Raw genomic sequence first — 263,203 nt, 5'->3', positions numbered from 1 at the left:
GTGATCAGACTTCATTACCGGCCGAGCCCTACGTAACCTGGAAGCTACGTGACATTACCTCTCCCTTAAGAAGAGTTTTCATTCGTGGAAAAAAATTCAGGATAGTAATTGTTAAGTATACTAAAGCATTCCCGAGAGGACGCGTCTTCGTCTCTATCCTTCCACTTAACAAGCGCTTGTCGATACTACACAGTATGCCTCGTGTTCCAATCTCTAAATCTAAGAATCTTCTCAGGTTCATGTGGAAGAGACGGTGGTTCAATAAGCTCCACCAAGAAGTCAAGGCAACTACATTATCGTGATGATCCATTGTTTTTCATATTCCACTAATATAAAAAACATGATGTACTTGAGAGCTCTCTCGTAACTCAAGTTTGTATGCTATGCTAACAATCTTCTTCAAGATTTTAAATGGACCGCACTATCTATGGAAAAGCTTTTGACACTTTCTTGTCTCTTGAGAGTCTCCAACTTCACATAAGTACTTTCAAGAAAATAAGGTCACCCTCTTCAAAGGTTACGGCTCTGCAGCTCTTGTCAGCATACGTTTTTGCACAATCTTGTGCACTATGAATGCTATCTCTTGCCGATTTTAGCATATCTTGCATGTCCTCAAGGAAATCCATGACACACTAAGTTTTCTCCTTCTCTAGCCCTATGGCTACAGGAGATCTCGGATGGAAACTACACATTAACATGAATGGGCTAAATCCAATCGCTGAATGTTTTGAACTATTATAGGCAAATTCCAATAGTGGTGGTAGGTACTCCTCCCAATTTGATTGCTTTTAACTAACATACACTCGAAGCATATCTTCTAGCACTTGCTTGACTCTTTCTATTTGACCATTAGACTGCGGATGGTCGGCCATGCTCATACTCAGAGGAGTATCCAACTTTTTGAAGACTTTCCTCCAAAAGTGGCTATTGAACTTCTATCGCTATAAAAAACTATATCTTCGGGCAAGCCATATAACTTGTAGAGATGTTTGCTAAATAATTTAGCTAGCTCATGAGTTTTTATCTTCTTTCTAGTAGGAAGAAACTTTGTCATTTTAGTCAACCTATCTACCACCACCTAAACTGAATCATATCCTTGACTTGTTTTAGGTATCCCAGTGAGATAAATCCATGGAAAAACTCTCCCACTTTCCTTTGGTAATTTCCAATGAGTGGAGCATGCCTCCTACTTTGAGATGCTTGTGCTTATTGAACTAGCACTTCTTGTATTTCAACATGAAGTCTTGGACATCCTTGAACAAACTAACACTTTTCGCGACGACGGAATTAACGCACAAGCTGAATAAAGATGTGCAGAAAATAGAGAGAGAGAGGGGCAAAGGCATGGTTAGGGAACTGGGCATTGCCCTTGAATCCAAACCGTTTCTGATGAAACCGCACATCATCTCAAAACTCATGGAAAAGCTCTCAGGAGATGGGGACCCAATCCAACACCTAGAGATCTTTGAGTCAACACGTGAAACCTATGGGCCAGTGAACGATGTGACAATGATACACGCCTTTTCCCTAACTCTAGACGGGAAGGACCGTCAGCGATATCAAACCTTAAAGCATGAGGACAAAGTCAATTTCACTTAGCTTAAGAATGTGTTCATACCAAGGTAGGTTCGCTCGAAGTGGTGGTAGATGGAGTCTCGTGGCTCAAGTCCATAGCATGAAGCTAAAAGAAAATGAATCCATGAGGGATTATGTGTCTCGACTCAAGCACCTAAACTCAAGATGAAAATTGAGGAAAAGGCAACGGATGATCAGTTATTGACATGTTTCCAAAGAGGAGTACAAGATCATAAGATGCATGATTATTTGGTGTCAGCTCGACCGACTACTCTAGATATAGGGATAACATGCTTGAGTTGTTGCAAAAACAAGAACATGCCAAAGCAGCTTCGGTGGTAGTAACATCACGAGTCTCTAGTCATTAAGATGTAGGACCTAAAAATAAGCAAGTTGGCAACATGACAGTTGAAGAACTTAGTACTACCATCTTGGAGAAGCTAAAAACCAGGGATGGGATGGACGCATCGCGGAATGCGTATCTTTACCCCTGGGGAGAGTTAATTTGGTGCTCACTCTGTAGACAAAATCATACGAGCACTGAATGTTCTCACCTAAGACCGAGACAGTTGCTTTATTATGCTCAATGTTAAAAGAGTAGGGAACCATGATACTGCCATGTGCAAATACCCAAGGATCCAACCCTTAGCATAATTGCCAGTACCCAGAGCACCATTAACTTTACCATAACCACCAATGCAACCCAATGTGGTTACAGGGTAGCCAAATGCATCCTATTTTACCGAGATGAATGTTCAGGGTGCAAGATATGACGCCATTACTGCCACATGTTCTACCACCACAGCCACCACAAAGCCAAGATCAACAAGGTGTTGATTGAAGAATCCTTGGAAGATGGGGAAGCTATGCATGAAGTAGAAGTGAATACTGACTGCTATAAGGAATCACCTGAGATCACAGCACCCAAGTATTATGTCCTACAAAATAGGATGCTAGTACCAATGTTTCAAACCATAGTACAGTGGAAGGGAAGATACATAAACTTGACTATGAGAAGGGGAACCATATAGTGTTTCCATTGTAATGGACCTCATTGAGTAGCGAAGTGTCCTCTAAAAAATGTAGCTAATACTGGTCAATCTCAACCGATAGCGACACAGACCCACACGATGCCAACTCTTTCCTATGTGAAGTGTGGAGTTGATCATCTGATCAAGGATTGCCCTTATTGTACCAATGGTAATGCTTCTACATCTAACCATGCCATCATTAGGACTATAAGCGTGCAACTTGGAAATATCATGCTAGTAAATGTCCTGACGTGCGCACAAGTCAAACAGATAGATAAAGGGAAAAACCCAGAAGGTACTACAACTTCTAAGGCTGGGAGAGGGAGAAGAACAAAAAAGGTGGGCAAGGGTGACACCTTGGTTGTAATTCAGGATGGGTATTACAACTTCTAAGGCTGGGAGAAGGAGAAGAGCGAAAAATGTGGGTAAGGGTGACAACTTAGTCGTAATTCAGGATGGATCCGAGGAAGATACCATTAATACCATCTCCACCCAGTCAGAGGAAGGAGACGATCTATTTACTGAGACCGGATGAGCATGCAACAAGGAATCGCAAAGGATGTAGGAGAACATCCAAATTCAGAGGAGGAAATAAGAAAGCTTGAAGAACCTAAGGCCCTTGTAGAGGAGTGTTAATGCAACCATGAAGCCAAGTTGAGGGCTAACAAGGTTAGGGATACAGACTGAGTTGCTAAGAGAAAGGAAGTTAGATGTGCAAACTCCAATTCTGGAAGAGTCTGAGGAAGGGACTGATAGCGATCTAATGGCAACGATGTTGGTAGAGTCATATCAAGAATTGTTGAACCATTCATTCCCTAGGATTGAGTATGATACAAATATGTGGAAGGAGACTTCACTTGCGAGAGAACCTAGAGATATAGGTAGTCTCTTAGTAGTATTTTCCACAACTGTCAAAATTCTACATTGCTACACAACATGCTAGCATTATGGGAAGATGTCAAGGATTGGCTAGACGGAAGAATGAATCTAATGACCACTACAGAGAAGAGTCACACACCTCTAACTGAGAAAAACATAGTGCCTGAGGAAAGGAAAGCACCCAGATTCATCCAAATACCCGTCAACCAATTGGGAAGGTATTATTATGAGGGCGATGACACGAATGCCACAATTCTAATCCACCATAATGGATACCATGTACTTACTATCTTGGATGGGGGTGCGGATGTGAGCATTATCACCAAGCAATGTTGGGAAAATTGGGAAAAACTGGAGTTAGAAACAACAGATCTAATGATTAAGATGGTGGATGGAATATCCTCAAGACCAATGGGATTATTGAAAACCATTAAGCTTAAGGTCTTTTCATTTCATTACCATCATGCATTTGTTGTAATGGACTTTTTGCGCCAACCAGATTCATATGATATTATCTTGGGCAAACCCTTCATAAGGGAAGCCAAAGTGGTGCATGATTGGGCATTAGACCAAGTATATATACGAAAGGGTTCACAAATTCTGAAGATAGATCTCTATACATGGAAGGCACAGCCCAATTGTTTGGAGATGATTCGGTCACAACAAAATGAACCACATCCTTACATCCTTAAAGAACACTCACGTGAGTGAGTGAAGAGGAAGAGAATGAGATATACGTGTCGCTTCCATCTCTAGACTTTAGTGAAAATTGGATGCATGTGCTTGCCACCATAGATGTGTTTCCCCTCGGATGAACAGAGTATGTTGAATCGAGAACCATTCCTACTACCTCAATGCACATGGTGAAGGTGCAACTCATGGAAGAGGAAACAGAAGATGAAGCCTCAAGCACAGGAGTGCCTGGGCCACAAGGTCGCAACAACACTAAAGGCCTCAGGAAATGGCGGAAACAAAATAGGTATATCGCTCGACATAATGCCCTATTTTGCAAAGTAAACCCACATACGCCTAAGGGCTTAAGATATCTCGAGGTCACTAAGGTGCACAATGAGTTCTCTAGTAACTAGGGTGAGAAGTTGAGTAAGATCACCTTGGAAGGGAAACGAGAAGATAAATCTACTCTCCAAGAGCCTGATCTACCTAAACTTACTAAGGCTAGAAGAAGGAAACGAAATAAGGCTTTGGTTGAAACTGAGCAAGAGGCACGGCAGGCAATGACTTAAAAAGAGGATGACGACAACGATGAGCCAGATTTGCACCTAGTGCTAGACCATTCCAAAACTTACACCATCGATGAGCGGAAAGTAGTCCAACTGACGGCCAAAAGAGTGAGGGAGAATGGCCATTCCATGTCCTACAATGGACCAGCAGAAGTAAAAGGTGTAGACATTGCTGAGCCAGGGGAGGATCCTAAACTTGTCTACATTGCTAATGACTTGACTGCTACTGAAGAAGAGGAACTCATTCCTCGCTTGAAATATTTCAAGGATTGTTGTACTTGAAAGTATATTGAAATGAAGGGTGTACCACTCGAGGTGGTTCAATACATTATCCCGATCATGGAGGGATCGAATACCATCCAGGCAGAAACCTTACCAAATGAATCCCAAATACATAGCTATTGTAAAGGAGGAAATTGATAAGCTCATAGTTACGGATTTCATCTACGAGATTGAGCACACACATTGGTTGTCACCAATCGTGATCGTGCCAAAAAAGAATGGGAAGCTCAGAGTGTGTGTTGATCTCAAAAAGGTCAATGTAGCTACCATCATGAAAGACCACTATTCATTACCATATACAGAGCATGTATTAGAAAGAGTAGTAGGTGACAAAGCCTACAGCTTCTTAGACAATTTTACGAGATATAACCAAGTGTCCATTGCACCAGAGGACCAACACAAGATGACCTTTAACACAATGTGGGGGACCTATGCTTATAAGGTTGTGACTTTTGGCCTCAATAATGCCCCAACAGCATTCCAACGTGATTGATGTGCATGGCTTTCAAGGACTACTTGCAAAAGTGGCTTAAGGTATTTATTGACAATCTCTGTGCACACTCATGATGGATTGAACATTTAGCTTGTTTAAAGAAGGTGTTTAAGAGATGTCGATTGTATCGAATATCCTTAAACCCTTTAAAATGCCAATTTTGGGTCAAGCACGGTGTTATATTGGGATACATTGTGTCTAGGAATGGTATTTCCATCAATGATGAAGGCAAGGTGAAGTTTATTCTAGATTTAGCCCCACCAACAAACTACAAGGGTGTACAATGGTTTATGGCACATGTTGGGTATTATCAAAGATTCTTCATATTCTATGTTAAAATTGCCAGACCATTATATAGACTGCTCATAGCCTTTGAATGGACTGAAGAATGCCAACTAGCATATGATTAGCTGAAAAATGCACTGGCTAGTGCACCAATTTTGAGACCACCCAACTGGGACCTTGTATTCCATATGCACATCGATGCATGAAAGTTTTCTATAGAATGCAGATTAGTGCAACTTGAAAATTCAAATTAGATTACCTCGTTTTCTTTGCCAGTTGACAATGAACTGATGCAGAAATCAACTATACCACAATTGAACATAAAGGGTTGGCCATGGTATATACTGTCAAGAACTACAGACATTACTTGTTGGCTAATAAATTTGTATTCTTTGCGGATCATCAAGCCTTATTGTATTTGGTGATGAACAAGCTATGCACCACGGGAAGGATCACACGTTGGTTACTCACTCTTGGAATTTGACTTTACAGTCACACGGTAAAGAAAGGATCACAACATGTTTTGGTAGACAATATGTCAAGAATTCCAAACGGAGAACTGCAACTGCGTAGATGATCGATATGGCGCCTGAGTGGAGTGAGGAAATATCCGAGTACCTAGCTTATGGTTTTCCACAAGATCGGCCTTTGAACAAGGATAAGATGCGTCCACTTATTAAGCCGGCTGCACCATATCAACTAATTGCGGGAGAACTATATAAGCTAGGTAAGGACAATATCCTAAGAAGATGTGTGCGAGAAGATGAATTCATTACGGTATTAGAAGAAGCATACTCAGGAATAGCCAGAGGACATTTTGCTGGAGAAGTTACAGGGCACTATATGTATCCAGCAAGGATATAGTGTGGATTCCCAAGTCCCAGCTCAAAGCCCAAGGCTATTATGATAATATCAACACCTCAGGGGTGTCAAGGCAACACAATAGAAATACAAGCAAGGGCCAAGGAAACAAAACCATCCAGAGGAAGCAGCAACACAGACGAACCTAAGCATCATCGAGCATTCAAAAGAGGTGGGAGAGAAAAGACATACTATCAAGGAGCCTCTCACCAAGGATGGTTACCAAAGGGACAACAAAACATCCACAGTGCAGGGTTTACCTCAAAAAACAAAAGAAGAGAGACAAGGACATAAACAGAATCAGGACCCAACTTGTGTCAAGCCACCATCGAAATTAGTATGGAGGAAGAAAATAATTAATCAAGAGAGTGCAACACCACGACTACCGATGTCACCCACCAAAGAAATTAAGAGGGGCCAAGTTCTAGACAAAGTTAACACATAAGTGGACCCATATGCATAAGAAAAACAACAGGTTCCGGAAGATTCCGTTAATGTTCTCCTCTTTTGGATGGAGGGAAAACTTAGTTCTCATTTCGAACTAAAGCATCTACGACAACAAATACCAACAAGCTCTAAAGTTCCAACTTGGTTCCCCTGGAAATAAGGCAAGGGGAAGGTGGCAAGGCACGAGTACCTTGATACAAGGGACATGACTTTGATTTTCCATGGGTACAAGGTAGAGGGTTAAGCGTTTCTTCATGCCGTGAAATAGGTTCATACGTTTCACGAGCTTAGTATCTATTCCACTACATGCATGATTTTTGGACTTGGACTGAATGAGCATATAGGACCATCTAGGGTATCACCAATTGCATGGATAAGGGAAAGTGATCATTTCACGATGTGAAAACCTTAGTGTAGCAGCATTTCACACCGTGAAAACCTGAAGACTATTTCATGTCGTAGGGTTTTTCATGCCATGAAACAACCTGCAAGATCCAACGAATCACATTTTGCCATGTGGCATCCCCCCAATTAAGACGGCCGCCATGCTGACAAATGGACCATAAAAACCACAATCTTTCCCTTTTCTTGAACTTCACTCCTATTGATCTTCGAAATCTGCATCTCAACTTTGTCGATTGTGTTCATCCTATGCATATCATTAGCCTGGTACTTCGCCACTTCCACTCTTCAGGTAGGGGCTCATACACTCTCACATGTTAATACTTCATTGATTCTCATCATGCTTGCTCAAATGTTAAAGATTCGTCAATCCTCCTCATGCTAGCAACCCTACTAAAATGTTTAATCGATTCTCCTCATGCTCAATTGATGGAAGTTTTCTTTTGTATCTTATAATTTCCTGCACTCTAATGCCTGACCTATTTATGATTGCTTAAGATCATAATCACCAATGAAAAATCGATTTGAAGGCGTGAAATAGCAGTCTGCTATTTCACGGTATGAGATCCAAACTTTTCTATTTTTTAATGAAGCAGCATTTCACGCTGTGAAATCCTCAACTCTGCTATTTCATAGTGAAGTACCATTTCACATCGTGAAATGGGTTACCTTGAAATACAATCTCATGACTAACTACAAAATCTATGTGATGCTAGCCATTGCTCTTAAAACATCTAAGTCTAGTTCAAAGATACTAACCAACACAAATCAAGCAAGCGCCACCAGATCTCCTGTAGGCAAAGAAGAAAAGGAGGACAAAACAAGATCCTGCGCTAGAAGGAAATGAGGGCATCGCAGCATAAACTTACTTATCTCGGCCCCTATGCCAAGGATCTGGATGGGACGGTGATCTAGCAGCAGGACATTAAGATAGAGCAAGGGAACCTCCTTTTCCAGAATCACAACCTTGAATGCCTCAAGATTGTGGAGGACACAGATGTGCAATACAAGCTCGAGAAAGTGGGCTTGGGAAAGATGGCCGAGGTACTCCCCATAACCTGCAACCAAACCCTAGGTGTAGAGAACCTCAAGACATACAACAAAAACACCAAGAGAGGAACCATCACCAAGCCAGATGGATCTAAGGAATAGATCCATTTCACAGAACACATGATCAGAGAGGCCCTCCACGTGCCACCTCCTCCAGTCGCAACACATCTCCATCACATTGATTAGATGCCTGTCGAAGATATGCTAAAGAAGCCCTCCTACAATTTAAATGGGCTAGAGTACGGCAACATAAAGAAAGAAGTGGACAAGAGAGCTTGCCATGCCACGTCCATGATTATGTAAATTAAGCCGATGGACAGTTACAGCCGAATACCCCTTCATAAGATAGCCCGTGTGTGCATGAGGAGAAAGAAGATGATTGGGCTTGGTACCTACACAAGGAGATGGAGTAGTACCTCAAATCCCACCAGTTGAAGGTTTGCAACCCCTATCTCCTCACCAAAGTTCTAAGCCATGTTGGTAACATTCTGATACCCATGATGCATCAAGAAGAGGATGTCTCACAAGTCCAGCTAGAGGTGATGTTGGATCCTACACAGCTACAAGCAGAACTGTAATTAGGGCAAGCTGTCCCCTCAAGGACACCAAAGAGCTCATGAAGGGGATGTCTAAAGGCACCAAGGAAGGAAAGAAGCAAGAAAAACCATGACATATCAAAGGCAACATTACCTACAGAACCATCCAGAAAGCTAGTAACCAGACAATAAGTCGAAGAGGAAGCCAGAAGGCTGGAAGAAAACATGGCCATTGCAGAATATAATACAGCCCTGGAAGGCTAGGAAGTTCCTCTACAAGTGACAACAACATTTGATGCCAAATCAGGTGTAGAAACCATCAGCTTCACCGAGCAGTTACCCTTGGGGACAGGGGAACTCCAAATCCCCCTTCCAGCCCGACGGCCTTAGTCTTCAAAAACCTCTTGCCTCTGCATGATACAATACTTTTAGATCTGCCCCTATCAGCTGAATAGGGAGAAAACAAACAAGGCGGAGTAGCAACAGCCACATAGACAGAGGTCATTAAGGAAATTGAGGAAACCACCTCAGCACCTCAAGATCATAGTATGGAGGAACATGCAAAGGAAGCCAAAAAATGGAAAAGACAAGAAGAGAGTCCTAGCCCCAGTAAAAGAAGGTGCCTTGAGTTCAAAAACCTACAAGGCGCAAGTTCATTCTTAGAGCAGTTGGACATGCCAAAGGATGTAGATACTTTTCTAGAAGAAAGCCTGGAAGGAATGGACCAATTGCTAATACAGCTCCAGCTTCAGGAAACAGAAGGCTCCGTCTCTACCAGCACAAATATATGGTCATCACAAGAATAGCAAGTGTGGTGATGCCACCTAATGACCACGCATCTACTGCATAATAGGCATGAAAAGCTATGGAAGCATATCAAAGCGACCACTAGCTAGGTGCAAGCCCTAAAAGAATAACTAGCTGCAGTCGAGACCACACATCAAGAAGTAATTGTTAGGAGTTTAAAGGCTACAAAGGACCAAGAAGCAAAGATGACAACATTGGAAGAAGATAATACACTACTGAGCAAGACAATTGTTATCAAGCACAAGGAAAATGAGACACTCAGCAACATGCAATTCGAACAGGCTAAAGAACAGCTCCAAAGAGAAGTGGAACATAATAAAGAAAAAGAAGAGTAACACACACACCAACTAATGGAAGCTCATGCTACCTACAAGGCTAAAGAAGAGGGGTTTACTAGACAGATATGCAAGCTCAAAGAAGAGAAGGCTGCCGCTCAACAAAAGGTAACTAGCCTACAAACTGAACGTGAAGTGCTCAACAAAGCACATACAGAGAAGATAAGGGAGCTCAATGAAGTTGTTAGTGCAAAGACCAAAGAGATAGAGTAGATGATAGAGAGTTACATTAAAGTTCTCGAACATGTCAACCAAAGAGATAGAGTAGATGATAGAGAGTTACATTAAAGTTCTCGAACATGTCAACCAACACATTAACAGCAGCCAATCACTGCACAAGATCACCTCAAGCAACTAGAGGAGGCTCAGGCCCAAGATACCACCAACAGAACTACCAATGAAGAAATGGAGAGAAGGTACACAGAGCTCACAACTACTCAGGATGAAAGAGAAGATGCAATTTCCACGCTCCTCAATGCCAAAGATAGAAGGATCCAAGAATTGGAGTAGTAGCTAGCGCTCAAAGAACAACCTCAAAGAAGTGGGCAAACGGATGAGTTACGACAACTTATCGAGCGTGCCTTAGAGATAGGTTCATTTTGGCGGTAACTCCTCGGACCCCTCCTTAAACGCATACCTTATTTTTGTCTGCACTAACACTCTTGTCGCTTCAATATGAGGTTAACCAGACAAAGGACCTTAGTTTAGGAGATTTAACACTAATACATCAAAACATGGAGAGGGACGCTGAGCCCATCTTAGTAATGAGCATACTTATAGATGATGTTATCCTTACTAACTCTGCTTATCTTTTCTTTTTCCAACTACATCCTGTAGTGCTCAACCTTCAGAGTTGGTATTGGGTGTTGCAACAATATGCCATCCTAGATGACAGTATCAACAAACTTGACCTGTTCATGCTAGATGACATGCCATCCACACCGGCTAACTACGAGGTTGTTGCTTGTAGCTATCAATGGGTGATTAACCATGGGTGGTTTGAGGTCTATGATACTCATCAATACCTAAACCTTTCTGAGTCTACCTTATATCACCCCTTGGGTATAATTAAACTATATAGAAAAATACATAAACACCTAGAGGCTATGTTAACTATTTCCTTTATGATTTTAAAATACACATATAGAATATCCAAATGTAGCCCCAGAAGAAATCACGGACCTCCACGAGTTCATGAAGACTGTTTAACCTCCCCAACCTCCACCTAGTCCAAGGGAAGGGCAAGAAGAAACCCCCAGGTTGTCCAGCTTAGTAACATATCCTATGTTTACTTCCCTCTCTAGTAAACTTATAAATCCTTATCCTAGTGTATCTCCTACTAACAAAACTGAGGCAAAGTGTATATTTTCGCATTGTTCTTGACCCCCTGTTGAATTTCCCACTAACCCTCTCAACCTCGAGGAGTTGCCGCGGCAACAAATGTATCTCCACACAAGCAGCTCGATGAGGTGCGTACTCTGCACCCACAGGGATGACATTAGACCTTTTACTGATGACAATGTGCTTGAATCTTTGTCATCTACAGAATACGAAGGCCTACTAATCCGAATAGGGAACCCACTATTAAAGCCAAAGTTGATGTTCTAAGTACTAATGCATATAAAACCTTTTGAGCCTACACGTAGGATCCTGCCAGAAGCATACTCTACAATAGGGTTGAGGCGGCCACCTAATGTTCCGTACCCTATCCGAGCCCCAATTCCAGTCTCGGGAGAATTGATGCCGATGAGCGGAGAAGGAGCTTTGTGAAAGAATGTGGCGGGCACACCAAGCTAGCGAACCCACACCTAGCCAATTTGTTGGAAACTAAAGCTCTTACATTTGTGATAAGTTATTGTTTCCGCAGGTGGCGAAAGCAAAATCTAGTGCATACAAGGGGTAGGTATTATGCAATAGAAATAGATAGTGACAATCCCCGCTTGGAAGATTTTGGTATATAACCTGACTGGCGCAAAGAGTACCTCACTATACCAGAATACAGTTGGGAATATCAAAGCAGCTCCGCACCAAGCCAAAGAGTTGGCCTACTATACATGCCAATCGAGCGGAGACTCATGCCATATACATGTATGCTACAACTTTCCAAAGTTATTGTCCTCAAAGTTTCCAGATATATCGAGTCAAAAGAATCAGATGCTCACATGAATTCGATCATGGCGTAGAATCCCAGATCCAAACATAGTGGGGCTACACTTTGATTTCTGAAGTTGATTGTCGTTCTAATCGACCAGCCAAAAGAAAGATATGATGGGCATGATGCCGAACACCTTTGCTTCGACATGAACAGAGGCTTAGAGGAACGAGGGATGATGCTCTACTATCATCACCTCATGAGTCTACCAAAATACATGCATGTAACATTCGAAGATATGATAGACACCGAGTTCTAGAATTCTCACTTGCATTCAAAAGAACCCTCAAAAAGTTTCAGTCACGTCGTAACGTCTAGAGACATGATTCGGTTTTTTGACCTAGGTAAGAGGTTATGAGGATAGAACCTACATCAGGTAGGGGGGGATGCTAATGCCATTTTGGATTAACAAAGATGCTCCTCCCATTAAGGACATTAATAAGTGTTATGTAATGGCACTATAAAGGTTATACATTATGAGATACTGGCCAACTAAGGCTTTAGTTAGTAAGTTTTGGGTGCCCACGTCTGAATAAGGGCTAGTTGTATACAAGGAAATTTATCATAATGGAAAGACATAATCCCCCTTTGTGCTATGAGAGCTCTTGTCTTGTCTTATGTATGAGAGAGAGAGAGAGAGAGAGAGAATAAGGGCCAGTTGTATATAAGGATGGTTGCCCACGTCTGAATAAGAGCCAATTGTATATAAGGAAATTTCTCATAATGGAAAGACATAATCCCCCTTTGTGCTATGAGAGCTCTTGTCTTGTCTTATGTATGAGAGAGAGAGAGAGAGAGAGAGAGAGAGAGAGAGAGAGAGAGAGAGTACTCTTATGCATGTGCCTCTTCTATGCTTAGGTGTGGGAGAGTGAGAGGATGGTTGCCTTCCATTGTTGGTGTGAGCGACTTTGCGGCGACAGAGTGGAGGATTGGAGCTTCTACAAGTGAGCTTGGAGAGCCTCAAGGGACGATTTTTCAAATTTTCATTTTCGACTTTGGACTATTTATGTTTTGATCAAGCAAATAAAACAAGATTTACAAACAATGGATCTTTGCCAGTTATTAATGTGTTATGTTTTAACTACGCAAACAATAATATCTTCAAAATAACTTCAAAATGAAGAGTGCAAGAATATATCTAATCAACTTGTTCGAGCTCGATAACGTGGTACAACTCCATGGAAGAAATCAAGGGGTGACATCAGCACATCATGTTCACCATGTAATACAATGATTTTACCATCATGCATAAACTCAAAGCTATTGTGTTGGTAACTACAACGCAGACTAGGGCCCAAGTGGAATAACCACTCCCTCTCTAGTATCACATCAGTTTTAGTCAAGTGCATTACTTGAAAGTCAAGTTTGGTCTCATAACCCTAGAATGAGATAGGCACTCCTAAAACCACTGTGTCCCAAACGGTCTTATTAAAGCCATTTTCCAATGATACCATGTACTTATCTCACTACGAGTTTGAGGTAATTTCAATTTCTTAACCACGCATAGTTAAGAAAATTGTGTGTGGCAATGTCGTCAATCATAATGATGACTCTATGGTCATTGATCGAACCATGCATTTAGATCAAATCATGTGGCCCAAATGACGACTTCCACATTGCCTGCGTAACACTATAGGCATGGGTGCTATCAGTGTGATAGACTATCACCTCCCTAAACTCTTTGATCTGGATAGGCAACACTTGCACCATGTGTAATTGCCTAGAAGACTTAGCATCCTTCTAAGCCTCATTGAAATTCTGTCTAGTACTTAGCTTAGGATAAGTTGCTTACTATGTCCGGGTTCGAAGCAGTGAAAACATAGATTATCCCTTTTTTGCTTTCTTATATTGCTCTTTCTTTTGCATGTGTGTGTGGTTCCTTTCTTTGTAAGTTTTTTTTATGTCTCTTGGTACAATGGCCCCCTTGTCCCCCTTTCTCTCTTGCCCTCCATGACCCCCTTGTTCCCCATGTCCCTTTTGCCACTTCGAAAAAAATTCTTTCAAATTTTGATGTCCCACCCTCCCTAGGCTGTTGTGTCTGAAAACTGACTGCAATGCCAACCACGAGTTAATGCAGTGGATAGAGGTGTTGCTTGAGAGTCCCAAGGTCATGGGTTTAAATCCTCACTGTGCAAGTGGTGGCACGCATGGGTGTGTGTGTTCTGTTTTACTTTCTAATTCCAGCTAGTTCAAAAAAAAAAAGAAAACTGACTACGATCTACGAGATATATCATCATATATTTGAGTGTACTTGATCGCTTCCTCGAGGTCTCTAGGTTCTTTTGTACTCGACTTCTAAACCATGCATAAATCTGCGCAAAATTTGGAATGCATTGATTCCCTTTGATTTCAAAACTATCTTGGATAGTTTGAAATATATTGTGTGACTGTTATGCCCCTCATGGAGCATCTATCCCACTCATGCTGCCATGACCTCTGAAGCTCGTTCACAAGTAAACATTCCTTGCGGAATGCGCTCTAAAATTTGACCCACTTGCAAGGTTGTCTAGCACTATCAGCTAGGCTCATCCACCATTTGTATGCCTTGCCTTCTTACAACGTTAGGCTGGTCTCAACTGCTCTATATTCCTTAGGTGTATACCTAAGGTTATATAGGTCATACCATTCTTACAAAAATATATTGACTGCATCCTTGTTGTGTTCTTTTTTCTCCCCCCAAAGAATGGCGCTTTGAGATGTTTTAAGATGTTCACAGCTGCTTTGGATTGCGTGGCAGACGCTATGGACTGTTTTCGTGCAGATTGCAGGGAATCTCATCGAGTAGAGTTGAAATTCACTTTGCTCGGTTGAGGGAACTCAACAAGAAATGGTGGGGTTGTTGACTGCTCTCCCAAACAGTGGTGTATGTCCCAAAGGACTTTCAAGATATTTGTTGTAAAGTCTGGGTTCTTTTAAACAACTCCAAGGGGGTTTCATGTGAAACCTCCTGTGGTGTGGCAATCTCATCGGGTTGCGCATCTACAACAACATCCTCCTCAATGTCTAAGAGGTCCTAGTCCGTCTCTAAGTTCGTTTGGGTAGTGTTTAGATCTATGTAATCTGCTCCCAAATGTGGGTCATCTTTAGCCACTACAGACTGATCTATGGGGTCGTTAAAAGATAATGGTAAGGTTTGGGTTATGCTATGATAACTATCACTCTTGTGCGTGCAAAGTTGGATTGCTAAGGGAGGACGAATGGCCTTCGTTTGATGTGCATGTATTTCTTGCCGCATATGAGCAAGCTCAGTCGGAGAAAAGTGACAAGACTTTGGAAATACCCCCAGAGGTCGGGGTTGGGGTTGGGCTATCACTCGACGCCATGAGTGTACATGATAAATGATGCAAAAATGAACACAAGTGCTGGGTTACCAGATTTCTCACGAGTGTACTAGCCAAAGCGATGTTGATGCCAAGGATAAGCTACGTCGTCGTGGGATCGAGGACCAATTTGATCGTCATGGGTGCCCCTTTTTCTTGGGTCTCCGGCTGATTGTGTGCTGCTATGGGCGGTGCCACCCTCTTACAAAGTCACTAGCTGGATGCTAGGCCTAAGTATCATACACCTGCTACAGGCACGAGTGAAAGTTTTGGGCTATAATGATAACAACTAGATCTCTCTGACCTTGCCTTGGATTTCGACGAAAGCATGCGTCTAGGCCAGAGCCTAGGCTTCTTCCCCTTACCCTTTAAATGCTGCTGGCAACTCTAGCTTTGAGCCTTTTGTGTGCGCAAGATATCAGCCTCCTCTTTGGATGCAGGTAGTCGAAGCGCTGCCGTAACTATTAGTCGGCCTCTGGACTTCCAGACGGATCTCCTCTTGCTGCTGATCTCCCCTCGCGCGGCTGGATCACACCATGCACTGGGTGCTGCTGGAGCACTGGTTACGCCATACACGGCTATGCCATTCGCATCTGGATGGCGCTGGTCACGCCCCCCGACCTTCGGACTTTCAAGACGTCCTCCCGTTTGTTTGTTGGCTGCAGCACTGGGACGTGTGGCCGCGTCTTTCTTTGGTGTATGCTGCTTGTGTCTCCCTTTGCAGCTGCTATATACAGGCAGCCGTCACGTATGTCTAGTGTTCTCTTTCTCCCAAGCGCTACACAAATAGCTGTCTAGGTTGCAGAAAACACTCGTCTTCATTGCTTCAAACCGCAAAGCCCGCCTCTATTTCCTTTTTACCTAGCTTGCTTGCTTAGTGCATTGCAGCAGCTGAGCTTACCTGCTGGCTCGTTGCTTAGCACTACTCTCGCTGGTCTCCTCCACATTGCTCCTCCAAGAAAAGAATTTCTCTTTCTCCAAAAAACAGTTCGAAGTGATGACCTCCTGTGTAAACGTTATCCACACAGTCCCAAAAAAAAACGATGACCATTAAACATCTTATCTTCTTTTTGGAGAGAGGTCGTGCAGGGAAAGCCCATTTGAAATGCTCTCATATCATACCAATGTTGCATTGCCTAGGGAAGACACCATAACCGCCCAATATGAGGGAGGAGAGGAGGGCTCTTGTTCACCACCCAACTGTAGAGGAATTGTGGATAAGCTCCACACTATCCATCATTCTCAACGCAAGCACAAGCAGAAGTTGAAGCAGAAACATACAAGGCCTACATGGATCAAACAAAGGTTTTTCCTTATTCAAAAAAGATTAAAAAACAATACAATTTCTCACCTTGATCCATCACTCATGTGATGAGATCAATGATGATACAGTGCCTGCCACTCTTGCCTCACCTCATAAAAAAAGATCGACCAAATCCCAACAAAACCAAGGCCAATATCAAGTAGGCACATGTGCAAACTTCTTGAACTAAAAGCTTCATTCCCCATATAGTGAGACATCCCTTCCTGAAGTAGTAGCGTAGTCGTTTACTTGCATAATCATCCTTGCCATAGGGATGGTCACCAAGGGAGCTTTTCTTGGTTATCTTCTCTCTCTACTTAAACACTCTCTCTCTAACTATTCCCACCACCTCCCAGCACAGCACAGCCCAGCCCCCTCCACCACCAACCTTGAGGGGGCCTCCCCTCACTTAAGGGCCACCGCCCCCCCCTCTCTCTCCTTGCTCTTGGAAGTTGCAAGAAGAGGCGATGGCGGATGACGTGAAGCGTCATAAAGTGCGAGTCCCAAATGCGGGGCAAAGAAGGAAGTTTAACAGAGCCCCATATTTTAGGCTCATGTAGGTTGAACGCGAGGATGCGGTTGGAAGACATGATGTAGAATGCGTTATTCCACCACACGAAGCTCTGCGCACTTCGTGGGATGCTCGCTGTGCGAAAGTTATATGCAAATGAACTTGGTTTTATTTATATTTAAAAGCATTATTTTCGATCCTGAGGATGTAATGTTGTCATGTTGTTCTCTCTCTCGCTCTTTGTCTCTCTCTCCCTCTTCCTCTCAAATAATTATGCCATGACCTTAATAATAATTGTAAAATTATTAACCTTAATAATTTTACATTGTTCCCTATTTTTTATGAAATAGTACGCAAAGCATATTAGATATCTTTCCTAGAATGAAATTATCTTGTATGTATAATTGTGTACATTATTCACCTTGTCACTTGTACTTGCATGCAATGATATGAAGTCACATGCAAAGGCTTCAAATGACATACAATCACATGTAAAGGCATGCAATGACATGCAACACTATGCAAATAACCTGCAATACTATGCAAAGGGCAAGTAATACCGTGCAATGATATATACATATAATAACATCCAAATGCAATGCCATGCAATGCAATGTATTTTAATGGCACATACGTGCATTGACATGTAAAGGCATGTAAGGATGAGGTGAGAGAGAGAGAGAGAGAGAGAGAGAGAGAGAGAGAGACGATGGGAAAGAGAGACAAGGGAACAAAGGGAGGGAGAAAGGTTGAAGATGAGCGAGATAGAGGGAAGAAGATATTATGCATAGGGGGAGAGAGAGAGAGAGAGAGAGAGAGAGAGAGAGAGAGAGAGAGAGAAGGAGAGAGAGGGAGGGTGGGAGAGTGAAAGGGAGGGAGGGAGAGGGAAATCAAGGAGAAAGAGAGAGGTGAGGGGGTGGGGGAGGGAGGGAGAGGAAAATAGAAAGGGAAGAGGATGGGAGAGGGGGAGAGAGAGGGAAGAGGGAAGAGGGGGAGATAGAGAAAGAGAGAGGGAAGGAGAGAGAGTCACAGGGAGGGTGGGAAAGGGTGAGAGAGAGGAAGAGATTATGCATAGGGAGAGTGGGAGAGGGAGAGGGCAAGGAAGGAGAGTGGGAAGAGGGTAGCAAAGGGAGAGGAAGGGAGAGAGAGAGAGAGAGAGAGGGGGGGGTGAGAGAGAGAGAGAGAAAGAGAGCGAGAGAAGCAAGTGGGAGAGGGATATAGGGGGAGAGAGGAAGAGAGAGAGGAGAGAGAGAGAGGAGAGAGAAGGGAGGAGCTAAGTTGGGCTAGAGGGGAGAAAGTGGGCTGGGCCTAGAGGTGGTTGTGGAGGTAGTTGGAGGAGATGGGAGGAAGTAGTGGTGGAGGGGCTGGAGAGAGAATGTCCACATTTTTAAGAGAGGAGTTGCTAGCAAAAGCTCCCTCCACCAAGCTCCCTCAAAAATCACACTCCCTTGCAATTAGTTCCTTAGATAAGTACCTTAAGAGGAGGTGCCACTGATAGGCACTTCTTTCTCAGAAATGATGAGCTCTATGTGGCAAGGAGATGACATGTAAGGATTAATGTGCTCTTGTGCACGACAGCACACCCAAAAAAAAACTATGCAAACTTGACTGGCCACCCAACGACCTTTAAAGTGCCTAGCTTTTGCTTAGGTTGTTCTTCCCACTCCACCACAAAACTAGTGGAAAGGAATAGCCTACTTTATGAGCAATAGCATCCTTTAGGTGGCCTTGACATGCTCAAGCTTTTTTATGGCCTGAGCAATCTGGCGTGTATTCTTAAACTATACACAAGGTAAAAACCCCTAGCTTACAAGCCTTGGGTGATCAAGAACTCCATAGAAGCTGTGGAGAGCTTGCGTAGAACCGGGAGAGATTGTTATAAGGCTTTATCAACTTTTAACAGAGCACAGAGATCATAAAAAAAAAGAGAGTTGAATCGCCTTTTACGGAACATAGATCATTAAAAAAGGAGGCTTCATCGCCTTTGTTTTTTTCAAGGCTCACCAAATATCTTCAATAGACAAAGTTTTTAAAAAAACCCCAAAAAAACATATTGGGGATCATCGCCTCTCAGAGGCTCACAAGCAGAGTAGAAAAAAAAAAGAGGAAGCAACATCACCGCTAGCCACGCCATAACATGGAGGAAGATAAGTTTTTTTTTTGTTTGAGCTTGCATTAAGACCTTGGGACTTCTCTTCTCCATTTTCACACTCATGATCCACACTTCACCCCTTTCCAACCCATTAACCCATTGTCCACACACTCCACTCTTCTTTTTGTCTAGCCTTAATTTTGTGGCCATTTCATACACAAACACTTGACTTTGAGTCTATTCACATGCTTTGTGTGTAGCCTGGTGTGTCACACGCATGGGTGAAGCTGTTGGATTGTTCATGCACCTTGTTTTGTGCGGTGCGATTCACACACAGCATTTTGTGGAGTGTGCATTATGTGTTCACACGTGTTATGCATCGTGTTTAGGGTGTTCTTAAGCTTTATATTTTGTGGAGATTATTCACAAGTGACCATTTCTTGGTGTACACTTTGAGTAGTGTTCACATGCGACCATGGGTATTCTTACTACTTTTACCCTTCATTTGATCTCCTTCACATCATCATCGACATCACTATATTACCATCTCATAGCCTGATCTTAGGAGTGTCACTCATGCATTACTTCATGGCTTTATGATTGATATTTTGAGTTGCCATTTTGTGTCATGGTTCAAATATATTTTGTCAATTTCACACATACTTTTGGTACTTTGAGGCTTAGACCTCTATGTCCTTATTCGTAGACTTCATGCTATGATGAGGCAGCATACTCATGCCACGATTGGATGTTCGAGCTTGTAGGCTTGTTGCCTAGTCATTTGAGTTGTTATTTTGATGAGGAGGATATATGGTCTAGATTGTCCGCATATAAGAGACTTCATCAACTCATAGCTTGGTTACCTCGACACAGATGGTTTGGCATTGTTTGCATGGGACGAGTCTTCTTTTGGTGACTTTTATGACTGTCCCACACTCTTGAGCTACCATGTTTATGTTCCTAATGGTGTAGATTCCATCGACACGGATCTAGATGATGATGATATATTTTATAATCATATATATGATGATGTATCGTCGCACACACACATGTGATGATATTGATGTATCACACACATGTGCACATGATGATAGTGATATATGTGCACATGATGACATGGGCACATATGCACATGATAGTGATATATGTGCACATATACACATGATAGTGATGTGTGTGAACTAGATCATGTGGGCATGATCTCAAGGATGGCATTGAGCATTACAAGTGTTCATACATCTAGGCCTACCTACGTTCCTAGGGATCATAGCTTGGTATTAGATGATCTCATGGGTCACCATTCAATTAATGAAGCATCCATTAGCACACACGAGGTTAGTGTTACTTTGCATGTGGAGTCATGGGATACACATGAGCATAGGCATGAGTTTCTTGTTGCTAGATACATCAGGCTACTCTTTTAGGGCTTTCACATGTGGAGACATTCATAATGCTACTGCTCGTAGTTCTCATAGTTTACCTAGCAACGTTTATGTGGGTATAGTGTATGAGAGTAGTGATGACTTTATTGAACATGAGGGTAGTGATGACTTTATAGAGGTGGGATCTCATAGAAGACACATGATTATACATATGGATCTAGATAGTTTTACTTTTGACTTAGACATTTTCTTAGAACAAGTATTGATGGAGATAGACCCTACCTATGAGGATTACTTCAATGACCTTGGAGATTCTAGCATTAGTGACTTTCAAGATGATGATTCCACTTATCTCTCATGTGTGGATATGTTGTCAATATTTAGTGAACGATGACATTTATGATGATCCTATTGATCATATTTTTACCTTAGAGGATGAGGATTTGGTGTATAGTTTAGATCACACACATGGCTATAGTGGATCATGCCTTGGATGTTTTAAGTTGTGCTACATCAAGTGACGACGTCGATTCCTATCTGACTTTACATGATGCTAACTATGAGCTATGTGCATTTAGTTCCTGTGATTGTCAGCAACACAACCTTAAGTTTTGCGGAGGCGCGACATTTACCTTAAGTTTTACGGAGGCGCGACATTTACCTTTGGTAGATGCATTATTTACCATTTGCAGTGTGTGGTTTTTGATTATGTGGCTCGTCATTCAGATGTACTTATGGCACATTCTAGTCTTGGCCTACACAATGGTCCTTTTGTCCTAGGACAGGTCAACATTCTGGCCACAAGTTTCGAGCTCATTGTGTGGATATCTTTAGTACTAGAGTTGCATTACGACTGTGAAAGATGGGCTAGTTGTTAGTCTTTCATTTGACCCAAGAGGATTTGGGGCTAGCCTCATCATCGACATTGGTCTCCCATATTTACCATTTGACTTAGGTGGTTGTTGGAGGGCCATTCTTTTGGATTTTGGATGGTTCAGATTTTCCTTTGATCCTAGTGGTTGCATGATTAGCTTCATCATTGATGGGAATTTATTATTCTTTCCATTTGACCCTGGGGTCATATGACTCCTTGGCTTCATATTCAACTTGGAGGACGTATTGTTTGCTTCATCATAGGCATTTCACTACACTCTTTCGCATTTTATCTAGGAGGGGTTGACACTTAAGTAGTCATGATTTAGCCTTTTATATATGGCTTAAATCATGGCATTAACACTTAAGTAGCCATGATATAGCCTAAATCACGGCATTGACACTTAAGTAGTTATGATATAGTCTTTTGTATGCGTCTTTTGAGGATGAAATCATTGTAGGAGGGGATGGTTTGTAACAAAGGGATTTAGGATGCACATGCACAAGGCCCATGGGGCTTAGGGACATTTACACATGTGGTGTTAGAGCACGTGGGCCTTGGAATTATAAAAGGCACCAGCCCTAGAACTATTGTACCTTTTTGACCCTTTTATGATCTTTTGACTATTATGTCATTTCTTGGAGCTCATGCTTCTATGGGGCTGATTTATTGCAGTCTTCCCATGTTTAGGTGGCTACTCTCTATGTGTGTACTCCATGCTATCGTAACCCTAGATTCCCTTCATTGCATGCAAAGATATATAAAAACCAAAGAATAAAAAATTTAAAGATCAAATACGAGAATCCGAGTTGGCTTTCCTATATGAGAAGATGCTATATGTTTAGGATGGTAATCACCGTCTTCTAGCTTGGATGGAGGAAATAAATAAAGGTAAGTTTTTGGAATGCTTTAACTCTATTGAGATTGACTAATTAATTAAGTTATAATAAAGGTAAGTTTTTGGAATGCTTTAACTCTATTGAGATTGACTAATTGATTAAGTTACAATAAATCAAGTTTGTATCTAATCAATATTTAAACAAAAAGCGAAGTACCAACGTTATGTGGATACGATTCTCTTGGACATAGAGGAAGAGAATGAGGGAGAGGTTCTCTCACTTATAGCTAAATTGAATCGGTATGCCATTGTGTCCAATCAGTATTTAAAGAGAAATCTGAGCACCACCGTTATGTGGATACGATTCTCTTAAACATATAGGAAGAGAATGAGGGATATGTTCTCTCACTTATAGATTGAATTGGTATGCCATTGTTTGTTTATAATCTATATTGTTGCTATTGTTATTTGTTATTTTATTTTTTGTAACTCAAGTAATGACACTTTTATAGGATGAACAAGGTGGGCTACATTCCCTCAACAGCCATTGACAAGATATGTCTTATTTGAGTAATGGGCACAGCAAATAAGGAAACCATACTTACGGTGGGCAGAAGCAAAAACGAAGGGGGCGACCTTTAGTAATTATCATCTTTCGATCATGGTATAAATCATATTCCAAGTGATAGTATGGCAATTTCTAGAGTATAAAGCTATATAGAAATGTAAGATAAATAATATATGAATTGCTCAATATGTTGGATGAGTACCTTTCTACCACTAGAGAGAGAGAATTATTAAAGGATTCTATTAGCAATAAACAATTTAAAGATAGGAGGAAAGCGTACTACAAAAATGATCCCACCTTAAAGATGCATACAAGAAAACTAGCTATGGTAGCAACCTAGAAATACGAGAAGATTGATTTAGGTAAAGTCTCTCATTTTATGTGATATATATACATTAATTCTTACTTTTAAACTTGTATTAATGTGATATTTGAATGGTGATATAGTCTAATAGCTCAAATTAACTAGGATGAGAAGCCAAATTACATTAATGAGGAGTGACCCTATACCCTACTTGCTTGCACATTGCCTAAAGAGCACAAAGTTAGTATTTTGTCAGTTTTGGTGATGAGAAGAAGAGACTATAATTGTTGAAACTTCCAGAATGCAAGATGTTAACTATGCTATATATTGTGTATGATACTAGCCGTCCTTCTCTTTGGAAGAAATCAATAGATGGAAGGGTTTTGCGAGGTGGTACAACTTGAAGGAATTTAAAAGTACCCATTATAGGAAAGTATCATTTTGATGGCACTACATAACTTGTCTACATAAACGAATGTAATATGTTGATGTGTGTGTGTGTGGGCGCGTGAGAGAGAGAGAGAGAGAGAGAGAGAGAGAGAGAGAGAGAGAGAGAGAGAGAAATGGGAGAGAGATAGAGAAAGAGAGAGAAGAGAGAGAAGGAAGAGAGAGAGAAGGGGGAGAGAGAGAGAGAGAGAGAGAGAGAGAGAGAGAGAGAGGGGGGGGGGAGAAAGTAAGTGTGTGTGTGTGTGTGTGTGTGTGTGTGTGTGTGTGAGAGAGAGAGAGAGAGAGAGAGAGAGAGAGAGAGAGAGAGAGATAGAGAAAGAGAAAGATGGTAGCGATAGAGAGAGGAGATGGTAGAAGGGAGATAAATAGAGAGAGAGAGAGAGAGAGAGAGAGAGAGAGAGAGAGAGAGAGAGAGAGAGATGGGAATGTGAGAGGAGAGAGAGAGAGAGTGTGTGATAGAAGAAAGAGAAAGATGGTAATATAGAGAGAGAGAAAGGGAGGATCTAGGTTAGAGGGAAGGGGCTAGGCTAGGCTAGGAGGTGGTGGGAGGAGATGGTGGTGGGGAGAGTTAGAGAGAGAGAGTGTGTGTGTGTGTTCAAAGTAGAGAGATGTAGCTAGGAAAAGCTCCCTCCACCAAGCTTCCTCATTGACAATGGAGAGAAAGGGAGGAGCTAGGTTAGAGGGAAGGAGCTAGGCTAGGCTAGGCTAGGCTAGGAGGTGGTGGGAGGAGAAGAGAGAAGAGAAGAGAGTGTGATAGAAGAGAGAGAGAAGAGAGTGTGATAGAAGAAAGAGAAAGATGGTAATATAGAGAGTGAGAGAAAGGGAGGAGCTAGGTTAGAGGGAAGGAGCTAGGCTAGGCTAGGCTAGGAGGTGGTGGGGAGAGTTAGAGAGAGAGAGTGTATGTGTGTGTTCAAAGTAGAGAGATGTAGCTAGGAAAAGCTCCCTCCACCAAGCTTCCTCATTGACAACCCTCCACAGTCAACAATTTGGATGTTGGTCGCGACTATCCAAAAATTCCATAGAATTAAATGTCGAGTTTTTGTAGATTTTTTATTTTTCAAGGTTTTTCTTATTATTTTTAGGGTTTTGACATGATAGGGTTGCTTAGCAACACTCTAATTTCATGCTTTCCAAGTTAATTTAACAAAAAACAACACCTACTGTCACGTAGGCTGTAACGCCTGTGACCGACGGCAGACCAGATGGCTATATCCGGGGTTCAGTGGGAGAGGACGCCCATGCGGAGTCATGGGCGGCCAGGCTAGTGTGGACCGCAGGCCACACACTATATAGCCTGGGGGATGAGGGGCAATCCTCATTCTTCCTCTATGGCTGGGTGGTGAGCCAGAGGCCGTCCCCTCTTGTGGTAATGCCCGTAGCGGCGTTACGGGAATGTAACACTGGTATCAGAGCGTGGTTCGATGGGATTGTCAGAGCCCGCGCGTGACCGGGGGACCGGAGCCCACTCGATGGTTTTTGACCATTCGTCTCCTTATCCTTATCTCGAATGGAAGGTGTGGAGGGAGGCAGCCATGGAAGAATGGAGGGGAAGAACTCTCTCTCTCTCTCTCTCTCTCTCTCTTGCAGGTAAGAGCTCGTTTTTTCTGTGCGTTGAAGTTTTATGCGAAATAAAATTTGCGTTGAAGTTTTATGCGAAATAAAATTTCGTTTGGTAATGAAACTTATTTGCGAAAGAATTCGCTGAAGCTTTTCTGGAACGAAAAGTATTTCGTTGAACTGTGTGTGGGGGGAAGGCGAACAGCAGCCCCCTCTTGTGAGATTGGGCTTGCCAGGCGGCCTTGGAAACGTTGAAGAGCGTGGGGAGTGGGGGAGTGCTTCGTCCATCTTTGACTGCTGTATGCAGTTGCTGGGGAGTGAAGAGCCGCGTTGAAGAGCGTGGGGAGTGGGGGAGTGCTTCGTCCATCTCTGACTGCTGTATGCAGTTGCTGGCCGAGCGGCGTTGAGGGCCTGCGCCAGACTTGAAATGTGCTGTACTCTGCCGCTGCTGTAGATAGCTGGTGAAAGCCTGTGCCCGTGCGAAGTGCGCCGTCTGAAGGGGGGGGGGCGAAGAGCAACACAGCCGCCAGCCTAGGCGACGGCCAGGCCAGCCCAACCGGCCAGCCCAGGCGACTAGCCCAGCGGGCGGCCAGCCAAACGACGGCCAGGCCAGCCTTGGGCGGCCAGCCCAACGGCGGCCAAGGGCCACCACCCGACGACTGACGGACAGCAAACGCCAGCCAACCCTCTAACGGCCAGGAAAAAAAAAACCCCATATATTTTAATGGTTCATTTTTTCTTTTTTTCTTTCCATTAAAAATGAAACGGGCGGCCAGCCAGTGGCGGCGGCCAGAAACTCGGCCCTAAGAACGCTCCCCACCCACGGGCGGGCGGCCACGCCCGAAGCGGCGAGGGCCAGCCCGGCCCGTTATTTTTTTTATTTTTTATTTTATTTTATTTTTAAAAAAAAATAAAAATAACACCCAAAACAACGGCACACCCCGCGAAACAAACCCAACACGGCCGTCGCGCCGTGTGGCCGTAGTGCCTGTTTTCCACGAAAGAGACCCACCTCACACGGCCGTAGCGCCGCGTGCTAAGAGAGCGACAAATCCCGCGGCCGTAGTGCCGAGTCCTTCGAGAGAGAGCCGTACTATGGCTGTTGTGCCCAGTGAACACGTCTATGACCGTAGCACCTCGAGAGTAGCACATTTGGTGATCACACATTTGGTTTGAAGAGACTAAATTTAAGCTGAGCATAGACTTAGTATTGACCATCAAAGTCACGTAGTTTGGCTATAGTGTAAATCTGAAACCGCAGTGTGTTTTACTTGGGCTAAGAGGACCGACAATGGCGTCAGTTGTGCCCAAATTAGACGAAGTGCTTATCACGAGAAATCAAGGTAAGCCTAATTGAGCCGTAGTGCTTATAACCCTTCACAATCTTTTAACAGTTGCTAGAAGATCGTGATACACTTTGGCAAATGAGAACCATGTACAAGCGTAATCTTGATGTGGTTATGCCTTGTGTCCAAACAAGTTGCTTACTGTTTGTAGCAACAAGAGAGCTTTGGTCCGTAGAGAAAAGCTGGCCCTTGTTGGTAGTAACAAAATAGTGTCACTACTTGGGCCTAGAGAGTGGTGACTAGTTTGATTTAGTCACGTGATTGCCTGGTAAAAGTAATCCCTATGTGTGTATTACTTGGGATGAAGGGGCTAGTAGTGGTGCTAGCAGTACTCTACTGAATGGTTTATCTAGGAGTACTAATCTGAAGGATTAGCGTACGCCTAGATAATAATAGCATATTTAGGATTGATTTGTACAAATCAAAGGTAAATCTGAAGGGGTATAGTCTTGAGATGTAATGCTCAATGCCCTTATACAAGTTGATCGAAGAGAACTGTTCTTAAACTTACTAGCATGTTTTTGTCTTCTTTTTATTGCCATGCGTCGACATCCCACTGCTCGAGAGTTTGTGGTGATCTTTCGAGGGGGGAAAGAGCCTTTTTATATGTCACATCAATTGGTTTGGTGGTAATTTGATGGTATGGGACATCCAATTCTCACGGAATCGATTGTAGTCTTGGTGGAATGGGACGCCAAGGCTTGTGCATGTAACTTGACTCTTTGGCAGGTCTGTATGTACACTTGTCCGTAGTGATAAAGTGTGCAAGATAAAATTTGAACTTTGAAAATTACCAAATATAGCCATAAGTTGGGATAAAACCCAGTTACAGAGTTCGGAGAAGCTCTAGGTAGCAAGACCATGATGGTGTGCTAGTGCTAACAGAGTGATTTAGTTCCGGAGTGATCTAAATCTAGAGGTTAGCAGTAAGACTAGTTTGGTTGGACAGTTTCATGCATGGGGGACGCCCTATAGCATTTTGCAAGCGTAGTCTTGCCTATGTTCAACATAAGTGTGCGATTGTGAGCACATTTTAGTTGCTACCATATGAATTTGGGAAATATATTACTTTCCTACATAAGCAATTGTAATATTGCATGACAGGCTATTTTGCTTACAAAGTTCATGTGCGTGTAAACCCTATAAGTCGTATGACCCCTGGGGAATGAGTGGAGCATTTCTAGGATTTAATAAGGTTTTACATGGCAATAGTGAGTAGTATCTCACTCCAGATGAGCCTGGTTGTTGTTAGTATCGGATCCGACATATGAAGTGTACATAAACTCGGGCTGAGTTAGGATAGAAGGCTAAGCCGGAGAGCTTAGTGGTAAATCCTACTGTATCTGGTGAGTTTTGACTTAACCGGAGTGTTAAGAAGTAAACTCAAAGTCTAGGGCTGAACCGGAGTGTTCGGAGGCAGACATATCTTTTGTTAAATCGGAGAATTTAGCAAAAGATGAGCTTGGGGTGAACCATGGTACCCAGGAAAAAAGCTCTTCACACTAAAATAGTGCACAATAATTTTAGGGTGATAAAAATCTATCTCGCAGGAATGTTTTACAACTTTCCATAGATGATAGATGAGACCATGTACTTTACGGAGTTAAAGTACATAGGTGGTGACTTCGGCGCCACATTTTTTGTAGGAAGTCACCAGTGGTGTGGTTAGGTCAGCCGAGACTCCACAAGACCTATGCACTAGTTTTTGAGTTGACCTCTATGATAAGGACGTCCAGAAATTCGTGTTGTAATACCAGAATTTGCACTGCAATGTGCAATGGAGGGGTCAATTTGTGTAGTCACTTCTTAGCAGCAAGTGACTTAAGCATCTTGTTATAGATGGCTGTATATGGTACTCCCACTCGGGGGAGGTACGCCATTGGGTACGGAGTTACTCACAGACTAGTATGGAGCTACTAGTGTGATGATAGTGGGTACGTAGTTACTCACTAGTGTGATGATAGTGGATACGTAGTTACTCACTACTAATACATAACTGCTAATAAAATTAAGATCCTTGAGTGAAAGATACTCTAGATCAACATTTTAAATTACCGAACCACAATCCATGAGTATCGAGGTACTCATAAATATGTTGACGTTGCTCAAATCGAGGGACCGATTTGTTCGATGGTATGGAATAACAAGGAGAGTGGAGTAACTTAAAGTTACACATCACTAGTCCTAGTGAGTTGTCGAGGTCATCCGTAGTTTGATGATCCCCTCTACCTATCAGATAACATTCAATTTTGCAAGCCCTGGCATTTAATCCGTAGTGATTATGAGTTGGGTGTGAGATATGGTTATGAAGTTCTTACAAGAGTACTCGTTTATTTGCTAGTCATTGGTTATAGCTTGGTAGAGATTGCCACCTGTGATGGGTAGGTAGCTTTGCCGCTATGATAAGGAGGCAGCAAATAATGTTCTCATAGTTATACTTCATACCAACACCAAACAGGGATAGGATGAAATTCCTAAGTTTATCATCACGAAGTACTGTGATGTTTGCATTTATATTGAATGTATGATGTAATGAGACATTGGACTTGTGTAATTACCATCAATTATCTAGCAACCTATGGCTTCGCAGCAAGCTCAGTCATTATCTGTGGATTGATAATGTGGTTATTAGTAGTTTGGAATTTTTCTTGATAGATGGTACAACCCACCCAAATGATTCATAAGTGTGTAACCGCTTATGAAGGGTAATAATATGCAACAATGAAGCACTTTGTTACAAGTGTGAAACCACTGATCTGTTGCAAAGCAGTTTATCAATAGTACCACCATATGTGCGTAGACACTATACCACATCTTCGTTGCAAGATGTTTAAAAGTTTCTTGGAAGGACTCAAGAATATAACATATGATATTAAACACGGTCTAGATTTGTTCTTGGACCTATGACACTAGCGCGTAGTCCGCTTGAGAGTAAAGTTTTTGAGGACAAACCTTTCTTGAGAGAAAGGAGGGATATCCTCAAATATCACATAAACTCGAATAGTTGTGTGAGTCCAGACAATACTTGAAGGGATATGTCTGGTAATAGCAACAAAGAGTTGTAAGTGAATGGATGTAATTCCAAACACCCGTATAGTGGTGCAAGAATCTTTATCAAACATCTCCACATACTATATGATCTGCCTCCGCAGATATAGTATGGCATAAGAGATATAAAGTTTGATTGTTATATTTGAAAGGAAATTTTCAAAAGTTACATTTACTCTGAGTTAGAGTGGAGTTTAACCATCCGTAGATTGATGGTAGTTAGAAACTCAACAAGATTCTAGAGCATATGCTTGTGCAAAGATGTTACTCTAAGAGAGAAAGTATCTCTCAACTTTGGAACTAATCCTTGTGATGCATGATTAGATTGACTCTAGTTTATTTCTCTTATGGCCGTAGAGCTTTCCAAGGAGAAGTTTTAACAAGTTGGTGAAGCAACATGGTAGCATAGTCTACAAATATCTAGTAGCATAGTCTAAGAACTTGCGATACTAGAGTGCTCTCCAGTACATTAGCTTTTGTGCTAATGACATGATGCAAAATCAACACATGAAATTTGCCTTGGGGTTTTGGTTGAAATACCAAATCATGGCTTGTGTGAGCATGATCCTGTCTTTACAGAGGTCTGGCGTGCTGTACGCGTACGCACTGTCACAGCCGCGCCCACCTTCCTCGCTGGCACGTAATGCTAGTCGGAAGAGACTGGCCGTAGGTGCGACGGGTAGCGAGGCGAGAGTTGTTCCGGAGAGCCTTCGGGGTATAGTTTTGATAGTCCATGTGCGGGTCATCCTGGGATTCAGAAGACCTATGCACTAGTAAAAAGACAGTTTTATTGGCCTAGTTTGTTTAAGAACGTCCAGACTTATGTGCTGAAATGCAGCAAGTGCCAAGTCAATAAACAGAACGTCTTAAAGTTGGAGGACTACTCCATCCGCTGGAGATTCCTCAAGGGAAATGGGAAAGCATTTCCATGGATTTCATTACCGGTTTACCCAAGACGAGTCGAGGGAATGACTCGGTGTGGGTAGTAGTGGACAACTAAACTGGCAAAGTTTATTACCACGAAGAAAACTATAAAAACGCCAGAGTTGGCAAAACTCTTTATTGAACATCTCTACAAGCTATATGGCCTGCCTGCAGATATAGTGTCAGATAGAGATAGAAAGTTCAACAGTCATTTTTGGAGAGAAGTCTTCAAAAAGTTGGATACTACTGTGAGTATGAGTATGGTAGATCATCCGGAGTCTGATGGTCAAACTGAAAAGTTAACCAAATACTCGAGGATATGTTGCGTTCTTATATTAGTAAGAAGCAATCTAATTGGGAAGAGTACTTGCCCTTATTGGAGTTTGCCTATAATAGCTCCAAACACTCAGCGATGACTGGATTTACACCATTCATGTTAATGTATGGATTCCAGCCGAGATCTCCGATGGCTGTAGGCCTGGAAAAGGAGAATATTCAATCTGTCAAGGAGTTCCTTGATAAATGAATGATATGCTCAAAGCTGCACGCGAGAGCATCCGTAGCGCACAGGATCGCGCTAATACATTTGCCAATAAAGGATGCAGACAAGTGACCTTTGCAGAAGGTGACTTTGTATTTTTAAAGGTTCCTGCGCAGTCAGCAACCATGCAAACGGGAAAGTGTGATAAACTTTCTCCTAGATATTGCGGTCCTTTCAAGGTCCTTAAGAAGATTGGGGACGTAGCCTACAAACTTGAGTTACCGGAGAGTTCTCAAGTTCATCCTGTCTTCCATGATGTTAGTAAACTGAAGAATCAGTTCGCGGGTTAGAGAACGTAGTTTCTTTAGATATTTTGGTGGAATTGATCACTCCACCAAAGATACCACATGAACCGGAAAGGATTCTTGGGTATCGAGACAGACAAACCCGACATAAAGTGTACCACAAGGTACTTGTTAAATGGACAGATAGGGATAAGGAGGTGACAACCTGGGAACGCCGTAGTGCAATTTCCAAAAGGTTTCCCCAATTTGTTTTCGAGGACGAAAACTCTTCTTAAGGGGGGGGTTATGTCACGTAGGCTGTAACGCCTGTGATCGACGGCAGACCGGATGGCTATATCCGGGGTTCAGTGGGAGAGGACGCCCATGTGGAGTCATGGGCGGCCAGGCTAGTGTGGACGGCAGGCCACACACTATATAGCCTGGGGGATGAGGGGCAATCCTCATTCTTCCTCTATGGCTGGGTGGTGAGCCAGAGGCCGTCCCCTCTTGTGGTAATGCCCGTAGCGGCGTTACGGGAATGTAACACCTACTAAGTTTAATACCTTGATTAAGCTAATCTTGGTAAAAACTTACAAAAAAATACTAATATACACTAATGTCCTGATTAATCTAAGGCTAATGCTCCAAGTCATGAAGAAATAAACCAAGTGGAGAGATAACTTACCTCAATCACACCTGTGAGAGCTTGCTCTTCATTCCACCATTTCCATGACAAAGAATTGAACAAATTAAGTAACATAAAACACGAAAGAGGTTAAGGTTATAAGCAAAACCTACTCTAATCGCACAAATCTACTCCTAATCATACCAATTATACACATAATCATACAATGTAACTCAAATCTTGCTCTAGAACACATTTTCTAAATAATCTACCAACGATTTGCATCCAAGAGCAAGTAGAGTGTAAAAAACAAAAGATTTTTAGTTAGAAAAATAGCTATACTTCCTAACCTCATTCAAGACTAGTTTGATTCCCACTAGTAGAGGCAACGGTGCCATTTGTTCATATCAATAACCTTTCTTATTCTCTAGCAAGGAACCATAGTGCTAGTGGTTAAACCACTTGTCTTGGGTCATGCAAGTCCCTTTGGAGAGGCTAAAGTGGCCTTCCTCTACTCTCTAATCAACTAAGTAATCATTTGGAGAGGCTAAAGTGGCCTTCCTCTACTCTCTAATCAACTAAGTAATCCTTTCAAAAGGCAAAGGTTAAGCTGAAAACTTGTAACCACATTCTTCTTCGATCACACTCCCACTGTTATCATAACCTCTATGGGGACGCCCGTTATTTTATTTTGGGATATTTAATTTGGATGCGCCTTTTATTTATATAATTTCCTAAGATTAATGTGTTTACTTAGTTGTGTGCGATTATTTTATTTCAGGATATTTTACTTGGATGTGCTTTTTATTTATATCATTTATGAGGATTAATGTGTTTAATTAGTTGTGCGCGCTGGTATGATATAGACACTCTCATGTTTTATGCCTCTTCAACATCGATGACCCAAGCTTCAAATACCACTTATGGGCTTTGTGACAATTGAAGTTGGGATTCTTGTTCCACAAAATTGGGACAACCTATGACTTCAACAAATTCGAGCAAGGACCGTAAGTACTACTCTTCACATATTGTTTGTTTTCTTATCTTAATTATTATCAAATTTTTGTAATTTTATTTTCTTATCTTAATTATTATCAAATTTTTGTAATTTTATTTTCTCTCTCAATTCCTTCTCATGTCACCCACAACATCCTTCTATTTTTTAGAAGCTTCTATCTCTTCAAGCTCAATTAAATGAAGAACGAGCTAAGAGGATAGAATTGGAAGAACTACTGTCTAATAGGAAATGATCAAGAAGTGCTGAATCTAACTTTGACATTAGGCGTACCATCAAAGAACTTTCCGTGTAAACAAGGGAAATAAAAAGGAAAGAAAATCAGTTGTAAAAGCTTTCACATTTTAAAAATTTGATGGTAAAAAGGATGCAAAAATGGTGTTGTCATGGATTAGTCAACTTGATGATTATTTTTATGGGATAAATTTTTCCAAGACAGATAAGGTTAAGTGTGCTGCAAATCAGTTGGTTGAAATTGCATCATTATGGTGGAAATGCAATCAAGCAAGGACGTGAAAGACCAAGGACTTGATTTTTTTTCTTCAAAAAGCTTGTATTTCCAAGCCATTTATGAAAGCATAAACCTTAATAAATAAAATTAAATAAACAAAGAAAGATGGAGAATAGAGTAGAGGTGACCGTCGACACAAGATTGGATTGAATCTCCCCTAGGATGAGTGTGGCCCTTGTATCACTCACCCATATATGTGTTAGAAAAAAGGAGGAGATGGGGTTGAATCTCCTTCTTTTTTTTGACGAAAAGTTTATCTTGCACTAGGTAATGTTTTTTTGCCAGATGGAGGCGAGGAGTATAGGCTTCCAAGGAGAGATAATCTAATTGTTCGAAGATTGTTTTAAAGATTTGTTCAGGTGTGTTGAGATTGTCAACATTATTTTGGGTTGAAATGTTGGTTGTTTACTTACGCCAAGTTTGGTGCTTTATTCAATGAGATTAAGTGCTTTAGGAGTATATATATGGCAGGCATGGTGTGTTTATATATAGGTTGGCAAGTTAGGGAGGACCATGGGGTCCATCATGGGCTTCAAATATAAGGCTTATCCTACTTACCCTTTGAAGATGAGTGTTGCTTTTTTTTTCTTTTTTTCAATTGTTTGGAATTAGAAAGTAAGAAAAAAACACACCCGTGCATGCCATCGCTTTCGAAATGAGGGCTTGAATCCATGATCTTGGGACTCTAGAGCAACACCTCTCTCTACTGCATTGATTTGTGATCGACAAATAAGAATACTCTTGCCCGTCTCAGGGGACGGGTCAAGCCACTAGTTTAAAAAAGACAACTTCCAAAAACAAAGCACAAGTGCTTTTGAGCATAAAAGCTCTACAAAAATATAGCAAGCAATAATATAAAGTCGTGGGCCTACCAAAAGTATAAAATACTATTTGGTATGTACAAAGGTATGAGGCCTTAGCCTTACAAAAAAATGGATGCCTAAATATTAAACTATAAAAGGTGTTTACATGTCTTCCAAAATATCTCATAGTGGTCCAACACATGTTTCACCCACGATAACACATAATCTACTACTCAGTCTTCGCCTACATCCAAAATAATATTAGTCGTGCACATAGCTGATTAAAAACATTAATCTTGGTAAATGATATAAATAAAAGGCACATCTAAATAAAATATCCCCAAATACAATAATGGGCATCCCCATAGAAGTTATGACTAAGACTCACTCAAGCAAGTGAGCATGCACACTCAACACACTCCATCCACTCACACATGCATGCACCCAACAATCAAGCAAGCAAGGAGGTAAGAGCGAAGAAGAAAGCTTTGGGCTTGAAAAATGATTGAATTTTCCCATTCACATCATCAAATGTTGTACATATATAACACTGCTTTGCCTAGCCACCTAAACTTAAGTGAGTGTCCAATTCCTATCTCTTCCCATATATACAAGGCTTGTGGTTGTGGACTGGCTTAGATACATCAATGGCCCACAACCTGTACATAATGCAATGTTAGGCTAGAAGTAGGGATTTTGGGTATACAAAAAAGAGTTAACAAGCACTTACACTCTACGTTTTGTAATATAACATCATCTTCTTCATCATTAAATCGCTGCATGCATTTCATGCTTACATATATATTGGCAATTAATAAATAGGACACCTCTTATAAATGTAAAACTGTCAAGTCTCCCCGTGCACTTAGGTGATATCATACATTTTTTTATTTTATTTTTGTGATGCCCCAGGTCTATCTCTATGTGAAACATTAACACTCCACACAAAAGCACTAACACTCTGTATTGCAATATAACATCATCTTCTTCATCATTAAATCACTTAATGCACATACCTTTGGTCTTTTACGAACTCGTCTTCCAAAGTTTCTCACTACACCATAGTCATTAATTTCTTCAAATGGAACCATTGCTCTCTCACCGCCCTCACTTATATACTCTTTTTTACTTCTTCCTATCACTTTAATGTTCTAGGGGTGGTGTTGTATCTACATCATCGATCGAATAAGAAGAGATTGATAACTACATTAACTCAACAAGCCTCTTTTACTAACTCGCCTTCCAAAGTTTCTCACTACACATAGTCATTAATTTCTTCAATGGAACCATCACCGCCCTCAATTATATACTCTTTTTTACTTCTTCCTATCACTTTAATGTTCTAGGGGCGGTGTTGTATCCTACATCATCGATCGATCGAATAAGAAGAGATTGATAACTACACTACTATGAAGTAGTTTGGAAATAGAGGCTACATATTGATATCTAGCTGAGAAATATGGTATAGAAAGCAAGCCCCATAGTATTGTTGTTCTATATCATCAACTGTGCTAACATTAAATGAAGGTCATCAAATACACAATCAAGGATATGCATGCTACATATTTTGATGAGGTCTTTTAAGAAATTCATGTAGTTGCACAAAAATTGATCCAAGCCCTCCAAAGGATGCAAATAAAAAGGGCATGGAAACCTTGATGAAGGACATTATGAATAATTGCACGACCCATAAGATACAAGTACTAGCTCTAAAACTAGAACCCACACTACATTTACAAACCCTCCTCCCCAAATACTATCTTTTCATCTTCTCTTTTCAACCAACAACCTCAACCCACTTACGTGCCTTCTTATTATTCTAATTCGTGTCTCTTTTTAACCTTCCTTTTAATGATCCACTAACACCACTAGAGACTGGGGTACACAAGAGTGGGATGCCAATAGGTTTATAATGCTACTTTGTTTCATAGAGCCATTACTTACCAAAGAATCCTCACCATTAACATGGTATAATCCCTTAAATCAAAAGGGGCCCTCTAATGTTAGAGATTGTGTGGCCATGGAATTAAACATATTGTTGGAAGTGGTGGCAGTGTGCTATGTAGCCATATCATTTAAAAGATACTTCTTAGTGTGGCAAATAAGCCATGCACATGAATAAAGGGGAGGCTACACATGGCCCAACAAGTAGTTATAGGTAGGAGACATTGATTCCAACCTACTTGGAATACCCTAATTAATTAACAGGGCACTAATTAATTAATGAGGTGTACCTAAGGTTTTAACCTTAAAACCTTTAAAAAAATTAACAAATCTTATTCGTAAATCTCTCTCTCTCTCTCTCTCTCTTCACAAACACGTATCTCTCTCCCCCTCTCTCTTCACAAACACGTCTCTCTCTCTTTCATGTATTCATGTATCCATGTACTCATGTACCCCATTTTGACTAGTAGCATTAGCTTTCCACTCTCCCTAGTTGCTGCTTCCGGATGCTCCCTACTGATGTATTGTAGGGCTAGATACTTACCTATAGTTCTTTCTTTTCTTTTCTTTTCCAGATAGTGTATTAGATGTCACATGGTTGTAACTTCGGTCTCATAGGTCACTTTGGCCTTTTGAAGATGTTAATATAACATTTCATTTCATTTCATTTCATTTCTCTCGTTGTTTGCAGGCCAATGGCATATACAATCACAAACATCTCTCTCGCTCGCTCTCTGTGCAGTGAACCGTTAATTATTATTTTTGTTTAAAAACGACGTCCATCTTCGCAAACACGTCTCTCTCTCTCTCTCTCTCTCTCTCTCTCTCTCTCTCTCTCTCTATTACCTCAAAGAGCCAAAACGCCCGAAGGGATCGCCTCCTCCCAAGGCTCCAGACATTGTATGGAGGCGCAAGGCCTTGAGCAGCTAGGAGGCCACTCCCATTTTATACCCCAGCCTAAACTACCATCAGTAGAACTTTCTAGATCCAACCGCCCCACTCCTAAAGTTCCCAAAAAATATTCAAATGCCCAACTCCAAAAGCTCCTTTCTATCAACTAATTAATTAATATGAAACAAAATTTGGCACCCATCTATAAATATACTACTTGTAACCTGGCATGTGGCAAGCAAAGGAGAGTCCCACTTGGCAAGAGAAGGAGAGATCTTTCACGTGAAGGAGAAAGGATATATTTTTTCAATTTTTATAAGTATTTTTTACACATGCCTACATGCATTGGGGCTCACAATTAGTTGTCATCATCAAGTCATGTGCTCATTGAATGAGTATATATATATGTATGTATGTATAGGAGAGTTTCACATTTTTTAACTTTTAAAAAGGAACGTTCTTTTCCACAAGCCTAGATGCATTGGGGCTCACAATTAGTTGTCACCATCGAGTCATTTGCTCATTGAATGAGTTATATATATATATATATATATATATATATATATATATATATATATATAAACACACACACACACACACACACACACACATATATGTGTGTGTATTTATAGGTATGTATATATGTATATATAAATAGATCTATATGTATGCCAACAGAAACACATGCATGTGCATGCATACAACGCACCACACACACATACATGCACACAAAAAACACTCACACTCACACGCACCACACACACATACATGCACACAAAAAACACATACAACGCACCACACACACATACATGCACACAAAAAACACTCACACGCACACAAGAAAACACATGCACGTGCACACAAGAAAACACATGCACGTGCACACAAAAAACACTCACACGCACACAAGAAAACACATGCACGTGCACATACACAAATATGCACACTTACACGCACACACTTACTTAACCTCACACATACACATACATGCATATAAACTTACATATATATACACGCATACACACACTGAAATACACAAATACATGTGCACACACATTGATAGGCACATATGCATATATAGATGTACAGGCACACACACATTTGCACTTGTACATGTACACAATCTCATAGACACATGCACATGCACGTGCGCACACACAGACACAAAAATGTCCACATAAAAAATTTACATGCCTGCACACACATATACATTCGCATATGCACACATGTTCATATATATATATATATATATATATATATATATATATATATATATATATATATATATATATATGTATGTATGTATGTATGTATGTATGTATGTATGTATGTATGTATGTATGTATGTATGTAAATAATATACATATATATTTGTATATATTATACTATATTATATAAAGAGTATAATGTGTATATAACTATACAATATAATATATATATGTATGTATGTATGTATATAACTATACGATATAATATATATATGTATGTATATATAACTATACGATATAATATATATATGTATGTATGTATGTATGTGTTTGTGTGTTATGTGTGTTATTTTATGATAAATATGTATATTTTTATTTAAAATAATTACAAATATATATATATATATGTATTACAATACTCTCTCTCTCTCTCTCTCTCTCCTAGATAGATATATATACCATATACTCTTTATATAATACAATATGATATATATATGCATATATGTGTGTGTGTGCATGTGTGTGTGTGTAAGCAAATATATAAATACACACACACACACACATATATGTATGCATGTGTGTGTGTGTGTAGATTATATAAAGAGTATAATCTGTATATATCTATAGCGGAGAGAGAGAGAGAGAGAATATTCAAATACACACACGTATATACATACATACATACATACATACGTGTATATATATATATATATATATAAATTTTATGTTTATTATTTAAATACATATATATTTAATATATATATATATATCTGTGTATATGTGTGTGTGCACGTGCGTGGGTGTGTGTATGTATGTGTATACATATACATACATATGTATATGTATACACATACATATATATATACATACACACACACATATATATGGGTGTGTATGTATATGTATGTATGTGTATACACACACATATAGATACATATGTGTGTGTATATATATGTATGTATGTATGTATATACATATATGTCTCTCTCTATATGTGTGTGTATATATTATATATATATATAAACACCAGTTAACAATCGACCTGCGGGAGGTGGGTCTCATCCACTCGTATATTTGAAGGGCTAACTCCATATAAAAGGCTTACTTTAGTTGGAAATGGACATTCACTTTAGGAGGGACATTGGTAAAAGTGTCTAAAACTGGCTGTGTGAAGGGTCAAAAATCCGCTAGCATTGTTTTTGTTTTTTTAGTGGATATAGTTTTTATATTCTAATCTTCGTAGCATTGTAAAATAGCATGCTTAATTATTATTAATCATCATCGACATTCCCCTCTGTGTGTCTGTGTTGCAGCTCTCCCTGACCTTGTTTGTTGCTGCTACCACAGGTGTATTGGTGAGCACGTTGCGGCGTCGAATTGTTCTGTTTCTTCCTCCCCTAGAGAAAAAAGAAATATATACACTGGGAGTCAATGCACAGAAACAAACAGCCAGTGGGTGCTTCTGCGGCTCCACGCAGATAATTGACTTTGGGCACCAGATTAGAATACAGGGAATATGCTCTCTGGCCCTAATATCTGGGCATGCAAGTAGCTCGTCTACTGCCACTTGTCCTTTGAGGAAGGCGGCACGCATGGACCCCACTCTTTGTACAAATGAGTAGCCGTTTTCGAAGACAGCATTTTGATTGGAACATATGGCCTTGCGGCAGCGGGAGGAGAAGAAGGGAAGCCGGGCCCAAGCAATGCCCAGAAGACATGAGGCCCATCACATCACCATGAGCACAACAAGGAAGAGCCAGCCACCTCTAGATGCCACAATGCCACCATGGCATGGTCTGTGGAGGCTGCGGCCGTATATAGCCCTGGACTGGGATGCCCTGCAACAAAAGGTGGTGCCTAAACGTAACCAGGTTGCAGCATCATGGCGCCATCTCTTCCCTCGTTCGCATTGGGGGAATCATAAGCACTTTGCAGTTGCTGATGTGATTGAAGTTCCACCTGAGTTGTTTCAACTGAAGGATTTGAAGGATGTGCTCACTTTAGAGGTTAGCATGAAATTCTATTGATACTTGGAAGTTCCCCCAACAGAAATTTTTGTTTTACTCACAGTGCAGCTTATAGGCTTGGAAGGGATGCCTATCATCTTCAGAAAGGCAGTTTCTACAAGAATTACTTCCAAAAGGTGCTCATGGCGGCGAAAGCTTGGTGCGCTTGATACTTGATGGAGACAACTTCCATTTTGGAAATCCTCTTGCTGATTGGTACGCATTACTTAACCTTGTTCAGGATGTAGAAGTCTAGCTTGAGATTTGAAAGTTTGCCTTGTCACTAATGCTTTTACCTTTTGAATGTGTGTCATATGCAATGCAAGAAGTGTGTATTTGTTGTTTGTGTCAAGTCCTCAATTCAGAGGTCTCGTAGTAGCTTACTCAAACATGCATTCTTCGCCAGCTTTATGAGCAGGGCCAAGCTGTTTGTGAAGTGCATTTTAGTAATTTACCAGGGTGCTTTTGTTTAACTGGCCATCCATGTTAGCATTCATATAGTGACAGCAAAGAAAAAAGACATTTCTATTTAAATTGTTTAGACTTCCTTGGAGTTCAATATTAGTATTCATAAAACACTTACCATCAAAGGGCCTAGAGTTGGTGACTCCAAAATAAATAGCCTTTTTTTCTGGTCAAAAGCTGGTAGTCATTGTGGGAGGTATGGCACTTGTTTCAAAAATTTTTAGAACAATTTGAGAGGGGGCTGCGAGAACAAGTACAAGGCAAAACAGCCATTGTAAAGTGTATTGCGCAAGTCATTCAATCTCATTGAAAAATGACATGTTGAAAATTTCCATATGCTGCCCCCTTGGAGTTTATTGCTGATGCACCTTGCAGTGGGGTTTCCATGCGCATGAGTGGCACATAGACCCTCCGCCCACCAAGGTGGCCAGAGAGAGATTTGTGGATTTGGGAGGGCGTCCTCTCAGGCGACTCCAGTGGGACCCGAGGGAGTGGACACGGCATGATCCAGATGACAGTGAGGAGACTCCTGGTGCCCCATTCTTTGACTACACAGCACGGTTGGGCCGTAGGATTCAGATGCCAGAGGTTGAATGTGCCCGGCACTCCAGCAGTATCAACACACTGGCAGTCTCAGGACCTCCCTCTTCGGTTTCTCTCAGATTTCTGAAAGAGACTATGGGATAGTTTTCGGTCGCGAAAGATCACTCTCTTTCTATGGCAGCTCGCACATCAGAGCCTAGCGGTTGGCACTTGGCTAGCCATAGGAGGTAGCCTAGCATTCTGTTCAAGGTGTGGCCATCCCTAGGCGTCCCAATGTCATTGTCTTTGGGATTGCCCTAAGGCTCAGCAGGTTTCGCAGTGGATTCTCCGCATTTTCACTATGGACCTAGCGTCAAAATACGCAGCGGAGATGATAACCAAATCTGAGACCACAAGAGCAAGTAGATTGCAGAAAATAGACAGCACAAGAGAAGGAGAGAGATATGCGTGTAACTCTGCTCTATATACACAAGATCCCGAAGTGTAAACAAGATACAATGGCAAGGGGGCTATGGGGCCATTTTATATGGCCCCAAGAGAGCAGTCGGCCAGTAGAAGGGGCAGCCGACAGGGACTGAATTCTCCACGACCAGCAAAATACACCAGTCGGCCAGCTGTACCAAGTCGGCGAGCAGCTGTGAGAGGTCGTGGACCTGAATGATTAGTCGGCCAGCTCATGGGCCCTCCTGCCAACACAAGGCAACCACCCAAGCCAAGAAAATAGGGAAAAATGGGGAAAAAATACGGGGAGTGAGGAAAAATGAGAAAACACCTACAAAGGGTGGGCACACCCACAACAGAGGCCCTGGTGTCTGATAAAGACAGGAGATGACTTCTAACACCCCCTCTCAGCTCCTGGCTATGAAACCAACCCTAGGGAGCTGGAGTGCCGCCTGAGCATAGCCTGAGGTAGAGACTTCGTGAAGAGGTCTGCCGCATTGTCCTCCGTCGAACAATAAAGTAGCAAGATGTCACCAGCCAAGATCTTCTGACGTACAAAGTGATACTGTATCTCTATGTGCTTGGTCCGGGCATGGAAGACCGGGTTCCGAGCAATAGCTATACAACTCTGGTTATCACACTGGATGATTGTGGGTTCTTGCTGTGGAAACCCAATCTCGCCGTGCAGCCTCCGTAGCCACACAACCTCGCAAGCAGCGCCACAAGCAGCCCGGTACTTTGCCTCTGTCGTCGAAGATAGGGCAATAGTTGGCTGCCTCTTACTGCTCCAAGAAACTGCTCGTGAGCCGAGGGTAAAACTGTAACCTGAAGTAGATCTCCTCGTGTCTGGATCTCCTCCCCAATCTGAGGCACTCCAACCTTGGGAGTCTGACTCCATCCCCTCATGTGTAGAAGAGTCCTAGATCCTTCGTACTCTGCAGATACCTCAAGATCTTTAATCCTGCGTCCCAATGACACTTCAATGGCGTCTGCATAAAAGAGCTCAACAGCCCCACGGAGAAGCGCAAGTCCAATCTGGTGTTCAGCAGCAAGATCAATGAACCAACAAACTTCCGATACTGTGAGGCATCAACTAGCTCACAAGGATCATTAACAATTAACTTTGTATTTGGGTTCATCGGCGAAGTAATAGGCTTGTAGTTCTCCATCCCAAAGGCCTCAAGCAACTCATGAACATACCGCCGCTGAGAGGAAAAAAACCCCCTCTGGGTCTGCCAGATCTCCAATCCCAAGAAGAAGTGGAGTAAGCCTAGGTCGGTCATCTCAAACTCCTTTGACAAGGCAACCTTTGTCACGCCAATGTGCTCCACATGACCGCCGGTGAGAATGAGATCATCCACATAAAGGATGATAATCGTAACCATGCCGCGTTCCCGAAGAGATATAGGTTGGGATCTGCAACCGATCTCTGAAAACCAGTCCGAACAAAGAAGGAATCAATCTTCTGATTCCAAGCCCTGGGAGCCTGTTTAAGACCATACAAGGCCTTACGTAACCTGTAAACCATAGATTTTACATCCATTTGATACACAGGCCACCTTTTGAGAAGAAGCAAGGGCAAGAACGGTCCGAATCGTGGTCATCCTTGTTGTCGGTGCAAAGGTATCCTCATTGTCGATGCCTGGCCGCTGAGCATAACCTTTAGCCACCACGAGTCTGGCTTTGTGTTTGTCCATCAACCCATCTGACGCATATTTGGTCTTAAAGACCCATTTGACACCAATGACTGACCGTTTCGACGGCCTCGGTACCAACTCCCATGTGTTGTTCTTCTCGATGGCATCAAGTTCCACTTGCATGGCTTTCCTCCAAGTATCCTGTGAAAGGGCTTCCTTAACGGAAGTGGGATCCTTGTCCCGCATAATACGAGACATCAAAGCATAGTTTACCTGAAGAAGCTCTGCTGTATTGCTTTTGTCGTGGACTCTGTGTGATCTTCAAGGGCCGTCCTCTGTGGTCCACTCGGAGGGTAGCTCCGTGACACCTGACTCCCGAAGGGTGTCCATCAACCACCTGGGTACTCGAACAGATCGTGGAGCCTCCTGCTGTTTTGCAGGGGCTCTACTCCAGCTGCTTGCTCAACCTCCTGTACTGACTGTGGTTGACCAACCAGAACAATGGTCTGGGAATCATCATCAGACTCCTCTGGATCTCCAACAAGTGGCGGCTCCTCGACAATGGATACTGGAACATGCTCATCAAAGACCACATCTTGGCTGACAACAATCTCATTCCTCTCTGGATTATACAATCTGTATCCCTTGGAAAGAGAATTATACCCCACAAATATAAGCTTACGGGATTTGGAGTCAAGCTTCCCCCTCTGCTTCTTCGGAATATGTACATACGCATCGCTCCCAAAAACACGGAAGTGGGAGACATCAGGTTTCCTGCCAAAGATTGCCTCAAACGGAGTCATATTAGGTATTGAAGTCGTTGGAGACCAGTTGAGGGTATGGACAGCCGTTGCCATAGCCTCTCCCCAAAGTGGACGAGGAAGATCACGATGCTCCAGCATGGTCCTCGCCATCTCCACTACGGTCTTGTTTTTGCGTTCTACAACTCCATTCTCTGAAGGCGATCCTGTACTGGCCAGTTCCCTCTTGATGCACAAAATCTAACGAAAACATTCGAAGAGAATTCACCCCCTTTGTCAGCCTTGAGAGTCTTTACCTGCAATCCAGACTCTTTTTCCACCATCATGTGCCAATCCTTGAACCGTGCAAAAGCTTGGTCCTTCTGTGAAAGAAAGTAGACCCACGTGAATCTGGTACAGTCATCAACAAGCAACATGAAATAGAGAGATCCTCCCAATGATGGTGTCTGCTGAGGTCCACACAAGTCAGTGTGAATCAACTCCAATGGTTTTGAAGCCCGCCTGGAAGCCTGCTTCGGAAAGGATTCCCTGTGTTGCATATCACGTATGCAAGAACTGCAACGTCCTTGCCTGCTGCCAACATCTGGCAAGCCAACCACCATTTGGTCCCGGAAAACTCGCCGCAGTGCATGCACATTTAAGTGGCCAAAACGAAAGTGCCACAGATCTCCGACCTGAGAACCTGTCAATGAGGAGAGTGCAGAGAGCTTGTAGATACCATTCTCCACATTGCCTTCCCAAACAACCTGGCCAGTCTCATGGCCCGTAGAGCAACTGAATGCTCCTCAAACTCCACCCGAAAGCCAGTCTTGCATACTTCATGCACTGGCAGAAGATGAAAACCAAGAGCAGGGACGTAAAGAGCACGGGAGGAATGCTTATCCCCCTTGCTGTTGGGAACAATCTCCATCCGGCCCTCACTGTGTATCGGAATGGCGGAGTTGTCGCCAATGAAGATGCGTCCTGACTGCCGTTTAAGATCCAAAAAGAAGTCTCGGGAAGGAGTCATGTGCTTGGAAGCACCACTGTCAAGAATCCATTCTCGGGTATCCTTTGCGATGAAGCCAACTGCCGCCTTGCTCGAAGACGATGAAGCATCCGAGTCCATCATCTCTAAGTGCACAAATGCCGGAGTCTTTGCAGCTGAGGCTGAAGAATCAGCACTCTTCCCAGTCCGCTTAGGACACTTCCGCCAATAGTGGCCTTTCTCGCCACAATCATTGCAGGACCTCTCGGCCTTCAGTTTCTCTCGATCTGTGTCAGGCTTCTTCTCAGAAGACTTCTCCGGTGAAGCCTTCCCTTTGTCCTTCTTGTTATTCCGGCCTTTCGGCAGTTGGCCAGTTAAGGCCTCCAAACCTCCGCTGTGAGGATGGTTCGTGAATCGTTCCTCTTGGTTCAAGACCATGGGCACAAGCTCCTCCCATGTAATGGTGTTGAGCCTGCCACTAGTAATCAAAGAGGAGTAGAAAGCAGAATACTGAGAAGGCAAGTGGGACAGCAAAGTAATGGCCATATCTTCTAATGATATCTCCTTCCCAGCTTGGAGAACTTCCTGCTGAAGGGCCTGCAGCTTGTTAATGTGCCCCCGCATCGTCGACGACTTTGCAAGGTTCATACCCCGCATCTGTACTTCCAAGGAAATCCTCTTCATGGGCGATACCCTGTTATAAAGAGAAGCCAAGTGCTGCCATATGCCTCTGGCCAGCGTCATATGCTTTACGTGATTGATTACTTGCGGTGTGCAGTTGAGGAAGATAAATGAACGGACCTTGGCGTTGACATGATCCCACATCTGTGCCTGTGCCTCGCGGTCCTTTCTGGTTGACTGTAACTCCCCTTCCTCTGCTTCCGGCCGTGGAACGATGAAATCAGCAAGGTCATATGACTCCAACAGAGACTCCATCATAACCTTCCATATGCTGTAATTGTTCCTGTCCAACTGACGGTCCACTGGGAACGTGGGGAGTGTTGGGATCTTCACATGCTTCTCAGCCATCTTTAACAAATCTGCCATCGCGGGGATGTATCTGAAAAGGGTGGGTGGCTGGGAAAAAAAACTTACACCTGGCTGTCTAGCAACTCAGCCCGCCGTCCTCTTGCTTCTTCTCTTCCTGAACAGAGTCCCTAACAATCCACCAATCAGCAACGCAACAGTCCCCCTCTTGCTCAGAAAACTCCCAAGATCTAACAAGAGCCTAGGGCTCTGATACCATGTCAAAATACGCAGCGGAGATGATAACCAAATTTGAGACCACAAGAGCAAGTAGATTGCAGAAAATAGACAGCACGAGAAGGAGAGAGATATGTGTGTAACTTTGCTCTATATACACAAGATCCCGAAGTGTAAACAAGATACAATGGCAAGGGGGCTATGGGGCCATTTTATATGGCGCCAAGAGAGCAGTCGGCCAGTAGAAGGGGCAGCCGACAGGGACTGACTTCTCCACGACTAGCAAAATGCACCAGTCGGCCAGCTGTATCAAGTTGGCTAGCAGCTGTGAGAGGTCGTGGACCTGAATGATCAGTCGGCCTCACTGACAGTGTGGTGGTTAGCCCACTTGGCACTATACACCACCAGTGTGGTTGTTTCCCCCTCGCCCAGTGTATGGGATAGCCTTCTCATCCTAGAGCGGCCAACCAGAGGAGAAGAGCATCCTCCCCCCTTTTTATGTTTCTTGACTCTTGCTCCCCATGTGGAGAGCCGAGTTTGTACTTAGTTTATGGCTGTTTTTCTTGGTAACTAATAGAAGGATCTCTTTCCTTGGGAAAATTTTAAAAAACCAAAGAAGCTATGGAGTGTGATCCACCTTAATACCAAAACATAGGTATTCGAAATATAAACGGGTTCAAAATTTGGTTACATGCAATCATTGTTGTTCTGCTATATACAAAGGTCATTTTCCTTTATGATGCACACAATCTGGACTTTAATATTTATCTTGATATGTTTGGGATTGATTTAAATGGACTTTGTAACATTGATGTCAAAGGCAACAGCACGAATTGGGCAGGTTAAGATTACTTGCATGCAGTTTGTGCTTTCTTGCTTTATGCCTAAAGGCTAATTAAGCAATCACAAGTTACACATGCTCCTCAACTACTCGTCCCTCCATTAAAATGCATGTACCCTAATGCGTTGTAGCTTCTAGCTATAGTAAGAATAGAGAATTATATTCTGATCTTCACACCTTGAATTATTGGACAAGCAGCTAAAAATTGCAAACTTGAAAAGTTTGCTCACACACCGCACAGATGTCGGGTCCCTATGCGCGCGCACCTCCCCCCTCCCCCTCCCCCCCCCAAAAAAAATAAAAAATAAAGAAATAAAAATAAAAAAATCCGGCAAGTGACACACTGCTATGTTAAGGGTAAGGGAAAAGCAGGCATGGGGACAACAATCGAACGGTTGCTCAGTCCTTCAGCAAGACTTGGAAGTGGAGATGAGAAGTGGAAGGTGTTCAGACAAAAATATCAGTCAAAGTCAAAGTCAGTTACAGTAGCAGGTCAAAGTCAAAGTCAGTAGTCCAGGGAGGAAGGATGAAACAATGTCCACCCCGTCATCAAGTTTAGCAAGAGAGGATCACGTGAATGCCCATGCCATGGCTAATCTTCAACATGAAGAGCATAATCCCTGATTAAGTAAGCATTTAGCATCAATAGCATCATCATTACCATCAATAGTATCATCATCATCAGCACCATCGGCAACATCATCATCAGCCACAGCACCATCATCATCATCACCAACATTATGGAGGTGCGTAAGTGCCCAACAGCAGTTGACTGCCAGCAGCAGGGGACTTAGGCAGCCAGTCGGGCAAGCATTAGGAAGGCGACAGTAGGTTTGGACCAGCCATGGAATAATCGAAGCATTTAATAGGCTTTTTTGCATGGTACCATGTCCAAGAGCTGGCCGACAGCAGCATATGTTGGCCGACGAGCATCCCTTCATCATATAAAAGCACAAGACACTCATTCACATAAATCATTCAGGAGAATCAGTTCATTCATCATTTCAGCACTGTAGAAAGTCAATAGAAGTTATGTAAGGGCCAGAGGTCACCCCTCTGGTGTTGACCAAGGGCCTAATCATGCAAATATATTCAGTAACCATGTACAGGCATTAAAGCAACCTTTTTGTACCATATTGATATAGAAAACCCTGACACCAATCTCTCTCTTCTTCTCTCTCCTCTGTCTTAATCATGTTATCATGTTTAAATCAACATCTTGTTCTTAATCAGGCTTAGGGTTGTGGATCAACACAGCAAGGCTTCTACCCAATTTGAGCATAAATTATTCTATTTGTAAGTTTGATCTAGATTCTTTTTCCCACCAATCTTGCTAGAGTTAGGGTTGATTTCAAGACTCTTTTAACCCATAATTTACTCACTTCAACCAAGGAATTTTTATTTTAAATAAAAAAAGTCTATATGTAAAAGGGGGTAAAGTTACATTTGAGTGCACATTTTATGGTGTAAAAACTTAATTAAATGAATCAATCCCTAGATAGCCTTCTAAATTCTAATTTCCCAAGTTTCATCTATCTAGAAGGTAAGGCTAAGGATAATTACATTTACTAACAATGCTAATCCTAGGGTTGCCCATTTTAAATTGTCAAAACATGGCCTAAGGTTTTTATCCTAATGTTACTGCAGCTAATTTATACATAGACTAAAATAAGATATCCCTTACAAAGGTTGGCTATTTGCAATTGCTTACCATTGCATGTGGTTTGGAGCCTATGGTTGGGTGGCAAAGCCCTTTACTTTTCCATTGTTTACATGATTGTGTGTTGATTGTATATGCATGGTTGTAGCAGTTTGGATGTGCTTCTCGGAAAAATATCCGTGAGTGTCGGTCTTGGGTAGTAGGCACACAAGTAAGTGCTAGTTGTGCTTCATTTGGTTTCAAAGATTAATTAACACTTTGATTATTTGCCTTAAATTATTGGTTTAATGAAGTAGAAAAGGTTAGAGAGCATTTTTTGGTTGTATTTCCATGTAAAGATTGTGATTAATCTTCAAGAGAGGGTTGATTATAAAAGAAGGAAAGAGGCTGAGTAAGCCGAGGGAGAAAGAAAGAAAGATATATTAAGCGTCTACTAAAGACCCAATGGGCCTATGAGACCAAAGTGATACAATAATGTCCATGGCATATCTCATCATGGAATGGAAAATAAAACAGAAAGAAAACATAAACATAGCTATCTCATTGGGGTGATACAAAACTGTCCATGGAAACTCATCATGGAATACTAAGAACATAGAAACATCAGCTCCGAGTAGATGGTATACCACTCTCCAAAATATCAAGCATGGGGCTAATGAGTATGGCCGAGAGGTCTCCCTTAGCTATGTCATGTGGAAAGGTAGCTTGATGGCGGTGGAGCATGTCCTGGATATGGAGCTGATGAGGTGATCGTGGCCGACGGGGGGGCTGAGGGCGTCGGGCACGTTGGAGTGCAGAGGCTTGGTCCGAGGTAACTCCGAGAGAGAGAGAGAGAGAGAGAGAGAGAGAGAGAGAGAGAGAGAGAGATGAAATGAAATGAAATGTTATATTAACGTCTTCAAAAGGCCATAATGACCTATGAGACCAAAAAGTTACATCATGGTGGATCTGATACAATGTCTGGATAAAAAACCAGAAAATGAAAAATAAAGATGATACTACTGGCACCTAGAAAATGAAATTGGAACTGGAAGGTAAACAGAAACCCTTATAGGGAGAGAGAGAGAGAGAGAGAGAGAGAGAGAGAGAGAGAGAGAGAGAGAGAGAGAGTTGTATTAACGTCTTCAAATGGCCAAAATGACCTATGAGACCAAAAGGTTACATCATATCCATGAGGTACATCATCCTGGGTACAAAATAGTAATAAAGAAAGATAACAAAAAATCTGATCTAGGTACATGAGCAATGAGTTCTCATATCACCCTAATAGAGAGAGAGAGAGAGAGAGAGAGAGAGAGAGAGGGGTTATTAGGTACATGAGCAGCGAGTTCTCATATCACCCTAATAGAGAGAGAGAGAGAGAGAGAGAGAGAGAGAAATGAAATGAAATGTTATATTAACGTCTTCAAAAGGCCATAATGACCTATGAGACCAAAAGTTACATCATGGTGGATCTGATACAATGTCTGGATAAAAAAACCCAGAAAATGAAAAATAAAGATGATACTACTGGCACCTAGAAAATGAAACTGGAACTGGAAGGTACACTATGGAGGTACCTCCATCTCATAATATGTGCCGCATCGGACACTGGCGGATCTCCTCAATATCCTCTGTGGTCAGCACCCTGACTGGGTGTCTCGCATGCCTCGCAAGAATAATCCGAATCTGCCGCTGCAACCTCCGTCTATGCTGGGATGCCCTCCTCCGTGGTCGTGGGCGTCTGGACCACCCAAGCTCAATCGCACGATCAATCAGTGTACCCCTGGTGTGGGCGGTATCCATGTCCTGCTGCTGCTGTGGTCCATCTGGCGCAGTGATGGCCGGACTAAAGAAGTCTGTAATGTGCCTCTGAGTCTGGCTCTCTGTGCGCCTAAGCAGGCTATCTCTATGTCTCCGCAGCTCAAGCAAGAACAATCCCAAACACCTCTGGTCCTGGTACCCCATGACTCTGGAAAGTGGTCCAAAACCCTCTCTGAATAAACAGTGGAAACGACCACGTATCTCATAGTATGCAGTACAATGGCATATATAATGCAGCTCTGTCTCTGGCTCCCCATGGCATACTCGGCATATCCTGGCCTCAGCTGAGAGAGAGAGAGGGGTTATTAGGTTGACTTTAATGTTTGGATAGAGGTGGCTGAGTGAGGACAATAATCTTAAGATACTAGTATTGCACGACAATTTTGAGATGGTCGGGTTTGCATGATGATAATCTTTGCCTAACAGTCGATTATGTGAGAATATGGCAATCCTAAGATACTAGTATTGCACAACAATGTTGAGATGGACACCTTGCACATGATGCTTCTCTTTGGCTAACATCCAGTTGTGTGAGAATATAGAAATCTTGAGTTACTAGTATTACACAACAACGTTGAGATGGACGCGTTGTACATGATGCTGCCCAACATATTGTGGCTAACAACCGTGTTGAACATAAAGTCGGTGTTGTCCTACAAATAGGCCTGCAAATTATAGCTAGTCACCCCCATGTATGCTTACATACTTGTTTAAATTAGCCGTGTGTTGTAGCTTCATTATGATGATAATTCATCGTGTACAGACTCTTAGCTTTGTTGATAGAGATGGTGGCTAGTCTGTAATGTGGGTTTCTATGGTCACAAAGGTCATATTTAATTGATTTAAATATTTACTGATAGAGGTAAAAATAATTGAAATACAAGCACTTAATTGTATAAAAGGGATTGTTGTACTTCCAAAAATTCAAAAATATGAACAAGAAGTAAATCACCTACTTATAGAATTGCAAAAGCTTGAGGTTGATGTGCTGTGGGGTGTTGAGAAAGCCTCCAATTCTCTTAGGAAGCCCACGCCTCCTAGGGAATTGTGTCCCACAAGCTCCCAAATGTGAAGTAAATGCTCCAAAAGAACCAGGCTAGCCTCTACCTATAATGGCTAGTACTCAATGTACATACTATAAGAGAGGTACTAATAGGATTATGACAGCATAAAATAGCTCAAAAGTAGGTGTGTTAAAGAGAAGGGATGGAGTCGTCCTTTTATAGCTTGGTAACCCTCTGTATGCATGAAAATGTGCACACCATGCACATTAGTTAACTAATGCTAACTCAAGCAATTGGGGACTACACTAAGGATATCCAATGCATGAGCCTACCATGCCTAATGCAACTAAGAGAAGAGGAGCCTGACACCACCCTTGCAAAAGAAACCACTAGACAAAACCATTATCCTATACCACCTACCTAAATATCACCACCAAATACCATGTGTGCAAATTCATTCACCATTTTCCACTTGCCATATTCTTCAAATCCATCTTGATTTCAATAAACCATGGTTTTTGGGCTCGAACCATTTAGCCTTAGACTATTCTTTTAATTTTATGGTGCATATGTTGGATTATATCATCTCCAGATGGTCTACATCACCTTTTCTCATGCTTGTATTGGCCATTCATGAGGCCTTACATTGGCATATCTTAGCAGAGATTATTTAGCATTTTTAAAACCATTTTTTGGTATTTTTAGGCATTTTTTGTAGCATTTTATGCTACTGCCAGGCCTGCAACAGCTGGCCGACCAGCATCCTGGGGGAATATATAAGGGCTGACTCCCTTTCCCCCAGTTTTTCTCATTTTTCAGCATTCAATTGAGGTCATTAGCAGCTGCTACTGCTTCTTACCATTGTATAGCACCTACGGGCTTCCCTGGTGCTGAGATTTCAGCAATAAACATCAGTTTCCAGCATTTACAGGTCTTGTACCTGGGCCTACATCTGTGTTTTATATTTGCTTCACTTTCTTTCATGATATCAGAGAAAAATTGTGACCTGTGAGCAGAAGAGAGCTGCGTTTTCTGTTTTGGAGCAGAGGCTTCGACAGTATGCTGCGATTTCTGCAGATTTCAATGTAGAAGGTGCTGCGTTTTCTTCCGGGAGCAGAGGCTTCCTCAAGAGTGCTGTGTTTTCTTCATCCGACACTTGGGGCTGTTGTATTTGTGAATTTTCAGTAAATATTGCTGATTTTTCTGATTGCTGAAGCCCTCTTCTAGGCGCTGAGGACAGGGAACTACATCTTGGAGAGATTTTTCTTCCTCTCCTTTTAGTTTCCCGCCTTCCCTCCCTTTCTTCTTGCTGTGCACAGCCTGAGAGGACGACTTGCTGATTTTTTTTAGCCCCTTTCTTTAGAGAAGGTTTCTTGTCAGAGGACATGGCTTCACGAGGTTTCTCTACTGCTGCTCCTTCTCCTGTTGATTCTCCAGCACCATCGCAGCCTGGATCCCTACTCCCGCCGTTGCACAGGTGGTTCCTATTCCCAATCTTCCTCTATGAGTTTCTCTCATTTAGGTCTTTGTCCCACCCCTACCCACATACCATCCTACAATCCTACCCAAGTCAGTGACTCCATGAAGCTTACAACATCCAACTATCATACTTGGTCTTTCTACACTCAATTGTTGTTGGAAGGAGCCGGTGTGTGGATGGCCATCTCCACACCTCACTTGGTGGACCTTGCTTTGAAGCATATTGGATGCTCGGGCTCATCTTATCATCATACATTGCATACAGGTATAGTTTGTCTCCTCTCGAGGTAATGCTCATCTGATGTGGACAGAGATCCAGAGGAGGTATGGGAGAGTTTCGACAGTGAAGATTACCAAATTGGAGTCAGATCTGGAGAAGCTTACCATCACTGAGTCAGATAACCTGATTGAGAAGATTAGAGAGTTTTCCCATATCAAGCTGCAACTTGAGGAGTACGGGAGTACCATCAACAATCCCATCCATAAACTTCTTGGTAAGTTGCCTGCTTCCTTTGATTCTTTTAGGGATAATATTTATTTCCGTGATCCTTTCCCTCCTTTTGAGGAAGTTGTGAGTTATCTCCATGACGAGTGCATGCTTTGCGGAAAAGGCAAGTCGGAGTCTGCTTTTGTTGCCTCTAACAAGGGCAAAGGCAAAGGTGGAAAAGGGAACTCCAACAACAACAACAACAAAAACAAAGGCAAAGGCAAGGGTAAACAGAATTCTAAGGAATCCAAGGACAAAAGCAATGAATGTGATTATTGTGGCAGGTGAGGTCATACTGAGGCTCGTTGCTTTGCTCGTCGTGATGATTCTCGAGCAGCAAAAGCCAAGTATAAAGCCTAGGATGTTTCTAAAGCATCTGACAAGGACAACACCAAAGATAAAGGCAAAGTTTCAGAGGAGGGATCTACCAAAGTTGCATACATGGCAGTCACAGATTCATCCACTTCTTCAAAGGATTCATCCCTCGTGATCACAGATATGACTTCTCCTGAAGAGGTTAGTGTCACACCTGAAGCGGTGGAATGGGTTGGTGATAGTGGTGCTTCTGCCCACATGACCAATCAGGCCCATATCTTGGAGGACTACCAGACTCTCTTCTTTTGTTCGTATTGGCGACAACTCTTTGCCACCTTACATGATATTCTGCATGTACCACGAATTTCCAAAAATTTGTTTTCAGTATACAAAGCTTCTCAGAAAGGACTTGCTGTGTACTTTGATGATGAGGTCATCAAAGTAATCGATAGGAAGACTCTCTCGGTTGTTGCCAATGGAGTCCATGATGGGGGCCTCTACAAGATCACCAATTTTTCTTCCCAGATCCCTCACATTGATTCCCATATTCATCAGCTTTTCTCACCTGTGTTGGTTTTGGTTTCTGAGGCAGATACTTCTTTGTGGCATTCTCACTTTGGTCATGTACCCGTTGCTGCCTTACAGAAGTTCCTTTCTAAACAGGTTGTCTGCGGACTACCTCAGCTTAGGTCTCTCTCACACATCTACTCATCCTGCATGATGGGCAAGCATCATCGAGATGCATTTCCAGAGGAGGCTACTCATTGAGCAACCCAAAGACTGGAGCTTACACATGCAGATCTTGCAGGATCTATAGAGGTTGAGTCTCTTGGCAGGGCTCGATATTTTCTTCTTCTTATGGATGATTTCACTCGCAAAGTCTGGGTATGTTTTCTGGCTCACAAGTCAGATGCTTTTGCCAGTTTCAGGACTTGGATCGCGATGGTGGAAAATCAATCAAGGGGTAGAGTTTCATTCCTCCGGATTGATAATGGTGGCGAGTTTGTACCATTTGATGACTTCCTTGCTTAGAAGGGCATTCACTGACTCCTTATACTCCTCAGCAGAATGGAGTTGTGGAACAAAAGAATCGGACTGTCAAACAGAGGCTCGTGCTTTGTTGCATCATGCAGGTGTCCCTCCTGCTTTCGGGGGTTTAGTTGTGGCTACCTCGGTTTATTTCATTAACCGCTCTCTCACAAAAACGGTTCAGGGGATGACTCCGGAGGAGGCTTTTACAGGCCACAAGCCATCTGTTTCTCATCTTCTTGTTTTCGGCTGTGTTGCTTATGTACATGTCCCAGATAAGAAAAGGACCACATTTGCCCCGAAGCGAAAGAGGATGATCTTCACAGGCTACAGTCTCACATCCAAAGGGTACCGCTTCTGGGGTTCGAAGGTTGATGACATCATCATTTCCCGTGATGCTCGATTTGATGAGAGCTTGTTTGGCATTGATTCCTGTCCATCTGATGCATCTTCTGACTTTCTGGATGATCCATTCCCGGCAGATGCTTGCCCATGTAATGTGTAAGTTTGTCTTTTAACAAAACTGGCTTAAGTGTGTGTGCTTGTGTGAATTTATGATGAATACAATTGGGGGATGCGTGTAAGTATTATTTGCTGATGTCATCATGATGATTACTATTTTATTGATGTCATCATGATGATTACTATTTATTAATGTCACCATGATGATTGAGAGAGAGAGAGAGAGAGAGAGAGAGAGAGAGAGAGATGTTCTTAATCTTTTTTTGTAGTTATAATTCTTTATTTCTCTCTCTCTCTTTGTCTCTGTCTATCCCTCTCTCTCTTTCTAGTTAAATTTTGAGTGAGATGAAGGTGATGTCTATTAGACCAAAGCCTTCAACCTTATTTGGAAGCTTTGGTCTGTGCCATATATACAAAACTCTTCCAGAGGAGGCTCTTTCACAGCCGCAGTGGCGGCAAGCCATGGAAGCAGAGATGGCCTCTATTGAGAGGAATAGCACTTGGTCTTTGGTACCACGGCCTTTACATCGTCGTGTTATTGGTGTGAAATGGATTTTCAAAGTCAAGTTTCATGTAGATGGTACTTTGGACAAGTACAAAGCCCACCTTGTTGCACGAGGATATGCTCAGAAGGCAGGTGAAGACTTTGATGAGACATTTGCTTCTACAGCCAGGTATACCACCATCAGGATTGTTTTGGCTCTGGTTGCACACTTCAGATGGCCCGTGTTCCAGATGGATGTCAAATCCGCTTTTCTGAATGGAGATTTAGAAGAGGAAGTTTATGTTGAGCAGCCTCCTGGTTTTGTGATTCAGGGACAACACACCCATGTTTAGCTTCTGTAGAAGGCTCTTTATGGTCTCAAATAGGCACCCCGTGCCTGGTATCAGAAGATTGATGCCTTCTTGTTATCTCTTGGCTTTGAGAGGGCATATGCCAGCAATCTCTATGTGCTTCTCTCTGATGGAGATATTTGTGTCATTGTTTTGTATGTTGATGACCTCATTCTTTTTGGCTCAGATACTGGGTTGGTCACACAGGTTCAATCCAAGCTTTCAGAGACATTTGAGATGACTGATCTTGGCCTTCTACATTATTTTCTTGGGTTGGAGGTTTGGCAGAAAGATGACTATATCTTCATTTCTCAGTAGAAGAATGTGGGAAGCTGCTCACACTTTATGGGTTGTCAGATTGTACCTCTCTCTCTTGTCCCATGGATCCCAATGCCAAGTTATCCAAGGAGGATGATACGCCCTTGGTGGATTCCATAGAGTATCGGCAGATTGTTGGCTCATTGCTTTACCTTGCCAACACCCGTCGAGACATCTCCTATGCTATGAGTGTTCTCAGTCAGTTCTCATCAACCGCTCGAAGGTCTCATTGGCAGGCAACTTTGAGAGTTCTTCGTTATCTTCGAGGTACTTCTGATTATGGCATCACCTACTCTTGTGGTGCTGATTTGGTTGGCTTCATAGATTCTGATTGGGCAGGCTGGATTGATACTTGGAGGTCTACATCTGGATATTGCGTCATGCTTGGTTCTGGATTGGTTTCTTGGAAGTCTCAAAAGCAGAGAACTGTTTTTGCTTCTTCCACTGAGGCTGAGTATAAATCCTACCTTCTCTCCTCCACTGAGGCACTTTGGATTCATCAGATTCTAGAGCATTTGTGCTGTGCCGACACTTCCCCAGTTACTATTTTCTCGGATTCTCAGAGTGCTATTGCTCTAGCATAGAATCTTGTGATACGGGGACGATCCAAGCATATTGAAGTGCATTATCATTTTGTACGCGACTGGATCGAGTTGGGCCTTCTTCAACTGGCCTACTGTTCTACCAAGGACAATGTGGCTGATCTCTTCACCAAACCACTTCCAAGAGCAGCTATGGAGGTGTTACTTCAGCGTGCTGGTATTGGACCGCCCCTCTTGTAGGCATATGCTCACTTATGGTAGTGCTATGTGTGAACAAGGCTTAACCAAGGGCACTTTTTCCTATGTGGTTTTTCCCCTTGGACATCAAGTGTGAAAGGACACTCTTAACATATAATATTTTGTACTTCTATATTATATGGATGTGGCACACATGCAAGGGTTGACCTGCATTTTGTGGATACCACACTTTTGGCTCTCCCTCTCTCTCATTTCTGTGTGTGAGCTTCTCTACCCTGCACCTAACCCTAATGTGCAGGTTTGTGTGTGTGAGTGTGTGAGTCCAACACCCAACAATTGGTATCAGAGCTGGGAGCTGGGAGTTGGCCCTGGAATTCTGGCTGTGTAGAAGCAGCAAGCCTGCGAATTTCCGTCGCGACAGACTGTGGATTTCCGTCGCCGGACTGCCTGCTTCCGTCCATTGGTTCCGTCGGTGCTCCACCGTCCGGTCACCAGAAGCCGGCGGCACTAGTGGGGAGCCCAGCACCGCCGCTCAGCCCACTGGCGACGCCTCCCTCTCTAGCTGGCGGCTCCGCCCGTCAGCGCTCTGTTCTGGCCGCCCAGAGCCGCACCGTCACATCTCCGTCTCGGCCGCCTACAGCCGCCTTCGACGTTCCGTTCCGGCCGCCATTTCGTCGCGGTTCCGTTCCCACAGCCGCCGTCCGTCCTGCTCCGACCTTTGCACGCGGCCAAGCCGACGACTCCAGGCCGTTCCAGACCCCCGCGAACCTGCTGCGACCTCCGCACTTGCGGGCTCGCCCTGTGCCTCCGTCCGCTGTTCGCAACCTTTGACCCGCCCGTTCTGTGTTCCGCTGCTGCTGGGTCCTGGTGCAGCTACGCGTGCAGCTAGCCCACGGCTGCCGCCTCCGCCTGCCTCGTCATCTTTATTCGCCGCCTCGACCCTGCGCTACAACACCTCCGCCTGGCCGTCTGCTCGCCCTGCGCCTACCACCTCCGCCTGCTCTGTGCTCTGTGCTCCTCCTCGACAACATGTGCATGCTTGGTTGCAGGCCCCTCAACTGTCTGCTCCAAGCCTAGCACCTGCTTCCTCACACGTGCTGCCCTTGCCTAAAGGTATTCACTGTACACATTTTTGTTCAAATACAAATACAAAATTTATAGACACTTCTGTGCAAGTCAGATTCAAAGGAAAGTTGCAGGTGCAATTTGGGGGATTTCTCAATTTGAGGCAAAATTGAAAAATTGCAATTTGGGGGTTTTCAAAATTGAGGTCAAAATCAGCAAATTGAACCTCTTTCAGTTGCAGAAATTTGGGGCTTTTGTGAAAATTGGCCAATTAAATGCACATTGAAGCGATTGGAGTGCATAAAAATTGGGGATTTTCAGATTGGAGCATGTAATTGGGCATTACAGCTGTGATTTGTCGCGTATGTATACACATTGTGTGTAATTGGACAATTTGGTGCAGGTTTACACTTGCTTTGGTTTGCAGGCATACATTTGCACAGGACAATTGGTTGCCTGGCAGTGCACATTGGTGCTTGGTTTGCTTGCAGGTATATTTTGTTGACATGGCACAGAATGCTACAGATGTATTTGGTGTTCTCACCCAGGAGGACAAAATGGATGGATCTAACTACTCCCTCTGGAGTTTCATGATCCGTAATTTGCTGGTAGCCAAAGGGCTTTGGGGCATCGTGTGTGGTGATGACACACGCCCACTTACCATACAGCCAGGGACGCCTCAAAGGGGAGGTGCTCAAAGAGCTCCTGATGTAGAACTTGCTCCCACACAAGAGCAGAAGAGATGGGACTCTAGAGATGCACAAGCCATGTCATTGATAGCCCTTTCAGTGAAAAGGACTATTATTCCGCACATTCGTTCTTGCAAGACATCGAAGCTTGCATGGGACACATTGGAAGCAATGTATCAAGTACGCAACGAGGCAAGAGTTGCCTACTTGAAGAGGCAATTGGATCTTCTTTCTATGGATGAGGGTGACTCCATGGCAGATTATCTCACCAAAGTGAAAGATTTGCAGGAACAATTACTCAACATTGATGAGGTTATCCCAGACAGACAGATGGTCACCAACACTCTTCATTCTTTACTGCCTTCCTACTTGGGCTTTCACACCTCTCTCAACCTCTCAATGAGAGGAGGTGGTGATCCCGTCACTTTTGAAGAGCTCGTGGGTTTACTCTTGCAGGAAGAGCAAAGAAGAGCAAACTTATCGAGCAACCGTGGTGGAGACAAGGCATTTACAGCCAAGGATAAAGGTAAAGCAAAGAGCTTTAGGCATGGGGGACAACAGTCTAGCAAGGCTGGCCATGGACAGCCCTCTTCTGGTGGTGAAAAGTCTGACAAAGGGGATGCAAACAAGCCCAAAAAGAAGGGCAAATGTCACTACTGCCATAAGCCTGGACACTACATCAGTGAATGTAGGAAGCGGATTGCAAAAGAGAAAAAGAAAGAAGCAGGCAATGCAGTAGCAAACTCTTCTGATGACAAAGCACAGCAATCAGCTAATGTAATCCAAGAAGAGTACACCTTTTTGGTCACATGCACTAGTGGCACACCAAGTGCTTCAGACATTGATATGTCTTGCATTGCATCTGACAGACAGATTGCATCATGGTATTTTGATAGTGGTGCTTCGAGCCACATCACTTCATGCAAAGATGTATTTCAGCACTTGGTTTATGCTTCAAAAGGCCGCACTGTATCATGTGCAGATCATACCACATATCCAATAAAGGGAATTGGCAATGTCATACTTATTGCAGCCAATGGTGCCAATATTTGTATGAAAAATGTATTGTATGTTCCAGGGATAAAGAAAAATCTGCTCTCCGTCTCAGCCACAAACGACCAAGGTTTAAAGGTCGAATTTGAAGATGGGAAGTGTTTGGTAAAAGACCCATCAAAGGGTTATGAAATAGTCACTTCTGGAACACGATACAAAGGCTTGTATAAGTTGGACAGCTATGACAAGCGTACTTCTGATGCAAATACAATGGCTGCCCACACTCCTGCTATGCATGATACAGAGCTATGGCATGCTCGTTTTGGGCATGTAAATTTTGATGCTTTTGCAGAAGCATCATATGGTTGATAACATGCCACCTCTTGAGTCTACACCAAGACATGTATGTGAGGGGTGTATTTTGGGAAAGATGTAACGAAAACCATTCCCCAAAGATGGAGCTGTTAGAGCTGAAAGTAAATTACAGCTCATACATAGTGATGTATGTGGTCCAATGCGGACACCATCCATAGGGGGGCATCTTTACTTTGTCACATTCATTGATGACTACTCCAGGTTTGCTTGGGCTTACCCTTTGAAAGCGAAAGCAGATGTGTTTACATGCTTTCGACACTTTGTAGCAATGGCTGAAAATAGGTGTGGATGTAAAGTCCAAACACTTCGCTCAGATAGAGGTGGAGAATACATGTCAAATGCATTCATGGATTATATGCTTCAAAAGGGCATCAAACACCAATGTACTGTGCCTTATACACTGCAGCAGAATGGTGTAGCTGAAAGGAAAAATAGATCGCTCATGGAGATGGCAAGATGCATGGTGAAAGCACAAAAGTTGCCTCACAAATTTTGGATGGAAGCTATAATGTGTGCAACTCATGTGTTGAACAGGTGTCCAACAAAAGCTTTGAAAACCATAACACCATTTGAGGCTTGGTATAGCCGAAAGCCAAGAGTGGATTATATGCATTTGGGTGTTTGGCATATGCACATGTGCCAGAACAGCTCCGAACAAAGCTAGATGACAAAGCAATTAAATGCATTTTTGTGGGCTACAGTAATGAGAGCAAAGGATACCATCTTTATAATCCAACTACACGAAGGATTTTTGTCAGTAGAGATGTGGTATTTGCTGAAAATTCAGAACAGCCCATGTACAGCTTGTATAAAAGCAATGATACATGCATACAGGACATGTTTGATGGACTTTTACCCATTGCAATTAGGGGGGATTCAGATCAGCCAGCCCCAACACAAGAAAATCCTCATGTAGAAAATGTGGAACAGCCAGCCATTCAACCCCCTTCTATGGAAGAAGTGGAAGATCTTGTCAGGGAAGAGCAAACAACCATAGACACAGCCAAGTTAGTGCCAAGATGGTTGCTGAAAACTTTGCAAGAAAGTTAACTTGCAGCTCCGATAGAACAAGGGCTAGTACTAGCCATGCTTTGAATATACATCGTGGGGAGTTTGCATTAGCAATGGGTGGTCTCTTTGATTCAGAAGAGCCTTCTTCTTATGAAGAAGCACATGAAAATGAGCATTGGTTGCAAGATATGCAAGCTGAAATTTCTTCTATCATGAAGAACAATACATGGGATCTCGTGGAATTGCCTAAAGGCAAGCATGTCATTGGAACAAAGTGGGTGTACAAAGTCAAAAGAAAGTCTGATGGTACTATTGACAGGTACAAAGCAAGACTTGTGGCTAAAGGCTACTCCCAGAAAAAGGGAATAGATTATGAAGAGACTTTTGCTCCTACTTCGAGAATGACTACAATAAGATCAGTGATTGCATTGGCTGCACATAAAGGATGGAAAGTGCATCAATTGGACATCAAAACTGCATTCTTAAATGGGGATTTACAGGAGGAAGTATATGTAAATCAGCCCATTGGTTTTGTAGTTCCTGGCGAGGAACATAAAGTATGCAGGTTACACAAAGCATTGTATGGGTTAAAGCAAGCTCCAAGAGCTTGGTATGATAAGATACATGCTCATCTAACCAGCCAAGGTTATGAGAATAGTCCAGCTGAAAGCACATTGTATGTGAAGAAAACCGATGCCGATATTCTCAGTCATCTTGTATGTAGATGACATGCTCATTACAGGTACTAGCAAAGCACAAATTTCAGATTTGAAAGCTGAATTTGATATGTCAGATTTGGGGCCTTTGCACTACTATCTCGGCATACAGTTTATGCGTACAGATGATGGCATTGTTATGCAGCAAACTAAGTACATAAAAAGTTTGCTAAAAAGGTTTCACATGGATGAATGTAAGCCCATTTCTACTCCGGTAGAACCAGGTGTACGGCTTACTATGCATGATATTGGAGAACCTTTTGAGGCCGGCATTTATAGCCAGGCAGTGGGATGCCTCATTTACTTGTGTAACACGAGGCCAGATATATCTTTTGGGGTTTCTTTGTTGAGCAAATTCATGCACAGCCCAGGCACAAAGCATTGGCAAGCAGTCAAATGCATTTTTCGTTATCTTAAGGATACCTTGGATCTTGGTTTGTTCATCCTAGGGGGGCAGCTTGCAGCTTTATGCATACAATGATTCAGATTGGGCTAGTGATTATGATACTAGGCAATCCACCAGTGGGAATTGTTTTTTTCTTGGCTGTTCATGCATATCTTGGTTGAGTAAAAAGCAACCCACTGTTGCTACATCTACTTGTGAGGCTGAGTACAAGGCAGTCTTTACAACTACAGTAGATTGTGTATGATTGAGGAGACTATTGGCTGATCTTTGTGAGTGTCAGCAGACACCCACTACCATTGATCTTTTAAACGTGAGTCATTAAAATGTTAACATGAATTAGCCATATCAAGCTCTTCGACCTTGTATGTAATTAATCAGACTAGCCTTCACAAGCACTTGTGTATATACCACATCATGGTGAGGAATATGGCCCCCACGACTTTCAAGAGACATCAGACAATTGGACTCCACATGAGGATAAGAGAGCACAAAATCCATATGTTAGCTAGAGAAGAGGCAACAAACAGTAGCATTGAGACATTTATTGCATACGCTAGGCTTCATTCAATGCTAGCTCCGATCCCATTTGACAATTTATTCATATCACCTCAATTAACGTCTGAGTGCTATGGCCGTGGCACAAAATCCAGTATTTCATGCACGTACCAAGCACATTGAGATTCATTATGACTGTGTCAGAGAGAGGCTACATACAGGGGAGATCAGTTTATCTTACTGCCCTACACAGGATAATGTTGCAGATCTATTCACAAAGGCTTTACCTCGAGAAAAGTTTGAAGCTTTCCGCAAAGCTTTGGGCTTACTCTCATACAGAGAGTAATCTGCTACCTTGCACAGGTTCACACTTCCACTACAGGGGGGATTTGTAGGCATATGCTCACTTATGGTAGTGCTATGTGTGAACAAGGCTTAACCAAGGGCACTTTTTCCCATGTGGTTTTTCCCCTTGGACATCAAGTGTGAAAGGACACTAACATATAATATTTTGTACTTCTATATTATATGGATGTGGCACACATGCAAGGGTTGACTTGCATTTTGTGGATACCACACTTTTGGCTCTCCCTCTCTCTCATTTCTGTGTGTGAGCTTCTCTACCCTGCACCTAACCCTAATGTGCAGGTTTGTGTGTGTGAGTGTGTGAGTCCAACACCCAACACCTCTGGCGCTGAAGAGAAGGTGTTGGATTATATCATCTCTAGAGGGTCTACATCACCTTTTTTCATGCTTGTATTGGCCATTCATGAGGCCCTGCATTGGCATATCTTAGCAAAGATTATTCAGCATTTTTAAATCATTTTTTGGTATTTTTAGGCATTTTATGCTACTGCCATGTTGTTGGCCTGCTATACAGCTGGCGGACCATTATCTCGAGGGAATATATAAGGGCTGACTCCCTTTCCCTTAGTTTATCTCATTTTTCAGCATTCAATTGAGGTGATTAGTAGGTGCTACTGCTTCTTACCATTATACAGCACCTATGGGCTTCCCTCGTGCTCAGATTTCAGCAATAAACATCAGTTTCCAGCATTTACAGGTCTTGTACCTAGGCCTACATCTGTGTTTTATATTTGCTTCACTTTCTTTCAGCATACACATTTAATCCTTTTAACCAATTAATTTTTTATATGGTGCTAGCCTCTTAATTTCGGACCAAGGACATAACTCTAGGGTAAACCCCATACTCCGAATTTTATGGTGCATACACATTAAATCCTTTCAACCAATTAATTTTTCTATGGTGCTAGCCTCTTAATTTTTGACCAAGCACATAACGCCAGGGAAAACCCGATACTCCGAATTTTAACATGGACTCATATTTTTCAAATTTTCTTGGGATCTAGGCCCTTTCACACATGAGCACACAAACATATAGTGGACAATAGTGTTGAGCGATACAAAGCTAGGCTTGTTGCAAAGGGTTATGTGCAAGAGAAAGGCATTGGCTATGGTTAAATCTTTGCACCCACGTGTCGTATGACTACCATGCTGAGTATCATTGCATTAGCAGCACATAAAGGTTGGAATGTACGTTAGTTGTATATCAAAACTGCTTTCTTGAACGAAGATTTGCATAAGGAGGTCTATGTATCTATGCCTTGTGGTTTTGTTCAGAAAGGTCATGAATCAAAAGTATGCAGATTGAAGAAAGTTTATATGGTCTCAAGCAGGCTCCTAGAGCATGGTACAAAAGAATACATGTATACTTGGTTGCACAGGGTTCTGCAGCAACCCAACTGACAGTACCCTCTATATTAAGATGACTAAGGATGTTTCATTGGTCATTGTGTTATACATTGATGATATGCTCTTATAATTAATTAAAGAAATACCGCAACGGGCGCCACTGCGTTTTGGGGCCAATCGGTGCAATCGAGGATGCTTGCCATTTTTCAAGAGGGGGGTATGTCACGACCCTGTGTTTTTCTCTTGACAGTTTATAAGTGTGCACGGGGACATGGTGGACAGTGTGGATGGCACGAGTTTGGGGGCCAAATGACTAAAGTCCCTTCATAGCCCATGGGGATAAAGGTTAGAGGGGAAAAAGGTTTAAAAACCTCTAAAAATAAAAGAACACTCTTTTTGGTGAATCGTGGCCTTTTTTGGAGGGTTTACGCTATTATTTGGGGGGAGTCGGGCTGCAGCTTAACACATGTGCTTTTCTCTTTTGGAGAGGCCGGCTGAAGCTACACCCGCAGGAGCTTCTAACTGTCTCTCTCTCTGGCGATTGTAGGCCTGGACTGCACGTGGCTGGACTGCATGTGGGCTGAACTGAGGAGTAGGGTTGAACAGCAGGCTGGCGGGCTGTTTGCAGGTGGTGCACAACAGAGGCTGAACAGCACGTGGGGGCTGTCGGATGTCCCTTTCTTGCTACAAGTTGGGCTCACACGCCTTTGGAGGGGCTGGCGGCTGCAGCTACAGGTTTCTTTCTTGGTGAAAAGCAGGGTCGGCTGCATCTACAGGGCCGTTGCAAGAGGGGAGGCACAGAGCTGGACTGTAGGCGCAGGACTGTTTTATCTCCCTCCCTCTCTTTCCCATAAAAGACGGCCAGGACTGCAGGCCGTTTCAGGAGGGGAAGTGCTGGGCTGAACACAGGAGGCGCAGGACTGTTTTATCTCCCTCTTTCTCTCCCATAGAAGGCGGCCAGGACTGCAGGCTATTGCAGGAAAGAGGCGCAGGGCTGAGCAGGTCCCTCTCTCTCTTTCTCTCTCTTGGAAGGGAGCGGGCTGAAGGAGGCGCACAGCCAGGACTGTTTTGAGACTGTTTATGGGATGTTTTGGTTGGCTGCAAGTACAGGTCACTTGGATGTGTTTCCTGGCATGGAAGTGATGCAAGCTCGCATGGGTGCACGTTCATAGAGCAGATTGTTTTCTTCCTGCTTGAAAGGAATAGAGGGACCTGCAGTTGCGGGCATATTTATGTTTCCATATTTTTCTTGAGGAAACTGGTCTCTAGATGTATGCCGTTGTTGGCATTGTATTTGGATGGTGCTTTGTATGGTTATGTATGGAAACAGGACAAAGGTTTCAAGGGGAAACAGGTCTAAGGGTTTCATGTGGAAACAGGTCGTAGGTTTCTCGAGGAAACATGTTTTTGGTTTGGCTAGGAGATAGGTCACATGCAGGCAGAGGGTACAGGAAATGGACACATGTTTGGTACAGCCTTGCTGTGCTGATTGGACAGGGGTTCGGGAATCCATGACTGAGATGGATAGTACCCTTGGAAGGCAAAGAGGATTGGTATAGGTGTGTTGATTGTATAGTATGCTGTGCTGTGATGCGAGTTCTCTTCTGGGAAACAATTTGGAGTCTTTGTTGCGATGCAGGAGCACTCGATGTGTCAGGGTGTGATGCTGTTCATAGGGTGAGAGGCTATGGATGGATGTGGCAGCCTTGACTCAGGGTGCGTGTGCAGGACTCATGTGAAAGGGTCTTTTGATGTGAACAATAGCTAGACTTGTTTGTGGATGCCGAGTGGACAAGAAGCCATTATGCAGGGTCTTTATAGGCTTGAGGAGTTCTACTATGCCGGCTGAGTTTCCAGCCTTATTGTAATCAAAGCTCTTATAATCAATTAAAGAAATACCGCAAGGGGCGCCACTGCATTTTGGGGCCAATCGGTGTTTGTGTACTGTTTGTAGGAGCACTCTAGTTCCCCCTGTTTGTTTTTCTTTTCTAGGTCTTCAAAGGTGTTGAAGTGTTTTGTGTGCAAGTTTGTTTTTGCACCGCTCTTTGGTTTTGTCTAAAGACCGAGGCCAGTTTACAGTCGGCCAGCCTTGTCAGCTTCTATGGAGGCAGTCGACCAGCGTTGTAGTATCATTGGAGCAAGTCGGCCAGTCATATAAGAGCCTTGGAGGAAGTCGACCAGCCATGTGGGAGTTATGAAGGAAGTCGACCTTCCAAAATCAATCCTCTACCTTGCTTTAATAGAGTCGTGTAGCTATATTTACAGCACTTTTCCCTTTTTGCCCAAAATAGCTGAGCTTGCCCCTTTTCTTGGCTTGTACTCCAAGTTTTAGCCCAAAAATATAAACTTTTATGCTTTTCTTGGCTTGATGCCCAAATTTCATCTAGGCGCCTTCTTTTGTCCACCTGTCCATGCCCAAAATAATAATATATCCAACCGTCTTTAATGATGTGTGAACACACCGACTTATAAAGATTATAAGTCACTTTATTGAATAAAATCCCATGTTGCTCATGCTGTATGGCCATCTTTCAGGCAAAATCATGCTAGTAAAATGCTCTAGCTTTCTTCTGTGGGAAATTCCCGTTCACACCTTGGTTCCGCTCGGTGTGTGAAACACTGGTCAAGACTGGTGAAGGGACCACAGATGTTGCAGGTCTCTGGTTGCTTTGGACAGATGCTGCCAACCTTTGAAAGTGAGGTCCCACAATGCTTTGCATCGGATAAGTTATGATTGGCGCATTGGGACATTTGCTCGTGTGCCTTGGTTGGTGATATTGGTAACATTTTCGTTTCCTTCTGAGCTATTGTGGAGATCTGTGGAACACTTGGCAACTTTAGCCCCACATTTTGAAAACCTTGGCTTAGATTTTGAGTCCTGTTCTTTTTTGACTTGGGCGGAATTTGGTTCGCTGTTGGAGTTAATGGTCTCTTTGGAGCAATTGGGGAAAACCTTCTTGATTGAGGGTTCTCCTTCGGGAAAACCTTGGTGAAATCTCCCGTGATATGCACTGCTTCAGCTATAGAATCTGGCGTAGCATTTTTAACCAACTTATCTACAGGTGAATTAAGCTTTTCAATAGATTTACCATCCTAGGATAGTTCTAAGAGCTCGTTCATCTTGTCTTCTTCATATCCAGGTGGGCAGTATCTTCGAAGCAAATACATCTTTAGATCATCTCATTTTAGTTGGTCTTGATTAAGGTGGTTGGCCTCAACATGAATTTTCGAGCCTGAACGAGTTGGACCTGAGATCTTGAGATGTGCCAAGGCCATCTTGCTTTGTTCATTGTAAACGGCAATATAAAAATACTCATTTATTGCATCAATCCAGTTATGAACAACTTCGGCCAAATTATTTCCTTCACCACAAAAAGTTGTCGGCTGGGATTTCTGTAAGGTTTGATGAATGTTGCTATCAAGCTCTTCCACTGAGTGGGAAGATTTACCCGCACGGCTCATGGTGACTATTCTGAAAAAAAGATAATAATGCATTTAAAGCTTTGAGACAGGCGACTTAAGTAAAGGCAAAAGAAAATATCTCTTTATTTACTCAAAAGTTCTTATTACATTGCAATAGGGAAACTCTAATCCCCGATTACAAACAAGCGAAAATTTCTATATTGTTTCATAATTTCAAATTTTTGGTAGGCTCATATGATTTAGTTTGGATAAATATTCATGTAGGGAGTATTGACTTCGTCCTCTAATCCTGTATTCTTGAACTAAACCAAGTTTCTCGGTTATCATGGCTAAACTCAAGTTCGAAACATAAAATGGGAGAAAATCTAAGCTAATTTGGATGATGAACTTTTCTTTTGCGTCAACCCAGTGATGAGGTCACATAAGGAGTTCTTGGTAAGGTTGTCCAAAGTAATAATCCTTGTAACTCGTGATAATACACAACCATTCTTACTTTATCGTTTGTCATATACTGTGTAACTATTTGGCCCTTTTAGCTCTTTTCACATGATGGAACACATGCCCGGACACGTGGACACATTGATGAAAGCATGGGAATAGGATTCATGAAGTTGGCATAGGAAAAAGCACCATTTTTGGTCAAAAAGTAGGAAAAAGTAAAAAGTCAAACTAAGTCGACCGTGAGTCGAGCGAACCATTGGAAGGAGGAGACTGAGCCGGATCAAAAAGCTAAAAGCCGCTTTTTCAAAAAGTAGCTCCAGGGCCAAAAAGCAAGGCCCTGAAGCTAGAAAAGCAATAATTCAAGAACTTTGACAAAAGATGAGTAATATTTTATTATTATTAAAATATAAAAGCAAAAAGCTTGGCTAAAGCTTTTCTGGCAAAAAGCGGGGCTCTCCCCAAGGATAAAAAGAACCTTGAGCCTCTCTTCTTCGGCATCAAGTGTGTGGAGAGCAAGGAGATCATCATCAACATCATCTTTGTCTACTCGCCGCCCTCGCTGTGCTACCAAGTGGCGGCTCTGCTCCGCCCTGAGGTACTTTGCTTCGCCTGCTCCGCCAGCATCGCCGCCTCTGTGTTGCCTTGCGCCGCCTAATACCTTCTGCTTCGCCTTTGCGTCGCCCTGTTCAGATGTCACCAGCCTGGATATTTCCCAGTATGAAAGGGGTCTGGTGGTCTTCAAGATGTCTAAATATTTGGAAAGCACAAGCTTTGGGAATGGGGGATTATCCTGGAATACAAAGGAACACACTCCTAAAATTTAGGAGAGTTACTATTTTTGGCTCGACTCCGATGGAAATTCTGTTCGCGTCATTACATCTGGAATTGAGCAGATACCAAGAGTTGGCAAAGTGCCTATGACAAAATATCTACTAGTTGGGATATTTTTAGAGGTAAAGATTATGGGAGAACCCATCTCTTAGATTGGGACATGTGGCAAGAAAGATGATCAAAGTGAGACAAGTGGCCTCACACTTGTCAGAAAGTGGATCAAAGTGAGACAAGTGGCCTCACACTTGTCACTCCAGCTATTGTGTGGCTCTCCACTTGTCATCATAGCCTTCCTTTCCATTTTCACTCATGGGAGCCCCAAATCTATAAATTGGAGCCCTCTCTCTTCATTAATGGAGGCTCTCTTGCTGCACACTAGCCTCTACCACCGTTGAAGGCTACCCTAATGATGGCTACTCTCTTTGTCTCTCTCTTGAAGGCTGCCCATGAAGAATACCGGCTGTTGGGGACTGTTTTGGAGGCTTCCATCGTGAAGAAATACTGAAGGCAAGGGTATTTAATCATTTATTATGATTTCTAGCCATTGTACTTGTTGTGCCAGCCCTTATACTTGCTGTACCAGCCACTGTACTGGCTGTACCAGTCCTTGTACTTGTTGTACCTACTGTACCAGCCATTGTATTGGTTGTATTAGCTTTTTTACTCACTGTACCAGCCACTGTACTTGTACCAATCACTGTACCAACATTTGTACCTATTGTACCAGCCACTGTACCGATTGTACCAACCACTGTACCTACTGTACCGGCTGAATGGAGAGTTGTACTTGCTGTACCAACTCTATTGCATGAAGACCCGTGGTTCTTGGGGAAGAATCAGTACCCACATGGAGGTACATGGATTATATTGTTGGTTCAGCATTTCTACAGCCTGTGTTCCAGCTTGGTTGCCTCGTGTTGGGCTGTGTTATGGCATTTGTATATGGATAATCCGGCATCTGCCGTGGGGAGAGTAAGGCCCTCAAAGCTTGTACATGATATTATTCTCCTTGGGTAATAAAATACTCCAAGGGGGGGGGTCGGCCCATTCCGGCCTCTATGCGGTGTCACACGTGCAAGCTCCATTTTTAGCATTTGTGGATGTTTTGTCCAGCTTTTATGTTTCATGCAAAGTGATGATGGATATATGTTAAGGTTGTGGCCATGTTTAAATGTTTTAATATGCATTGATGGTATCAACAAGTGTGTCAAAGACCCTAGTCCCCCGGGCACCCGCCGCGAGTTACATCAGATGTCTGCACCGCTCTATACAGATGCTTGCGCTGCCTTGTCCAGCTGTTCTGCGCTGTTGCCCAGCTGGCTCTGCTGAGCAGCGCCGCTTGCTGCGAACAGCTGCGTCGCCCCTCAGCTGCCAGCGCTACTCCGTGTCGTCTACAGCTTCCCGGCAAAAGATTTGATAACAGGCTCATGAATCCGCTATCGTGGAGTTCACTTTTTCGAGGAGCTTCTTGAGGTTTTTCTATAGTTTGGGCATTGAGCTTTTTGCTAGACATCATTGAGATTTGGGATTTGATTTAGGTACTAGCCCAGTGAGAGACTCTTGTGGGTCATTCTTGTGGTGTGCTTGGCATCAGAGATCTTGTGCCTCGACATCGACTTCGACCCAGGTTTCTACATCGACATATTTGGTTGATATTTTATTCATTGATTGTATTGGTCTTGGCTTGAAAAGCCGGTGGATTGTTCCTGAATAAACTCTTGAAAGGGGGCGGGCATGTTCCCCGCTCAGTGTGGTGTACTTTGCAAGTTCCCATGTCAAGAGTAGAGGGAGACCAAGGGCCTACCAAAGGGAACAACTGAGGCCAATATAGGGCTTCAAGGTGGGGATCAAAGCCGTCAATCTATTTCTCATGTGACATCGGCAGAGTACTGAGATTTTCAGCAGTTTAGAAAGTTTTTCCATGATGAAGCATTCCTTGCTTGGAGAGCCAAGAAGGAACAAGACCATAGAAGGGCTTGGATGTTTGAAGATTTCATCAAGATCAAGCGAGTGAAGCCGAAGGAGTAGAAGTTGCCAAAGCTTATCTTTGGGCCAAAGGAGTTACTACTGTAGAAGGATCTAGAGCTACTCGCTCCGTTTCTCATGGAGGAAACCGGGAGGCTATCTCTAGGCCCGTTCTTGGATGCAGCATCATCGGGCCAAGTAAGGGAAAAGAAGGCAAAGGAGCCTTCAACAACGTGCAAAGTGGACTTCAAGTTGAGAGGGAAGAGCGTCAAGTTCAATGCTTTTTACGGAAAGCGGGACACCCATAAAGGCTTATCCTTCATCAAACAGTTTGATGCCGCTTTTGGAGGCGAGGACTTCTCCAAAAAGTCCAAGTTTCGTATGGTTCGTATGCCTTTGAAGGATGCCACCTTGAATTGGTGGCTAAAGGTGGTACAAGACGGGATTGAGCTAAAGTCATGGACCGATTTCAAGACCATGTTCAACAAGAAGTTCCAACCCGCAAACTTTGAAGCGAATGTGCAGAAAGAATGGGATGAGGTAAAGCAAAAAGTCGGTGAGAATGTGGTAGCTTACCTTAATAACTTTTCAGCCATCTCATTAAAGTTTACTTCTTATACTCCCATTCCATCACTAATGGAAATGCGTAAGTTTGTGAATGGATTGCAATCTAAGCTTATGCAAGCAGCATACATGGCTAGACCAAAAACCTTGGAGGAAGCACAAGACAAAGCTCTACAAGCCGAGGCCTTGCCACATGTCTTGGATGGTGGACAAAACAAAGAACGACAATCGAGATCCATCCCAAAAGAAGAGGTTCAAAGCGGGATCTCAATCAAAGAACGAGCCACAAGAGAAGGATAGGAGTGGAGATAAACCTCCACTTTTTTGAAAGAAGCTATCCCACAAGCAACTTGAAGAGTATTGTTGGGGAACTCTCACACTCACAGAGAGCTAGGGTTCTTGCAGATTAGGGTTAGATGCAGGAAGAAGGTCACATAGAAGAGAGAGAGAGAGAGATCTAGACACAAAATGTGTGGTGATCACAAATGCAAGTCAACCCTTGCATGTGAGTCACATCCATATAATATAGAAGTACAAAAGTTATATTGATAGAGTGTCCTTTTACACTTGATATCCAAGGGGAAAAACCACATGGGAAAAAGTGCCCTTGGTTAAGCCCTGTTCACACGTAGCACTACTATAAGTGAGCATATGCCTACAAATCCCCCCTGTAGTGGAAGTGTGAACCTGTACAAGGTAGCAGATCACTCTCTATATGAGAGTAAGCCCAAAGCTTTGCGGGATGAAAGAATGGCTGTAAAACAGAAAAACAGCAAATAGATCTTGCAAAGAAGCACATGTGCAAAAGAACTGAAGTAGAAAACTTGTTATCTGCTGAAGTAGAGCACGAGGGCTGCCCGTAGGTGCATACAACCAACAGCAATGGCCGAATAATGAAGTGCTAATGATGCTAACCCAAGCCACCTATTTATAGGTTGGACAAGAGCTGGTCGGCCAGTATAAAAACAGTGGGCAAATAAGATGAATGCATGGCCTCATAAATCTGGCCAGATACAGCATGAAATATGCACATATAAGCCCAATCTGGAGATGATAATGCCAACACCTCCTCTTCAGTGCCAGATGGGCGGACCGACTCCAGCACGCTGAAGAAAGACCTCCAAAGAGTCTGAAGGAACAACCTCCTCATAAAAGGCACAAAGCTCGCGAAGATATGGTACATCTGAATACCGAGAAGGTCTTCGGAAGAAGCCACGAGAAGATCGAGAAGATATCGAAGACGAAACAATAGGATCAATCTGAAGAGAGAAGCCCTCAGGAGATGGAACCATAGATGGTACCTCCTCTGCATCTGCAACAAGTATCGGGACCGAAGTAGACTTTTCCTCTAAAGAAGAAGGAAATGAATTAACCATTGGAACAAACTGATCATCAGTGATAGTAGAAGTTGTCAGGTTCAAAGTAGGGACAGGCTCCAAGATAGTGGAAGATGCCTCCTCTGAAACATAGGAAGGAGAAGCAACTGCCAAAGCAGGAAGCTCGAGAATATGTGAGGATATCTCGGCAAAATCATCCACCTGCCCAGGAGAAGAACCACTATCCTCCTCTGAAAGAGACGAGAGAAAATTTGCAATAATAGCATCAGCATGAAACAACACAAGGGAAGGGAGATACTCATCCAAAGGGATTAGAGGAACTGATAAGGTCTCTATCAGAAATTCTTGTAAATAATCCTCTGTTGCGGATAGGGCACTGACTTTTGAATCAGAAGTCTCCTTTGTGACCACCAGGATGGACTCATCCTGCTCTTGTGAAGATGAACGAACAGGGGGATCATAGACAGCAAGAAAAGCCATCTTAGCATGAGACTTCGTACCCTCCTCTGTCGTTGGCGAAGTATCTGAACCATTTGTCGTGGGTGAAGTGTCTGAGCCATCGGAGGAGGACTCCTGTTTTGCTTTAGCTTTGCGGGAAGCTGCCTGTCTGGCAAAACATTTGGCCTCAGAATGACCAGGTTGACCACAAAACTCACAAGATTCCTTCATCCTGGAACCCTTGTCGCTGTCAGAATCGTCGTCGTGTGAAGATGACTTTGTGGTGACTTTCTGCTTGTTGTTGTTGGAGTTCCCTTTTCCGCCTTTGCCTTTGTCCTTGCCCTTGTTAGAGGCAACAAAAGCAGACTTTGACTTGCCTTTTCCGCGAAGCATGCACTTGTCGTGGAGATAACTCACGACTTCCTCAAAAGGGGGGAGAGGCTCACGGAAGTAGATGTGATCTTTGAAAGAGTCAAAGGATGATGGCAGCTTACCAAGCAGTTTATGGATCGGGTTGTTGATTGAGCTCCCATACTCCTCAAGCTGCCTCTTGATCCTTGTGAATTCCCCAATCTTATCAATGATATTATCTGAGTCACTGATGGTAATCTTCTCAAGCTCCGCCTCCAACTTAGCAATCTTCACAGAAGATAGTCTCCCGAACCTCCTCTGAATCTTATTCCACATCTGACGGGCATCACTCCGGGAAGATATGAATTGTGCCTGGATAGATGGTGTCATACAATGGATGATGATGAGACGGACCCGTGCATCCAGAACTCCACCAAACGCGGGGTCCACCGAGTGAGGAGTGGTGACAGAGGGCCACACACCTGCTCCTTCAAGAAGCAATTGCGTATAAAACGGCCAAGTATGGTAGTTGGTAGCAGTTAGCTTCATGGAATCACTCACTTGAGGGGGTGAATAGGATGGCACATGGGAAGGGGTTGGGATGAGGGGTTGTGGGAGGGGAGTAACAAGAGAAGTGGTGGTGGTGGGGAATATGGAAGGAAAAGAAGCAGGAATCTGGGAATAAGGTAGAGAAATAGGAAGCTGGGAAGAAGATCCCTGTGAATTTGTGGCTTGGGATCGGGGAGAAGAAAAGAGAATCCCCGAGTGAGAAGAATGACTATGACCAGAAGCCATATCTCCGATAACGCAGCAAAATCCTCCTCTTCAACAAAGCTGATCAGAAAATCAGCAAACAACTCCTCGAAATCTGAGTGCAGCCAAGGGAAAGGAAGGAGAAGAAGGGATGGGAGGGTGGGAAACCAAAAGGAGAGGTAAGAAATGACTCCCCTGGGTTAAAAACCTATTGTAGCACCAAAATACGGGGCTGAGATCTGAAAACGCAGATCTTAGGCTGAAAACGCAGCACCTTTGTGGAAAACGCAGCACCTTTGTGGAAAATGCAGGTCCTCAACAGAAAACGCAGGTCCACAGTAGAAAACGCAGGTCCACAGCATAAAACGCAGTTCCTTTGTAGTTGTAAATGCGGTGGATCTTTGCCTACAGCAGTAGATGTAGAAAACGCAGGTCGCTTTGCAACACTGGGCTCAGATACCATGAAAGAATGGCTGTAAAACAGAAAAACAGCAAATAGATCTTGCAAAGAAGCACATGTGCAAAAGAACTGAAGTAGAAACCTTGTTATCTGCTGAAGTAGAGCACGAGGGCTGCCTGTAGGTGCATACAACTAACAGCAATGGCTGAATAATGAAGTGCTAATGATGCTAACCCAAGCCACCTATTTATAGGTTGGACAAGAGCTGGTCGGCCAATATAAAAACAGTGGGCTGGTCGACTATGCAAAAAATACTAAAATAATGTCTGAAAAATAGAGAAAAATAGCAGAAAAATATCTAAAATAAGATGAATGCATGGCCTCATAAATCTGGCCAGATACAGCATGAAATATGCACATATAAGCCCAATCTGGAGATGATAATGCCAACACGGAAAGCTTCAAACTTCTCTCGGGGTAAAACCTTTGTGAACAGATCTGCAACATTATCCTGTGTAGGGCAGTAATTTAAACTGATCTCTCCTGCATGTAGCCTCTCTCTGACATAGTGATAATGAATCTCAATGTGCTTGGTACGTGCATGAAATACGGGATTTCGTGCCACGGCATAGTACTCTGGCTATCACTGAGAATGGTGGCGGGTGTCTGTTGACACTCACGAAGATCAGCCAATAATCTCCTCAACCATACATAATCTACTGTAGCTGTGAAGACTACCCTGTACTCAGCCTTGCAAGTAGATGTGGCAACAGTGGGTTGCTTTTTTTTCAACTAAGATATGCATGAACTACCAAGAAAAAAACAATTCCCACTGGTGGATTACTTGGTATCATAATCACCAGCCCAATCTGAATCACTGTATGCATAAAGTTGCAAGCTGCCCGCCCTGGTATAGAACAAACCTAGATCCAGGGTACCCTAAAGATAACGAAAACTGCGTTTGACTGCTTGCCATTGCTTTGTGCTTAGGTTGTGCTTGAATTTGCTCAACAAAGACACCCCAAAAGATATCCCGGCCTCAAAAGGCTCTCCAATATCATGCATAGTAAGTCGTACACTTGGTTCTACTAGAGTAGAATTTGTCTTACACTCATCCATATGAAACCTTTTTAGCAAACTTTTTATGTACTTAGTTTGCTGCATAACAATGCCATCATCTCTATGCATAAATTGTATGCAGAGATAATAGTGTAAAGGCCCCAAATCTCACATATCAAATTCAGCTTTCAAATCAGCCTTAAAATCTGAAATTTGTGCTTTGCTAGTCCCTGTTATGAGCATGTCATCCACATACAAGATGACTATGAGAATATCGGCACTGGTTTTCTTCACATACAATGTGCGTTCAGCTGGACTATTCACATAACCTTGGCTGGTTAGATGAGCATGTACAATGCTTTGTGTAACCTGCATACTTTATGTTCCTCACCAGGAACTACAAAACCAATGGGCTGATTTACATATACTTCCTCTTGTAAATCCCCATTTAAGAATGCAGTTTTGATGTCCAATTGATGCACTTTTTATCCTTTATGTGCAGCCAATGCAATCACTAATCAGATTGTAGTGATTCTTGAAGTAGGAGCAAAAGTCTCTGTTGGGTTTTATGCTGTGTATGCACCCAGAGGAGTGCTAGTGATCATCAGTAGATTACTGGGGCACTTTTTACTTCAGTTAGTGGAGGTTTTTTCCCCTAGTTTTAGCTTAGTTTCACTTATAATAGTTTATAAGTGATTTGGTCCACTTGGCACACTTTATGGCCGGACCATGTGAACACATCTATTAGGTCACTTCTTTATGTGGCTATTGTACTTCACTTTTATCACTACTGAATGTAAGAGCAATCGTGTTCCTCTCTCTGCCTCTCACGTTTTCTGTTGAAGTACCTCCAAACCCTAACCCTAACTGCTGAGTTCCTTCATTTGGTATCAGAGCCTCCAAGTTGGCCTGCCTTGCCCGTACTGTTCCACGCCAACAGTGTCCGTACATTATCGCCTTCAGCTGCAGCCACGTATAGGTAGTCGCCTTCAGCCGTACGGGCGCCTGTCCTGTTCCGTACTCTGTCCGTACGGGTCTCCGCCCTCAGCTGCACAGTCAGCTGTTTGTACAGCCAGGTTGCCAAGCCGAAAGTACAAGCCTTCGCCTGTTTTGTACAGTACTCGTCAGCTGCACGTACAGTCCATCTACTCCGTACAGGCGTCTGTCATGCTTCGTACACAGTCACCCAGCCCCGTATAGTCTCTGCAGGCGACCTACACACGCCGTCAGCTGCTCGCCCAGTTCCGTACAGTACTCTGCTCAGTACTGTAGCTGTACAGTCATCCGTATATGCACCGTACAGCAGTCCAGTACCTGCTACGCATACCTGAAGCCAACCAGTCGACTGCTGTTTTCGTACAGTACCTGTTGCGTGTACCTGCACAGTACAGTCGACTGTACCTGCTCCGTGCAGCAGACCAGAACCTGCTGCGCCTGCTTCGAACTGTTGTTTACCTACAGTCGACTTGTACCTGCAAAAATCACAGTTGTTGTAAGCTTTACAAGTTTTGAAATTTGGGCATTTTCTCTGTGAAAATTTTCTGGTAGATACAGGCAGATTTTCTTGCAAAGAAATCTCTACAGGTTTTTTGCAAGGTTTTGGGTGCAGTAACTTTGGGCATTTTTGGGCATTTTGGCACTGTGTAAGCCATTTTTGCTGCTCTACTCAGTCAGTGGTGCATTGTGTTGCACATTCAGAGGATTGAGAGTGCAGGCATATTTGGGTTAGCTGTATTCAGTGGAGTACAAGTGCTTTCAGGGTTGTTGCTATTGGGTTTTTTTTTTGATACACAGGTACAACATTGTGCATTGGCATAATGGCAAATCAACAGCAGAGTGATGTATTCACGTATTTGTCTAAGGAAGACAAGTTGGATGGCATGAACTACTCCTTGTGGAGTTTTATGCTGAGAAATGTGCTCGTGGCAAAAGGCCTTTGGGATTTTGTTAGTGGTGATGAACCCGTCTAGGTCCATTGGCTCCAGAGACTCCTCCCCAAGGGGGTGCTCGTGGACGAGGACAACAGGTACAGGCACTAGGTCAGCCATTGCTTGTTCAAAGAACAAATGATCAGAAGACATGGGATGCCAGAGATGCACAAGCCTTGTCACTCATTGCATTGTCAGTACAGAGGTCTATTATACCTCATATTCGTTCAGCTGGCTCTTCACGGAATGCATGGGTGACTTTGGAGCAGATGTATGCTGCTCGTAATGATGATCGGATCTCATTTTTGAAAAGAGAGCTGGAAAATCAGAAAATGCATGAAGGAGATGATATGTCTAGCCACTTGAACAAGCTGCAGGATTTGAGAGAGCAACTCATCAATGTGGATGAGATTATTCCTGAGACACAGCTTGTGTCCACCATCTTGAACTCTTTGCCAAGATCTTACTTGGCTTTTCATACCTCTTTGAACCTCAGCATGAGGAATGCTGTTGAACCCCTTAAGTATCAGGAACTGGTTGCTCTCTTGTTACAAGAAGAGCAAATCAGGAAGAACATGAATATGAACACAAGTGCTGAACAAGCATTTACTACAGGTCAAAAAGGGAAAGGCAAATCTCAGCCAAAGAGTTCAAATCAGAATTCAGGTGATGGTGGTTCATCTCAGGATACCAAGAAAGGTGATGGACAGCCCAAGAAGAAGGGCAAATGCCATTACTGTAAGAAGCCAGGTCACTACATCACAGAGTGTAGAAAGAGGATTGCCAAAGAGAAGGCAAAGGAATCTGGGATGTCTGTAAATGATTCCTCTAAAACTCCTCCGGAGACTGCTTCTTTTTTTGAGGACAAGGATTACTGTTTCTACACATGCAGCTATGATGCCTCTTGGTCTTCACAGGCAGTCAGTGTGACAGAGCATGCATGTACTTTATCAGTTGGATGCATTTCAGCCAGTGGATCAGTCTGCTTATAATGCATTCACTCTTACTCCAGCTATGGTTGATGCGGAGTTATGGCATGCTCGCATGGGGCATGTAAATTTTGGTAGTCTTATGCTTATGCAGCGACATAACATGTTCACAGACCTACCTCTTATGGAGAAGCCTCCAGATCACATATGTGAAGGATGTATTTTGGGAAAAATGCATCGGTTTTCCTTCCCACGTGATCAGGCTCTACGAGCAACTGCAAAGTTGCAGCTTATACACAGTGATCTTTGTGGTCCCATGCAGACGAAGTCTTTAGGAGGTTGCTTCTATTTTGCTACATTTATTGATGACTTCTCTCGTATATGCTGGGTCTATCCGTTGACACAGAAATCATAGGTATATGATGCATTTTTGGCCTTTGTAGCACTTGCTGAAACTGAGTCAGGATGCAAGGTTAAAACTCTTATGTGTCACACATGTTGAATTCCTTTCTTGAGAGTAGAGGTATCAAACATCAGTATACTACTCCTTATACTCCACAGCAGAATGGGGTTGCAGAAAGGAAGAATCGGTCACTCATGGAGATGGCCAGATGTATGTTATAGGCAAAGAAGCTACCACGTATCTTTTGGGTGGAAGCTGTCATGTGTGCTTGTCATATTTTGAATCGATGTCCCACAAAGGCATTGGTTTCCATTACTCCTTTTGAGGCTTGGCATGGCCACAAGCCTTCGGTATCACATTTTCGTACTTTTGGGTGTCTTGCATATGCACACATACCCAAAGAGTTGAGGAGGAAGTTGGATGATAAAGCCACAAAATGTATTTTTGTTGGGTATAGCCGTGAGAGCAAGGGCTACTGGTTATATGACCCACTATCCAAGAAGATATTCACTAGTCGAGATGTGATTTTTGATGAAAAATCTGAAATATCCATGGCTGGTTATGATGCAAATCAGGCTGAAAATGATGTGTTTGAAGGTCTACTACCTATGGAGTTTCATTCCACAGTTGGTGATCCAACCCATGAGGGTACAGGACAGCCAGCCAATCATGATGGTGGTGCAGAAATTCAGCAGCAAATTGAGCCAGAAGTTGAGCAGATTCATGCACAGCCCGCGATTGTCGCATTGGCAAGCTGTGAAGTGTGTATTCCGGTATTTGCAGGATACCTTGTCTCTTGGATTGCTTTATCCTGAGGGGGGTGACATGCAGTTATATGCTTACAGTGATTCAGATTGGGCTGGTGATTTTGATACCAGACATTCCACTAGTGGAAATTGTTTCTTTCTTGGCTCTTCATGTATTTCTTGGCTAAGCAAGAAACAGACCACAGTGGCCACTTCGTCTTGTGAGGCAGAGTACAGAGCAGCCTACACTACTACGGTTGAGTGTGTCTGGCTGCGTCGTCTCATGACTGATATGGATATTTCAGTGGAGGAGCCTACACCTATCTATACTGATAGTCAGAGTGCCATTGCTGTGGCCAGGAATCCTGTGTTTCATGCTCGCACGAAACACATTGAGATTCACTATCATTTTGTTCGGGAGAGACTCCAGGTAGGTGATATCAGTCTGATCTACTGTTCTACAGATCAGAATGTGGCAGACATCTTCACCAAGGCATTACCACGTCCGAAATTCGAAGCATTCCGCACTGCTTTGAATTTGTTTCCTTTTGGTGGATGATGTACAGTGATCACATATCACTCCAGGGGGGTTTGTTGGGTTTTATGCTGTGTATGCACCCAGAGGAGTGCTAGTGATCATCAATAGATTACTCGGGCACTTTTTACTTCAGTTAGTGGAGGTTTTTTCCCCCCAGTTTTAGCTTAGTTTCACTTATAATAGTTTATAAGTGATTTGGTCCACCTGGCACACTTTATGGCCGGACCATGTGAACACATCTATTAGGTCACTTCTTTATGTGGCTATTGTACTTCACTTTTATCACTACTGAATGTAAGAGCAGTCGTGTTCCTCTCTCTGCCTCTCACGTTTTCTGTTGAAGTACCTCCAAACCCTAACCCTAACTGCTGAGTTCCTTCAGTCTCCTCATAATCTATTCCCTTTTTCTGGGAGTAGCCTTTAGCCACAAGTCTTGCTTTGTACCTGTCAATAGTACCATTAGACTTCCTTTTGACTTTGTAGGCCCACTTTGTTCCAGTGACATTCTTGCCTATCGACAAGTCCACAAGATCCCAAGTATTGTTCTTCATGATAGAAGAGATTTCATCCTGCATGGCTTGCACCCAGTGCTCATTCTCCTGTGCTTCTTCATAAGAAGAAGGCTCTTCTGAATCAAAGAGACCACCCATGGCTAATGTAGACTCCCCACGGTGCATATTCAATGCATGACTGGAACTAGCCTTTGTTCTACCTGGCTGTGAGTGGAGCTGTAAGTTTGCTATCTTGCAAAGTTTTTAGCAACCATCTTGCCAAGGACTTGGCTGTGTGTATGGCTGTTTGCTCTTCCCTGACAAGATCTTCAACTTCTTCCAAAGAAGGGGGCTGTATTGTTGGCTGTTCCACATGTTCTACATGAGGATTTTCTTGTGTAGGGGCTGGCTGATCTGAATCCCCCCTAATTGCAATGGGTAATAGTCCATCAAACATGTCTTGTATGCTTGTATCATGACTTTTATACAAGCTGTACATGGGTTGTACTGAATTTTCAGCAAATACCACATCTCTATTGACAAAAATCTAGCGTGTTGTTGGATTATAAAGACCGTATCCTTTGCTCTCATTGTTGTAGCCCACAAAAATGCATTTCATTGCTTTATCATCTAGCTTTGTTCGGAGTAGTTTTGGCACATGTGCATATGCCAAACACCCAAATGTACGCATATAATCCACTTTTGGCTTTCGGCTATACCAAGCCTCAAATGGTGTTATGGTTTTCAAAGCTTTTGTTAGTAGACACTTGTTCAACACGTGAGTTGCACACATTATAGCTTCCATCCAAAAATTGTGAGGCAACTTTTGTGCTTTCACCAGGCATCTTGCCATCTTCATGAGAGATCTGTTTGTCCTCGCTTTCAAGGGGTAAACCCAAGCAAGCTTGGAGTAGTCATCAATGAATGTGACGAAATAAAGAAGCCCCCCTATGAATGGTGTCCGCATTGGACCACATACATCACTGTGTATAAGCTTTATATTACTTTTAGCTCTAACAACTCCATCCGTGGGGAATGGTGTGGTGCTATTCCCAAGTGGTTGAAGCTATGAACCTCCCTCAAGATAGGTTTGGAGCTCCTATTTCTGCAGGTGCTGCCTTCGAGGGAATGTTAGCAGAAGTGACCCCTATCTTGGGAAAGCTTTGTTTACAGATTGGGGACTATGTGGACCATGAAAAGTTGGACATTGTGATGTAATTTTGGGTATGCCCTGGCATAAAAGATAGATCTGACCATTGATTGGGTTGGAAACAAGATTAGGTTTCCTTTTAAAGGCAAGAATGTAACTTTTGATGTAGGAGCTGAGGGAAATTCTATTCCACTCATCAGTCATGTACAGGTTCCTAAAGCAATAAAGCAATCTATTTCTTCGTACTTGGTATATGTCATAGATCCCAAGGAATTTGAAAGTGATGAATCACTCCCAACTCTTGATCATGAAAGGAAAGACTTCCTAAAGAAATATGAAGATTGTTTTGCAGATACTCTTCCAGGAGAGTTATCTTTAGAGAGACCGGAAGATCATCAGATTAACATCATGCCAGGAAGTTCACCTCCTAACCGACCTCCTTATCAAGCACAACAAGAGGAGATTATGAAGCAAGTGAACGAGTTATTGGAGAAGGGTTTGATTAGACCTAGTTCATCACCCTTTTGTTCTCCGGTTTTATTGGTTCAGAAAAAGGATGATTCTTGGCGTATGTGTACTGATTACAGGGCTCTTAACCAGATCATTGTGAAGCACAGGTTTTCTTTCCTAGGATTGATGACATCCTAGATAGATTGGATGGAGTCACCATCTTTAGCAGGATTGATTTGAAGAGTGGTTACCATCGAGTTAGGATTGGTCCAGAGGACATTCACAAGACCGCATTCAGGACCACATTTGGACTCAATGAGTATTTGGTGATGCCTTTTGGTCTTACCAATGCCCCGGCTATCTTCAACCGAATGATGGAAAGAATATTTCAACCACAGAGAAAGTTTGTAGCTACTTTCTTTGATAACATTATCGTGCATTCTAAGAATGAGGACGAGCATTGAAAGCACTTAGATATCGTGTTTCAAGAACTGCGGAAGCACAAACTTTATGTGAACGGCAAGAAGAGAGAGTTCTTTTTGTCAGAAATCCACGGCGGGCCACAGTGTCCAAAGAAGGGGTGAGGATGGATCCAGACAAGGTCAAGGCTATTATGGAATGGCGAGAGTTGACTAATGTGCATGTAGTTCGAAGTTTCCTTGGCTTATGCTCGTACTACATAAAGTTTATCAAGTGGTTTGCTGTGGTAGCTAGTTCACTGCATGATTTGACAAAGAAATCCGTGGGATTTCGGTGGGTCAAAGCTGAAAAAGAATCCTTTGAAGCATTAAAATTTTATGCTAGCAAAGGACCAGTGTTGATTATTCCGAACTTATCAAAGCCTTTTATGGTAGAATGTGATGCCTTAAGAGATTGCATTGAAGCAGTCTTGAACCAAGAGGGCCATGCTGTGGCCTATGAGAGTCGAACACTTCAGGGAGCCTAAAAGAGCGCACCTACATATGAGAAAGAATTGATGGCTATCATTCATGCATTGAAGATTCGAAAGCACTACCTTATGGGTGTTGCGTTTATTATCAAGCCAGATCATCAAAGTCTTAGGTATGTCTCAACCTAAGATATTCAAAAAGCACATAAGATGGGCTAGTTATTTGGCCCAATTTCATTTCGAGATTATGCATTCTCATGGTAAGGACAACAAAGTAGCAGATGCTTTATCTTAGAGATCCATGACTCATGCAATCTTTATGGGATATCATATGGATTTCACTACGATGAAAGATCTTTATGCTAGAGATGAGGATTTCAAAGATACTTGGAAGATCACATACCATAAATCCAAGCCTTGTCCACACATCAAAAACAATACACAAAGTCAAAGAAATTTAAACATACATCGGTGTGCAATGCACAAGTAATGATCCTCCTGTTCATTGGTTGTCCTGTCTGGTCTCATCGGAAACCGGTGCTGAGCTATCTGGCTCCCAAGGGAAACCACTCAGACTATCCTCAAGGCCATCTAGTTACTAGGACCGCTCGAGAGTTCATCAATAGTCATGTCGGCCATCTAGTCGCATTGACGGCCCGACTATGAAATCCAATACAGTCATCTGGGCCATCTAGTCACATTGACCGCCCTACAGTGAAATCCAAGATATCTGGCACAAAAGACTGTCCAATGGGTTATCTGGCATCGTTGCCACCCAAAACTAGAGCATGTCCAATTAACCATTACATACGCAAGATAATAATCAATTCCATTTCAATGTGAATATATACAATGAAGAGGGTCAGAGGTACAATCTCTCCCTCTTAAATCAGTCTTGTTCGCAAGACATCTATGCCTTCACTCCGAGAGCATAACACTTTAGCATATCCAAAAAAGTGAGGTTTGCAATCTCACTTTGTCGGTCTGTTTGAGGATGATAAGCTGAAGAGAAATTCAGCTTTCTCCCCATGTTGACGAAAAGAGCTCTCCAAAAGTAACTAGTAGTCCGAGAATCTCTATCCCCCACAATGGATTTAGGTAGTCCATGGTGCTTGAAAATCTGCTGAATAAACAATCTTACTATATACTCTGTGTGGATAGTCTTCTTGGAATAAAGTGGACTTGCTTATTAAATTTGTCAATAATAGTCCATATTCCATCATTCCCAAGTCCTGACTTCGGTAGTCCACAGATAAAATCCATAGCAATACTCTCCCATGGACTATTGGGAATTGGCAAAGGTTGCAATAATCATGCGGGTTTTTGTCAATCAAACTTGACCTTCTGACAAACCATACGTTCTTAAACATATTGCTCAATGTTCTTTCTCATGCTAGGCCAATAAAAATAACTCTACAAAAGCCTGAGTTGTTGTCAAGATGCCTCTATGTCCCATATAAGGTGGAGCATGGCATTTCTCCATTACTTTTGGCCTCAAGTCTTCACACATAACCGGGTTTGCATCATAAGGAACCCTTCCTTGATGACATAAGAGGTCACCAAGTCTCCATTCTGCACTGGATTCCAGACTACCTGGCCAGTACCTGGAATACCCAGTAGACGCGAATGATGCATACCTGTTTGTTGACTAGCTTGTGTCTAGTTTTTGCAGAAGAGTACTTTTCAGATGATGGAACACGTGGTTGGACACATGGACATGTTGATCAAAGTATGGGAATAGGGTTCATGAAGTTGGGACAGGAAAAAGCACCTGTTTTGGTCAAAAAGGAAGAAAAAGCAAAAAGTCAAACTAAGTTGACAGCCAACCAAGGGCACCATTGGAAGAAGGAGACTGAGCCGGATCAAAAAGCTAAAAGCTTTTTCAAAAAGCAACTCCTGGCCAAAAAGCAAGGCCTTGAAGATAGAAAAGCAATAATTCAAGAACTTTGGCAAAAGATGAGTAATATTTTATTATTATTAAAATATAAAAGCAAAAAGCTTGGCTAAAGCTTTTCTGGCAAAAAGCAGGGCTCTCCCCAAGTATAAAAAGAACCTTAAGCCTCTCTTCTTTGGCATCAAGTGTGAGGAGATCATCATCAACATCATCTTCGTCTACTTGCCGCCGCCGCCATCGTCGGACAACCGCCTAATGCCGGCGTGCGCTGCTCTGGTTCACCTGCTCCGCCCAGCCTTGCCAGCATCACCGCCTCTGCGCTGCCCAGTACCGTCCGCTATGCCTCTATGCCACCCTGTTCAGACGTCTGTGCCGCCCTGTATGGTTGCTTGCGCCGCCTTCTCGAGCGGCTCTGCCCGCAGCAGCGCCGCCGGCACCACTAGTAGCAACGTCGCTTGCTGCCAGCAGTAGTGTCTCCCAGCGCTGCCAGCGCTGCTCCATGTTGTCTCCAGCTTCCCGACAAAAGATTTGATAACAGGCTCATTAATCCGCCATCTTGGTGTTCGCTTTTTCAAGGAGCTTCTTAAGGTTTTTCTATAGTTTGGGTATTGAACTTTTTGCTGGACATCATTGAGATTTGGGATTTGATTTAGCTCTAGGATATTGGTACTAGGGCGGTGAGAGACTCTTGTGGGTCATTCTTGTGGTGTGCTTGGCATCAGAGATCTTGTGCCTCGACATCAACTTGGACCCAGATTTTGCATCGACATATTTGTTTGATATTATATTCATTGATTGTATTGGTCCTGGCTTGAAAAGCCCGTCGATTGTTTTTGAATAAATTCCTGAAAGGGGGCGGGGCTTGTTCTTCGCTTGGTGTGGTGTACTGTGCAAGTTCCTTGTACCTTTCTCTCTCTCCCCTCTCTCTATCTTTATCTCTTGGCATGCCCCGTTGGGCATACATACTTGAAAGGGTCGCTAACAGCTCGATACTCACGATCAATGATCAATTGACAGCGGGCCAATATTGCGTCACACAGCTATATGTTTAATATTCTGAATTTAAAGAGAATGCTCAACAAAAGAAAAAGCTTTATTTATATATCAATCTTATTTATGTACAACATTGTCTTTTGCTTCCTCAGATATATCTTGGGCTTAGCACTCCATTTCTCGCATGACGAGTCCTATGATGCCGTCTACAGTTATTAAGATTAGGAGAAGTAAGGATTTGGGTTCTGGGGATGAAGAAGGCGGACAGGAGGGCAGGGCGGCGCAAAGGAAAGAGAGGGAGGAGGGGGAGAGCTCAGGCGGGAGGCACACACGGGGGGAGGTGGAGGGCAACGAGGAAGAGACAGCCGCGCGGGGGGGGGGGGGGGGGGGGGGGGGGGTGGTGCGCTGCGCACAGGAAAAGGGGGCGGGGTAGTGCATAGAGGCTAGGAGGGACGGTGATGGAGGGAAGGTGCAGGTGTGCACGCGGGGGTAGCTGCAACAGCTTAGGCTTTGGTTTTTATGCGATAACCTTGATGAAAAAGTATTTAAAATTATGCATAAGTGAATCGATGTCGAGTCATAGAAAATAATGGCAAGATGCATATTTATAGCTGTATTCTCCTGTATTATGCAACCAGTTGATATTATAATTCTTTCTATCTTTAGTGGTGCATATACCCAATGAACTACGCTTTTGTTGTAATAATTCTTTCTATTTGTTATGATCCTTGTGCTAGCCTTCAGTATGGCTGAGTCTGCCCTGTATCTCTGGAGCTCTGACAGAAACTCAGTACGCAGACCTTTGTATGAATGTATGCTCTTATGTGTGTGTGTGTGGGGGGGGGGGGTGTGGGGGGGGTGGTTTTTGTGGGAGCATATATTGATACCAAGTTCTACACCCACTATGGGGCACTGATGATGTTAGTGGGGATGTTGTAGTATCCAGTCCATACTATGCATGATGGAGTTGATGGTTTATTGTCTTGTGGATGACTACCATGAGGTTATTAATTGCACATTCTTATAAGGTGAATTTGGGCATGTTCCTAGGTATATATGTGTTCTCCTTCTTTGCAGGGGTGAATTACTGTTGAAGGGAAAATTGCACCCAGATTCTGTTCGACAAAGAGAATTTGATTCAAAACACACACGGAAGGATTGCTATCTAGAAGTTCAAAGATACCATGAGAAGTATGCAATCTTCAAAGAGTAGCTTTGGTTCACCTTTTTGTATGCATCATGCTGTGACTATAGGAGGCTTAGTGTTTCTCTCTCCCTTTTTATTTATTTATTTATTTTTTTTGGTGGGGGGGGCTCGATTGGCAGAATGTTGGAGACTCTTGGAGTATTGAAGGACCTGTGGGTTTCATGCAAAAATACAGAAAAGGAGCTTAATCCTCAGTTTAAAAGGTTGCTATTCATTGCCTTTACCGACGTAGGTTTGCTTTTTCTAAATCAATTTTCATGATGTAACCTAGGTGAAGTAAGTAGCTTCTTTGCAAGTGATTTCAATGGGTCCAGGTATATGGTTGGTACAGGAGCAAATTGCAATACCTTTTCTACATGAATACCCCACACAAATGTGCTTGATGACGATTCTAGCATCTTATTCCTTCATGTTGTTAAAAACAAAAGAAATATTCAACTATGATCTCTGGTGTCAATCTTTTATGTCTGATTACATGAGAGTGTTTGAGGAAATACATGGTCTGACATAAGAGTACCTTAGGCCTAGTGTAAACATTAACTAGGACTGGTCAAGCAACACAATAGTATTTAGAGTGGTTCTTAAGCCAAGACATAATCAAGGATTTGAATTTCTTGTGAGTCTGCACAGTTTTGCAGATATGTTACTTCCTTCAGATGCACAATATACTGTAGTAGTTGATCTGCTCCTTTGCTGCTGCCGAGTTGAGGTGTGAGCTTTCTGCGTAGGAGAGCTGCAAAGCGAACTGTTGCTGTGTGTGGCTACTGTTTAACGAAAGCTGTCATTTGCTGCAGAAGAGGCCTCAGTGCTGCTGTGCTAAAGGACCATTGGGAGACATTATGCTACTTGCAATAATGCACTCTATGCGTATGGTAAAAAATGCACCGAAGTTCTGTTGAGAGTCACTGTCTATGGTTGCTGCCAGGTGCTCCTGCTCCCCCTGTCTGTGTTCGCGCCACAGTCTCAGCTGCCTCTGCCCATACTGACGGACCCCATGATAGGGTGCTGGCGGGGCTGAGCTGGGTTGCTTGCTGAGCCGGCTGGGTGGACCGGGGTGGCAAGGACTTCGGCTGAGCTGCCCGCTTGACTGCCAGGCAGCGTTGGGCTCCCTAGGCCCTTGCTGGCCAGCCTGCATTTTTTGCTTGCCTTGTCTATGTTTCTCTCCCCCGCCGTGCGCCTTTCGCTTGTCTTTCACTGGCCACCCTCTTGCTCATGGCACTTGCGCTTTGTAGCCGTGCCACCTGCCTGAAATACCTTCGTGTTGCTTCCGGTGCCCATGGGCCACGTTGCACCTGCTCCTTGTGACAGTGCCTAGCCACATCCCGCCTTTCTACTGCTGGTCCTCACCACCACGTGTACTTGCATCAACAACAACAACAGCATCATCATCATCATCATAATTAAATCAACAATTTAAAAAAAGAGGGATTTTGAGGCCCTTTCAAATCAAGGTGATAATCTTCTAATTAAACTCTCTTGCTTGCAATTTATTTGGGGCTTTCTGCAAAAAATTGAGCCATTAGCATCAAGATAAAGTTCCTGTACACATAAATTTGGGGGTTTTTCAAAATTGGTAAAATGGAGCCTCCTGTAGCACATTGAACTCCATAAGGCCATGGACAGGGTGGTAGCATGGAAAAGATGTCGGAAAAAGGCGACACCACTGACATCGAGAGGGGATTTCATCCAGATTTCCACAAAATTTGTATTTTTCATGTTATGTGCGCGAGTCAGGGTTCTCGGCCCGGGATGTCTCCCGAAATCTGAAAAATAATCTTGTGTGTGTCTCACGTTTCTTGCATGTTTTTGTGTAAATTTTTGTATCGCGTCGTTGTATAAAAGGCTCCATCTCTAATGTTTACTCTGTTTAGAGTAAGGGGGGGTTTTCTCATGAGTAGACTGAAGAATGTAGCTACCATGGGTGGAGCTCCCACAAATCAGGCCTGGAAGAGAAGTTCCAAGATGTAGATACCTTGGTCCCCTAGACCTCTAAGTTGCCATGTATCCATGCTTAGACTTGGAGCCTCTAGTCATGTTTGAACGTAAAGCCGTGAGTGTGCTCAGTTCAATCTCTGAACCATGCTCAGACTTAAGCCTCTGAGTTGGTATTGGAAACACGTCTAGTAGGAGACACGGCACAGTCCGGAGGCCATCATAGAGCATGATGAAGGTTATCTCAGGTCACTCCACCTTTGCTGTTTGTTGGGTATTTCGGAGCCTCATGTGTGTGCTAGTCTCGTGTGTGTGTCCACGATCTGTATGTGTACTGAGTTTGTGTGTTTGTATCTATGTGTGAACCCACCCTTAAATGGGGGTAAGATAAGTATGCCATGTGTACGTGTCTTACTCGTGTGTGTGATGTGATTAAGTCAAAAGATAAGGTTTTATACCTACAAAAAGACATGTACTCTATGAGTTCAAAATCTATCTAATCAAATATTGTTGAGTCATGGAAATCATCTCTCACTAAGTGCTTCTCTCTCTCTCTCTCTCTCTCTCCTCTCTCTCTCTCTCTCTCTCTCTCTCTCTCTCTTACTTCTTTGCAACCATGGACATGTTCGATCCCCCTTAGCTAGGCTTTGTCTTGTGCTTCTCTGATCCTTCAATACCACCTTGAAAATGAGGAAGCTAGGGAGGTTCATAGCTAGTGAAGAAGGCTATGATTAAACAACAATGATTATGCTCTAATCCCATTCAATTTGACACAATAAATTGATTAAACAAGAGGCTAATCTCAATATAAAAACCATACTAATCTCATTGCTTAATCCACTCTAAAATGAGCATGGGAGTACATCAATTTATAGCTCACTGACATGGTGTTCACTTTGGCAGCTCTCAACTAGGGTCTTCCCAGAATCATGGGATAATGATTTTCTGATTCCTCAAGTTTCAGGACAACAAAATTTACTGCAAAATTCAGTCTAGCAACCTGTAAATTTTGCCCTCTAAGAATTCCCAGAGGTTGTACCCTCCTCTGATCTGCCATTTTCACCTGAAAGGATGCATCATCAAATTCAGAAATCCCCAATTTCTTACAAACTGATTCTGGAAGGATATTGACACCTGAACCTCCATCCAATAAGGCTCCCTTAATGTTAAAGTTTCCAAGTTTAACATCCAGCATAGAGACTCTGTAATCAACATCCTCCACTTGGGATGGTTTTGGTGGAACCCTTGCATCATCTTTCTGAACTGTTAACACATTGCCAACCTTCCACTTTGCTATAAGCTTTTCCTTAAATGCTGGCACCAAGCTCAAAACTTGTTCCAGAGTTAAATGCAATTGAGGTTTCATTAAAGTCTGAAATAAGTCTTCTTCATTTGGGGTAGAGTCTTGCTTTATTTCCAACCCACTTTTCTGATATATTGATAATGCAGCCACATCCTGAGAGGGTAACACTGGTATAACAGGTTGCTCGTCTTGTCTTCCCTGAACTTTGTTCAACTCCTTTATGACTCCTGTTCTAATTCTCTTCTGAGCTTCCCATTCAATGGGATCCCTCTTCTTAGCTAAAACTTCAGGGGACTTCTTGCTACCCTAATTTTTTGACCTAGTAATTGCCATCGAATCCACATCCTGAACATCCTGCACATCTTCAATTTTCATGCATTGTGTACAATCACACTTCCCATTTATTTTCTGGTCACTTTCCCCTTCATTAATCTCTTCCAACATTACTGCATTCAATTGAGCAGGGGGTTGATTCTGTTGATTCTGATTTCCTTCCTGCCTTTCATTGTATCTGACAATTGGAATTCCCCTTTCATTTCTGTGCTTACACCAAAGCTCACAGCTTGGACCTTGTCTATGCCCTGGCAAGCCACAATAATTACAGTTCATATTTCTGTTCTGATTGTTGTTGTTATTGAAATTCCTCTGTTGACCTCCCCACTGAGGATTTTGATGACTGCATTGAGGGTTTTGATTCTCATTCATAGGTTTGACACTGATTTGGGTTTTGATTTCTCCTTGGAGGACCAACAGCCCTCCTATTCTGCTCAACTCCAACCTAATTGGCTTGAGGATTTGCTTGCTGATTCATCTGAACAATGTGGGGTGATTATACCAACAATTGGTTGTAATATGATCTAGCCTTTGGCAGATCTCACAATATAGCCTGGATGCCTCACCCACTGGTGCCATTCCCAAGACTTTAATCTTGTCAAGAATCTTTTTCTCCAAATCCTCCTCCTGAACTGTTTTGATTTTCTTGTTGTCTTTCTTCTTGATTTCTTGCTTCCTTTTGTTCTTCTTTGTTTTCTTTTCCTTCTCACTCCAATCCTCATCATCTGAGATGTCAGAGTTATCTTCCTCATTCTCTGAATCATTGTTTTCTTCATCTGAATCTTCATCATCTTCTCTATCAGAGTCTTCTGACTGCTTCTTCTTTTTTGAAGACAATCCTAATCTCCTTTCTGCCCTGAGTGCTGTATTCACTAGGTCATTAAAGTCATTTGCATTCTCAATGTCTCTTCCTGCCATATAACTCTGAAGTCTTGTTCTTAGGCCCTTGCAAAAATAGTCTCCCAAATGTTCAAGAGTTGGTCTCTGTTTTGCCAATAACCTGTTGTACAAATTTCTGAATTCTTGGACGTAATCTTCCACTCCTAACTTACCTTGTTTCAGCCCCCTAAGCTTCTTGAGGATATCTTTAGGGGTTTTCTTCTTCTTGAACCTCACAAGAAAAGCTTCTTTGAGAGCATTATAGTTTGGGAAATGTTGTAATGCATATTGAGTAAACCATCCTTCCAATGTAGCAACAAAGTGCTTCTTCTTCACTTCATGCGGGTACATCCCAAAGCCACTAGCCTGACATGTGGTTTCAAACTGATTAATATGGCTATCAACATTAGCTTTCTTTGAGCCGCTGAATTTGGCTGGGCCAACCTTGGGGTTTGCTGGGGCACCAGGCGCTGGAGGATTTGCCCTACATGATTGGTGGTGGTCTTCTTCTTTTGGGAGGTAACTATGGTAATGGATTGAAATCCAAAGATCTCTTTGCCCTTAGCAATTGAGCACTAAGTGCTCTTGTGCCAAGAAGCCTTGCCACTCCCCTAGTAATTTCAGCATTTGGTGATGCTATTTCCTCTCCTCCTACAGATTTAGGGGAAATGACGTCTTCATCCAAGTCCTCCGTTACTGGTGAATTAGGTGGATTGATTCCTTCATTTGGATCCTCTGCCAAATATGATAATCTTTTACCCAACGTAATTCTGAACCGTATGCCATACCCATGAACAAGTCTTTTGAAATGTTGTTCTTCCTCACTCATCTACATTTGGACCCGCAATATCGAAACTTGTGATGAAACTGATGGTAATAACAGTTCTCCAGAAACCTTCGGGCCTCACTTGGACCATTCACTATTCCAAATGGAAGAAAGTTTTTCCTTTGTGTTTTCCAAACGATTGCCCATATACGCCGAATCACATCCACAGGCAAATGAGGAAATTGCTCCCTTAGAAATACTTCTGCATAGGCTGTATATTCCTCTTCCTCAGTAACCCAATTGCTAAATTCTTGGAGCTATTCATCCATCTTTTCAGCCTTGCACAGAATTGCTATAGCCCTGTCTCCCTCCCATAGAGAAAGCTACTAGGCATGTGAATGAATCACAGGCATAAATATCTTGGTGCTCCATAAACATTTCTACTGCATATAGTCTTACGGGCATTTCGGGGTCCGCCAATAGAAATCCATAGAAAAATCATTGATCCATGAGATATCCACGAGTTTCGTAAGTCCACTGCATCCCTTAGAGCAGGGAGCCAAAAACATACTCCATCCAAGCAAAAGGAGCCAAAGAGCTGTGTATGAAGCTCAAGAATCACTGAGGTAGTGATAACCATATAGATGCGTCGAACCATCATATAGGTATAAATCCTCGAGCAAAGATATGCCAAAATCTAGCCCATAGTCCTTGGTCATGTCCGTATGTAAACTAGGTTTTCCAACCATTATGTTTACCTGAACCAATTCAAGGCAGACAACACACAACTCTCCTTGTACGGGCATACAAGGGTTAAGTGTCCAAAAGCACTTACAATAAATTTCAAAAAGTAGCAACTTTGCAAGACTCAAAGTATCCTTAGCTTTTTTTCTCTTTGCCAGGTTCGTCATAAAGCAAAAAGAAATATCTTGTCAGCATATGCATAAGATATCTTGAGATATAGCTCCATACAGCTTGCTTGTCAGCTTGATGTATAATCTACAATAATGCTGAATAAACGGGAGCCAAGAACATAGTCCATTCCAATAAACAGGGAACGAGAAACTTGATTGACACGAATAGAATTGTTAGATGTACGCATAGTGACAAAAAGTGTCATCAAAATCCAATAAATCCTCATTGGTGATAGTTAAATGATTCCATATCACATAGAATACCGAAATCATAAACTAGCTTAGTGGCCAAAAGAGAGAGATATTTGAATTGCTCAAAGTATCTATCGTGCAACACATCGCAATAAACAGAGGATTCTTTCTGCACAAACATGCAAGAGTGAAAGCATATATATATTCAACCAAAACTGAACATATAGTTATTTCTTTTTTTCTTTTTTCTTTTTTTTTTCCCGAGAAAAAGATCCTTCAATTAGTTAATGAGAAACAGCCACAAAGGGTTAAGCACAACCACGACGGGCTAAATACAAACTCGCCTCATATAAGAGCGGGAGACAAGTGATCATAAGGAGAAGAGATGCTTCTCCTCCGGCTGGCCGCTTTGTGAGGAGAAGGCTATCTCTTATAGGGGGAGGGGGGCGGGGGGGGGGGGGGGGGGGGGGGGGTATACAACCACACAGGTGGTCTATAATGCCAGATGGGGTCACCGCCTCTATCTGTGAGGAAAGGGCTTGGCCTCCAAAGTCTCAAGAAGGCTTCCCGGCGCTTCCGCATGCGGTTAGAACCTCCCTGTAGCTTTCCCCATTGGGAGCGGAGGGTGTGAATAATATCAAGCCATATGCTCCTGATGGTCTTAGCCAGTGGAGTGTGGGTACCCTTGATGGCCTCGCTGCATCTAGCACGCCAAATGTGCCAAGTTGTGATGCTACTGCAAATCTCCCATCTCTGGCATGAGCCTAGCCACAAGTCACCTGCAGGAGGGGCTGTGACTGGTATTGTTGCAATACGATGGTGAGAGAACTGAAGGGCTAGCCCTCCCCCATCCTCCTCATAAGCCCTTATCGCACTAGCCTCTGTGGCCCAAGCGACAGTGCCCCAAGTGATGATCCGAGTCGATGCCTTGTCCATAGCGAAGATGTGGAGAATCTGCTGCCACATCTGCTGAGCCTTCAGGCAATGTCGTTGAGACTTCTGGTGGTGGCTGCACTGCGGGCAAGCCGCTGACTGCCAAACTCTCGTGTGCCATCAACCAGAGAAAGAGTGTGATCTTTCTAGGTCGAAAGCTATCCCATAGTCTCTTCCAAAAATCTGAAAGGAAGCGCTGTGATAGACCTTGTGACTGCCAATGCGCTGCTGGTGTGCCATCTATCTCAAGCATTTGGATCCTGCGGCCAAGCCGCGCAGTATATGCAAAGAAGGGGGTGTCCAGAGTCTACTCCCTATCCGCAGGATCATGCCAAGTCCACTCTCCTGGGTCTCACTGCAGTCGCGTGATAGGTTGGCACTCGCAAATCCATAGCCGCCATAGTCTCTGCCTTGCCACCTTGGCCAGTGCTGGATCTATGTGCCATGCCCGTGCTCGAAAACCGATCACCCTCACCTCTGCAAGGTGCAGCCTCTGAAATTCTCCAAGGGAAGCTCTGATCTCTCTCGTCTGCCGTGGGATCCAATAGAGAAAGTGAGCAGACCATTGTCCTCATTTGGTCCATGGACTGCCACAAGGATATCACGTCTGGTAAACACTCCTAACCACACTGTTTTTATGTCGAGTCTGGAATAGACATGAGCCACTCTTGAGGGATAGCTGAGTCAATGTCGATGCTGAGCCTATCTCGGCCTCGGATCCTTGTCAGGCATCTCTCCTACTCCTCCAAGGGTAACTGCCTGTGTGCAATCGAGTCTCCAAGAGACCTGTATGGTCCTGTGCTCAAGGCTTCCCAAGATACATGCGGTCGGGCCCCTAACATGTGGCCACTGGGTAAACGGATCAAGGGGTTCCAGACCAAAGGCTGTCGGAGCCGCTCCTCTGAGGCAATTGGAACTATCTGTCTGAGGGCTGGCTTGGGATGATCCCAAGCCCGAAGTAAAGTGGCTGCAACCACATAGTTAGTTCTTGCATGTACAAAGCCAAAAATACTTAGCTGACAAAAAGGATACTTGCAAAAATACACCGATAAAGTGTAAGCAAAATTAGCATCCTTTTACAAAATTTTATGCCTTGATGTGAGGATGAGATTTGCTAATCTAAAATTCAGATGAAGCTTTAGCATCGTCATAATGTGTGATCTTTGGTTGGGGATAGAAGACTGTAACGTGACCTTCGGCTCCGCAATCAGTACATGTAGACTGCCATGCGTACAGTTTCATAGCAGCTCGGGGCTTCGTTCGATGTACCACTCCTTCCTCAGATTTGGGAGGTGTTGGGTGAGGATCTTGAAGCTTTTGCTCTACTCATCCAAATCCTCTGGTGTGCATTTTCAGTATTTTGCTCAAGAGGTTTTGGGATGAGCAGATCACCGTTTGGCTGTAGCTGAATGTCACCGTCCTCCCAGAGACATCTGAAAGCCAAGTCTCAGGATCTTTGGCATACATTTGGGCTAGATCTCCGAAAATGTCCATAACAGGCCGATCTTGACCGATCTCTACGTATGGGTAGTGCCGATATTTGCTTAGCAAGTACTCTCGTGTAGCCAACTGTCCAAGGATCTTGTCGAGCTGCTCTGAATAGAACTCCTGGGCATCCAGAATCTTTTGGAACTCTGTAGCCTTGTTCTTGAACTATGTTTTGATGTCGTATCCCAGTAGTGCTGTCCTGTCCTGTCCACAGTATCAAAGTGAAGAGAAAAATCTTCCGAGTCTCTCCCAAAATCTTTGCTCGTTTTCAAATAGTCCAAAAAAGCCTATGCTCTGATACCACTGTCACAATTTGCGGAGACCCGAAACAGAAAAGGCAAAACTCTTCAAGTATTCAGACAGTGGACACATAGCAGGAAACCACAAGAACTATGAATAAACACCGCACTGAGCTGGAACGGCCGGTCCCCCGTAGGTACTTATTTTATTGAGAAGCTTTTTACAAAATAACCAAGGTGCGGGTGTGAATAACACTGGATTTTTTCACAAAATATTCCAGTAAGACAAATCAGCTCCAACAACTGACAAATAGTCCCCAAAACAATCCATAAACAGGCCTCAAACCAGCCCTTGGTTTTCACACATGTGAACTTGTGCTATACGGCTATTACACCACTGTACGACTGCTGTGCCTATTGTACAGCCAGCGCACAGAGAGAGAGAGAGAGAGAGAGAGAGAGAGAGAGAGAGTTGTATTAACGTCTTCAAAAGGCCAAAATGATCTATGAGACCAAAAGGTTACATCATATCCATGAGGTACATCATCGTGGGTACAAAATAGTAATAAAGAAAGATAACAAAAATCTAGAACTATAAATTCTGATTTAGGTACATGAGTAGAGAGCTGTCATATCACCCTGATACATCCCTCATGGGCCGCTGTGACATGGTGCTCAAGGTGGTAAAACTGAGCTGGAGTGAGAAGGTCCTGCAATGATGGGAGATGATGGCCCGGATCCTCCTGTGGTGGCGTGGCCGTGGGCGAGGGCCATGGGGTCTGGGGCGGCTTGCTCTGCATAACTCAGTGGCTCTGTCGAGCGTCATACCTCTCGGCCGAGCTCTTGCACTAGCGTGTGGTCCGGGTATGATGGGTGAATATGCCCTCGGAGTGGTGGTATAAAAAGAAGTCGGTGGGAGCTCTCTGTGTTGGTCCTCAAGCAAGTACAACTGATCTGGATCTCACTAAGGACTCCCTGTGTCTACGGAGCTCTAGAAGAAAAAGTCCCAGGCATCTCTAATCCAGGAAGTCCATGATCCTGGAAAGTGGTCCGAACCCAGCTCGGAAGAGGCAGTGGAACCTCCCCTGAATCTCATAGTATACAAGGCATCGGCATATGTAATGATCCTCTGTCTCGGGCTCTGTGTGACAGAGCTGGCATATCTTGTCCTCTGGTGCGGCTGCCTTGGGCCCTAATTGGGTAGTCTTCCTTCTTAGTTGGTGGAATGAGGTGCGGATCTGGCCGATCACACATCTCACCCCAAACGATAGGTGTGTGTCCATGTAGTGTGGGTGGGTGATGAAACCATCCTCTGTTCGACATAGGAGGTGATCTCTGTAGAAGGCCATCTTCGTCCCCAGTGGACGACTAGGTGAACTCCATGTCCTCTGAGTATCTAGTTTGAGAATGTCCCTCCTCATAACCCTGTTCTGGTCTGTGTGGCTGAGAGCAAACGATGGGGCCTCTATGCTGTACTAGAACGGGGGGATTGCCTCCATCTGCATACCGTGCATGCCAAACCAAGTGCCTACCTGTGCATACCAGCACTCTGTATCTCCCTCAAGTGTCAGCCGTCTCGAGGACTCCAGGGCTAGCCGGGGGTATCTATCAAGTTTAAGCTCCCATAGCCTGTGCCAGTATGTCACTGTCTGGAATAGAGCCTGTGTCACTATCGATGCAGCCCCCATCTCTACCCACACAATCTCATGTGGCACTGATGGCTTACTCCTAATCATGCGTGAGATCATCACCACTAGGGGCCTCTCCATCAGCTTTCACCCATCATATACCTCCTTTGTATCTGTCTCGGCCGGCTCTCTCCTCCGTCTCCTCCTGTGGTATAAGCTAGGACCCTAGATGGGGGCACCATACAGTAGTGCAGGTGTAACTAGAGTATCAAATAGCCAAAGCTTCAGCCTCGGCTCCTGAAACTGTATCTGTGAGCATTGCCTCTCTAGCGAGCCAAGAGCTGCATATCCCCTCATCAATCTAGCTTCGGCCGCCTTCCGCATCGAGAACTGAGGTCCAGCAAAAGTGATCCCAATGTATACATCTGAGGTAACATACTCCACAGGCTCTCCACTGTATGTAATTGTACTGCAGATCTACTTATCCACTGTGAGGAGGTGTTAACGATCATGACCTTGGTCTTTCCAAGGTTCACAGTGAGGTCCCGGTCCTCGCAAAAGGCCCGTAATGCATCCAAATGCCTCTGCAGCCCTTCTGGTGAATCAGAAATAAGAACAATATCATCTATACAAGAGGATCGGTATTAGGACTCCTGCCAAATGTGCTCCTGGTCCTCCCTGTCTGTCTATGTAATCCAAGATCTCGTCAATGTATAGACCAAATAGAGTAGGAGACAAGGGGCAGCCCTGCTTCACCCCGATAGTGCTGTGTATGATCTCTGAGTCACCTTCTAAAGCTGCCTGTGACTGACTCATAAGAGTGTAATGATCCCCCAAAGCATCTCTGCTGGCACTCCCATATCCTGCAGTCTCCTCATCAGTTTGGCCCGTGGGACGGTATCAAAAGCTTTGCGGAAATCTACAAAGCAGCAGTATATCCGATACGTGTGAGCTCTCCCCTCCTCAATTATCCCCCGTAGTGTAAAGATATGAGCTAGTGTGGAGTGCCCTCTCTTGAAGCCTGTTTGCCCGGTGCTCTGAGTGTTTGCTTCTCGGACCATCTAGTAAGCTCATGCTCCAAAATCGAACCATAAATCTTGGCCAAGGTGTGACCAATCATGATAGTCCTGTAGTTGTTGGGGTCCATGGGGTCACCTGCTTTCAAGATAGGTACAATAGTATTCGATGACCAGCTGGCGGGGAAGCCCTGTTAAACATGTGAACTAGTAAAGGGGCTAGCGTGGCCCCAGCATGGGAGAAATGCTCAGTGAGGAGTCCATCATGATCCTGTGCTCTCTCAGTCTGCATCCTGTCAATAGCATCTCTCACCATGCTGAGGTGAAAGGAGGAAGAGTGTGGGGGACGAGGTTTAGGTGGATGGTTGAGAGGTGGCTACTCGGGGGCATGGTAGAGAGAGGTGGCATAGGTGTGCCAGGTGCCGGGTGAAGTAATCAGAGTTAGAAGGCAATGAACCTGGAAGATCCTCCGGGCCACCTTACAATCCCTTCCAAGAATTAGCTGGTATAGCTCTTGCTCAAGCCTGGCTAGTTAGGCTCTCTTCTTTCTCCGTGTGAGACGTTGAAAGATCACTCGCGCCTGTTGGTGAGTGATGGATCCTAGCTTCATCTCCCGATGTAGACGGGCTCGGGTGTCACGACATTCCTCGTTGTACCAGCTGTTCTGTGGGACAGTCCCTCCTAGTGATGTAGGGGTGGCTCTGGAGTGCGGGAAGGCGGCTGCAGCGGACGTATGGAGGGTGGCTGAGAGGTGTGTGGTAAGCTCATCAAGTGGGATGTGGGGGTCGAGTTCGGAGAGGATGTGGTAGGCGTGATCAGAATAGATGGAAGAAGTTTCTCTAGTGAAGTGGTATCTCGGACGATGATGGGGCAAAGCAGGTGGTTGGATGGTGTATTGGCATGTGAGGGAGAAGGCCAGGTATGCATGGTCGGCTGCAACACCGATGGGGCAAGGCGAGATGGTAAAGTCCGGAATGAGTGGGATCGGAGAGAGGGATCCCATTAGATATTCCACTGTACTGGCTCCATGTCCGAAGATGTAGGAGGTGAAAGAGTTGGATCTAGGCCATCTAGCCAGGCCATTATAAATGGCTAGCCTATGAGCCCCGCCGAGGGCTAAGAAATACTCTCCATAGTCTATGCGAGCTGCTGTATCTTGTGATGTCCGCTCCAGATCCGTACCCATTGTGTCAATCTCCTGGTACATGAGATCATTTGTCTCAAAGAAGGGTACCTGTGCACCTGCGGTGCGGGCATTGAAGTCTCGAGCCAGGAGGATGTCCCCTAGACTGGAAAACTTCATAATGTCAGCATAAAGGGGCAAGTACGGGGACTCTCCATGGGTGGCATATTTAGCCTCATCCCGTCCGACCACCTGTATCACATGTTGAAGCTCCTCCCTGTATAGTAAAGCCACCCCTCCGATCCCCGGGTACCCCCTGCTGTGCGTGGGTGTGGGCGGCGAACAGACTTCCATCTGTATCCTCTCACCTCTGGAAGCTGACTCTTTGGCATTGATGTGTCTCTATGTATAAGACCAAGTCTCTCCCTCTAAATGTGTCCTCGAACAGACCTCATGTGTCCTCAAGGCGCCATTGCAGTTCCAAACCGCAATCTCTAGCTTGGTCTCATAGGTCTCACACTGTCATTGGGCATGTCGCTCGGTGATGAACACCCTCCCATCTCTGTACGCTGCCCATTTCCGTGCTTTACGTGCATCCAAGATGCGTGGCATGCACTCCCTCCTATGTGCCACCTGTGCTAGTGTGAGATCGTCTTCGAGGTAAGTCTTTTCTCCTTGTAGTGCCCGCCTTTTGGTAAGGAATACTTGCCTCGCTTCCAATCCTGCAAACTTGAGGATGAGTGCGCATTCCTGGGTGGTGTCTTTGCCCACCCTCCATGCCTTGATGAAGGGGGTATCAGGGATTTCCAGCTTTCTGCATAGTGCTATGGCGTCCTCTTTTGGAGAGGCTCCTTCCTTCCATCTCACCACTCTCACATACAATGCCCTAATCTTCCTTCTTTTCTCCTCTTCGAGTGTGTCATTGATGATGTTTGGGGATGATGGTGGGTTCCGTTGCTTCTTGGCAACCTCAATCCAGCGGCCGGCTTCTTTTACTTGTTTCTGTGTCTTCTTAATCATCTCGGCCCATGTGGTTGCCTCGTTTGCCTTCTTCTCCTCTTGTTCCTGGAGGGTCTTCATTTGCTCTCTAAGTGTATTCAGCTCATCATTGAGGGATAGTTGAATTTCTCGTTCTTCACATTGAGTACGTACCCTCAAGGTCTCGTTTTCCACTTTAAGGGTGGCGACTTGGGCTTCCTGCTCCGTGATTAGTGAGGTGTGGTGGCTGATTTTTGCATCCAACATTTGGACCATCTCCTCCTGCATCTTGCTTAGCTAAGTTGCCATGTATACTTGCATGTCTGCCTTCCACCTATCCATCTCCTCTTGCATGGAGGCACGCAAGTCACGCCTAAGGTCATCACTATCCTTGTTCTCCCCGAGCTTCTTTTGTAGGTGCTCAATGTCCGTATCCTGCATTTTGCATTCTTCTCTCATGGTGGTAAGGCATGTTTTGATATGGGGGTCACGGATCTTCTGTGTGCTCACCCAAATCGAGCTGTATTTCCTCTCCTTCTCACCTCTAGTCCATGTTGCCGGCGAGCTGTCCATGTTGGACTGAAGGGGTCCCCCTTCTAGTATTGATTTTGGTCCTCAGCTAGTGGCCCCCATAGGTGGTCAGCTGAGAGTGGGGAGACAAGTAGCAACAGATAGGAGTATGTTGCTGCCTTGGGGGCCTGAGCAAGGGCGGGAGGCGAACAAGGAGGAGGACTGCATGCAAGGGGGTGAAGAGAGAGAAAGCGGTGGTGGGTGGGGAAAGGGGGGGCGAATAGGGAGGACTACAGGAAGGGGGCGAGAAGAGAGAGAGAGAAAGAAAGAAAGAAAGAAAGATTTTATTAACGTCTTCCAAAAGACCGAACTCGGCCTATGAGACAAATCGGAGTACCTGTATGGGGTATCCTCTGTCATCCCAACAAAATGAAAAAGTACTGAACTAAAAAGCTGAATCTGGGTGTGCAATAAGTACAATGAGTGGTGAAGGGGATGGAGCTCTACTACTAGGAGAATGTAAAGCTATATGCATGGAGTATACAATCATGATATGCAGCCTAGCTAGCTCCATCCTGTACCATACTGGGGGTATAAAATGGTATACATCAGTGAAGGGGGTGTCCACAGCTCCGTGAAGAACATGCCTGGGTGTGCTCTGAAGCGAGCCAGTCGCTCCGCACCCTCTCTGTGAAATTGAGCTCTGATCTCTGTCATCTCTCTCTGGTATAGGCGTGGTGTCCGAAAGCCAGGTGTCCTCTGTCTCCTGCGGGCTCTAAGTGTCTCTCCTCTTTGGAGAGTAATTCCCTGCCATGTAGGGGCTAGGAGGGGGATGGATCTCTGAAAAAATGTAGTAATCTATGTCTGTCGCCCCCCCTCTGGAGCTGTCTAAGCCTGTAATAATGTCTCTCTGTGGCGCTGTATGTCTAGAATGAATCTCCCCAGTATGCGCTGGTCTGCTGCCTCAAAGATCTGGCGTAGGGAATGTGGCTCTCTGAATAAAATGGGATATCTCTCTCTGATGGCTGTATATGCTCTGCATCTGCATACATAATGCTCCTCACTCTCCACCTCCTCTCTGCACAATCTACATACCCTCTCCTCTCGGGAGATCCGTGCTGCTCTTCCAGTCTCAATCTCCAATCGGTGTGATGAAACTCTAAGCTGACCAATAGCCACTCGCGAGCCGTGTGGTAAAAAAGCCCTCCATGTATCTAGGCCTCTCTATAAATCCATCATCAGTGATACTCATGAAGTGATCTCTGTAGTATAGCATCTTCGGTGGAAGAGGCTGTGTAGGCGATATCCATGTCTCTCGTGTATAGAGCTGCCATAGATCCTGTCTCAATACTCTGCTCCTCTCTCTATGAGAGAGACAGATATGTGGTGCATCCCTGTCATACTGGAATGGTGGTAGATGATCCATGTCCAGGCCATGCTGTGAGAACCAATGTGTGACCTGTGCATACCATGATCCTCTGTCTCCTGCCTCAGCCAGCTGTCTAGATGCCTCAAAAGCTCTGTATGACAATCTGTCCTGTGGCATCTCTCTGAATTTGTGTAGCAGGCATATAGTCTGAAATATGGCCTCTACCATCATAGGAGGCGCAGCAAACTCTGCTCGGATAATGTCATGAGGTACTGACGGTTTGCTGCGTATCATGCGTGCCATCATGAGGGCCTGTGGTCTCTCTATCTGTGTCCACCAATGGGTAGCAAGGCCTGGCGCCCATACCGTTGCTCCATACATCAATGCCGGTGTGACTAATGTGTCAAATAGCCACCCCTTCGTCCGAGGCTCCTGAAAATGCGCCTGGTGGCACTGTCTTTCTAGCATAGCCAATGCTTCATATCCCCGTGTCAATCTAGCTCTGGCTGCTGAACCCATGGTGAAGCGTGTGGGCTGCTGCAGAGAAGGTAACCCCTAGGTACACGTATGATGTCACCACCTCCACCTGGCGTCCTGCGAGAGTGAATGTCAGCTGACTCCTGCCCTGCCTCGATGTATGAAAGACCATAACCTTGGTTTTCCCAAGGTTCACAGTAAGACCCCTCTGTGTGCAGAAATCATCGAGAGAGAGAGAGAGAGAGAGAGAGAGAGAGAGAGACTTTACGGTTGTATGGTCAGTTTTCTGATGGCGGTTGCTGTATGGCTCTTGTACCCTAGCCCTATGAGTAAAGTTTACTTTCTTCTTTGTGCAAAATCTTGGGATCCAAGCGATAATGCCATGGCATCCCGAGTATCACATCACATCCCGTAAGCGGGGCCACTAGGAAGTCTTCATGATCCAAATATCCTTGAATCTGTATGTGAAGCGTCCTGATGATGGGAGTGACTTTGACTTCTTTATTGGCCTATATGCTATGAGTTATACCACATATGATATGAGTAGTGCCACATGTGAACATGGGCTAAACAAGGGCACTTTTCTCCCTTTGGGGTTTTTCTCCTTGGATATTAGGTGTGAAAGGACACCACACTTATTATATATTAGGTGTGAAAGGACACCACACTTATTATATATTTTGATATTGTGGAGTCAACTCCCTTGCTCCACACTTTTGTATCCTATCACCAATCACCATCTCTCTCACTCTCTCTTCAGAGTGCTTGCTGTTGTGTACTTCTTTGTGTGTGTCTCTGTTCTCTGTGCAACCCTAACCCAATAGTGGTATCATAGCTGGGTTGCAACCCTCTGGTTGTGCAGTTCCCGAGGCCTTGCGACCTTTCATCTGTTATCGACTGTGGCTTTCCGTCCTGCTCCAGCCGTCGCCCCCATTTCCCGACTGCCCTCTAGTGTTGCTCGTCGGTCGGCTCTCTCGCCTCCACCGCCCGTTTTAGCCACCAGTTGGGGCGGCACGAATGGGAAGGGCTCCAGCACCGCCCAACCCACAAGCTGAGCTCGCACCACAGTGGGCGGCGCTCGGCTAAGCTCCGCCACACTTGTGTCTTACGTGGCATAGGCCACAATTTGGCAAAAATTGGGAGTCAAGGTTCCGTCGACGTCCCAATTTCCTCCTGCACTCCATCGCCGTTAGCAGCTCGCCGTTGCCCATTCCGACTAGCAGCTCTTCATCGCTTGCACTCGTGCCTGCTGTAGTCGTTGTGCCCGTGCTCCCGTCGACATTGTATCTATGCTTGCCGTCACCTGTTGTGCCCGTTGCCGTCTCCTGCAGCAGCCCGTCATATGCACCCTTAGCAGCCCGCCACGCCATCTACCGCTTCCCGACTGCAGTACCTTGACTCCAACCGTTTGCACAGTCTCTAGCACTGTGGGCTAGAGTTGGAGGAGCATTGTGGGCACAGTCTTTGTACAGCCCGTATGTACAGTCTTCAGCGTGCCATCAGCTGGCTAGAGGCCATCGCCAGAGTCTACGGTTTGCCACCCAACTTCTTCAACAGGCATCTCTGCAAAAATTAGGGTTCCACCATGTACTGATTTTTTGGTTCAGTTCAAGGGGCTTTTGTACATTTCTTGCTTCATTGCAAAAATCAGCTGCAGGCAATAGTCCCAGGGCAGCATTAAGTTACAGGACATAGGGAAAATTTGGGATTTTTCAAAATTTGTGCTTAATTGCGCAATTACAGTTACAAGACACAGAAATTTGGGGCTTTTCTAAAATTAGTGCTTAATCGCACAATTGAAGCTCTTTGGTACACAGGTGCAATTGACACATAAATCAGCCATTGATGCTTAGAAATTTGGGGATTTTCAGCATTGCTTATCTGCAGCCTTGTATTCGGGGAAAACATTTGCACAAGACTATGTGGTTGCCTGGCATTGCACTCTGGTGTGTTTGGGATTTTGCCTGCAGGTGCTTTTTACAACATATCTGCCACATGCACTCTGCACTGTAGTGCATGGTGACAAGATGGCTCATCATCTTGAGTGCAACATTGTATAATATTAGCACCCTTTAGGATGATATTTGTCGTACGCCGTGACTCCATTGTAATTGTCAGTCCAAGATATGTCAGGCACGAGCTACGTAGGTCATTCCTCAGCCTTAGAGAGTTAGTCAGTCAATCAAGTCCCTTAACGCACTTGGAGAGAATCATTCATGCATGTAGAGTCAGTAGAAACCTTAGGATTTGCATTAAAAAGCATTCTGCCATATTGCATATCTATGCACGTAGATCACATAGACCATTGTAGAAGCCTTGAAATATCATTTGGTATTTTTAGGATATTTATTAGCATTTATCTAGTATTTTTCCCATATTTTCCAGCATTATTTCAGCATTTAATACCATTATTCATCATAAACAAGTCGTCTAGCAAACATGCTACAGTGGCCAACTTCACCCAACCGACCAGCACTTGTGAGCATATAAATAGGATTGCTTTTGCACCATTCCATTCATCTATCATCAGCGTTTCAGCCATCAGCCTATTGGAGCATCAACGCATGAGCATCTAGGAGCATACAACCAAAACGCACCAGCCTGCATTCAGCCAAGGAAGAAGCGCTACAGAACCTGCGTTTTCAGCCTTGAAGCAGTTTTCAGCATTGCATAACATCAGCGTTTTTGCTACAGCCCCTTGGGTGAAGGTAACACGCATGCATACATTCATTTTCAGCATATATTCACAGCCTAGAACAGTCCCAATCAGTCCATATCTCAGCCTCAGATTTGCAACCTTCTCTCATTCCATTGGGAACAGTGCATATGCTTGAGATCGGTCATTATTGGTGCTTCTATAGCCGTGTACCGTCATCCGAGATCTTGCGTTTGGCTTATCGTCAGTCCAAAGTCATTCTCTTGGAAGTAATAAAAGCAAACACTATTCTGGTAATGGGATAGGGGGCCCTTCAGTGAGTAATTCAGGACGCAATCTAGTGTACAGTTTCTCTCTCTTCGCTGCCCGCCTGTTTCGCTCTCTCTCTCTCTCTCTCTCTCTCTAGTGACATCAGCTATGCTTTATGGAGTGCAGATATGGGGACCTTCAGTGGGCCATCACACCGCAGGCGGGTGGAGAGGTATGGAGAGGCCTTTGGTATCTATGATTGCTAGCCTTATTAGAGCCAAGGCTGTGGTACCTCATGAGATTATTCGAGCAGAGCTGGCGGCTGCCCCTCTGGTGATTGAGGCTCTTACGAGATCAGTCTCCTACATACATGGCTTGTGGGATCTCCCCCGAGACAGATATGCACGCCTCGCCCTGGAGTCCTCCCGACAGTTAGCTTTACAGGGAGACACGGCTTGTTGGTATGGACAGATGACATCTTGGTTCCAGGCACATGGTTTTAGCATGGACAGATTGCCTCCCTTCCAGTATTCTTTGGAGGCACCCTCTCTCACTCTTACACGGACAGAGATTACCAGACTCATCCGTCAGGATTTAGTTCAGCTGGACATTAGGAGGACATGGATACAGCCGACTGAGGAGCTGGGCACGAAGATGGCTTTCTACAGAGAGCATTTTCTTCAGCTCACAGCAGATGGTTTGTGATCAGACCAGTTACATGGATGTACACTTGTCTCATGCAGTACGATGTGCTATTGGTCAGATTCGCACATCCTCACACCAGCTTGAGATTGAGATTGGCCGATATAGAGGTATACCAGCTGAGGCCAGGATATGCCGAGTATGCCATAGGGAGCCAGAGACAGAGCTGCATTATATATGCCATTGTATTGCATACTATGAGATACGGTGGTCGTTTCCACTGTTTATTCAGAGAGGGTTTTGGACCACTTTCCAGAGTCATGGGGTACCAGGACCAGAGGTGTTTGGGATTGTTCTTGCTTGAGCTGCGGAGACATAGAGATAGCCTGCTTAGGCGCACAGAGAGCCAGACCCAGAGGCACATTACAGACTTCTTTAGTCCAGCCATCACTGCGCCAGATGGACCACAGCAGCAGCAGGACATGGATACCGCCCACACCAGGGGTACACTGATTGATCGTGCGATTGAGCTTGGGTGGTCCAGACGCCCACGACTACGGAGGAGGGCATCCCAGCATAGACGGAGGTTGCAGCGGCAGATTCGGATTATTCTTGTGAGGCATGCGGGACACCCAGTCAGGGTGCTGACCACAGAGGATATTGAGGAGATCCGCCAGTGTCCGATGCGGCACATATTATGAGATGGAGGTACCTCCATAGTGTACCTTCCAGTTCCAGTTTCATTTTCTAGGTGCCAGTAGTATCATCTTTATTTTTCATTTTCTGGGTTTTTTTATCCAGACATTGTATCAGATCCACCATGATGTAACTTTTGGTCTCATAGGTCATTATGGCCTTTTGAAGACGTTAATATAACATTTCATTTTTATTTCTCTCTCTCTCTCTCTCTTCGTTGCCCGCCTGTTTCGGCCCCTCTGCCTCCCCCCCCCCTCTCTCTCTCTCTCTCTCACTCTCTTCGCTGCTCGCCTGCGCCTCCCCCCCCCTCTCTCTCTCTCTCTCTTCGCTGCCCGCCTGCGCCTCCCCCCCCCCCCTCTCTCTCTCTCTCTCTCTCTCTCTCTCTCTCTCTCTCTCTTCGCTGCCCGCCTGTTTCGGCCCTTCTGCCTCCCTTTTCCCACCCACCCTTGCTCAGGCCCCCAAGGCAGCAACATAACTCGCATCTCCTCTCTTTCCCCTTTTCCCTACATGACTTGACCCCCCCCCCCCCCCCCCCCCCCCTGTTGCTGCTGGTTAGCTCGTGTGTCATGGATTAATTTTCAGTCCATTGGCTGTGGGAATCTGCAAAAAGTCATGACCAAGACCGGGTTTAAAGAGGAGCTCGTGAAGATGGAGGACAAGCTCGGCACAATTATCAAAGAAAACAAGAAGATGGTCGATTCTTCCGTCACCGCAATCATAAACCGCCTCTCCAAACTCGAGAAGGGATTTGACAAAATCCAAGAGCTCGAAGAGAGATCTTCCAAGCAAGAGGCTGAGATTTCAGCTTTAAAGGAGGAACTAGCGGAGGCCACATTGCATGCTAAGAGTCAAGCGGCTGAAATCTCAGCCCTCAAAAAAGAGTTGGCAACCACTTCAAAAAGCAATCTTGAGGATGGAAAATTTCAGCTCTCCTTTCTTGAAGAGCTGAATACCATCAAGGAGCAAATGAGGATCATTCGAGAGGAAGAGGAGCAACATAAAGAGAAGACATCTTCATGGGTGGAGGTGATCACAAAGACACAAAAGAAGATGGACGAGGCGGAGAAATGGATCGAGGTCGCCAAGAAAGGGAAAGGTAAAGAATCGCCACCCATCCCCACTCCCACCATCATCAACATGACCCTTGAAGAGGAGCAAAGGAGGAAGACCCGGGCCTTACATGTACGAGTGTCCGGTCTAAAAGACCGTGATGATGCGGAAGGGGAAACCAAGGAGCTCTTCTCTATGATGGGCATTGAAGCCACGCACACAAAGGCATGGAGAGTGGGAAAGAAGAGAGAAGGTAGTGGTGGCGAATCTTCTAAGGAGAGAGCACTTATCATTCGTTTCCCCTCCATGGAAGCGAAGAAGGACTTCTTGAAGAGACGTCCTACACTCAAGAAGACGGGAATATTTCTTGGAGATGACCTCACACTCTCGCAACTTGCTCACATGAAAGAAGTTATGCCAGAGATAAGGGCAGCCCGAGAGAAAGGAAAAGTGGCCTTCTATAGAGATGGTAGAGTGGTGATTATGGAGAGGCGCTCTTCATGACGGCACGAGACCTATGGGACTACACTCAAAGTTGCTACTTGGAATTGTAATGGATCTCTACGTCTTGATGTAGGGGCCTTTGAGGATAGTTTCACTGGGAGGGACATCATCTTCTATTGTGAGACGCATCAGGCTCCTGGACAGTCCATGCCACATGTTAGTGGATACCGATGGGAGACAGCTTGTAGACAGGAGACTCGTTCAGAGCATAGAGGACGGGGCTCAGGAGGAGTGTATTGTTTAGAGAGGAGCTACAGCCACTGATACATATAGTCCGCAGAGATGAGCAGGCTAGGTACATGTGGGTTAGACTGAGGCCAGAGACGGGCAGATATCTCTACATTGCTATATGCTATTTTGCTCCTAGTACATCAGTGTATGCATCACCTAGCGGGCAGTCTCCCTTTTCTATTTTGGATGATGATATTTGGGAGTTCTCCAGGGATGGTGACATCATTCTCCTGGGGGACTTCAATGCCAGGACCGCCCATAACCAGACAGTATTTTGTTGGGGTAAAGGCGTTATGCCCACCCTTATAGTGTGTACAAGCCCATAAGTTATAGTACATAGTACACTTAGTACTTTTAATGTACTAAGTGCACTATGTGTACTAGTGCAATATACATGTGTGATAGGGGAGTCACACACTCATGCCTCATGAGTTGACTTATCCCCACAACTCTCTCTCTCTCTCTCCTCTCTCCCTTGCTTCTCTGTGTATGTCTCCCACACATAACTCTTAACCCTAATTCTGTTTTCTCCCCATCAACTGGTATCTGCCTTGTCTTGGGCGTAAGTCAACCTGCTTCGGCTCCTGCTGTGGCAACCTCTGATGACAGTCACATCAGAAGAGGAGCCCGTCGACTTCAGGCGTGTAGAACGCGCACGGCGAAGCAAAGCGTAAGCAGCTACGTGAGCGACTCTAATCGTGTAGGCGTCGAGCGTGGAGCACTGGCGGGCGTTAAAATTGGCGAAGGCGTGTTAATCATCAGCGCGTGGCCCAAAGCCGCCCTCGCTTCAGCCTTCTGTTGCCCCCACCGACGTGCACCACCGTACGTGTTCGCTCGTTGAACTCTGCCGTGACCGGTAATTCCAAAAGAAACGCAGAGAAGGGTCCTTCAAGACCGCTGGGCTGGAGTCGCAGAGCTGAATGAAAGCCTTGAGCTGCGCGATCTTGCCTGCATCCATCTTTAGGTCAGAGGAAGAGTAGCAGCAGTTCCTTGGGCGGCAGCAGCAGCACCTACTCGTCTGGAAACATAATAAAAAGCAATACCTTTCTGCAGGCAGCTAGGCCGGCACAGAAGTGCTCCCTCACCTGCATTAGAAGTGCCCCCTCACCTGCACAGAACAGAAGCAGCAATCATCAACCCCTCTTTTTCTGCAACAGCCTGCAAATTGAAGAAAAATCAAAAATTACAAGGTATTTTCCTCAAATTTTTTTTGGGATTTGCAATTGAGCAAGTACAATCAACAATTGAGCAGATACAGGTGTCGAATTGCTCAATTTTAAGCAAAATTGGCAAAATTGGGTGACATTGGTCACAATCAGGATCAATTTGCAAGAAATTGGTCAAATCAGGATCAATTTGTAGAAAATTGGATGTCGAAATTTGGGGCTTTTGATGTAATTGTGCAATTAAGCACTCATACATGCTGTATGATGTGAAAAATCGCACATTTGGGCAAAATTGCAGCAAATTGCAGTGCAAATCAAGGGGCTTTTGTGCCGATTTGGTTGATTTGCATGCAGGCAATCGCATTTGATGCTGTGGAAAATGTGCTGATGCCTTACAAGCACTCAATGTGCCTGTAAATCAAGGGGCTTTCATGTATTGGATGTATATGTGGCCAGGGGGAAGCATCGTGAACACTCTGGATGCCTTCATGTGCGTCAATGTACCATGTATGATCAGAAATTGATCTTAATTCAAGGGGTTTTTCAAGTTTGTATGCTTGTTGAGCTTGGCAAAGCAGCAGGCAAGACATTTATGCCTTGAATCCTCAGAAATCAGCTTGCAGTCAAGGGGCTTTTGCCCAATTTCTTTTCGGGACTGTTGTATGCAGTGTACAGGACTGTAAAAGTCTGATTTTCACTCATTTGGACAGCCAGGAGAGCATTTATTGCTACTGTACCTGCTGGTACAGATTTGGCACAGCTTTGTGCATGTTTTGGCATGGCTGTACACTGTTTTAAGTGACCAAAAGGTTCAATTTCAGCTGCTGTACTTGTCGGGACAGGTTTGGTACATCATTGGTGAGCACTTGGTACTGCTGTACAGTACTTTGGAAGGGCAAAAGAGCACATTTAAGGTGCTGTCCAAAATCTGCAGCAACCAGATTTTGGTGATTTCATCACATAAAGTGGGAGAAAAGTTGCATTCTTGCTTCCGCAGTGGGAGATAAACTTTGGGAGAACAACTGTGAGCACTTTGTGTGCTTTTGGTGCAGTGTTTGCACATTTGCAGGGAGTCGGGCATTAAAGGTTGCATTTTGCTATGGCAACCACAGGTGAGAGCTCTTCATTGCTTCACATCAAGAAGCTTGAAGGCTCGCATAATTATGATATTTGGCAAACCCAGTGCTACAATGTGTTGCTCCAGAAAAAGCAGCACAAGCCTATCAAAGAAAGGGGTGTGATGCCCGCTTCTCTTACTGCTGAAGAGTGGGAAGATATGGATGAGCTGGCAAGATCTACTATCATGTTGTCTGTGTCAGACTCATTACTTTTCAGCATTCGTGAAGAGAAGACAGCTTGGGGAATGTGGCAGAGATTGCAGGACTTGTATGCCCAGCAAAGTGCCTCAAGCAAAGTGTATTGGTTGAAGAAACTCATAGGTCTTCAGATGAAGGAAGGGGCGTCTATGACAGCCCATCTCAATGAGTTTAATGGTATTGTCAGCCAAGTTATAAATCAAAAGTTGGCAATGGACGATGAGTTCAAAGCCACTTTTTTGTTATGCACTTTGCCAGAGAGTTGGGACACATTCAGGACAGCCACTAGCAATTCGAATGCTATGCTGTCATATGCAGATGTTGAGGGTGCTCTTCTTCAAGAAGAGATGAACAGGAAGAACAACTCTGTTGGAAAGTCCAATGCAATGAATGCACGTGGGAGATCCCAGCAAAGGGGGAAAAGCCAAGAAAGGGGAAGGAGCAAGTCTCGCTCCAAAAAGGATTTGGAATGCCATTATTGTGGCAAGAAGGGACACATTAAAAAGCAATGCTACAAATGGAAAAATGATCAAAAAGAAAAGGGAAAAGGCAAAGACAAAGAGAAGGATGAAGCCAAAGATGTAAAGCCAAAGGGCAAAAGTGGAGTCAAGATTGAAGAAATCAATGTGTCACATGCAGGTGGCAGTGAGGATGAGGTCCTATTTACTTCTTCACTTGATGCCCATTCACTTCTTACAGGTGGTCATGGTATGCACTCATGGATCATTGATTCAGGTGCCTCCTTTCATGTCACAGGTTGCAGAGACTTGTTTGTCAGGTACACTGCTGGCAATGAAGGAGTGGTTTATTTGGGTGATAACCATGCATGCAAAATTCTTGGCAGAGGTGATGTGAGGCTTGTGTTTTCAGATGGCTCACAGCTTATGCTCCATGATGTCAGGCATGTGCCTGAGATCAAGAAGAACCTGCTTTCTACTGGACAGCTTGATGATGCTGATTATGTTACCACATTTGGTAGTGGAAAGTGGAAAATTAGTAAGGGCTCACTGGTTGTTGCCAGAGGCTCTAAGGTGGACACTCTTTATTTCATGCATGCAGGTGTTTGTCACCATGCTAATGTAAATGCAACCGAGCTGCCGGAAATTTCTATGTGGCATAGCCGGTTGGGACACATGAGTGTCAAAGGAATGGAGCAATTGTCTCGTTTGGGTTACTTGCCTTCTCTAAAGTTTTCAAGTTTTCAATTTTGTGAGCATTGTATATATGGTAGGCAACTACAGTGCCCCCACAAGAAAGCTCTTGGACAGAAAGATGCTCAGTTAGAGCTTGTGCATACAGATGTATGTGAGATGCCTCAGCTTTCTTTGGGAGGGGCAAAATATTTTGTGTCATTTATAGATGATGCCACACGCAAGGTGTGGGTTTATCCTCTTCGTTTGAAGAGTGATACATTCTCAATGTTTCAGAAGTTTGTTGCTCATGTTGAGAATCAAACTAGTAAAACACTGAAAGCTTTGCGTTCCGACAATGGTGGAGAGTACATGTCCAAACAGTTTCAGGACTTTTGTGATGCTAAAGGCATCAAGAGGGAGCTCTCTACTCCTTATGATCCTCCACAAAACGGGACAGCAGAGAGGATGAACAGGACCATACAGGAGAAGGTCCGTTCTATGTTGTCACATGCTGCATTATCTCATGGTTTTTGGGCTGAAGCTGTTATGACAGCCGTTCACCTTATAAACAGGTCACCTAACACGAGGCTTGGTGGGAAAGTGCCAGAAGAAGTATGGACAGGGAAGCCTCCGTCATACAAGCACTTGAGAGTGTTTGGTTGCGTTGCGTACGTGCACATACGCAGGGAAATGCGCACCAAACTTGATCCTAAGTCTCACAAATGCATATTCCTAGGATATGGTGACAGAGGTGAAATGGGGTATAGACTTTGGGATCCCATGAATAGAAAGATCATACGCAGCAATGATGTCATTTTTGATGAAACATGCATGTATAAGGAGCCTGCAAGGCAACAGGAGCCTGGCAGAGTCATTTTTGATGATGATGGACATCATGGACAACAACCAAGGGCTGTAAATCAGCCATTACAGCAGGAAAACCAGCCCTTAAATGGTGCTGAAAATGGTCCAAATGGACAGCCAGATATGGCAGAAGATATCCCTATGGATATACCACAGTTGGAGGAGATACCGGGCATGATTTTTCAGCCTTATGGCATGGAACAGGAGCCACCAATAGGTGATATGCAGGCTGGACAGCAACTTGCAAATGATGGTCATTGGGTACGGAGGTCCACTAGACCCTCCAGAGCCCCTGACAGGTTTGTTCCAGGGGTTGACTACTTGATGCTTACTGACTGTGGGGAGCCCTCATGTTATAAGGAGGCTTTACAGAGGGCAGACAAAGCTCTATGGGAGCGTGCCATGAAGTCAGAGATGGATTCTCTGCATAAGAATGAAACATGGAAGTTGGTGCATTTGCCTGCAGGCAAGAAGGTTTTGCCATGCAAATGGGTATACAGGCTCAAAGTTGCATCAGATGCTAAGCCAAGATACAAAGCCAGGTTAGTGGCTAAGGGCTTTAAGCAGGAATATGGTGTGGACTTTGAGGAGATCTTCTCTCCAGGGGTCAAAATGACCACACTTAGAGCTGTGTTGGCTTTGGTTGCACATGATGATCTAGACTTGATTCAGATGGATGTGAAGACTGCTTTTCTTCACGGTGATCTCCATGAGGACATATATATGCAGCAGCCAGAGGGTTATGCAGTGAGTGGAAAAGAGAAGCTTGTATGCAAGCTGAAAAAGAGTCTTTATGGGCTCAAACAGGCACCAAGAGAATGGTATCATAAATTTGATACATTCATGAAATCTCAGAAATTCAGGAGAAGTGACATAGATCACTGCTTGGACACCAAGAAAGCTTTGGATGGCAGTGTATTGATCCTCATCTTGTATGTTGATGATATGTTAATTGCCGGGAAATCTCGTAAAGAGATGGATGCCTTGAAGCAGAGGCTGCATCAAACCTTTGATATGAAGGATTTGGGTGATGCAAATCACATCTTGGGTATGCGGATACTTCGGGACAGAAATCAGCATGTGTTGTATTTGTCTCAGAAGGAATACATTGGCAAAGTCTTGCAGAGGTTCAATATGGACGGGGGGAAGAAGGCTAGTACTCCTTTGCCTCCATATGTGAAACTCAATAGACAGCCCACAGTCAGATAGAGACAGGGCTGATATGGCCAAGATTCCGTATGCTTCAGCTTGTGGCAGTCTCATGTATGCCATGGTTGCTACTAGGCCTGACATTGCATTTGCAGTGGGAGTGGTTTCTAGATACATGGCCAACCCTGGCAAGAAGCATTGGGAAGCAGTGAAAGGTGTCATGAGATACCTGAAGGGCACACAGGATATGTGCATTTGCTTTGGCAAACAGGATGCATTAGTGCATGGTTACACGGATTCGGATTATGCCGGTCATCCAGATAACCGGAAGTCTACTACCGGTTATGTGTTTACATTCACAGGAGGTGCTGTGTCATGGATATCCAGGATGTAGAAGTGCACTGCCTTATCTACTACAGAGGCCGAGTATATTGCAGCCACCCACAGAGGCTTGCAAGGAGGCATTATGGCTATCTCGGTTAGTGGTTGATTTGGGTTATACAGGGGATATTCCATTGTTGCATTGTGACAGTCAGAGTGCCATTCAGTTGGCAAAGAACCCTGTTTTTCATGCAAAGACGAAGCATGTGGATGTGAAGTATCACTTCATCAGAGAGGTGATAGAGAACAAGCAAATTCAGCTTGTTAAGATTCATATGGATGACAACCCGGCTGATCTGTTGACGAAGAGTTTGCCTCCGGAGCGGTTTGCTCATTGCAGACACTTGATGGGCATTGGATGAGGCCAGTTTCAGCCTTGATATGGCCTTGTATACTATCATGTACATGCTGATTTTTCTTTTCCTTTACTTAAGGGCACTTTGCCTTTAAGTGGGAGGTTGTTGGGGTAAAGGCGTTATGCCCACCCTTATAGTGTGTACAAGCCCATAAGTTATAGTACATAGTACACTTAGTACTTTTAATGTACTAAGTGCACACTGTGTACTAGTGCAATATACATTTGTGATAGGGGAGTCACACACTCATGCCTCATGAGTTGACTTATCCCCACAACTCTCTCTCTCTCTCTCCCTTGCTTCTCTGTGTATGTCTCCCACACATAACTCTTAACCCTAATTCTGTTTTCTCCCCATCATATTGTATGATACCTCAGAGGAGATGTTGAGGGAGCTTGATGTTAGGGATATGGGCCTATCTAGACTATCACAGGATGAGGAACATACAGTATGGGCGGTATTTGATAGACATGGGGACTGCACATGGATTCCATCCTGAATGGCCTACAGAGATTCCCGACATCGGGCGGTTTCACTTGCTTTCCACATAAAAATGGTGCTAGTACAGTGGACTATGTTATGGCTCAGCCCAATCTCATTCCCTCTTTTCAGGATTTTATGGTAGGCACTAGGCCGGTTGGAATAGCAGTGGATCATGCTATCTTGTCCTTCACTCTCACATTTCAGTTCAGCACCGCTCCATTGGGACAGGTCTCCACACACACTCGTTATACCTTTACGAGGGAGACTGACACCGTGTACACGGATGAGATATACAGACGCTTATGTGCCGAGGAGCTGGGACGGCCATTAGATGAGCTCACTCAGATATTGATAGATACGCTTCATGCTGCAGCATCAGAGGCATATCCCCATAGTCAGCCTACACGGAGACGATCTGGGAACATGCCCCAGAACAGTTGGTATGATGAGGAGTGCAGAGAGATGAGGATCAGATTACAGAGAGAGGTGCTCATGGGTGTTACCACTCACAGACAGTCACGGATTACCTTCCGGCACCTAGTGCGACGGAAGAAGAGGGCTTATCTTGCTCAGTTAGAGAGGGATTTGTATCAGTTATTTATGAGTCGGGACTCAGGCGAGGCATGGAGACTATTTCATGAGCATTCACCATCACCAGCCATTACCTCCACAGAGATTTGGGGTGAGTATGCAGCATCCCTGTACACAGCAGCAGGACAGCCGCCCCTGCCAGACCCATTGGATCCATGCCCAGAGACATGTGCTTTCTTTACTGCTGAGATGGTAAAGAAAGCTATTGACAGGATGAGGACTGGGAGAGCATATGATCATGATGGTTTGGTAGCAGAGCACTTTATTCATGCCAGAGATATGCTTGCAGAGCTTATTGCTATGATGTTTAACCAAGCCATGTGTGAGGGTTTTCCTGAGACTTGGAATATGTCCACGATTGTGCCTATCTTCAAGTCAGGGGATCCCATGCTTCCTGGGAATTATCGTACCATCATGATTGGTCACACATGGGCTAGATTATATGCATCTATTCTTGAGCAGGAGTTGAGTAGATGGGCAGAGAGAGAGGGCATACGTGCATCAGGGCAGGCAGGGTTCAGGAGAGGTTTCTCCACTCTTGACCATATCTTGACACTTAGAGCTATTATTGAGGAGGGCAGATTATATGGCAGGAGGATTTATTGTTGCTTTGTGGATTTCCGCAAAGCTTTTGACACAGTACCGAGAGCCAGACTGATGCGCAGACTACAGGAGATGGGAGTGCCCACAGAGCTGATTTGGGGAATCATGGTTTTATACAGGACAATTGTGGGACAGGTACGTACTACTCAGGGTATATCTGAGATGGTTCACTCCACTATTGGAGTGAAACAGGGCTGCCCCCTTTCTCCCACCTTATTTGGGATGTACGTGGATGAGGTTTCAGACTATGTAGAGCGGGAGGGTGACAGAGGAGCACAGCGAGCAGGGACATGGATTCCGCTGTTATTGTATGCTGATGATATTGTGCTGATCTCAGATTCTCCAGAGGGGATGCAGCGTCATTTGGATGCATTGCACACATTTGCACAGGACAGTGGATTGTCTGTTAACCTTGGTAAAACCAAGGTGATGGTGTTTAACACCACAGCACAGTGGGTTAGGAGGTCAGTACCCACCTTTACATATGGTCAGGAGACAGTGGAGTATACAGATGCATATACTTACCTTGGTGTGGTTTTCAGTGGCCCACTATTTTCCTTGAGGAGAGCAGCAGAGACCAGATTGACCAGAGCTTATGCAGCATTGGGGAGACTAGAGAGGATGTGTTCGCAGGTTCAGTTTCAGGAACCTCGAACAAAGCTCTGGCTCTTTGACACTTTGGTCACTTCAGCCATGCTGTATGGAGTGGAGATATGGGGACCCTCAGTGGATCACCACAGCCGAGCTGGTAGCACTGATGGATGGAGAGGCCCTTGGTTTCTATGATTTCCCGGATGATTAGGGCCAAGGCCTCCGTACCACATGATATTATCCGTGCAGAGATGGCTGCCCCTCCATTGGTGGTAGAGGCACTCACTCGATCAGTCTCCTTTATACATAGCACTTGGGCTCTCCCTAGAGACAGATATGCTCGCTTAGCCCTGGAGTCTTCACGACAGTTGGCATCACAGGGAGACGGATCATGTTGGTATGCACAGATGACAGCTTGGTTCCAGTTGCATGGCTTTAGTATGGAAAGGCTACCTCCATTTCAGTACTCCCTCGATGCACCCTCCCTCTCTCTCACACGGGCAGAGATTACCAGACTTATCAGGCAGGACTTGATTCAGCTGGACACTAGGAGGACATGGATACAACCGACACAGGAGCTTGGTACGAAGATGGCTTTCTATAGAGATCATCTTCTCCAGCTCACGCAGGATGGGTTTGTGATTAGACCCAGCTACGTGGATACTCATCTTTCTCATGGGGTACGGTGTGTTATTGGTCAGATGCGCACATCTTCACACCAGCTAGAGATTGAGACTGGCAAATTCAGAGGAGTACCAGCTGAGGCCAGGATTTGTCAGCTATGCCAGATGGAGCCAGAGACAGAGTTACATTACATATGTCAGTGTCCAGTATATTATGAGATACGAGGCCGTTTTCACTGCCTGTTTAGAGAGGGTTTCGGACCACTTTCTAGAGTCATGAGATACCAGGATCAGAGATGCCTCGGATTATACTTGCTGGAGCTTCGTAGACATAGAGAGGGTCTCTTGAGAGGGACAGGATCAGAGAGGGAGACACACCTATAGAGGCAGATTACAGACTTCTTTCGACCAGAGATTGAGCAGTCAGGCCAGCAGGCATTGCAGCTAGCCCCAGAGTATAGCCGCACTAGAGGTACACTGATTGATCGGGCTATAGAGCTGGGGCGGTCCAGGCGCCCCAAGATGAGAGGCCCATCTCGACACCGGCGGAGACTACAACAGAGGATCAGGACCATACTAGCACGGCATGGGAGACGTCCAGTCAGAGTACTCACCATGGAGGACATTGAGGATATCCGCCATTGACCGATGAGGGACATCTTTGGATAGTGATGTGTATGATGCTTACCTTTGTTGCTAGAGTTTTCCTCCCAGATGTTATCCATTAGGAGCTCCTAGTACCGTACTTTTCCTCACAGTTATTTCAGTTTCAGTTAATTGTTTTTAGCTTTTCTTACACAGACATTGTATCAGATCCACCAATTGTTGTAACCTTTTTGATAGGTCATTTTGGCCTTTTGAAGACGTTAATATATCATTTCATTTCTCTCTCTCTCTCTCTCTCTCTCTCTCTCTCTCTCTCTCTCTCTCTCTCTAAATCTCTTAAAGTTTGAAGTCATAAAAGTGGATTGCTAAACTCAGGATAAAGAAGGCGGTGTGAGACTTATGTGACAGGATTCTTTGTTACAAATACTTCCGCTGCATGTTACAATATTTGGTTGCACGTGTTTGCATCTCTCTTGCAAGAGATTTCAGCACATGGCTGGAAATACGACCGATATATTCGGGGTTTTGTCCCAAGAGGACAAATTGGATGGCAGTAATTACTCCCTATGGAGTTTCATGGTCCGAAATCTACTTGTGGCCAAAGGATTATGGAGTTATGTGTCAGGTGAAGATGTACACCCTATTGACATAGCACCTAACACGCCTGGCCGTGGTGCTCAATAAGTTGCAATACCTACTTCTTCCTCACAGGAGCAGAAGAGATGGGATACTCGCAATGCCCAAGTGATGGCTTTGATTGCTTTGTCAGTAAAGCGATCAATCATACCGCATATGATTATGGGGTTATGTGTCAGGTGAAGATGTACGCCCTATTGACATAGCACCTAACACGCCTGGCTGTGGTGCTCAACAAGCTGCAATACCTACTCCTTCCTCACAGGAGCAGAAGAGATGGGATACTCGCGATGCCCAAGTGATGGCTTTGATTTCTTTGTCAGTAAAGCGATCAATCATACCGCATATTCGGCTTTGCAGGACCTCACAATGAGCTTGGGATGTACTTGAAACCATGTATCAAGCAAAGATTGAGGCCAGGGTTTCATTTCTCAAGAAAGAGCTTGAGAACTTGGACATGAATGAAGGTGATAGTATGGCTGATCATCTTACGAAGATCCAGGATCTTCGGGAGCAACTGCTCAATATTGATGAGGTCATTTCCGAAAAGGAGTTGGTTTCCAGGACACTATCATCATTGCAAGAAACCTACTTGAACTTTGACACATCGCTCTCTCTGTCTATGCGGGGAAACCCGGAACCAATTTTGTTTGAAGAGCCGGTTGGTTTATTACTATAGGAAGAGCAGAATCGGAAGAACAAATCTTCTAGCATGTGTGGTGATGGGGCTTTGCTGCCCAAGAAAAGGGCAAGGGAAAAGCCAAACATAGTTTTCAGCCAAAGACTGATTGGGGACAGCCTTCACAAAAGGCTAAAAATGATGCAGGCAAAGCCCAAGAAAAAAGGCAAATGTCAGTACTGCAAGAAGCCATGTCATTACTTGAATGAGTGCAAAAAGAGACTTGCGAAAGAGAAGAAAAAGGAAAGTGGCTTGGCTGTAGATTCTTCTTCATCACCTGCATGTAAAGATGATGCATCGGTAAATCTTGTGCAGAATGAGTGGACTTTCCTTATTTGTAGTTATGATGCATCATTGGAGCATATGTCTCTCAGTGTCAATGAAAGACACAACACATGGTACTTTGACAGTGGTGCTTCTAAACACATTCCTCACAGAGAGATTTGTTTAAGAAGCTTATGGCTGCCCCTGAAGGCAAGTGGGTAACATGTGCAAACAATTCTTCTTATCCAGTTCAAGGTGTTGGTGAGGTGATCCTCACAACAGCAAATGGTGTGCCAGGAATTAAGAAGAACTTGCTGTCAGTCTCCTCTTTTGTTAAAAGAGGATATGTAGTGAACTTTGAGGACGATGGATGCACAGTGAAAGACTGTGAAGGTGGCTATGCATTGGTCACTTCAAGCACTGTGCACCATGGGTTATATCAGCTTGACAGGTTTGACAGGAGAGAGCATGATGCTCATGTGGTTACCACTCTTACATGTGCCATGCATGAGGCAGAATTGTGGCATGCTAGGTTTGGGCATGTGAATTATGGCAATTTGATGCTATTGCAAAGGCATAAAATGGTACAGGATATGCGTCATTAGCCCCATGCTTGATATTTTGGAGAGTGGTATACCATCTACTCGGAGCTGATGCTGCTCTCATGTTTCTATGTTCTTGGTATTCCATGATGAGTTTCCATGGACAGTTTTGTATCACCCCAGTGAGATAGCTATGTTTATGTTTTCTTTCTGTTTTATTTTACATTCCATGATGATATGCCATGGACATTATTGTATCACTTTGGTCTCATAGGCCCATTGGGTCTTTAGTAGATACTTAATATATCTTTCTTTCCTCTAACGGATTCGTGAGGTTCTCCGCCGACATGACACGCTCCCGTCACAGAGGCCTGACATTCACTCCACCATCAAATTGGTTCTGGCCGAGGAGGGTATCGTCATTAGCTGATCACAACATATCTCACTCTACACAGGATCATCTGTTGACTTTTCTTACTTGCAGTTATGATGCATTGTTGGAGCATATGTCTCTCAGTGTCAATGAAAGACACGACACATGGTACTTTGATAGTGGTGCTTCTAAACACATTACCTCACGCAGGGATTTCTTTAAGAAGTTTATGGCTGTCCCTAAAGGCAAGTGGGTAACATATGTAAACAATTCTTCTTATCCGGTTTAGAGTGTTGGTGAGGTGATCCTCACAAGAGCAGATGGTGCAGACTTATGTCTTCCAGATGTATTATATGTGCCAGGGATTAATAAGAACTTGCTGTCCATCTCCTCTTTTGCTAAAAGAGTATATGCAGTGAACTTTGAGGACGATAGATGCATAGTGAAAGACTGTGAAGGTGGCTATGCATTGGTCACTTCTGGCACATTGTACCATGGGTTATATCAGCTTGACAGGTTTGTCAGGAGAGAACATGATGCTCATGTGGTTACTACTCTTACACTTGCCATGCACAAGGCAAAATTGTGGCATGCTAGATTTGGGCATGTGAATTATGGCAGTTTGATGCTATTGCAAAGGCATAAAATGGTACAGGATATGTCTCATGTAGAGCTGCCACCAAAACATGTATGTGAAGGGTGCATATTGGGTAAGATGCACAGAAATGCATTCCCAAAAGATGGATCAACAAGGGTTGTCCGGAAATTATTGCTTGTGCACAGTGATGTGTGTGGTCCTATGCGGACACCATCTTTTGGAAAGCATCTATTCTTTGTAACCTTTATTGATGACTACTCCAGATTTGCTTGGGTGTATCACTTGAAGGCAAAATCTGATGTATTTGCATGTTTTCAGCATTTTGTGGCACAAGCTAAAAATCAAATAGGTTGCAATGTGCAAACCCTTTGTAGGGAATACATGTCCATTGCTTTCAAAGCATTTATGGCAGAAAAAGACATAAAGCATCAATGCACGATGCCATATTCTCCTCAGCAAAATGGTGTTGCTCAGAGAAAAAACAGGTCTTTGATGGAAATGGCTAGATGCATGGTTAAAGGCGAAGGATTGCCTCACAAATTCTAGATGGAGGCAATAATATGTGCTACACGTGTGTTGAACAGATGCCCTATCAAAGCATTGAAAACGATAGTCATATGAGGCATGGTACGAAAGGAAACCTAAAGTTGATCACTATAGAGTTTTTGGATGTATAGCATATGCACATGTACCTCAGCAGTTGAGAGATAAGCTTGATGACAAAGCAGCTAAGTGCATATTTGTGGGTTATAGCAGTGGCAGTAAAGGCTACTGTCTCTTTAATCCTTCCACACACAGGGTTTTGGATAGCAGAGATGTTGTATTTGTTGAAAATTCAGACCAGCCAATGGCTGATTTTTTTGGTCCTTCGGGCCCACTTAACATGTTTGAAGGACTTCTCCCATCGGGAATTGATAGCTTAACAGATCAGCCATCAACTTTGTCCAACTCAAAATGAGCCCATGAATGAGCTCATTACGCCTCAAAATGTGGAGGAAGGAGTAGAGCAAGAACGGACAGCAACGGAAGAGGCTAGAGCTGTGCCTCGTTGGTTGCTCCGTACTTTACAGGAAAGCAAACTTTCAGCTCCAATTGGTAGCAGGACTAGGGTTGGTTCACGTAATGCAAGAGAATACGCAGATGTTGCTTGCATGAGTACACTTTGTGATGCAGATGAGCTAGATTCATTTGAAGAGGCTCATGAGGATGAGCATTGGATGCAAGCCATGCAAAACGAGATCGATTCTATTCATAAAAACAGCACATGGGTTTTGGTAGACTTGCTTGCAGGCAAGAAGCCCATTGGCACAAAGTGGGTTTACAAGTTAAAAAGAAAGTCTAATGGTACCATTGACAGGTACAAGGCCAGGCTAGTGACCAAAGGATATGCCTAGCAAAAAGGCATTGATTATGATGAGACTTTCGCACCTACTTCTCGTATGGCCACAATTAGATGTGTTGTTGCATTGGCTGCTCATCATGGATGGAAAGTGTATCAGTTGGACATAAAATCAGCTTTTCTCAATGGGGATTTGCAGGAAGAAGTGTATGTAAATCAGCCCATTGGTTTTGTGATGCATGGTCATGAAAACAAAGTATGCAAGCTTCGAAAAGCACTTTATGGTCTCAACCAAGCTCCTCGAGCTTGGTATGAGAAGATACATACTTATTTGATTACGTAGGGATTTCGCAATAGTCCAACGGAGAGCACCCTCTACGTGAAAGAGGATCATGGCACTTTGATTATGCTCATTCTTTATGTGGATGACAAGTTGCTAATTGGGAATGATATGGATAAAATTTCAGCATTCAAAGCTAAATTGCAAACGTCATATTACATGACAGATTTGGGATTGTTGCATTATTATTTGGGCATGCAATTTGTGTAGACAGATGTTGGGATTTATGTACACCAATCAAAGTACATTCAATAGTTGTTGCACAAATTTGGGTTTCAAGATAATTTGGGTTTCAAGATTGTAAGCCCATCTTTACTCCGATGGAGCTAGGGCTGAAATTGAGCATGTATGTAGCCTTTTGAAATGAGTGTTTACAGCCAAGCAGTGGGCTACCTCATATACTTATGCAACACATACCCGGATATTTAGTTTGGGGTTTCCCAGTGTAGCAAATTTATGCACAGCCTAGGTACAAAGCATTGGCAAGCAGTGAAGCGGATCTTCCGCTATCTTCAGGGCTCCTTGGATCTTGCATTGGTATATCCCAAGGGGAGCAACTTGTAGTTACATGCTTACAGTGATTTCGACGGGGCTGGTGGCTATGATACACGGCAATCCACCGATGGAAATTGTTTCTTTTTGGGGAATTCATGCATATCATGGCTAAGCAAAAAGCAGCCCACTGTTGCCACATCTACTTGTGAGGCTGAGTACAGGGCAGCCTTTACAGCCACAATAGAGTCACAATGCTATAGCCGTGGCACGAAACCCATTGTAAGCACATAGAGATTCATTATCACTATGTCATGGAGAGGATTCATGCAGGGGAGATCTCATTATCTTACTGCTCTACACAGGACAATGTTGCAGATCTATTCACGAAAGCGTTGCCTCGAGAGAAGTTTGAAGCTTTCCGCAAAGCTTTAGGCTTACTCTCCTACAGAGAGTGATTTGCTCAGACCTTGTATAGGTTCACATTGCCACTATTGGGGGGATTTATTGGCATATATGCTATGAGTTATGCCACATATGATATGAGTAGTGCCACATGCGAACATGGGCTAACCAATGGCTCTTTTCTCCCTTTGGGTTTTTCCCCTTGGATATTAGGTGTGAAAGGACACCACACTTATTATGTATTTTGATATTGTGGAGTCAACTCTCTTGCTCCACACTTTTGTATCCTATCTTCTTTGAGTATCAATCACCATCTCTCTCACTCTCTCTTCAGAGTGCTTGTTGCTTTGTACTTCTTTGTGTCTGTTCTCTGTGCAACCCTAACCCAACATTCCTTGCCCTCAAAGGCCATGTCCAATTCCTCGGGCTTAAGCCCAAGAGCAGTAGCCAGCTGAATGGATATAAAGTTATTTGTAGAGGCATTATCAAAAAGGAATAAAGATGTTTGATCCTTTAACTTGCCCCAAGCTGCTTTTTGGCTCATGTGTAGTAGTACCTTGTACATCGGGTATAACACACTTGGTTTTGCATCCTGCACATTATTTCGTTTGGCATTTTGGGGGCAGTGAGATTTCATGTGATCCTTGCTCCCACATAAGAAGCACTTCCCCTCTTTCATGCAATAAAAAATGTGCTGACTGGATAGCTCAAGATCATCCTTTTTACCCCCTGGTTTTTTTTTAGAGTCCCCTTTTGCATCCTTAGACTCATTGGGCATAAACGTAGGTGGTTGTCCACCCTTTTTCTGCTCATTTCCAGCTCTGAATTTTCCTTATAAGAGCTGAATTCTTACCTTTTTGATGCTCCCTTGCCATGTAGTTCCTCAGAAATAGTAGCTGAATATATCAGCTCCTGTAAAGTGCTGTGGGGATACATTGCTAGGCTCTTCTGGATGATTCGTTGCAGCCCTGACTCTTTCTATTTGTTGTGATCCTTGGTGCTAGGCTTCATTATGGCTGAGTTTGCCGTGTATCTCCAGAGCTCTGACAAAAACTCAGTACACAGACCTTTGTATGAATGTATGTTGTGTGTGCGCATGGGAGGTGTGTGCGGGAGCATATATGGATACCAAGTTCTACACCCACTATTGGGCACTGATGACTTTAGTGGGGATGTCGTAGTATCTAGTCCATATTATGCATGCTGGAGTTGATGGTTTATTGTCTCGTGGATGACTACCATGAGGTTATAAATTGCACTTTCTTATAAGGTTAATTTGGACATGTTGCTGGATTCATCTAGGTATATATAAGGAACTGATCATAGAATCGCTCTTTGAAAGTACTCCATGTACGAGCAGCTGTTCTATCCAAGAGCTTTGCCATCCACCAATCACTCATAGGCTCTTTAAGATGCATTTCCACATGCCTAAGCATAGATTTCTCTGTGAAGTCCTCAGTGCAAAAGGCTATTTCAAATTGCCTTATGAATGCAAGTGCCTTAGTGGTACCTAACTTTCCATTATAGCTCTCGAATTTGATGTCCTTGTCCCCCGGCTTGAACTCTTTGGCCTTCTTACTATGTCGAGCCTCCCGTCGCTCTTGTACATCATTCCCTTCGTCATGTCTACGATGGCGGCAATGCCCAGTTCTAGGGATGATTTCTCGTGCAAAACCCTTCTCTTAGGATGGAACTCTGGGAGCAAGAACATACCTAGAAGGTGAAGTGACCACATTTGCCTTAACTTGGGACTTGAATTCAATAACCGTATGTACATCCGGGTCCCTTTGCAAGGCATGGAGCACTTCAAGCTCATTCATCAAAGCATCAAGATCGTGCTGATCTTTAGCCCTAGCAGATAATTGTGGATCGTTACCTGTCAATGCCCCAACTTGGTCCTTGTCTCTATCCTCTTCCCACATTCGGCGAATACGGGTCATAAAATTCTCCACAGAATGATCTGATTGGCTAGCCATGATGTGTTTACCAAGTCTTCAAAAAGAAAAGAATTTCCGTGCCCCGGAATCACTCTCTACCAGCTTTCCAAGGATGATACTGAATAGAGTGCAAGGGTGCAACAGTGCCCCTACACAAACAGGAGGGCAACGAAGTCTTTCCACACGCTCGCTGCCGCTTAAACCAAAGGTAACCTCTTTCGAAGCGTGACAGTAAGATGAGGGCTACCTCAGAATCCCAACATTCTTTCACGGATAATGACTCCTTACAGCCATTTCCAACATCATATATGGCATAAGTTTGTAGAAAGACAAGCTTTGATACCAATGTAATGGAAGGGCAGCTATAACACGGAAATCTTATCAATCATGAAAACTGATCCACATGAACATGCCAGATAAGAGAGAGAGATAAACAACTCTGCACAGTACACCACCCTAGGGGCTAGAAGATGGGCTGCCCCCCCCCCCCCCCCCCCCCCCTTTCCCCTTTCCCCCCTTATGGTTAGATTACCAAAAAAGAGTTTGCTTCAGATACAACCTTGCGGGTGCCCAGGGATTCTGCACCGGGTAGCACCTGAATCTTCCAGTACAAGACGAAACCAAAAGCAAAACATATGCTGAATTTGATGCCCCTTCTCAGAACAAGAGAGCTTTCCCGACTTAGAGCACATGCAAGACAACCATGGACAGCCCACAACATTCCCACATCAGCTTGGGACAGCCCTGTAACTCCATCTTTCTCACAGAGCAAATTGACCAGCCTTGAGGGGCTGTTTTCAGCAATCGACCAGCTCTCAGAAGGCCCAGGAAGAGTCGACTAGAAGAGGTTTACAAGCTGGAAGATAACCGATCAGCCGAGGAAGTTTTGTTTTTGTTCTTCGAGCCGGGGTTAGAGACGAGCAAGCTCGTTCTAAGACCGGAATAGAGAAACGGTTTTGTCATTAGCTGAGGAAGTCTCCCACACAAATTGGCCAGCTTTCTAGTGCTCCAGATGCCTCGACCAGCAGCTTTTTCAGGGCTGTAAACAGCCGGCCAGCACCAGAAACACCTCCAGAAATAGTCGACCAGCTGTCTCCTTCCACCTGGTTGATATCTGTCGTGGTGGTTGGCGGTAGTTGGCTCCAGATCTGGTCGAGCAGCTCTCTATCCTCCAGAAAGCATGCGCATGAGCAAAAACTGGAGTTGTCTTCAATAATAGAGCTTGTCCGCCGATAATATATGAAACGTGTGCTTTTTAGGTCTAGGATGGGGCGCCTACAAGGAGGTTGCCCAAATCTTGTCCAGTGCTCGTCTTTTGGCGGCCATGTGTACTAAAATAGTCTTGCCCAATGTGTGCAACTTATAAGTTGTCTGGTCACTTAGAAGTGAGTGTGATGAAATCATAAATCTGTAGATTGGGTTTTTAGGAACACTTACCACCTTCAAAACACATGTAGACCACCTGTTAGTCCCAATCAGGTGTGCACATACATGTCCACAGGGGTGCCCAGGCGTCCCCAGCCCCATGGACAACACAGGCAGTAATCTCAGGCATTGTCCAAGCAAACAAGACAAGTCATCCAAATATAAAATCAAAGTCATGCACACACATGAGTGCAGCTAGATTGGAAGAAACACCCATCTGCTCAATTATATCAAGTAAAGGGTTCAGGGCTTCACGATCTTTCCAAAATCTTCCGAAAACATAAATACAGAAGATCACCAGGATAGCTAGTCCCGGAAAATCACATCATGTCAGGCTCCATGAGCCATACATGTACTATCATGTCAGGCTCCATTGGCTCATGTACTGTCATGTCAGGCTCCATATGCCATACAAACACACCATGTCAGGCTCGACAAGCCATACATGTATGTCATGTCAGGCTCCATATGCCACACATGAACAGTAGAAAACATAAGCAATGAGGAATTTTGTGACATGCGCAAGGGCTAACAAATCTTTCTTGTTAAACTCAATAAGGTAGAGGAATCTAGTTGTGAGATCCCTGTCCCCACCGCGCAACGGATTCGGGGTGCAAGCAGCGGAAGTAGCACTTCTTGCGCGGGGCAGGGTCCCACACTCGGGGCCTCGTCCACGGATATCCGGACAAGAGACTAATCCATCGGTTTTTCCAAAACCGAACCCGGAAAAACTTCCCTTACCCGGAAAGCACGGGCGATTTCACCAGGATAACTTTTTACTCTAACGTAGTCAAGACCATTAGTGATCAAGCTGATCCGATTGCACCTATATAAAGATACTCGGTCAGATCAAGGAAGAAACTTGCACTTGGATCATTGGGATCAACGCTTTTTTCCCCATCAAGAGGCACAGCCGTTGATTCCTATCCATAGAACAATTACTATCCGGGATTTACTTTATCTATCGTAATAACAGAAATTGAGTCTCGATTTACGGATCCATCAGTTCAGCCTAACCCCATCCAGTCCCATGGGTTAGCCAACCGCCCAACCACTCTAGTGATGGGATCCAATTAGGAATTTGGTTAGGTTTTGTCCCGGGTACCAAGGAAAAGAGTTCCAAGGCCCCCTAGCTGGAAGTTCATGCAACATAAAACTAGTCACACCACTTACACACCCAATATGAAATTGCCTTTTTCTCAGCATCAGCTAACTTTAAAACAATCCTTTAATGAAACCATTATGTCACTGATGACCATCCTCTAAATCTTTGGTTGAATCCATATTTCCAATCATTCATTTATCGGTGTACTTATGGCATCATTGGCAACCAGAACGCTCACCACCTGTTCACTCAGGGGCCTTTTCGATAGTTCCTAGCTCATAGTAACCGGCAATATTTTCACATATAAAAATCAAGATGGAATCCTCGTTGAAGATCAGCAAGATCAATCAACAGATCCATATATGAGAGCCATGGACTCATCCGTTGAGGACCAGCAAGGTCAATCAACCAGATCCATGCTCGGTTTCAGAAAACAACTCTTACTCCTTGTTCCAATATCTTCCACGACGCACGTGTGGGTATCTTCGGCGACCCAGAGCCCGAGCACCGTATGGTCAGCACCCTCTAGGATCCTTCGCAGGTGACCTAGCGCTTCACTCATAGGCCGCTTCCTTGGTCCCTCATCCACCGTATTGGAAGCTCACCATTTAAATCGAACCGAGGCTAGTCAAGACCTCGGTCGACCTTGCTACGCGAGACGTCCTCCATTGACTCTCCGTTAGCAGTTGCAACTTTATCAGTTAGGTCTCCATGACCTTAATCCATAAGACGGTCAAAATGCTTCCCCAGCATTCTTGACATAAAACAGTCATTTACAAACAGTCACAAAATACAGTTTCTATATCGAACTCTCGTCTTTCCACATTATCCCTGTCACCAATTGGCCGACCATTTGGTCCATCTCCAGATTTTGTGTCTCGTTCACTTGAGGCCAGGCCGATGTCTCGTGTGAAGAGGCCAGTATTTTTGCTGACATGGACGGGAGCCAGACTGGTGCCACCCGTGTGTTAGCAGGATGGTGTCGTATGGACGGGAGCCAGACCAGTGCCACCCGTGTATGACCTGGACTGTGTTCGACCCATGGGATTGTCACGCCATGGAAGAGCCAGTATTCGTGCCGTGTTTTGCCTATGGGACTGTCACACCATAGGGAGACTCGTGCCTGGAACTGTGTCTTACCTATGGGACTGTTACTCCATAGGAAGACCAGGTTTTTATGTTTTTATGTCGTGCTAGTTTTGTGCCGACAGATATTTTGTACTTGTTCCATGAACGGGAGATATGTCCATGTTACTATTTGCACATGCACACATATTTTGCATGTTTGAAACTGTTTTCGCATGACATGTATTTGTGTGTTTGCCTGCTTGACGTGTTACTTACTGAGCGGGGACGCCTGCCAGTGAGTCGTGAAGTCTGCTCTGTATTCTGACGAGTTTTGGTGCATGTGAACAGGTGGTAAGTATGTCGCACATATTGTTTTAATGTTTCATATTCTAACCTTTAATTTTATAAGGTTAGGTGTTCACATTCACTTAAATGTGGGCACCCACTTTGGGGAGCCCCACTTAAGTGAGTGTGGGGGTGGGCATGGTCACCTACCCAAACTCCCCACCCACATGCAAGCGTGGAGTAAACTCCACTTTAATTTTATTAAAAAAAGGGGGCTCCATCAAGCGTAGACACCCATCGCTTCCACCTTACGTGAGAACCGGCGGCTGTGTACTCTCTTTGCTCCCAGGCGGCTGAAGTTTGCTGCGCATGCTCCTCTGGTGGACTGTGCGTACCATCTGCAGCAAGACTGCTGCGCATGCTGTTTTTCCCACTAAGCATGTTACCTCTCCCACAGGCGCATGCTTTTACCTTTACCATAAGCGACTGCTTCTAAGGCTGCTGGCTGCCCTATCCTCTGCACTACAGGGCTGCAGCCAAAGCACCTCCCCATGCTTCTCTACAGGCGACTGGTTACTGTTCATGCTTTTCTACTGTCTATGTAACTGCTGGCTGCGCATGAGCTTCTACAGGCGGCTGGCTGGCAGACAGCAGGCAGTTCTTAGCAGACGGCTGCACTTCTCCCAGGCAATTGCATCCCCACCACCTATAGGCGACTGTGCACAGCATCACCACCTGCAGGTGGCTGTGCACTCCATCTCCAATAAGGCAAGAGGCTGTGCACTCCATCTCCAATAAGGCAAGAGGCTGTGTACTCTAACTCCAGCAAGCTGCTCTTTCTCCCCACACAGCAGCCAGGTCTCTCTCCTCCCTTGCAAGTGGATGCTTCTTCTCTCACAGCAGCAGGCGGCTGTGCCCTTTGTGGTGGTACTTATCTTGGTGATTCACCACGAGGCAACTGTTTCTTCAACAAGGGTGGCTACATCTTCTCCACTGGTGTTCTACAAGGGGATTTTGCATCTCCTGGGTGGCTTCATCATTCCACGAGTATTGGTTTTCTATCAACCATCTACAAGTAAGTGAATTTCAGATTTAAGTAAAGTATTTTATGTTTAAATCTGATAAGGGATTCATCCCGCTCGGCCAACACCCGTTCGGTGCCGGGTTGTCCAAGCTCTATTGGAGAACCTCGGTCCAAAGGTGCTGAGATCGGGAGAGCCAGGCATTAGTACGAGAGCGCCTGTTTGTGCGTGGTCTCGGAACACCAGTGAGGCGCTCTCCGCGGAGTCCAGTGAAAGCACAGGACCGTAGAGATTGGACCACACTAGTGGTCGTACTGCTTCAAGCTTCTACATCGAAATTCGACTTCGAGCCTATTTGTTTGGTACTGTTTTCATATGTACATGGACATTATCTGGTTCTTGGAACCCATGGAGCATTGTATTCATTAAATACTCCCAATAAATATATCATATATTGAGGGGGGGGTCGGCCCGTTCCGGCCCCAGTGCTGGTGTCCATCTTTCCATTTCATTTCATTTAAATTTCAAGTTGTATTAAGTTGTCCATTTCAAATTTGTGGTTTTAAAGTTGTGCTATTAAGCGTGTGGGTGTCCAAACGGAGTCTTTCCCACTTGACGGGATCGGTTTCATTGGTATCAGAGCACGGTTGTTTCCCTCTTCCTAGTGGGGAAACGAACCTGTGTACTGGACATCCCGCTTTTAGCAAACTTAAAACACAATGGACAGCCAAGGCAACCCTTTGGAAGTGCCGAATTCGAGGGGTCCATCTAGTGTCTCTCGTGGGTCTGATGCCCTGCGAGGTAGACACAAGCCCCTTGAAAGGGTTATCGATAGTGAATCCAAGGGTCAACTGTCTCCAGGAAAGACAGTTATGCTTGAACAAGAGCCTGATGCTATGAGGGCTGAAATGGAACATATGAGAAAACTTTTGCAGGCTCAAGAGCAAGAGTTAAAGCTTTTGCATGAAGATCCCCATCTACAAAGTGCTATTGAAGCCAGGAAGGCTGATGCTATGGTAGATGTAACTTTTGAATCAATGGCTCGTGAAGTGGGCAAGAAACCAAGGGAGTTGGCACTTGCCTATCTCCTTCGCAAAGGTGATATCAAAGAGGGGGATGACGGAGAGCTGAAATTCAGAAATCCACCTCGTTTGAAGCATGGAGATCCCGCATCTCAAAGGCTGAAATCTTTTATGCAAAAGGAAGAGGTGACAGTCACCTCTCGTCATGCATCCTCTCCCCAAGGCACTAAGCCTGATAGATATATGTATGCCAATGCTCATGGAGGGCATGAAAGTCACATGCATGCCAGATATGTATCTCATGGTGACAGGTCTACTTCCAGAAAAATTTTGCCTTCTGAGTTGTCTCATGGAGAGACATTGCCATATGCAGGTAAGTCACATGCATCTGAGTTTCGAGTTCGTGGAGCACATGCCACCGTGTCCCATGAAGCTTCTATGACAGCCCATGGAGCCCATGCAGATAGGGCTACCCCGTTGGATAAGGGGAAAAGAAAAAGAGAAGACCATGAGCCTCATGCCAGGAAGCTCAAGGAATTCAAAGCAGGTGACAAATCTGTTAAATTTGATGCTTTTCATGGTGAACATGATGCTTCTAAGGTGTTAGCATTTGTGGCACAGTTCGACATTGCTTTTAGCGATGAGGATTTCACAGAAAAGTCAAAGGTGCGCCATGCTAGCATGTTTTTAAAAGGGACTGCTGCCCATTGGTGGATCGGTGAAAAGATCACCAAGGATCCCATTTCTACTTGGAAGGAATTCAAGGATAGATTTTATGCTCAGTTCTTGCCACCCAATGCAGAGCAAACTCTCACTCAAAAGTGGGACAGGCTGGAACAAAGAGATAATGAAAGTGTGCAACAATACGTTAACAAATTCTGGAAAGTGTTGCTGGAAGTGACTCCCTTCATGCTAATCACTGAGGATGAAAGAAAGAGGAAGTTTCGTTCTGGACTGCAACCAGCATACCGTTCGGGCATTGAATTGCACCCGAAACATACGTTGCAACAACTCACAGCTTCTGCTCTTGCTACGGAGCAATTGGTGCTCAAGATTAAGCAGGATCAAGGGGGTTCCAAGGGAAAAGACAAGGCTGTCCCAAATCAGCAAAAGGGTGGACAGCCGCCTAAAAAGAACTTCCGGGAGCCTTACAAGGGTGGTAAAGCTGAAAATAACACATCTAAAGAACAGGGCCCAAGAAAGAACAAATTCGGCTTAACCCCGGAGCAAAGAGAGCAATATGCTAAGGATGGAAAATGCTTTTCTTGTGGTAGCAAAGACCACATGTTCCGACAATGCCCAGATCGCAAATCAAAGCACGAGGATAAGCACACCAAAGCTAATGTACATGGAGTTCTTGATGTGCAAGGAAATACAGGTCATGATGCAAAAGAGCGTATGGTTTGCAAGGCTTGGGGGCAAATCAAGGATCAGCCCGCACTCTTCATGTTTGATGACTGTGCAACTGACAATTTCATCTCTATGCAAATGGCAGCTGCATTGGGTATTGAGGTTGAAAACATGGAACCTCAGATTGAAGCCGAAGCTGCATTTATTGGTAAAGAGGTGCAGGTTACCCCTTTGATAGGGAAGTTGCGCATCCATATCCAGGGCTACCTTGATAATGAGCATTTCCTAGTTGCTCCACTGAATGGATGTGATGTATTGTTGGGCAAGCCGTGGCACCATAGGCTTGAGCCCCGCAAAGATTACAAGTCCAATATGATTTCTTTTATGCATAAAGGCCGCGTGCTAATGATAGGCTGAATTTTCTTAATGCATTCAAAGACTGTTTTGCTGACTCGTTGCCAGGTGAATTACCTCCCCAAAGGCCCGAAGATCACCGCATAGATCTTGTGCCAGGTAGTTCTCCACCCAACAAACCCGCATACCGAGTGAGTGCTGCACAACAAGAAGAAATCATGAAGCAGGTAAACGAGCTTTTAGAAAAAGGTTTGGTTCAGTCCAGTTCCTCACCTTACTGCTCTCCTGTGCTTCTTGTTCAAAAGAAGGACGGATCATTCCGTATGTGTGTGGACTATAGAGCTTTGAACAAGCTTACCATCAAGAACAGATTCCCAATTCCACGTATTGATGATATCTTGGATAAGCTTGATGGCTCAGCTTGTTTTAGCAGACTTGATTTGAAAAGTGGTTATCACCAGATTCGCGTGGTACCACAAGATGTCCATAAGACTGCATTCAGGACAGCCTTCGGATTATATGAATTCTTGGTAATGCCTTTTGGTCTTACCAATGCTCCTGCTACTTTTAATCGAATGATGGATAGAATATTCCGACCCCATCGCAAGTTTACGGGAGTCTTCTTTGATGATATCTTGGTTTTCTCCAAGAATGAGCAGGAACACAGAACTCATTTGGTCACAGTGTTCGAAGAGTTGCGGAAGTATAAACTTTTCGTCAATGCCAAGAAAAGTGAGTTTTTCCTTTCAGAGATTCATTATCTGGGACATATTGTATCCAAAGGATGGAGTTACAATGGATCCTGCAAAGATAGAGACTATTCGGAATTGGCCCGAATTGCAAAACGTACATCAAGTATGTAGTTTTCTGGGATTATGTTCGTACTACAGGCGTTTCATAAGGCATTTTGCTATGATTGCCACTCCTCTACATGATCTCACGAAGAAGAAAACTGCTTTCAAATGGACTTCAAAGGAACAGGATGCTTTCTTGCAGCTCAAGCATGCGATCATATGTGGTCCAGTATTGATTGTTCCTGACTTGCACAAGTCATTCGTGGTTGAATGTGATGCTTGTGGTGATTGCATAGGAGCTGTCCTAAATCAGGAAGGGCATGCAGTTGCATATGAGAGCCGTCGTTTGCATGATGCTGAACTTCATATGGATATCTATGAGAAAGAGCTCTTGGCTGTAATTCACGCTTTAAAGATATGGAAACATTACCTTCTTGGGGCTGAATTTGTAGTCAAGACAGATCATCAAAGCCTGAGATACTTTCTATCTCAAACCAAGCTTTCAGAGAAGCAGATGAGAATGGTAAATTTTCTTTCCATGTTTCATTTTCAGATTGTGCATACCCCAGGAAAGAAAAATGTGGTGGCCGATGCACTATCTAGGAGGCCTTATGTTGCTGCAGTCTCCGTGGCCTCTCATGGAGACCTATCTGCTATGAGAGATTTGTATCATTTGGATGCTGATTTTTGCCATATATGGACTGATTTGATGGCTGGTCATTCACATGCCTCTTATCTTATCAACGAGGGTTATCTTATGAAGGATAATTGCCTGTGTGTGGTGAAGGATTTGCGTCCAACGGTTATGGACGAATGTCACGCTCCACCATATGCTGGTCATCGAGGTATTATGCCTACTACTCGCATGATTCAGAGGTATTTCTTTTGGCCAAGCATGCGTAAAGACATTGAGGCTTATGTGCGTGCATGTATTACTTGCCAAAAGGTGAAATTTGACAGGCAAAAGCCTCCAGGTTTGCTTCAGCCATTACCTATTCCCTCGCAACCTTGGGAAAGTATCACGATGGATTTTATTATGGATTTGCCTAGATCCCAGCATGGGAATGATGCTATTTGGACTATTGTGGATAGATTTAGCAAGCAAGCTCATTTCTTGCCCGTCAAGAAAACCATCAAAGCTGATCATATGGTAAAGCTTTTTCTTGCTAATATTTTCAAGCATCATGGTATACCTAAATCCATTGTTGGGGATAGAGATCCCAGAACTACAAGCCTATTTTGGAAGGCTTTGTTTGATAATATGGGTACTAAGCTTGAGTTTTCATCAGCTTATCATCCCCAAACGGATGGCCAAAGTGAAGCTGCAAATTCAGCTGTGTTGGATTTATTGAAATGTTATGTGGCAGATCAAAAGACTGCATGGGAGAAGTATCTTCCACTTGTTGAGTTTGCCTACAACAATACGATCCATGCTTCCACAGGAAAGGCTCCGTTTGAGATTATCTATGGCAGAGTGGTATTGCCACCCATCCTTCGTACCAAGGATGAGATTTTTGCAGCTGATGAATATGTTCGTGACTTGGATGTTGCCTTTGGTCAGGTGCGGACAGCCATTGCAAGATCTCAGGATAAGCATAAAATGGCTGCTGACAAGCATAGAAGGGACATGGAAGTCAAAGAAGGTGATTGGGTATTGCTGAAATTTGAGAAGGCTAGGCTTCGGAAGAGGCCAGGATGAGAAGGATCATATCCTAAGCTTTCTCCTCGCTATTATGGACCCTTCAAGGTGATTCACAAGATCAATGAAGTGTCCTACAGGCTTGCTCTACCTAGTCATTGGAAGATTCACAATGCTTTTCATGTGAGTCTATTTCGGAAATATGTGGGGCCAGATCCTGATAAGCCTGTCACAGAAGATCCGCCAGAAATTGAAGAGCTTGAGGAGATCCTCCAGCCAGAACAGATTGTTTTTCACAAGGACAGAGAGCTACCTGCAGGAAAGCTTTCCAGGAGATACCTTGTGAAGTTTAAGAATTATTTGCCTATTGATGCCAAGTGGGTAAATGAGGATTATTTTGCAGATTATCCGCAATTGTTGCAGGCATATCTTGAGGCTTTTCAGTTGAGGTCAACTCTTTAGAAGCCTGGGGGGATGTCACCAATTGGCCGACCATTTGGTCCATCTCCAGATTTTGTGTCTCGTTCACCGTTGTCTCGTGTGAAGAGGCCAGTATTTTTGCTGACATGGACGGGAGCCAGACTGGTGCCACCCGTGTGTTAGCAGGATGGTGTCGTATGGACGGGAGCCAGACCAGTGCCACCCGTGTATGACCTGGACTGTGTTCGACCCATGGGATTGTCACGCCATGGAAGAGCCAGTATTCGTGCCGTGTTTTGCCTATGGGACTGTCACACCATAGGGAGACTCGTGCCTGGAACTGTGTCTTACCTATGGGACTGTTACTCCATAGGAAGACCAGGTTTTTATGTTTTTATGTCGTGCCAGTTTTGTGCCGACAGATATTTTGTACTTGTTCCATGAACGGGAGATATGTCCATGTTACTATTTGCACATGCACACATATTTTGCATGTTTGAAACTGTTTTCGCATGACATGTATTTGTGTGTTTGCCTGCTTGACGTGTTACTTACTGAGCGGGGACGCCTGCCAGTGAGTCGTGAAGTCTGCTCTGTATTCTGACGAGTTTTGGTGCATGTGAACAGGTGGTAAGTATGTCGCACATATTGTTTTAATGTTTCATATTCTAACCTTTAATTTTATAAGGTTAGGTGTTCACATTCACTTAAATGTGGGCACCCGCTTTGGGGAGCCCCACTTAAGTGAGTGTGGGGGTGGCATGGTCACCTACCCAAACTCCCCACCCACATGCAAGCGTGGAGTAAACTCCACTTTAATTTTATTAAAAAAAGGGGGCTCCATCAAGCGTAGACACCCATCGCTTCCACCTTACGTGAGAACCGGCGGCTGTGTACTCTCTTTGCTCCCAGGCGGCTGAAGTTTGCTGCGCATGCTCCTCTGGTGGACTGTGCGTACCATCTGCAGCAAGACTGCTGCGCATGCTGTTTTTCCCACTAAGCATGTTACCTCTCCCACAGGCGCATGCTTTTACCTTTACCATAAGCGACTGCTTCTAAGGCTGCTGGCTGCCCTATCCTCTGCACTACAGGGCTGCAGCCAAAGCACCTCCCCATGCTTCTCTACAGGCGACTGGTTACTGTTCATGCGTTTCTACTGTCTATGTAACTGCTGGCTGCGCATGAGCTTCTACAGGCGGCTGGCTGGCAGACAGCAGGCAGTTCTTAGCAGACGGCTGCACTTCTCCCAGGCAATTGCATCCCCACCACCTATAGGCGACTGTGCACAGCATCACCACCTGCAGGTGGCTGTGCACTCCATCTCCAATAAGGCAAGAGGCTGTGCACTCCATCTCCAATAAGGCAAGAGGCTGTGTACTCTAACTCCAGCAAGCTGCTCTTTCTCCCCACACAGCAGCCAGGTCTCTCTCCTCCCTTGCAAGTGGATGCTTCTTCTCTCACAGCAGCAGGCGGCTGTGCCCTTTGTGGTGGTACTTATCTTGGTGATTCACCACAAGGCAACTGTTTCTTCAACAAGGGTGGCTACATCTTCTCCACTGGTGTTCTACAAGGGGATCTTGCATCTCCTGGGTGGCTTCATCATTCCACGAGTATTGGTTTTCTATCAACCATCTACAAGTAAGTGAATTTCAGATTTAAGTAAAGTATTTTATGTTTAAATCTGATAAGGGATTCATCCCGCTCGGCCAACACCCGTTCGGTGCCGGGTTGTCCAAGCTCTATTGGAGAACCTCGGTCCAAAGGTGCTGAGATCGTGAGAGCCAGGCGTTAGTACGAGAGCGCCTGTTTGTGCGTGGTCTCGGAACACCAGTGAGGCGCTCTCCGCGGAGTCCAGTGAAAGCACAGGACCGTAGAGATTGGACCACACTAGTGGTCGTACTGCTTCAAGCTTACTGAGCGGGGACGCCTGCCAGTGAGTCGTGAAGTCTGCTCTGTATTCTGACGAGTTTTGGTGCATGTGAACAGGTGGTAAGTATGTCGCACATATTGTTTTAATGTTTCATATTCTAACCTTTAATTTTATAAGGTTAGGTGTTCACATTCACTTAAATGTGGGCACCCACTTTGGGGAGCCCCACTTAAGTGAGTGTGGGGGTGGGCATGGTCACCTACCCAAACTCCCCACCCACATGCAAGTGTGGAGTAAACTCCACTTTAATTTTATTAAAAAAAGGGGGCTCCATCAAGCGTAGACACCCATCGCTTCCACCTTACGTGAGAACCGGCGGCTGTGTACTCTCTTTGCTCCCATGCGGCTGAAGTTTGCTGCGCATGCTCCTCTGGTGGACTGTGCGTACCATCTGCAGCAAGACTGCTGCGCATGCTGTTTTTCCCACTAAGCATGTTACCTCTCCCACAGGCGCATGCTTTTACCTTTACCATAAGCGACTGCTTCTAAGGCTGCTGGCTGCCCTATCCTCTGCACTACAGGGCTGCAGCCAAAGCACCTCCCCATGCTTCTCTACAGGCGACTGGTTACTGTTCATGCTTTTCTACTGTCTATGTAACTGCTGGCTGCGCATGAGCTTCTACAGGCGGCTGGCTGGCAGACAGCAGGCAGTTCTTAGCAGACGGCTGCACTTCTCCCAGGCAATTGCATCCCCACCACCTATAGGCGACTGTGCACAGCATCACCACCTGCAGGTGGCTGTGCACTCCATCTCCAATAAGGCAAGAGGCTGTGCACTCCATCTCCAATAAGGCAAGAGGCTGTGTACTCTAACTCCAGCAAGCTGCTCTTTCTCCCCACACAGCAGCCAGGTCTCTCTCCTCCCTTGCAAGTGGATGCTTCTTCTCTCACAGCAGCAGGCGGCTGTGCCCTTTGTGGTGGTACTTATCTTGGTGATTCACCACGAGGCAACTGTTTCTTCAACAAGGGTGGCTACATCTTCTCCACTGGTGTTCTACAAGGGGATTTTGCATCTCCTGGGTGGCTTCATCATTCCACGAGTATTGGTTTTCTATCAACCATCTACAAGTAAGTGAATTTCAGATTTAAGTAAAGTATTTTATGTTTAAATCTGATAAGGGATTCATCCCGCTCGGCCAACACCCGTTCGGTGCCGGGTTGTCCAAGCTCTATTGGAGAACCTCGGTCCAAAGGTGCTGAGATCGGGAGAGCGAGGCGTTAGTACGAGAGCGCCTGTTTGTGCGTGGTCTCGGAACACCACTGAGGCGCTCTCCGCGGAGTCCAGTGAAAGCACAGGACCGTAGAGATTGGACCACACTAGTGGTCGTACTGCTTCAAGCTTCTACATCGAAATTCGACTTCGAGCCTATTTGTTTGGTGCTGTTTTCATATGTACATGGACATTATCTGGTTCTTGGAACCCATGGAGCATTGTATTCATTAAATACTCCCAATAAATATATCATATATTGAGGGGGGGGTCGGCCCGTTCCGGCCCCAGTGCTGGTGTCCATCTTTCCATTTCATTTCATTTAAATTTCAAGTTGTATTAAGTTGTCCATTTCAAATTTGTGGTTTTAAAGTTGTGCTATTAAGCGTGTGGGTGTCCAAACGGAGTCTTTCCCACTTGACGGGATCGGTTTCATATCAGAGCACGGTTGTTTCCCTCTTCCTACTGGGGAAACGAACCTGTGTACTGGACATCCCGCTTTTAGCAAACTTAAAACACAATGGACAGCCAAGGCAACCCTTTGGAAGTGCCGAATTCGAGGGGTCCATCTAGTGTCTCTCGTGGGTCTGATGCCCTGCGAGGTAGACACAAGCCCCTTGAAAGGGTTATTGATAGTGAATCCAAGGGTCAACTGTCTCCAGGAAAGACAGTTATGCTTGAACAAGAGCCTGATGCTATGAGGGCTGAAATGGAACATATGAGAAAACTTTTGCAGGCTCAAGAGCAAGAGTTAAAGCTTTTGCATGAAGCTTCCCATCTACAAAGTGCTATTGAAGCCAGGAAGGCTGATGCTATGGTAGATGTAACTTTTGAATCAATGGCTCGTGAAGTGGGCAAGAAACCAAGGGAGTTGGCACTTGCCTATCTCCTTCGCAAAGGTGATATCAAAGAGGGGGATGACGGAGAGCTGAAATTCAGAAATCCACCTCGTTTGAAGCATGGAGATCCCGCATCTCAAAGGCTGAAATCTTTTATGCAAAAGGAAGAGGTGACAGTCACCTCTCGTCATGCATCCTCTCCCCAAGGCACTAAGCCTGATAGATATATGTATGCCAATGCTCATGGAGGGCATGAAAGTCACATGCATGCCAGATATGTATCTCATGGTGACAGGTCTACTTCCAGAAAAATTTTGCCTTCTGAGTTGTCTCATGGAGAGACATTGCCATATGCAGGTAAGTCACATGCATCTGAGTTTCGAGTTCGTGGAGCACATGCCACCGTGCCCCATGAAGCTTCTATGACAGCCCATGGAGCCCATGCAGATAGGGCTACCCCGTTGGATAAGGGGAAAAGAAAAAGAGAAGACCATGAGCCTCATGCCAGGAAGCTCAAGGAATTCAAAGCAGGTGACAAATCTGTTAAATTTGATGCTTTTCATGGTGAACATGATGCTTCTAAGGTGTTAGCATTTGTGGCACAGTTCCACATTGCTTTTAGCGATGAGGATTTCACAGAAAAGTCAAAGGTGCGCCATGCTAGCATGTTTTTAAAAGGGACTGCTGCCCATTGGTGGAGCACTGAAAAGATCACCAAGGATCCCATTTCTACTTGGAAGGAATTCAAGGATAGATTTTATGCTCAGTTCTTGCCACCCAATGCAGAGCAAACTCTCACTCAAAAGTGGGACAGGCTGGAACAAAGAGATAATGAAAGTGTGCAACAATATGTTAACAAATTCTGGAAAGTGTTTTTGGAAGTGACTCCCTTCATGCTAATCACTGAGGATGAAAGAAAGAGGAAGTTTCGTTCTGGACTGCAACCAGCATACCGTTCGGGCATTGAATGCACCCGAAACATACGTTGCAACAACTCACAGCTTCTGGCCTTTTTCAAAAAAAGAAGGATGGTACGCTTCACCTTTGTATCGACTACCGAGAACTAAACCAAGTCACTATCAAAAACAAATATCCCATTCCTCGCATCGACGAACTTCTTGACTAACTTTATGGGCCCAAGATTTTCTCCAAAGTAGATTTAAGATCTGGCTTCTATTAGATTAGGATCAAGGAAGCATATATTTCCAAAATTGCTTTCAATACTCTCTATAGCCACTATAAATTTACAGTAATGCCATTTGGGTTAACCAATGCCCCAACTACGTTCAACCGCTTGATGTAGAATATATTCCGACACTACTTGGATGAATTTGTTCTCGTCTTCTTTCATGACAATGGTGGTTCTTCTTTCTTTCAATTATTTTATGGATTTTTATGGTTTTAAAATGGTTTTTATGCTTTATGTCTTCTCTATAATGTTAGACCTCATTACAAAAGGCATTCCCCTCTCTTCTCTAACAAAACCAACCATTCTCTATCCTAGGTGAATGGTTAAGTGATTAATGTCAAATTTTTATAATGTTTATCTCAATTAAGTGGAAAAAAAATATTTACTTTAGGATAATTTCAATATTGCTGTACTTTTAATTAGTTTTAAAGACGTAAAAAATTGAAAAATGGTCAGCCATACAAAGGAGGTTATGGCGAAATTTTTAGGATTTAGTAAAAGAAAATTCATCTTTTATTTTATTATAAAAGTATTACTTTTAGCATAATTCTATTCCAAGTCAATGGAGGAACATGAGAACCATGTACGCGTACTGTTACAAACATTGCACGTACAAAACTCTATGCCAAGAAGAGCAAGTGTACCTTATTCACTCCTCTCAAATTGAATATTTAGGGTTCATTGTCTTGCTAGACAGCATCTCAATAGACCCAACCAAAGTCAAGGATATATTGGAATGGCCACCCTGTAGTTCAGTTAGCGAAATCCGTGGATTTCTGGGTATCATAGGATGGTATAGGATCTTCATTAAGAATTATGCCCTGATAGCCGCACCCTTGATTGCGCTCCTTAAAAAGTAGTGTAGAATAGTGCGGTTACCAGTCCACCAAGCCAGTTTTGACTAGCTTAAAACCATGCTCACCTCAGCACCAATTCTGAAGCTCCTTGATTTCACCAAGGAGTTTGAAGTTATCATTGATGCTAGTAGCCTTGCACTTGGTGGTGTCCTAATCCAAGAAGGAAGACCCATGACTTACACCTCTCGTAAACTGAAACCCTATGAAGTCCATTATGTCACCCATGATTTGGAACTCCTAGGAGTTGTTCATTGTCTCAAGATATGGAGACACTACCTCTGAGGCCGCAAGTTCCAACTTGTAACCAACCACAAGAGCTTAAAGTGGATCTTCACCTGGCCCAATCTCAGCATGAGGCAAAGGAGATGGATTGAAATCTTGCAAGAATTTGATGTTGACATCAAATTTCACCTTGGGAAGGATAATGTTGTAGAAGATGCCTTCAGTTGTAAGTCCTTTCCAAGTGCAATCTCTAACCAAATAACCCTATCCTAGAGAATGTGAAATATGCCTCGCTTCATGACCCTGATTACCAAAAAGCTGGTAGGACCCATAGTGAAGGAGAAGACCTTGACACTACCAATGATGAGTGTCTCTACTTAATGCAGAGGGTATGTATCCCTAAAGATCTTACTCTAAAGAAGATGATCTTGCATGAAGCTCAAGATAGCCTTGTTGAGCAGGACACCCAAGCTATGCAAAGACCTTGAACGCCCGAAGGAGACGCTACTATTGGCCAGGAATTAAGAGAGATATCCTTCAATATGTCAAGCAATTCCTTTCATGTCAAAGGATTAAAGCTAAGAGAATTAAAATGCCCGAAAAATTTCAATCTTTAGACATTCCTTAGGTGAAGTGGAAGTGCATTAGTATGGATTTTGTCACAAGTCTTCCCACAGTACAAGGAGGGTATGATTTCATTCTAGTAGTTATGGATATACTTACCAAAGTTGCCCATTTCACCCCAGTAAAGAAAACATTTAAGTCTTCTGATATTGCCTGCCTATTCATCAAGGAAATCTTTAGGCTTCATGGATTAACAAAGAGAACAGTCAGTGATTGGGACTCTGACTTCACTTCAAAGTTATGGACATCCCTATTTCAAGCTATAGGAATGCAGCTTTGTTTCAGTATAGCTTACCATCCAGAAATAGATGGCCAGACTGAGAGAGAAGCAGGCTATAGAAGACATCCTTAGAGCTTATTGTGGTCGTGAACCGCGAAAGTGGATTCAGTACCTTCCTCTAGTGGAATTTGCTTACAATACATCTTATTACCAAAGCATTGGCATGTCACCATTCAAAGCCCTTTATGGTCAGAAATGTTTGTCTTCCGTGAATTTCTCTGATCCCTCCTAAAAGGTTAAGGCTTCTAGGAAGATGCTTGAGGAAATGGAAGAGCAAACCAAAGTCATCCGCAAGAACATTAAGGCACTCAGGATCGACAAAAGCACTATGTGGATACCAAGAGATCTGAAACTTGAAAGAGTCTGCAGAGGAGGAATCAAGGTCTTTCTATGAGTGAGAGCCAAGCGAAGTTCTCTGTTCCTTGGGAAGTATAAAAAGCTCAGTCCTAGATAATGTGGACCCTACGAAATCATCAAGTGTCTATGTAAGTATGCTTACAAGCTTCGACTTCCAAATCATCTCAAGGTCCATGATATATTTCATGTAAGCCTATTGAAACCCTACGTGCCCAGTCTTGATCATATTCTTGATGATGAACAAGTTGTAATGCCAACTCAAGGAGTCCTTGAGTTGCAACCAAATAGGATCTTAGACACCAAGGAGAGAACCGTTCAAAATTATGTCGAGATGAGGACATCTCAGTTTTTTTTAAAGGAAGGAAGGATGTAACATACCCATTGTAAATATAGCACATTAAGCACAATGTGGCATATCCATTACAAATATAGTTTAGTCAGTTCATTGTGGTTGCATTTAGTTGTTATTTTTATCCCTAGGAAGTTGCTATTTTGAGGTGTCTGCAAATTAAGCACCTTTCACTTAGGAGATGAGAAAACTGAATTCAAAATTGAAATCTTAAGCACAGCTTTACCCCTGATATGACTTTTTCCGGAATTTAAACAAGGAACCGAAGTGGCCTAAATCGAGCCGTGAAGTTTTGAAATTTGGCAACTTTAGACCCAAATTAGCAGTAATCCGAATGTCCAAATGACGGATGGAAAGCATCCACGGGATTGGGGGACAGTCCTGAACAATTTCACTCAAAAAATCCCGGCATTTCGATGCACACCCTCGGGCGCACGCGTGATGGATCCACCATGACCTCCACCCGAGTGACATACGACGCCTACGAATGCCTCTCCCAAACACCCGGGAGCTCATTTCTCGCCAAAATATGCATGCACGCAACCACGGGGACCTTCGTCGAATCCCACCAGACACCTCGGACAACGCCTGCCATTCCCCTTACCCTCCCTTGTGGCATGCCTCCCTACATGTTACCCCCTCCCCCCCCTTGCTACATCTCCTTCCCTCTCCCCCCTCCCCCGGCACGTACACTTCTCTAGACCACTCCTGGACAAGTGGTGCGCGTACACCCCCTCCTCCCCCCTTTCCCACGTACACCCCTTCAAGACCGCTCGTGGACAAGTGGTGCTCCCTCCCCGACACATCTAACGTCCATGCTCCTTGTCCAAATGGCACCCCCATCCGGTCGCACTTCCCCCCTTGTTGGCACTCTCTTCTTGTGTATGCACTAGCACCTTCTCTCTGCACCTATATAAATCCCCTCTCTTCCCCACTCTTGGAGCTATCCCTGAGGAAGTAGGCTGTGGTAGGCTACACTCTAGGACATGTCCTGAAACTCTTCTCCCTCCCCTCAGTGCGAATAGACTTAAAGCCACTCTCTTAGTCTCCCCTAGCCAAGGCTACCCGCACCCAAGCCCCACTTCCCTCCCCTCTCCTCCCCTCCCCTCCACTTGAGAGTCGTCTAGCTAAGGACAACTCCCTTCAAAAGCTTGCCTCTCTCTCTCTCCACCCCCTCCTCCCTCCCTCCCATATGAAGAGACGTAAAGGTGAGCATAGGGTTTGTTCTCGCCAGGGAAGCTTTACGATTTTGAGCAAGCTTTTGGTGGCCCAAATGAACTTTAGCTTTTCTTACACAGACATTGTATCAGATCCACCAATTGTTGTAACCTTTTTGGTCTCATAAGTCATTTTGGCCTTTTGAAGACGTTAATATATCATTTCATTTCTCTCTCTCTCTCTCTCTCTCTCTCTCTCTCTCCCAGTAATCTGTAGTATTTCACACCCACCCCACTCTCTTACTATTCACTGCAAATAAAGGTATTACTATGGTGTCGAAACGTGGTCAAAATGATAAATTGCACAACATCCAAGGTGGAAATGAGGAGGCACGCGTCCATGGAAACGACTTCATTCCTTCCGAAACAAATCGTCACGCAAACGACAGCGAGGTTGGCCATATTTTTAATTCTTTTAAGTATAAGCAATTTCGCTCTTTTGGGTCGTAAAGTTAAGATTCTTAGTATCCAATTAGGCTTAGAGAGATTTCTTTCTTTTTGGAAAACATTCAACGACTATGACTAGCATCGTAGAAGTATCGCACCTCACTTTTAAGTTGAGTAAGTAGTCTAAAAGATTAAAATTCCGATATGATGAATTACTATTTTTCTCTTGTAAATGTCCTTAAGTGTCTTGAAGCAAGGCTAGTAAGAGAAACTGTGAGTGAGTAATCTTACTCCTAAAATTCTTTATGATCCTCTTTTCATATTGACAAGGATTGTTAGCTAAGAAGATCGTGGTTGTCTGAGTCGCTTTCTATATTATCACACAATGAATTGTTGAAAAGAATGCTTAGAAGAGAATGTTTTCCTAGTTTCAATGGATATGTTGCTGGTTTCATTGCTAATCTTCAGGTACATCTTCTCCCCGTGTGTAGCCGGGCGGAGGCAAGGCTGGGAGTTGGTCCAAGGTAATCTCTCCCTATGCCACTAGGAATTGGATTTCCGCCCCGCGAGGGTGGACATGTGATTATGGATGTTGCCTAGTTCTGTGGGCCCAGGCTAGTGCGACGAATTTGCCCACTTCATGAGTAGACGTCGCCTTTTAGGAGCGGGAGGATTTGGTGTAAGCGGCAGTGCTTGAGGGGGCGATAGGCCAACTTGGCCTTCGTCTGACTGAGCGACGAGGAGGGAGTATGGCCCGTGGTGGTGTATGCCCAACTGGTTGAGGCTAGCATACCGAATTCTAGATCATCGGTGGTTTGGTTTTGGTTTGGATATGTCCATGGACATGGATATGGAAGCTTGGATCTAGCTGTTGATCCAATTTCAAGGTCTTTGTAAACATTTTGCTGTAAGTATTATTTTAATGTAAATATTGTTGCTTTGAATTTTGTGCACTAAAGGTTACTTAAGGAACATTGTGGAACTTCTTTAATTAAAGAACTTGTTTTTATGTGTTTCACAGCGTGGTAGGATCTAATTAGATTTAAAAAATGAATTGGGTGAGTGGGTGGAAAGTGGGTGGATGGATAGCTCGATGACGCCATCCTATGGAATGGGTGGACCCGATGAGTCAGGTAACTTTCCAACAGATTTATTATCTACGATCCGGGGTAAAAGTAGGGTCCCAAACAAGTTCCGTTTTAGGTGACCGGCGGGCCAGCAGCCATGCCTCGAAAAAAAAAAAAAAAAGCATCGGCTTCTATGAACCAAGTGCGGAACTTATTCTATCCTCGATTACACACATTGAGTGTCGTTCGATTCAAAGAATAGATTCCTTTGAGAATGACTACGTTTCCCGTGCAAGATAGAGTTAGGTCCCTCCGTTTACTCGTATCCTTGTATTTTTGAGAGATGGTGTCGTTGATCGAAGACCACGGGACTTAGCCACCTATCAAAAGGATCCTCTTGGTCTACAATGGATTAAAAGAAAGTCTACTGGAAAAGAGTTAGTGAATGCAAAATAAGATTGTTTTGTCAATCTAGCTGGAATAGATTACTTTTAGAATGACTCGATCACGCACATTGAGTGATGTTCGATCCAAGGAATAGATTCCTTTTAGAATGACTACGTTACCCCTGTGAGATAGAGTTAGGTCCCAACTCCCTCCGTTTGCTCGCTGAGAGATGAAGGTGTCGTCAATTGGAAACCATGGGACTTAGCCGCCTATCAAAAGAATACTCTTGGCTGAGCTAGGGCGGGGACCTTACAATGGATTAAAGGAAAATCTACTGGAAAAGAGTTAGTGAATGCAAAATAAGATTGTCTTGTCAGTCTAGTTGGAATAGATTCCTTTTAGAACGACTCGATCATGCACATTGAGTGTTATTCGATCCAAGGAATAGATTCTTTTTAGAATGACTACGTTGTTGTGAGGCAAAAGGACGAAAGGACCAGATGTATGAGAGATCAGAGCAAAACAACACAGCATGAAATATGTGAGTGAGTCTATATATAATGGTGAGTGAACATATGTACAAGAGCCCTCTGATGTGAGATGACTCTGAGTAGAAAGACCAGTGCAGAAGCAGAGATGATGTTGGAGCTGAAGCACGGTCAATGACGAAGGCTTGCGTCGATGTGAGGCAAAGCACTCCGAGAGGTGGTCGGTGTCGAAGGCTCCCATCGGTGGATGCAGAGACACTCCGAGGTGGTAGTGGCAGCGGAAGATGAGGTGATGCAGGCTTTGGTGACAAGGGTGTTGATGTACCTGAGGTGGTAGATGAAGGACGGAGAGGGCCGCTGTCCCGAGTGGTGATGGTACAAGCTCTGATGACAAGGGTGCTACAAGACCTGAAGGGTGCAGGCTTTGGTGACAAGGGTGTTGCGTACCTGAGGGGTGCAAGCTCTGGTGACACGGGTGCTACGTACCTGAGGGGTGGTGAGGAGCAGAGAGGGCTGCCGTCCCGAGTGGTGCAAGCTCTGGTGACACGGGTGCTGCGTACCTGGCCAGGATGGTAAGGAGTAGAGAGGGCTGTTGTCCCGAGTGGTGCAAGCTTTGGTGACATGGGTGCTGCGTACTTGGTCTCGATGGTGAAGATAAGCAGAGAGTGGGCTGCCGTCCGGATGGTGTGATGTAGCAGAGAGTGGGCTGCTATTGCGATCGTGAGAGTTGAGGAAAAATGCTGAAGTGCTCTATGTAGCAGAGGGGGCTGCTGTCCCATGAGCTGTGATAAAACGCTGCTGATAAGCTGATGTAAATGCTGATGATGTGCTGGTGAATGCTGATGTAAACGCTGATGATGTGCTGATGAATGCTGATGTAAACGCTGATGATGTGCTGATGTAAGCACTGAATGTAGCAGAGAGGGCTGCTGTCCCACGGTGTGGCCTATAGCAGAGAGTGGGCTGCTGTCCCATGATGTGGCCAGATGAGAAAACGCTGAGGTGCTGTCCTGTCAGGCGAGCATGATGAAGCTTTGTGATGTAGAGCCCGGCAGAAGCAGCAGCAGCAGCATATGAAGTGGTACCGGGCATGATCAATGATATGGTACACAAATGATGAATGATAAGGCAAGGTTATATATACTATGGGAGACTGCTGGTCGGTCAGCCTAAAGGCTTGGCCAGCAGCAAAGACACAAAATCCCCAAATACAACCAAAAATATATAGAAAAATCCCCTTTTTAGGGTTGGAAAAAATATTGTTTTCACACATACATTTCCCCTACGAGATAGAGTTAGGTCCCTTCGTTTGCTCGTATCCTTGTATTTATGAGAGATCAAGGTGTTGTCCGATTGGAGACCACGGGACTTGGTTGCCTATCAAAAGGATCCTCTTGGCCCAGCTAGGGCAGGGACCTTACAATGGATTAAAAGAAAATCTACTAGAAAAGAGTTAGTGAATGCAAAATAAGATTGTCTTGTCAGTCCTAGTTGGATTTAAATTGTGGTACAATAGTGAAAGTTTCTTTGCATGCAGATGGACGAAAACAAAATCTATTGGGAAAGACGTATTGAATGCACAATCAAATTCTTTCTTGTCACAAGAAAATAAAGTTGGATCCCCTCGTAGGAGGATTGGAGTTGATGGCCCTAGAGTGGCCAGTGATGACATCAATGAAGAAAATGCCTTGTGGTATGTTACACATTTTGTAAGTAAGATTTGATCCAGTATTTTGAGCAACTGGAATAAGTTAATATAGCTGCAGTCCACCTAATTCTGAGTACATACTGAGACCATGCATGTATTGATCAAGCTTTCGCATTGGGGTGTTTCTTTCCCTCCAATGTATTAAAGGCAGAAATGCAAAAGGCGAAAGATTGGAAATCTACAAGAAGCATTGGGAATAACAGATATTCTGCCTGCTGAAGAATCCAAAAGAATCAAGCCAAAGATTTACAACTATATAAATGCTGATGGTTCCACACAAATCATGCATACTTTGAAGGTATATTTTAGCTTCATTCAATTAACCTGTTCGTCCAATTGCTTCTCGCCAAATTCTAATGCCTTAAAATCTTGCTTGTTCTTTCAAGTCATGTAATGCACAAGTTCCTTTTTAACTCGAGTGTAGTACACCATCCATCAATGTAAATGCTAGGAAGATTTTCAAAATATCTCTTACATTGATGTGATGTTGCAGGTGAATCAGAAGCAGTATGCTGATATCATGCATCTGAAAGCTAAAGGGGAGGAGCTTTTGCTGGCTGCTTTGAACCCTATCTTGGGTGATCGACAAAAGATTGAAGTCCATTGCATAAATGGCTGTAACAAAAAAGATGCCCTGAAAATTCACGAGTACTGGTAAGAAACTTGATCAGGAGCTGCCTTTGGTTGGCGAATTGATCCAGAATAAGAAAATACAATTCATATCTTATTCCCACTACAATAATGCATTGCTTTGTGGTTGATCATGAAAGGTCCACGTTGGCAGAGAAGGACATACCGGATGCACATGCTGTCTTTTTTGAAAGAAAGGTTGACAAAGAAAGACTTGCCAAGTCTGCTGCAGAACAATGTATGCAGCATTATTCGGTATTCATATGCAAGGTAGATTATGCAATATGGGACCATGATGTTTAGGTTGCAGGGTTTGGTGCTTGACTTCTTCTCTTTCTTGGTGTGTTTGTTACACGAGTTAATGTTCTGAATCTATCTCATAGACAAGCTCAGTGATATCATTGTGTGTATTCATGCGTACATACATGGATGTGGTGGGGTTGTGCATGCAAACCTGATCTTCGCCATCATACATGGGGATGGTTCTCTGCATATGGAATCTAGATGTATGTATTTGTGCATACGTGAGTGTGGTCAGGCTTGCAAACCTAATCTCTGGAGGCCAGAAACAATAATCTTAACCAGTTTGCTGCCCAGGTTGGTCAATCTTCTCGATATGCATGAAATTAATCACCCACCTTTGAGAAGAGTTACCAGGTCAGATAAAGGCACCTCCATGTGACCTGGTATTATTCACAGATGTTGATGCATTTAACACTTGTGGCTGGGGTAGACAACATGTTCGGTGGTGGATCGTTTTTGTTAAAATGTCTGGTTTGAGTACATAATCTAGGCCGCTGGTAAGTTTTCCAAGTGTTCATGGTTTGTGCTGACATGATTGCTCTCACACTGCACTTACAGGAGAACAAACTGGCCTTCCATAATAACTCCAATACAGTATCATCATCAGGGCCTGGGAAACATAGAGTAGAATGTCAAGCAAACATCAGAGCAGGAATTGGTAAACAAAAACAGCTCTCAACTTCAGAGTCCTCTGTTACCTGTTTGGAGGAACAAGCAGGGATACATGCTACTGTAGATTCATGTGTGAGCTCAGCTGATGCTGAAAATCCATCATCTGAACATTCAATACCCGAGGAACAAATCTCTCTTATTGAAATGCCAGGTGGTCCATCTCCAGCTGGTGAAAATCATACTTCTATATTGGCTTCAGTGCAAGCACTAAGGGTGAGATGCAATATTGAAGAAGGCAATGGTGTTTCTGTACAAGGAAGGTCAAGTACACACGATGGCACTGTGATACCCTCAGAAACTGACATTATTTCTGAAGATATTTCTGAAGATGATGAAGTCTCTGCCATCAAAAATATTTGGTCAAGTGATGATCTAGACACACAGGAGTTACATTCACATGATGGGGGGGTGCCAGCTGTGAATAAAAGTTATTACTTGCTGAGCATCAGGAAAGATCCCATCGTTTGGGACTCACATTCAAAGCCTGGAAGTGAAGTAGCGAGTGTAGCAGCTGGTAGTGCTGAGAGTGAGGAAGTTGAGCAGAGGGTAAGTTTTCAGGCAGGAGGGAACCTGTGTAATGGATTAGACCTTCACCTGCTGGATTCACAGGTGAAGCCTGCCTTTCAAAATCATCCTCAGCTATTCAGTTTTTCTGGACACAGTTCTTTGTTTAGCCATCAGGAGCCTGTGGAAAATGGAGCGTTGTTCTATTCAAGCCATGATTCAAACATGGAGAGATTTGAGGACAAGCAAGAGCATCACAAAGTGAAGGCAGGTAACAGATTTCAGGTCTCTGTACTATCAGCTGACAAATTCTCTCCTTTAAATAATTTGCACTCAAAGGGATATACACAACTGTTACAGATGGAAAGAAACCAATTTGATCATGAGCAGAACAATCAAGTCATGTTGCACTCATTTTTTGATCAGAAGTCCAATTTTTGTAGATTTCTGAGCCCAGATGCTTCCTCCAGCCATTCTTGTGCTCCTAGCCTGCAAGGTAAGAACAGTCTCTGCGGTAACATCCAGACACACTCTCTCACTTCCCAACACGTTGGTGACCCTCCTAAAAAGCAAGAACCCATAAAAGAGTTGAGCTTGCTCGTGGATAGGAGTGCGGAACAATTGGATCACTCTGAGCAGGCAGAATCATTTTCCTCAAGGACACAAGCTGAATTCTGTGAGAATGAATTAGAGCAGAATCAGATGATGAGGCACAACAAACAGCAAATGCAAGCTTACCCCTTCCTCCAGCAGTCATGTGAAAGTCAGCATCTTGCACATTCGAGGCAGGATACATATACTCCTTTTACTTTCTCACCAATGTTACCCGTATGGTCTTACCCTCAACAGATGTCTTCTGGCAGAACCACCATTACCACTTCCCACGGTGGTCCCACAAACCACTGGAATGTGGATGAGGGTGCAGATCAGGCAAACTGGACTCTGACGGAAGCTGTTGCAGCACCCTCTGGTAAAGCTGAAGGTGGAAGACACTCCACTTTGTTTCCTAACTGGGATCAGCTGTCTCAAAGTCCATGCATAATTGATAATTGGTCTTCCAAACATGGGCAGTTCAAAAGCATCCCTATAACTTTTTCTGGAGGGACTTACTCTATTATGCAAGATGGCCAAGATTCCCAAGGCATCGAGGTCTGGGGCCCTGTACAAACACAATCATTGAATCACCACTCATGTACATGGGCCGGTGACAGAACTGGAACAATAGCTTCTCACCCTTGGAAGAATGCTTCCATGTGATCTCACATATCCCCACAAGATGAGCAGCAGACACTGCAAGAAAGCATTAGTTTTGCTTAGTTTGCACAGAACTCACTCGATCTGTGCAGGATGCCTTTTTTAACAAAGGCCTTACTAATTCCTTACTAATTTGAATGAGTGGATGTTATTGGATGAAAAACTTCTCTTTGGGTTCTTGATACTTGAGTTTCTAGATAACAAGGACACATGCGGGACGATTCTTGTGGGTTGATCATGCCTTCACATGCAAGCTATATGGCTTGGGGTGTTGCACATCCATGAGTCCCGACAATTCACCATTTGAAATGCTAGAAAAGTGCCATGTTTGGCATCTCTTCGCCTGCTAAATTAGAAAGGAGAGATGGATGAATCTTTCAATCTGGAAACCATGGGGTTTTTCATCTTACCATACTGAAATTTGTTGGCAGGGCTAGAATGATAGTTTGAACGTGGCACAAAGAGTGCAAATAGCTTATAAGAGGATCAGTTGGCTCGATCCATCATCTACTTTATCCAGACACTCAACGAATCTGTCTATCTGGAAAGCATGGCATTTTGCTATCATCCCAGACCGAAATTTGTTGGCCCCTAGGGCAAGGGTGATAGTTTGAGTGTGAGCTATCAGTTTATAATGGTTGGAGACTGGATGAGTTGACTCAATCCACTATCTAGTGTACCCGGACACTCCCCTTATATATTCATATAGTTGCGCTCATGCATAAAGTATTCACATCTACCCCTATTAAATTTCCGTGTCCTGCTGCCCAAGTAAAACAACGCACGCTAAAACCTGAACTCAAGACCCTTGTGTTATTTTGTGCATGCGCAAGTGTGTGTGTGTGTGTGTGTGTGTGTGAGAGAGAGAGAGAGAGAGGTTGCATAATTATGTGGAGCTAATGAGATTTGTAAAGGTAGAGCTGTGCAGTCACACTCCTCACTATCAAGACGAGATGGTTACTCAGGCGGCTGGTGATCTCTTGTTTTTGGGCTTTAAAATATAGAATTTCCCGTCTCTGCCAAGGAGGTCTTCGATTCGTGTCTGCTCTGTATCTGAGGCTTCCCTTGCACTGCATCATATTGGAGATGGTGTAAAATGTAGCCTTCTTAATCTCTGTTCTGTGCAAGGCTCCGAGATATCTCCCTTCTGGTGCTTGTAACTGACTGACTCCACACGTCTGGTATCATTATACATACTCAATAACCTTCACACAAGGGCACGGGGCGAAATTCTTAAGTGTGTAATCTCTTACGTGTGTGTGTGCTCCACCCGCACTCGAGTAAAATAGAAGACATGATAATGAGGCCACGAGAGAGCTTCGAAGATGAAGAGAGGCAGGCGTGTTGAAGAATGATGAGGATGTAAGTTATCCTTTTTTCTTTTTTTCTTTTTTTCTTTTTTTTTTGGGGGGGGGGGGGGGGGGAGGGGGGAGGTACCAATCATTCAGGCTACCACTACGTGTAGGCCCAGGCCCTATCCAACGATTTGACATACATCCCCACTTGTGCGTTGTCAACGTACTTTGAAAGAACGTGTGTCCTTCCATTCATGTATAAATATCTTGAAGCACTTGAATGAAGATGGACATTGCAACCTTACAATTTTTGTAGCATGTCTTCTTCGTATGCATGTCTTTCTCAAGTTTATATGAAAAGCGTATAGAGCTTGAATGAGTATGAACATCAAGCCTATGATTATATTCGATGTGAGGAATCGATGGACATCAACAGAGATCTCAGAGGACATTGCAAGACATGACTCACAGGTAAAAACGAGAATTTGTGACATGAAAATTGAGGGGATATGCAGAAGGCATGGGTATGTTATTTGCCATTGTGAAAACAGTCTCTAGATCCATGTTGTCATTCACATTTGGCCAATCTTTGAGAGTGATCTGCTCTTGTTTCATTGCTGCTGTTGTCGAAAGTGGCCTAGCCATAAGGAAAGCATGCTTGCTAGGGTTTGCAATGTCTTCATATGCCAATAAAAGTAGAGATTTGTAATTATTAAACTCTCTCTCTCTCTCTCTCTCTCTCTCTCTCTCTCTCTCTCTCAGCCTAATTAAATGCAACAGCAAAAGCTCTCTTACCTTGTCCGTGCACAAAAAGCCATCCCGTTGTGCTATTTTAGCGCATGCATCCATGTTTACAAGCTTGCCCTTGGGTATCTCTCTTAGATTCCAATGCTTCTTGTCTCGTCTTCATGTGAAAAATAGAAGGATCGTCTTGCAAGCGACAGATATCTCAATCCTTCTTGATAATGTGTGCCATGACAGCGCGCATGAATACGTTGCCACATTGAGCTTGGAGATTTGGTCTATGGGACCCTCCATGGGCATGATAAGGTTGTGGCCACCGTTGACATGGAGAGGGTGCCGGCATTGAGGCTCAATAGCGTCCCCACACGGGAACCACGAAACTTGCCTTTGGGTAGCTCTAAAGGTATGTTGAACTTCCATAAGCAGTAGCACAACGGAGGCTAGGGCAATATACAGGCCAATCTCAACCACGGGCTAGTTGGAAGATGATTTGCAGCGTCCAACGTTGGGTAGAACACTTTTTAGTGTCTATACTTGGAAGGATCACCATCACTTTTCACCCTTACGGGCCACATTGGCCTACCTTGCTTCATCCAATGCACAGGTTGGAAGCAGTCAGAAACGCTCAGACGTCCAGTTGGCTTGAAAAGAGCCATATTTGGGAGGAAGTAGATTGGATGAGGCAATTTGAAACCCATCTTTATGGCCTTGTCGTTGTTCTCATTGTGCTTGTTGGGTGAAAGATTGGTCACTTTTGCAGAAGTGTCTAGCATAATTGCAAAGAAGATCTGATGTGCAAAAAAAATATTGAGTGCTCTCTTGATTTCATAGAATTATGGAGTTTGATTGTTGATCTGGTATTTGCAACCCTCTTGCTTCATCAAAGGCAAAGATCACACTGCAAGGGGTACACACGTTCTCCTCCAAATCATCAGGCGAGCAATGGGTGGACTTCTTCTTTAAGGCATTTTCAACAGACTCGATTGCTTCACTGCAAGTTTGCAAGTTATAACTATCAGGATCAACTCCTTTGTATGGGTCATGTGTGTCATATTGAGCTTGTAGCTTCCCCCACTCGTCCAATACCCTCTTTACAAGGTTGCTTTTGGGACAACCATCCGCATTAGGAAGTTGTTGTTCCTTCCAAACCTCAGGTGACATTCTTGTGGTGTTAATGTCAACAGCCAACACATGGAGCCACGCCTTCAAGTAAAGCACCATGTCATGTTCTCTGAATGTGCTAACAAGTTTATTTGCGAGACCAATCGTCCTCGGTGGAGAGGTGGTTGACGAGCTACTCGCCAGGCTGCAATAGCAAATGTAAACACCCACCTTACTCAATTACATCAATGCTCTCGACTTGCCCACACCTGAAGATTGTACAAGGGTGTAATAGGGAGTGTAGTGAGTTTCCTCTCTCACTGTGAGGCGATGATATTGTAGTGAGTTTCCTCTCTCACTGTGAGGCGATAATGAGCAAGCTGTTTGTGCAGTTCCCTGTCTGCAATTTGGTGGTATCTTCCAACTTCATCTTAAACTTTGAAACCAACTGGGCAGTGGTGTACTGGAACAAATCTGATAGCGACTTGTTGGAGACACACAGGTCCGGTAAAAAATCCATAGAGATTGAGTGCTCCGACAGGTAGCCACTATGGGAGTGGCCTTGCGGTCATCAAGATTGAATTGCGGGGTATGACAATCAAGTTTACCAACAAGTAGGTCTACCTGTGTCACAGAAGGGGGTGAGGAGATGGAAGCAACCATCATCACCCTCGACGGTGGAAACAAGGGGTAGGACGTTGGGTATGCCGCTGAGGTGCTGGAGGACCAACATGACGACTGGGACGCAGCCCCGCAAATCATTGTAGATCGTTGAGAAATCAACACAACCTCCCTAAAGATGAACTTAGGACTCAAATTTGAGTTGATTGAGTTTTTAAGCTATTTTTAGGGAGTTATTTTGATAATTTAATTTTATTTACATGCCATGTGGTTTTTTTTTTCTTTCATGCTTTTTTTGGAAGGATGTCAGGCTACCCAAGGTAAAGATATATTGTAGAGCCAGTCATGTCCTTTCAGCAGCCTAACCTATCAAAAGGCGAGTAAGTGTTCATGATGAGAAATGGTTTTTTTTTTAATATTCTAATGGATATAAGGAAACATGACGTGATAGAGTGTGGTTGGGAAACCTTTAAATCAAAGCTTGAATTTTTTTTGAAGGATGGAATATATTAGATTGGGTCGCCAAGAACCTTTTTTTTTAAGGCTTTTCAACATTAGCTTAGTTAAAGGGTCTACCAAAGGAAGGGCTTTCTCCTACATCTCTCCCCATTTCGTAGAGTCTCTCTACACCATTGTTCATTGTGGCACAACAGAAACCTATGACAGTAGTTTAGGGTCCATTTAAATTTTAACATTGCTATACATGCTCATGTTTTGTGGCTGTTGCAAGGGATACATCTCTCCCCATTTCATAGAGTGTTCATCTCTCTTTCTCTCTACACCAAAGGAAGGGCTTTCTCCTACATCTCTCCCCATTTCGTAGAGTGTTCATCTCTCTTTCTCTCTACACCATTGTTCATTGTGGCAGAACAGAAACCTATGACAGTAGTTTAGGGTCCATTTAAATTTCAACATTGCTATACATGCTCATGTTTTGTGGCTGTTGCGAGGGATACTCTTTGGGGTGCGGGGAATGGCATGCATCTTTACTATTGTTGCCATGCCCACTAAGATCTACATCATCTCTCTATGGTGACCTTGATTTTTTAAAGGAAGAGAAAGACAATGTCTTTTTTTATTTTATTTTTAAAAAATGAGACAAGGTAAAGACACCCTTGAGTACATAACTTTCTTAATCTTGAATAACCTTGCCCTTTCATTTGCTACCAAGGCTTTCATGGGTTCTTAATCACTTTGCATGCAAGGTGAAGACCATAAGACGACTTTAAGTCAATTATCTAGTGTATGCATTTGTAGATCCTTTGCAAATCTCTCTCTCGCACAAGCCAATTATTTTTTCATTAATAGTTGTTACTGTTGACTTAATGAGACATCTTATCTTTGTAAGAGTAAAGTTTTAAGCAAGTATAGCCACCTCATTAAGTCTCAAGGTACTAGTGCTAGGGGTATTCTTTCTCTTTCATCATTGTAGAGGGAAATAAAATGTCACGTTTGCTCAAGATTTTCATGCGGAAAACCAGGATGTTTTCATGAGGCTAGAAGACATGTCAAGTGAGTGCACCCTGAGCCACGAATATGCAAGATATATGCCTACTATCTAATCAAAATCCTTAAACCCACATGATTAATCCTTGAAATGATCTTCCTTGAGATGCTAAAGTTTTGTAATGAAGTAGTAACTCCATTAGTTAGAATTAGGGATTATGGTCATGGGCTCAAGTATAAAAGAGGGCTCGTGGGCCACTATTGTATCTTTTGGACATCTTTTGATCATTTGACATTTGAATGAACCTTGGAGCCTTCAACTACTACACTTTGGCTTATGGAAGGCTATTTCCATCCTTATGGTGGGATATTAAACCACTTAGGCATTACGAGTGGTATGTGTGATTCTTGCTGATTGCATGCTATTCTACCTGATGATTTGTCCCATATCTTAGCTTCTTAATCTTGCATTAGTGATTTTCCATTTCAATTGGTATTAGAGCTCTTGGCTTTGATTTTGGGGACTTTGATTTGTATTTTAGAAAAGAAATTTGCAAGAAAATGAGCATTTTTGTCATTTTTCAATTTTTATATACTATTTCTTAGATTTTCTTGCACAACTTTCATGGATCTTTAAAATTTTGGGCTAAGAGTGATCGAAATATGCAGAAATTGATGTTCCATAGCGTATTTGGTGATAATTTATTAAGATTTTGGGCCATTTAATCTTTTTGGACCAAATTTGGAACGTCGGGATCAAATTTGGAAACATTTTTTAAAAAAAATAGGAAAAAAGTGAATTCTCACATTTTTCATCTTCTCCCTCTTCTTGCTTGAGCCCCCATGGCTTCCCTTGCACATTTGGCCTCACATAAGCTTGCTCCACCTTAGGCAAAAGCTTGGGCCACTCAAGGACTACACAAAGAACTCCATCTTCTCGCCATACTTTCATTCCCAGAAAAGCTATGGCTAGCCGCCCATGTTTTATTTTCCCCCTTCTTAAAGGTTTTAATGATGGAAATGGTGATATCAAGCTACATCAAGTATGGCAAAGTGTTGTTCATCATGTAAGCTTTCCATAGAACTCTTCAATGGTGATTTTATTTGAGATTCATGGGATTTAGGATTTCATATAAAATTAGGATTTTTGCATGGATTATGTATAAATTAACACCATAATCTTATTTTCCATGCTCTTCCCTATCCATTCATGCCTTTGGTTGACTCTCAAACCATGGGATTAGGGCTTCTTGAACTTTTTGTTCAATTTGGGGGTTCTTTCCAAAATTAGGGGTTCCTCTCAAATTTCCATGAAATTGACATTGCTTTGCTCTTCCCCACACTCTCCTCTATCCATAGATGCCACTCTTGTTACATTCTTGATAAGAAACTAGTGTTTCTTAGCTATTTTGAAAATTTGGGATTGCTTACCCAAATTAAGATTTTCACTTAAAAATTTTGAGATCCAGGGTGTTAGTTCTCTTCTCATGTCTCTCCTCTACCCTCTCATATCATTGATTTGCAATAATGATCACAATTTTAAGGTTTCTTGGGAGAAACAAGGTTTTAAAAATTGCCTTAAAAATTAGGGTTTATGGTGGGATTTCTTGAGTTTTCAATCCATAATCCTTCTTTCCTTGATCTCCTCTACACAATCATGCATTGCTTGATCAATTTGGTTAAGGGCATTAGGGTTTTGGGAGAAAACATGGTTTAGGAAAAAATTCTTGCATATTGCTTACATTGCCTTTAAACCTCTACTTGCTCTTTATTATTCCCACACACTTTCCCAATCACTTTTACTCTACATATACAAAGAATCCAACAGTAGGATTGAAAGAGCAGAATATCATATAATCATTGATGCTTTTTGCATTTGTCACACCTTGGTGAGGGCATTGTTTACTTCTCTATGGTTGGATGACTATTGCAAGCTTAGAGCAAAGGATTTTGATGAAGAAAGGGTATTTGGAGCATAATGCAAGCATAAGTACATTCTAAAGTTGTAATGTACATGGGCACGAGTACATGCTTTGAATTGTAAGTCCTCAAATACTCTACTCTCTTTACATTGCTAGATTCTCAATCAAATTGTATAAGTTTATTCCAAACAAGCACTATAGCATGTTGAGAGGGTACCCTTGGCATTGTTGGAGAGGCCAAGGGTGAACATCGCTTGAACTCTCCATGTCGTGAGTGCTTGTAAAAAGTAGCATGGAGGGGGATTAGATACATGGTGATCAAGACATGGCCTTGATCCTTGCAATTGGATTCTAAACTTTGGTAAATTGGTGATAAGGTTTGGCCAAGAGATTGGCAAGCAAGAGGTCCTCTCATCGACTTGCTACATCGAATCAAATTGGCAATGGTTCTATACATACAAGTGGAAATAAGCTGAAATGCAATTGACAATCAATGAGATTATGTAAGGATACATAATTGGCATTATTGGCAATCAATGGGATTATGTAAGGATACATAGTTGACATTATTGGGCACATTGATATTGGATATATTGATTAAGATTGGCTCATAAATCTAGTAAGGTCATGTCAAAATTTTACCAAAATTTGGTCAAAATGCCTTGTATGGATGCATTATGATGCTTTGGATATATTGGGATGCATACATGCATTGGTGTGCAAGTTGGTTGCTTGTAGTTGAGAATTGACATAATCTGTAGTTTCTTTAAAAAGTGTGATTAATTTTGAGAGGTTTTCGACTGAATCCAAATTGAATATGTGGGGTTATTCCACACCATTAGGGCTTCCCATAGATCCCTCAACCACCTCGTTTGGTTTTCAGGTTAAGGAGTTACGCCTGTTTTTCTACTGCATACCCTGTTTTTCCCATAGATCCCTCAACCACCTCGTTTGGTTTTCGGGTTAAGGAGTTACGCCTGTTTTTCTACTGCATTCTATTTAGATAGAATTTAAACCAAGTCTTGGATCATAAAGTTGGCTTCACCATTGTGTTCTCCACTTACCAAATACCTCAACCACCAAGTTTCAATTCATTTGGAGCATTGGAGTGCAAGCGATGGACCAAACTATCATCACTACTTCACTTGTGGGAAAACGTCAAAACAGAGATATATAGAGGATTGACTGAACCCAGATTGACATCATATGCTTACTCCTTATTCTAACACCTTTACATAGAGTCCTACAAAACTCAAATCCGACACGTCTATATCATCCTAGTGCAAATTTGGCAAAACAATCCGTTTTTGGTAAGAGGGTGAGAAGGCTTGTAAATTTCTCTACTGCATACTATGTTTGGACAAAATTTGAACCAAGTCTCAGATCATAAATTTGACTTCACCATTGTATTCTCCACTAGTCAAATACCTTAACCACCAAGTTTCAACTCATTTGGAGTATTGGAGTGCAAGGAGTGGACTAAACTATCACAATTTGACTTGTGGCAAAAAGTCAAAACATAGGCATATAGAGGGATGACTGAACCAAGATTGACATAATAATCTTACTCTTTATCCTAACACCTTCACATAGATCCCTATAATACCCAAATCTAACACCCCTACATCATTCTATCGCAAATTTGCCAAAAGAATTCTATTATAGCCAGTAAGTCGAAAGATAGACCTAGAAAGCTATCATTGGCAACGGAGGATGTGACATAATGGAAGAGCTTGAAGGAAAAATTCTTGTGGGAAGTACTCTTAAAAATGCATCTCAATCCACGAGTCAAACTTCAAAGGGAGTTGAAGAGGATGCTCGCGTGGGAAGTGTCCATAAGCACACCTCTCAAAGTTTGCAAGCCATTTTAAATGACACTCTAATGCAATTGCTTGTGGATAAAATTGATTTTAAGCCACTCATGGTGGATAGATTGGATATCATCAACCAAACCATTAATTCAAAGTTTAAATCTATGACTACTAAGATGGGAGCCATTGAAGATCAATTAGATCAATCCATTATTGAAGAAGCTATTGAGGATAGAATTGGTGAGGTCCATGAGGGCAAGCAACCTATGCATAAAGCTCATTATGGTGGTCACAAGGGAGGTAAAAAAGTTATGCAAGAGGCTTCCATGAAGGCTCCTTCATTGGGGTTTATGATGGATGCTAGGAGACCCCTCCATAAAAGATTTGTGTCCTTCTTCATTTTAGGCTGGTACTTCTCAAGTGAATAGCAAACCACCACAAGATTCATTCAAGCCTATGGAACCATGCTATGGGGATGTCAAGAGGGTAACATCTTATCCAAAAGGAAATCATCCTATAGTGGTAGATGAGGAGATGCATTGGGATGAGGATGGAGCAGATTATGATTGGGAGCACATGTATTTTGCACAAAGACAAGTGGAAGCTCATGATAGTTGGATGGAGTTACCTTTGTTCATCAAGAAGGACTATAAATACTTTGCTCAATTTTTCAACTCCTACAAGAACAAGCCACATCATAAGAATTCCTCTTAAACACTTCCAAGGATATTAAAGACAAGGTGTCCCTCTCCAAATTCTAGGGTGATTGTTTCACTTTACATGAGTTGGAGGAGTGGATTACCAAGTTAGATACTTATTTTAAGCTTTACCCCAAGAGTGAGAAAGACAAAGTGAAATTTTCTTCATTACACATGGAGGATTATGATAATCAATGGTGGAGACATATGGTTAAACATGGGACTGTACCACTCATGTGGGAGGATTTGAAAGGAGAGATGAACTTCTTGACCTTCATCTCACCTTTGGTACTTGATAGATACCATAGATACCATGGAGAAATGGTATGAGCTTTCTCAAAAGGGCATGGTGGAAAGAGAATATACCGATATTTTCATGAAGATTTCCATGTATGTGGAGGGTCTCAATGAGTAAATGAAGATGAAGAAGTTCATACATGGGTTGTCAAGGCAGATGTATCGGCTCAAATGCCAAATACTCTCAAGAAATCTATGAGGTTGGCAAAGCTTTATGAGCCAAAATATAGGAAATCTTATCCTCTCACTCATGAAGGATTCACACAAGCTACCAATTACCTCTTCCAACATGAATGTAAACCCTCTTCCTAGACCACCATCTTCCATTCCTAGATTTCCAACCATGTAGGGGGTGGAGCCCAAGAACGGAGCTTACTTGGATGCAAATAAAGAGGACAACTTCATCAAGAAGCCTCCTCAAACCTTCAACGAGGCTCAAAGGATGGATGACCCAAAGATTGATGAGTTGAGAAGCAAAGGCTTATGTTTCAAGTGCAAAGAGAGATGGTCACCCTGGCATGTGTGCAAATCTAAGAAGGTTGTGGTCATTATGACCCTCATGGATGAAGAAAAGGATGACAAGGAGTCTCATGATGTTGAAGAGTTTAAATATTTCCATGAAGTAACACTAGATGAGAAGTTAAAAGAGGACAATTCATTTATAAAAATGGATGATGAATTCCCTTTTGATCCCAGTGGTAGTAAGGATGATGGACACATTCTGATCCGACATGATATCTCAAAAGTCTAATTTTTTTTCTTATCCCAACCAAACCGCTCTCCCAAGCAAAAGAGGTGGTTGGTCACTCTTCAAAGTTAAGATTTTGAGATATCATACACACCGGGCAACGATAATGTAGTACCAGATGCATAGTCAAGAATGTGAGCTTGCACTATGGCATCAATTATGGAGGTTTATAATGATTGGATTAAGGGGATTCAAGAAGAATACCTCCTAAATGAGGGTGTTGTCCACATTTATAGAAAATTACAGCAAGGTAATAATGAAGATATACCCCATTACAAGCTTGACAACAACCTCTTATGGTACAAGGATTGGGTGTATCTTGTTCCTAGTTCATCATACATGCCCAAGGTGCTTCATGAGATGCATTCTTCTCCACTTGCGGTTCATTTTGGTGTACTAAAGACCTATGAAAAATTGAGCCAGAGTTTCTTTTGGAAAGGTATGTGGAGAGGTGTCAAGAAGTTTGTGATAGCATGTTCTTCGTATTAAAGGAACAAGGATAGAATGTTCTTCATATTAAAGGAACAAGGATAGTCATCAACTACCCGGTGGTTCACTTTATCCTTTACCCATTTTGGATGGGAAGTGGACCCCCATCTCTATGGATTTCATTACGAGTCTTTCCAAGACCAAGCATGGGTAGGATCAAATATTTGTGGTGACTGATAGGCTTACCAAATTAGCTCAATTCATTGCTTCTAAGACCACATATGGAGCATCTCAAATTGCCAAGCAATTCATGGATTGTGGAAAGAAGACCATGAGAGTTGAGGAATAGAAGCATAGAAGAGTTTCTTATCAAATGGAAGCATTTCCCCTTGGATGAAGCTACATGGAAACTACTTACTTATGTGCAACAACAAGGTCTATCTATGGAGGATGTTTCTTGACCATGTGGCATGATTTTCATGGACTTTTTGCTTCTTATATGGGGAGATAGGTAACGTTGGGAGTCTTTTCTTTATCTTATGGCTATTGTGATGGAGACTTATGATGAGGGGATCTTTTGAAATTGTACATAATTCATTTGCGATCCATTTCAAGGTGTTTTCATGAAGGAACTGCAAGGGCTTTCAACTATTTAAAGATAGTCTCCTACATATGAGTTGATGGTTATCCTTCATCGGATAGTCAAAGCTTATGGGCTGAAATTTTCTAAGATTGATTGAAGGTTATTCGATCATTTCCTTGGAGACTTTAGTCATGGGACCATTCGTAAGACCAAGGACATTTCTTTTCTTATATTTGGAGGATCTAGTTCTATATCGACTATGCTATCAAAATGGCTACTTTTGGGATCTTTCATTTACTTTTGTGGTTTTTTGGACTTGATGAAACCTTCACTTCTCATTGATGCATAATTGTACATATGATAGATTTTGAGGACAAAATCTTTGGGAAGGCATGGTTTGTAATGAAATAGTAATGTCGTTAGTTAGAATTAGGGATTATGGCCATGGGCTCAAGGATAAACAGGGACTCATTGTATCTTTTAGACATCTTTTGATCATTTGACATTTGAATAAACCATGGAGCCTTGAGCTACCAAACTTTGAGTTATGGAAGGCTATTTTCATCCTCATGGTGGGAGATTAAACTACTTGCTAATTGCATGCTAGTGTACATGATGATTTGTCCCATATCTTAGCTTCTTAGTCTTGCTTAATCTTGCATTAGTGATTTTCCATTTCAAGTTTGCACAAGGGAGGTGGGTAGAGCTTGGAGATGAAGAGTTGCTGCTAACCAAAATCTCTTTACTCTCAGCATAAACACACTAATAATTATCTAATTACTTTGCCCATCCCTCCTTTTATAGGTCAAGCCTCCTCCCTTGCATCAGAATATAGAGATGGACATGTGTGTGGTACATGGGAGAGGAGGATGCTAATTTGATTTTCTTATATATATATATATTCCCTTTATTCTAGGGTCAAGATATTATTCATTGTAATTCCTTAGATGGCATAAGGAGTTCTCCATGGAATAGTGGTTAGCTCAACTCCCTCAAGATTTTTGAGAATTGATTTAAGTTCAAATCCCATCTCCCACTCCTTTTTTCCCTTTATTTTTTAAATGATCTTTTTCTCATTTGACCATGCATGCTCTAGTGCTCCAATACAAACTCCGTTTGCTCTAGTGTTTTTTGACCGTCTAGCATATATAGGAGTTCCTTAGACTTAAGAGATTTTTTTCAAATGATAAAATTTTAAAAAGAAAACTTTCTCTCTCGAGTTTTAACTGAAAGAATGGCTTTTATTTACCATTTTCTACATGTTTGGGGTAACCCTTTAGAGTGGGATCTTACATCCTCTCCTCCTTGAAGACCTCAAGATGTCCTAATTTTGAAAAGTAGGGGTAATATTTTAGAAAATCTTCTTCTTTATATAGGTTGTGCCTTCAATGGGGAAGAACTTTCACTTAACTAGGCATTGTTGAGTATCACTCCAAAAAACATATGGTTTTGGTGCATTGGATGTGTTTGTCTGTATGTTTGATTTTCATTATTTAAAGTATATTTTACATTAAGACATTTTGTGTTCATCTATTGGTAAACCCTGATTTTTTGGCTAGCATGAAATTGAAGCCCAAGAGACTTAGATTTCATTGCTTTGACCCACCAAGAATTAGCTTAGAAATTGTGACTAAGAGTGGAATCCACTCCAAAAACATGAGCATTGAGCTCCATTAGGTTGAATTAGAGTGACATTATCAATTTTTACATTTTATATTTTTTCATAAATTCTTCATAAGTTGAAGCTATACAAGCCACGAGGTACCATACAACAAGCCTACATAAGCAAATGATAAATTTTCTCAAGCTATGGAAGAGGGAAAATTTTTAAAATTTAAGCCTCGATTGGGAGACTTAATTGGAGCTTTGGGGAGGCCATTGGGAGTAATTAGGGGGTCCCAAACCTTAATTATGTTTGTGCTACATATATTCAATGCTTACCCCATGCCTTTCATAACCTAAGAGGAGAGCCACAAGCAGTTTTCAGTGTAACTTTTTGAAGGGGGAGTATTTAAAAAATAAAATAAAAATACCTTAAACATGCTTATGTTAGAATAAGTAAATGATTAATTCATATGGACTCTAATGTGTGGAGTTTGGGACTAAAGTAAGATCCTCAAAAAGGAAAGTGTAGGCCCGTGAAAATTAGGGGCCCTCAAAATGACTTTGAGTTAAGGAAAAAGGGTTGCTAAGTTATTGTTTTACACTGTTTATTGAAAGAATGATTGTTTTTTATGAGAAAAATATGTTTTGAATTGATAAAGTGGATATGCCAGGCTGCCTTAAATGACATTTGAGGTCACACCTCATGTCCTAATAAGAATGCCCTAAGTGGTATTCATAGAGGTCAACTATGCGGCGCACTCTCATATGGTGATAGTCTGCTAAGGCTAGACCCTTCCTTGGTATAACCGTATGGGTTATGTTGGCATGGGACCCAAAGTGGTTTTGCCATGTTCAATCCTCTATCTGCGGTTGGGACTCTCTAGGTAGTCTCTTAATTCCTATTAGCATGGGACCAAGGGTGGTTGCCATGTATGACCATCTATCCAGTGTCGCTCCCTAGGTGTGCCAAAGTCCTGTTAACTTGGGACCGTGTGTGGTCACATGATCAATCGCCTATCGGGGAAGTAACCCCCCTACTAGTCATATAAATGGAGTTTCCCGATTCACTAGGGATGAGGGTCAGAGGGACTACTAACTTCAAGTGACGGGAATGTAGGTTATATGGTTCACTTGGGATGAGGGGGGCAAAGGCCCCACCAATGACAAGTGACAAAAATTCAGTTTACATGGAACATTTGAACTTGGACGAGAAGTAACCAAGAATGATGGATTGATGACAAAAATAAATTCTTAAGGATTAAGTAATTGCGATGGTTCTTTGAAATAAAGACTATTTGAAAGGGTGTGTGAGTAAAATTGTTGAGGTGTACATGTGTTCTTAAATTTTAGTTGTGTGCCTGTATTTTTGCATGATCCTTGGCTAGGGGGCTGAAAGATACTCCTTAGTAGCCGAGCACAACCCCAACAACCTTAATTAAATCCATAGACCTAGTTGTTGGGTAGAAGGCTAGACCCATGGAATTGGACGAGGCTAGGCTGAAGCTATGGAATTGATCTAAGCAGTTAAGGAACATAACACTGGAAAGTGGGTGTGGTAGTGTGGACCCCAAGATTCAGGTGCCTTCCAAACCAAAACCAAAATCTTAGAAAATTTTGTAAAATCAAACACTCAATAATTGTCTCTCTTTACTCAAGGAGTACAATCTTTCTTGTTGATCCTCGGGAAGCTATTGGAGAGGTTTGCTTATGAGTAAAGTTGAGATTTGAACATCTAGAGGAATCACTTGCATACTAAGGGATTTTTCTAGTTGAACTTATGGAGTTACTAGGATAGCCAATGGTAAAGATAATTGTAAGAGAGGCCCCAAGTGAATATTATCTACCCCAAGGATAAAAGACTTTTGCTAGCTAATTGAGGACTAGAAAGAGGGGGTAAGGGTCTTATATATTCTCTTGTAAAAATGGAATTGTCACTCCTCGTGGAATTAGAAATTTTTACCCATGAGTGCAACCTCATGGGGACCGTCTTCAATAGGTATGACATAAGGGTTATGTTGACATGCACACCTTGAGTGGTAGCCATGATTGAGTATCTATCTAGGTCAAAATCCCTTGGGTAGTTGTACTGAGATCTCGCTGGGTATCTGGGTGAGGCACCCCTTGTGGTAGGTTCACATGACTGTCTATTAAGGTCGTAACCCTATTGGTATTCATATAAAGGCTTGACACACTTGGGATGGGGGACGAAGAGCCAAGTAATGCTAGATGAAATTTTTTATCAAGAAGGCTGCTGGAGGGACGATAGGACGCTTTCCTTTTGATTTGGGTCCGCCCGCCCCTCTCTAACTAAAGTCCAACCTCTGTGTCCCGGGTCATAGTTGTTCTTTTTCATTATTCAATTACCACATAGAAAGCCCCTTGCACCCACCTTATGCCTCGACATCATCCATTCGAAAGCGCGCTCACTGAACCGCCTGAGGACGGACTAAGGGGGAAAGCTAGCTTGGTTGCTTTTCTGCCCCCTCCCTCAAAGTACTCTCCTATAGAGCTAAGATTGGGGCTGCCTTTTTGTTTGAAAATATCAGAAAGGCGGAACAAAAAAACCAATTTTCGAACCTTTCCAATCAAAAGAAACAGGGCAAAGGAGTCTTTGGCATGCACGCAGGGACTTTAATGAAGAAAAGAAATGAAGAAAGGGCCATAAAGAGCGGCTTATAGGGCATTTGAAGGAAAGCAGATTGCTTGAGGCCATGATATTATTGTTAGGTATAAATGAGAAGTTGGAAGATCTGGTATTGGATGTTATGTCCAGGCTGTGATGACATAATCTTCAAAACGTGTGAAATTAGTTTCTATAAAAGATTGTTTGAATTTAAAGGACTATTTTTTAAATGAAGGAGAGGTGTGTGTGTGTGTAAATAGCTATGGTGGTGTGTGTGAGTGAAAGCATAAGTGATATAAATCATGGGTGGGTGAGTTTAGACTGGATCTCCAATATCGAGTGGTTGGTGGTCGGCAAAACCCAAAAAGTTGGATGGCTAAGATAAGGAATTTAGGTTAACTTTAAAGGAACAATGAAACCATATAACTTATAACGTAATTGGAGGAATCATCTACTTTTTTTAACTAGTGAAATTCCCTAGGTTGCTAAGAGGAGCCACTTGGGATAGTCACTTGCCTAGGATATAGTTAAGGTGAGGTCCTGAGCAAGTCGCTTTACCCAAAGATAAGACTTCCACTGATCAATTATAAGTTTAGAGTGTGGGGGGGTAGGAGTCTTATACCTAGTTTCAAAACGTTGTTTAGTCATAAACTGAATAAAATTAATGTTATAATCTTAGTTCGTTATTAATCAAGAAATGGATCTTTTCTTGAACTAGATAACCCACTAGGCGAGAACCCTTTTTTGGTAGCTATTTGTCCCAATTGCTCCTCGTGATGCCGTGGAACCTTGGAAATTGGGACTTTAGCAAACCTGGTCCCTTCTTTGGAGGGACCAAATGAGCACACTCACATTCAACCACATTGCCTATATCATCAATGAGGAGGACAATCCGGTATACATTTTAGATGTTCTTCTTGACTCCATTCAACTAGAAATTTTGTGGTTCTTTGGTGATAAGATCCATCCTTATGCATGGTTGACTTGCTACCTTAGGGGAAATCTTCTCCTTCTCATGATTCATAGATAGCTTAGGTTGAGCATTGAGGTGTTAGTGTATGAAACTTTGACCTGTAAACTAGAGATGGTTATGATCAATGTATAGGGTTCTCTCTCTAGAGACTCTCTATGCATGAGGGCAGTACACCTGTTCACCAATTTAAGAGCACTTGAGCCTTGCTCTGAGACAGAGAGAAGAAGAGGAAGAATGCAAGGGTCCTACTAGCTTGCACCTCTAGCCACTCTTAGTAGAGCAACCTTCTCTTGTGGAGAGCTAGGATCCTCAACCTTGCCTTCCTTGTTGTCACTCTACAAGGAAGGTTTGCAAATGGGTGGGGAGGAAAGAGAGAGAGAGAGAGAGAGCTATAGAAAGCTAAACCTCTACTTCAATGCCTCGATGAGTGAGAGCATAGGCGAGAAGGGGAGAGAAGATGGGAGGGGAGAAGCGAACTAGCATCAACACACCATCACTCACCCACATAATGCTCGATGAGTGAGAGCATGGGGGAGAAGGGGAGAAAAGATGGGAGGGGAGAAGAGAACTAGAATCAACACACCATCACTCACCCACATAATCGTCAAGCATGCAATAAAGAAAAGAGAGAATACAAGCAAGCATCAATCACAAGAGTTAGAGACTAAGACTCAAACTCAATTGTGAGGATAGGATTATGTCTTTTCTCATCAATCAAAATGTCTTATATACAAGACTCATATTTACAATGCACGACTACCCAAGTAATGTTCAGGGGCCCAAAAGCTAGTGTAGCATCAATCATAAGAGTTAGAGACTGAGATTCAAACTCAATTGTGAGAATGGGATTATGTCTTTTCTCATCAATCCGACTTCTACTAAAACTTCAACAATGTCCCAATTTAACTCAATTGTGAATGGGATTATGTCTTTTCTCATCAAATTGGGAGGTGTGGTGGGAAAAGCTTTATAGGATGTCCAAAAGGCATCTCAAACATGTCTTAGAAGGTGAGCCACCACTAGCCTTGAATCCATTGGAGTCACTTGTAGTAGTCGAGCATTTGTCGAAGTGTGGGGCCTTTCTTGATGTCGAAGGCCATGCCCTAGAGACCTTCATGGGGGCCTTTGTTGATGTCAAGGCCATGCCCTAGAGACCTTCAACAAAAGGGTGCCAATTTGGAAACTCCACCAATAGGATGATGATGAAATGGAAGAAGTGAATGGTGATGACAATGTTAGCATCAGGCACCTCGTCATAATCTTGGATGAACTTACACATGGTTCAAAGCATCTAGGCCTCATTGAGAAGGAGGGGTGTCCCGAGGTGGACATCCATGGGAAGTTACAATGTAGCTTTGGGTTCTTCTCTAGCTCTTTGTCACACAAAGAGGTCCCATGGTCATTTCAATGGGAAAGTAGATCGGGATTACTCTGAGTTATATGGGTGCATGCAGTATTCTTTCTAATATTTTACCTATAGAGAAGGTAAGGCCACCGGCAAATAGGTTGTTCCCCCATGTGAGATCATGCTTAATAGGGGTAGCTTTGGCTTGTGGTCTTATATATCCCCCTCGGTCCCTGAAATGGGTGTATAGTATTATTTTTTCTAATATTTGGCTTGGAAAAGGTAAGGCCACCACCAAACAGGTTGTTCCCCCATGTGAGATCATGCGTGATAGGGGTCTTCTATATCCCCCTCGGTCCCTTTTGTGATGCGCCCTCAACCATTGGTTGAACTTTTATTTGATAAACTTTGATAAGGTAGATGTCCAAGCGATCAATGATCCTATTGATATTTGGTGTGGGGTCAAGGTGCTATGCTTCAAGATTAGAATGGCTCTATCAATGTCAAGTCCATCCAATGGATCCCTCCAATTAAATGGGTGATCAGAAGGGGACATTTTTTCCTACTCTCTCTGATCGGAGGTGCTAGGATTTCTCCTTCTTCTAATGCTCCCAAAGACGAGGCTGTTGCATGTGGGGTCCGTGGGGCTGGAAGTTGTCTTGCAAAGTGGATGCCTCGGTTAGTCCATTTAGGAAGTCCCCTAAGGAGGTAAGTGGTGGGGGTGGTTTGGGAGACAAAAGGGGGGATGGTGGCATTGGAGAGGCAAAGGGTGTGAGTGTCAAAGTGGAGGTGAAAGGAGGGGGAGATGAGGGGGACGGTTGGGCATGAAGTTCTTTGGTTTTGCATGTATCTAAAGAGGGGCTCGCTGGGGAGTGGTCCTAGGGGTCATCAACTTATAAACCTATCTTTGGCATGTGATCCTCTATTGATTGGACCTTGTACTGCTTAATGCATCTCCCTGGTCCTTATCCTTGTCCATGGCAATGCCACTAGTCTCCTCCTCCTCTTTCTTCATAGTGGGTGTTGGTCTCATGGACCTATAGAACTCATGGGCCTCCCTGTATTCATCATCAGAAATATCTTGGGGGTAGGCCACATGGACAATGACAAATAAATTTCATTGCTATTCTTCATGAGCTAAAGTTGCTTCCAAATCCTATGGTACAACACCAAGATGCCAATGGGCCTATAAACTATGTTTTCCTCTGATGTGAGATGCTTATGTGTGTCATCTATTACATGCTAAACCATTAGTGCACATCCATTGGATGTTGTTAAGTGATGACATTTGTTGAGGTAGGGTATGGGCAAAGGTCTTCATGAGAACAGCTCAATGAAATTTCCCTCTTCTAGTGTATTGGAGAAGGTGAGGACACAACACCAGGATTTCAAGTTGAGGCAAAGGACATGATGAGGGAGATAAAAGAAGATGGTGGAGGGCTCTATGAAAATGAGATGGTGTCCTTAAAAAATAGCATTGCTTTGGTGGGTTAGGAGGCCCATGGTACTTTGGAGAGGATGGTCTAGAAAGCTAACATGGGGATGTCTTCATCTATGTATATGTTATGCTGAAGAAGGTTGAGCTATGGAGACAGTGGTGCTATAGCTTAAGGAGACCATAGGGTACCTATGGAGGGATGACGAGGTCCATGATGTTTGTGGCTACATCCATGAGGATATCAACCTTCTTTTTAGCTTTTGGTGGGACCTTCTCCTACTGTGGTTTGGTTTTTGCTCCTCTAAGTTACTACTCAACTAGGCAATGGTCATCCTTGGCTTCCGTGGCTCTCCTAAAATCCTTTTGCTCCTCAGAAAGGGGAAATTTTTTTCTACGAGATTTCTTTTGCAAGCTTTTTCGGAATTCTCACAAATTTGTGAGATTTTTTTGCACATTAAAATGTAATACATATAAAAAAACAATGTAACAAGGGCCATATGACAAAAACTTTTCACCACAAAATTATAACTTATTTAGAGATATCATTTTAGTCTTACTTGTCTAAATGATCCAACCCATATCTTGAGACCTCGAGCTTGACTAGAATTAAGTTGTTTGGTAGTGGATGAGTGCAAGATAGAGAGAAGATAGAGAGGTTGCTTATGATGCTAAGAGAGAGATTGTCCTTCACAAAGACTCAGGAGTCCTTAATAACAATTACCTCACCATGTTCATCCCCTATGTATTTCTCTATCCTAATAACTCTTACCTAAGTGCTCCCATAACCCCTCTTTTTTTTTAAGGTCCAAAAAGTCATCCAAACATAGGCATATTTACAATTGTTTCTACCATTTTTGGGCCTTGTGAGCTCATTTCTAATGTTGAAAGGGTAAATTTCTACACCTAGAAAAAGTTGGTAGCATTATGATGGAATTTCAAGCACCTAAAGTCCATTTTCTTCTCTCATAAGCATAGGGAGCCCCCTTTCTTTTCTTAACACTAGTTGTTGGCATGAAGGCATTGAGGCTATGGATGCATGGAGGAATTACTAAGGGTCATGGTGCCATTGTGGCATTTGGATGCACGCTAGCATGAAGGCAAATAAGAATATGGTGTTGTCAATGCTAGAGTTCACTTATGCATTGGTAGCATGGAGGGATGGAGGCTAAGATACAAGTGGGCATGGCATGTATAATAGGGGAGGCATTATTAGACTATATATAAAGAAGTATGGAGGCATGGGAGAAGGGTAATGAAGACAAAGAGGCGTGAGTGAAGAAGGAATACACACAAAGGACATAGCTAATGTAATTGTGGATGGCATATATAGGGGATGGGCATGTTGAAATTAGGGTGTCATAGTGGGCACAAAGATTAAATGGGTTAAGGTAGTGGTCATGGTGTTTTGGGACTTTACATAGGGGAAAATCTATGTTAGTGTATAGCAATGTTAGGTTTTTTGCATGATAAACTATAACTTAACCCTTAATGTTTTTATGTAGCCTCATAAGAACTTGAGAATTTGGTGCTAAGAAAGTCGAATGCATGCTCGACACCTTCAAGCACCTCTTTAGCAATGTGAAATGATTGAGTAGAGGGACCTCCTAATGGGTTGTGCTCTTTGAGGGCACTTGCCTTGTTCATCTGCCTTATGGGTGTGTTAATCAAGTTAGTCTCTGAGAATTTCACAAAAGAATTTGTGGTAGGTGTCTCATGATCTATCTTTGGCTGCACAATTGATCTCTCTCTCTCTCTCTCTCTCTCTCTCTCTCTCTCTCTCTCTCTCTCTCTCTCTCGTGCTTATGGTTGCATGCTTGTGTTTGTGAATGCTTTCTTGCTTGATTGTTGTGTATGGATGGAGTGGATGGTGTTAGTCTAGCTTCTCTTCTCTTCTCCCTTCTCTTTTCTTTCTATCAAGATCCCTCTTGCATGCACATTATTAGCATTGAGTGGAGGTAGAGCTTTCCATAGCTCATTACCTAGCCTGTGGATCTCCACTTGGGTGACACAAGTGGTGGTGGAGTGAGCCCCCAGCGGCCTCACATAGGAAAGTTAACCCTCATTAGGGTTGGCTAGATGCAAATCTCCGAATCGACCCTTGCATGGCATCATTCTCTTCTTCTCTCCCTCTCTTGTGCAAGGTAGTATGTTTTCGCTAACATATAACAAATCTTGATGATCCATAAAGAATACAAACTTATTAGCCAATAGATAATGTCTATACTTTTTAACTGCATATACCATGGCTAACCCTTCTTTCTCTATTGTGGTGTAGTTTATCTCAACTTCATTGATGAGCTGTCGACTTGCAAAGTAGATTGGATACTTTAATTTATGCTCTCCTAGTCATACAGTACACCCAATTGAAAAGTTTGAGGCATCGATATGCACGTGGAACATGAGGTCCTAATTTGGTGGTCTCAAGATAGGTGCATTGGCTAATTCTCTCTTAAATTCGTCGTAAGCCTATTAACATTTCTCAGACCATTCGAAGACTTGGCTATATCAGCATAGGACACAATGAATCTCTGGTAATAGCCTATGTGGCCTATAAACTATTACATCCATTTATAATTAGTAGGTGGTGGCAACTCCAATATGAGTTTCACCTTACTGTCATCAGTGGAAATCCCATTCTTGGACACTATGTGCCCTTATATAACTCCATGATTTACCCAAAATTGGCATGTACATGTTAGCGGCTAGAAAAGAAGATGACTGGGGTTTTTTAATTCACAAGGATATACAAGCTTACTGCAGAGAACATAATAATACAGTAGCTAATCCATTCTTATTGCATAATATTTATATCTTTGAAGCAGTAAAGGCACTTGCTAAAGAGGGTATGTATTATAGCAACTCCCACAATAGAATATCCAACACGTGAAGAAAGGCAGGTTAGAGAACTTTATAAGGAAACTCCACAACTTGACAAAGGAACAAAAGCTATAATAAATAGAGAAAAAGACAAACAAGTGGAAAAAATACAACAATCTTACAAACTCCGCAAAGTGGAGGAGTAGAGAACATAGGAAGGCTTGGCACTCGACAATCTGAAGAAGCAAAAATCCTCTACAAGACCTTCGAAGAAGCTAAGGATGAGTGAAAACAGTGAAGATCTTGAGGTTAATAGGGTTCAAGAATGGGTAGTAACTCTGCTCGGACTAGAAAGAGAGGATTCACAGGAGGATCCACGTAGTAAAAAAGCTATTGAGGTTAACAAAATCCTTAGTATAAATTGTAAAAATCTTTTACAAAGCAGAAAGTAGAGAACAAAGATAAAATTATGTAGTAATAGGATGAACGGGTTACCAAGTTGGAGTCACATGTAAAGACTAAACAACAAGATCGACTCATAGTTGACCTCATGGCACAACTTGAAGAAGAAAAAAGAGCATCTACATTGTGGGCCGCAAATTGCAATAGGCTTAATGGAGATAAGAAACGACTCAAAAAGAGGAATACAGACTTGATAAGGGAGAAAGAGGCAACAAGTAAGGAACTAGCAGCTATGAAAAGTGAAAGAAGTCTGCTCCAAGAGGCAGCAAGCATCTCTCAACAGCAACTCAGAGAGACAGAGGTTGACTACTCCTTGTGATGAAATGGAAAAACAACTTCGTGAGGCCAAAGAAAACTTCATCACCCAACTTCAAAAACATCAAGAAGAGGAAAAGAAGGCAGTACTGAGAAGTATTGAGAAGCAGAAGGCACTTTCTTCCCAACTAGAGAGAGAGCACAAAAAGAATGCTTCAGATTCAAAGAAAAAGTAGAAGAAAAGAGCAAGGAGTTGGAGTCTTCTCATCTACGACTAGCAGAACTCAATGAAGAAGAGTCCTCCAAGAGAGAACTAGACCAAGATACACTGTTAAATACTATTTTCAAGTCAATTGGCTACACTAACAATCGCACCTAGAAAACTTGCACAAACCCAATCTTTTTTCATATCATCTCTTCTTCTATCCCTCGCTGAAAAAGAAATTGATTTTGAGTCTATCCTTATACATAAAGATATAGAGTGGATGGTCCAAAGAATGTCTAGACACAATGCACCTACATTAATAATGGCTATTTTTCACAATGACCTAGAGCTAGAAAATGCTAAAGACGCCTTTGTAGTTCCCATTCATCCTATAGTACTTAACTTCAGAGCATGGGTGAGAGTCTTGATGCATTCTTAGAAATTCATCAAAGATGAAGAGATAATCCCCTTAGGGTTGCTAGAAAACCTATCATTTGATTCTCCTTGTCCTTGGGATTATATAGCTAATAGCATAACTTGGATGACCACATATGGGCTCTATGAGGCAAGGGATTGTTACAATTATCTGAAGATTAGAAATAGCAAATCTTACCAACCTTTGGGATATAGATGTTATACCTTCTACTTTGCACCCACTTAGAAAATCTAGAAGCATAGGGTTCAAGGGAATTTGATTTCATTCACCTCAACTGTCCCATATTGAAGGAGGAGGAAGAAATAGATTTAACAGAAGGTATTCATGTGATTACTTCTAGGATAAGCCTGAAAAACCTAGATGTGGATGAGGATAAGAAGAAGCAACTAAATAAATTAACATCTCCTTATAACATGTCTATCTTCTCAACCACTCTTGGTCGAATCCCATCTAAAAGTCAACCAAGTAGATATGACAAGCCTACTGACCAAAAAGAAGCAAATACGCCTCAAGAAAAAATATAGGTACCACTCGCTCAATACTTAGGAGATGAAAGGGAAACATGGTCACATAATACGCTCAATGGTAGTATACAAATTGGAGCAATTATTATGGAGATTGAAGGCCAGCCTAGAAGCAACCCAAGAAGCACTTGCTATTGATGCAGAATCTACAGCAGGTATTATGACCCTAATTCAGAATTGTGAGATTCAAACAAAAAAGATGGGAATCGAAATACAAATTTTCTTCACCAACATGGAGCAATAGATGCTAGGCACTCATAATATCTTTAATCGGGAAAGAGAGCATTAGGAAAGTAAGAAGGAAGTGGCTGCTATAAGGAGGTACTAAACGTGGGATGCACTTTGGAAAGAATCAGAGAAGAAAGGCTTTGTAATATTTGGGATATTGGCTTGTCAGATAATTACTTTCTTTAGTCAGCACCAGTGGCACCCAAGAACATTTACACATAAGTTAAAATGCTACTAAGTTGCTTCAATGTGTTATTAATCACCTTGTAGTTAAATTTTCAAGAGTTGACACAGGAAAATATGTAGACCTTAATGTCATATCTGTCGTCACATTATGTTGTGCCCACTCTAGCCTTTGGTTTGTTCTTTAGTGATTAGAGGGTGCAGGATGTCAACGATTATTTGATTTTGCCTATGCATCCATTTGTCCTTAATTTCATAGCCTGGGCCAGAAACATTATGCTCACACAAGTATGGATTGAGAGTGATCCACCATTAGTATTGTCACCTCCTCCTAAATTATATAATTTTTGAAGCCGCTCAACATGGGTTGAAGATAGTGTTTGGTGGTTAGAAGTATATATGGTGTGCAAGAAGTGAGGAATGTCTACCAGCACTTGCTAGGCAGAAATAACCCTTTTTACCATCCCTTGGGGTTTCTCAAACTTCTCTACAACATACACAACTATTTAAAGAATATGCTTTCAGATGCAGATATAGGAGTCTATGTTGATTTGGTCAATTATCCACAAGTAGACACACAAGAAATCCATGATTTGCAAAATAAATATCATGGCCTTTAGGATCTTGCAAGAAGCTTATAGGAAAATGAAAACTTAACCTATCCTTGTTTTGTGGATTCAAATCACTTAGAAGCTTTGGCTCTTTCACAGTGTACAAGTGGCTTGGAAATTGTGCCTTATGTGCCAAGACGAGAGCAACACCAAGATTATAACTTTTTAGAGCATGACTAATGGTGGGATGAAGAAGCATTTATGGAGGAGGAACAACCAATTGATCCCAACACTTCTGTAGAGGTGCGAGTTGAACAAAGCAAGCACAAAGTGTTTAAGGACATTCCCATGGCAACTAACAGCATTGAACAGTTATTTGCAGGAGAGGATGTTTTTAAGTTGCTACCAGATAAGGTACTTGGAAGTAATCAGAGAAGGGAACCCATGGTTACAACCTCAAATATTTTTTCAATCATTAATGTAGGTAACCACATTTGACCCTACTTATCCTTATGATCTCTCTCTTGGAGTATAAACTCCCACAGCCAAAATGATTGAAAAGAGGCCATACTTAGCTTATCCACTTGTGGGTAATATGAAAGAACACATAGAAAAGCATAGATGGAAGGCTACAGATTTATGGGTGCCTATAGCCCATCAAACAATTCAAGAACCCTTATCTAGCTAACCTATTAGATGTGCAAATAGTGGCATTTCTTATAGAGCATGCATTTTATAGATGGAAGAAATATTATCCGATAGAAGGAAGAGGTGGATATGCTTTACTGCCAATAGGGATGGGAGGGTGAACAACCTTAATGGCGACAATAATACTTACATGTATAACAATATGCCTTTAGTTATTTTCACTCCCCTACAGATTAAGGGTTGATCCATGTTATATGCCTTATCCTAGACAGTGGACAAGGAAGGAAGAGGAACATGAATCCACACTGCATCTTTAATTATCCAAAGTTCAAACCCTCTACCTTCGCAATGATCTAAGAAATGTGCCAACATTTGAAGGTTTGCTATTATGCATAGAGGAAGATTCTATATCGAGCTTTTGTGGCTACCATTAGGTTCATACAGTTATTGATCTCTCTCATAGATGTGCCTCACAAAGATACAAGATGGGGAGCTCAAGAGACACTTTTTAATCTTAATGATGGGCCTAACTCTGATCAAACAGCTTTCTACTTCCATCGTCTCAAATTTTTACCTGGACATATGTTGTGTGATTTTGAGACTTTGGTGGATATAGAATTCTGACCCCTCTATAAGGCATTAAGAAGAACACAATATTCTCTGAAGCTGTGACAACCACATTAGCAAGTCATTTTCTCTAAAACTGAATGCATAGTACACATGTAAAAATTATAAATATAAGTCAGAGTCGCCATTTGTCTTGTTGGGCAAAGGGCATAGTCCTTTTCTTTATTAAAAAAAAACCCAAAAAACATCTATTGTTGCTAATGGTCTTTCCAACCATTAGCATAATCCTTCTCGTTAAGGGTTGTTGAGATTTTTCATTCAAGGCATAGTCTAGCATCGAGTCATGCACTGGCACGTTGTATATATGCACTCATATTTACTACCATTTTAATATTATTATTATTATCATCGTCATAAAACCTTGCCAGCAAAAGCCCTTTCAAGTACATCTTCAGATAGGGGTCCTTAGCGGTGGGAACATTGGCCCAAGGTACAACCTATCGCCTAAAGAACCCATCAATATGCTTTACTTGCATAGCATTCTGTTTTCTTTTTGTGAAGCATATTGGTGCTTGCATTTTTCAAGTGCATGCATTAGGCACCCTTTATTTGTTTCTACTTATACACTTGCATTGCACTTGACATCTAAAACCTCATCAGCAAAAGCCACTCCATATACATATCAAGACCTTGAAAGCTGACATTTACAAGCAACCAATGTAGTTGCATCAAAGGTTCGTGACGTGCTTAAACAACACATGGACAAACTCTCAAGTCAAACTTCCATGTCCACAGCTTCTTTTACATCGACACATGAACCAACCCCTCGACCTACACTTAATTGCATGGGTCCGAGGACGAACCTACATCAAGCAGAGGGAGATAACACCGTTTATGGCAGTTAACTAGGTGGATGGCTTCGACGGGCCCCATTGAATTTTCTTCGAAGCATTCATAGTCATTATGAGTGATTGCATCAAAGGTTTTAATAATTTGGATAGCTTTGTAATTTTGCCCCTCCAAGCGGTTTTTTGCTCTTAATGCACAACTTATGATTTTTTCGATCTAATGAGCTAGACACAATGTAAACAAGGGATGACCGAGCTAAGTGTAATGCCAACATCAAGTTCACATATACACTACTAGTCTAGCACATATTAGATGATAGATTTACTCAATGGTTGCCCGTGCCCGAGTGCCCAGCCACTTATTAAGTTTGTATAAAGGATAACTCATCTAATGAGAATGGACACTTCCCTTATGTGAGAATTGAGAGCTCTTGCTTCTTCTTCTTTTCTCTATCTCTTGTGTGTGTGTGAGAGAGTGAGTGTGAGTTTGAGGGCTTTCTTCTCCACCTCGATAGCTTATTGCTATGAGAGGGACTTGTCCTTGGTCAAGCCATCAACATTTTTCGATAACAAGCAATGGAAGCCACTATTCGAGCTAGTTGCTACGAATAGTGGTTGGAAGGCCTCCCTTGAGAAGTTGATATAGGTACAACCTTAAACCCCATGACATATTAATTGGTAAACCTAAACCTTAAGCTTGATCTACGGGAGTGTGTGGGTACAATGCAAATCTATTTGATTGCTTTGGCATTTGGGAAATATGATTAATATGCTCATAATGGTGCATGAATGGAGAGCTATTCCAAATCCAGCAATCGTTCGCCATAGTCAGATTCTTCAAGCTCATTATACTTCTCATGGATATCCAGGATGTTTTATCTACACAGTTACAACTGTGAGAGCATGAGATTTGATCTCAATATAGGGCCTCTAGAAAGTGGTATAATGTACTATTATTAGAGGCTCTATAATCTCTTCCATCCTACACGCATGCTACCTTTGAAGACATGATAGATACCAACTTCTGGAAGACATTATACTTTCTCTGAAGAACTCTTCATGTGCTCCAGACCATGAAAAGCCGCTATAAGAAGAACTCTTCATGTGCTCTAGACCATGAAAAGTTGCTACAAGAAATATATAAAGACAATATGCCCTAGATTACGGTGACAATAAATTATGAGGACGAAATCTCCATCGAGTAGGGGGGGATGTTAACCCCATTTTTGAGGTTAACTTAGCATCTCTCCATTACATATGAGAGATTGCATAATAAGTGTCATGAAATTGCACTATAAATATTTTAATTATAAGAACCATGCCCAAGCTTATGTAGCTCTTATAGACAGTATGCCCTAGATTGCAGCGATAATAAATTATGAGGATGGAATTTGCATCGAGTAGGGGGGGGATGTTAACCCCATTTTGAGGTTAACTTAGTATCTCTCCATTACATATGAGAGATTGCATAATAAGTGTCATAAAATTGCACTATAAATATTGTAATTACAAGAACCATGCCCAAGCTTGTCATGAAATTGCATTATAAAGATTGTAATTAGAAGAACCATGCCCAAGCTTATGTAACTCTTGTAGACCTTTGGTTTATCTCTTTTTAAGTTTTGGGCACCCAAGTGTAAATAAGGGCTAATTTTACAAATATCAAATTCTCCTAATGCAAAGACACAATCCCCCCTTTGTGCCAATTGAGTCTCCTTGCTCTCTTGTGTCTATGGTGAGAGAGAGAGAGAGAGAGAGAGAGAGAGAGAGAGAAGAGGTTCATTCTTGGCACACGTTCCTCTATGCTTGTGTTCATGAGTTTGAGGGTAGAGACGAGTGAGAGTCCTTGTATGGAGAGAGGCAAGCTCTTGGTGATAGCTTGAGGAAGGAGTAAACATAATAAGTTTCATGAAATGGCACTATAAAGATTGTAATTATGAGAATAGCTAGCCATGCCCAAGCTTATGTAACTCTTATAGACATTTGGTTCATCTCTTTGTAAGTTTTGGGTGCCCAAGTGTGAACAACGACCAGTTATATAAATATCAAATTCTCATAATATAAAGACACAATCCCTCGTTGTGCCAATTGAGTCTCGTTCTTATCTCCTTCCTCTCTTGTGTCTATGGTGTGTGAGAGAGAGTTGAGAGTACTTTATTCTTGGTCCATGTTCCTCTGATTCTTGTGAGTGTGAGTAAAGAGGAGTAAATCATGAACACTATCATTCTCCCTTGATAGTAGATCTTTGGTAACAAGTTGATGTATGTCCCCTTCTTGGTTAGCTCTTGGTTCTAAGCTACCATCTACCATCCCTTAACATCTTTGCAAAAGAGGTGCTTTACACTAACGTCCCTATTGGCATGTTTATCTGTGATGAAAGGAATGCCAATGCTATAAGAGTGGCCATATCCCATGGTCTCTTAGTGGTTTCTTGTTCCATGGTAGGATTTTCTATTATGTAATCCCATGTAAAAAAGGATCTTGGAAAGGAATTTCATCTTCATTTGCAACATCAGTGCCATGAGATCATCCCTTAAGTCAGAGCTAAGGTCTTCCTACCTTTGCTCAAGGATTGGCTTAGGAATATCCAATCCCCTTCCCTTCACAATTTTATTGCATAAATACAATATATCCATTGCCTTCTTGACCCTGCCTTTGTTGACACTTGTTTTTTCCTAAAAATTCTCTTAAAATATTTCCTAAGCATTTGGCTATTACCCCACTTTTCCTATAAATTCTCTTGAAATGTTTCCTGAGCATTTGGGTATTTGCCCAAATTATGCTAACCTTGATTAACATATCCTCTCTTCACTAAATTATGCTAACCTTGATTAACATATCCTCTTTTCACCAAATTATGTTGACCTTAATTTTATAGTTCCTTCATCCGAACCATCTTAAATTTGGACCATAGTTTTGTGTTAGTTAGGGTTAGCATAGGTAGCTATGGGGGATAAAAGGTATCCATTGACCTTGATTTTATAGTTCCTTCATCCGAACCATCTTAAATTTGGACCATAGTTTTGTGTTAGTTAGGGTTAGCATAGGTAGCTATGGGGGATAAAAGGTATCCATGGTGTGTGTGAAGAGAGAGAGAGAGAGAGAGAGAGAGAGAGAGAGAGAGAGAGAGAGAAGATATATGTGGCATGTGTGAAGAGAGAAGATATCTGTGGCATGTGTGAAAAGAGAAGGGGGATGATATAGGCTCACAAAAGAGAGATTACATGACTCAATGTATTGATTAGATTATATCAAAATACTCACCAAGTACAATTCTTTCATAGGCATATGCCTTATCTTTTGACTAAGTCACATACACACTATGGCATGGGCTATGACATCATTGCCTACTACATACACACATAATATCTAGCCTTAAGAAGTTGTTTACACATACATACACTCACACTCATAAGAGTGTTCACATGCACATAAATTGGGGTTTACACACAAGGCGAACATGCACACATGAAGCTCCAAACACTAACAAACCCCCCCCTGGAGCGAAGGTGGTGTTGCTAATTTTCATGCCCATGAGAATCTAGGTAGTTTTTCATGTCATGAAAAACTCACTGCTATGGAAACCATAAAGTTGATGAAATAGGTGTGGTGGAGTAGAATTTTACCTATCTAGATCGAATCTCATGCGCTTAGAATCTAGGAGAGTGATTGGTGTTGATCTCACTCAAGAAGATTATGCATTTGACCACCCAAGATTGCTAATTAAATGTGGGGTTTGATGTTACATAATGTCCACCCTTTAGTTGAAAGGGGATGCCTAGACGCGAGTGTGCCATGCTAGTGAATTGTTATTATGGGAGATCCCGCATCAAATACTGATTACCTAATGTTATTGGTATAACTTGAGACTGTGCTTAATGGGTGTATGTTGTTGAAGTGTAACAAGTAGTGCCATGCTTAACGACTATGTGTGGTCAAAGTAAAATAAATGGACTACACTAGACAACTGCACATGGTTGAAGCACAACAAGTGGTTTATGTAAATTATATGCCATTCTAGATGATGTGTATAGTGATACGCTCATCAAAGTGTAACAAGTGGTAAAACATGCCATTCTAGATGATGTGTATACTGATACTCTCATTGAAGTGTAATAAGTGGTGAGTGTATATTGTGCTTGTGCCTATCAATGTTTCATATTGGGATTAATTGTTGTATTAGCAATTAATTGGAACAACTAATGTGTTTACATTTGTGAGATAGGTAATGAGAAGTGCATGTGTCGCACATGGATGATCTTATCAATATCATCTCTAATTATTATTACTTCAGATGAGTTATTTTGTTGGCCACCATGTGCCAAATGATTGTACATATTATTTATGCACGCTTGTGTGTGGAATTACTATATTACTAGCATATGTGTTAGAAGAGTTTTGGTTAATTTACACTTAGTGTGTGAACAAGCTCTAGTGCTTGAGAAGCAAACATGCAACTGAGGTCAATTGATTGGAGGGATGTTACATAATGTCCACCCTTTAGTTGAACGGGGATGCCTCGGCGCTAGTGTGCCATGCTAGTGAGTTGGTATAGTGGGTGACCCTGCATTAAATACTAGTTACCTAATGTTATTGGTATAGCTTGAGACCATGCTTGACGGGTGTATGTTGTTGAAGTGTAACAAGTAGTACCATGCTTGACGATCGACTGTATGTGGTCAAAGCGAAAAAAGTGGACTATTCTAGACAACTGCACATGGTCGAATCGTAACAAGTGGTTTATATAAATGATGTTCCATGCTAGATGATGTGTATAGTGATATGCTCATCAAAGTGTAACATGGTAAGACACGCCATGCCAGATGATCTATATAATGATACTCTCATCGAAGTATAACAAGTGTTATGTTTGTGCCTATCAATGTTTCATGTTAGGATTAATTGTTGTGATAGCAATTAATTGGAATAACTAATATGTTTATGTTTATGAGATAGGTGATGAGCAGTGCATGTGTTGCACATGGGGGATCTTGTTAATATCACCTCGGATTATTATTACTTCATATGAGTTATTTTGTTGGCCATGTGCCAAATGATTGTACATATTATTAATGCACACTTGTGCATAATAGTAATTAATTGGAATAACTAATATGTTTATGTTTGTGAGATAGGTAATGAGCAGTGCGTGTGTCGCACATGGAGGATCTTGTTAATATCATCTCGGATTATTATTACTTCATATGAGTTATTTTGTTGGCCATGTGCCAAATGATTGTACATATTATTAATGCACGCTTGTGCATGGCGTTGCTATATTATTAGCACATGTGTTAAAAGAGTTTTGGTTATTTTACACTTAGTGTGTGAACAAGCTCTAGTGCTTGAGTTTATTTTGTAAAAGTGGAAAAGAAAGCCCAATTTTGTATACACAACTATTATTAGCTTCTTGGGCTATATTTTGAATATAATTCTCAAAATACTCATATCGTGAAAGTGGGAGCTGCACGCATGAGGGGGCAGATTGCACCCAATAGTGTGTTGATGGTGATGTTTACTCTATTTTCTTGTTCTATGCTATGCTTTAATGTTGTCAATTTGATTCAAGCCTGTGGTTTATTCCTTGATATATAAGTGAGTTTGATTAATTCTTCAAGAAGTACATGAGGTCCTATGACATCTAGTCACTCGGGGAGCACCCAGTTGAGTGTGGGGTCTATCATGGTGTGATTTCAAGGAGATTTTCATGGGCATGAAAAACTAGTAGGCGATAAAGACTAATAAATTATATTTTTTCAGTTTTGGATGGGTAGATGAGTGTTTTTCCTATCTAAAGTTTCTAGATTGAGTCTTTTAAAGCATGAATTATCCAATTTTATTTTCAATAAGTAATTTTTAAAAAAATAAAATAAACAGCAAAAAACCTATACTTTCAGACCGTGAATATGTAGAGATCAAAACATGTAAAAGTATGCAAAATAAAAGGTTTTCTTTTTTGTGATAAATTGAGTTTTTGGGGAAAAAAAACTCGCTTGCTTAGCGTGGATATGCATGGACCAAAACATGTAAAAGTATGCAAAAATGAAAGGTATTCTTTCATCAAGGTCTCCCAAGTACTCATAAACCTAAACAACAAATAAAAAACACAAAACATCTATTCTGTTCTTATTTTTGTCTCCAACTTGTCCTCTTCTCAACCTAAACACTAGTCTGTTCTTATTTTTATCTCCAACTTGTCCTCTTCTCAACCTAAACACACTTAACATCTATTCTGTACTTATTTTTGTCTCCAACTTGTCCTCTTCTCAACCTAAACACTACAAAAAATAGTGGCTTGCATTAGGGAGCAAAGGCTCTAAAAAAAGTGGAGGATGCGATATTGCCTCCCCAACAACGGCACCAAAAATATTATGGCCCATTTCAACTCTCTCTAAGGTCTCTTGAAGCCATCCAAGCTTGATTAATGGTTTTGCTAGCCTCTCCTTCAAGCTCCTCTCTAAGGTCTCTTGAAGCCATCCAAGCTTGATTAATGGTCTTGCTAGCCCCTCTCCTTCAAGCTCTCTCTTCCTTGCTGTCACCAAGGAAGCTACTTTGCCTCCTATAAGGACTAACTCACCTCTCACACAAAGCATGGATAGGAACATGTAATAAGAAGCAAACTAACCTCTACTCTCAGGCATGCACAAATAAGAGCAAAGAGCAAGTAGAAGACTTAGACAACTTGTATAGCACAAAGAGGGATTATGTCCATTCATTATGGGATAATGCCTTATATACAACTCACCCTTATTCACACTTGGTTGCCCAAAACTCCTAAGTTAACTATATGAGCTTGGGTGTGGCCAGCTTTCTCATAAAGGTTGTATATAACTTTTATAGTGTCTTTTCATGAATTATTCCTCACTTTCATGTATGGTGGAGAGCATTTGGACCTACATTGTGTGTGCGTGTGTGTGTGTGTGTGTGTGTGAGAGAGAGAGAGAGAGAGAGAGAGAGAGAGAGAGAGAGAGAGAGAGAGAGAGACTCTAGCATTTAAAAAATGCAATATACAAGACATCTTGATTTTTTATATATATTTTATAAAGAGAGACAGAAAAAAAAGGGTCCACACACACCCTAGGATCTTCCCCACTATGGGATGAAAGTAGAAGATCATGTCCATGAGTATCTCAACTAGGGCATGCACATGACATAATTGCAGAAGGTGTGAATGGATTAATGCTCAGTAAAATAGAGAGATTAATGCTAACCAGCTTTGCATACACAATATAGAAAGTTGACTATATATCCTACACTACTATATATTGCCAAAACATGAATATTTACAATGATGTAATAGATCATAAACAAAGATCTTTACTATGCATGGTGAGCAAGGGAATACAACCATGGTCTAACTAATGTACTTATTTTCATAGATCATAAACTGAGATCTATACTATGCATGGTGTGTAAATGGCTACAATGCATGACCTAACTAATGTACTTGCTGTCCTCTTCTAAGAAATAATCAAGGAAGGTCCCCTTTAACCTTAGAAACCTTATCTACTATTGATATTTCTAGTAGGGTAAACAATGCTCATGATATGTTGGATACGACCCTTGAATTGTCCTTACATAGTGGGTCTAGGGGCTAGTTATCTTGTAGGATTAATTGGTTGGTCAAGTGTGCTAGCTATTCATGACTAAATGTAATGCATCATCCACGCTAGTCTTAGCCATGGGTGCCCAGCTTCCCACTCTTTAATTGTTAAAAAATCCATGCCCATGACAAGCCCAAATGTGGCTTATAAACTAGCCTAATAGGTAGCTTCAATATAAGACATGCCCATGATGAGCCCAAAAAGATAAAAGCTAGAAATAGCTTGTACCCCCCTCACCCCCCATGGCACCCAGAAAGGATCATTTGACCGTCCATGAGTCTTTTGCTTGAAAGCCACCAATCCCAATTGCCCAATCCACTCATAGGAAGAATACCCTCTCATATTGGGAAGTGACGTGTTTGAGCCATAAGACTTCTTTATATATAAGCCACCCCTAGGAGAGATGCATAAAGCCTAAGCCAAAGCTAACCATTAAGAAAGTCAACAAGTGACACACAAGCATGCTCCCCCCACTAGGAAGTAAGCTGCATAGCTACCAAGTCTCACTAGCATGAGAAATTAGGAAGATGACTAGGTGAGAGATTTGGGCAAGCAAGGATTAGTTGTATATACAAAGAGAAAATTAATAAAGTGTGGTCGATCGGGCACCAAGGCCTTAAGTGTTCACACACACTTGATGTGTGGCCAACCGAGCACCCATGGCTATGTATTCCTCGTCATCTCTCGCTCTCTCTCTCTCTCTCTCTCTCAATAGATAGATAGATAGATATCTATCTCTCTCTCTCTCTCTCAATAGATAGATAGATAGAGAGAGAGAGAGAGAGAGAGAGAGAGAGAGAGAGAGAGAGAGAGATAGATATCTATCTATCTATCTCTCAATAGATAGATAGATAGAGAGAGAGAGAGAGAGATAGATAGATAGATATCTCTCTCTCTCTCTCTCTCTCAATAGATAGATAGATAGAGAGAGAGAGAGAGATTGAGATTGAGAGAGAGAGAGAGAGAGCGAGAGAGCGAGAGAGATACACAACTATGGATATGTGCCTATATATTCACAAGCACAAAAATGTGACGTGGAGATGACGAGGAACACATAGCCATGGGTGCTCTGTCATCTCTCTCTCTCTCTCTCTCTCTCTCTCTCTCTCTCTCTCTCTTTACACAAGCACAAACACACAACTATGGATATGTGCCTATATATTCACAAGCACAAAAATGTGACGTGTGTGTGTGTGTGTGTGTGCGTGCGCACGTGTGTATGTATGTTTATATGCATATTATGTTATGCATGTTGTGTTTAGTAATGCAAGAACCTTAGTAATTGGACCTTCATTATTTAGATATACTCAAATGATATTTATCATATGAAATTATCATTATTGTTTTTCATTTACACTTTACTATTTTGTCATAAAGAAAAGGAGTTTATACTCCTCATGCCCTAAAATGTATTTTAAGGAATATGGATGTAAGGTTTAAGGATTATGGATTTTGCGTGTTGCTCATATACGTGTAAGGCTTTTTGTATGAGTAGGGTGGAAAGGGCTCTCATCATGTGGTGAACTAAAAATAACTATATGTGAGACGAAGACCACATCAAGACAATACTTGATGCCAACATCAAGACAATATGTGAGACGAAGACCACATCAAGACAATACTTGATGCCAACAGCTAATGAGGTTGATGGAATCATGATTGGTCAAGGTGATGACATACTGTTGGTCATTGTGATATTTTGTTGCATACTTGAGAAGGTATATGCAAACATATTTTATTTGTATACTCAAGAAGGTACATGTAAACATATCTTTAATTTACAGAGGTGTTGCATGCCTCTTTTATATATTCTTTATTTCCACGAGGGGAAGATGGATGGCATTTGAAAATCTACCCTTGGATATATCAGCAATGAGTGTATTGATAAATAAACAACGTGTGACTCAACGTCAGTATTATGCTTACCGGTTGCAACTCACCCAGACATATATGCATGCTTACTACGTGGTGGAAGGTTATTGCAACAATTTATAGTGATGCATATTGTAGTGTTGAAGAATCATGGTTTTTATCATGGCTCCACAATAATCAAAGAACTTTGTGTTCTAAAATTTATGGTGGCTTAGTAGACATGGTTTATCCAGAAGGAAGCATAAGTGGTATTGCAGGAAGGGTAGGTGGAAGCATTATAGTGTTGCCATCTAGTTTTACTCGTATGCCATGACAAATGTATAAACTATTGTCCGTTCCATGGGTAAGCTTGATTTATTTTATTACTTTCACTTGCAATCCAGATTGGCAAGAGGTGCTGGCTGCCTTACTTCTGGGCCAAAGTGCATGCGATTGACTTGATTTGACAACTATAGTATTTTACCAAACACCTTCAGATATGATGAAATATATAGCTTTTTGATAATTTGATTGGGTATGTGTCAATCATTGAGTTTCTAAAAAGACGATTGCCACATTCACACATGTTTTTGATATTGGATAATCGTCATAAACCTAAGACTATCCAAGACTATGGCAGATTTGGTGTGTATAGAATTGCATGATAAGCATATGTTTCCTACTTTTCACGATGTTATCTTGCATTGTAATATCCCCACGGGCCTCACAGTCCATTCAATCCAAATGTAGTTTGTATGTATGAAGGGAAATGCATAAGAAACTATTCATGTAGGTTTGCATAAGAGACTAATGTGGATATAGCAGTGGTGACCCTATGTATATGCATCACAGATGATGGGAGAATTGTAGAAATGAAAAAATGTAAGGTTGATAATAGATGGGTTGTGCCAGATAACCCTTTCTTTCAATCACATATAGTGCATATATAAATGTGTAAATATGCACAACAATATCAGGGGTGAAGTATCTTTATGAGTATATATATAAGGGGCATGATAGAGCAACAATAAGATTAAGGACTATACAAGGTAGTGACGCTAACATTAGTGGGGTACTCATTAATGAAATAGAGATATACTTGGATGCACAGTATGTCTTTGCATTGGAGGCATGTTGGAGATTCTTTGAATATGATTTTCATAATGAGAAGCTAGATGTGCAACAATGGTAGGTACACATACCTGGGGGTCAGCATATTATCTTCAAAGATGATGATAATATTATAGAGGTTGTTTAGAAGGAAAATGTGGGAAAGAATTCTCAGACTAACGAGCAACATCCTTAATCAAATGATACATTGTATATCAATTTTCCTCAACAATGGGTTTGGAAATCCAGCTTGAAGAAATGGACCAAAAGAAAGATTGGGAACACTATAAGGCCCATGTACTTTGTAGCACTTTCTATTGGTGAGCAATACTATGTTTGGCTACTTCTTACTAGATGCAAAGGATATAAGTCATTTGAAGATTTTGAACATTCAATGGTTAAGTCTTTTCTTCCTTCAAGCTTCCTTCAAGGTAGCTTGCATTACAAGAGGGATATTAGAAGATGATTGTGAATGGGTTGCATGTACGGAGAAATCATCATCCATACAAGATGCCTTGTAGTTGAGATGCCTTTTTGAGATAATTTCCTATGCGGCTACAATTTGGAATGTTAACAAATAAATCATAAGGCAAACCCTAAATGTCTTAGGTGTTGTATTTGGTGGCTCCAGTATTTATGCACGTGCAATTGTACATTGTATTGTTATAGGAGCGCGGTCTCCTCATGTTGTGAAGGTGTTGCTTGAGGATAAAACTAATGCATAGTCTTTAGGTGATCTTGAAAGTCATACACCTATGACAAGCAACATTGTTTGTCCAAGAGATTCGAAGTGACAAGTTAATGTACTTATTTAAGTTATGCATTTTGATTTTTTAAATATTTTTTTCTTTTGTAAAACTGCTTATTTTTATTGTTCATATTTTGAAAGGCATGTCTGAGGTTATATTGGACATGCAATTATAGGTTATTTATTATCTATTAGGTAACTTTTCATGATTACAAAATATGAAACATGACATTCTATACTACACGGTGTCTCTACAACTCTTCGAGGCATGTTGGATCAATTATGATTGATGCTTATATGCATGGGTAAATATAAATGCATTATTTGATTGGGATCTATACATAATTGTATACTTTTTTTGTATACTCTTATTTTAGGATTTTCCTCGATGTTGATAGCTTTATTGTGAGAGTTGTCAATGATTGTCAATGAAGGCTTGGATATGTATGGAATTAATGTTTCAGATGAAGAGTGGGGAGTTTATTTATTTCAATGAGAGATGAAGAGATGTTTTGCATCCATTGAGAGGTATTCAATGCATCTAAGAGTTGGGTGTTTCTTACATCCACTATCACCTTCGATATTCGATCTGATTTTTATGTTGGAGCTCCTCATAGATTGTCTACTTAGTCTTCTATTGTACGAGGTAATCTTGGCTACCTTTTTCTATTATAATTTAGTTTTCTTTTAAAGATTTTATTGATCGTTGTATCCTTTGTGTGCATGATCTTTTCATTCATTGACAATATAACAAGGTTATGGATCGCCGTCACATACAATATTCAATGTATTTTAGGACAAAGGATCGACCATTCTTCCAAGTGAAGCATTGAGTTTGTTGATTAAGGTTTAGGGATTCAGAAAATTTATGCCATATATATTTGACTTCTTTATATATGTTGCCGACTTAGATTATTTTGATACATTTTGTGATTTTGTATGCTACAATGCTATGATACCTGTTCTCTCGCTACAAAATTCAAGTGAGCCGTAAGAAGGAAACCTCACGACCTGGTGGTCGACGTGGCATCGTTCCGAAATTCATATGTATATAGATAGATAGCGCTGTCTGAAGTCCTCGTGCCCTAATTCCTGTATGCGCGCGCGAGCGGAAGAAGAAAGAACTCTAATGGAGGCGAAGGAGCAATCCCCGTGGCGCGCCAACCTGCGGGCTATGCAGCTCCGCGTCAAGGAGCGTCTTCGGATCGCCTCCTCGCCCCGCGCCTTCCTCCTGCGCCACCTGCAGCGCTCCGGCAAGGCCGCCGCCTACGCCTACGCCAACAAAGCCCTGGCCGGAGTTGCAGGGGGAGCCAAACCCTTGAACGCGCTTCTCTCTACCGTGCTAACCAAGCAGCTCAACGCGGCCGCCGCTGTCGCCGCCTCCTCCACCTCCTCTTCCACGGGCGCTGGAACAGGGCCAGTGGGCCCCACCAAGCGGAACCCGGACAGACTCGTCCCCATCAGCATGTCGGGGACCTCTACCGCCACCACCACCAACAGGAGCATCTCTGAACAGGAGACAGGTTTGGATTTTTCTTCTTTTCTTTGCCTTGTATGTCAGCTGCTCGCACACGTTTGAAGTCCCCCATGATGCAATTTACAGAAGTCAATTCCACAGCTGTTTTCGGGGAAAACTCATACGTTGTCCGTCTACTGCAATCAGTGGCCTTGCCAGTTATTGGAAATGTTTGTCATGCATTTATGCATGGCTTTAACCGAACAGAGGTACACAGTAGGTTCTGAAGGAATTCATCATGTGTTCAATGTCTAAGCATCTCGAGCAATGCAAGTTAGCTGGATATTTTCAATGTCTATATGTCTTCAACGAATGCAATTCTCATTGACACAGGTGTACTCTGTTGAGAAGCTCTTAGATGCTGTTTCACACCGCCCTCAAGGTCAGGCTCTTATCACAGTAGGTGCATTCTTCTTGTACTCAATAATTCTACCAGAGTCCTATTGTTGTTTCTTCTAATTTCCCAAGAGTTGTGTTGGTGAAAACGTGTTGATTTTAGATCAAGAGTAAATGAAGTGATCTTAAAGCAAGCATATACACACACTAGAAAAAGTGAACTGAGAGTGATGAATGCTTGAGTCCACGAGGTGGCATTGTAGCAGGTGCTCACCTTATAATATCTAGCCCACACACTCCTTTCTACAAGCAGATGACCTTATTGCATCTTTAAGGGCTAGATGGTAATAGCACGAAGAAGGCTCACTACACTTTTGTCAATGAGGTGGCATTGTAGAATGTGCTTACAACATGTGTTTGTTATGTAAGCCACTATGATTGCTAAGGTTTCAACCACATACAGGTCTGTTTTTGCACAGTTCTACACTTGTTGGCTGTGATGGCAAAGAAAACAGTTGGTCAAAGACCCAGCAAATTGATGTCAAATACCAATTCCTTCATCCTTACATAGTATTGTGCTACAAGAAGAACCTAATACCACACTATTTCCAAAGGAAAAAGTTCTTATTGAAGAAATCTTATGGGTTTGCTAAACTTCCTTACTGTCAAGAAATTATCATGATGGTGATATTTATCACTCTCTTAGCGTTAAGTCTTCCTCATCCTATAACCACCCTACCCTCAAAGGTGGGAATGTGGGGGTATTATAGTCATGTGTTTATAGAAAAGACTATATATTACTTTGTACATAGACCTTTGTATGAATGTATGCTCTTACGTGTGTGTGGGAGTATATATTGATACCAAGTTCTACACCCACTATTGGGCACTGATGACGCTAGTGGGGATGTCGTAGTATCTAGTCCATACTATGCATGATGGAGTTGATGGTTTATTGTCTTGTGTGGATGACTACCATGAGGTTATAAATTGCACTTTCTTCTAAGAATTTGGGCATGTTCGTGGATTCATCTAGGGATATACCCTATTTGCACAATTATAGAGATTGTTTTATTTAAGTGCCTTTGACATATATGATTAGGATTAGTTTGCACATTGGAAGCACGTTGGTAGTTGGATGTGCAACACCTCTGGCACGTTAACACAATTCACAAGGTTGGAGTGAGTATGATACTACTCGTGAATCTTGCTGGACGGACGGACCTTCTCATAGGGTGCATCATTTGATAGATGCAAGTGCATCATCCAGAAGTCACATGTACCATAGTGGCAATGGCGTAGCCGGAGGTGTTGTGGCAAGCTTTTAGTGCTAGAGTTCTTATTTCTTAAACTCTAGAAGGTGAGAGCTTAAATTTGGCTTGTAGTGGGAAAGCATGCTAGTGTTCTTTGGTTACGAGCTTATCACATTCTAATCATGTGGAAGCGTAATTGATGATGATTAATGTTGAGCTATAAGGATTAACACTAATTACATGCAAAATGATGACAAAGAGAGAAAGTGAATACCCTTTACCTAACCTACTCCTACTTTATAGTAGAAACTGTTTCCCAAGCTGAGTTCTCATCCGCCCTATCCTTCCACTTAATCTTGTATTCATGAAGCACTTATTTCTAATTATCTTCTCCTTGAAATCAATAACGAACTTTGGCTCATATGGAACAACAGAAAAGTCCTCAACATCAACAAGTTGTTGAGGTGACACAATGTTATCCTCGTTGTCGAGTTTCTCTTTGAGTCTACTCACATGAAAAAGGGGATGAACTTGCATCCCGGGAGGCAATTAAAGTTTATAAGCAACCTCACCAATCCTTTTTCAGGATTTTGTAAGGTCCATAGTACCTAGGGGTTAGTTTTAGATACTTCTTTGTCCTGAAAGTCTCATAACTCTTGGGTACTCTCAAATATACTAGCTTTTCTTAGAGAAAACTCATGATGAATGCTGCGTATTAGCATAAAATCGTGCTCTATTTTGAGCACTCCTACTAGTCTCTGTAGCATGCGCAAGCATCTCTTGCATATAAAGCAAAAAATTTCTAGCCACATCTAGTTTCAAACCCAATTTCATAGGGGATATATCCATACATAAGCATAAATAGATTGTATTTAGTAGTCATATGCTTGCTGTTGTTGTAAGCAAACTTGACCAAACGGATGTCCAATCAGATGGTCTGATGAATTTGTGAAGCATATCCTCCAAAACTTGACTCACCTTCTCCATTTGCCCATTAGATTGAGGATGATTAGAGGATCTCACTCAGTGTAGTCTCCAATTTCTAGAAAACTAATTGTCAATAATGTCTGTAAACTTCGAGTCCCTATTACTTACAATATTGGAAGGCGACCCATAGTAAGTAATAATCTAGCCATCTTGGTTAGTCAATTAACAACTACCGAAATCCTTTGTTGAATCGAGGTAGTTCCTCAATAAAGTCCACGGAAATACTTCTCCATTTACCACTTGGGATATCCAAACAAGGATGCAGCTATCCTCTAGTCTTCAAGCGTTTGGTCTTATTCACCAGACACCGAGGACACTTCACAACATAGTCCTGGACATTCGTCTTTATCTTTAGCCAGTAAAACGTGCGTTTTACCAAATTAAGGTTCGTTGTACCTCGAGATGACGTGCCGATAGAGTATCATGACATTCAATGAGGATTCTCTCCTTCAACTTCAACACATCGAGTACAAAAACATTGCCATTTCGGAATAGCGATCCATCCGATTAAGGAACTTATGTCTAACCCTTGTATCAAGAGTTAGATTCTGTGAGCTATGGTCATCATCAATGGAGCTCCCCTCATGGACCTGCAGTAAGCAATTGACTAACTCCTTTATCAAGAGTTGGATTGTGAGCTATGGTCATCATCAATGGAGCTTCCCTCATGGACCTGCCGTCAACACCGACCAAAATATTAGTCGGACTCGCATGGTCTCCTTAGAGAATTATATAAATCTGCCCCAATCTTGGTGAAACTCAATTGGTTCACCTCACCAATTCTACCCTAAGCATCAACAATCAAATTTTGACTCCTTTTTCTATGCTTAAGTTCAAAATCAAAGTCTTGCATAAGTTAGGCCCATTTTGCCTGGCTTAGGTTGGTCACATTGATACTTTAAAGATTCATGGTCCGGTTACGACTACAAATCAAGTGCCATACAAATAATGTCTCCAAATCTTCAAAGCATGAATCACAACAAAAAGTTCTTTCTCTCAGGTAGGGTTGCCTCTGATGAATAGATGAAATTCTTGCTCTCAATAGCTACATTCTACCCTCCCCAACTAAAGTTGCCTCTATCGCATAATCACTGGCCTCAGTCTCAACCATGAAATCATTTGCTAGGGTCCATTGAAGATTGAAACTCGCGGTGCCCGGGGGACTAGGACCCTTGACACACTTGTTGATACCATCAATGCATACAAACATTTAAACATGGCCAAAGCCTTAACACATATCCATCATCACTTTGCATGAAACATAAAAGTTGGACAAAACATCCACAAATGCTGAAAAATGGAGCTTGCACATGTGACACTGCAAAGAGGCTGGAATGTGCCGAATGCCACGCCTCCCCCTGGGAGTATTTTACTACCCAAGGAGAATAATATCATGTACAAGCTTTGAGGGCCTTACTCTCCCCACAGGAGATGCCGGATTATCCATATCCCCCCCCCTCCCCTTGAAGTATTTTATTACCCAAGGAAAATAATATCATGTACAAGCTTTGAGGGCCTTACTCTCCTCTCTCCCCATAGGAGATGCTGGATTATCCATATACAAATGCCATAACATAGCCCAACACGAGGCAACCAAGCTGGAACACAGGCTGTAGAAATGCCGAGCCAACAATATAATCCATATACCTCCGTGTGGATACTGATTCTGTTAGCAGTCATCTCCTGTCTGTATATTTACACCAGGGCCTCTGTTGTGGGTGTGTCCGCTCGGATTAGGTGTTTTCTCATTTTTCCCCACTACATATTTTTCCCTATTTTTTTCCTATTTTTTCTGTTGTGGGAGGCTGTCCTGTGCATGTCGGCTACCTCTGTTTGCTGGCCGACTTTTCTGATCTGGCCGACTGCATCTTTGCTTGCCGATTGTACTGTTGCCGGTCGGGTGTCTTCAGGCTGCTGTCGGCTGCCCTTTATGCTGGCCGACTGGTTCATAGGGGCCATATAAAATGGCCCCTTGCCCCCACACAACTTGTATTCAGTATTCGGGATTTTCTTGTGTATATATAGCAGAGTTACACGCCTCTCTCTCTCTCCTTCTCTATTGCTGTATTTTTATGCAGTGCACTTGCTCTTGTGTTCTCAGATTTTGTCTTCATCTCCGCTGCATATTCTGACATGGTATCAGAGCTCTAGGCTCTTGATAAATCTTGGGAACTGTGTGAGCAAGAGGGGGGCTGTTTTGTTGCTGATTGGTGGACTGTTTTGGACCGTTCGGGAAGAGGAGAAGCAAGAGGAAGGTGGGCTTATTTGCTGGACAGCCACTTGCAGGTTTAAGTTCTTCTTTTTTCCCACCCACCCACCCTTTTCAGTTACATCCCCGCAATGGCAGATTTACTTGAGATGGCTGAGAAGCATGTGAAGATCCCGACACTCCCCACGTTCCCAGTGGACCGTCAGTTGGACGGGAACAACTACGGCATATGGAAGGTAATGATGGAATCTGTTCTGGAGTCTTACGGCCTTGCTGATTTCATCGTTGCTGGGGTTCCACGGCTAGAGGTAGAGGAAGGGGAGTTACCCTCGATTCGGAAGGAACGCGAGGCACATGCACAATTATGGGATCGTGGCAATGCTAGGGTTCGTTCTTTCATTTTCCTTCATTGCACACCATAGGTAATCAATCATATCAAGCATATGACGCTGGCTAGAGGTATATGGCAGCATTTGGCTTCTCTCTATAACAGGGTATCGCCCATGAAGAGGATTTCCTTGGAAGTACAGATGCGGGTTATGAATCCTGCAAAGTCATCGACGATGCGGGAGCACATTAACAAGCTGCAAGCTCTTCAGCAGGAAGTTCTTCAGGCTGGGAAGGAGATACCATTGGAGGATATGGCCATCACGTTGCTGTCGCATTTGCCCTCTCAGTACTCAGCTTTCTACTCTTCTTTGAAGGCTCAGCACCATCACATGGGAGGAGCTTGTGTCCATGGTCTTGGAACAGGAGGAAAGATTCACGAACCCTCCATAGGGCGGAGGTTCGGCGGAGGCCTTAACTGGCCAACGGTTGAAAGGCCGGAATAACAACAACAAGGGCAAAGGGAAGGCTTCATTGAAGAAGTCTTCTGAGAAGAAGCCTGATGCAGACTGAGAGAAATTGAAGGCCGAGAGGACCTGCAATGATTGTGGCCAGAAAGGCCACTATTGGAGGAAGTGTCCTAAGCGGACTGGGAAGAGTGCTGATTCTTCAGCTTCAGTTGCAAAGACTCTAGCCTTTGTGCACTTAGAGATGATGGACTTAGATGCTTCATCTTCTTCGAGCGAGGAGGCAGTTGGCTTTACTGCAAAGGATACTCGGGAGTGGATTCTCGATAGCGGTGCTGCCAGGCACATGACTCCTTCCCGTGACTTCTTCTTGGATCTGAAACGGCAGTCAGGTCGCATTTTCATTGGTGACAATTCCACAATTTTGATACACAGTGAGGGCTAGATGGAGATTATTCCCTACGGCAAGGGGGTAAGCATTCCTCTCGTGTTCTTTACGTCCTAGCACTTGGTTTTCATCTATTGTTAGTGCATGAGGTATGCAAGACTGCTTTCGGGTGGAGTTTTGAGGAGCATTCAATTGTTCTACGAGACTGCGAGACTGGCCAGGTTGTTTGGGAGGCGACGTGGAGAATGGTACCTACAAACTCTCCGCACTCTTCTCATTGACAGGTTCTTAGGTTGGTGACTTGTGGCACTTTTGGTTTGGCCACTTAAATGTGGATGCGTTGTGGCGAGCTTTCTGGGACCAAATGGTGGTTGGCTTGCCAGATGTTGGCAGCAGGCAAGGACGTTGCAGTTCTTGCATACGTGGTAAGCAGCACAGGGAATCCTTTCCGAAGCAGGCTTCCAGGTGGGCTTCGAAACCATTGGAGTTGGTTCACACTAACTTGTGTGGACCTATGTAGACATCATCCTTGGGAGGATCTCTATATTTTATGCTGCTGCTTGATGATTGTTCCAGATTCACATGGGTCTATTTCCTTTCTCAAAAGGACCAAGCCTTTCCTCGGTTTAAGGCGTGGCATGTGTTGGTGGAGAAAGAGTCTGGACTGTAGGTGAAGACTCTCCGGGCTGACAAAGGAGGTGAATTCTCTTCAAATGCTTTCGTGAGATTTTGTGCAGATCATGGCATCAAGAGGGAACTGGCCAATACAGGTTTGCCTTCAGAGAATGGAGTGGTAGAACGCAAGAATAGGACTGTGGTGGAGATGGTGAGGACGATGCTGGAGCATCGTGATCTTCCTCGTCCACTTTGGGGAGAGGCTGTGGCTACGGCTGTCCATATCCTCAACTGGTCTCCGACGACTTCAGTACCTAACATGACTCCCTTTGAGGCATACTTTGGCAGGAAACTTGATGTCTCCCACTTCCGTGTGTTTGGGAGCGATGCGTTTGTACACATTCTGAAGAAGCAGAGGGGGAAGCTCGACTCCAAGTCCCAAAAGCTTATATTTGTGGGATATAACTCTCTTTCCAAGGGATACAGGTTGTTTGATCCAGAGAGGAATGAGATTGTTGTCAGCAGGGATGTGGTCTGTGATGAGCATGTTTCGGTTTCCACTGTTGATGAGCCGCCACTTCTTGGAGACCCAAAGGATTCTGATGATGATTCCCAGTCTATTGTTCCAGCTGGACAACCACAGTCAGTTCTGGAGGTTGAGCCCCCGCAGCAGCAGCAGGAGGCTCAGCGTTCTGTTCGAGTACCCAGGTGGTTAGTGGACACCCTTTGGGAGTGAGGTGTCACGGAGCTTCTCTTCGAATGGACCACAGAGGACGGACCTCGAAGATCGCACAGAGTTCGTGACAAAAGTCATTTGGCGGAGCTTTTACAGGTAAACTATGCTTTGATGTCTCGTATCATGCGGGACAAAGAGCCCACTTCCATCAAGGAAGCTCTTGCACAGGCTACTTGGAGGAAAGCCATGCAGGTGGAACTAGATGCCATCGAGAAGAACAACACTTGGGAGTTGGTACCGAGGCCGTCAAAACGGTCAGTCATGTAGGCATATGCTCACTTATGGTAGTGCTATGTGTGAACAGGGCTTAACCAAGGGCATTTTTTCCCATGTGGTTTTTCCCCTTGGATATCAAGTGTGAAAGGACACTCTACATATAATATTTTGTACTTCTATATTATATGGCTAGTCCGTCCGTCGGCAATTTCTGTCCGGCAGCTAGTTCCGTCCGGCTCTGCTCCGCCAGGCTGCCGCCCAAAGCCGGCGGCACTAGTGCAGGCAGGGCCAACGCCTCCCCTCAGCACCTCCTGTCCGGCGGAGTCCATCGACGTAGGCGTTCTGTCCGTCGCTGTGGCTTTCCGGCCACCTCTGCTCCGCCTGTCCCAGCCACCGTCGCCGCCTAGAGCTGGCGGCACTACTGGGGAGAGCTCCGCTGCAGCTCAGCTCACAGGTGGCGGGGCCTAGCCCACGGGCAATGCTAGTGGCCAGCAAAACACTGCCGTCTGTTTCCGCCTCTTTCGTCGGCGGCTGGCCAACCTCGCCTCCGCCTGGTTCCCCCGGCGCGTGGCCACCCTATCTGCAAACTGGCAGGGCGACGCGTTGGCGTTACCAGTCCCTCACCCAACGCATGTACCTCAGGGTCATCCACTCCACACACTGCTCCACTCCAGCATGTACCTGCAGCTTCGTCGCCGGCCTGACCTGACTTCAGTGCCTACGTCTTCCCGTGCTGCCAGTCTAACAACTGTGCCATCCGTGCTATCCACGCTTGCAGGTACCTTCAATAAAAAAAAAAAAAAACAAAAACAGCTTTGTAGCCATTTTAGGGCAGGGTAGGTTCAACAATCTTTTGGGGTTTGCCAAAAATTCCCCTTTGCCAAAAAAATTGCAGATGGTGCCATTCATGTTGTTTGGGTTGGAATTTGGGGGTTTTTCAAATTGAGGTCAAAATCAGCAAATTGAGCCGCTTTCAGTTGCAGAAATTTGGGGCTTTTGTGAAAATTGGCCAATTAACTGCACATTGAAGCGATTGGAGTGCATAAAAATTAGGGCTTTTCAGATTGGAGCATGTAATTGGGCATTACAGCTGTGATTTCTCGCATATGTATACACATTGTGTGTAATTGGACAATTTGGTGCAGGTTTACACTTGCTTCAGTTTGTAGGCAAACATTTGCACAGGACATTTGGTTGCCTGGCAGTGCACATTGGTGCTTGGTTTGCTTGCAGGTATATTTTGTTGACATGGCTCAAAATGCTACAGATGTATTTGGTGTGCTCACCTAGGAGGACAAGTTGGATGGATCTAGCTACTCCCTCTGGAGTTTCATGATCCGTAATTTGTTGGTAGCCAAAGGGCTTTGGGGCATCGTGTGTGGTGATGACACACGCCCACTTACCATACAACCAGCCACGCCTCAAAGGGGAGGTGCTCAAAGAGCTCCTAAAGTAGAACCTGCTCCCACACAAGAGCAAAAGAGATGGGACTCTAGGGATGCACAGGCCATGTCATTGATAGCCCTTTCAGTGAAAAGGACTATTATTCCGCACATTCGTTCTTGCAAGACATCGAAGCTTGCATGGGACACATTGGAAGCAATGTATCAGGTACGCAACGAGGCAAGAGTTGCCTACTTGAAGAGGCAATTGGATCTTCTTTCTATGGATGAGGGTGTCTCCATGGCAGATCATCTCACCAAAGTGAAAGATTTGCAGGAACAATTGCTCAACATTGATGAGGTTATCCCAGATAGACAGCTGGTCACCAACACTCTTCATTCTTTACCACCTTCCTACTTGGGCTTTCACACCTCTGTCAACCTCTCTATGAGAGAAGGTGGTGATCCCGTCACTTTTGAAGAGCTGGTGGGTTTACTCTTGCAGGAAGAGCAAACAAGAGCAAACTTATCGAGCAACCGTGGTGGAGACAAGGCATTTACAGCCAAGGATAAGGGTAAAGCAAAGAGCTTTAAGCATGGGGGACAACAGTCTAGCAAGGCTGGTCATGGACAGCCCTCTCCTTGTGGTGAAAAGTCTGACAAAGGGGATGCAAATAAGCCCAAAAAGAAGGGCAAATGTCACTACTGCCATAAGCCTGGACACTACATCAGTGATAGTAGAAAGCAGATTGCAAAAGAGAAAAGGAAAGAAGCAGGCAATGTAGTAGCAGACTCTTCTGACGACGAAGCACAACAATCAGCTAATGTAATTCAGGAAGAGAGTACTTTTTTGGTCCCATGTACTAGTGACACACCAAGTGCTTCAGACAATGATATGTCTTGCATTGCATCTGACAGACAGGATGTATCATGGTATTTTGATAGTGGTGCTTCGAGCCACATCACTTCATGCAAAGATGTATTTCAGCACTTGGTTTATGCTTCAAATGGCCGCACTGTATCATGTGTAGATCATACCACATATCCAGTAAAGGGAATTGGCAATGTCATACTTATTGTTGCAGCTAATGGTGCCAATATATGTATGAAAAATGTATTGTATGTTCCAGTGATAAAGAAAAATCTGCTCTCCATCTTAGCCATAAACGACCAAGGTTTAAAGGCTGAATTTGAAGATGGGAAGTGTTTGGTAAAAGACCCATCAAAGGGTTATGAAATAGTCACTTCTGGAACACGATACAAAGGCTTGTATAAGCTGGACAGCTATGACAAGCGTACTTATGATGCAAATACAGTGGTTGCCCACACTCCTGCTATGCATGATGTAGAGCTATGGCATGCTCGTTTTGAGCATGTAAATTTTTGGAGTTTGATGCTTTTGCAGAAGCATCATATGGTTGATAATATGCCGCCTCTTGAGTCTCCACCAAGACATGTATGTGTGGGGTGTATTTTGGGAAAGATGCAACGAAAACCATTCCCCAAAGATGGAGCTGTTAGAGCTGAAAGTAAATTACAGCTCATACATAGTGATGTATGTGGTCCAATGCGGACACCATCCATAGGGGGGCATCTTTACTTCATCACATTCATTGATGACTACTCCAGGTTTGCTTGGGTTTACCCTTTGAAAGCGAAAGCAGAGGTGTTTACATGCTTTCGACACTTTGTAGCAATGGCTGAAAATATGTGTGGATGTAAAGTCCAAACACTCCGCTCAGATAGAGGATAGAGGTGGAGAATACATGTCAAATGCATTCAAGGATTATATGCTTCAAAAGGGCATCAAACACCAATGTACTGTGCCTTACACACCGCAGCAAAATGGTGTAGCTGAGAGGAAAAATAGATCTTTCATGGAGATGGCAAGATGCATGGTGAAAGCACAAAAGTTGCCTCACAATTTTTGGATGGAAGCTATAATGTGTGCAACTCATGTGTTGAACAGGTGTCCAACAAAAGCTTTGAAAACCATAACACCATTTGAGGCTTGGTATAGCCGAAAGCCAAGAGTGGATTATATGCGTACATTTGGGTGTTTGGCATATGCACATGTGCCAGAACAACTCCGAACAAAGCTAGATGACAAAGCAATGAAATGCATTTTTGTGGACTACAACAATGAGAGCAAAGGATACCGTCTTTACAATCCAACAACACGCAAAATTTTAGTTAGTAGAATGTGGTATTTGCTGAAAATTCAGACCAGCCCATGTACAGCTTGTATAAAAGTAATGATACAGGCATACAGGACATGTTTGATGGACTATTACCCATTGCAATTAGGGGGGATTCAGATCAGCCAGCCCCTACACAAGAAAATCCTCATGTAGAACATGTGGAACAGCCAGCCATTCAGCCCCCTTCTATGGAAGAAGTGGAAGATCTTGTCAGGGAAGAGCAAACAGCCATAGACACAGCCAAGTCAGTGCCAAGATGGTTGCTGAAAACTTTGCAAGAAAGCAAACTTGCAGCTCCACTCACAGGTAGAACAAGGGCTTGTTCCAGCCATGGATTGAATATACATCGTGGGGAGTTTGCATTAGCCATGGGTGGTCTCTTTAATTCAGAAGAGCCTTCTTCTTATGAAGAAGCACATGAGAATGAGCATTGGGTGCAAGCTATGCAAGCTGAAATCTCTTCTATCATGAAGAACAATACTTGGGATCTTATGGAATTGCCTAAAGGCAAGCATGTCATTGGAACAAAGGTGTACAAAGTCAATATGAAGTCTGATGGTACTATTGATAGGTACAAAGCAAGACTTGTGGCTAAAGGCTACTCCCAGAAAAAGGGAATAGATTATGAGGAGACTTTTGCTCCTACTTTGAGAATGACCACAATAAGATCAGTGATTGCATTGGCTGCACATAAAGGATGGAAAGTGCATCAATTGGACATCAAAGCTGCATTCCTAAATGGAGATTTACAAGAGAAAGTATATGTAAATCAGCCCATTGGTTTTGTAGTTCCTGGTGAGGAACATAAAGTATGCAGGTTACACAAAGCATTGTATGGGTTAATGCAAGCTCCAACAGCTTGGTATGATAAAATACATGCTCATCTAACCAGCCAAGGTTATGTGAATAGTCCAGCTAAAAGCACATTGTATGTGAAGAAAATCGGTGTCGATATTCTCATAGTCATCTTGTATGTAGATGACATGCTCATTACTGGTACTAGCAAAGCACAAATTTCAGATTTCAAAGTTGATTTGAAAGCTGAATTTGATATGTCAGATTTGGGGCCTTTACACTACTATCTTGGCATACAGTTTATGCATACAGATGGTGGCATTGTTATGCAGCAAACTAAGTACATAAAAAGTTTGCTAAAAAGGTTTCACATGGATGAATGTAAGCCCATTTCTACTCCAGTAGAACCAGGTGTACGGCGTACTATGCATGATATTGGAGAGCCTTTTGAGGCCGGCATTTACAGCCAGGAAGTGGGATGTCTCATTTACTTGTGTAACACGAGGCCATACATATCTTTTGGCGTGTCTTTGTTGAGCAAACTCATGCACAGCCTAGGCACAAAGCATTGGCAAGCAGTCAAAAGCATTTTTCGTTATCTTCAGCGTACCCTAGATCTTGGTTTGTTCTATCCGAGGGGGGGCAGCTTGCAGCTTTATGCATACAGTGATTCAGATTGGGCTGGTGATCATGATACCAGGCAATCCACCAATGGGAATGGTTTTTTTCTTGGCAGTTCATGCATATCTTGGTTGAGTAAAAAGCAACCCACTGTTGCCACATCTACTTGTGAGGCTGAGTAGTACAGGGTAGTCTTCACAGCTACAGTAGATTGTGTATGGTTGAGGAGATTATTGGTTGATCTTCGTGAGTGTTAGCAAACACCCACCACCATTCTCACTGATAGCCAGAGTGCTATGGCCATGGCATGAAATTGAGTATTTCATGCACGTATCAAGCACATTGAGATTCATTATTACTATGTCAGAGAGAGGTTACATGCAAGGGAGATCAGTTTATCTTACTGCCCTACACAGGATAATGTTGCAAATCTATTCACAAAGGCTTTACCTCGAGAAAAGTTTGAAGCTTTCCGCAAAGCTTTGGGCTTACTCTCATACAGAGAGTGATCTGCTACCTTGTACAGGTTCACACTTGCACTACAGGGGGGATTTGTAGGCATATGCTCACTTATGGTAGTGCTATGTGTGAACAGGGCTTAACGAAGGGCATTTTTTTCCATGTGGTTTTTCCCCTTGGATATCAAGTGTGAAAGGACACTCTACATATAATATTTTGTACTTCTATATTATATGGATGTGACACACATGCAAGGGTTGACTTGCATTTTGTGGCTACCACACTTTTGGCTCTCTCTCTCTCTCTCTCTCTCTCTCTCATTTCTGTGTGAGCTTCTCCATCCCGCACCTAACCCTAATGTGCAGGTTTGTGTGTCTGTGTGTGTGTTTGAGTGTGTGAGTCCAACACCAACAAGTCATTGGTGTCAAGTGGGTCTTTAAGATCAAATATGCGTTAGATGGGTTGGTGGACAAACACAAAGCCAGTCTCGTGGCTAAGGGTTATGCTCAGCGGCCAAGCATCGACTATGAGGATACCTTTGCACTGACAGCGAGGATGACTACGATTCGGACCATTCTTGCCCTTGCTTCTTCTTAGCGGTGGCCTGTGTATCAGATGGATGTTAAATCTGCGTTCCTTAATGGTGACCTCCAGGAGGAGGTGTATGTTGAGTAGCCTCGAGGCTTTGTGGTTCCAGGATCGGAAGGGATGGTTTACAAGTTAAGGAAGGCCTTATATGGTCTTAAACAGGCTCCCAGGGCTTGGAATCAGAAGATTGATTCCTTCTTTCTCCGGACTGGATTTCAGGGATCGGTTGCAGATCCCAACCTGTATCTCTTTTGGGAACGCGGCATGGTTACGTTAATCATCCTTTATGTGGATGATCTCATTCTCACCGACGGTCATGTGGAGCACATTGGAGTGACGAAGGTTGCCTTGTCAAAGGAGTTTGAGATGACCGACTTAGGCTTACTCCACTTCTTTTTGGGATTGGAGATCTGGTAGACCCAAAGGGGTTTTTTTGTCTCTTAGCAACGGTAGGTTCATGAGTTGCTTGAGGCCTTTGGGATGGAGAACTGCAAGCCTATTATGTCGTCGATGGACCCAAACACAAAGTTAACAGTGAATGATCCTTGTGAGCCAGTTGATGCCTCTCTGTATCGAAAGTTGGTTGGTTCATTGATCTGGTTGCTGAACACTAGATTGGACTTGAGCTTTTCTGTGGGGCTGTTGTTGAGCTCATTCATGCAGACGCCGTTGAAGTCTCATTGGGACGCAGGATTGCGGATCTTGCGGCCGAGTACGAAGAATCTCGGACTCTTCTACACAGGAGGGGGGTTGATGGATGGAGTCAGACTCCAAGGATGGAGTGACTCAGATTGGGGAGGAGATCCAGAGATGAGGAGATCCACATCAGGCTACAATTTTACCCTCGGCTCGTGAGCGGTTTCATGGAGCAGGAAGAGGCAACCAACTATTGTTGCCTTATCATCGACAGAGGCAGAGTACCGGGCTGCTTGTGAGGTTGTGTGGCTGCGGAGGTTGCTTGGCGAGATTGGGTTTCCACAAAAGGAGCCCACAGTCATCCAGTGCGATAACCAGAGCTGTATAGCTATTGCTCGGAACCCGGTCATCCATGCCCGGACCAAGCACATTGAGATACAATATCACTTTGTACGTGAGAAGATCTTGGCTGGTGACATCTTGCTTCTTTATTGTTCGACGGAGGACAATGCGGCGGACCTCTTCACGAAGTCTCTACCTCAGGCTATGCTCCGGCGGCACTCCAGCTCCTTGGGGTTGGTTCCACATGCAGGAGCTGAGGGGGGGTGTTAGCAGTCGTCTCCTGTCTGTATATGTACACCAGGGCCTCTGTTGTGGGTGTGCCTGCCCGGATTAGGTGTTTTCTCATTTTCCCCACTATCCATATTTTTCCCTATTTTTTCCCTATTTTTTCTGCTGTGGGAGGCTATCCTGTGCATGTCAGACCTCTGTTTGCTGGCCGACTGCAGGACTGTCTGCTTTGATGTGGCCGACTGCATCTTTGCTTGCCGACCCGACTTTTGCTGGTCGGGTGTCTTCAGGCTGCTGTTGGCTGCCCTTTATGCTGGCCGACTGGTTCATAGGGGCCATATAAAATGGCCCCTTGCCCCCACATAGCTTCTATTCAGTATTCGGGATTTTCTTGTGTACATATAGTAGAGTTACACGCCTCTCTCTCTCTCTCTCTCTCTCTCTCCTTCTCTATTGTTGTATTTTTCTGCAGTGCACTTGCTCTTGTGTTCTCAGATTTTGTCTTCATTTCTGCCGCATATTTTGACAGATTCTTCCCCAAAAACCACGGGTCTTCATGCAATAGAGCTGGTGCAACAGGTTCAGTTCTCCATTCAGCTGGTACAACAAGTACAATGGCTGGTACAATAGGTACAATGGTTGGTACAGCGCGTACAAGGGCTGGTACAGCCAGAACAGTGGCTGTTACAGCCGGTACAGTGGTTGGTACAGTAGGTACAATGGCTGGAAATCATAATAAAATGATTAAATACCTTGTCTTCAGTACTTCTTCGCGATGGAAGCCTCCATAACAGTCCCCAACAGCCAGTATACTTCATGGGCAGCATTCAAGAGAGAGAGAGAGAGAGAGAGAGAGAGAGAGAGAGAGAGAGTAACCATCATTAGGACAGCCTGTAACGGTGGTAGAGGCAATGTACAGCAAGAGAGCCTCCTCCAAATGAAGAGAGAGGACTCCGATTTATAGATTTGGGCCTCCCATGAGCTTAAATGGCAAGAGAAGGCTATAAGGACAAGTGGAGAGCCACACAATAGCTGAAGTGAGACAAGTGTGAGGCCACTTGTCTCACTTTGATCCACTTTCTTGGCACATGTCCCAATCTTAGAGATGGGTTCTCCCATTATCTTTACCTCTAAAAATATATCGACTAGTAGCCCATTTGTCATAGGTACTTTGGCAACTCTTGGTATCTGCCCAATTCCAAATGTAATGACACGAACAGAATTTCCATCGGAGTCGGGCCAAAAATAGCAACTCTCCTAAATTTTAGGAGTGTGATCTTTGTATTCCAGGATAATGCCCCATTCCCAAATCTTGTACTTTCCAAATATTTAGACGTCCTGGAGTCCACTAGACCCCTTTCATACTGGGAAATGCCTTGGTTGGTGACAAAGATTCCGCCAAGATCTCCCTAAATACAAGCAACACGATCAATACCACAAGCTAGCTGATGGTTGACTCTCCCAAGTGTAGGTCTTAATCCATAGACCCTCCTAGCTCTTGGGCTAAGGTCTCTGTCGACCGCATCCCAGGCCTAGGCACAGGTCTCTTGTCATGCAATCACATCGATAGGACACAAAACAATATGGTGGTCCACATAATAGGCTCACCCCGCTTATATAGCCTTAGTTAACCTATAAATAGCCATTGACTCATAAATAGCTATACCTTATGGGATAACTCTAATAAGTAATCACAACGTGTTGCACTAATCCTCATCAAGGTCCCCGTACCCTAGATTAGATTCCACTAACAATGTGGGTAGCGTGAGGTACATAACATACTTCCCCACCTGAGACATTTCCACTCTTGGAAATTAATCCAAAACAGTCTAGCCACATGAAGCAATTGACTCCAAAATTAGGTTCACACATGTCTAATCTTTCCACATAGTTACCTATATAGGAACCAACATTGTGATAAGCCACTGCTTCTACAAGATTGTAGAACACTTGCGCCTATTTTCTAGGGTTTTCCAGAGATTGAAAGAAGAGTGCGGCGCAATCACACACAAGAGTCGTAAACTACTGCTCTGTATTATGTACAAGAAGAAGTAATACAACTGAAATTCAAGTACAAGATGTGGTTGAGAATGAAGACGTTAAATCATAGCCCTGTGACCTACTGATCACCCTCAGCTAGCACTTCGCCTGCTGCAGAGACATGCTTTGTGTAGTACAATGTTAAGGAAAGTAGAAGAATATGAAGATTTGGCAATCCACACATATATATGCACAAATGCTCCTAGTCGGCCAGTAGGAGTTGTCGACCAATTGATCATCATTGCCACATGGCAATGCCACGTGTCCTCTGTTTCGTCCGACTGTGCTTGTTGGTTGCTATCTTATGTGTGGCTATGTGCTGCATACTCGTAGGTGTGCCACATTCTCCTCTACTTGCATTGCAGCTGTCCTCAGTTGCACGGTAGACTCGTCCGTGAATTGTCCTTATCAAACCAGACTGCATGTTGGATTGGGTAGCCCTTGAACTTGAGGAGATACTGGAGTTGCTTTTGATGAGAACCTCCGTACATAACAACTTGCTCCGGTATTAAGACTTCATGTAATCCTCTGTCATCCACCAACTTGGTTTCATCCTCATCTAGCGGAGCGCTCAGCTCTAGCCTACGATACTCTACCAGGTTGCTCGAATGAAACACCGGATGCATCCTCTAGTGGCTCGGTAACCTTTTTTTTTTCCATGAAAAGATCCTTTCATTAGTTATAAAAAAACCCAATGGACTACAAACCCTCTCCTGCTCATTAGAACGCAGAGCAGAGACCAATCAAGGCAGCTAGGGAGACTCTCCCTAGGTGCAGAAAAGTACAAATAAATTGAGAGGCTATATCATACAGTAGGAGGGGGGAAAATCCAAACAGGTGGCTTGTAGTGCCAGCGGGGGGTACCCGTGTGTAGAGTATAGAAAGGGCCGTTGCGCCAAGTGATGTGGAAAGCTTGGCGTCGCAAGATCGCTCGATCCAAGTCGCCCCGGATGCGGTCATACTGTCCTCGCAGGGTGTGAATCAACTCCTGCCAGATAGCCCAAACAGTCTCTGCTGGTGGCTCTAGTCTCCCCTCAAAAGCCCTGAAACAACGGGCTCTCCAGGTGAACCATATGGTGAGGCTGCTGAGGAGCTCCCATCGTAAATCCCCCTCCTGTGTCCAGCCGGCTGTCGAGAAATCCGGTGAAGGAACAAGGCGAGGCTGGCTCCCAATGAATCTGATGGCCTGGCTGGCCTGCTCCGTCTCGTATCCCATAGCTAGCCCTGACGAAGTCGACCAAGCAGCGGCTCCCCACGTATACATTCCCTCTAGAGAGGGGGGCCAAAATGCGCAAAATTCTTAGCCAAATCTGCTGCGCCTGTGGACAGTCCCATAGGCAATGTCGCTGTGTCTCCAATGAATGGGAGAGATTTAGGGTTTGAGATTCATGTGGGAGACATACACAGAGAAGCAAGAGGGGGAGAGAGAGAGAGAGAGAGTTGTGGGGATAAGTCAACTCATCAAAGATGAGTGTGTGACTCCCCTATCACACATGTATATTGCACTAGTACACATAGTGCACTGAGTACATTAAAAGTACCAAGTGTACTATGTACTATAACTTATGGGCTTGTACACACTATAAGGGTGGGCATAATGCCTTTACCCCAACAACCTCCCACTTAAAGGCAAAGTGCCCTTAAGTAAAGGAAAAGAAAAATCAGCATGTACATGATAATATACAAGGCCATATCAAGGCTGAAACTGGCCTCATCCAATGCCCATCAAGTGTCTGCAATGAGCAAACTGCTCCGGAGGCAAACTCTTTGTCAACAGATCAGCCGGGTTGTCATCCGTATGAATCTTAACAAGCTGAATTTGCTTGTTCTCTATCACCTCTCTGATGAAGTGATACTTCACATCCACATGCTTCGTCTTTGCATGAAAGACAGGGTTCTTTGCCAACTGGATGGCACTCTGACTGTCACAATGCAACAATGGAATATCCCCTGTATAACCCAAATCAACCACTAACCGAGATAGCCATAATGCCTCCTTGCAAGCCTCTGTGGCTGCAATATACTCGGCCTCTGTAGTAGATAAGGCTGTGCACTTCTGCATCCTGGATATCCATGACACAGCACCTCCTGTGAATGTAAAAACATAACCGGTAGTAGACTTCTGGTTATCTGGATGACCGGCATAATCCGAATCCGTGTAACCATGCACTAATGCATCTTGTTTGCCAAAACAAATGTACATATCCTGTGTGCCCTTCAGGTATCTCATGACACCTTTCATTGCTTCCCAATGCTTCTTGCCAGGGTTGGCCATGTATCTAGAAACCACTCCCACTGCAAATGCAATGTCCGGCCTAGTAGCAACCATGGAATACATGAGACTGCCACAAGCTGAAGCATACGGAATCTTGGCCATATCAGCCCTGCCACTATCTGACTGTGGGCTGTCCATAGCACTGAGTTTCACATATGGAGGCAAAGGAGTACTAGTCTTCTTCCCCTCATCCATATTGAACCTCTGCAAGACTTTGCCAATGTATTCCTTCTGAGACAAATACAACACATGCTGATTTCTGTCCTGAAGTATCCGCATACCCAAAATGTGATTTGCATCACCCAAATCCTTCATATCAAAGGTTTGATGCAGCCTCTTCTTCAAGGCATCCATCTCTTTACGAGATTTCCTGGCAATCAACATATCATCAACATACAAGATGAGGATCAATAGACTGCCATCCAAAGCTTTCTTGGTGTACAAGCAGTGATCTATGTCACTTCTCCTGAAATTCTGGGATTTCATGAATGTATCAAATTTATGATACCATTCCCTTGGTGCCTGTTTGAGCCCATAAAGACTCTTTTTCAGCTTGCATACAAGCTTCTCCTTTCCATTCACTGCATAATCCTCTGGCTGTTGCATATATATCTCCTCATGGAGATCACCGTGAAGAAAAGCAGTCTTCACATCCATCTGAATCAAGTCCAGATCATCATGTGCAACCAAAGCTAATACAGCTCTAAGTGGTCATTTTGACCACTGGAGAGAAGATCTCATCAAAGTCCACACCATATTCCTGCTTGAAGCCCTTAGCCACTAACTTGGCTTTGTATCTTGGCTTTGCATCTGGTGCAACTTTGAGCCTGTAAACCCACTTGCAAGGCAAAACCTTCTTGCCTGCAGGCAAATGCACCAACTTCCATGTTCCATTTTTGTGTAGAGAATCCATCTCTGACTTCATGGCACGCTCCCATAGAGCTTTGTCTGCCCTCTGTAAAGCCTCCTTATAACATGAGGGCTCCCCACAGTTAGTCAGCATCAAGTAGTCAACCCCTGGAACAAACCTGTCAGGAGCTCTGGAGGGTCTTGTGGACCTCCGTACCCAATGACCATCATTTGCAGGTTGCTGTCCAGCCTGCATATCACCCATTGGTGGCTCCTGTTCCATGCCATAAGGCTGAAATATCATGCCCGGTATTTCCTCTAACTGTGGTATATCCAAAGGGATATTTTCTGCCATCTCTGGCTGTCCATTTGGACCATTTTCAGCACCATTTAAGGGCTGGTTTTGCTGCTGTAATGGCTGATTTACAGCCCTTGGTTGTTGTCCATGATGTCCATCATCATCAAAGATGACTCTGCCAGGCTCCTGTTGCCTTGTAGGCTCCTTATACATGCATGTTTCATCAAAAATGACATCATTGCTGCGTATAATCTTTCTATTCACGGGATCCCAAAGTCTATACCCCATTTCACCTCTGTCACCATATCCTAGGAATATGCATTTGTGAGACTTAGGATCAAGTTTGGTGCGCATTTCCCTGCGTATGTGCACGTACGCAACGCAACCAAACACTCTCAAGTGCTTGTATGACGGAGGCTTCCCTGTCCATACTTCTTCTGGCACTTTCCCACCAAGCCTCGTGTTAGGTGACCTGTTTATAAGATGAACGGCTGTCATAACAGCTTCAGCCCAAAAACCATGAGGTAATGCAGCATGTGACAACATAGAACGGACCTTCTCCTGAATGGTCTTGTTCATCTTCTCTGCTGTCCCGTTTTGTGGAGGATCATAAGGAGTAGAGAGCTCCCTCTTGATGCCTTTAGCATCACAAAAGTCCTGAAACTGTTTGGACATATACTCTCCACCATTGTCGGAACGCAAAGCCTTCAGTGTTTTGCCAGTTTGATTCTCAACATGAGCAACAAACTTCTGAAACACTGAGAATGTATCACTCTTCAAACGAAGAGGATAGACCCACACCTTGCGTGTGGCATCATCAATAAATGACAAAATATTTGCCCCTCCCAAAGAAAGCTGAGGCATCTCACATACATCTGTATTATGCACAAGCTCTAACTGAGCATCTTTCTGTCCAAGAGCTTTCTTGTGGGGGCACTGCAGTTGCCTGCCATATATACAATGCTCACAAAACTGAAAACTTGAAAACTTTAGAGAAGGCAAGTAACCCAAACGAGACAATTGCTCCATTCCTTTGACACTCATGTGTCCCAACCGGCTATGCCACATAGGAATTTCCGGCAGCTCGGTTGCATTTACATTAGCATGGTGACAAACACCTGCATGCATGAAGTAAAGAGTGTCCACCTTAGAGCCTCTGGCAACAACCAGTGAGCCCTTACTAATCTTCCACTTTCCACGACCAAATGTGGTAACATAATCAGCATCATCAAGCTGTCCAGTAGAAAGCAGGTTCTTCTTGATCTCAGGCACATGCCTGACATCATGGAGCATAAGCTGTGAGCCATATGAAAACACAAGCCTCACATCACCTCTGCCAAGAATCTTGCATGCATGGTTATCACCCAAATAAACCACTCCTTCATTGCCAGCAGTATACTTGACAAACAAGTCTCTGCAACCTGTGACATGAAAGGAGGCACCTGAATCAATGATCCATGAGTGCATACCATGACCACCTGTAAGAAGTGAATGGGCATCAAGTGAAGACGTAAATAGGACCTCATCCTCACTGTCACCTGCATGTGACACATTGACTTCTTCAATCTTGACTCCACTTTTGCCCTTTGGCTTTACATCTTTGGCTTCATCTTTGTCTTTGTCTTTGCCTTTTCCCTTTTCTTTTTGATCATTTTTCCATTTGTAGCATTGCTTTTTAATGTGTCCCTTCTTGCCACAATAATGGCATTCCAAATCCTTTTTGGAGCGAGACTTGCTCCTTCCTCGTTCTTGGCTTTTACCCCTTTGCTGGGATCTCCCACGCGCATTCATTGCATTGGACTTTCCAACAGAGTTGTTTTTCCTGTTCATCTCTTCTTGAAGAAGAGCACCCTCAACATCTGCATATGACAGCATAGCATTCGAATTGCTAGTGGCTGTCCTGAATGTATCCCAACTCTTTGGCAAAGTGCATAACAGAAAAGTGGCTTTGAACTCATCGTCCATTGCCAACTTTTGATTTATAACTTGGCTGACAATACCATTAAACTCATTTAGATGGGCTGTCATAGACGCCCCTTCCTTCATCTGAAGACCTATGAGTTTCTTCAACCAATACACTTTGCTTGAGGCACTTTGCTGGGCATACAAGTCCTGCAATCTTTGCCACATTCCCCTAGCTGTCTTCTCTTCACGAATGCTGAAAAGTAAAGTGTCTGACAGAGACAACATGATAGTAGATCTTGCCAGCTCATCCATATCTTCCCACTCTTCAGCAGTAAGAGAAGCGGGCATTACACCCCTTTCTTTGATGGGCTTGTGTTGCTTCTTCTGGAGCAACACATTATAGCACTGGGTTTGCCAAATATCATAGTTATGTGAGCCTTCAAGCTTCTTGATGTGAAGCAATGAAGAGCTCTCACCTGTGGTTGCCATAGTAATATGCAACCTGTCAATGCGTGACTCCCTGCAAAATGTGCAAATACTGCACCAAAAGCACACAAAGTGCTCACAGTTGTTCTCCCAAGCTCTCCCACTGCGGAAGCACAAATGCAACTTTTCTCCCACTGTATGTGATGAAACCACCAAAATCTGGTTGCTGCAGATTTAGGACAGCACCTTAAATGTGCTCTGTTGCCCTTCCAAAGTACTGTACAACAGTACCAAGTGCTCACCTGTGATGTACCAAACCTGTACCGGCAAGTACAGCAGCTGAAATTGAACCTTTTCCTCACTCAAATCATTGTACAGCCATGCCAAAACTTGTACAAAGCTGTACCAAATCTGTACTAGCAGGTACAGTAGCAATAAATGCTCTCCTGGCTGTCCAAATGAGTTAAAATCAGACTTTTACAGTCCCGAACACTGCATACAACAGTCCCGAACAGAAATTGGGCAAAAGCCCCTTGACTGCAAGCTGATTTCTGAGGATTCAAGGCATAAAAGTCTTGCCTGCTGCTTTGCCAAGCTTAACAAGCATAAAATCTTGAAAAGCCCCTTGATTTAAGATCAATTGCTGATCATACATGGTACATTGACGCACATGAAGGCATCCAGAGTCTTCACGGTGCTTCCCCCTGGCCACATATACATCCAATACATGAAAGCCCCTTGATTTACAGGCACATTGAGTGCTTGTCAGGCATCAACACATTGCCCAAAGCATCAAACGCGATTGCCTGCATGCAAATCAATTCAATCGGCACAAAAGCCCCTTGATTTGCACTGCAATTTGCTGCAATTTTGCCCAAATGTGCGATTTCTCACATCATATAGCATGTATGAATGCTTAATTGCACAATTACATCAAAAGCCCCAAATTTCGACATCCAATTTCCTGCAAATTGATCCTGATTGTGACCAATGTCACCCAATTTTGCCAATTTTGCTCAGAAATTGAGCAATTCGGCACTTGTACCTGCTCAATTGATTGAATTGATAAGAAATTCCCAAAATTGAAGGCAAATACCTCTTAATTTTTTGATTTTTTGTTGCAGGAAAGGGGGTTTGCTGATGCTGCTGGACCTGAATCCCTCTTTCGCTCACTGTGGGGTTGGCGATGGGCAAATGCAGCATTTTGCTGAAAAGCTCTCAAAAATCTCACGCAGAGGAGTGGTGGAGCTTTTCTCCCACGTGCGGGCCTTCTGGATGTGGATGGTGGCATCCGTGTCGACTTGGATTCCCACGGAGGCGAAAGAGCGCGTGAAGCGATGCAGAGTTGGGGCTGCCTGGCGGATGGATAGCGCGTACTTCATGCTGCCCTTCCTTTCGCACTAATGGGCTACGGGTACTCGCTCACGCCTGCTTGCTGCCTTCGCCTATCCGCCTAGTACCCAGTTGAACGCCCAACGCTCACGTATTGCTGCTCTTCCTACTCGCTCGCTTGCCTCCGTGCCCTTGGCTTACGTGTCCGCCTGGCTACTGTAGGCGCCTGGCTGCGCCTGGTTGGCTGGGCAACCTGCTTAGCTACCTTTTGCCACGACTTGCTTGTTGGCGGAGTTTAGCTTCTCACCTGCTGCGAGCGCTGCTGCAACTGTCACACTGCCTACTACAGGGTTACAGGGCAGCTTCACATGTGCTTTAGCACCTACAAGAGATTCTGCCCACGCAGCACACACAGGCGACCAGTTCTGATGCAGCACGCAGGTCCGTACAGTACATGCAGGCTCTGATACCAGTTGAATGGGAGAGATTTAGGGTTTGAGATTCATGTGGGAGACATACACAGAGAAGCAAGAGGGGGAGAGAGAGAGAGTTGTGGGGATAAGTCAACTCATCAAAGATGAGTGTGTGACTCCCCTATCACACATGTATATTGCACTAGTACACAGTGTGCACTTAGTACATTAAAAGTACTAAGTGTACTATGTACTATAACTTATGGGCTTGTACACACTATAAGGGTGGGCATAATGCCTTTACCCCAACATCCAATGGGTGGCCGCATCGGATGCAGGCCGGCGGAAGGCCAGTGTAGACAAGCCAGGTGCCAACTGCAGAGCCCCTGTGGGCAGCCAGCCATTGGAAAGCCGAGATCCTGCGTGCTTGTCTGCTAGCCCAGAGCCTGGTCCAAAAATCCTCCAGGAACTCCTGTGAGAGTCCCTGTAGCTGCCAATGCTCCGATGCAGGTGGAGAGACCATCCTCCTCGCAGTCAAAATATGCCTCCCCAACCGAACAGTGTACTGGAAAAAGGTGATCTCTGTGGCCTCAGGGGACGCATAAGGATCATGCCACTCGTACTCGCAAGGGTCCCACTGGAGCCGGGCCAAGGGGCGCGGAGCATATGCCCAAATGCGCCAATCAGAGTCCACATCTGCAGGGTCTGGATCAATATGCCACTTCGGAGAAGCGGCGGCCACTACCCGTATCCTCTGAAAGATGCACTCTGCAACCAAAGGCGACTCCGCCTCCACTCTCTGAAGTCTGCCCTCATCCTGTATCTCATAGTAGAGGCATCTACCATCCTCAATGCAAGCTCTGACAGCAATCAGGATCTCCAACTGTGTAAAGGCTCCCATCCACCGTGGGGCCGCTGGCTCGAAAGGCGTGAACCACTCCTTAGTGAGTGCCTCCTGAATGTCATCCCTCATAATCAGCCCCCCTTTGAAGTGACTCAGCCTCTCTGCCTGGATCTCCTCTGGGAGTTTGCAAAAGGCGTGCCAATCTCCAAAACTGCGTGCTGGGCTTGCCGCCAATGGTCCCCAGGCTAGATGAGGCCGAGAACCTAGCATATGACCCTGCTCTGTGCGTACCGCGGGGATCCAGATGAGCAGCTGTCTGGCCCGCTCCTCATCACAAGTGGGAGGTCCCTGAGAAAGCCCCGGTCTCAGCAACTCCCAAGCTCGCAGGATGCTCAAGGCAAATCTGTCCTCCCATCCTCTACTGAGGCCTGTCCTCCTCATCTCTATGAAGATCCACCGTATCTCTGGTGCCCAAGTGCCCCCTGCTGGGGGAGCTCTAGCCTGCAGCCGCTGAAAAAGAAGCTCCTTCCAAGGCTTAGCGCCTGGAAGCAGCCCCCGAACAATAAGCTTCCCCAACAAGGCTCTACTCTGATCAGTTGGATCTATAATGCCCAAGCCCCCCTGGGCCAGTGGAAGAGTAATAACTGCCCAAGCAACCTTTGCTCGGGCCGGCTGACCATCTCGCCCTGACCAAAGAAGGTTCCTGATCAGCCTCTGTACCTGGTTGATGCAAGAGCTCGAGAAAATCCAGCAAGACGTGATATACCACAGTCGCTAAAAGCACCTGATTTGTTACCACCACCCTCCCAGCCCAGGAAAGCCGAGCTGTACTCCAATATAGAAGCTTCTTCCGAATGCTCAGAAGAAGCGGGGCGATCTGCTGCTCAGGTGCCAAATCAAGTCCAATCTGGCATCCCAGATACCGCACTGCTGTGCCAGGAGGAATTTATCTAAAACCCGGGTTTGGGCTCCATGCCGGAGCGGGAGCGCTACTGATCCAAAAAGCCAGTGTCTTGCGCCAATTGATCAATGCTCCCGAAGCCACACCAAAAACCTGTAGAGACTACTCTGCCCTCGCCTCCTTGCCATGCAAAAACAATCCCGTGTCATCAGCAAACTCAGAATCAAGCAAGTCCTCACCTCGGACTGGAAGCTGGAGTCCTCTCAAGCCAACCTCCTCTGTTGTCAGATACATGCTCATAGCCTCTGCAAAGAAAAGAAAAAGGAACGGAGCGAGAGGGCATCCCTGACGGACTGATCTGGTTAGCTCAAAACTCGGGCCCCGTCCTCCTGCCATCAACACCTGGCTACGAGCTGTGGCATATGGAGCCGCCACTCCTCGAATCCAGTCTGGTTCAAAACCCAGGCGAAGCATAGTGCCCTCCAGAAAACCCCAATCGACTCTATCGTATGCCTTCTCAAAATCGAGAAGCATAACGACCAAGTCCTCGTCGAGAAACCTAGCTTGGGCCGTCGCCTCCCAGAAGGTGAAGATGTTGTCAAGGAGACTATGGTGTAGACCAAGTGGTTCAAGATTTGGACCTGTTATTGTGCCAAGTTCAGAAAGAAATACGGAAGGTGCAGACAAAGCAAGTCCGCAATGCTGACAAACATCGTCAAGATAGTACCTTTAGAGAAGGAGATTGGGTTTATTTAAAGATTATGAAGCAGAGCCTCAAACAGCTCAGGGAAGTAACTTCCAAACTAGCTCCGAAGAAGAAAGGCCCATTCAAGATTATCAAGAAGCTCAATAATGAACTCTTCAAGCTCAAGTTGTGGAAGTTTGGAGAGCTCAGGTCATCGGGTTAATAACTGGACGACCGTATACCACCTCATAGGGAGTGGTCTTGGTTGATGCTTGCATTGTATCTGTAAGCCGAGCAGGGCGTGCTGTGATAGATTCCACCACGTATAAAAGAGAGAGAAATATAGAGAGAAAAGATAGAGAGAGGGAGAGAGAGATGGGTTTAGGGATCTTTGCCCAAGGCACACGCATTGAGCGGGGGACATGCCCCCACCCCCTTTCAGGAATTTATTCAGGAACAATCCATGGGCTCGCAAGCCAGGATCAATACAACCAATGAATACAAAAGCAAACAAATATGCCGATGTACAAACCCAAGTAGGAGTTGATGTCGAGGCATGAGATTCTTGACGCCGAGCACACCACAAGGATGAGCCACAAGAATCTCTCACCGTGCTAGTACCAAGACTAAGTCCAAATCCAAATCCAATGTATCCCAAGTTTATGAATGTGGTACACAAGTGGCCAAAATAGATGACGGAGCTCAAGATGAACAACTTGTAGAATTCTGAGGAAGGACAATCCCAAATAAGTCGGATAGCTGAGTATGAATTGGATCCAGAGGCAGTATGATGGACAACTGTATGACAGCAGACAGTAACCAAGAAGATGATGCAGCTCCTATTGGCGGCGATGTTGTCAAGCTCGTCGGTGGTGTCTGTAGGCAGCGGTGCCTAGTACTGCAAGCGGGGGCGATGTTGATGGCAGGTGGCAGCAGCGCGAATTGGCCTCGGGGGCGGCTGCTGCTGTAGGCGCTGGCTGGCGCACAGGTAGTGGTGCTGGCGACTGTGCTGGTCGGCAGCGTTGGCTGGTTTGACAGGCGGCAGCAACTAGAAGGTGAAGGTGGCGCAGGTGGTTCATTAGCCGTAGCTGCCTGGCTGTAGTGCTGGCCAGCGGTTAAGGAGGCGCAGCCCAGCAGTATGGTGGTGGTGATGATGGCGATCTTCACTCTCCAACACCTTTGTTGATGGTGCTTCAAGAGGGACTCATGCTTCTTTTATACCCGAGGAGAGTCTTGCTTTTTGCCAGAAGGCTATGCTTTTGCTTTGCTTTTCTCTTTGACTGTGCTTTTGTTTTTTCACTTTATACAATAAATATTATTAAAATATGGCCAGCTTTTTCCAAAGTTCTTGTGCTTTGCTTTTTTGGCTTTAGGGCCTCTTGCTTTTTTTGCCCTAGAGCTGCTTTTTGAAAAAGTGCCTTTTTGCGTCTGAGTCTTCTCTTACCTATGGTGCTCCTGGCTTGTGGTCAACTTAGTTTGTCTTTTTGCTTTTCTTTGCTTTTTTTAAAACCAAGATTGGCGCTTTTCCATGTGTAGACTTTATGGTCCTTGTTCCTATGCCCTCTTCTACCTGTCCAATGTCCGAGCAAGGGTTTCATCGTGGGAATAGAGCTAAGAGGGCCAAATGGTTATAGTATCATTGATGGCACGCTCCACCAATGGCAAGAACACCTCCCAAAGAGCTTGATGCTCCTGACAATAACACTGCAACATCGTGATCATAGTCTTGTTCATGCTCTTGGTTTGGCGGTACTGAACTGCAACTTCATCCCCAAACCATAGAATAAGGCCCTCCAAAAACATCCAGTGAATTTTGGTTTGTGTCTGAGACGATCCTCCTTGGAAGTCCATGTAAGCGGAATACTTTGCGGATGAAAAGCCTAGCCACCTCTTGAGCATCCGTATCTGACTTGCAAGGAATAAGGCGGGTCTGCTTACTCAACCGATCAACAACTGCAAGAAAACAATCATTCTGGAACCTCCAGCTCTTCGGCAATCCAACCACAAAGTCTATAGAAATGTCCTCCCATGGAAACTCTGGAATTGGCAATGGGTGAAGCTTACTGGCAGCTTTCTTGGTGTCTGGCTTGCAAAAATTCGCCCTTGATCCTTGTAGTACAATCACTTATTCTGAACGGTGTATTATGAAGCATTGCTATGCACGCATTTGCTCCAAGGTTCCTTGAAATCCAGGTTTTCAGCACATAGGCATGACATAATCACCATGGCAACTCTCCATGGTGTGCACCGGATGTGGCCTTCAACTCAACTCAACTCAACGCATTGGCTACCACCTTCTCCTTACCAGGCAAATAATCAATCTGCAAGGTAACTGAAAGAGAAAATGTCACCTCCGTAATGTTAGCATATTCATCCCCATATTCTGCCCATGTATTGTGTCCACATTTGATCCCTTTTATGGCCCTTGGTTGTGGTCTGCCCACCCCTATTTTCACCCGAATTTTCCCCATTTTCTTGGTATTTTTCCTAGGTCGGGTGATGCTCCTCCTATCGGCCACCTCCTTTTTCTCTAGTCGGCAGGTCTTGTGTTCTAGTCAACCAGCCCCTTATGACCTATATATAGGTGGGCTAGCCTCTTCACTCTTCACAGCTTGGTCATCTTTTGTATTATGTCTCTTGCTCGGGATTGCTTTCATTGCAGTATATTCAGCTTAGTTGCTTCATCCATCTCTCTGAGACAACGTTCTCGGTGTATGCCCCAGAACAGCTGGTATGATGAGGAGTGCAGAGAGACAAGAGCCCGATTGCAGCGGGAGGTTGCTTTGGGAGTCACTACTCCCCGACAGTCACGTATTGCCTTCCCGACAGTCACGTATTGCTTTGGGAGTCACTACTCCCCGACAGTCACGTATTGCCTTCTGGCGCCTTGTGCGAAGGAAGAAGCGGGCCTTCCTTGCTCAGCTAGAGCAGGAATTATACCAGCTGTTCTTGAGCCAGGATTCGAGGGAGGCTTGGCGTTTGTTTCATGAGTCCTCCCCTGCTTTGGCCATCACTTCTACAGAGGTCTGGGGTAGCTATGCAGCATCTCTATATACAGTTCCTGGACAGACACCTTTTCCTGACCCGCCAGCACCATGCCCACAGACATGTACTTTCTTTACCGCAGAGATGGTAAGGAAGGCCATTGATAGGATGAAGACTGGGAGAGCATATGATCATGATGGATTGGTTGCTGAGCACTTTATTCATGCGAGAGACATGCTGGCAGAGCTTCTAGCAGTGATGTTCAATCGTGCTATGTGTGAAGGCTTACCCGAGACTTGGAGTAGGTCCACCATCGTGCCTATCTTCAAGTCAGGGGACCCTATGGAGCCAGGGAATTATCGCACTATTATGATTGGTCACACACTAGCACGATTGTATGCATCCATTCTTGAGCAGCAGTTGAGTAGATGGGCAGAGAGAGAGGGCATTCGAGCAGAGGGACAGACAGGGTTCAGGAGAGGTTTCTCTACTCTTGACCACATCTTGACTTTGCGGGCTATTATTGAGGAGGGCAGGTCGCATGGGCGACGGATTTATTGTAGCTTTGTGGACTTCCGCAAAGCATTTGATACATTGCCCAGAGCCAGATTGATGAGGCGATTACAGGAGATGGGGGTACCCACAGAGCTCATATGGGGGATTATGGCAGAGGGAGTCTCTACTTTGGTTCACTCCACTATAGGAGTGAAGCAAGGTTGCCCGTTATCCCCTTCATTGTTTGGTATGTATGTGGATGAGGCTTCTGACTACATTGAGAGATTGGGGGACAGAGGAGCCCAGCTAGCAGGTACATGGATCCCACTATTGTTATATGCTGATGATATTGTGTTGATCTCTGACTCCCTTGAGGGTATGCAGCGTCATCTGGGTGCTTTACATGAGTTTGCACATGATAGTGGATTGTTTGTCAACCTTGGCAAAACCAAGGTTATGGTGTTTAACACCACGCCACAGTGGGTTAGGCGATCAGCTCCCACATTTACATATGGGCAGGAGATTGTGGAGTGTGGAGATGCATATACATATCTTGGGGTAGTATTCAGTGGGCCAGTGTTTTCGATGAGGAGAGTAGCAGAGACTAGATTGACTAGAGCAATTTGGAGAGGATGTGTTCGCAGGTTCAGTTTCAGGAACCTCGAACGAAACTTTGGCCCTTTGACACTCTAGTGACATCAGCTATGCTTTATGGAGTGCAGATATGGGGACCTTCAGTGGGCCATCACAACGCAGGCGGATGGAGAGGTATGGAGAGGCCTTTGGTATCTATGATTGCTAGGATTATTAGAGCCAAGGCCGTGGTACCTCATGAGATTATTCGAGCAGAGCTGGCGGCTGCCCCTTTGGTGATTGAGGCTCTTACGAGATCAGTCTCCTACATACCTGGCTTGTGGGATCTCCCCCGAGACAGATATGCACGCCTCGCCCTTCACTGTTCAGTCCTCCCGATAGTTAGCTTTACAGGGAGACACGGCTTGTTGGTATGGACAGATAACATCTTGGTTCCAGGCACATGGTTTTAGCATGGACAGATTGTCTCCCTTCCAGTATTCTCTGGATGCACCCCCTCTCACTCTCACACGGACAGAGATTACCAGACTCATCCGTCAGGATTTAGTTCAGTTTCATTAGGAGGACATGGATACAGCCGACTGAGGAGCTGGGCACGAAGATGGCTTTCTACAGTGAGCATTTTCATTAGCTCACAGCAGATGGTGATGGGGAGAAAACTGAATTAGGGTTAGAGTTCATTGATGGGAGACATACACAGAGAAGCAAGGGAGAGAGAGAGAGAGAGAGTTGTGGGGATAAGTCAACTCATGAGGCATGAGTGTGTGACTCCCCTATCACACATGTATATTGCACTAGTACACATAGTGCACTTAGTACATTAAAAGTACTAAGTGTACTATGTACTATAACTTATGGGCTTGTACACACTATAAGGGTGGGCATAACGCCTTTACCCCAACAACCTCCCACTTAAAGGCAAAGTGCCCTTAAGTAAAGGAAAAGAAAAAATCAGCATGTACATGATAATATACAAGGCCATATCAAGGCTGAAACTGGCCTCATCCAATGCCCATCAAGTGTCTGCAATGAGCAAACCGCTCCGGAGGCAAACTCTTCGTCAACAGATCAATCGGGTTGTCATCCGTATGAATCTTAACAAGCTGAATTTGCTTGTTCTCTATCACCTCTCTGATGAAGTGATACTTCACATCCACATGCTTCGTCTTTGCATGAAAGACAGGGTTCTTTGCCAACTGAATGGCACTCTGACTGTCACAATGCAACAATGGAATATCCCCTGTATAGCCCAAATCAACCACTAACCGAGATAGCCATAATGCCTCCTTGCAAGCCTCCGTGGCTGCAATATACTCGGCCTCTGTAGTAGATAAGGCAGTGCACTTCTGCATCCTGGATATCCATGACACAGCACCTCCTGTGAATGTAAATACATAACCGGTAGTAGACTTCCGGTTATCTGGATGACCGGCATAATCCGAATCCGTGTAACCATGCACTAATGCATCCTGTTTGCCAAAGCAAATGCACAAATCCTGTGTGCCCTTCAGGTATCTCATGACACCTTTCACTGCTTCCCAATGCTTCTTGCCAGGGTTGGCCATGTATCTAGAAACCACTCCCACTGCAAATGCAATGTCTGGCCTAGTAGCAACCATGGCATACATGAGACTGCCACAAGCTGAAGCATACGGAATCTTGGCCATATCAGCCCTGTCTCTATCTGACTGTGGGCTGTCCATAGCACTGAGTTTCACATATGGAGGCAAAGGAGTACTAGTTTTCTTCCCCCCGTCCATATTGAACCTCTGCAAGACTTTGCCAATGTATTCCTTCTGAGACAAAGACAACACATGCTGATTTCTGTCCCGAAGTATCCGCATACCCAAGATGTGATTTGCATCACCCAAATCCTTCATATCAAAGGTCTCATGCAGCCTCTTCTTCAAGGCATCCATCTCTTTACGAGATTTCCCGGCAATCAACATATCATCAACATACAAGATGAGGATCAATAGACTGCCATCCAAAGCTTTCTTGGTGTACAAGCAGTGATCTATGTCACTTCTCCTGAATTTCTGAGATTTCATGAATGTATCAAATTTATGATACCATTCTCTTGGTGCCTGTTTGAGCCCATAAAGACTCTTTTTCAGCTTGCATACAAGCTTCTCCTTTCCACTCACTGCATAACCCTCTGGCTGCTGCATATATATCTCCTCATGGAGATCACCGTGAAGAAAAGCAGTCTTCACATCCATCTGAATCAAGTCCAGATCATCATGCGCAACCAAAGCTAACACATCTCTAAGTGTGGTCATTTTGACCACTGGAGAGAAGATCTCGTCAAAGTGCACACCATATTCCTGCTTGAAGCCCTTAGCCACTAACCTGGCTTTGTATCTTGGCTTTGCATCTGATGCAACTTTGAGCCTGTAAACCCACTTACATGGCAAAACCTTCTTGCCTGCAGGCAAAGGCACCAACATCCAAGTTCCATTTTTGTGCAGAGAATCCATCTCTGACTTCATGGCACGCTCCCATAGAGCTTTGTCTGCCCTCTGTAAAGCCTCTTTATAACATGAGGGCTCCCCACAGTCAGTGAGCATCAAGTAGTCAACCCCTGGAACAAACCTGTCAGGGGCTCTGGAGGGTCTAGTGGACCTCCGTACCCAATGACCATCATTTGCAGGTTGCTGTCCAGCCTGCATATCACCCATTGGTGGCTCCTGTTCCATGCCATAAGGCTGAAATATCATGCCCGGTATCTCTTCCAACTGTGGTATATCCATAGGGATATCTTCTGCCGTATCTGGCTGTCCATTTGGACCATTTTCAGCACCATTTAAGGGCTGGTTTTCCTGCTGTAATGGCTGATTTACAGCCCTTTGTTGTTGTCCATGATGTCCATCATCATCAAAGATGACTCTGCCAGGCTCCTGTTGCCTTGCAGGCTCCTTATACATGCATGTTTCATCAAAAATGACATCATTGCTGCGTATGATCTTTCTATTCATGGAATCCCAAAGTCTATACCCCATTTCACCTCTGTCACCATATCCTAGGAATATGCATTTGTGAGACTTAGGATCAAGTTTGGTGCGCATTTCCCTGCGTATGTGCACGTACGCAACGCAACCAAACACTCTCAAGTGCTTGTATGACGGAGGCTTCCCTGTCCATACTTCTTCTGGCACTTTCCCACCAAGCCTCGTGTTAGGTGACCTGTTTATAAGGTGAACGGCTGTCATAACAGCTTCAGCCCAAAAACCATGAGGTAATGCAGCATGTGACAACATAGAACGGACCTTCTCCTGAATGGTCCTGTTCATCCTCTCTGCTGTCCCGTTTTGTGGAGGATCATAAGGAGTAGAGAGCTCCCTCTTGATGCCTTTAGCATCACAAAAGTCCTGAAACTGTTTGGACATATACTCTCCACCATTGTCGGAACGCAAAGCCTTCAGTGTTTTGCCAGTTTGATTCTCAACAAGAGCAACAAACTTCTCAAACACTGAGAATGTATCACTCTTCAAACGAAGAGGATAAACCCACACCTTGCGTGTGGCATCATCAATGAAAGACACAAAATATTTTGCCCCTCCGAGGCATCTCACATACATCTGTATGCACAAGCTCTAACTGAGCATCTTTCTGTCCAAGAGCTTTCTTGTGGGGGCACTGTAGTTGCCTACCATATATACAATGCTCACAAAACTGAAAACTTGAAAACTTTAGAGAAGGCAAGTAACCCAAACGAGACAATTGCTCCATTCCTTTGACACTCATGTGTCCCAACCGGCTATGCCACATAGAAATTTCCGGCAGCTCGGTTGCATTTACATTAGCATGGTGACAAACACCTGCATGCATAAAGTAAAGAGTGTCCACCTTAGAGCCTCTGGCAACAACCAGTGAGCCCTTACTAATTTTCCACTTTCCACTACCAAATGTGGTAACATAATCAGCATCATCAAGCTGTCCAGTAGAAAGCAAATTCTTCTTGATCTCAGGCACATGCCTGACATCATGGAGCATAAGCTGTGAGCCATCTGAAAACACAAGCCTCACATCACCTCTGCCAAGTATCTTGCATGCATGGTTATCACCCAAATAAACCACTCCTTCATTGCCAGCAGTATACCTGACAAACAAGTCTCTGCAACCTGTGACATGAAAGGAGGCACCTGAATCAATGATCCATGAGTGCATACCATGACCACCTGTAAGAAGTGAATGGGCATCAAGTGAAGAAGTAAATAGGACCTCATCCTCACTGCCACCTGCATGTGACACATTGATTTCTTCAATCTTGACTCCACTTTTGCCCTTTGGCTTTACATCTTTGGCTTCATCCTTGTCTTTGTCTTTGCCTTTTCCCTTTTCTTTTTGATCATTTTTCCATTTGTAGCATTGCTTTTTAATGTGTCCCTTTTTGCCACAATAATGGCATTCCAAATTCTTTTTCGAGCGAGACTTGCTCCTTCCCCTTTCTTGGCTTTTCCCCCTTTGCTGGGATCTCCCACGTGCATTCATTGCATTGGACTTTCCAACAGAGTTGTTTTTCCTGTTCATCTCTTCTTGAAGAAGAGCACCCTCAACATCTGCATATGACAGCATAGCATTCGAATTGCTAGTGGCTGTCCTGAATGTGTCCCAACTCTCTGGCAAAGTGCATAAGAGAAAAGTGGCTTTGAACTCATCGTCCATTGCCAACTTTTGATTTATAACTTGGCTGACAATACCATTAAACTCATTGAGATGGGCTGTCATAGATGCCCCTTCCTTCATCTGAAGACCTATGAGTTTCTTCAACCAATACACTTTGCTTGAGGCACTTTGTTGGGCATACAAGTCCTGCAATCTCTGCCACATTCCCCAAGCTGTCTTCTCTTCACGAATGCTGAAAAGTAATGAGTCTGACACAGACAACATGATAGTAGATCTTGCCAGCTCATCCATATCTTCCCACTCTTCAGCTGTAAGAGAAGCGGGCATCACACCCCTTTCTTTGATAGGCTTGTGCTGCTTTTTCTGGAGCAACACATTGTAGCACTGGGTTTGCCAAATATCATAATTATGCGAGCCTTCAAGCTTCTTGATGTGAAGCAATGAAGAGCTCTCACCTGTGGTTGCCATAGCAATATGCAACCTTTAATGCCTGACTCCCTGCAAATGTGCAAACACTGCACCCAAGATGTGCAAACACTGCACCCAAAGCACACAAAGTGCTCACAAATATTCTCCCAAGCTTTATCTCCCACTGCGGAAGCAAGAATGCAACTTTTCTCCCACTTTATGTGATGAAAACACCAAAATCTGGTTGCTGCAGATTTTAGACAGCACCTCAAATGTGCTCTTTTGCCCTTCCAAAGTACTGTACAGCAGTACCAAGTGCTCACCAATGATGTACCAAACCTGTCCCGGCAAGTACAGCAGCTGAAATTGAACCTTTTGGTCACTTAAAACAGTGTACAGCCATGCCAAAACATGCACAAAGCTGTGCCAAATCTGTACCAGCAGGTACAATAGCAATAAATGCTCTCCTGGCTGTCCAAATGAGTGAAAATCAGACTTTTACAGTCTCGAACACTGCATACAACAGTCCCGAACAGAAATTTGGGCAAAAGCCCCTTGACTGCAAGCTGATTTTTGAGGATTCAAGGCATAAATGTCTTGCCTGCTGCTTTGCCAAGCTCAACAAGCATACAAACTTGAAAAGCCCCTTGATTTGAGATCAATTTCTGATCATGCATGGTACATTGGCGCACATGAAGGCATCCAGAGTGTTCACGATGCTTCCCCTTGGCCACATATACATCAAATACATGAAAGCCCCTTGATTTACAGGCACATTGAGTGCTTGTAAGGCATCGACACATTATCCACAGCATCAAATGCGATTGCCTGCATGCAAATCAACCAAATCGGCACAAAAGCCCCTTGATTTGCACTGCAATTTGCTGCAATTTTGCCCAAATGTGCAATTTTTCACATCATACAGCATGTATGAGTGCTTAATTGCACAATTACATCAAAAGCCCCAAATTTCGACATACAATTTCCTGCAAATTGTTCCTGATTTGACCAATTTCCTGCAAATTTATCCTGATTGTGACCAATGTCACCCAATTTTGCCAATTTTGCTCAAAAATTGAGCAATTGGGCACCTGTACCTGCTCAATTGTTGATTGTACTTGCTCAATTGCAAATCCCAAAAAATTTTTAAGGAAAATACCTTGTAATTTTCTGATTTTTCTCTGATTTGCAGGCGAATTTGGTGCTGATGCGTGATGCTGATGCTACTGAAAATGTGTGCAGATGAACTGCAGCTGGTTGGAGCTTCTATACACAGAAGCGTAAGTGCGTAGCTCTCCTCAGGCGTGCTGCAGAAGGCGTGGAGACAAAATGACAGGCGACCGGCAGCAATGCATTGAGACAAGATGACAGGCTTCGTACGCCTTCTGCAAGAAACAGCACGAGCAGCTACGCTTTTAGAGCGGGCGAGCGGGTAGTACTAATTCAGCAGCATGAAGGACCGCACATATGGCGTTGGTGATGGCGATGGCAGTATCCTCATCGTCGTAGTAAGACAGCTCGTCGTCGCTTTGCAAAATGACCTCCGCCTGGTGGTGGCGGGTAGTGCTCGTCCAGCGATAACACTCACTGCGACCCACGCCTCGTGTGTTCGCCTGAGTATGGACGCCCTAGCGCCAGTGGGCAGCCCAGCGCTACACGCTTGCCTTCGCCTAGCTTCGCCTAATTATGTTGACGCCCAGCCTACGGCTGCTGCCTTCGCTCGCTATGCTGCCTTGTGTAATGCTACACGTAGCTCGCTCCAAGGGGGTTTCAGCAGGCGACCAGTGTGACCCTCACAATCTCAGCCTCACACTTCACATTCAACTTCTGCACGCATTCTATAGACTGCAGAGCTGAGCTATGAAGGGCTGCCATGCGAGGAAGCAAGGAAAGAAACCCCCCTTGTCAACACCTACAGGCTCCGAATGAACCAGGCAAACCTCCCTCTAGCTCTGATACCAGTTGATGGGGAGAAAACTGAATTAGGGTTAGAGTTCATTGATGGGAGACATACACAGAGAAGCAAGGGAGAGAGAGAGAGAGAGAGTTGTGGGGATAAGTCAACTCATGAGGCATGAGTGTGTGACTCCCCTATCACACATGTATATTGCACTAGTACACATAGTGCACTTAGTACATTAAAAGTACTAAGTGTACTATGTACTATAACTTATGGGCTTGTACACACTATAAGGGTGGGCATAACGCCTTTACCCCAACAGATGGTTTTGTGATCAGACCCAGTTACATGGATGTACACTTGTCTCATGCAGTACGATGTGCTATTGGTCAGATTTGCACATCCTCACACCAGCTTGAGATTGAGATTGGCCGATATAGAGGTATACCAGCTGAGGCCAGGATATGCCGAGTATGCCATGGGGAGCCAAAGACAGAGCTGCATTATATATGCCATTGTACTGCATACTTTGAGATACGTGGTCGTTTCCACTGTTTATTCAGAGAGGGTTTTGGACCACTTTCCAGAGTCATGGGGTACCAGGACCAGAGGTGTTTGGGATTGTTCTTGCTTGAGTTGCGGAGATATAGAGATAGCCTGCTTAGGCGCACAGAGAGCCAGACTCAGAAGCACATTACAGACTTCTTTAGTCCAGCCATCACTGCGCCAGATGGACCACAACAGGAGCAGGACATGGATACCGCCCACACCAGCGGTACACTGATTGATCGTGCGATTGAGCTTGGGTGGTCGAGACGCCCACGACTACGGAGGAGGGCATCCCAGCAGAGACGGAGGTTGCAGCGGCGGATTCGGATTATTCTTGCGAGACATGCGGGACACCCAGTCAGGGTGTTGACCACAGAGGATATTGAGGAGATCCGCTAGCGTCCGATGCGGCACATATTATGAGATGGAGGCACCTCCATAGTGTACCCCCCCGTCCCATATGATATTGTATCCCCTCACTGTACTCCACTCACCTAGCGTACCCCCCCCCCCCCCCCCCCTCACTATATTCACACCCTATAAGGGTTTCTGTTTACCTTCCAGTTCCAGTTTCATTTTCTAGGTGCCAGTAGTATCATCTTTATTTTTCATTTTTTGGTTTTTTATCCAGACATTGTATCAGATCCACCATGATGTAACTTTTTGGTCTCATAGGTCATTATGGCCTTTTGAAGACGTTAATATAACATTTCATTTCATTTCAGTTCTCTCTCTCTCTCTCAGAGTTGCACTTCTCAGATCAGTACACTCTAGTGCTTATCTTGCTTCCGCTCTGTGCACTCTTTCTGGGTATCAAAGCTCTAGGTTCAGAGTTTACTCTGTTGCCCCAGTTTCTACCCTGTTTTCAGCACCTTTTCTCTTGCGTTTTTTTGTCAGTTCTGCTGTTGGTCAGTCTGCCCCCTTCCAGGTGTTTCACCATTGCAGATTTGTGGTCAATCTTCATCAGATTTTGACCCTTGGGACTCTTGTACAGCTGTTGGCCTGCTCTGTTTTAGGGCCTGTGGAGGACACTTCTTGCTTCTGAGGTGTGCATTTTTTCTTCTTCTGAGATTGAGCTCGAGTTTTTGTGATGGCTGCCCCGGTTGCTCTTCATATGTTCTTTGAGTCTGCAAAGTTGGATGGCTCCAACTATACTTTATGGAAGGTGAAGGTGAAATCAGCCTTACGTGGAGTGGATCTCTGGGATTGGCTTGTTATAGCTGCCAATGCCACCTCTCCTGCCCTTTCTACCGTTGGTGTGACTCAAGTAGAGATTGATGCTTGGGCAGCGAACGATCATCGTGTTTTCTCCTTTCTAATGTTGAATTATTAAGATTCTATTCTCTCTCATGTGCGTACAGCAGATGTTGCACATGAAGTTTGGAGGGCGCTTGCAGATCTTTATGAGATTAAGTCTCTCGGTCAGATTTTGGCTTTGGAAAAGCAGCTTATGAATTTGTCAGTTTTTGCCTTTCCATCTTTATCTGCTTTCATCACGAAGATGAAAGATCTTCGAGATGAGCTTGCTGTATGTGTCAAGGATATCCGGCTCCTCTCCAGCTTCCAGAGAGGTTTGATGCTTTCTTTTAGTCTTTTGTTTCTTCTCCTCGTCCTGTCTCAATCACTTGGGAGAAAGTTCTCCCCTCCATTATGCAGATTGATGGTTCTGATGGAGCTTTGGTTGCTTGAGAGAAAGGGAAGAATCGACAAAAGAAAGGGAAAGGGAGTTTTGACAAGAACTCCAAGGATAACGACAAAGATAAAGAAAGGCACAATTCAAAAATTGCAAGAGTCCACTATGCTTGAAATACAGGGGAAAGATCTTATAACTATGAAGGCACAATACGAGGATTCTTTGGAATTGGGGACTCAGTATAGATTAGCCCTTTAGTGAAGAAGGCACACCCTGGCTTTATATGTTTGTCACATCTCCTGGCTGCTTGATTGTAACATCTTCATTTCAAGATTATTTATGTTTAGCAACCATGCTCCAATCTTATTCAGCTAAGACGGATTTTGGTTAATAGTGGACCAAGGTTTCCTAGGACATGACACAGGAGTTCTCTTCTTGTGATATTAACTTTTCCTTTTCTTTCATAGAAACCTTTGTGTACTCTCAAGAGACCGATATCTCTCTTTTTCATGGGTCTTTAAGGAGTGTCTTTCACATTAGAGGCTTTTCTTTTAGCCTTGAATGAAGGGTATGCCTCCAAGTATGTTCTAGAATGTTGGTGTCACATTTGGAAGCTATGGGAGTCTTCTTTCAGCCTGAAACACCATCTTGGAACATGCTTGATGCAAAACGCATACATAAGAGAGAGAGAGAGAGAGATAGTTGAGTATTCAGTATATTCATAGTGTACAAAAGGTCGTACAAGATCTTGCAGCCATAGGCCTCATCAAAAGGAAGTCTTGACTCATAGAGTCCTAATCTATTGATCCAACTCCCTAGAGGAGTGAATGACTCTAAACAATGAGCATAGCCCTTCTTGGTGCATGACACGTGGCCGACCTACTGTCGGCCAGCTTCATCCTGAACCCGACCTAAATATCATGTCAGCCAGCTCTGTAGCTGACAGTCCCTTGTTCCACTCTGGGTTCTCCTGCATGCCAAAGCGCTTGGCTTATGCCCAAAACCTGTGTCTTTTTGGCTGCCTATCAGAGATTAGCTCTTGGAATGAGCATGCACATGTCTTGCACATGACATCCCCCTTTGCTAAACTTGATGATGGGATTCCAATTTCAGTTCTTGGATGACTGTTGTCATCCCATTGTCTATTCACGGAGTCCCAAACATGTCATCCTTCCCTTCTTAGCAACCTTTTCGCTGAAAACCTTACCCAGTCTCCAAACCCACTCCAAATCTAATGAGGATCTATGCATCTGTTCCATCTTGTTCCCTATCCCTTCATGCCTTCTCTCTGAACACTTTTTGTGGTCTTCTTTTCCTGAGTATTGAGTCTGGCACTCTCACTCCACCCCTTGGAGAATGATCCTCCCTTGGAATCGTTGCTTGAAAGCCTTTCTTGGTGTGCCCCAAGTGGCACCCGACTCACAGGACTGCCATTCCCCTTGGGTCTTGTGGAACACCACCACCAACCTCCTAGGAGCTTCTTCCATGTCTTGTGTTCCTGTCCTTGGACTGTGCACCTTCTTTTGGGACTGAATGAGTGTTTAGCCTTGCTAAGCCTGATGCTGAAACAATGTTGCCTGGTCCCCACACCACTAAAAGATCAAGACACGGGCGATGGTTTCATTCATGGGTGGGTGGGTGGGTGGGTGGGCGGGCGGGCATGGGCAGCAACAATATCTTAGAATCAGCGTGAAGCTCTGACACCAATGTCACATGCGGAAGCTCTGGGAGTCTTCTTTGAGCCCTAAAGACCATGCTGGAACATGCTTGATGCAAAACGCATACGGAAGAGAGAGAGAGAGAGAGAGAGAGAGAGAGAGCTGAGTATTCAGTATATTCATAATGTTCAAAAGGCTGTACAAGATCTTGCAGCCATAGGCTGCCTCATCAAAAGGAAGTCTTGACTCATAGAGTTCTAATCTACTGATCCAATTCCCTAGAGGAGTGAATGACTCTAAACAATGAGGAGAGCCCCTTTTATAGCCCTTCCTGGCGTATGACACCTGGCTGACCTGCTGTTGGCCAGCATCATCCTGAACCCGACCTGAATATCATGTCGGCCAGCTCTGTAGCTGCAGCTGACAGGCTCTTGTTTCACTCCGGGGTTCTCTTGTGCACCAAAGTGCCTGGCTCCTGCCCAAAACCTGTGTCTTTTCCTGCTGCCTATCAGAGATTAGCTCCTGGAACAAGCATGCACATGTCTTGCACATGACAGCTGGTTATTTTTGTAAATTAAATAACCGATAGGCAAGATTACTGAACTGAAGGGCCCTAAGGTTTTTTGCTGATATTTAAATTACTACTTGATTTATAGCTTTTGAACTTGAATCCCAAGCTCATAGTGTGTTGTTATTGTTTTCCAGGTGAGCAATCATGTGGCATCAATGGATGATCCGCTTGTCATAGCTGCTATGTTACCGCCACATGTGCTGTTACATGCCAATTGCCTCAGGTGGACACTCTGTGCAACGGATAGGTGCTTTGCCAACCGTGCAACTTCTGCATTCTTTCGTTGTGTTAAAGTTCTTCCACTTGCCCGCGGCGCTGGTGTTTACCAGAAGGTATGTAGTGTAAGATGCTTGTGTAATAAAAAAAAGAAACAGCCAGTCTGTTCAACACCAATTGCAATTTAGTCACTTTTTTCCTTGTTCAATGAAGATCTAAGCGATAAAGACACAAAGTCACTATCTTAGCTTTCTTTACTTGGTGCGGAAGAAGTTTAGTTTTACTGTGTGTCTCAAGAATGTCACCGGGGGATCTTATTGGACGTGTTTTAAGGCTGGTGTGTGAAACATTGTGAGTCAGCCAGGGCCACCAGCAGGTTGGGTAGGTCAGGTTGGTAGCTGGCTGATCCCGTTTTTCTACTGGTTGACCATCCCATGGGGCCAGCCCCATGAATAGGTGCCCCAAGCCCCGAGCAAGGCCAAGGCCAAGTGAAAGTGAGGATCTGTCTCGACCCAGGTGCGCTACTGCTCATTTGTAAACATGATGAAAAGGTGGTAAAAGCAAAGAGGTTCGCAAAGAAGCTTTCCCCAATCTCTACTAGGTTCTCATCATTAGACCCTAATCCGGAGTAGCTCCGGAGTAGGGCCCAAGCCCCCTTCCCCCACCCCAATCTCCGCTAAATGCAAATGATTTGGATCACTAGACAAGGCGATCTGGTTGTCCATGATATGGGTGCCAGTGTTCCAATTCCCAGGGGGACAGTTCCTGCAACGCATGTGTTCTCCATCCTGAGTTCATTGCAGTTACAAGGATTTATTACTGTTACGTACCTAGTGCTTATCCTCGGGATTTGTGGCCTAGTCCGGTAGGGTTAGGGGAGCCCTAGGATTAGGAGAAAGGAGGCTAGTATGGGTGGCTAAGGTTATTATTAAAAAATCCATGTGTAGTGGCTATTTATAACAGGATGGTTATTTATAGCAGCAGTGGGTACTATATAAGTCATAACCTCACTATTGGTTAGTGTTCAACCAAGACTCTGGCTATGCATGTGGCAGAGCATAGATGGGCATGCCGAAGGATTGGCATGGATCTCTGGGAGTCATACCTTTGCACCCCAAGCCAAAGGCTAAGCTTAGTCTGACTCCCACAGATCCATGCCAGTCCTTCGACATGCCGATCTATGCTTTGCCACACACGTAGCCGGAGTCTTGGTTGAACATTGACCAATAGTGAGGTTAGGACAATAATAACCCATGCTTCACTTATTTAGTGTTCATTGCCACTATAAATAACCATCCTGTTATAAATAGCCAATACACTTTATAAATAATAACCTTAGCCACCTGTATTAGCTAGTCTTCATCATGGCTGAGTCTGCCCTTCACCTCTGGAGAAGTGATAGAAACTCAGCTCGTTGGTCTTTGTATAAAAATTGTGTCCTCCTGGTTAGGACAATTTTTATATATATGTAAACCTACACCTACTCTGGGGCGTTGATGACGTGAGTAGGGATGTCGTAGCACCTAGTCCATGCTATGCATGATGAAGTTGATGATCTTATACTTCATGATTGGACAATCTTTGAGGTAAAGTTTGCACTTTTTGTATTCTTGTCTTTACTTGTTTTGTTTTAGTGAGTTAGTCATTTAAAGTTTGTTTTGCTAATTAGTCATTAAAAACTTGTTTAGCTTGTTTGTTAGAAATTCTTTTGTTGTGGTTCAATAAAGAATTTGTGTGTGTGTATGTGGGCTTGTGTGATCTAGTTATGTTTTTGCAAGTTATTATTATTTTTTTCTGGAGTGTCTCTATTAAGCTTTTAAAAAAATAAAAATAAAATTTTGTTTTTGGTGATTCTCTTCTTTCTTTTAAAATTATTCGTAAGTTCAGACTCATCTGGCTTTTTTCCTCCTAATCCTAGGGCTCCTCTAACCTTGTTGGATTGGGCCACTAATCTCAAGGATTAGCACCAAGTACGTAACAATTACTTAGCTCTCATGCCAAGAGAGGAGTGAGTTGTTGAAGTTGCATAAACCTTCATAGTTGAATGAGAAGATGCGCAAAAACTGATTAAGCTCAGTTCATGTACTAAACACTGCTGCGTGCGCTCCACCCAAGAAGGTCAAAGTGGACTTGGGAGATGTCCTCTGCTCTTGTTGCGGTGAGTAATTCCGATGCTTTCAGTTGCATCTTGTTCGGATAACGTTAATTGGAGCTACGTTGTTATGATGGGAAGATTACTTGGACCACTATGTGGTGGAGAAGTGAGATGACTGCCATCGAGAGATCTTGAAGGAATTTATTCTTGTGGATCCTTGGCATGGGTTGCAAAAACAATGGGAGAAATTCTTGTAGCAATAGAGTGAGTAGGTAACCGATTACGTGACCCTCTTTAGAAAGCTGCTTTTGATGCTTTATATGATCGTTGAGGCTTTGGAGCAAGAAGAGCATTTTTTAGGTGGCTTGAAGTTGTTTCGTACAGAGATGTTCGTGCACACTAACCTTGTGAGCTCTTGCACGCATTGCATATACTCGAGGCTCGAGAGAGTTCAAACTCTAGGGACACAGCAGTCGGCTTAGAAGAAGGGAAGATGCAAGGGTGGGCAGTCAAAGGCGAAGGATGGCAATGTCAAGCCTAATGGAGTACCTTAGTGTCATGCCTTCAGAAGTTCATCTATCACAAATCATCTAGCATTCAGTAGAACTCTGGGCATTGTTGGCAGCATTGGATACCTCCTATCATCAACCGGCCAGCATCAGAAGGCAGCCATGACCAGTCGGCCAGCATTTTATGGAGATCCAACATTCATTGCTAATCGCCTAGCATTATATGTCAACTGCTTAGCATCATATGTTAACTGACCTGCATTATATGTTAGTTTAGCATTTTTGGGACTGATTCAGCAGGCCGACATCTATACAGCTAGCCGACTGCTGTCCTACCCACATATATAAGCAGTCCATCATATTCAGCATAACACAAGTCATATTCAGAAGTTCATCTATCACAAATCATCTAGCATTCAGTATAACTCATGTAGAAGGGCTATGGGTCAACCCTTATGGGCTGACCACAAGCCTTAGCTATGTACAAGCATAAGCCACCTTATTGTACCATATGAATAAAGAAAACCTGGCACCTAATCTCTCTTCTTCTCTCTCCTCTGTGTCTTAATCATATGATAATTAGCATCAATGTTCTTAAGTATGCTTAGGGCTGTGGATCAGTACAACAAGGCTTCCGTGCATGCAGCATTGGTATTAGAGCATTCAGGCTTAGCCCACTAAGCTATGTCCCAAGGAAGGTGCATAGCTCTAGCAAAAAGGATGCAATAGGGTAGCAGATGGAGTGGTGTGCAACACAGGCGAAGCTAGAGGATGCAGACCCAGTACCTCAGTAAGCTCTCAGATCATTTCCAAAGGCCTAGCAAGAGGCATAATCAGTTCCAGAAGGTGACCCACCACTGTGTCAAGGTTAAGGGAAAGCAGGCGTGGGAACAATAGTGAACAGATGCTCAGTTCTTCATCAAAGACTTGGAAAGTGGAGATCAGTAGTGAAGGTGTTTAGACCAAAAATATCATTCAAAGTCAGTAGCAGTCAAAGTCAGTAAGCAGTAGCAGTTGAAAGCCAGTACAAGTCCAAGGAGGAAGGATGACAGAGCCTCCACCCCGTCATCAAGTTTAGCAGAAGGGAATGTCACGTGCACGTCCGTGCCATGGCTAATCTTCAACATGAATTGGTTTAATCCTTAATTAGTGCAATAGGTTAGATAAGCATTTAGCCTCACATCAACATCATCATTAAGATCATGAGTAGCCAAGCATCGTAACCTTTCAGCATCAGCACATCATCATCATCATAGCATTTGGGCATTGTCGACAGCATTGGACACCTCCTTTCATCAGATGGCCAGCATCAGAAGGCAGCCAGGACCAGTCGGTCGGCATTTTATGGAGATTGAGCATTCATTGCCAACCGCCTAGCATAATATGTCAATTGCCTAGCATTATATGTTAGTTTAGCATTTTTGGAACTGTTTCAGCATGCCGACAACTATACAACTCGCCGATTGTTGTCCTGCCCACATATATAAGCAGTTCATCATATTCAGCATAGCACAAGTTATATTTCAAAAGTTCATCTATCACAAATCATCTAGCATTCAGTAGAACTCTTGTAGAAGGGATATGGGTCAACCCTTATGGGTTGACCACAAGCCTCAGCCATGTACAAGCATAAGCCACCTTTTTGTACCATATGAATAAAGAAAACCTGATACCTAATCTCCCTTCTTCTCTCTACTTTGTGTCTTAATCATATGATAACTAGCATCAATGTTCTTAAGTATGCTTAGGGTTGTGGATTAGTACAGCAAGGCTTCCGTGCATGCAACAGTAGGGATCTTTGGCATGCAGCATGAAGCTGTGAATCACCAAAAAAGATCATTGTATATATAACATGTTTTGGCAATATACAGTAGGTTAGGTCTATCTCTCCCTAGTAGGTTAGGTCTATCTCTCCCTTTCTTTTGTGTCTTTGCTAAACATAGGATTAACTTTAATCTTCTTTGCTTAGCGTTAATCATGAACATACTTCCGCAACGCATGTTACATTGGTATCAGAGCTTCAGGCTGGTTCTGAGATATTGTTGCTACCCATGTTCCACCCACCCTTATTGCATCGTGCATGGATGAAACCATCGCTCGAGTCTTGATCTTTTGGTGGTGTGGAGACCAAGGAACATTGTTTCTGCATAGGCACAACAAGGCTAAACATTGATGGTGTCCTAGATGAAGGTGCACAGTCCAAGGAGAGGAACACAAGACATGGAAGAAGTTCGTAGGAGGTTGGTTGGTGGTGTTCCACGAGACCAAAGGGGAATGGCAGTCTTGTGAGTGAGATGCTACTCGGGGCACACCAAGAAAGGCTTTCAGGCAACGGTTCCAAGGGAGGATGATCCTCCATGGAGTGGAGTGAGAGTGCCAGACTCAATACTCGGAAAAAGAAGACCATAGAAAGTGTTCAGGGATAGGGCATGAAGGGATAGGGGACATGATGGAATAGATGCATGGATCTTAGCAGATTTGGAGTTGGATTTGGAGACCGGACAAGGTTTTCAATGAAAAGGTTGTGAGGAAGGGAAAGATATCACATGTGGAAGATTTGGGAGTCTTCTTTCAGCTTGGAACAACCTAATGCAAAACACAAGCAAGAGAGATGGAGAGAAGAGAGAGAGAGAGAGCTGAGTTTTAGTATATTCATATAGTATAAAAAGCTGTACAAGTCTTGGCTAGCCCTTGGTTGCTCGTCAAAAAGATGGTAAACACCCACTGTGATCCTAAGTCTAAGACTCAGCCCATGGGAGGCTGAATGATCTACACTTTTCCTTGGCATAGCCTTTTATAGGCTCTCTTGGTACAAGAGACCTGGCCGACTTGCTGTCGGCCAACAAAATATTCCACCCAACTTGAATATCATATCGGGGCGCTCTGTAGCTCCAGAAATTAGCAGGTTCTCTCCTCTCCCTTCCCATATCGCTTTCTTGTTTCAGTTTTGCATTATGTGTGTGTGTCTCTAATATGCAACTTCTAATTGTGTGTTTGTTTTACAGCTTCTAATTTGTTGAGATTCCAGGTAGCCCTTCACCTTTCTCTTGTTTTTGTTTAGAAGTTCAGGTGAATAGAGCTGATCACGTGAACTTTTCACCATGTGTTGGGCAAGGGTTTTTCCCTGAAAACACACCCTTAGTGTGTTAGCAGCCACGTCAACCCGGGCTACTAGAGTTGTACAGGCTCCTATTCCACTCCGGGGTTTTCTTGCACACCATTGAGCCTGGCTCATGCTCAAATCGTTTGTCTTTTCTTGCTGCCTGCCAGAGAGTAGCTCTTGGAATGAGTGTGCACATATCTTGCACATGACAATTGTCTTCTTGCATGACATACCCGATAGCGCACACAACATCTTAGAGTCTAAGAGATACTCAGATGAGAAGTTGTATGCGAAAGTGTGATTTCTTCAAGCAGGAACTCTTGTACTTGGGTTTCATCATCTATATTGATGGAGTGAGAATTGATGCAAATAAGGTTCGAAAAGGTCTTGGAATGGCCGATTCCACAGATATTAGGGAGGTGAAATCATTTCTTGTTTTCATTGGCTTTTTTAGGAAGTTCATTGAGGAGAGCTTGTAGAGTCTTCTTCATTGGCTCTCAGTTTTGCAAGCCTCTTTCAACACTCTTCGATGTAGTAGTGTCCTGGATTGTGGCGTAATGCCGTAATGACACTTTCCTTTCTTCTTTTCGGTGTCACCTTGTGATGAGTCCACTTTGTCTTTGTCCCTAGAGAAGTAGGTATGGTCTCCTCTTCTTGCATCACCCTTGAATCTGTTCTTACTTGTCTGCTTCTCATTGAGAAGATCCAACCAGCTCCTCAAAGGATATAGGACTGTCGCCTCCTCTCATAGAGAGATTCAAAGAAGTATGGAAACTCTGATAGGACTCAGGTAAGGAGTTAAGAATAGTGGTGACCAATTTTTTGTTATCAACTACCTCATCTATATTCAATAGCTGTTCTTTTAGGTCTACTACTTTGGTAAGGTGATGTGCGATGGAATCACCCTCGTTCATGGTTAAGCTGTCCAGTTCCCGCATCAGGTACATGACTCATGCTTCATTATGGGACTGGAACATGGTCTCGAGGACCACCTAGGCAGCCCTTGCAAAGTTGCAAGATCGGATGTGAGGAACATTAGGTCGCCATTTTTTGAGCATCATGAGCATCCCACTATCTTTTATTTTTAGTGGTTTCAGTGGCGGTGCTGAAATGCTTGACACCACTTGTGCCGCAGTTTGAGTCCCCCTTGATGCTGTAGGGGAGGTGCGAGGAATTGGTGCTGCAAGACGAGGCACTTACCCTGTGATAATCTCCCTATCTCTTTGGCTATTAGTAGACTTTTCATCATGAAGCTCCAGAGTGAGTAGTTGGGACCATCAAGTCGATCTTCAGTTGTCATGAACCCACCAAACCCGGAAAGATCAGTGACATTTGCTCTTGGCGACATCCTCACAGTACAAGATTTCCCAAAGCAAGAGAAGATACTAGGAATAGGAAAGCCCCCCTTGATGTGAGCTCTTGGGAAAGTAAGAGAAGGTGAGAGGTACGGGAGTGTGCACACACAAGGCACCGGGATATGATGGGTTTGAAGGTGCGATCACCAAAGTATACCTAAAACAGGGTGTATACTTGAGTGAGCTAACACAAGACTCCGGGAGTGTTGCACAGGAACATGAGTGCCTAGATGATATGCACAAGTACAAGAGTGCCTATGGATGCTTTCACTTCACACTCTTCCCCTTATGAACAAGAATTCCCAAATATGTAGCATAGAGGCTTTGAATTTGTTAAAAAAAGTGTATATGTACCTTTGTGAATAAGATGCAAGATGCCGGTGTGAGTTGATCCACTTCTTCTCTCTTTCTGTCAAAAGCACAAAGACACACAGCAAGAAGCCCCTACAATGATGACTTGACAAAGCAAGAAGGCTTTGAATGAAGACTTGACAGAGCTTGGGCAGAGGCTATCTCAGAGCTATGGGCGAAGCAGTGGCAGCGATCTCAGAGCCGCTAGGCAGTTGGCTGAGCGGCGGAAACGGTCTCAGAGGCAGACAGTTGGCGGAGGCGGAACGTTGCACGAGACTGGGCAGAGGCGGAGAAGAGCTGTGACGCCGGATGTGGTGGTGCACATTACAATTGTGCCGCCCAATACAGTGGCAGACTTGGGCTGACTACCAGTGGTGGTGGTTAGCTTGACACTAGTGCCACCCATCTGGTTGGCGGCGATGGGCTGTGTGTGGTGGCGCTCCACCGGCTGCAGCTAGGCAATGGGAGCAAAGGGCTCTGATACTAATTGTTGGCAAGATGGGTGAAGTGTGCCTAGTGTAAGAGAGCAAGCTCACGACTAGTGGGGAGGAGAGAGAGAGAGAGAGGATTGTCGGGGATTTTGGAAACTTCATGTGTGTCCATCTTGTGCATGTACCCCGGCGTATATGTCCTTGTGTGAACTGCCCCTAAAGGGCTAAGTATACGTGTGTAACCACCCCTTAAGTGTGTTTATGTGTGTGAACTCACTCTTAGAATGGCTAGAATAATATCTAGATATTTATTTGTGTATGACATAAGCAATGACGTCATGTGTTGAACCTTTATACCTATTGTGCTGAATCAATATACGAATCAGATCATTGAGTTGTGCAATACACTGTTTCTCTCTCTCTCTCTCTCTCTCTCTCTCTCTCTCTCTGCACAACACATGTCATGGAGCACTTTGAACCACCATAGCCAGGACTTGTGTCTGCGGCGCTACCAACAATGGTATCAAAGCCAGTCAATGTTGCTCGTTCCAGTGCAGTGTGGCCGCCGCCCATCAACGTGGAGAGCTGTCGCCTACTGTGAAGACCTCCTCGACCTGTTGCACCTGCATCTATCCGTCATTGGTCTTCTCGTTGCCAGTGTACATCGCGGACATGCAAATTTCACATTGTGAAGTTTTCGTCCAAGTTGCAACCAGTTGATATTGTGTTAATTATTTTTATCCTTAGTGGTGCATATGCCCTTTTTGTTGTAATAATTCTTTCTATTTGTTATGATCCTTAGTGCTAGGCTTCATTATGGCTGAGTCTGCCTTGAAAGAGGCAGCATCTGTGCAGTTGAATTGGCAAGGTGCTTCTTGGTGAGGTCCAAAGATTGGCTCGGGTGCATGTTGCTATAACCTTACCTTATCATTTTCTCCACGGCAATTCTTGTGTGCTGTTGAGGAGGTTTGGCTTCATTTTATCCTTCTGTCATGTGTCATGTACAGCTTGAGTACAATAATGATGTGCGGTCTGCCTCATTTGTCTACATCGAATATGAACATTCAAACATGTTTACAAATCCTACAATGATGTAGAAATCTTCAAGTTTTGTGAGAGTCTGAACTAGTTTATATTCATGTGCTTAAGTGAATGCCCTTTTTCCTTATTTTGGAAAGTGTGTTGTTGTAAAAAAGCATGGTTTTTCCGCTTGAAAAAACAAAGCATGGTTTTTTTTCCAGAAAAAAAGACATGGTTTTTGTAGAGGATCTGCAACCAGTGGAGAAAGCTGTACAAATTTGAGGGCTTTATGTGGAGGCTATCAGGGAAGTGGCAAAATACAGAGGATGTACATGGGAGCTTGCTAGTTATTAGTGTTCATAAACCCTAATGGATTTGTATGAGAGACTGGAGCACAAGTTAAACTGGGCCTTGGCTGCTCAATCCTGTAGCTGCAGCATGAAGCAAGCTGCTGAGGTTAAAAGTATCAATGTTGCTATCAACAGAATAAGATGCAAAAAGAGGCATTGAGTCTGCACGTATGGGGGCAGGGTTCTCTAGTGAAGCATGAGCTGCTATCCTGTCCTATTAGTGGTTTAAGCTCGTGTATCATGGTACTAGAAATGTGGAAAACGGAAAATGCATGAAATAAATTTCGAAATAGTGTTTTTTAGAACCTTAAGAGTCATAGCCTTATATATTCTTTGGATGAGTAGCTCACCAATTTTCACCACAAATAAACTCTACAGAACGACTTTGTACAAGTGTTCTTTTGAGGCATGCCTAGAACTAAATAGAGGCATTAAATTAATGACAAAATTTGTTGATTGTGTCTTAGTAGGGAAGGGGGCATCAATGCAAGAGAGATACGCCTTCAGGGACGAAACACAGCTTGGGTGGGCATGTCAGGGGATAAAGGCAATTGCAACGTTGGGAGAGGGGGAAAGATATGTTTCAGCTGTGAATTTGCAAGGCTTGTGCAGACTTAATTATCATAGACAGTGATAGACTATTGTGTGGGCATGGTTTGTTTAAGAGTTTACAGTAATGTGGACAGTGGTACAATCAAACTTTTCACTACAAGGGGCCTCCTCTTCGGCCCTTGGATGATACTATTTAAAGTTTGGTAGTTTCAAGATGGCCTCCCACATTGGGATATGAAAGGGAGTCTCTAATCCATGGCTCTTGAATGTGTTTATTCAAACATCACTTGTTCGTTTTTTAGCAACTTCTAATGATGTTGGCTTATCACGTTTTCCATATATTTCTTGCGCTGCTTGATGCGTGACAAGCTAGTTTATTGAGGTGGTGGTGTGTGCTTGTGCACATGTACTCATGTATGTTATTTTGTGCTCTTGCACGTTGAGTGCACACTCGATTGAAGCTGTATTGCTCACTCTTCTATCTTTTTACTCTCTTTTCTTTCATCTCTGGGTTGCTGTGTACATGCTTGGTTTAAATAAGATTTCATTGATGTTAAGATTGCCTGAGGTTTATGGCAGGGTGTTGACATGGCAGTAGAAAAATTAAAAAGAGGTGATTGGATACACATTTTTCCTGAGGGGAGTCGCTCTCGAGATGGAGGAAAGACTATCCAGGGTGCCAAAAGAGGAATTGGAAGGTGTATATAATACTTCAATTTTTAAAAGTCTATAGATATAGAAGGCCTTTGCAATCTTTGTTCTGTAAAATTTTTGTTGGTTGTGTACTTTTTAGGTTGGTGCTTGATGCTGGGGAGGTGCCATTAGTTATTCCCTTCGTTCATTCAGGGATGCAAGAAGTCATGCCAATTGGAAGCACAATTCCATCAATCAGAAAGAGAGTAGGTTCTGGTGGTGCTATTTTAAGAAACAATTATTTTTTTGTTGTATTCTTCATGTCAATGCATGTTTTTTGGTATTAGGTTGTGGTGCTTGTTGGTGATCCAATAAAAATGGATGACCTTTTCTCAAAGTTTCAAGAAGGTGAAATTTCGAAAGCTGTGATTCATGAAGCTATAGCTTTTCGTGTTGGTCAGCATCTGAAGAAACTCAAAACAGAGCTTGATCAGCTCGTTTTGAGCAGCAGTAGTGATATTAAACAAAAACAATCCATTTTTGAAGATGGTTCTAGTGAGTGGACAATTGAGGAAGCTGGATATCAGGTAACGTTTAATTGCAAGGAGGGAAATTCAAAACAGATGTTTGACCATAAATACGACGATCACCAGCTCAGTGTACATAACACGTGTGAAGATTTTAGGCTGAGGTCATCGTTTGAAACCTCAGCTGAAGCATTGCATTCAGATAGTAGAATATTGGCTAGGGTTAATATGGACAGTTTTCAGGAAGGAATAGTAACGAGGCTTAAAAGATGTAAAGATCCAGCAGTGTTTGTAGGTTTTGCCGCACAGGGATTATTGAGATACAGTCATACATGTGATATTGGAAAGCTTCACTTAAAAGAAAATTGTTCTTGCTGAGATTGCATGGGGAAACATCCTGTGTGGCATTGATTTGTGTGGGTGCACATTTGTCTTAAATCAGCAAGACCTGTTAAACTGTCGCACAGTAGAGTTGCTGGCTGTGTTCTAAAATGCGCTTGATAGTACACAATTCAAAGATATTTACTGTTAGTTTTTGGGTCTTTCGCCTTTGCTGTGCTTTTTCTTTGAAGGCTAAGGTAATGATTTTAAATGTTAATAGAATTCCTATGGGAAGCTGTAGTATTGCTGCATTTTTCAAGCGTATACAGGATCGTTACATATCCATGTTAATCTAGATATATTGACCAATATGACAAAAAAGATAACAAAGTTCCAGTAGGTACAGATTACTCGCTTCCGTTGCCACCGCTGCAAGAGATGACCTTGGTAGGAAGACGAAGCCTAAATATGATGCCATGCCTGGTAACCACTTGTTTCAGTGTCTGGTTTTTGAGGAATTTGGGCCCCGTCATTTTCTGAACTCTTTGAAAGTTTAATTGTATATTTGTTCAAAAGCCTTAGTCATAGCCTTGCGTGAGTCAAGTACTGGGGAAGTTAGAGGATTCTGAATAGTGTGTGTGGCTCAGAAGAGCTAGGTGTCTCATGGAAGACGAGTCTCTTTCAACTTGAGATTGTTCCATGATAAGAGGCATGGTGGCTCCTTTTAGGTGGTCGGATCCATACACCCCCCCCATTTCAATTGGTAGGAGAGACTAAATCCATTCTAGGGAAATCAGACAAGTTGCAAATAAAAAGTGGATCAAACCTTGATGTAAAGAGGATGTACCATTAATTGCCAACCATTTAAGAAATCTTGAGGCATGAAGGACAACTTGCCATTATTTATTTGGAGTGCTTCATTTGGTTTGATACTTTCCACGAGAGAATCATTTTCCACCACCCAAGGAAGAATGATGCCTACTTGAAGATGTCATAGCACAACTTGCATCAGATGCCATGTAGCTTACGCCACATGTGACAGGTAATTGTCCAGACTATCTCAAAAGAATCGCGTCAGAAAGGGTCACTTGAGATACTAGAATATATTCGAAGAGAGCGAAGCCTTGTGATCAAAGCTACTGAAGATTAATTGTTTGTAGGATAGTTCGGGTAGCTTCTCCTTGAAGTTTCTCCGTTTGTGGCAGGGTTGTGAACCCAAGCCGTGGAGGATTGGAATTCGCATCTTTTTGTGTAACCAAAGCAATGGGGAGAAGGCCGATGCTGATGCTTTTCTCACAATGCGAGGGGTCATAAGTTTACACCTACCACACAAAGAAATTGTAAGTGAAGGTGCTAAATGTTGTGTATTGTCCATTTGCCAGATAGATAACAAATATAGCGAATGCTCTTTGCAAAGTCAATTAGGAGGTATTTATATTCATGTCATTTCACCAAACAAAATTCATTTATCATCAAAGTGAATAGGGGCGGATAACGAGGGAGAAATGTTTTTTCATTAATTTGTGTGAGGTGTAATAGGAAAACCTTAAAAATGGTAAGGTATTATTAGGTTTCTTTGCATAGATGAAGTAGTTGGGATTTCAATAAATCAAAGGTGGAGAATCTAAGGAGTAGTACATTTAGCAATGGGATACTTGGTTTAATTTAAGTGTCATCTTGATGACTTTGTTCCACCTGTCTCTACATGGCAATCAAATAGTGTGCACTTTTCTTGGTAATGGCAGATGCGTTTATCTATACTTGGTGTGACCCACACTTTACACAAGGGCTTCTATTCCACCTCCTCTATATTCGTGAACACATGTGATGAACTATCTTATGGTTATGCTACATTGTTGTTAATTAGTTGTGTGACAGCTTCAATGTTTGTGTAAGCTAGTTCCTTTGTACTTTTTATATCATTAAAAAGAGTATATTCTTAATATCTAAATTGCAAGTTAGCGAATGATGATATAGCTATATAGTCTATTAATGTAGTGCTTGCACGTGTGGGACTTTCAACATAGTGGGCATGGATTCATAACTTATACCTTCTATACTTTTAAGCGAATTTAAGTTTTTATCAATTTTATTAAAAGTTGAGCATGATATAGAAATCTTATTAGCAAAATATGTCAAGTAAAACAAATGTATACGAAGGATTGATATCCTCTCATTTAGTCTCATATCTAGGCTATTTGCAGTTACCAAACTTCAAATCCATGCTCATTATCAAGGAAAAATACTTTTTGTTGTGCTATGGTAGCTAGATTCATTCTGTTTTAAAGTAGTATTTATAGGTAGTGAAAAGCCAATGGAGTGAACTATTAGCATGCTTATCGTGTTTATCAAGTAACCCCATGAGAATAATTCTTGGAATGTACAAAATATAATTTATATTGAGATCATTTGCAAAATATTATTGTTATCTAATAAAATAATTAAGAAAACTCTAAAACAGGTCATACATTGTTTGGTAAGGTCTTGTAAAGAAAAAGCCACTTTTTGTAGCTTTTAGTAAAAAATCCATCTCTTTAAGTATATTATTCCAAAGAAAGTTCTCAATTTTTAAAATTAAGACGATCTTCCATTGGCACTTTTTGCTAAAAACGATCTAAAATTTAAAAATATCCGAATTGATAATACAATCATAAAACCATTTTATGATATTAATAAAAAAATAATGGGTATAACGATATGCTTGAAAATACACAAAAAAATCTTACTTTGCATCCTTAAATCTAGAACAAATATCTGTTGGAATAGCAAGTGATGTGGAGTAATTTTTTGGACCAAGGGGGAGTGGTATGTGACCCTCAAACATTTGTAATAGTTGCATAAGTCATAGACTAGAGGTTAAAAGTAGGCACCTAGAAGAATTGGGAATAGAAGTCAAGTAGATGGTCACTTCAAGGGAGATGGTGCTCAAATCTAGAAAAGATTAGGAGCTACTTAATCGAGCTTATGGGCCATGTTATAATGGCTAATGGAGAGATACGCAAGCCTATAAAAAGGCACTATATCTAATGGATCAAATTTATGAGCTTTTGAGTTAAAACTCTTACCTTGTGATTATGCTTCATTCTTCTAATCTCTTTCTTGCTTTCTAGCATGCTAAGATGTTGATTCTTATCCATTTCTACACACCCTAATCAACTCTAGATGCAAATCTCAAGTTGATATTGTAGCCACCCATCATCCCTCGAGTAGCTATGTACCCTAGGATAGGTTAGATTAGTAAAACGATTAGTTTTCTTAAGTAGCTTTAAAGTAAATTTTTTCCTCTTTTGCCAAGCTCCAAAAACATCAAGAACCAAGCATTTTATATTCATTCTCTTCAAGAAGGCACCACTTAGAGCTGGTACAACAACTCAAGGAGGCGCAACACATCAAAGGAGGCCATCAATCCATCAAATCAAGAGCTCCAAAAGTGCCCAGTAGTTGGTGGCACTTTCAACCAGGAGGGGGTAAAATTTTCAACTTTCTCATCATACTCTCAAGCAAATGATTCATGGGTTCAACATATATAGTTTAAGGATGTGTGCATTGATTTGTTGAGCACAGACAACATTGAAGCTTTAATTTTCAAATCATTCTTTGCTCTGTTAGCAAAAAATCACATGTGTTACCAGGATAGTAAGTGCTATTCACAATTAGTTTTCAGACTCAAGGAGGTGCTACACATCAAAGGAGGCTATCACTCATCAAATCAGGAGCTCCAAAAGTACCCAATAGTTGTGGCAACGATTTCAGCCAAGAGGGGGTAACGTTTTCAAGTTTCTCATCATACTCTTAAGAAGGTGGTTTATGGGTTCAACATATATATTGTAGAGGATGTATGAATTAATTTGTTGAGCACACACAACAATCATTGAAGCTTTAATTCTCAAATCATTATCTACTCCATTAGCAAAAAATCAACTTTGTTAATAGAATAGTTAGTGCTAATTACAGTCAACTTTTGAGAGCCATTGGGGGTTCTACTCTACCATTGGGGTGTTGTTAAACACTTGTGCATAATCAACATCAACTTTCCCCTTGGTTTAGTACTTTAGATCACTATCCCAATCCATGGCATTTTCTCGTTTTACAATTTTTGAATTTTGAAAGTGTAAATCATGTCAAATGCATATCTCCACTTTTGTAAGGGACTAGAGATTCGCTTTGGGTAACCCCATTTTTCATACATGGCAGTAAAACTTAATTTTATTAAATATGTTAGAAAAATTAGCATGGAGGAAAAGTTTCCAAAAGATTACTTTCTTATACCAAAAAAGGAATCTTTGCATGTATGTAATGAAGCAATTATATATGCACATGCACATGTATGGGTATGGACCTAGGCACGAACTTAGGTCCCTTGATCATAGATTTGGGGCATGGGCATATTGTTACCTAGTATGAAATGGTCAGGCACTATATACCAATAAAAGAATCTATGCGTGTAATGAAGCAATTATATATGCACATGCACATGTATGGATATGGGCCTAGGCACATGGATGTTGGGTCCCTTGAGCATAGATTTGGGGCATGGGCATATTGTTAGCTAGTATGAAATGGTCCCTTGACCTTGGTTTAGGCTTTTGTACCTTGCCTTTTGATATCATTTGATATAGACATCTTGTCTTCTTAGAGCTTATGTCCAAGCTTTCATGGTTGATTCATTGCAATCTTTCCATGTTTAGGTACTACTCCCTAGGATGAGTGGGACATGTGTGTACTCCATGCTAATGAGTGCAAACCCCTAGGTTCCTTCATTGCATTCGTATTAGATCTCTTGGCTTAGATCTTGATGTTAAGATTAGAAAGTAATTAGTACTTAATCCATTTTAGATTAGTACTTTTACATACTATTTTATTTTTTTCTTGTTGAGTGAATTTACAATGGAATTAATGGTAATTATTTTCAGGTATATGCTAATCACAGATTTTTGAAACCCTAGTTTGTGCACAGATTCAAGAGAATCTTGATTTTCTTGATTATCGAATTAAGGTTTTGAGCTATTTTCAGAGTGCTTTTCTTGTACATTTCTTGCTAAATCTCCGTTTAGTGCTTCTTTTCATTAAATCTATTCACATAAACCTTAGTTTCCTTCAATATTTCCTTAGTTTTTGGGAAATCTTAACAGTTTTGGAGAATATTGAAGATTACTGTGTAAATTTTGGTGTAGTTCTTATCAAGAATTGGTGTAAATTGAAGATTCTATATAGATTTTAACGTAGTTTGTAGTTATGATGTATACTTAAGTAAATTATAGTAGTTCTATTGCATAATATCTTATACAGACTGGTGTAGTTCACAGTTACGTAGCAGATCTTTGCAAAGTTACTGTGCAGAGTACTGTTACAAGCTTCTTGGTGCATATTTATAAAGAAATACAGAGACAATACATAAATCAAATCTTGAAGAAACATTGAGTGGTTCTTGATTAAACTTGTCAATGTTTATTACTTCTTCGCTGTTTTCTTGCAAGAAATTCATGCTGTGTAAATAATTTACCAAGAAAGATTGTAGAGGGCAAAACACTCGGATTATAGGCAGAATATGCTAAGATTAAACCAATTTGGATTTAGGTGATTAAGAATAAATATTATAAATCTTTTTGATCTAGGACATTAGCACTGTTTTTTTGTAAAGATTGACAAAGACTGCATCATAGTTGATTAAGGCAGAATCCTGCTTCAGTTTCATGGTTTCTTGCAAATATTAAACATTCTTATGCCTATCTTGATAAGATTAGACTACAATCATCACATACAAGGTACAACATGCAAACTAAGGCTTAAATGTGACTTAACAACAAGATTACACTTGACTAAGCTTCATTAATAGTGGGAACAATAAGATTGCAAGGTCTTGAATGGGAAGCTATTAAGGCGAATAGCAAAGATCTTGTTGGGAAATCAAACCCAAACCACTAGCAAGCTAGTGTGCATCTTACACTATAAGACTCGATGACTGTTGGGGAAAGACAACCATTCATTTATTAGGAAAAATATGGACACAAAAAGGGGCCATGTAAGGGCTCTTTCGCTCTTTCATGAATTAAGGAAAAGTGTGAAAAGAACTATAAAATATTAGCACACTCTCTCTCTTCGTTTAGGATCTAAAAGATCAAGTTTTGGCTATATTATAATAGATTCGTCTATTTTTTTAAAATTCTGACAATATCTTTGTCTAAGATTGGGACCAGATTTTGAAGATAACAAAAAGTGTTTTTTTATTTGAACTCAAAATGTGTAGCTTGTTGATGTGACTCTCTTGATTAACCTCCTAGATTTTTCCTTTCAAATTCCATCAAATTTGACGGGTTTAAGCTCTTTTTACATTTCAATTAAGAAATTTCATATATCTACATGTAGACTTTAATCCATCAAATCCATCAATTAAGAGCTCCAAAAGTGCCCAGTAGTTGGTGGCACTTTCAGCCAGGAGGAGGTAAAATTTTTAACTTTCTCATCATACTCTCAAGCAAATGATTCATGGGTTCAACATATATAGTGCAAGGATGTGTGCATTGATTTGTTGAGCACAGACAACATTGAAGCTTTAATTGTCAAATCATTCTTTGCTCTGTTAGCATTAGTGCTAATTACAGTTAGTTTTCAGACTCAAGGAGGTGCAACACATCAAAGGAGGCCATCACTCATCAAATCAAGAGCTCCAAAAGTACCCAATAGTTGTGGCAACGATTTCAGCCAAGAGGGGGTAACGTTTTCAAGTTTCTCATCATACTCTTAAGAAGGTGGTTTATGGGTTCAACATATATGTTGTAGAGGATGTATGAATTAATTTGTTGAGCACACACAACAATCATTGAAGCTTTAATTCTCAAATCATTATCTACTCCATTAGCAAAAAATCAACTTTGTTAATAGAATAGTTAGTGCTAATTACAGTCAATTTTTGAGAGCCATTGGGGGTTCTACTCTACCATTGGGGTGTTGTTAAAAACTTGTGCATAATCAAAATCAACTTTCCCCTTGGTTTAGTACTTTAGATCACTATCCCAAACCATGGCATTTTCTCGTTTTACAATTTTTGAATTTTGAAAGTGTAAATCACGTCAAATGCATATCTCCACTTTTGTAAGGGACTAGAGATTCGCTTTGGGTAACCCCATTACAAAGACCTTTCCGTCCCCATAAGGAAACCATGCCAAATCCACTCATATTAGATAAATTTAATGGCGAAGATTTTCATACATGGCAGTAAAACTTAATTTTATTAAATATGTTAGAAAAATTAGCATGGAGGAAAAGTTTCCAAAAGATTACTTTTTTATACCAATAAAAGAATCTTTGCATGTATGTAATGAAGCAATTATATATGCACATGCACATGTATGGGTATGGACCTAGGCACATGGACCTTAGGTCCCTTGAGCATAGATTTGGGGCATGGGCATATTGTTACCTAGTATGAAATGGTCGGGGACTATATACCAATAAAAGAATCTATGCGTGTATGTAATGAAGCAATTATATATGCACATGCACATGTATGGGTATGGGCCTAGGCACATGGACCTTGGGTCCCTTGAGCATAGATTTGGGGCATGGGCATATTGTTAGCTAGTATGAAATGGTCCCTTGACCTTGGTCTAAGCTTTTGTACCTTGCCTTTTGATATCATTTGATATAGACATCTTGTCTTCTTGGAGCTTATGCCCAAGCTTTCATGGTAGATTCATTGCAGTCTTTCCATGTTTAGGTACTACTCCCTAGGATGAGCGGGACATGTGTGTACTCCATGCTAATGAGTGCAAACCCCTAGGTTCCTTCATTGCATTGGTATTAGATCTCTTGGCTTAGATCGTGATGTTTAGATTAAAAAGTAATGAGTACTTAATCCATTTTAGATTAGTACTTTTACATACTTTTTTATTTTTTTCTTGTTGAGTGAATTTACAATGGAATTAATGGTAATTATTTTCAGGTATATGCTAATCATAGATTTTTGAACGCCTAATTTGTGCACAGATTTAAGAGAATCTTGATTTTCTTGTATATCGAATTAAGGTTTTGAGGTATTTTCAGAGTGCTTTTCTTGGACATTTCTTGCTAAATCTTCGTTTAGTGCTTCTTTTCATTAAATCTATTCATAAACCTTAGTTTTCTTCTATATTTCCTTAGTTTCTAGGAAATCTTAACAGTTTTAGAGGATATTGAAGATTATTGTGTAAATTTTGGTGTAGTTCTTATCAAGAATTGGTGTAAATTGAAGATTCTATATAGATTTTAGTGTAGTTTGTAGTTATGATGTATACTTAAGTAAATTATAGTAGTTCTATTGCAGAATATCTTATACAGACTGGTGTAGTTCACAGTTTGCATAGCAGATCTATGCAAAGTTGTTGTGCAGAGTACTGTTACAAGCTTCTTGGTGCATATTTATAAAGAAATATAGAGATAGTACATAAATCAAATCTTGAAGAAACATTGAGTGGTTCTTGATTAAACCTCTCAATGTTTATTACTTCTTCGTTGTTTTCTTGCAAGAAATTTATGGTGTGTAAATAATTTACCAAGAAAGATTGCAGAGGGCAAAACACTCGGATTATAGGCAGAATATGCTAAGATTAAACCAATTTGGATTTAAGTGATTAAGAATAAACATTCTAAACCTTTATTGATCTAGGACATTAGCATAGTTTTCTTGTAAAGATTGATAAAGACTGCATCATAGTTGATGATTAAGGCAGAATCTTGCTTCAATTTCATGGTTTCTTGCAAATATTAAACATTCTTATGCCTATCTTGATAAGATTAGACTACAATGATCACATACAAGGTACAACATGCAAACTAAGGCTTAAATGTGACTTAACAACAAGATTACACTTGACTAAGCTTCATTAATAGTGGGAACAATAAGATTGCAAGGTCTTGAATGGGAAGCTATTAAGGCCAATAGCAAAGATCTTGTTGGGAAAATGAACCCAAACCACTAGCAAGCTAGTGTGCATCTTACACTATAAGACTGGATGATTGTTGGGGAAAGACAACCATTCATTTATTAGGAAAAATATGGACACAAAAAGGGGATATGTAAGGGCTCTTTCTCTCTTTCATGAATTAAGGAAAAGTGTGAAAGGAACTATAAAATATTAGCACTCTCTCTCTCTTCTTTTAGGATCTAAAAGATCAAGTTATGACTATGTTATAATAGATTCGCCTATTTTTTTAAAAATTCTGACAATATCTTTGTCTAAGATTGGGACCAGATTTTGAAGATAACAAAAAGTGTTTTTTTATTTGAACTCAAAATGTGTAGCTTGTTGATGTGACTCTCTTCATTAACCTCCTAGATTTTTCCTTTCAAATTCCATCAAATTTGACGGGTTTAAGCTCTTTTTACATTTCAATTAAGAAATTTCATATATCTACATGTAAACTTTAATCCATCAAATCCATCAATCAAGAGCTCCAAAAGTGCCCAACAGTTGGTGGCACTTTCAGCCAGGAGGGGGTAAATTTTTCAACTTTCTCATCATACTCTCAAGCAAATGATTCATGGGTTCAACATATATAGTGTAAGGATGTGTGCATTGATTTGTTGAGCACAGACAACATTGAAGCTTTAATTTTCAAATCATTCTTTGCTCTGTTAGCAAAAAATTACATGTGTTACCAGGATAGTAAGTGCTATTCACAATTAGTTTTCAGACTCAAGGAGGTGCTACACATCAAAGGAGGCCATCACTCATCAAATTAGGAGCTCCAAAAGTACCCAATAGTTGTGGTAACGATTTCAGCCAAGAGGGGATAACGTTTTCAAGTTTCTCATCATACTCTTAAGAAGGTGGTTTATGGGTTCAACATATATGTTGTAGAGGATGTATGAATTAATTTGTTGAGCACACACAACAATCATTGAAGATTTAATTCTCAAATCATTATCTACTCCATTAAAAATCAACTTTGTTAATAGAATAGTTAGTGCTAATTACAGTCAGTTTTTGAGAGCCATTGGGGGTTCTACTCTACCATTGGGGTGTAGTTAAACACTTGTGCATAATCAAAATCAACTTTCCCCTTGGTTTAGTACTTTAGATCACTATCCCAAACCATGGTATTTTCTTGTTTTACTGTTGTAATTAGGGTTGCAGGAAAGCACACAAAGCTTGGAGAAGAAGGAGCAAGATTGCACACAACACAAAGTGTATTAGATTGTGTCAATGTACAAAAGATAAGTTAGCCCTAGAAGGATGGGCGTATATACAAGCCGGGGGAAAAAACCTCCTAAAGAGGGAAAAAGTGCCCAGGCGGTCCTAAGTGTGTTCACACACATCACTGCCTATATATATATGGCAACAAATCCCCCCTAGGAGTGATGGTGTGAACGAGAGCTAGCACTCATGTATAGGGGAGTGCCATGCCCGAAGTAGATCAGTCCACAAAGGGGAGCAAGCCCAAAGCTTTGCGAAAAGCTTCGAACTTCTCACGAGGAAGCGCCTTTGTGAAAAGATCGGCGAGGTTGTCCTGTGTTGGCACATAGGCCAAGCTGATCTCTCCTGCTGAGAGTCTCTCCCTGACATAGTGATAATGCACCTCAATGTGCTTTGTGCGAGCATGAAAAACTGGGTTTCTCGCAACTGCCAATGTACTCTGACTGTCAGTGAAGATAGAGGTGGCAGACTCCTGTCCAACACCCAAGTCAGCCATAAGCCGTCTGAGCCACACACACTCAACCGTAGCTGTGAAAGCTACCCTGTACTCAGCTTCACAACTAGAAGTGGCCACAGTAGGTTGCTTCTTTCTCAACCAAGATATGCATGAGCTACCGAGCATGAAACAAAAACCACTTGTGGACACTCTTGTGTCATAGCAACCAGCCCAATCTGAGTCCGAAAAAGCATGTAAATCTGGCGGCAACGATCCCCCCTTGGGATAAAACAACCCAAGATGTATGGTGCCACTCAAGTAGCGAAAGATGCGTTTAACTGCCTTCCAATGCTGAGACCCTGGGCTATGCATAAACCTGCTCACCTGTGAGACTGCAAACTGAATGTCCGGCCTCATAATGCATACATAAATGAGGCAACCATAGAGTGTGACATCAAAGTGATCTCCAGCATCATGAAGACTCAACTTCAAACTTGTCTCCATTGGAGTAGCAATAGGCTTGCAGTCTTCAAGGCCAAATCTCCGCAACAATGTCTCAATATACTTTGTCTGACACAAAGCAATACCTCCATCACACTGCTTAAATTGTATCCCCAAATAATGATGCAAATGCCCCAAATCTGACATCTCAAAAGAGGCATTCAAGTCAGCCTTAAAATCAGCAATATGACTTTCATTTGGTCCTGTGAGCAGCATGTCATCGACATAGAGAGCAATGATTAGATGTACATCATCCACACGTTTAACATACAAAGTGCTTTCTGTTGGACTATTCTGAAAACCATGTGCAGTCAAATATGCATGTATCTTTTCATACCAAGCTCGTGGAGCTTGCTTTAAACCATATAAAGCCTTTTTCAACCTGCACACTTTGTTTTCCTGCCCTCTTTGAACAAAACCACGGGGCTGCGATACATACACCTCCTCATGCAAATCTCCATTCAAGAATGCAGTCTTTATGTCCAACTGATGTACATTCCAACCATTATGAGCTGCCAATGCACACAAATGCTACGAATGGTAGTCATACGACAAGTGGGAGCAAAGGTCTCATCAAAATCAATGCCCTTTTCTTGAGCATAACCCTTTGCAACAAGTCTAGCTTTATAGCGATCAACACTGCCATTTGGCTTTCGTTTCAACTTAAAAACCCACTTACATCCAATGGCCTTTTTACCAATAGGCAAATCACACAAAGACCATGTACCATTCTTCATTATAGCATCATATTCACTTTGCATTGCAGCCAACCAATTTTCTGAATTTTGTGCCTCATCAAATGAAAGAGGTTCTTCCTCTTCACACATACTAGACACAGCCAAAGCATAACAATCTGATGTATAAGAGGCATGCTGAAAACTTGAACGAGTACGACTAGTCATAGGTGCATCAATCTTACTATCACGCAAGGTTTGCACCAGCCATTTAGGCATACCTCTAGCCTGCTCATTTTCAGCCCTATCCTCATGAATTACATCCTGTAAATCTGCATCAGAAATAGGCTGATCTATGATGTCGTTTGAAATCTGCATAGGCTGAATATTTGCCTCATTAGGACTTACATTTGAATTCCCACCTGTAAAGAGAGGCAACAACGTATCAAATACACCCCGTGAGCTCACACCTGTCTCTTTGGTACATGATAACAAGGGCTGCACAGCATCTTCCACAAAAACAACATCTCGACTAATCAAGATACGCTTTGACTGCGGATGATACAATCTGTAACCCTTGCTTTCAGCACTGTAACCAACAAAAATGCATTTGACAGCCTTATCATCCAATTTTCTGCATTGTTGCACAGGCACTAAAGCATAGGCCAAGCAACCAAAGACACGCAAGTGACCAATAGAAGGCTTCCTGCCATGCCAAGCTTCGTATGGAGTAATAGACTGCAAGGCCTTAGTGGGACACCTGTTGAGTACATATGCAGCACACATGACAGCCTCAAGCCAAAACGCATGTGGCAAAGCTTGGCTCTTGACCATACATCGTGCCATCTCCATAAGTGACCTATTTTTCCTCTCAGCAACACCATTTTGCTGAGGGGTATACGGCACTGTACATTGGTGTTTTATCCCACGACTAGCCAGAAATGCATCAAACTCTTTAGACATGTACTCCCCCCCTCGATCAGTACGGAGGGTGCCCACAGTACAATTGGATACATTTTCAACCATAAGAAAAAACTGTTTGAAGCACAAAAACACTTCGGACTTTGCCTTCAGTGGATATACCCATGCATGCCTTGAGTAATCATAAACTGCATTTGCTGAATCTTCCACACACTTGTCATAAGAATTGAGCCTATACAGCCCACGAAACAAGGTGCCAGATACAATAATCGTATCACTAGAAGTCAAATCATGAACAGTATATCTGTCATCCACAAATTTGACTACAAGTCCAAGTCTAGCAAGCGCAGAGACAGACAATAGATTCTTCTTTATCCCTGGCACATACAAAGCATCTGAAAGTGTGAAAGCGCTGCCATTTGGAGCAGTAAGCATAATTTTACCAATGCCCTTCACTGGGTAAGAAGCATTATTGGCACATGTGACAGTATTCCCATTAGGGACAGCCTCAAGAGAAGTGAACATATCACGATGCGAGGTAATGTGCTTTGTAGCACCACTGTCAAAATACCAAACATGAGAGTCAACAGAAACTGCCAAACATGCATCATGTACAGATGGGTCATACTGGCAATACACACTAAACGCCCATTCTGTATCCTGCACAACATTTGCAGAATCTGCATTTGTAGAAGCATCCACTATTGTGGCTGCATTTGACTCTTTCTTCTTTGCCTCTTTAGCCTTTAGCTTAGGGCAATTCTTAATGACATGATCATTTGCCTTACAATAGTTGCACCTGGTCTTTTTCTTGCCTTTATCAAGAGCCTTCTCAGACTTATTGTTGCTACCTGTGGAAGGAGAAGAAGTTGCAGACCTACTAATAGGAGAAGAAACAGTGGAAGGGGCTGCCTTACCACTTGTTCTCTGCTGCTGGACAGCAATAAATGCTTGATCAACTGCACGCTGCCTGGTCCTGTTTTGCCTGGACTGCGCTTCTTGCAAGAGCTTGTTGACTAAAGTATCATACTTGACAGCATCAGGTCTGTCCTCATTAAGAAGTCTCCACGTGGAAGCAAAAGTTTGATATGTCTCAGGTAAAGCATCAAGAACAGTCTGCACAAGAGAATGATCAGGAATAATCTCACCTGCAGAAATCAACTGTTCTTTGAGATCTTTAATCTCAGCAAGAAAAACATTCATGTCATCATCTTCTTGCATAATCTTCAATTCTAGCTCTTTACGCAGGTAAGCGATTTTTACCTCGTTACGACCTGCATACAAACCAGCTAGAATATCCCAAACCAGTTTTGCTGTTTTAGCTGAACAAATATGTGGGGTGATGTTACGTTTGACAGAAAGTGCAATCAAGGCATGAGCCTGCGCATCTTTATCATCCCAACGAGCTTGTTCAGCAGTGGGTAAAACAGCAGCAATAGTAGAGCTGCTAGAACCTGCAACATCCTCAACAGATCCTACATCCACAGAACCTGGACGTACATCCGTACCCTGCACAATGTTCCACACTCCTTTTGCAACCAAAACATGCTGCATCATGTATGCCCAAAGTGGGTAGTTGTTTCTCCATCCAATTTGTCATCAGCAGATAACATGCGAAATACATCATTACTGTTATCAGCCATGGCCACTGACTGAAACTGATGCAAAAGCTACCTGTAATGAAGCAAAGACTGAACAGAAGACAACTTGTGCTATGTAGCACGGTCCACAGTAGAACACGTATGCCTGTTTTGCAGAAAACTGCACTGTCGAAATTTCTGCAGAAAATGACGAAAACACCT

At 43.3% G+C, this 263,203-nt stretch overlaps 2 protein-coding genes and 1 pseudogene across 5 annotated transcripts; 2 read left to right on the top strand and 1 right to left on the bottom strand.

Moving 5' to 3' along the window:
• The first annotated feature begins 39,830 nt into the window (after window positions 1-39,830).
• Window positions 39,831-154,986, top strand: LOC147624258 (nuclear factor kappa-B-binding protein). 3 transcript variants are annotated; one of them, XM_086819227.1, is made up of 10 exons: window positions 39,831-40,658; window positions 40,735-40,874; window positions 88,134-88,274; window positions 88,410-88,493; window positions 151,290-151,445; window positions 151,608-151,758; window positions 151,954-152,114; window positions 152,231-152,360; window positions 152,952-153,051; window positions 153,217-154,986. In XM_086819227.1, exons 1-10 carry the CDS (start codon window positions 40,308-40,310, stop codon window positions 154,824-154,826), a joined length of 3,024 nt encoding a protein of 1,007 aa, XP_086675353.1. In that variant the 5' UTR covers window positions 39,831-40,307; the 3' UTR covers window positions 154,827-154,986. The 3 variants fall into 3 exon arrangements, with proteins under 3 accessions (XP_086675353.1, XP_086675351.1, XP_086675352.1); XM_086819225.1 differs by having other exon boundaries at window positions 152,952-154,986; XM_086819226.1 differs by having other exon boundaries at window positions 39,833-40,658; window positions 88,161-88,274; window positions 152,952-154,986.
• A 2,397-nt stretch (window positions 154,987-157,383) lies between these two features.
• LOC147624257 (uncharacterized) lies at window positions 157,384-158,483 on the bottom strand (annotated as a pseudogene).
• Window positions 158,484-194,545: 36,062 nt separating this feature from the next.
• LOC147624256 (Phospholipid/glycerol acyltransferase family protein) lies at window positions 194,546-248,755 on the top strand. 2 transcript variants are annotated; one of them, XM_086819222.1, is made up of 7 exons: window positions 194,546-195,062; window positions 195,143-195,264; window positions 195,389-195,454; window positions 237,366-237,563; window positions 247,793-247,911; window positions 248,007-248,112; window positions 248,194-248,755. In XM_086819222.1, the coding sequence occupies exons 1-7, from the start codon at window positions 194,636-194,638 to the stop codon at window positions 248,749-248,751; spliced, it is 1,596 nt and encodes a 531-aa protein (XP_086675348.1). In that variant the 5' UTR covers window positions 194,546-194,635; the 3' UTR covers window positions 248,752-248,755. The 2 variants fall into 2 exon arrangements, with proteins under 2 accessions (XP_086675348.1, XP_086675350.1); XM_086819224.1 differs by having other exon boundaries at window positions 194,549-195,062; window positions 195,203-195,264.
• Window positions 248,756-263,203: the final 14,448 nt, after the last annotated feature.

The sequence above is a fragment of the Cibotium barometz genome, chromosome 25 (genome assembly GCF_041138505.1).
Source record: "Cibotium barometz isolate CiBa-2024 chromosome 25, ASM4113850v1, whole genome shotgun sequence".
In the NCBI taxonomy this organism is placed as follows: domain Eukaryota; kingdom Viridiplantae; phylum Streptophyta; class Polypodiopsida; order Cyatheales; family Cibotiaceae; genus Cibotium; species Cibotium barometz.
The sequence above is the reverse complement of the archived record's forward strand: the minus strand, read 5'-3'. Positions and strand labels throughout refer to the sequence as shown.

Excerpts from the sequence above, each read along its gene's own strand:
- LOC147624258 (XM_086819225.1), top strand. The coding sequence starts at position 40,308 with ATGGCCTTGCGGCAGCGGGAGGAGAAGAAGGGAAGCCGGGCCCAAGCA. Across the intron at positions 152,115-152,230 it reads CTGAAAATTCACGAGTACTG|GTCCACGTTGGCAGAGAAGG; the intron begins GTAAGAAACTTG and ends TGATCATGAAAG. Across the intron at positions 152,361-152,951 it reads ATTCGGTATTCATATGCAAG|GAGAACAAACTGGCCTTCCA; the intron begins GTAGATTATGCA and ends CTGCACTTACAG.
- LOC147624256 (XM_086819222.1), top strand. The coding sequence starts at position 194,636 with ATGCGCGCGCGAGCGGAAGAAGAAAGAACTCTAATGGAGGCGAAGGAG. Across the intron at positions 247,912-248,006 it reads GCCAAAAGAGGAATTGGAAG|GTTGGTGCTTGATGCTGGGG; the intron begins GTGTATATAATA and ends TGTACTTTTTAG. Across the intron at positions 248,113-248,193 it reads TTCCATCAATCAGAAAGAGA|GTTGTGGTGCTTGTTGGTGA; the intron begins GTAGGTTCTGGT and ends TTTTGGTATTAG.